Source organism: Chiloscyllium plagiosum, unplaced genomic scaffold (assembly GCF_037043375.1).
Source record: "Chiloscyllium plagiosum isolate Xiang-an unplaced genomic scaffold, Cpla_swu_hap1 HiC_scaffold_5, whole genome shotgun sequence".
NCBI lineage: Eukaryota > Metazoa > Chordata > Chondrichthyes > Orectolobiformes > Hemiscylliidae > Chiloscyllium > Chiloscyllium plagiosum.
Window position 1 is genome coordinate 115,227,429 of NW_028270143.1, and position 288,358 is coordinate 115,515,786.

The 288,358-nt window shown below is 41.8% G+C and overlaps 1 protein-coding gene and 1 long non-coding RNA gene across 8 annotated transcripts; one reads left to right on the forward strand and one right to left on the reverse strand.

The window, feature by feature from the left end:
- Positions 1–24,216: 24,216 nt before the first annotated feature.
- Positions 24,217–165,879, forward strand: LOC148150012 (uncharacterized). Of its 2 annotated transcripts, XR_015757274.1 has the most exons (6): positions 24,217–24,340; positions 101,122–101,224; positions 117,043–117,184; positions 143,405–143,491; positions 163,208–163,276; positions 165,457–165,879. It is a non-coding gene; the product is annotated as an uncharacterized LOC148150012 (long non-coding RNA). The 2 variants fall into 2 exon arrangements; XR_015757275.1 differs by lacking the exon at positions 117,043–117,184.
- On the reverse strand, positions 58,742–241,484 carry LOC122550120 (actin-related protein 3B). 6 transcript variants are annotated; one of them, XR_006311742.2, is made up of 13 exons: positions 240,731–241,484; positions 192,003–192,058; positions 185,793–185,917; positions 169,374–169,484; positions 165,738–165,833; positions 134,453–134,560; positions 112,425–112,568; positions 108,473–108,646; positions 100,128–100,220; positions 78,628–78,753; positions 75,097–75,180; positions 62,178–62,347; positions 58,742–61,167 (listed from the first exon to the last, which is right to left on the reverse strand). XR_006311742.2 is itself a non-coding variant. In XM_087987572.1 (13 exons), exons 5-13 carry the CDS (start codon positions 169,443–169,445, stop codon positions 62,252–62,254), a joined length of 993 nt encoding a protein of 330 aa, XP_087843698.1. In that variant the 5' UTR covers positions 169,446–169,484; positions 185,793–185,917; positions 191,697–191,741; positions 192,003–192,058; positions 195,170–195,640; the 3' UTR covers positions 61,456–62,251. The 6 variants fall into 6 exon arrangements, 5 of the variants coding, with proteins under 5 accessions (XP_087843698.1, XP_043546666.1, XP_087843697.1 ...); XM_087987572.1 differs by lacking the exons at positions 58,742–61,167; positions 240,731–241,484 and adding exons at positions 191,697–191,741; positions 195,170–195,640 and having other exon boundaries at positions 61,456–62,347; XM_043690731.2 differs by lacking the exon at positions 58,742–61,167 and having other exon boundaries at positions 61,456–62,347.
- Between the last annotated feature and the right edge of the window lie 46,874 nt (positions 241,485–288,358).

Genomic DNA, 288,358 nt, shown 5'->3' on the forward strand with positions numbered 1-288,358 from the left:
TATAGGATAACTCCTCAGACAGCCTGCTGAGTAAAGCTATTTCATATGTGGTCAATCGTCCCAAGGTGTCATTGAACAGTCTATTTAGCAGTTCCTTGTTGAATCAGTAACTCGAATCAAAGATCCTTTGGCAGATAATTAATACTTAAAATTAGCATTGAATAAAATCCAACATCTTTCAGACACTCTCAGTTTAGTTCTGCACAATTTTTGGTGGAGTGGAGAAGGAATATATGCAACCATAAAAAAGACATTAACCTTTTCCTGACACAGTCTTGCTCGAAACCACTTACATTGGTTCGATGACAACCTCGCTCCAGCAGCTGGCATTTGAGAGGGTGCCTCTCGACCTCAACCTCAGGGAGAACCACTCTCCCTTCAGCACAACTTCTGCAGGACCTCCAAACCTTCTATATCATTAGGCGTAGAGCTGCCCTTTCTCCCATTACGTACATTGAGTAGATTTTTCCACTGCCACATTTTTTTCCCTTCTGCAGTGAGCTACTGCTTTTTTAAAAATTTGTTCAGAAGATGCAGACATCATCAGTGTAGTCAGCATTTATTGCTCTTGAACCAAATGGCTTTCTGAGCCTTTCCAGAGGGCAGTTAAGAGCCAACCGTGAAGTCACCGGCCTAATGGGATTTTCCAACAATGCTTACATGGTCACCATTAAACCGGATGTTTTTTTATTCCAGATTTTAATTGAATTCAAATTTCGCTATCTACTATGGTGGGATTTGAAAATCAACCCGGGTGTTTGGATTACGAGATAAGAAATTTTGTCACTACGCCTGCCTTGCCAATTAAGAACAGCCGAAGGACTTAATTTTGAAAGCAGAAGCCAGTGAGCTCAAGGCCCAGCTCTTTTGATTAAAAGAAATAAACATGATGGAATTTGATAAGAGTAGATAGGAGGACCAGTGACAGGAGAGAGTACACCAGTCAAAGATAACTGGTGAGAAAAATCATGAGGAAGATGAAAAGTTATTTTTTGTTAAACACTGCTGTTTGTTGTGGCCTGGATTGAGCAGGATAGTGCAAGCAAATTCAGCAGTAACTTTCAGAAGGGATTTTGACTTTTAAAAACCAAAAAGAAAATTGCTGGGCTAAGAGAGCAGGGGAGTAGGCAGACAAAGGGAGTTGAGGATCATCAGGTTCACCATGATTTCATTTATTAGCACAGCAGACTTGATGGGCTGAATGGCCTACTTCTCCTTTGTCTTGTAAACGAGGACTAATTCAAAGAGCTGGCAGAGGCAAGTTGGGTTGAACGGCCTCTATTTATGCTGCAGTGATCTATTATTCTTTCAAATATGGAAAGACAATTTTGACCTCTGCAATTTATAAAGTCTGATTTTAAAACGTCAGAGGTTTTATTGAGGTGGATGTGCTGGATGTAAAAGCACTTACTCTTTGAAAATCTATTCAGAAAGGCAATTCACTTTGTGCAAGTCAAACTAAATGTGTTGAATTTTGTCAGATTGATGGCAGACAGACAAAGTTAAAGGCTCAAGAAAATCTAATAAAAATGTTGCATTGTAGGAATATAAAATCAAATAACATTCATAAGCAACAGTAAAAGGTTTCAAAATAGGCATTTAACTAGATTAATATAGTCTTCACACTCAGTGAGAAATTTCATTTAAATAATTACACTATTTTACAAAAATTACATCAAGCATACAGCACTGAGATAAGCAATTCAGAACAACGTGTCATGGAACAGTTTATGTTCCACATGAGACTCCTACTTCATCCAACCCAACCATCTTGTCTTTCTATTTCTTTCTCCCTCATCCAGATTCCCATTGGATACAGCTATGTGATTTGCTGTAATATTTAGCTTCACATTCTAACCACTCTCTGGGAAGGTTCCTTTCTGAATGCTGTTATATATTTGTCAGTGATTATAATATTAATAGCACATAATTTAAACTAATCTTCTGCTTGCATTGAAATCCACCTGAATGGAGTCAGCAAATTGGCAGCCTTCAATACTTGGTGCGCTCCAACTTCAACACACAAGAACATCCACTAACCTCTGTCCGTCCAACCTGAAATGTTTTGGTTAGCCAATCTAGTGGCATTCCCTCTGAGCAACACCTTGAAATGCCTCATATCAGTCCTATATTTCAGATTCATGAGCACGGTTCCAGAGATAAGGAACATCAGTTGTAATGTAAGATTAAAGAGCTGGGATTGTTTTCATTGGAGAAAAGAAGTTTGAGAGGAGATTTGATGGAGGTATTCAAAATCATGAGAAGTCGAGACAAAGGAGAGAGGGAGAAACTCAGAAGAATGAGAATGATATGGCATAGATTTATAGCAGAAGGTAAATTAAGCAAAACTGATATGGGGGAGAGCCTGTTTGTGTTGTGAATGATTAAGTCTGAAATGCAGTGCCTGAGAATACAGTGAAGCAGACAGGCAGGAGGCCTGTTAAGGATGAGGTTTCTAAATTCTTGGAAGAGCAGGGTCGGATTAGAACAAGTCAAAGTGGATTTAGTAAGGGGAGGTCGTGCCTGACAAACCTGTTAGAATTCTTTGAAGAGGTGACAAGTATGTTAGACCAGGGAAACCCAGTGGATGTGGTCTATCTAGACTTCCAAAAGGCCTTTGATAAGGTGCCACACGGGAGGCTGCTGAGTAAGGTGAGGGCCCATGGTGTTCGAGGAGAGCTACTGATATGGATTGAGGATTGGCTGTCTGACAGAAGGCAGAGAGTTGGGATAAGAGGTTCTTTTTCGGAATGGCAGCTGGTGACAAGCAGTGTCCCACAGGGTTCAGTGTTGGGGCCGCAGCTGTTCACGTTATATATTAATGATCTAGATGAAGGGACTTGGGGCACTCTAGCAAAGTTTGCCAATGATACGAAGATAGGTGGACAGGCAGGTAGTACTGAGGAAGTGGGGAGGCTGTAGAAGGATCTAGACAGTTTGGGAGAGTAGTCCAGGAAATGACTGATGAAGTTCAATGTGAGCAAATACGAGGTCTTGCACTTTGGAAAAAAGAATACAAGCATGGACTACTTTCTAAACGGTGAGAAAATTCATAAAGCCAAAGTACAAAGGGATCTGGGAGTGCTAGTCGAGGATTCTCTAAAGGTAAACATGCAGGTAGAATCCGTGATTAAGAAAGCGAATGCAATATTGTCATTCATCTCAAGAGGGTTGGAATATAAAAGCAGCGATGTGCTACTGAGACTTTATAAAGCTCTGGATAGGCCTCATTTGGAGTACTATGTCCAGTTTTGGTCCCCACACCTCAGGAGGGACATACTGGCACTGGAGCGTGTCCAGCGGAGATTCACACGGATGATCCCTGGAATGGTAGGTCTAATATATGAGGAATGGCTGAGGATCCTGGGATTGTACTCATTGGAGTTTAGAAGGTTAAGGGGAGATCTAATAGAAACTTACAAGATAATACATGGCTTGGAAAGGGTGGACGCTAAGAAATTGTTTCCGTTAGGCGGGGAGACAAGGACCCGTGGGCACAGCCTTAAAATTAGAGGGGGTAAATTCAGAACAGAAATGCGGAGACATTTCTTCAGCCAGAGAGTGGTGGGCCTGTGGAATTCATTGCCGCTGAGTGCAGTGGAGGCCGGGACGCTAAATGTCTTCAAGGCAGAGATTGATAAATTCTTGATGTCACAAGGAATTAAGGGCTACGGGGAGAATGCGGGTAAGTGGAGTTGAAATGCCCATCAGCCATGATTAAATGGCGGAGTGGACTTGATGGGCCGAATGGCCTTACTTCCACTCCTATGTCTTATGGTCTTATGGAGGCTGGAAGAACACAGCAAGCGAAGCAGCATCAGGAGGTGGAGAAGTCGAAGTTTCGGGTGTAACCCTTCTTCAGGACTGGGAGTGGGTGTAGGGATAGCTGCAGATGAAGGAAATGGGGGGTGCAGGGTGGTGAAGTGGGAATAGGTGAACACAGGTAGAGGGTACAACCTGGTTGGTCAATGGGACGAATGAATCCAGTTGGTGGTAGGGAAGGGGACAGGCTGGGATGGGAGTTGGGCGAATGGGAAGGGGAGTTACCCGGGATTTTGATGTTGTGGCCATTTCAGAGACATGGATAGAGCAGGGACAGGAACAGTTGTTGCAGGTTCGAGGATTTAAATGTTTGAGTAAGAACAAAGAAGATGGTCAAATAGGTGGGGGTGTGGCATTGTTAGTCAAGGACAGCATTACAGCTGCATAAAGGACATTTGAGGACTCGTCTACTGAGGGAGTATGGGCAGAGATTAGAAACAGGAAAGGAGAGGTCACTCAGTTGGGAGTTTTCTATAGGCCTCCAAATAGTTCCAGAGATGTAGAGGAAAGGATAGCAAAGATGATTCTCGATAGGAGCGAGAGTGACAGGGTAGTTGTTATGGGGCACTTTTACTTTCCAAATATTGACTGGGAATACTATGGTTCAAGTATTTTAGATGGGTCAGTTTTTATCAATTGTGTGCAGGAGGGTTTTTTGACACAGTATGTAAACAGAGCAACAAGGAGCAATGTCATATTGGATTTGGTACTGGGTAATGGATCTGGCCAGGTGTTAGATTTGGAGGTAGGTGATCACTTTGGTGATAGTGACCACAATTCAGTTGTGTTTACTTTAGTGATGGAAAGGAATAGGTATATACCACAGGGCAAGAGCTACAGCTGGGGGAAAAGCAATTACAATGTGATTAGACAGGATTTAGGATGCACAGGATGGGGAACGAAACTGGAGGGCATGGGCACAATAAAAATGTGAAGTTTATTCAAGGAACAGCTACTCTGTGTCCTTCATAAGTATGCACCGGTCAGGCAGGGAGGAAGTGGTCGAGCACAGGAGCCGTGGTTTACTAAGGAAATTGAATCTCTTGTCAAGAGGAAGAAGAAAGCTTATGTTAAGATGAGATGTGAAGGCTCAGTTAGGGCGATAGAGTGTTACAAGGTAGCCAGGAAAGACCTAAAGAGAGAGCTACGATGAGCGAGAGGGGACATGAGAAGCTGTTTTGCGGATAGGATCAGGGAAAACCCTAAAGCTTTCGATAGGTATATAAGGGATAAAAGAATGACGAGAGTAAGATTAGGGCCAATCAAACAGAAGTGAGAAGTCAGAGGAGATGGGGAAGTGCTAAATGAATATTTATCATCAGTATTCACACTGGAAAAAGACCTGAGAAACAGGTTACTAGACTAGATGGGATTGAGGTTCACAGGAGGAGGTGTTAGAAATTCTGGAAAGTGTGAAAATAGATAAATCCTCTGGGCTGGATGGGATTTTTTTTCCTAGGATTCTCTGGGGAGCCAAGGAGGAGATTGCCAAGCCTTTAGCTTTGATCTTTCTGTCGTCATTGTCTACAGGAATAGTGTCAGAAGACTGGAGGATAGCAAATGTTGTTCCCTTGTTCAAAAAGGGAGTAGAGACAACCCTGGTAATTATAGACCAATCAACCTTACTTTGGTTGTGGATAAAGTGTTGGAAAACGTTATAAGAGATAAGATTTATAATCATCTAGAAAGGAATAAGTTGATTAGGAATAGTCAACACGGTTTCATGAAGGATTGGTTGTACCTCACATACCTAATTGAGTTCTTTGAGAAGGGGATCAAACAGGCGGATGAGGGTAAAGCTATTGATGTGGTGTATATGTATTTAGGTAAGGTGTTTGGTAAGGTTCCTCATGGAACACAAATTCTGCACAAATAGTGAGGCATGGGATTGAGAGTGATTTAGCGGTTTGGATCAGAAATTGGCTAGCTGAAAGAAGACAGAGGGCGGTGGGTGATGGGAAATGTTCATGCTGGAGTTCTGTTACTAGTGGTGTGCCACAAAAATCTGTTTTGGGTCCACTGCTATTTATCATTTTTATAAACGACCTGGATGAGGGCACAGAAGGATGGGTTAGTAAATGTGTGGATGACACTAAGGTCCGTACAGTATGGACAGTGCCGAAGGATGTTGTAGGTTACAGAGGGACATAGATAAGCTGCAGAGCTGGGCTGAGAGGTAGCAAATGGAGTTTAATGCGGAAAAGTGTGAGGTGATTCACTTTGGAAGGAGCAACAGGAATGCAAAGGACTGGGCAAATGGCAAGATTCTTGGTAGTGTAGATGAACAGAGATATCTCGGTGTCTGTGTACATAGGTATTTCAAAGTTGACACCCAGGTTGATTGGGCTGTTAAGAAGACATACAGTGTTTTAGCATTTATTAGTAGAGGAATCGAGTTTCGGGACCATGAGGACATGCTGCAGCTGTACAAAACTCTAGTGCAGCCACACTTGGAGTATTATGTTCAGTTCTGATCACCGCATTATGGAAGGATGTGAAAGCTTTGGAAAAGGTTTAGAGGAGATTTACTAGGATGCTGCCTGGTATGGAGGGAAGGTCTCACGAGGAAAGGTTGAGGGACTTGAGGCTGTTTTCATTAGGGAGAAGAAGGTTGAGAGGTGAATTAATTGAGACATATAAGATAATCAGAGAGTTAGATCAGGTGGCCAGTGAGACCCTTTTTCTGAGGATAGCTAGCATGAGGGGTCGTAGCTTCAAATTGAGGGGTGATAGATATAGGACAGATGTCAGAGGTAGTTTCTTTACTCAGTAGTAGGTGCATGGAAGGCACTGCCTGCAACAGTAGTAGATTTGCCAACTTTACGGGCATAAGAATTTGATTAGATTAGATTCCTTACAGAATGCAAACAGGCCCTTCGGCCCAAAAATTCCACGCCAACCCTCCAAAGAGTAACCCACCCATACCCATTCCCCATATGTACCCCTGATTAATGTATCTAACACTATGGGCAATTCAGCATGGCCAATTCACCTGACCTGCACATCTTTGGATTCTGGGAGGAAACCAGAGCACCCGGAGGAAACCCACGCAGACACGGGGAGAATGTGCAAACTCCACACAGACAGTCGCCTGAGGCTGGAATCGAACCCAAGTCCCTGGTGCTATGAGGCAGCAGTGCTAACCATTGAGTCACCGTGCCATCCATGGGTAGGCATATGGACAAGAATGGAATGGAATAGGTTAGATGGGCTTCAGTTTGGTTTCACAGGGTGCGCAACATCGAGGGCCAAAGGGCCTGTACTGCACTGTAACGTTCTATATGTTATTTGAAATTGGAGAGTCAATGTTGAGTTCTCTGGGCTGTAGGTTGCCCAGGCGGAAGATGAGGTGTTGTTCCTCCAATTTGTAGTGTGGTTCTTGCAGCAATGGAGGAGGCCAAGGATGGTCATGTCAGAAAGTGAGTGGGAAGGGGAATTAAAATGGGCGGTGACTGGGAGGTCCGGTCAGCCCCTGGGGGCGCAGCAGAGATGCACAGTACACCAAACCCTAAGTTTACGTTTGGTCAATGCCTGGGCACCCTACAGCCCAGAGAACTCAACACTGAGTTCTCCGATTTCAAATAATATCCCTCCACCTCCCCCGACTACCTTCCCAGCCCATCCTCCATCCTTCCACCCCTCCCTGCCACCAGCCGGATTCATTTCACCCATTGACCAACCAGGTCGTACCCTCTACCTGTCTTCACCTATCCCCAGTCCATCACCCTGCCCCCGTCACCCCCTTTATCTGCTGCTTCCCCCACACCCACCCCCAGTCCTGAAGAAAGGTTACACCCAAAACGTCAACTTCACCTCCTGATGCTGCCTGGCTTGCTGTGATCTTCCAGCCTCCTGCCTGTCCCTCCTGATGCTGCCTGGCTTGCTGTGTTCTTCCAGCCTCCCGCCTGTCCCTCCTGATGCTGCCTGGCTTGCTGTGTTCTTCCAGCCTCCTGCCTGTCCCTCCTGATGCTGCCTGGCTTGCTGTGTTCTTCCAGCCTCCCGCCTGTCCCTCCTGATGCTGCCTGGCTTGCTGTGTTCTTCCAGCCTCCTGCCTGGCCCTCCTGATGCTGTCTGGCTTGCTGTGTTCTTCCAGCCTCCAGCGTGTCCCTCCTGATGCTGCCTGGCTGGCTGTGTTCTTCCAGCCTCCTGCCTGTCCCTCCTGATGCTGTCTGACTTGCTGTGTTCTTCCAGCCTCCAGCCTGTCCCTCCTGATGCTGCCTGGCTGGCTGTGTTCTTCCAGCCTCCTGCCTGTCCCTCCTGATGCTGTCTGACTTGCTGTGTTCTTCCAGCCTCCAGCCTGTCCCTCCTGATGCTGCCTGGCTTGCTGTGTTCTTCCAGCCTCCTGCCTGTCCCTCCTGATGCTGCCTGGCTTGCCGTGATCTTCCAGCCTCCTGCCTATCCCTCCTGATGCTGCCTGGCTTGCTGTGTTCTTCCAGCCTCCAGCCTGTCCCTCCTGATGCTGCCTGGCTTGCTATGTTCTTCCAGTCTCCAGCCTGTCCCTCATGATGCTGCCTGGCTTGCTGTGTTCTTCCAGCCTCCAGCCTGTCCCTCATGATGCTGCCTGGCTTGCTGTGTTCTTCCAGCCTCCAGCCTGTCCCTCCTGATGCTGCCTGGCTTGCTGTGTTCTTCCACCCTCCAGCCTGTCCCTCTGATGCTGCCTGGCTTGCTATGTTCTTCCAGTCTCCAGCCTGTCCCTCCTGATGCTGCCTGGCTTGCTATGTTCTTCCAGTCTCCAGCCTGTCCCTCCTGATGCTGCCTGGCTTGCTGTGTTCTTCCATCCTCCTGCCTGTCCCTCCTGATGCTGCCTGGCTTGCCGTGTTCTTCCAGCCTCCAGCCTGTCCCTCCTGATGCTGCCTGGCTTGTCGTGTTCTTCCAGCCTCCAGCCTGTCCCTCCTGATGCTGCCTGGCTTGTCGTGTTCTTCCAGCCTCCAGCCTGTCCCTCCTGATGCTGCCTGGCTTGTCGTGTTCTTCCAGCCTTCAGCCTGTCCCTCCTGATGCTGCCTGGCTTGTCGTGTTCTTCCAGCCTTCAGCCTGTCTACTCTGGATTCCAAATTCTGCAGGTTTTTATGTCTCTGAGAATACAGTGAGGCAGGTTCAGTTGAAGCACTCTAGAGGGATCTGCCTGCTATCTGAAAGGGAAGAATCCGGTGTGTTGGGGGAAGAAGGCAGGAGAACAACATTTGCCGAGATGATCATTTGAAGAGCTAGTACAGAAACAATGGGCTGAATGGTTTGTTGATGCACAGTAACAACTCTGTGAGTAAGTATGATGGTTTAAACAGGACATTGTGATTTCCAATTCGAGAGTGTCGGAAGCCTGATGAAGGGCTTATGCCCAAAACGTTGATTCTCCTGCTCCTCGGATGCTGCCTGTTTCTCCAGCCCCACACTCTCGACTCTGTTCACTAGCATCTGCAGTCCACACCTTCTCTAACATGATTTCTAAGAAATGGAAATTCCTTCCCATTTTTCTTTTGTGCCAGGTGCCATTCCCTTTCTCTCTCCCTGTATTGTTTTATCTTAGTGTTTGCAGTGTTTGATCTGGTATCCATCTTCTGTACCTCACACGTTGTTTTATCTAGTGCCCACACTCTCCATGTACTGTCTTATCTTCTCTTCTCTCTTTCTCTTCTCCCACTGCTTTATCCGTCTGTGCACTCGTTCTCTTGCACTTTTTGATCCAGTCCCTATTCTCTGTTCCTCAAGACACTTTAATCTAGTATGTGCTGTCTATGTCCTCACACTGTTTTATTTGTGCATTCCCATCTCTCTCATCACACAGTTTTCTCTGATATACCTGGAGCATAATAAAGTTGTTGAATTATTGGGTACACTTGACCACAGTGGTTCCATTATTGCTGCACTATTAATGTTGCTTTCTCGCTAAAGGTAGTCACTCTCAATTATACAAAACTCTGTTCATGCTGCAACCCTAACATGATTAATCAGGCAGAAGAGTAATTCCTCACAATCACCATTAACACTTATCAGCATGTTAAAACAGAGCTTAGCTGCCAATAATACATATATATCAAACATTGGATAGTGAAAAACCATCAAACAAAAAGAAAGGAAAGCAATTGTTTTCAATATTAGTCATTAAACCATCAGCAAACAAAAGGTAGTGACCTCCTGAACTGAAATAAACGCAATTAAGCTGAACAACATCATACATTGGGAAGGTGATTTTTAATGCATTTTATCTTATTTAATAATTCATTCAGATAATTTGGACTTCATTGATGCAGTTTGTTGTCCGTCACTATCTACCGTCAGGAAGATGCTTGTGTTACGACAAGGTAAACCCTCCTTCTTAATTTAAACCAGCAACACAGAAAAGATCTATCCAGTGCAGTAATCTGTGAAAATTCAAGAGGCCAAGAACTATTTAAAGTGAAAATTAACAACTTTATTTCTTCAAGTATAACACAGAATAATTAACTAACAACTATTTACAACTCCTTCCTCTAACCTATCTTTTACCTTGCCTTCAATAGATCCTAGTCTGGTAAAATCCCCAATTAAGATTTACCAAAATTCAACTTTTCAGATGTCAAATCTTCTCATTATGTCTTCCTCTATCTTTTCTACTTCTTAGGGATTTCTGCTTCACAGGTCACTGATCGATAAAGGTACCTTTAAGAGAGCTATTCTCTGGGCAGTCTGCAGATGCTGGTGTCTTGGCAGTTCTCCTCCCAACTGTTCAATTTTCCCTGATCTTATATCCCCAAAGCATCAGATTGAGTCATTGGCTTTTAAGATTGCCAATATACTCAATTCAAACTTGACTGGAGTTTGGTATTTTTTGGGATATAATTTAAACTGATTGGCCTAATTCAAATTTGTTTTGTTGTCTCCAGGCAACCAGCTAATTGATTTGTTCGACCAAACGTTACATTATATCTTGTTCAGAACACTTAGTGCTGTCTCAGGTAGTTCTACCAGCTTTTAACTCTCTTAAAGGTACAGTACACTCACACCTTCATAATACCAGTCAGCTGCCTACTGGAACTGCTGCCATCTATTTGATGTAGGTTACCCCACAATGTTGTGAGGGTTGGTGTTCCAGGATTTTGACCCAGCGCGCTTAAGAAATGGCAGTATGTTTGTGAATAGCTTGTAGAAGCCCTGCAGCTGGTGATGTTCCTATGTACCTGTTTCCCTTGTCCTTCTGAATGATAGTAGTCATGGATCTTGAATGATTCTCAGTGAATTTCTGCAGAACATTGTGTAGATGATCACTGCTGCTAGTGAGTGTTGGTGGTGGAGGAAATGAATGTTCTGGTCGCATCTGAGAAGCAGTTGGTTCAGTTCCCACTGATTGGAGTAAAAGGCTCAGATCCAAGCTTGATGGAATGAAATTGATTGAGCAAGATTCATCTTGATTGGCTCATCAATTTTTGATTAGAAAATAGCTGCCTGAGTGACATTATAATTAAAAATGGCAGATGGCTTAGTGGTTACCATTGCAGCCTCACAGGCTTGGGCTCAATCCCAGCCTAGGGCAACTGTCTGTGGGGAGTTTTCACATTCTCCAAGTGTCTGTGCGGGTTTGCTCCAGTTTCCTCCCGCAATCCAAAGATGTGTAGATTAGGTGGATTGGTCATGCTAAATTATCCCATAGTGTCCAGGGATGTGCAGGTTATGGATTAGCCATGGGAAATGCAGGGTTACCGGGATATAGTAAGGGATAGGGGTTTGGATGGAATGTTCTTCAGAGGGCTGGTGTGGACTTGATGGGCTGAATGGCCTGCATCCACGCTATAGGGATTCTTCCATTTTATCATTAAAATTGCATTGTAAATTTAAGGAAATTTATTTCATGATGTGGTCTTGTGTAGACCATGGAATAGAAATGATTTGGAGATGCTGGTGTTGGACTGGGGTATACAAAGTTAAAAATCACACAACACCAGGTTATCGTCCAACAGGTTTAATTGGAAGCACTACCTTTCGTAGCACTGCTCCTTCATCAGGTGGTTGTCATGGAAACATGGAAAAGAAAGAAACAGCAGCAGGATTAGGCCATTCAGTTCCCCAACCTGGCCCTTCAGTCAACTGATCTGATTGTGGGTGACCTGATCAATTTACCAGCCTCTTTCCCATAACCCTTCACTCCTCAAAAGTTCAAGAATTTATCTATCGCAGCATTGAAAATAGTCAATGAGTCAGCCTCCCAAATCTCTGACATAGAGAATTTCAAAGATTCACAGATTACTTTATACATGGAGATGAGGAAACTAGACAAGTTTGTGGATGACCCAAAAGTAGGTGGCAAGACAAGTGGTACATCTCTATGACTCTATGGTGAGGATGGCACAGAGTGTGCAGGGGGATATACACAGGTTAAGTAAGTGGGCAATAACTTGGCAGATGGAATGAAATGTGGAGAAATGTGAGGTTATGCACATTGACAGGAAAAAATAGTGAAGCTGAATATTATTAATGAAGAAAGATTGCAGAAAGCTACAGAACAGAGAGATTTGGGAGTACTCGTCCATGAATAACAAGGTGTGAGCATCAAAGCTTAGCAGGTAGTGGGGAATGCCTTGTTTCAAAATTATTTGATATTAGTACAAAAGAAGTAAGATTTTGCTAAAGCTATATAGGACAGTAGTCTGACCAGAGCAAGAATACTGTGAAGAGTTTTGGGCTCCTTATTGAAGGAAAGATCATATAATCATTCAGGACAGAAAGTCTGCACCAACAAAACCTAATCTAATTCTTTTCTAAATGTAATATTTAAATAATTAGGGACATAGATAGGGTAGACAGAAAAAGACCTTTCCCCTTGATAGAAGGATCAATGATTAAGAGATAGATTTAAAGTAAGGGGCAGGAAGTTTAGAAGGAATGTGAGGAACTTTTCTTTCACCTGGAAGATGGTGGAAATCTGGAACTCACTGCCTGTGAGGGGTTAGAGTCAAACGCCCTCAACATTTAAGAAGTATTTAGATGTGCACTCGTGATGCCAAGGCATACAAGCCCATGGGCCAAGTGCTGGAGAATGGAATTAAAATAGTTAGGTGGTTGTTTTTGACTGGCACAGATGTGATGGGCTAAAGGGTCTTTTTCTGTGCTGTAGATTTCTATAACTGTGAATGGTCCTACTTTCCAGCAGTGGGCCATTAACCTTGAATGTTATGGCATTTCAAGTGTTCATCCACTCACCTTTTAAACATTGTAAAGTTTCCGACCTCAACTACCCTCCGAGGTAGTCAGTTCTAAAAACCCACCACCTACTGGGTGAAAAAGCTTTTACTCAAATCCTGTCGAAACCTCCTGCTTCGTCACTATGGCCCCTTGTTAATCCCCCGAGAGGGAATAGCTACATTTTATCCACTTTGTCCCTGTCCCTCATAATCTTCTACACCTCTATCAGGTCCCCTTTCAGCCTTCTCTGCTCTAAAGAAAACAACCTGAGCTTATCCAGACTCTCTTTGTAGTTGAAATGTTCCATCCCAGGCAACATCTTGGTGAATCTCCTTTGCATCCACTCCAGTGCAATCACATTCTTCCTGTAGTGTGGTGACTAGTACTCCAGCTGTGGCCTAACCAAAGTGTTGTTGAGCTCCAAAATAACCTTCCTGCTCTTATAGACTCTATCACAACTGATAACCTCAAGCATCCCCTACGTCATCTTAACTACCCATTAATCTGTCTTCAGGGATCTGTGGATAAGAACCTCAAGTTTCCTCTGTTCCTCTGAGATTCCTAGTGCTCTGCCACTCATTGAGTACTCCCTTAGCTTGTTCGTTCTTCCAAAGTGCATCTGCCACTGATCTGCCCATCTCATTATTCCATCCATATTCTCCTGTAACCTTGATTTGGAGATTCCGGTGTTGGACTGGAGTGTACAAAATTAAAAATCACACAACACCAGGTTATAGTCCAACAGGTTTAATTGGAAGCACACTAGCTTTTGGAGCGACTACCACCTGATGAAGGAGCGTCGCTCCGAAAGCTAGTGTGCTTCCAATTAAACCTGTTGGACTATAACCTGGTGTTGTGTGATTTTTAACTCCTGTAACCTAATATCTTTTCCCCACTCTCAACCACCCAGCCGATCATTGTGTTAAGTGCAAACTTACTTATCATTCCCTACATTTTTTTCCATATTGTTCTAATATATCACAAACAATAAGGGGACCCAGCACTGATCCTTGTGGTACACCACTGGACATCAGCCTCCAGTCAGACAAACACTTCCACTGTAAGTTACTCTGGATCCAATGTGCTTTTACTTTCTTTATCAGTCTCCCATGTGAGATCTTGTCAAAGCTTTTGCTGAAATCTATATAAACTAAATAGAATAGGTGGCACGATGGCAACAGGTGGCATGGTGGCACAGTGGTTAGCACTGCTGCCTCACAGCGCCAGAGACCTGGGTTCAATTCCTGACTCGGGCAACTGTCTGTGTGGAGTTTGCACATTCTCCCCGTATCTGCGTGGGTTTTCTCCAGTTTCCTCCCACAGTCCAAAGATGTGCTGGTTAGGTGAATTAGCCATGCCAAATTGCCCGAAGTGTCAGGTGTAGGGGAATGAATCTGGGTGGGTTGCTTTTTGGAGGGTCAGTGTGGACTTGTTGGGCCGAAGGGCCTGTTCCCAAACTGTAAGTAACCTAATAAATCTAATCTACATCAGAACTGGCTCAAAGGTAGAAGACAGAGGATGGCGGTGGTGGAGGGTTGTTTTTCAGACTGGAGGCCTGTGACTAGTGGAGTGCCACAAGGATCGGTGCTGGGTCCTCTACTTTTTGTCATTTACATAAATGATTTGGATGCGAGCATAAGAGGTACAGTTAGTAAGTTTGCAGATGACACCAAAATTGGAAGTGTAATGGACAGCAAAGAGGGTTACCTCAGATTACAACAGGATCTTGACCAGATGGGCCAATGGGATGAGAAATGGCAGATGGAGTTTCATTCAGATAAATGCAAGGTGTTGCATTTTATGAAAGCAAATCTTCGCAGGACTTATACACTTAATGGTAAGGTCCTAGGGAGTGTTGCTGACCAAAGAGACCTTGGAGTGCAGGTTCATAGCTCCTTGAAAGTGGAGTCTCAGGTAGATAGAACAGTGAAGAAGGCATTTGGTATGCTTTCCTTTATTGGTCAGAGTATTGAGTACAGGAGTTGGGAGGTCATGTTGCAGCTGTACAGGATATCGGTTAGGCTGCTGTTGGAATATTGCATGCATTTCTGGTCTCCTTCCTATGGGAAAGATGTTGTGAAACTTGAAAGGGTTCAGAAAAGATTTACAAGGATGTTGCCAGGGTTGGAGGATTTGAGCTATAGGGAGAGGCTGAACAGGCTGGAGCTGTTTTCCCTGGAGCATTGGAGGCTGAGGAGTGACCTTATAGAGGTTTACAAAATTATGAGGGGCATGGATTGCGGAAATAGACAGAATCTTTTCCCTGGGGTCGGGGAGTCCAGAACTAAAGGGCATAGGTTTAGGGTGAGAGGGGAAAGATATAAAAGAGACCTAAGGGGCAACCTTTTCACACAGAGGGTGGTACGGGTATGGAATGAGCTGCCAGAGGAAGTGGTGGAGGCTGGTACAATTGCAACATTTAAGAGGCATTTGGATGGGTATTTGAATAGGAAGGGTTTGGAGGGATATGGGCTGGGTGCTGGCAGGTGGGACTAGATTGGGTTGGGATATCTGGTCGGCATGGACAGGTTGGACCGAAGGGTCTGTTTCCATGCTGTACATCTCTATGAGTCTAACTGGCCTACCTTCATCTACACACCTGATCATCTCCTCTCAAAAGTCAATCATATTGGTTAAGTATGACCTCCCTCTGACAAAGCCTTGCTAACTACCCCTGTTCAAACCTTACTTCTCCAACTGATGGTTAATTCTCACCTTCAGGATTTTCTCCAATATTTTTCAAGCACTAAAAAGTAGAATCACATTAGTTGTCCTCTAGTCCTCTGGGAACTCCTCCGAGGAATTAAGAATTTGGGTCAGAGCCCTTTCCTTGGTTGTCTCCTATTGGGATACAATTCATCCAGACATGCGGAATTGTCCACTTTTAAGAATACCATAACCTCCTTACTCCTTATGTCAAACCACTCAAGAACCTCACCATCTGTCTTCGTAAAATCTGTACCTCTAAAGGTATAATGGCATTGGAAGTTTCCTAGAAAAGATTCACTAAGATAATATCAGGTATGGATGGATTGTCTTATGAGGGGAGGTTGGGTAAATTGGGTCTTTACTTATTGGAATTTAGAAGAATGAGAGGCAATCTTATTGAAACATACAGTATTCTTCGGGAACTTGACAAGGTACATGCAGAAAAATAGTTTGCCCTTGTGGGAGAGTCTAGAGAGGCAACATAATCTTGGAATAAGATGGTCCCACATTTAAGGCTGAGATGAGGGGGTAGTGAATCTATTGAATTCTTTACCACAGAGGGCTGTTGAGATTAGATTATTAAGTATATTCAGGACTGATGATTAGATAGATTTCTAATCAGTCAGGGAATCAAGGTTATGGAAAAAAGACAGGAAAGAGGAGTTGAGGGTTATCAGATCAGTCATGATCTTAATAAATGGTGGAGTAGTTTCTAAGGGCTGAATGATCTACTTCAGGGCGGCTCAGTGGTTAGCGCTGTTGCCACACAGCACCAGGGACCTGGGTTTGATTCCACCTTTAGGTGATTGTCTTTTTTGAAGTTCTCCCCATCTGTTTGAGTTTCCTCCGGGTGTTCCGGTTTCCTCCCACAGTCCAAAGATGTGCAGATTGCCCATGCTAAATTGCCCAGAGTGTCCAGGCAAGGTGGGATGGCAAATACAGGGTTCCAGGGGTGGGTTGGGGTGGGATGTTCTTTGGAGAGTCGGTGTGGACTTGATGGGCCAAATGGCCTGCTTCTACACTGTAGGGATTATGTTCTTATGAACTCACTGTGTGAAGAAAGTATCATCTCTGTCTTGAATGGATGACAATTTACTCTGAAATTATGCCCTCTATTCTAAAATACCCCACCTACAAGGGATGTCTCGACATCTCTCCTGTCGAGTCTCCTCAGAATCCTATATAAATCTTCGCAGTACATCATCACCCAGCTGAGCTTTATTTAAAGCTAGAGAGAAAGACAAAAAAATTATGAATTTATTTGAAGTTGATGACATCTAATGATTAAATAAATTAGAAGAGCTTTAGTTAATGATCTGCAATCATTTTCTCTAATGGCAATTAATGAGATGATTACTCACCAGAAATCCCGAAGAAAGCTCTTCTTGTGTCAGGAACAGCTCTCTGAATATGAACATAAATCACTGAGAAACTAAGAATTTACTCTGAGTTCATTTAAAAAAACAACTGCTCTCTGAACGTTGCACCAGGTGAAAACAGTACTTGCTAAATAATGCGTAATTTAATTAAGCTTAGTATTGCAAGTTCTGGATTCAATACTTCAACTCCTACAATTTTTAAAAGATTAATTTTGACATGGTTGTCACTAACGAGGCTGACATTAATTACCCTTCTGCAATTGAATGGTTTACTCGAGCACTTCAGATGGTTGTCAAAACTCCTGCCACATTGGTCAGATAAGGACAGTAAGTTTCTTTTCTTCAAACGACATTCTTTTTTCAATTTTATTTTATTTCAGGGGATGTGGGCTTCACTGGTGAGTCACCACTTTTTTGCCCATTCCTCAATGCCTTTCAAAATGTGGTGGTGAGTTGCTTTGTGTGTGTTGTGTATAAAAACAAGGATATCATCATTAGCCTTGAGAAATCTCTGGTTAGGTCTCCTTGGGATAGTCCTTAGATCGAAGAAGCTCAAAGGGAATCCAACATAGAACATACATCGAACATAGACTGGTGCATCACAGGAACAGGCCCTTTGACCCACAAAGTCTGCACCCACCATGATGCCATTGTAAACTAACCCCATCTGCCTGCACATGGTGTAAATCCCTTTATTAGTCTAAGTGCCTTTTAAATGTCACTATTGAATCTGCTTCCACTGCCTCCCCTAGCACTGGATTCCAGGCACCTGTCACCCACTGTGTAAAAACACTTGCCTTTCACATCTCCTTAAACTTCGCCCTTCTCATTTGAAAACTATACCCCTTAGTATTTGACATTTCTATCCTGGGAAAAAGACTCTGACTATCCATCCTATCAATGCTTCTCATAATTTTATATACTTCTAAGTTATTGCCCCTGAGCCTCCAACGCTCTAGTGAAAACAATCCAAGTTGGTCCAACCTCTCCTTATAGCTAATACACTCCAATCCAGACAACATCCTGGTAAGCCTCTTTTCCACCCTCTCCAAAGCCTTCACATCCTTCCCATAGCATGGCAACCAGAACTGCACACAATACTCCAAATTTGGCCAAAGTAAATTATTATACAATGCAACATGACTTGCCAATGTCCTGACTGATGCTATTTGCTGCCTTTAGCACATTATTTGCTTGTGTTGCCACTTTCAGGGGGCTATGGACTTGCAACCTGAAGATCCCTATGTGTATCAATAGTCCTAAGGGCCCTGCATTAACTGGATGCTTTCCTTTTGTATTTAAGCTCCCAAAGTGCATCATCTCACACTTATCTTGATTAAATTATTTCTAACAATTGTTTGCCCAACCTTCCAGCTAACCTATTCCCCACTGAATCCTTTGACAAACTTCCTCACTATCCATAGCTGCACCAATTTTCATGTTGTCTACAAACTTACTATTCAGACCACCTACATTTTCATCTAAATCATTTACTTTTATTACAAACAACAGAGGCCCCAGCATTAATACTCGCAGAACATTACTGGTCACAGATCTCCAGTCAGATAAACACCCAACTATACTGTGTTGTCTATGATCAAGCCAATTTTATGTACAACTCAGCATGGATCTCATGTCAATTAACCTGCTAGATCAGCCTATCATGAGACACCTTGCCAAATACTTTAGTAAAGTCCATGTAGACAATATTCACTGTCCTACCCTCATCAATCAACTTTGTCACTTCCACAAAAACCTACATTTGTGAGACAAAACATCCCTGCACAAAGCCATGCTGACTATGCGTAATGAATCCATTATTTTTCAAGTCTCCACTAATTTCCCTACCACAGATGGAAAGCTCACCAGCCTGTAATTTCTAGATTATATCTGTTGCACTTCTTAAACAATGGAACAACATTGCCTATTGTCCAGACTTCTGGGACGTCACCTGTGGCTAAAGAGGATACAAAGATCTCTGTTAAGGCCCCAGCAATCTCCTCCCTCACCTCTATCCTTGGATAGATCCCACCAGGGCATAGGACTGAGCTATCTTAATATTATTCAAGACACCCCAAATCATCTCCTTCTTAAAATAGCAACATGCCCTAGAATATCAATATACTCCTTTCTAATCTTACCATCATCCATGTCTTTCTCCTTGGTGGATATTGATGTGAAGGACTCATTAAGGACCTCACCTATTTCCTCTGGCTCTACGCATAAATTCCATCTTTTGTACTTGAGTGGACTTACCATTTCCCTAGTTACCCGCTTTCTCCTAATATACATATACAATGTATTGGGATTCTCCTTACTTGCCAAACACATTTCATGGCACCATTAGCCCTCCTAATTGCTTCTTTAAGTTCAATCCTGCTTCCTTTAAATTCCTCAAGCAACTTGTCTTATTTCAGTTTCCTTTTAGAAGGCACGGTTATTAAGTTTGTGGATGACACCAAAATTGGTGAACATAGAACATAGAACAATACAGGGTAGAACAGGCCCTTCGGCCCTCGATGTTGTGCCGACCTGTGAACTATTCTCAGCTCGTCCCCTACACTATCCCAAAATCATCCATGTGCTTATCTAAGGATTGTTTAAATCTCCCTAATGTGGCTGAGTTGACTACATGAGTAGGTAGGGCATTCCACGCCCTTACCACTCTCTGCGTAAAGAACCTGCCTCTGACATCTGTCTTAAATCTATCATCCCTCAATTTAGATTAGATTAGATTACAGTGTGGAAACAGGCCCTTCAGCCCAACAAGTCCACACCGACCCGCCGAAGCGAAACCCACCCATACCCCTACATTTACCCCTTACCTAACACTACAGGCAATTTAGTATGGCCAATTCACCTGACCCTGCACGTCTTTGAACTGTGGGAGGAAACCGGAGCACCCGGAGGAAACCCACGCAGACACGGGGAGAACGTGCAAACTCCACACAATCAGTCGCCTGAGGCGGGAATTGAACCCGCGTCTCTGGCGCTGTGAGGCAGCAGTGCTAACCACTGTGCCACCATGCCGCCCACTAATTTGTAGCTATGCCCCCTCATACACGCTGATGTCATCATCCTAGGAAAAAGATTTTCACTGTCTACCTTATCTAATCCTCTGATCATCTTGTATGTCTCTATCAAATCCCCTCTTAGCCTTCTTCTCTCCAATGAGAACAGACTCAAGTCCCTCAGCCTTTACTCATAAGACCTTCACTCCAGACAAAGCAACATCCTGGTAAATGTCCTCTGCACCTTTTCCAATGCTTCCATATCCTTCCTGTAATGGGGCGACAGAACTGTACACAATATTCCAAGTGCGTTTTGTATAGTTGCAGCATGGCATTATGGCTCCAGAACTCAATCCCTCTACCAATAAATCTAAAACACCGTATACCTTCTTAATAGCACCATCAACCTAGGTAGCAACTTTCAGGAATCTATATAATGGACTGCAAGATCCCTCTGCACATCCACATTACCAAGGATCTTTCCATTGACCCAGTACTCTGCCTTCCTGTTATTCTTCCCAAAGTGCATCACCTCACATTTAGCTGCATGGAACTCCATTTGCCATCTCTCAGCCCAATTCTGCAGTTTATCCAAGTCCCCCTGCAACCTGTAACATTCTTCCACACTGTCCACTACTCCACTGACTTTAGTGTCATCTGCAAACTTACTAACCCATCCAGCTATGCCTGCGTCTAAGTCATTTATAAAAATGACAAACAGCAGTGGTCCCATAACAGATCCTTCTGGCACACCACTAGCAACCAGACTCCAGGCTGAATATTTTCCATCAACCACCATTCGCTGCCTTCTTACAGAAAGCTAGTTTCTAATCCAAACTGCTAAATCACCATCAATCCCATGCCTCTGCATTTTCTCCAACAGCCTACCATATGAAACCTTATCAAATGCTTTACTGAAGTCCATGTATACCACATCAACTGCCCTATCCTCATCCACATGCTTGGTCACCTTCTCAAAAAACTCAGTGAGGTTTGTGAAACACAACCTGTCCTTGACAAAACCATGTGGACTACCTGCAATCAAATTGTTGTTTGTTAGATGATTATAAATCCTCTCTCTTCTAATCCTTTCAAAAACTTTTCCTACAACAGATGTAAGGCTCACTGGTCTATAATTACCTCGGTCATCTCTACTGCCCTTCTTGAACACAATATTTGCAATCCTCCATTCCTCTGGTACTAAACCTGTAGACAATGACATCTCAAAGATCAAAGCCAAAGGCTCCAACACCTACTCCCTAGCTTCCCAGAGAATCCTCGGATAAATCCCATCCAGCCCAGGGGACTTGTTACTTCCACTTCTTCTAGAAATGATAACACCTCTTCCTTACTAATCTTGATTCCTTCTAGTCTAATATCTCGTATCTCATTCTTCTCCTCTACAATATTCTCCTTTTCCTGTGAAAACCAATGAGATATATTCATTTAGCACCTCTCCGATCTCCACAGTCCACACACAACTTCCCACTTCTGTCTTTGACTGACTCTATTCCTACCCAAGTTATTCTTGTATTCCTCACATACCTGTAGAAAGCTTTAGGGTTCTCCTTTATTCTACCTGCTAAAGACTGCTCATGTCCTCTCTTTGCTCTTCTTAACTCTCTCTTTACAGCCTTCCTAGTTGATCTGTAACTCTCCAATGCCTCATCTGAACCATCTTATCTCATTGTCATATAAGCCTTCATCTTCCATTTAACAAGCGATACAATTTCTTTAATAAACCACGGTTCCCTTACCTTATCACTTCCTCCCTACCTGACAGGGACATCCCTATCAAGGACACGCAATATCTGTTCCTTTATCCAACTCCACATTTTGGTTGTCCCCATCCCCTGCATTTTGCTACCCCATTCTATGCATCCTACGTCTTGCCTAATCGCATTTTAATTGCCCTTCCCTCATCAATAACTCTTGTCCTGTGGCATATACCTATCCCTTTCCATCGCTAAACTAAATGTAACTGAATTATGGTCAGTCTCTCCAAAGTGCTCACTTACAACTAAATCAAACACCTGGCCTGGTTCATTACCAAGCACCAGATCCAGTGTGGCCTCCCCTCTTGTCGGTCCTTCGACATACTGTGTCAGGAAACCCTCCTGTACACATTGGACAAAAGCTGATCCATCCAACATACTAGAGTTATAGCATTTCCAGTCAATGTTGGGGAAGTTAAAGTCCCCCATAATGACCACCCTGTTCCTTTCACTCATACCCAGAACTGTTTTGCCGATCCTCTCCTCCTCCTCCCTGGGACTCTGCGGAGGCCTATAAAAAACTCCCAGCAGTGTGATCTCTCCTTTCCTGTTTCTAAACTCAGCCCAGACTACCTCAGTAGACGAATCCTCTTTCAGCCACTGTTATATTATCCTTGACTAACAAGGCCACACCTCCCCCTCTTTTACCACCTTGCCTGTTCTTAATGAAAGTTCTAAACCCTGGAACCTGCAACATCTATTCCTCACCCTGCTCTATCCATGTCTCTGAAATGGCCACAACATCGAAGTTCCAGGTACCTAGCCATGCTGCAAGCTCACCTACCTTATTTCAGATACTTCTGGTGTTGAAATAGACACACTTCAAACCAGGTTGCTGTCTGCCAGCACATTCCTGTGACCGTGGAATTCTGTCCATGTCCTCCTTACTCTCATCCTCCTGTGCACTGCAACTACACCTTCGGTTCCCATCCCATTGCTGAGCTAGTGTAAACCCACCCGAATAGCATCAGCAAAGTTCCCACCCAGGATATTAGTACCCCTCTGGTTCAAGTGAAGACCATCTTATTTGTAGAGGTCTCAACTTCCCCAGAATAAGCCCCAATTATCCAAAAACCTGAAACCCTCCCTCCTGCACCATCCCTGCAGCCACGCGTTCAGCTGATATCTCTCCCTAATCCTTGCCTTGCCAGCACATGGCACGGGTAACAATCCAGAGATAACAACTCTGTTTGTTCTCGCTCTCAGCTTCCACCCTAGCTCCCTGAAATCCTGCCTTACATCTCTATCCCTCTTTCTACCTATGTCATTGGTACCTACGTGGATCATGACTTGGGGCTGGTCACCCTCTTCCTTCAGGATCCCAAAGATATGATCCGAGACATCACGGATCCTGGCACCTGGGACACAACACACCAACCGTGAGTCTCGTTCGTTCCCAACAAACCTTCTATCTGACCCTCTAACTATTCAGTCCCCAATGACTAACACTCTCCTCCTTTCTCTCCTTCCCTTATGTGCAACAGGGACAGGCTCTGTGCCAGAGACCTGCACCCCACTGTATGCCCCTGGTAAGTCGTTCCCCCCCAGTTTCCAAAGCAGTATACTTATTTTTCAGAGGAACGAGCACGGGGGAACCCTGCACTAACTGACTTTCCCCCCTTCGAACAGCTACCCAGCTTCCTTTGTGCCTAGGATTAACTCTTATTGATCACAGCCTCTGCCTCCCGAATGATCCAAAGTTCATCCAACTCCCACTCCAGTTCCCTAATGTTGGGTGCACTTGCTGCAGATGTACTTGGATGGGACACTAATGGCGTCCCTCACCTCAAACATCATGCAGGAGGAACATTCCTCTCCCTGCACCGCCATCCCTGCTAGTCCCCTTATCAGAATGTCAAAAAAGAGAGCCTTCCCTGATGTGTCCCTGGTGTTTAAGTTAGAGGAGGTGGTTGGGTGGGACACCCTACAAAGGTAGGGTCTTGGGTTCAGAAAGCATTCACTTATGTAGCTGGAGGGAAATAAAGAAGTCCCTCCTCTCCCAGAAACCTCAGCTCTTCAATGTCAGATGCAAAGACTCAAATCAGTGACTCACTTGGCCCTGGTCCAAGCTCCCGCCCTGCATGCTGCTGCTGCTGAAAAACAGAAATGGAGGACTCCCGTAGTCAAGGTAAGTTTTTAAATACGCAAATCAGTGACTCACCACTCCCAGCAAGCCCCTGGTCCAAGCTCCCACCCTTCGAAGAGCTGCTACTGTTGAAATGCAGAAATGGATGGCTCCTGCACTTAAGGTAAGATTTTAAAGGTTCAAATCAGTGACTCACCACTCCCAGCAAGCCCCTGGTCCAAGCTCCCACCCTTCGAAGAGCTGCTACTGTTGAAATGCAGAAATGGATGGCTCCTGCACTTAAGGTAAGATTTTAAAGGTTCAAATCAGTGACTCACCACTCCCAGCAAGCCCCTGGTCCAAGCTCCCACCCTTCGAAGAGCTGCTACTGTTGAAATGCAGAAATGGATGGCTCCTGCACTTAAGGTAAGATTTTAAAGGTTCAAATCAGTGACTCACCGCTCCCAGCAGGCCCCTGGTCTAAGCTCCTGCCCTTCGTGCTGCTGCTGAAAACGCTGCTGTGATGTAGTTCCCAGTGAAGAAGGTTGTCCCAGATTGCAAGAGATCTTGATCAATTGGGTCACTGGGCTGAGGAGTGGTAGGTGGGGTTTATATAATCACTACAGAAACATAGAATCCCTACAGTGTGGGAACAGGCCCTTTGGCCCAACAAGTCCACACTGACCCTCCAAAGAGTAAACCACCCAGACCCATTCCCCTACATTTACCCCACACTAATTGCACCCAACCTACCCATCCCTGAACACAATGGACAATTTAGCACAGTCAATTCACCTAATCTACACATCTTTGGATTCTGGGAGGAAACCAGGGTAATTGGAGGAAACCCACACAGACACAGGGAGAATGTGCAAACTCTACACAGTTGCCCAAGATGTGAATTGAACCCAGGTCCCTAGCGCTGTGAGGCAACAATGCTAACCACTGAGCCACTATGCCAGGATAAATGCAAGGTATTGCATTTTGGTAACACAAACAAGGACAGGACTTATACAATTAATGTTAGGGTCCTGGGTAGTGATGTAGACGAGAGAGACCTAGGGGTTCAGGTACATAATTCTTGGAAATTAGTGTCACAGATAGATAGGGTAGTTAAGAAGGCTTTAGCATGCCTTCATTACTGAGACCTTTGAATATAGGAGTTGGGTCGTCATGTTGGGATTGTACAGGACGTTAATTAGACCTCTTCTGGAGTAGTGTGTGCAGTTCTGGTTTCCCTGTTATAGGAAGGATATTATTAAACTGGAGAGGGTTCAAAAAAAGATTTACCAGGATGTTGCTGGGACTGGAGGGTTTGAGATACAAAAATAGACTAGAAAGAATGGAACTTTATTCACTGAAACATAGAAGGTTGAGGAGTGACCTTACAGAGGTTTATAAAATCATGGTACTGTAGAAAAGGTGAATGACAAGGGTCTTTTTCCTTTGGAAGGGGGAGATCAAAACTCAGGGGCATAATTTTAAGGTGAGAGGAGAAAGCTTTAAAAAGAACATATGCGGCAACATATTTTACACAGAGAGTGGTTCACATGTGCAATGCCAGAGAAAGTGGGAGGATGCAGGTACAGTTACAATGTTTAAAAGATATTTGGATTAGTTCATGAATAGGAAAGGTTTGAAGGGATATAGGCCAAGCAGATGGGACTAGTTTAGTTTGGGAACATGGTCAGCATGGACAGAAATATCTGTTTCCATGTTGTATGACACTCTGACTCTAGAAACCTTACATATACTTCCTTCTTCTTTTTGACTAAACTTTCAATATCTCTTGTCATGCAGAGTTCCTGAATCTTTCATCCTCTTAGGAACATGCTGGTCCTGAAGTCTGATCAACTGGCCTTTACAAGACTCCCACATGTCAGATATGGACTTACGCGCAAACAGCTGCCTCAATCTAATTTCTCCAGTTCCTGCCCAATACTGTTGCAATTAGCTTTACCCCAATTTAGCAATTTACCTGAGAACCCATCTTATCCTTATCCATAACTATGTTAAAATTTACTGAATTATGATACCCCACTGAAATTTCAATCACCTAGCCAGGCTCATTCCCCCATACGTGGTCTCGTTTGGGCTCTTCCCTAGTTGGACAATCTACATATTGTATCAAGAAAACATCCTGGATGCACCAAAAAAATTCTGCCCCATCTAGATCCCAGGCACTAAGGGAGTTTCAGTCAATATTGGGCAAGTTAAAATCACCAATAAAACAATTCTATTGTTTTTACATCTTTCTATCAGCTGCCAACATAAATGTTGCTCTATCTCTCAGTGGCTATTGGGAGGCACACAGTATAATGCCAAAGGCAAATGGAGATGTTTAGAATTATGAGGCATTCTGACAGAGCAAGCAGGTGGATAATCATAAATCACTGAAAGAAAATAATTGGCAAAATAATTTGGGGGTGGAGGGAGGGAAATGAGGAGAAAAAGCTTCAGACAGAATGGACTGCGTTAGGTGAAAAGGTGCTGAAGTAAGATTCCACAGTAACTTTGCCTTATAAGGCAAATGGACATGTACTTGAAGAGGGCTAATTCTCAGGTTTAAGGGGAAAAAGCAGTGGGCATGGCCCTAAAATGGACAGCACTTTCTAAGAGCCTACGTTGGCCTGCTCTTTTTGAATGAGGCACGGTCTCTTTTCTTCAAATAACCTCTCTGTGCTGTGAGAGTCTATAGATTATTGGAAAAATAATATCAACTGATATAATGGGGTAACTTAATCAAGAAGAACTAAAAGTGAATTTTTTGAGTGGAGTTTTCTAAAGCTTGGCGAGTAAGGTCAATGTATGCACTGATTATCATTTTCCTGGTTAATTCCAAAGTCTTTGTAGGTGTGCCAAAGGCAACAGCCAATCTTCTGATTTTTCCTCAGCAATGTATTCCCCTAGGCAAAAGTGAGGACTATTCCTGATGAAGGGCTTTTGCCCGAAACGTCGATTTTCCCACTCCTCAGATGCTGCCTGACCTGCTGTGCTTTTCCAGCACCATTCTGATCTAAACAATGTTTTCCCCTAACCTTTCCCAAGGTCATCAAACCTCTTGCTCGTTTATTTTGAATTTCTTCGGATCTGTCCTTTCTTCTTTGTTCTCCTGTCTTTATATTTCAGCTTGATAGAACGGCGCGATCTCAGTGCCACCTCTCTGGGATTTGGTGAGATGGTCATGCCAAATTCCTAATCCTAGTCTGGGCAAAAGCACAATGAAAAGCTTAACTTCAGAGAAGAGCACCAGGAACCACCCACTTGCCCTGTAATGCTTTTCCCAGACAGTATTGTATGTGAAGTACATATGCCCTCAACATTCAAAATCCTTATTGTAGCTTCCAACCAGAAGAATTGGGACCCACATTCACTGTGAAGTGTGAGGAAATTAGACCATAAGACCATAAGACATAGGAGTGGAAGTAAGGCCATTCGGCCCATCGAGTCCACTCCGCCATTCAGTCATAGCTGATGGGCATTTCAACTCCACTTACCCGCATTCTCCCCGTAGCCCTTAATTCCTTGTGACATCAAGAATTTATCAATCTCTGCCTTGAAGACATTTAGTGTCCTGGCCTCCACTGCACTCTGCGGCAATGAATTCCACAGGCCCACCACTCTCTGGCTGAAGAAATGTCTCCGCATTTCTGTTCTGAATTGACCGCCTCTAATTCTAAGGCTGTGTCCACGGGTCCTAGTCTCTTCGCCTAACATAAACAATTTCCTAGCGTCCACCCTCTCCAAGCCATGTATTATCTTGTAAGTTTCTATTAGATCTCTCCTTAATCTTCTAAACTCCAATGAATACAATCCCAGGATCCTCAGCCGTTCCTCGTATGTTAGACCTACCATTCCAGGGATCATCCGTGTGAATCTCCGCTGGACACGCTCCAGTGCCAGTGTGTCCTTCCTGAGGTGTGGGGACCAAAACTGGACACAGTACTCCAAATGGGGCCTAACCAGAGCTTTATAAAGTCTCAGTAGCGCATCGCTGCTTTTATATTCCAACCCTCTTGAGATAAATGACAACATTGCATTCGCTTTCTTAATCACGGACTCAACCTGCATGTTTACCTTTAGAGAATCCTCGACTAGCACTCCCAGATCCCTTTGTACTTTGGCTTTACGAATTTTCTCACTGTTTAGAAAGTAGTCCATGCTTGTATTCTTTTTTCCAAAGTGCAAGACCTCGCATTTGCTCACATTGAATTCCATCAGCCATTTCCTGGACCACTCTCCCAAACTGTCTAGATCCTTCTACAGCCTCCCCACTTCCTCAGTACTACCTGCCTGTCCACCTAACTTCGTATCATTGGCAAACTTCGCTAGAATGCTCCCAGTCCCTTCATCCAGATCATTACTATATAACGTGAACAGCTGCGGCCCCAACACTGAACCCTGTGGGACACTGCTTGTCACCGGCTGCCATTCCGAAAAATAACCTTTTATTCCAACTCTCTGCCTTCTGTCAGACAGCCAATCCTCAATCCATGCCAGTAGCTCACCTCGAATACCATGGGCCCTCACCTTACTCAGCAGCCTCCCGTGTGGCACCTTATCAAAGGCGTTTTGGAAGTCTAGATAGACCACATCCACTAGGTTTCCCTGGTCTAACCTACTTGTCGCCTCTTCAAAGAATTAAAGAATTCAAAGAATTCACACCAGATGTGACACAGTGTGATTTTCCAAATTGTCACAACATGTGCATGAGATATATTGGAGGCTTTCAGCATCTTCATAACTGAGCAATGAAAATGGGCTAATTAATAAAGGGTTAATTAACAATCTCATTATAAAAAAGCCTTTTGAGAATGCCAATCATAGTATACTATAATTTACCATTAAGTTTCAAAAAGATTTATTCAAATGAAATTAGGGTCTTAAATCTAAACAAGAATAATTATGAAGCTTTGGGGGGTGGTGGGGGGAGGCAGGTTAGCTGTGGTGGGTTGGAAAAATGCATTATAAGGTTTGATGTACTTAGGCAATGGCCAGTAGTTAATGAATTAATACTTGGTTTTCAAAGCATACATTCCTGTCAGGCAAACATAGCCAACAAGGAAACCAACCGAGCTATGGCTATCAAGGGAAGTTCAAGATAGTATCATATTAAAGAAGGACACTTATAAAATTGTCAAAACTTTGTAAGTCTGACAATTGGGAGAATTTTAGAATTCAGAAAAGACCAAGAAATTGATAAAATGAAAATGGATGGTGAACATAAAATAGCAAGAAACATAAAAACAGACATTTAAAAACTTCTGCAGATATGTGAAAAGAAAAAGATTAGAAATGTGGGTCCATTACAGGCACAGACAGGAGAATACATAATAGGAAGCAGAGAAATAGTAGAGAAGCTAAATAAGTAGTTTGTCTCTATCTTCAGAGGAAGACACAAGAATTGTCCTGGATATGATTAAGATCCAGAGGTCGAGCGAGAGTGTGGACCTGAAATAAATTATTAACAAAAGTGTATTATTGGCAAACTTAATGGGAGTGAAAATTGACAGACCCTCACAACCCAACAACCTTCACCCTACACTGTTAAATCCTACCAGTTACTGTGATGAGATTGGAATCCTTGCCCCCAGAGAATTAGCTGGGCTTCATGCATTGTTTTTCCATTGACATTACCACTATGCCACTATCATCACATTGTATGGGCTATCAGAGCACTGCAAGCTCTGGGAAACCATCAAAAATCAATTTTTGAACATATTTCTTAAGTCTTTGACCCAAAACCTCTTCTGCACAGAAAAACTGAACCAAATATATTCAGCTCATCTTCTTGAACAATGGGCTAGCCAATGGAAGATGGTACAGGGTGTCCCCCAGTGTGGTATTATGACTTTTCAACATTCAAATTATTTATTGAATTATACAATAAATCCACCTGTCATCTGTCTCAAATGATATATGCTAGATATATGATTTCACCAGTTTCCTCATTTCCAAATGTCCCACCTTACCCCAGTTCCAACCTTCCAGCTCAGCACTGTCCTCATGACCTGTCCTATCTGCCAATCTCCCTTCCCACCTATCTGCTCCACCCTCCCCTCTGACCTATCACCTCCATCCCCACCCCCATTCACTTATTGTACTCTTTACTACCTTCTCCCCACCCTCCCCCCAAATTATCTCTCCACCCTGGAGGCTCCCTGCCTCCATTCCTGATGAAGGACTTTTGCCCGAAACGTCGATTTTCTTGCTCTTCGGATGCTGTCCGACCTGCTGTGCTTTTCCAACACCACTCTAATCTAAACTCTGGTTTCCAGCATCTGCAGTCCTCACTTCTGCTGATCTGTCTCAAATGCTGACTCATCTTGGCAACTGGAGATCCTGTTATTGACTATCTCACTCGGTCAATGACCCTTCAGAAAATGATTGAGAAGATTGAAAAATGCTTTAGTGTTTTGTTTCTTTAAGAACTGTGAAATTTCCAGACAGGCCAAGCCTGTGGTGTATCGGATTAGCATCCAAATAACTCTCCACAATAATTCAGGATCTCTCAGTGACTTTGTTCATCTTGAGACTGAAGGCCACAAGAAGTGATAGAGTTAGTTCTCTTCATAATAGTTGTAAAGATAGCACCTCTCAAATTTGCAAGCTCCACCACCTAAAACAGGCATTATCAACCTTAGTGACAAGAAGAACCATTTTGTAATATTTAGTCAAAATCTCAAAATTTTGAGAGGCACAATGCTGCTCATTTCAACAACGTTGTAAAGTGTTTTTACAAAAAAATTTAATTTAATTATTTATGCACTCAAATAGAAATCAGAATCAGATACTATATCTGTGAAAGTGATTAGCTTAAAAAAATTACCCACTTATCTTGAGATGATTTCTGTGCTAGACAAGACCACCTGTTATGGAACTATCCAGGAATTCACTAACGAAGCAGTATAGCAGATTATCTTCAAATCCACCTTCCCTTTTCCAGCACTGAGTTACGGATTCTGAAGTTTAAATGTCCACCAGATACTCTGAAAACTACTGTAATTCAGTAGGGGGAGGGAAACAAATGGGTAAAGCAGTATTGTACAAGCTGGTTGGGGGGTGGGTGAGGTTAGGGTGCTAAATTTGTAAAGGGATAGCATGCCAAGTGGGTGATGAGGTGATAGGGTGCCAGATGGGTGGTACAGGTGGAGTGCCAGATGGAAGAGGTGACTAGATTGCCAGTGGTTGAGGTGGTGGTAGGGTGTCAAGTGATTGATTTTTTTCTTTAATTTTTTTATTCATTCAGGGGATGAGGGCATCACTGGCTGGGCTAGTATTTATTGCCCATCCCTAATTGCCCAGAGGGCAGTTCAGAGTCAACCACATTGCTGTGGGTCTGAAGTCACATGTCATCTAGACCAAGTAACGATGGCAGTTTCCTTCCCTAACATACATTAGTGAACCAGATGGGGTTTTCCAACAATCAACAATGAGTTTATGGTCATCATTAGATTCTTAATTCCAGATTTTTATTGAATTCAAATTCCAGCATCTGCCATGATGGGATTCGAATGCGGGTACCCAGAACATTGCTTGGGTCTCTGGATTAACAGTCCAACGATAATACCACTAGGCCATTGCCCCCCCCCACCCCCCGTGGAGATAGGATGCCAAGTGGTTGAGGGGTGGTAGGGTGTTGGGTGGTTGAGGGGGTGCCATAGGAGGTGCCCCCTATGCCAGGTGGTGGTAGGTGTATGGCACCAGATGGTTAAGGGAGTGAGGTGCCAGATGAGTGGAGAGGTGATTAGAGTAGGTTGGGTGTCCAGGTTGGGAGCGTTGAGTCAAAAGTGTGACACTGGAAAAGCACAGCAGGTCAGGCAGCATTCGAGGAGGAGAGTCGACGTTTCAGGCATAAGCCCTTCATCCTCCGGATGAAGGGCTTATGCCCAAAATGTCAATTCTCCTGCTCCTCGGATGCTGCCTGACCTGCTGCGCTTTTCCAGTGCCACACTTTTCAACTCTAATCCCCAGCATCTGCAGTCCTCAATTTCTCTTGGGCTGGAACAGTTGTCAGATCAGGTCATTGAGGGTATCATGTTGAGCTGGGGGTGAGTTTGATGGAAATGGTTTTGGATCAAGTGAGAATGGGGAGAAGGGGACCGAATCCTGAAGGTCAGTGGGTATCAAGGGTTGAGGGGTGGTGTGCACTCCTTGGCAGGAGCAATTTAACAGTCAAATTGCTGGAGTAGGTTTTTAATCCTTTAACTTTTCCTGGCTAACTATTAATGTCCAATGATTAGGAACTCTCTGAGTTCTCCACCTTTAAAGGGGCTTTTACAAAAGGATCCAGATGCAGGGGAACTAGCCGCTATAATTCTTGATTTCCTGGTCTATTCAGTCAGAGTTAGCTGAGTTGGGATCTACACATGTCCCCAGTACTAAACTCCAGGCTATGCTGCTGCAGAGACTCTCTGGCTTTCAGAATATCTGGTCCATCATGAGTAAAAGGTTTAAAAAAAAAGAAACAAGCCTTTTAGTGATCAAGTAAATTGCTGCACATGACTCTGGACTGAGTTACATGCCAAACCCTGATCTGGAGAAACAGGATCGGCACAATGATTGGGAAAAGGGAAAGTTCTTGATGTAGTTTTGTTTGCTGAGCTGGGAGGTTCATTTCCAGATGTTTCATCACCCTACTAGGTAACATCTTTAGTGGGCTTCAGGCGAAGCAGTATACATGATTCCTGCTTTCTATTTATATGTTTGGGATTCTTTGGGTTGGTGATGTCATTTCCTGTTCTTTTTATCAGGGGGTGGTAGATGGGGTCTAGTTCGATGTGTTTGTTGATAGAGTTCTAGACATTCTCGTGCGTGTCTCTGTTTGGCTTGTCCTAAGATGGATGTGTTGACCCAGTCAAAGTGGTGTCCTTCTTTATCTATATGTAAGGATACTAGTGAGAGAGGGTCATGTCACTTTGTGGCCAATTGGTGTTCATGTATCCTAGTGGCTAGTTTTCTGCCTGTTTGTTACAGTTCTTGCACAGTATTTTATAAATGACATTAGTTTTGCTTGTTGTCTGAATAGACAATAGACAATAGGTGCAGGAGTAGGCCATTCAGCCCTTTGAGCCTGCACCACCATTCAATATGATCATGGCTGATCATCCTTAATCAGTATCCTGTTCCTGCCTTATCTCCATAACCCTTGATTCCACAATCCTTGAGAGCTCTATCCAACTCTTTCTTAAATGAATCCAGAGACTGGGCCTCCACTGCCCTCTGGGGCAGAGCATTCCTAACAGCCACCATTCTCTGGGTGAAGAAGTTTCTCCTCATCTCTGTCCTAAATAGTCTACCCCGTATTTTTAAGCTGTGTTTTCTGGTTCGGCACTCACCCATCAGCGGAAACATGTTTCCTGCCTCCAGAGTGTCCAATCCTTTCATAATCTTATATGTCTCAATCAGATCCCCTCTCAGTCTTCTAAACTCAAGAGTATACAAGCCCAGTCGCTCCAGTCTTTCAGTGTAAGGTAATCCCGCCATTCCAGGAATTGACCTCGTGAACCTATGCTGCACTCCCTCAATAGCCAGAATGTCTTTCCTCAAATTTGGAGACCAGAACTGCACACAGTACTCCAGGTGTGGTCTCACCAGGGCCCTGTACAGAAGAACCTCTTTGCTTCTATACTCAATCCCTCTTGTTATGAAGGCCAGCATGCTATTAGCCTTCTTCACTACCTGCTGCACCTGCATGCTTACCTTCATTGACTGGTGTACAAGAACACCCAGATCTCTCTGTACTGCCCCTTTACCTAAATTGATTCCATTTAGGTAGTAATCTGCCTTCCTGTTCTTGCCACCAAAGTGGATAACCATACATTTATCCACATTAAACTGCATCTGCCATGCATCTGACCACTCACCTAACTTGTCCAGGTCACCCTGTAATCTCCTAACATCCTCATCACATTTCACCCTGCCACCCAGCTTAGTATCGTCAGCAAATTTGCTAATGTTATTACTATTACCATCTTCTATATCATTAACATATATTGTAAAAAGCTGCGGTCCCAGTACTGATCCCTGCAGTACCCCACTGGTCACTGCCTGCCATTCCAAAATGGAGCCATTTATCACTACTCTTTGTTTCCTATCAGCCAACCAACTTTCAATCCAAGTTAGTACTTTGCCCTCAATACCATGCACCCTAATTTTGCTCACTAACCTCCTATGTGGGACTTTATCAAAAGCTTTCTGAAAGTCCAGGTACACTACATCTACTGGATCTCCCTCCAGGTCTTTCAAGTCTTTCAAGTTCATTAGCTGCGGTTTTAGTGTGTTTGTGGGTTATCATGATGCCAAGGGGTCAACCTGAGCTACAAATCTTCTCAAAACTCACAAAGAAAGAATGTGTTGGAGGCCAAATGTGAGAACACACATTTATATGGTACAGGACTGACTGTCTTTATGAGTACTAAATCTCATGCCATCTCCCTTCAACATTGATCAAACCAATGTCTACAATCAGAATCTCTTCCAATTTATAATTTCTACTCTTTATCCCTATGCCAATCTGCCTCAATTGCATTGCTCTCATTCTCATCTCTTCAACAATGCCCCATCCTCACTCCACCTCACCCACCCCCAGCTAAATTCCATTCCCCCTATAGCAGCCACTATAAATCCCACTTGATACCAATAAGGTGCAATACAGTTTCAAATCTCATACACACACACACACCATAATTTCATCCCCTCTTTCAAGCTTTAAAAACTTGGCAGTGACTCATACAGAAAAAAAAAACAAATGAATCACACAAGATATTGAATATAAAAGAAAAAGTGATGATTGCAAGTTAAATGAGATTAGATTAGGTTCCCTTCCCTGCAGTGTGGCAACAGGCCCTTTGGCCCTACCAGTCCACACCAACCCTTCAAAGAGTAACCCACCCAGACCCATTTCCCTCTGACTAATGCACCTAACACTACAGACAATTTAGCATGGCTAATCCACTTGACCTGCACATCTTTGGACTGTGGATGGAAACCGGAGTACCTGAAGAAAACCCATATAGACAGGGAGAGAATGTGCAAACTCCATACAGACAGTCACCTGAGGCTGGAATTGAACCTGGGACCCCGGTGCTGTGAGACGGCAGTGCCACCCTATTTGAAAGTATTTGAAAAGAAGTATTAACGATATATTTATTTGGAGAGCAAAGAGAATACAAGTAATTTGGAGATAGGTAAATTATTTTGAATAAGTTTTAAGATTTTAAAATCCTCTATTATATGGATGTGTCTTGGCATTATTCAGTGAAGAGAAGATGGCACAGCACCACCTGGTGTTTATAGTATCCATTGCGACCAAGGAGCTATTTTACCACAATTTCAACAAATCTAAATGTAAAATTTTGGAAATACATGGCTGGTCCATCAGACTTCAAGAGAAAAATGTGGTAAAATTACCATGGGAGCCCTCAGCAAATCTGTCACTGTTCACCAAGGCAAACATTGATCATAGAACCTTCATTCCTGAAGAAGGGCTTATGCCCGAAACGTCGATTCTCCTGTTCCCTGGATGTTGCCTGACCTGCTGCGCTTTTCCAGCAACACATTTTCAGCTCTGATCTCCAGCATCTGCAGACCTCACTTTCTCCTCATAGAACCTTACAGTATGGAAGGAGGCCATTTAGCCCATCAAGTCTACACCAACCCTCTGAACAGCATCCCACCCGATCCCAGCCCCATACTGAATTCCTTTGACCCTGCAATTCTCATGGCTAATCCACCTAGCCAGCTCATCCCTGGACACTATAGACAATTAGCATAACTAATCTACCTCATCTGCACATCTTTGGACAGGAAGAAACTGGAGCACCCACACAGAAAACTTACAAACTCCACACAAACAGTCAGCTCAGGGTGGAATTGAACCTGGGTCCTTGGCACTGTGAGGCAGCAGTGCTGACCATTGAGCCATCATCTCAGCCCCTGCAGATGAGAAAAGCTTTCTTCCAACAATCTGATTCAGCACACACCCTCACACAGTGGCACAGTGGTTAGCACTGCTGCCTCACAGCACCAGGGACCTGGGTTCAATCCCTGCCTTGGGCAACTGTCTGTGTGGAGTTTGCATATTCTCCATGTATCTGCGTGGGTGCTCCAGTTTCCTCCTACAGCCCAAAGATGTGCAGGTTGGGTGAACTGGCCATGCTAAATTGCCTGTAGTATTAGGTGAAGAGGAATGGGTTGCTCTTTGGAGGGTCGGTTTGGGCTGAAGCGCCTGTTTCCACAATCTAAGTAATCTACTCTAAAAAATTGATTGTGTAAAAGCTCCCTTTCATGAAAGTCATTCAAAGCTTTTAAATCACAAGCACTTAATCGCTTAAAATAATATATAAATGGACACTTTTGTACCCCACATGATAGGCAGCTCATTTTTGATACCTTATAGAACACTTCAATTTAATTGATCACAACCATGAACATGTTTGTGCTAGTGGGATCTCTTCGGGGGATGTGTTGAATACCTTATCAAAGCATTTCCACTGTCCTCTTGCAGCAAATAAGTGCTGACTAGAGCAGTTATTTCTGGGGGGCTACTGTCAAACCTACAAACAATATGTCCAGCCCAGTGATATAGTTACCCTCTGACTTACTCAAAAACCTATAAAAATTATTTCTCAAACGATAACTTACTAGATTCCTCAAAGTTTACCCTATTAGATTTCCTCTTTGATCAGACTATCAGTCCAGTTTCTCTTGTTTATCTTTATAACTTGAAGTCTATTGTGCATGTTATTAATTTGGTACCTTCACCACTCTCACAATGTCAGCCTTCCTAAAGTGAGGTGCCCAGACAGCACACAATATTTTCACTCTAGTCTAGTTAATGATAAGCCTAGGCTTAGTATTGCAACTTTCTCTCGAAAGATTAGTTGTCGAGTGCAATGGAAGTTTCAATGTTAAAGGTCCTTTATTTTTCAGCATTGGAAGCACCTCAATTTTCCACTGGGTAAATTCATAAGCATATTTCCATAAGGGTTTGCTGCAGAAAGGCCACCATGATACACTATGTTAATAATCATTTCAGAAGTACCTTAAAAGGCATGCGCCACAGTACAAGCAGTGACAGAAGGCACTAAACAACCTGCAGATTTACAAACAAAAATGAATGCCTTGTTTAAATGACACATCTGTCAAAGCATTGACTGATTCTACAATGAATGGAAGACACTTATTTAAAATTCCTACTATAGGCATTATCTGATATAAATTGGACTTATTTTGTGAATTGAATTTTATGGTTCGTGTCTGTTGAAATAAATCTACATATTGAAATTCAAAAAAGTATTTTTTTTCCATCAGGCACAGTAATTATGGTTTGTAATATTTCTTTAATCTCACTTTATTAAAAATATTCCTTGACATTTTTAAGTGATAACTTGGTGTAGTTTTATTAATAAAGAAGATATTGTGCTTTATTATAAAATCAAGGCAATTTAATTAGCATATTAGTTCATCATTTGTGAAGAAGCCAATTGTAAATGACTGAAAATGCCTTTGAAAGGAAAATTCCTTGTGTTTTTTATTCATTCATGGGATGTGGGTGTTACTGGCTGAGCCAGTATTTATTGTCCAAACCTTGGTGCCCTTCAGAAGGTGGTGGTGAGCTGCTTTTGGGAATCTGTTTTGGTTACTTCTCATAATCAATCACAGGAGTCTCGAGTATATGTTTACGATCATCTTTTCAAGTAAATGTAGGTAAAGTCGACCCAAGATGAGCTAGAATAGAATTCTGATGAATACAAGAAATTCATCTCTTTTATACACCTTTGATCACACAATTCATTATTTGAATTCTAATCTTGTTTGTATATGATCACGTGAAAAGTGGATGGTTCCAGTCCCAGGTGAATATCTTTTACTTACTCAAGACAGGTTCATTTAATCTAGCCATGAAATACCAGTACTTCATCAGGTACTGTTTACTCTACTCCTTACCTAATTAGGTTCTGTTTAATCTTATTCTCCCCTGCTGTTTCCTAATTAGTTAATCCTTTATGATTCCCAAGACCATACTGGAAGGTTCCTACTGCTCTCAGCCTATATGGTGTACAAACGTCTCCAGGAGAATTGTACTCCCTTGGTTTGACTGTGATTATAGAAATTCCTATTTAATTTTTACAGTCTCCTGTAGTTTATTGAAGTCTTACAGCTCCTACACTCCCTCCTTTTGGCTCTCAGTCTAAGTCTAAGGTAGCCACTATTGAGATACTGTCCCAATCCTTTACACTCTGCTATCCATTGATACTTGCTAGGTAACCAACTATCCATACAATTTTTCAATGTGCAAATGGCTACAGCACTAAATCCATTACCTCTTTTGTTACATATATCAGATGAGCACAAACTATGAGGTGGCCTCTACACTATATTTATATATTGCAGTGCTAACCACACTACACTTTATCTCTAATGCCTATGTGGTATATTATGATCTCTTACATAATGATTCACCTCATTACCCCTAACTCCTCAGCCATATATAATGCCTTCCTAGGTGTTGTCTTTGATAACAACAAGACAATGCCCAGTACTGCACACACGTTAAACTCATGAGCTGGCAACCAGGGATGTTTTTCATGAAAGATTTTAAAAGATAAGCATTTGTTACCTTCATAACACTCATGAATTTGTATCTAATTCTCCTGCATTTGCTCAGGCACCCACAACCCATAGTTACTGCAATCATCATTGTTATTTGCATCATCAAAATATTTTTTCCCATCTTCATTAATTTGCTAATAGTGTCCACATGAGTGGTCAAGTTCTGAAACATTTATGTCTGGTCTTAGTCTGCACCTACCTGAGTATCCAGGGTCACTAGTATTAGTATTTTCTAATGCTTTCTTAAATGGTCAACTTAGGCCTTTTGGTCCATGTTAGCTAGATTGATTGAGTTAACTAAAGTGGTTCCTGTATCAAACATGATAGCAACTTCTATCAAATGGCACTTCAGCCAGATCTCCCTCCCAGGCCACTGGCTATATTCCACTGTTGAACTGAGGTGCTTCTAATATTAACTGACACATGCTGGTCACATACAATGGTTCAGTAGGAGATGAACACCATCAGGCTAGGGTTATACAGAAATGGTTGGGAACAAAGATAGCAGCTCATGGACTACATGATCATACAAGATCTTATCATCACTAACAAGCACAAATCTGACTTCTGGTCCAAGGCTTAATATCGGACAAGGTGGGTCAGCTGGTATGGTTTGAGAGATTTGAAATGCTTCTTCTCAGATTCTTGTAATGGCAGATGGTGAGTTGGTTGGTAATGATCCTTACCTGGAGAATACTCCCTATGTCCACCTACTCCCATCCCATGCTCATGTTTGTCGCTTATCATCATTTGGAAATTTAACAAATGAACCGAAGTCCCCAAACAGTCCCAACTAACTGCCCATGTCTGTTAAATCATCATTGCTTCTATGTTCAAATTTAAGTAGTTCCATACTACTCTACAAAGTTGCTTGATATTTTTTGATTGGTCAGCAATTGTCTAAGGTAGGATGTCCTCCTCAAGTTAAGGGTAGAAGTCTCACCTTCACATGCTGCAATACCGCCATTAAAGTCACCACTTCTATTTTAGTTGGAGATGTGCGTGTAAATGGAGAACTGCTTGTTTGTGTATAGCTATGGGTTCTTTGACCCTTAATGCAAGATGCACTGCAGAAATTCACCAAAGGTCCTCAGACAGCACTTTCCAAACCCACAACTACTTCCATCTAGAAGGACAAGGTTAGCAGATATATGAGAACACCATCACCTTTGAATTCCCCTCCAAACCACTCACCATCCTGACAAAGGAAACATATCGCTATTCATTCACTGTCGCTGTGTCAAAATTCTGGAATTCTCTCCCAAATGACATTTTGTGTCAACCCACAACAGGTGGACTGCAGTGGTTCAAGAATGCAGCTCACCACCACCTTCTCAAGGACATCTAGGGACAGGTAATAAATACTGGCCAGTAACACTTCCATCCTACAAATGAATACATTTTTAAAAATAAATAAATACAAGCTTGGGCCAGACTCCATAGTAACAGTTAAACTACATTTACTGCTAAGCTGTACATGATGTTAACACGATCAGAGGTGTACGAGGTCCAATTTCTTAACAGAACACTAGCACACGATCACTCAAATCATAGTAACATCACAAATTATATCAGAATCTCATATATAAATTCATGAAACCCTATTACTATAATCCCAACATTCAATTGCTGTAGGGCAACCATTAAGATCATGGATGGACCTGCCAGTAGTGTTTGAGCTAGGGGCAAGGGGATGGACAGGGACTGTGGTATCTGATAACTTTCAGTCTCCTTTCTGTGTATTCAAACAGAATACCAAACACCACTAGTTTCCCCTACATTTTCCTTGCGGATCCCAAATGCTCTAGCTAGGCTCCATTTCCTCCTTCTTTAACCTCAATGGCTGAGTTTCATAAAAAATTGCAGTGTTGTTCACTCATGGACCCCATCACAACATCTCAAATCTATTTCCTCACATTACAAGCCAGATGATTGGAGACCCAGTCACAATTTTGAAATTTCCCTAAGAAGGCTCATGCAGCATGTCTCAATGACTACCGCCCAGTGGCCCTAACTTCAGTGGTCATGAAGTGCTTTGAAACGCTGTTCATGGCATTAATCAACTCCAGCCTTCCCACTACTCTTGACCCACTCCAATTTGCCTATTGGACCAACAGATTCACATCAGATGCCATACCACTTGCCCTTCACTCCTCCCTAGAACATCTTGACACCAAAAACAGCTACAAAAGAATCCTACTCATTAACTACAGTTCAGCCTTCAATGCTATTATCCAGTTGAGAGTGATTACTAAACTTAGTGATCTCAGGCTAAGCCCCACTCTCTGCAACTGGATCCTGACCTACAGGCCACAATCAGTGAAGATTGGGGACAATATTTCATCCTCACTAACATTCAACACTGGAGCCCCCAGGGTGTGTACTCAGCCCCCTACTGTACTCACTGTATACCCATGACTGCATTGCCAAATACCAGACTAATGCCATTTACAAGGCAAAAGTGAGGACTGCAGATGCTGGAAACCAGAGTTTAGATCAGAGTGGTGCTGGAAAAGCACAGCAGGTCAGGCAGCGTCCGAGAAGCAGGAAAATCAGGCAAAAGTTCTTCATCAGGAATACAGACAGGGACCCTCCAGGGTGGAGAGATAAATGGGGGGGAGGGGCTTGGGAGAAGGTAGCAAAGAATACAATGGATGAATGGGGGTGGGGGTGGAGGTGACAGATCAGAGAGGAGGGTGGTGTAAAGTAGCAAAGAGTACAATAGGTGATGGAGGTGATAGGTCAGAGAGGAGGGTGGAGCGGATAGGTGGGAAGGGAGATTGGCAGGTAGGACAGGTCATGAAGACAGTATTGGGCTGGAAGGTTGAAACTGGGGTAAGGTGGAGGGAGGGGAAATGAGGAAACTGGTGAAGTCCACTGATGACACCGCCATACTCAGTCGAATCTCAGATGGCGACAAAACAGACTACAGACAGCAAAACCAAGGAACTCATTATTGATTTTCAGTAGTATGTTACTCATGCCCTCCCCTACACATTAACAGCACAAAGGTGGAACGAGTGGAGAGTGTCAAGCTCCTGGGAGTGGTCATCAACAACAAGCTTTCTTGGACTCTTCATGTGGACGGATTGGTTACAAAGGTCCAACACCGTCTCTCCTTCCTCAGGCAGCTGAGCAAATTTGGCATGATGGCGAATACCCTTGCCAACTTTTATAGGTGTGCCATCGAGAGCATTCTGTCTGGATGCTATGGATACTGGAAATGTGTTGCTGGAAAAGCGCAGCAGGTCAGGCAGCATCCAGGGAACAGGAGAATCGACGTTTCGGGCATAAGCCTCTGCAGACCTCACTTTCTGCAGACCTCAGCATCTGCAGACCTCACTTTCTCCTGCTATGGATACTACCTGGTATGGCAACTGTACCATTCAAGATCAGAAACGGTTACAGAGAGTGGTGAACTCTGCCTGACAATCACAAAGGCCAACCTCCCATCTATAGAATCCATCTACCAGGCCCGCTGTCAAGGAAAGGTCGCCAGCATTCTCAAAGATCCATCCCACCCTGGCGATGTTTTTCTACAACCTCTACCATCGGGGAGAAGGTACAGAAGCCTAAACACATGCACCAAACGGTTTTGAAATAGTTTCCACCCTACTGTTGTTGGACTCAGAAACTCTTAGTATTTGCCTATATCTGTGTTTTTGTTTTTGCTGCTGTTTACCTATTATTTACTTACCTCTGCTATTTAACTCTGTGGTCTGCCTATATTGCTCGCAAGACAAAGCCTTTCACTGTGCCTCGGTACACGTGACAGTAAATTTAATTCAATTCAATTCAATTTCATTTCCAATTATACAATACTTAGCAAATAGCTTGGTTACTGAACGTTGTTTTAAAACAAAACCTTTCACAACCACCAGATATTTACAATACTTTTAAAGTACTGTGGTAAAGTAAGAAATGCAGCAGCTAATTTGCAAACAACAAGATCATAATAACAAATCACATGTTTGTGTGCAATTAATTAAGTGACAAATATTGGACAGGATGCCAAAGATAACCACCCACTCTTCTTTGAAATGGCTCCAAACAATCTTTTACATTCACCTGAGGAAGCTGACAAAGCTTCAGTTTAACATCTCAATGGGAAAATAGTATTTTCAAAATTTGCAACTCTCCCTCAGCAGTGCATGGGATTGTCTTTCTTATTTATTGAGCTCAAGTCCTAGAGTTGGACTTGAATAAAGATTTAGAAGTGAGAGCATAAGCAGCTGAACCACAACTGATAACATTGCAGAATGGATAGGATAAATTTAATTACAGCCAAAGTCAGAACACTACTACAGTCACATCAGGAATAAACTTTGATCAAGAAGTTCATTCTAAGTGTTATTATCATTTGGAGTAATCATAATGTTTTAAGGGACTGTGCATGAGACATTTTACTTAGAAGTACTTTAAAATCAATTAAAAGCATACTCGTAGAAGCATGATTTAATAGGATTAATTTTCTCATTTCAAAAAGCTGTAAAAATTCAATAACAAGTCTAAAACAGTTTACTGGTATAGAAAGGTGCATGGTTAACGTTAGAGTTTAATCAAAGTCTAACTGATGATAATAGATTCCAACTGCCTCGGGATACAGTGAATTTATCTTCCAAATGAACAGAGAGATTCAAGCTCCCAAATCTTTCAGACAGTTTCTGTTATGTTTTGGGACATGATGTATACTACAATATCTGATCAACTTTTGCCTACAGTGAATGTGTGCTGTGGCATAACAGGAGGCAGCTGCAGCAGTGCTTCGATTTTAATAGCCACATTTAGAGTCATAGAGTCATAGAGATGTACAGCATGGAAACAGACCCTTCGGTCCAACCTGTCCATGCTGACCAGATATCCCAACCCAATCTCGTCCCACCTGCCAGCAGCCGGCCCATATCCCTCCAAACCCTTCCTATTCATATATCCATCCAAATGCCTCTTAAATATTGCAATTGTACTAGCCTCCACCACTTCCTCTGGCAGCTCATTCCATACACGTACCACCCCCTGCGTGAAAACGTTGCCCCTTAGGTCTCTTTTATATCTTTCCCCACTCACCCTAAATCTATGCCCTCTATTTCTGGACTCCCTGACCCCAGGGAAAAGACTTTGTCTTTTTATCCTATCTATGCCCCTCATCATTTTGTAAATCACTATAAGGTCACCCCTCAGCCTCCGACGCTCCAGGAAAAATAGCCCCAGCCTGTTCAGCCTCTCCCTGTAGCTCAGATCTTCCAACCCTGGCAACATCCTTGTAAATCTTTTCTGAACCCTTTCAAGTTTCACAACATCTTTCCCATAGGAAGGAGACCAGAATTGCACACAATATTCCAACAGTGGCCTAACCAATGTCCAGTACAGTCGCAACATGACCTCCCAACTCCTGTACTCAATATTCTGACCAATAAAGGAAAGCATACCAAACGCCTTCTTCATTATTCTATCTACCTGAGACTTCACTTTCAAGGAGCTATGAACCTGCACTCCCAGGTCTCTTTGTTCAGCAACACACCCTAGGACCTTACCATTAAGTGTATAAGTCCTGCTAAGATTTGCTTTCCCAAAATGCAGCACCTCGCATTTAACTGAATTAAATTCCATCTGCCATTTCTCAGCCCATTGGCCCATCTGGTCCAGATCCTGTTGTAATCTGAGGTAACCCTCTTCGCTATCTACTACACCTCCAATTTTGGTGTCATCTGCAAACTTACTAACTGTACCTCTTATGCTCACATCCAAATCATTTATGTAAATGGAAAAAAGTAGAGGACCCAGCACTGATCCTTGTGGCACTCCACTGGTCACAGGCCTCCAGTCTTAAAAACAACCCTCCACCACCACCCTCTGTCTTTTATCTTTGAGCCAGTTCTGTATCCAAATGGCTAGTTCTCCCTGTATTCTATGAGATCTAACCTTGCTAACCAGTCTCCCAAGGGGAACCTTGTCGAAAGCCTTACTGAAGACCATATAGATCACATCTACTGCTTTGCCCTCATCAATCCTCTTTGTTACTTCTTCAAAAAGCTCAATCAAGTTTGTGAGACATGATTTCCAACGCACAAAGCCATGTTGATTATCCCTAATCAGTCCTTGCCTTTCCAAATACATGTACATCCTGTCCCTCAGGATTCCTGCAGTCAGTGCTCCATTTTTATTGTATTGGCTGCCAAAATAAAATCATGGGCTGAGGATTCTGGGTCTGTACTCAATGGAGTTTAAAAGAATGAAGTGGGATCTCATTGACATTTACAGAATATTGGATAGAATGGATGTGAAAAAGTTGTTTCCACTAGTAAGAGAGACTAGGACCAGAGAACATAGACTCAGAGTGAAGGGACGATCCTTTAGAACTGAGATTAAGGAGAATATCTTCAGCCAGAGGGTGGTGACTCTGTAGAACTCATTGTTGCAGAAGACTGCGGAGGCCAAGTCATTGAATGGTGTTTAAGGCAGAGATAGATTGATTGGTACGGGGAGCAACGGTTACAAGGAGAAGGCAAGAAAATGAGGTTGAGAAACATACTAACCATGATCAAATGACAGAGCAGATTCAATGGGCCATATGACACAATTCTACTCCTATGTCTTATTGTGTTATGTGGTACCAGGTGTCTTTGGAAAGAGAGCACGTGGTGTCCACCAATATTCTTGATGTCTTTAGCAAGAGGTGGGTACCACAATGGGTAGACGATTCATCTCCCCTTCCAGCTCCATTTTAATTTAGCTCCCTCCACCTCTCTCTACCTCTCCTTCCCCTTTGATGGTTTGCTTTGCCATTAATGACCTCTGCACATAAATTATTCAATTGGAAAATATGGCTAATTTAGTGGTGTTGGTTAATAAATGGAAAAGAAGCACCACAGGTGATTTGGTGATGGGAAAGAAAACATTTAGCTGTGAGTAAGAGCGCTGCTGTATTTAAAGGAAAAAAATAATAAAACAAAGTACCATCCTCAAACATTTAGCATTGAACTCTGAGAACATGGGTATTCTACTGAAATAACTCCACAGAAGCTGGTGTCCTGCCACCAAGTCACGGTTTATTTACAAGCTCCCTCTGCAGCTCTACAGGATGAACTGAGCGTTGTGGTTTACCTGTTTTGATGCCAAAGTATGCATTTCCTTCTCACCTTGACCATTATAGTCACTGTACTTCCAATAGAATCATTCACAATGTCAAATGTGCAGTAGGCATTTTGAAGTGAAATACAACAGTTTTTCTTATTCATTCATGGGAGGTAGTTTTTTTTTATTCTGGTAAAGCCACATTTGTTACACAGACCTTTTAAAAACAATTAAGAATAAAGCACACCATTGTGGCTCTAGAGTCACGTAAAGGTCAGAGCAGCAGATTTGTTACACTGAAGGACATGAGTGAGCCAGTTGTTTTTTTTTAATGACACATGATGTCAATTTCATAGTCATGGTTATTGAGAAATTGAATTTAAATTCCACCAGCAACCATCATTGAATTTGAATCTATGCCTCCAGAACATTAGCCGAAGTTTCTGGATTACTAGCCCCCAGTAATATTACCACTACACCATCATCAACCTCAGGCACGGGGGGGTATACAGATACAAGTGTAACCCAAGGACTCCAGTACAAATGCACCCTACCTGCTCTTCACTAAATACCCTGTTTGGACAACATTAGAGGTATGTTGCAAAGTAGTAATGTACGTAAAACAAAAGCTCAGAGATTGCTACAATGTGTGCAACTTTTCAGGGGTGATACTCAAAATTAAACTAAGAGGTATATGCTTATTTAGAGTAGGTCTCCTATGCTTTAGCCGAAGGAAAGTTCCCCTTATTGTTTGAATTGTGATCTTGCTCTGAACATTTTTCCCACTGCTTCAGGTTCTTAATTGTTCGTGACATATCTTATTATTACTTACCATTGGTTGGTTGCCAGGCTTGGCACTGATTTATCTCTGTTGGGAGAAGTATAAGTTGACACTGGCAGCATGGTGTAAAAAAGCAGAAATGAAAAGTGATTTCAAAAGCAATCAAGATGCCGGTGGCAAGTCAAAGTCGGGCAGTCAGAGGGAGGCCCAGCAAGCAAGTGGAGAGGTTTCCTCAGGCAGGTCAGCAGGGAGCAGAGGGGCAGTACAGCAGAGCATCAGCAAAGAGAAACATGACAGAAAAGGCCTAGAGATAGCACCTTGGAACAGAGAGAAGAATAATTAACTGGCTAAAAGATCGATTTTCAAAATGGAGGGAGAAAGGAGCAAGCCGTGATAGAATATGGAAGGGAATTCAATGGCATTGTGCGCATATGCATGGGTAAAAAGGATGAAGATATACAAATTTTAAAGGGGCAAAATTGAAAGACAGTCAAGAAACTGCGTGACAGAAAAGTTAATATGTGATAAAGAAAAAGGCAACCTGTGCTTGGCGACTTGCAGGGATTACAATGTCACCAAGTACAGGCAACTGTTACAACTGGGAATTATTAATATTACAAGAATTGACTATATTGAATCAAAATCTTGCTTTCACAATAGGATCATATTTAAAAAGACTAGATGGGTGACAACTGTGGAAATACATAAAGAAAGAAATCACAAAAAGTATTGCCATAATACTGGCTCGCCCCACCGCTTCACTCAATATTATTCAACTCTGCAATGAAAGAAATAGCCTCAAATAGTACACAATACTAAAGCAGTCATTTCTTTCCAGTAGAAAGGGAAAACAGAATGAGTGATAGAGTAAATGAAATGATTAGCAGAATTGTGACACTTAAGTACTGCAGTGGCTCAGTGGCTAGAACAGTGATTTGTGAAATCAGCGGTCATGGGTTCAAGTCTCACTAGGGCCTGTGTGAATTATTGTATACCTGCTGCATCAACATCCAAAGGAGTACTTTGCTGTAACCAGACTCTGGTGTTGAAGTCTGAAATAGGGCAATATAAGCCAAGTGCGTGAAATCCTACTTTAAGGGCAGCATGGTGGCTCAGTGGTTAGCACTGCTGCCTCACAGAGACCCAGGTTCAATTCCAGCCTCGGGCAACTGTCTGTGTGGAGTTTGCACATTCTCTCTGTGTCTGCTGGGTTTCCTTCAGGTGCTCCGGTTTCCTCCCACAATCCAAACGTGCGGGTTAAGTGAATTGGCCATGCTAAATTGCCCATAGCATTCAGGGGTTTGTAGATTAGGTGCATTAGTCAGGGATAAATATAGAGCAATAGAATAGGAGAATGCGTCTGGACGGGTTACTCTTCGGAGGGTTGGTGTGGATTTGTTGGGCCAAATGGCCTGTTTCCACATTGTAGGGGTTGTATAGTTAAGTTGTTCCAGGGTGGTAAAATGGGAACCAGTACCTTAATCTAACTTCTGAAAAAATTATAAATACATCATTTCCAACAACATACACTTCTTGCATCATCAGAGAACTCATTTTTCCTATGAGAATGTTGTACAATGCTCACAACAGTGGTGTGCTATACATTAGATTTTATGCTAGCGAATGCCTTCTTAATGTTTCATTGCTTGAAGTATCAAAGGGAAATTAATGTCATATATTTCACTGTTCAGCAGATGCATTCACTTCTGGAAATTGATATGGTTTTTACTCATTTATGATCCAGAAAAAGGGTTAACAGGGGCCATTTGCTTGTAATGATTTTAACAGAATGAATATTCAAGCTGTTATGAACTGTTGGACAGTGCTTTTTATTAATAGTTTTATAAAGGGTTCAGTCATCAATCTTGAAAGTCTTCTGGTTTCCAGTTCATTAAAACCTCATGTGGCTCATTTGCCAAAGTTCATCACTGCTGCAAGACATTCTCAAGGAAACCTGCACAAACAGCAAATGATTCAAAAACTCAACTGGATTTTTTTTTAAGAGGCTGAAAATCTATCGCTGAATATTGCAAGTGTTTTATATATAAAATGAAAATAGAAAGTGCAGGTTATGAAGAAGAAAGCCTAAATTATTCATCACTGGCACTGTTATTCTTTCTATCCTTAATATCCGGGAGATAACTTGTCAGATGTCCCCGAGGAATGATATGAAACAAAAATGGTCCATCTGCACAGCAAGATAATCCAGCACCGTCAAAGGAAAAATACGTCAGCAAAGAAAAAGAAGAGACAAACAAAGACAGTAATACTGTTTGCAAATTTATTAGTGGACAATTCTGATATGCAGCATTCTATAATTTATTTCTCTGAGATGGTTTCTCGATAGCCCATATGTATTTGCATAGCTGTCGAAGATTGACTGATAGGACTCACTTAAATTGCAATAATATGGAGTACGAGACAAAATGCTGCCAATCAATCCTTGACACAGATCACTGTTTCAAAATGCCAGCCCTGGTTTCAATAACTTTAAAAAGTTTCACAGATCTTTGTTTTGCCCAGTTCCATTCTGCTTATCCTGTTGCATTGAGGTCTTTTTTTTAAGAAAGCAGCATTACGTGTGCCAGATGAAAATTTGATTCATAGCACCTTCCTATTCTCAGGCCCTTGTAGGAATAAACAAGGTGACCTCCATACTGCTCGGAGAGGTGGGTTCATAACCTGCATTGGTATCAGAAAACATTACTATTGCTAGCTCTATGCCTAACCATATAGACTCTCAGACCAAAATATAATTGAGTTTAAAAAGCTTTTAAGCACATGTAAAATCCAAATACATGACACTGACATCAAACCCTATTAGTCAAAGCAGGAAAATGAGAATGCCAAGAAACCCTTATTTAAACTCCTGCTGTCTGGCCCATCATGGGAAAACTCTAACTATTACATTTGCAAGCTGGTGGAAAATCAAAGAAGAAGCACTGTGGAGGCCACACAACTCAGTGCGGACAATTGATCCCACCATAGGAAATAATAAAAGCAGGTCCATCATTGGGATCACAGGACAGATTGCAGGTTATGGCTGTTCTAAGAGGCTGGAGGTGAGACGCAATTATCTGCAAGAGTCCAGAGAAGACAGCAGAACACTGACCTGATATTGAAAGTTTAGTCAAAAGGAAAGCATATGCAAGGTTTAGGAAACTGAACAGAAGAATTAGGAGCAGGAGTAGGCCATCTGGCCCCGAGCCTGCTCCGCCATTCAATAAGATCATGGCTGATCTTTTCATGGCTTCAGCTCCACTTACCCATCCTCTCACCGTAACATTCAATTCCTTTATTGTTCAAAAAAAAATCTATGCTAGCTTTAAAAACATTTACTGAGGAAGCCTCAACCATTTCACTGGGCAGGGAATTCCACAGATTCATAACCATTTGGGTGAAGAAGTTTCTTCTCAATTCAGTCCTAAATCTGCTCCCCCTAATTTTGAATCCATGCCCTCTTGTCCTAGTTTCACCCGCCTGTGGAAACATCCTCTCTACTTCTATTCTATCTATTCCCTTTATAATTTTATATTTTCTATAGATTCCCCCCACCCCCCCCCATTCTTCTAAATTCCAATGAATATAATCCCAGTCTACTCAGCCTCTCCTTATAAGCCAATCCCCTCAACTCCAGAATCAACCTAGTGAACCTCCTCTGCATCACCTCTAGTGTCAGTACATCCTTTCTCAAGTAAGGAGACCAAATCTGCATGCAGTACTCCAGGTATGACCTCACCAGTACCCTATACAGCTCCAACATAACCTCCCTGTTTTAAACTCAATGCCTTTAGCAATGAAGGACCAAATTCCATTTGCCTTCTTAATAGCATCTGCATCCCAACCCTCTGTGATTCATGCACAATTTGCACAGCAGCATGCTGCAATGTTTTACCAGTCAAGTAATAGTCCTTTTTACTATTATTCCTACCAAATTGGATGACTTCACATTTATTAACATTGTACTCCATCTGTCAGATCTTTACCCACTCATTTAAACTATCCATGTCCCTTTGCAAAGTTTCATAGACCTCTGCACTTTTCTCTACCACTCATCTTACCACCATCTGCATATGGTCCACAATTCCAAACCATCTCTGTAAATTGTGAATAATTGCAGTCCCAACACTGATCCCTGAGGCACGCCACTAGTCACTGACTGCCAATCAGAAAAGCACTCATTTATCCCCACTCTTTGCTTCCTGTTAGTTAACCAATCCTCTATCCATGCTAATACATTGCCCGTAACGCCATGCATCTTTATCCTAAGCAGCAGCCTTTTCATGTGGCTCCTTGTCAAATGCCTTTTGAAAATCTCGATACACCATATCTACTGCACCCCAGTTGTCCATCGTGTTTGTAATGTCTTCATTGAATTCCATTAGAGTAAAATAGTACAAAGAACATTAAACAGTACAGCACAGTGCAGCCCCTTCGGTCCACGATGTTGTGCCGAGCATTTATCTTAACCTAAGATCAACCTAACCTACGCACCCCTCAATTTATTGCCGTCAGTGTGCTCATCCAGCAGTCATTTAAATGTCCCTAATGTCTCTGACTCTACTACCACTGCTGGCAGTGCATTCCATACATCCACCACTCTCTGTTTAAAGATCCTACCCCTGACATCTCCCCTGTACCTTCCTCCAATCACCTTAAAATTATGACCCCTTGTGACAGCCATGTCTGCCATGGGGAAAAGTCTCTGGCTATCTACTCTATCTATGCCTCTCATTACCTTATACACCTCTATTAAATCACCTCTCTTCTTTCTCTCCAGCATGAAAAGCCTTAGCTCACTCAACTTCTCTTCATTAGACAAGCCCTCCAATCCAGGTAGCAACCTGGTATATCTCCTCTGCACCCTCTCTAAAGCATCTACATCCTTCCTATAACGAGGCGACTAGAACTGGACACAATATTCAAAGTGTATTCTAACCAGGGTTTTATAGAGCTGCAGCAAAACCTCAAGGTTCTTAAACTCAATCCCCCATTAAAGAAAACCAAATACGCCTTCATAACAACCCCATCAACTTGGGTGGCAACTTTTAGGGATCGATGTACGTGGACCCCAAGATCCCATTGTTGCTCCACACCATCAAGAATCCTGTCTTTAACCCTGTATTCAGCATTCAAATTTGACCTTCCAAATCACTGACCTTCATGTCATCAGCAAACCTATTAGCCCACCCTTCCACTTCTTCATCCAAGTCTTTAATAAAAACTACAAAGAGCAGAGGCCCAAGATAGATCCCTGCGGGACACTACTAGTCACCAACCCCAGGCAGAATACTTTCCATCCACTACCACTCGCTGTTTTCTTTTGGCCAGCCAATTCTGTATCCAGACCGCCAAGTTTCCTTGTATCTCATGACTCCTAACTTTCTGAATGAGCCTACTTTGGGGAACCTTATCAAATGCCTTCTGAAATCCATATGCACCACATCTGCTGCTCGACCTTCGTCAGCTTGTCTCATCACGTCCTCAGAACTCAATAAGGCTTGTGAGGCATGACCTGCCCCTCACAAAGCCTTGCTGACTACTTTTAAACAAGCTGTGTTTTCTCAAATAGTCATAAATCCTATTTCTCAGAATCCTTTCCAGTACCTTGCTTACAATAGACATAAGACTGACTGGTCTGTAATTGCCAGGGATTTCCCTATTCCCTTTCTTGAAGAGAGGAACAACATTCACCTCCCTCCAAGCATTCGGTACTACTCCCATGGAGAGTAAGAATGCAAAGATCACCACCAGAGGCACAGCAATCTCATTCCTCTCTTCCCATAGTAACCGTGGATATATCTAGTCAGTCCTGGGGACTTATCTATCTTGATGCTTCCCAGAATTTCCAGTGCATCCATTTTCTTAATATCAACCTGTTCAACCCTATTAACCTGATCCACGGTGTTCTCACTATCAACAAGGTCCCTCCCTACACTGAATATTGAAGCAAAAAACTCACTAGGGGCCTTCCTTACCTCTTCAGACTCTAGGGCACCAATTCCCTCCACTATCCCCGAACAGCCCTATCCTCTCTCTGATCATTCTCTTATTCCTCATGTACGTGTAGAACACCTTTGGGTTTTCCCGAAACCTTCTTGCCCAGGCTTTGTCGTGCCCCCTCCTAGCTCTCCTCAGTCCATTTTTGAGTTCTTTCCTAGCTACTCTGTAATCCTCTAAAGCTGTGCCAGCTCCTTGTTTCTGCAACCTTAACTGAGCTTCCTTCTTCCTTTCGACGAGAAACTCTCTGCTCTTGTCATCCAAAGCTCCTTCACCTTGTCATTCCTTGCCTGTCTCAGTGGGACAAAGTTAATCAATATGTGCAACAAGGGCTCCTTAAACAGCCTCCACATTTCTATTATGCATTTCCTGTAGAACAAATGTTCCCAATTTATGCTCCACAGCTTCTGTCTAATAATAATATGATTTCACCTTTCCCAATTAAATATCTTTCTATACTGTCTGGTAAAGGTGAGGCAATTGCGGTCTCTGTCACCAAAATGCTCTCCCACCAAGAGATCTGACACCTGGCTTGGCTTGTTGCCTAGCACCAAATCCAATATGGCCTCCCCCCCTTGTTGGCCTATCTACATATTGAGTCAGGAATCCCTCCTGGACACGCCTGACAAAATCAGCTTCATCCAGATCATCTGCACTAAGCATGTTTCAATCAATATTGGGGAAGTTGAAGTCACCCATAACAACAACTCTGTTACATCTGCACCTTTCCAAGATCTGGTGTCCAATCTGTTTTTCCATCTCTCTGCTGCTATTGGGGTGGGGTGGGGGGGGAGTTCTCTATAGAAAACACCCAATAAAGTGAGTGCTCCTTTCTTGTTATTGCCTTCCACCCATACTGACTCAGTCGGCAAACCCTCTTCAACAATCTCCTTTTCTACAGCTGTGATGCACTCTCTAATTAACAATGCTACTCTCCCTCCTCTTTTACCCACCTCCCTGTTCTTTTTAAAAGATCTAAACCCTGGAACATCCAACAACCATTCCTGCCCCTGTGAAATCCATGTCTCTGTTATGGCCACAACATCATAGTTCCAAGTACTCATCCATGCTGTAAGTTCATCACTATTATTCCTGACACTCCTTGCATTGAAGCAGACACACTTTAATCCATCCCTTTGCCCTAACAACTGTGCATCCTTCTTGACAGACTCTCTGCATTCCATTTCTGCCCATTCAACAACTACCCTCTCCTCTGATCTGTCATTAGTTAACTAGATTAGTTAAGCATGACCTGATCTTCATGAACACATGCTGCATCTGCCCAATGGGACAATTTCTATCCAGATGCTTGCTATTTCTTCCTGATAATAGATTCAAGCATCTTCTCCACTGCAGAATTTAAGCTAACAGGTGGCACAGTGGCTCAGTGGTTAGCACTGCTGCCTCACAGCGCCAGGGACCCGGGTTCAATTCCTGCCTCGGGCAACTGTCTGTGTGGAGCTTGCACATTTTCCCCATGTCTGCGTGGGTTTCCTCTGGGTGCTCTGGTTTCCTCCCACAGTCCAAAGATATGCAGGTTAGGTGAATTTGCCATGCTAAATTGCCCATAGGGTTAGGTGCATTAGTCAGTGGTAAATGTAGGGAAATGAGTCTGGGTGGGTTGCTTTTCGGAGGGTCGGTGTGGACTTGTTGGGCCAAAGGGCCTGTTTTCACACTGTAGGGAATCTAATCTAACGGGTCTATAATTCCTCATCCTTTGTCTACCTCCTTTCTTAAACAGTGGTGTCACATTTGCTGTTTTCCAATCCACTGGAACTGCCCCAGAGTTCAGTGAATTTTGGAAAACTACCACAAATGCATTTGCTTTTTCTTCCGCCATCCTGGGATGCATTCCATCAGGGCTTGGAGACTTGTCTACCTTTAGGTCTATTAGCTTGCCAACACGACCTCTTTCGTGGTAATGATTGTTTCCAGGTCCTCACCTACTCATATCTCTTTGTCAATTATTGGCATGTTATTCGTGTCTTCCACTGTGAAGACCAACACAAAATATCTGTTCAAATGCCTCGGCTATTTCCTCATATCCCATTACTAAATCCCCCTTCTCATCCTCTAAAGGACCAACGATTACTTTAGCCACTCTTTTTTGTTTTTTATATTTATAGAAACTTTTGCGATCTGTCTTTATATTCTGAGCTAAATTCTCATAATTCATCTTACTCTTCTTTATAGCTTTTTCTGTGGCTTTCTGTTGACCTTTAAAGCTTTCCCAATCATCTAGATTCCCACTGATCTCGGCCCCATTGCATGCCTTCACTTTCAATTTGATTGCCTCCCTTATTTTCTTAGACACCCATGGCAGATTACCCCTTTCCTCACAGTTCTTCCTTTTCACTGGTACATATTTTTGCTGAGCACTTTGAAAAATTGCTTTGAAAGTTCTCCAAAGTTTGTCAATTATCCCACCATAAAGTCTTTTCTTCCAGTCTACTTTAACCAACTCCTCCCTCATCCTATTGTAGTATTTAAGCACGGGACCCTGCTATTGGATTTTATCTTCACACTTTCCATCTATACTCTAAATTTAATATTACTGTGACTGCTCCTTCCAAGAGGATCCCTAACTATGACATCATTAATTATTCCTGTCATTACACAGGACCAGATCTAGGATAGCTTGCTCCCTTATCGATTCCATTGCATACTGTTCAAGAAAGCTATCGTGGATACGTTCAATGAACTCTTCCTAAAGGCTACCCTAACTGACCTAGTTTGACCAATCAACATGTAGATTATTGCTGTACCATTTTTACAGGCATTAGTTATTTCTTTGTTTATTGCCATCCCCTAAGTGATATTATTATTTGGTGGCTGATAGACTACGCCTATCAGTGATGTTTTCTTCTTAGAATTTCTAATTTCCACCCAAATGGATTCAACATTATTCTCCATAGAACTTATATTATTTCTAACCACTGTCCTGATATCATGCTTAAATATCAGAGCTACACCACCTCCTTTACATTCCTGTCTGTCCTTCTGAATAGTCTGGTTCCCAGAAGATTGGAGAATAGCCATCATTGTTTCTTTGTTTAATAAGAGCAACAAGGATAATTCAGAAAATTAGATGCCATGAGCCTTACATCAGTGATATGGAAATTATTGGAGACAGCATTTTCTGACATTTGGAAAATAATTGACATATTAAGGATGGCCAGCATGGCATTGCACAGGGGAGGCCTTGTTTCACAAATTTGATTGAGTTTTTCAAGGAGTGACAAAACTGATTGATGAGGGTAGGACAGTGGATGGACTTTACTCAAGCATATAACAAGGTCCATCATGGTAGGCTGATCCAGAACATTAATTCCTGGTGAGTTGGTAAATTGGATACAAATTGGCTTGGTCATAGGTAGTTGTGGAAAAGTTTTTTTTTGACTGGAGATCTAAGACAGGTTTTCTGTAGAATCAGTGCTGGGACCTCTATTCTTTGTAATTTATATAAATGATCTGGAAATGTAGGTGGTCTGATTAGTAAGTTTGTAGATGGCACAAAAAATGATGGAGTTGTGGATAGTGAGGAGTATTATCAAAAGATACAGCGGGATATAGCTCAGTTGGAAAGTTGGGCAGAGAAATGGCTGATGGAATTGAATCCAGGCAAGTGTGAGATTATACATTTTGGGAAGTCAAATGCAACAGGGAAGTATACCATAAATTACAAGACTCATAGCAGCATTGACATACAGAGGGATCTTCAGGGCACAAGTCCATAGCTCCCTAAAACTGACAAAGCAAATGGATAATGTGGTAAAGAAGGCATGCTTGTCTTCATTGCCTTCATTGATTGGGATATTGAATATAAAAGTTGGCAAGTCAAGTCCTTTAGTTAGGCCACATTTGGAGTTTTCTATAAAGTTCTGGTTGCCATACATTAGGAAAGATGGAAAGACTGCAAAGGACGTTTACAGGATAGTGCCTGGATTGGAGTGTAAGTAGGGAGAAGATGGCCTAGTGGCATTATTGCTGAACTCTTAATCCAGAGTCCCAAATAATTCTCTGGGGCCTGAGTTTTAATCCCACCATAGCAGAAGATGGAATTTGAATACAATAAAAATCTGGAATTAGGAGTCTAATGGTGACCACAAATCCATTGCCGATTGTCAGGAAAAAACCCATCTGGTTCTTTAGGGAAAAAAATCTGCCATCCTTACCTGGACTGACCTAAATGTGACTCCAGACATACAGCAATGTGGATGACTCTAAACTGCCCTCTGGGCAATTAAGGATGGACAATAAATGTTGACTTAGTGGCGACACACTCATCCTATGAATGAATTTAAAAAAAAACTATAAGGAGAAGTTGAACAAACATGGATAGCTTTCACTAGATCATCAGACGCTGAGGTACGACTTGATATAAGTATGTAAAATTATGCAAGGCATGGACATGATGGAGAGCAGATTCTTTCTCCCACAGTGGAAATGTCAAATATTAGGGGGCATAACTTATAGATGTGAGCATGAAAGTTTAAACGAGATGTGGGCAGCACTTTTTTTATGCAGTGGGTGGTAAATGCCTGGAAAGTGCTGCCAGCGGAAGTGGTAGAAGCAGATATAAAAACAATGATTAAGAGACATTTTGACATGAGCATGAATATGCAGGGAATAGAAGGATAAAGATCACGTGCACACAGATGGCATTAGTTTAGAATGGCATCATAGTCAGCATAAACATGGTGGGTTGAAGGACCCTTTCCTGTTCCATACTGTTCTATGTTCTAAATTGTGTCAGTACACGGTTTTGGGGGAGATGCATATTGGTAAATAAGAAAATAAGACCATAAGATATAGATGCAGAATTAAGCCATTCGGCCCATCGAATGTGCTCCTCTATTTGATCATTGTCAATATGTTCCTGAACCTTATTCTCCTGCCTTCTCCCTGTAACCCTTGATCCTTTTACAAATCACGAACCTATCTATCTCTGTCTTAAATATACTCAATGACTTGGCCTCCACAGCTTTCTGCGACAATGAGCTCCACAGATACACCACCCTCTGACTGAAGAAATTCCTCCTCTTCTCAGTTATAAAGGGTTGTCCCTTCATTCAGAGGCTATGCCTTCAGGTCCTAGTCTCTTTTCTTCATGGAAACATCTTCTCCACTTCCACTCTATCAAGGCTCTCAATATTCTATAAGTTTCCATGAGATATCCCTTCATGCTTCTAAACTCCATTGGGTACAGACCCAGAGTCCTCAACCGTTCATCATATGGCAAGCACTTTATCCCCACAATCATTATTGTAAACCTACTCTGAATCTCCTCCAAAGCCAGCATATCCTTTCTGAGATCCAGGGCCCAAAACGTCTCACAAAATCCAAAATGCAGTCTGACCAGAGCTTTATATTGCCTCAACAGAACATTCCTGCTCTTGTATTCTAACAATCTGGAAATGAATACTAATATTACATTTGTCTTCCTAACTCCCAACTGAACCTGCATGTTGACCTTAAGAGAATCTTCAACCAGGATTTTTAAATCCTTCGAACTTCAGATTTCTGAAGCCTTTTCAAAGAGGATACTTTTATGTCCTGAACAACATTTGCAAGAAGTATGGTCAGTGGGAGCATGTCTAAGCTCCAGGTTTTGAAACTTGACTAATAGTTGGTATTAAAGCAATGCAGTATTGAGATTAGTATTGACATGGACAGCATGTAGGCAGATATTTTCACATGAAGTTATTCAGAGATGATATTACATGGCTATGGAGCAGGTGGAGCTTGAATCCAGCCTCTTTGATCAGAGGTAAGAACATTACCACAGTGCCATAAAACCCATGTTTGCATATGCTTACCCAACAGCCAAAGGGTATACAGGCAGAGCAGAGTTAAGGAGTGACTGCCACGCAGTGCAGGTAGTTCACTCAGGTTTGAAGAGCAATGAAAGTGATGTAGAGTGCATCAGAGTCAAGTCCACAGCACCACAGCTGGTTCAGCTGCACAGGGAGGCAAGAGAAAGATCAGAAAAGCAAAAAAAGGCTCGGCATTTCTGTGGCTACAGACATAAATCCAAAATGGAACATGTTGTCTCCCTGGCACCCCAAGGCAAGGGTGTCACTGACCGACTGCTCAGAACACCAAGAGAGAGGGGGTACACCCAGTGGTCATGGTCTGTATATCAAGGGCTTGGCTAGAATAAAGGGTGAGATTGCGCAGATTTAAAGAATCTGGGAAAGATTTGCCAGCAGGACCTCAGGTGAAGTAATCTAATCGGAGTCCTAAACCTTAATGAATCTAGTGTTACAATGTGGGTAAACCGTCCTGCTTAATTTAAACCAGCAACACAGAAAAGATTTATCCCGTGCAGTAATCTATGAAAAGTCGAGAGGCTAAGAGCAAGTTAATAACAAGTTTATTTTTTAAAGTATAACAGAGAATAATTAACTGACATCTATTTACAACTCGTTCCTCTAACCTATCTCCTATACTAGTCTGATAAAAACCCCCAGTAAGATTTACCAAAAAAAATTCAAATTTCAAAACCTGTCGTATTTTCCTCTGTAGATTTGCTCTCCGGGTCAGTGTCGATGTTTTTCCTCTGTGCAAACTCCTTCTCTAGACAGGTACCTCTGAGTGAGTTCTTACCAGCAGCCTCCATCTGTTGGTTTTTTGCCAGTTCTCCCTCAACTGTTCAATTTTTCCTCGTCTTATACCCCAAAGCAACAGGTTGTGTCATTGGCTTTTACAATTGTCGATATATTAAATTCAAACTTGATTGGAATTTGGTTTTTTTGGGGGGTATAATTTAAACTGATTGGCCTAATTCAATTTGTTTTTTGTCTCCAGGCAGCCAACTACTCTGGCTGCTGGACCAAAAGGTTATATTATATCTTGTTCAGAACACTTGGTGCTGTGTCAGGTAGTTCTGCTAGCTTTTAACTCTCTTAAAGGTACAGTACCCCTTACACCTTCATAACACTAAAAATAGGCGGACAGAGCAGATGAATCAAGAGGTGGAGAGATAGAGGACTTTACATTCCCAGGGCAACAGGACTGATGCTGGAAAAGGGTGTAACCTATTGAGACCAGATGCTTTGTATCAGAACAGAACTGGAGCTAACGTCCCTGTGAACCACTTTGGAGGGATTTAAAGTGATTTGGCAGGGGAATAGGTATCAGAGATAGCATTAGAAAGTTAAAGTAAGATAGGATTAGAAGAGACAGCATGTACTAGAAATTGTATTTTATTAAACGGGATCTAAATAAGAGAAATACTTGCATTTATATAGTGCATTCCACTACCACATCACCATTCTATCATTCTCAAAGCTTTCCATACACAATGACATCCTTCCTTTTTTTCCTGAAGTGTTGCAATGTAGGAACTGCAGCAGCTAATTTGTGCACTGTGATGATGACTGGATTATATGGTTTTATGAAACAGTATGAGGGAAAAATATTGGCCAGGAAACTGGGAAGAATTGCTTTGGTTTTTCTCAAAATGATGCCACGGGAATATTTGCATCCACTCAGCAGATAGATGGGTCTGTTTCAGATGGGGTCTGAAAGCGAACCATTCTGACAATGTTAAACTGGTTTTGTTAAAGTGTCAAAGGGTGAAATTAAACTGCGGATCAGTTTGAGATAAAGGAAGTACTGCTGAAAAGAGAGGTTGAGTATTTTACGTAAGGCAGTGCACAGCCTTCTGTATGATTGATACAAAATCTTGGAAGCATTGTAAACTGAGGAAGAGAACAGCGATAGGCAAAGAAGTTAAGGTGAAGACAGAGTACATAGAAATAAACTGTTTCCATTGGCAGAGTCTGAGAACCAGAAGACACTAATATAAGGTAATTGGCAAGACAACCAACAGCAACATGAAGAAAATCTTTATGCTACCAGGCAGTTAGGGTTTGAGATGCACTGCCTTAAAGGAACTTGCAGTAGACACGAGTTCAGCCTCAGCTAGAGAACTAAATCTAATTCTGGGCACTATACTTTAATAACAATGTGAAGGCATTGAGAAGTGCAGAAGAGATTCAGGAGAATGATTGCAGGTTTGAGGAATTTCAGTTAAACAGATAGATTGGAGAAGATCAAACTTTTCTTTAAAGAAGAAAAGACTGAGAGGAGATAGAAGCTTTCAATATCATAGTTAATCCAGGCAGATTAAATATGGAGAAGAAAGTGAGGACTGCAGATGCTGGAGATCAGAGCTGAAAATGTGTTGTTGGAAGATGGGCTTATGCCCGAAACGTCGATTCTCCTGTTCCTTGGATGCTGCCTGACCTGCTGCGCTTTTCCAGCAACACATTTTCAGATTAAATATGGAGACAATATGGCTCATTTGTGAAATGATCCAGAATGAGAGGGTACAGATTTAATTAATTAATAAAAGAAGAAAAACTGTAATATTGGGAAATTTTTTTCACACATCAAGCAGTTAGGGTCTAGTACACAGAGTGTGGTGGGGACAGGTTTAATCAAGGCATTCAGAAGGAAACTCCACAGTTATTTTAGAAAAGGAAATTATGTAGACAAATGAGGACAAGGCAGGAGAACAGCACTAGACAAATGGTCATTTGGAATGCCAGTGCGGAAAAAATGGGCCAAATGGCTTGTTTCTGCGCCATAACAATTCTGTGATTCTGTGAGAGGGTGGGAGGCAGATTCATCTGTGGTTTTCAAAGGAGAATTGAAGAACAACAAATTTGCAGGACATTATGAAAAAGGCTGGAAAGTGGTACCAAATGAATTGCACTTGCAGAGAGCCAGCATGAATACAATGGGCCAAATGTTGTCTTCCTGGACTGTAACCATCCTATTAAAATAAATAACAATGTATATTATAAAATATTCAAGCAATACGTACTAAAACATTGAAATAGTTGACAGTCTGTTCTATTTAATTCAATATTTCGAATAATTCAATGATTGGACAATTGAATAGTTTAGCACTGACAAATCCTCTTGTGATATTTTATTTGAAGTTTCTGAATTAGAATCACTTCAGCCATTTTAAGTGTAAAAACTGACTAGATTAACAGCAGTAGATAGCCAATAAAGGCAAAATCTTGTAAAGGAGGAAATGACAAAGTCCTAAAGCATATGCATTGTGAAGTGCTTTTATTAAAATGATGCATGGTAGCATTTCATCCATTTATTATAATCTCAATATATTTAACATTTCTCTCAATGTCCTGGCTCAAAACAGGAAACCTAAAACACTACAAATAAGTAACTATGTAAGAAGCACAATGTTTAAGGCATAATGTTATAATTAATACTGTAAACTGAAACAAAACATTAAGGGTAATTTTACTTTAAACAAAAAGAAACATTCCTTCTTTTTAAAATAAATAAACAACAGTTGCTAATGAACTCCATATTTCCAAGTTCAAGATATTCAACTGTACACATTAGTAAACATCACACTCATCTGGATTGTGCTGAGAAAGTTTCAATCTTATAATGCAAAACAATTATGAAATATAAACAAAACTGTCACGTGATTTGCAATATATCTTTCCATATTTACAAAGAGAATCAAATTCCTTTAAATGGACCATTTCATTCCTTCACTAGAAAGGGAGAATTAATGCTATTGGCATTACTTTTCAAAACCTGCTTAGATTAGTACAATGTATCTCAAGTCCAAAACACTTTCTGCTGTGCTATAAACCTAAGTACGGGAAAGCAGGAACATTGCAAGAACATAAATAGCTGGCGCATGGTGGGCTTAACTAGAAGTAATTCTAGACAGTGTCCAACCCTGTCGGATAAGCGGCTTGGGTTCAAATATCCGGATTACAATTCAGCAGTGGTACAAACCTGCTAGTTCTTCCACTAATCCTGTTCTGTAGCAGGACTTTCAATTCCTAAGCTGCAGTAACTCATAGCTGCCATTATGACATGACGCCAAAAACTGGGTTGTGACGACAAATACTAGGACCAAATTCTTCATAATCCTTTTTTGTGTGGCATACTTGGTAAAACTCAGGCTGTTGGGAGGGAAACAAAGTAGTCATGTTGCTAAATTATTTTCATTTCTTTTCCAACACCTCACTTATCCTGATAATGACAATTATGATGACAGAGATAGTTTGGACTCCAATCAACACAGCTGCATTTAATATGATGCTATTAAAAAATGTTGCTATATAAAAATGACATTAGAAATATAGATCTTGGCATCAGAATAATCTTTGTTAGAATTACATACAACTTGAAAGATAAAAGACTGGATCAAGTCTTCTTTATGGGCGGCACGGTGGCACAGTGGTTAGCACTGCTGCCTCACAGCACCAGAGATCCGGGTCCAATTCCCGCCTCAGGCGACTGTCTATGTGGAGTTTGCACATTCTCCCTGTGTCTGCGTGGGGGTGTTCCAGTTTCCTCCCACAGTCCAAAAATGTGCAGGTTAGGTGAATTGGCCATGCTAAATTGCCCGTAGTGTTAGGTGAAGGGGTAAATGTAGGGGCATAAGTTGGGGTGGGTTGTGCTTCGGCGGGTTGGTGTGGACTTGTTGGGCCGAAGGACCTGTTTCCACACTGTAAGTAATCTAATCTAATCTAATGTTAAAAGTATTTTCATCTTGAAAAAGGTAATTTTTAAGGGTGTGGAAGCTAAGCGAGCAGAAGGAAATAGGGACACTGGGCTAGCAGTTGAGAAGCAGTCATAGACATTATAAGGGACATTTCAGAATATTTAGAAACAAGTAAAGGTACGGTAAAGTCGCCATAGTCCTAGCAGACCATAGGGCTGCTCTCTTATTAGGAAGAAGAAGTACATTCTTAGTAGAAAGAAAGGTTCTGTAGGATAAGACGTGCTATCTGTGATTAATTAAAAAAAGTTAAGGAGTGCATCAAGCTTCAAAGAAAAATATATAATTGTTCAAAGGGTGAATGACAGGTCATAGAGTCATAGAGATGTACAGCATGTAAACAGACCCTTCGGTCCAACCGTCCATGCCGACCAGATATCCCAACCCAATCTAGTCCCACCTGCCAGCACCTGGCCCATATCCCTACAAACCCTTCCTATTCATTTACCCATCCAAATGCCTCTTAAATGTTGCAATTGTACCAGCCTCCACCACATCCTCTGGCAGCTCAATCCATACATGTACTACCCTCTGCGTGAAAAAGTTGCCCCTTAGGTCTCTTTTATATCTTTCCCCTCTCACCCTAAACCTATGCCCTCTAGTTCTGGACTCCCCAACCCCAGGGAAAAGACTTTGCTGATTTACCCTATCCATGCCCCTCATCATTTTGTAAACCTCTATAAGGAAAAGAGCAATTAAAACGTTAATTAGTACTACTAAATTAGAGTATGAGAGGCTAGCTAGTGTTATGAAGAGCTAGTGCTCTTTTCACAGCAGAGAGCGGCGCGAGCTGGGCAGAAGTGAAGTTGGAGGGCAGAGCTGGTCGGGAAGGTAAGTGATTGATATTTGAGTGGGTGTGTTCTAGACCCGAGGCCCTACAAAGTAGGGCCTCCCTCCCATCCTCCTCCTCTAACCTAACTTTAAAGTCCACAGGTAAGCTACTCAGTGTTCTTGTTTTGGAGACTAAGTGTAGAGTAATGGCAGTGCAGGCAGTGGAATGTTCATCCTGCAGGATGTTTGAGGTAGGGGTGACCACCGATGCTCCTGCCGACTTCATCTGCAGGAAATGCAGTCAGCTCCTGCTCCTCACAGAACGCGTTAGGGAACTGGAGCTGGAGTTGGATGAACTGAGGATTATTCCAGAGGCTGAGAGGGTGATAGATAGAAGCTACAGGGACATAGTTATGCCAGAGAACAGAGGTAGCTGGGTAACAGTTAGAGGTGGGAAGGGGAGGAAGCAGGCAGTGCAGGGATCCCCTGTGGTCGTTCCCCTCAACAATAAGTATACCGCTTTGGATACTGTTGGGGGGGAAGGCCTAGCAGGGGTAAGCTGCAGTGACCGGGTCTCTGGCACGAGGTCCGGATCTGAGGCTCAGAAGGGAAAGGGGGAGAGGAGGAGAGCGCTCGTTATAGGAGACTCTATAGTTAGAGGGACAGACAGGTGGTTCTGTGGACATGGGCGAGACTCTCGGATGGTTTGTTGCCTCCCGGGTGCCAGGGTCCGAGACGTCTCGGACCGTGTCTTCAGAATCCTTAAGGGGGAGGGTGTGCAGCCAGAAATCGTGGTGCATGTTGGCACCAACGACATAGGTAGGAAGAGGGGTGGGGAGGTCATTCAGGACCTCAGGGAGTTAGGCTGGAAGCTACAAGCTAGGACGGACAGAGTCGCCATCTCTGGGTTGTTGCCGGTGCCACGTGACAGTGAGGCAAGGAATAGGGAGAGAGTGCAGTTGAACACGTGGCTGCAAGGATGGTGTAGGAGGGAGGGCTTCAGGTATTTGGACAATTGGACTGCATTCTGGGGAAGGTGGGACCTGTACAAGCAGGACGGGTTGCACCTGAACCAGAAGGGCACCAATATCCTGGGAGGTAGGTTTGCTAGCACTCTTCGGAGGGGTTTAAACTAATTTGGCAGGGGTGTGGGATCCGGACTTGTAGTCCAGCAAGTAGGCTAGCTGTTTGTCAGGATGTCCAAGAATGTAGGGAGGCTGTGGAGAAGGTAGCACTGATAGGGAATACTTGCGGACACAGAGATGGGTTCAAGTGTGTATACTTCAACGCAAGGAATATCAGAAATAAGGTGGGTGAACTTAAGTAGTGGGACTACGATGTTGTGGCCATCACGGAAACGTGGATAGAAGAGGGACAGGAATGGTTGTTGGAGGTTCCTGGTTACAGATGTTTCAGTAAGATTAGGGAGGGTGGTAAAAAAGAAGGGGGGGGTGGCGTTGCTAATTAGAAATGGTATAACGGCTGCAGAAAGGCAGTTCGAGGGGGATCTGCCTTTGGAGGTAGTATGGGCTGAAGTCAGAAATAGGAAAGGAGCAGTCACCTTGTTGGGTGTTTACTATAGGCCCCCCAATAGCAGCAGAGATGTGGAGAAACAGATTGGGAAACAGATTTTGGAAAGGTGCAGAAGCCACAGGGTAGTAGTTATGGGCGATTTCAACTTCCCAAATATTGATTGGAAGCTCTTTAGATCAAGTAGATTGGATGGGGCGGTGTTTGTGCAGTGTGTCCAGGAAGCTTTTCTAACTCAGTATATAGATTGTCCGACCAGAGGGGAGGCCATATTGGATTTGGTACTTGGTAACGAACCGGGACAAGTGATGGGTTTGTTAGTGGGTGAACATTTTGGTGATGGTGACCACAATTCTGTGACTTTCACCTTGGTTATGGAGAGAGATAGGTGCGTGCAACAGGGTAGGTTTTACAATTGGGGAAAGGGTAAATACGATGCTGTAAGACAGGATCTGAGGAGCATAAGTTGGGAGCATAGGCTGCCAGGGAAGGATGTCGTGGAAATGTGGAACTTCTTCAAGGAACAGATACAACGGGTCCTTGATATGTATGTACCTGTCAGGCAGGAAAGAGATGGTCATGTGAGGGAACCTTGGTTGACGAGGGAGGTTGAATGACTTGTAAAGAGGAAGAAGGAGGCTTACATAAGGTTGAGGAAACAAGGTTCAGACAGAGCTTTGGAGGGATACAGGATAGCCAGAAGGGAGCTGAAGAAAGGGATTAGGAGAGCTAAGAGAGGGCATGAAAAATCTTTGGCGGATAGGATCAAGGATAACCCCAAGGCATTTTATGCGTATGTGAGAAACATGAGAATGACGAGAACGAGGGTAGGTCCGATCAAGGACAGTAGTGGGAGACTGTGCATTGATTCGGAAGAGATAGGAGAGGTCTTGAATGAGTACTTTTCTTCAGTATTTACAAACAAGAGGGACCGTATTGTTGAAGAGGAGAGTGTGAAACGGACTGGTAAGCTAGAAGAAATACTTGTTAGGAAGGAAGATATGTTGGGCATTTTGAACAACTTGAGGATAGACAAGTCCCCCGGGCCTGACGGGATATATCCTAGGATTATGTGGGAAGCAAGAGAGGAAATTGCAGAGCCGCTGGCAATGATCTTTTCGTCTTCACTATCAACGGGGGTGGTACCAGGGGACTGGAGAGTGGCGAATGTTGTGCCCCTGTTCAAAAAAGGGAATAGGGATAACCCTGGGAATTACAGGCCAGTTAGTCTTACTTCGGTGGTAGGCAAAGTAATGGAAAGGGTACTGAGGCTTAGGATTTATGAGTATCTGGAAAGCCACTGCTTGATTAGGAACAGCCAGCACGGATTTGTGAAGGGCATGTCTTGCCTTACAAGTCTTATTGAGTTCTTTGAGGAGGTGACCAAGCATGTGGATGAAGGTAGAGCAGTGGATGTAGTGTACATGGATTTTAGTAAGGCATTTGATAAGGTTCCCCCTGGTAGGCTTATGCGGAAAGTCAGGAGGCATGGGATAGAGAGAAATTTGGCCAGTTGGATAGAAAACTGGCTAACCGGTTGAAGTCAGAGTGGTGGTAGATGGTAAATATTCAGCCTGGAGCCCAGTTACAAGTGGAGTTCCACAGGGATCAGTTCTGGGTCCTCTGCTGTTTGTAATTTTTATTAATGACTTGGAAGAGGGAGTCGAAGGGTGGTTCAGTAAATTTGCAGATGATACGAAGATTGGTGGAGTTGTGGATAGTGAGGAGGGCTGTTGTCGGCTGCAAAGGGACTTAGATATGATGCAGAGCTGGGCTGAGGAGTGGCAGATGGAGTTCAACCCTGTCAAGTGTGAGGTTGTCCACTTTGGAAGGACAAATAAGAATGCGGAATACAGGGTTAACGGTAGGGTTCTTAATAAGGTGGAGGAGCAGAGTGATCTTGGAGTCTATGTTCATAGATCCTTGAAAGTTGCCACTCAGGTGGATAGAGCTTGTAAGAAGGCCTATGGTGTATTAGCGTTCATTAGCAGAGGGATTGAATTCAAGAGTCGTGAAGTGATGTTGCAACTGTACAGGACCTTGGTTAGGTCACATTTGAAGTACTGTGTGCAGTTCTGGTCACCTCACTTTAGGAAAGATGTGGAAGCTTTGGAGAGGGTGCAGAGAAGATTTACCAGGATGTTGCCTGGAATAGAGAATAGGTTGTACGAGGATAGGTTGAGAGTGCTAGGCCTTTTCTCATTGGAACGGTGAAGGATGAGGGGTGACTTGATAGAGGTTTATAAGATGATCAGAGGAATATATAGAGTAGACAGTCAGAAACTTTTTCCCCGGGTACAACAGAGTGTTACAAGGGGACATAAATTTAAGGTGAAGGGTGGAAGGTATAGGGGGGATGTCAGGAGTAGGTTCTTTACCCAGAGAGTGGTGAGGGCATGGAATGCGCTGACTGTGAGAGTGGCAGAGTCAGAATCATTGGCGACCTTTAAGCGGCAATTGGATAGGTACATGGATGGATGCTTAAGCTAGGACAAATGTTCGGCACAACATCGTGGGCCGAAGGGCCTGTTCTGTGCTGTATTGTTCTATGTTCTATGTTCTATGTTCTATGAAGATGTGAGCATACTATACCTTTAACAGAGTAAAAGCTAGCAGTGACAGCACCAAGTGTTCTCAGTAAGACACAATGTAACATGTGCTCCAGCTACTGGGGTAGCTGGTTGCCTGGAAACAGCAGAACAGATCCAAATTAGGCCAATCAGTGTAAATTATACCCTGAAAAATACCAAATTCCAATCAAGTTTGAATTGAGAATATTGACAATCTCAAAAGCCAATGACACAATCCAATGCTTTGGGGTATAAGACCAGGGAAAATTGAACAGTTGGGAGGAGAACTGCCATCATTCCAACAGCTGTAGACTGCTAGTCAGAACTCTCTGAGAGGTACCTGTCTAGAGAAGAAATTTGCACAGAAAAAAACCTCAACACTGACCTGGAGAGCCAATCTACTGACGAAGATTAAGAGAAGATTTGACTGCTTGCTGGTTTTAAAATTTGAATTTTTCTGTAAATCTTAATTGGGAGTTTTATTGGATTAGTATTATAGAAGGGAAGGTAAAAGATAGGTTAGAGGAAAGAATTGTAAATAGGTGTTTATTTAATTATTCTCTGTTATACTTTAAGAAATAAAGTTGTTAATTGTTAGTTTAAATAGTCCTTGGCCACTCAAATGTTTACAGATTACTGCACTGGATAAATCTTTCCTGTGTTGCTGGTTTTAAGTTAAACAGGAGGGTTTACCCCGTGTCATAACACTAGGAATGTAAAAAATGATAGCAAGAGTTCCTGCAAATATTAAAAAGGAAAACTGGACATTGGACCGCTGGAAAATGATGCTGGAGAAGTAGTAATAGAAAACAAAGAAATGGCAGAGGAATTAAATAGATACTTTGCATCAGGTTTCACAGTGAAAGACAACAGCAGCACACCAGACTTCAAGACAATCAGGAGCAGAGGTGAGTAGAGCAGCCATCATGAAGGAGAAGATGCTGGAGAAGCTGAAAGGTCTGAATATGGATAAATGACCAGATCAGATAGACAATATCTCAGAGTTCTGAAGGACATAGCTGAGGATATCATACAGTCATTGGTGGTGATCCTTCAGCCATCTCGGGAGTCAGGGACAGTGCCAGAGGAATGGAAAATTACTAATGTAACACTTGATTAAGAAGGGAGGGTGGCAGCAAACAAGAAGCTATAGGCTGGTTAGCCTGAAATCGGTTATTGATAAGAATTTAGAATCCATTGAGGCTATGCCTGTCAAATCTGCTAGACTTTTCTGAGACAGTAATGAGACAGTTACTTGCTCAACAACAAAGGAGAGCTAGTGGACATGATCAATTTGGACTTAAAGAAAGCTTTTGACATGGTGCCACATAGGATGCAGCTAACTAACATAAGAGGCCATGGTGTTAGAGGCAAGGTGTTGGCATGGATAGAGGATTAACTGACTGACAGAAGGCAGAACATGGGGATAAAGGGGTCTTTTCCAGGTTGGCAGTCGGTGACCACTGGAGTTCTGCAGGGGTCAGTGTTGGGACAACAACTATTCACACTATTCATCAATGATCTGGATAAAGGGACTGAGGGCATTGTTGCTACATTTGCAGATGTCACAAAGATAGGTGGATGGTCAGGTTGTGGTGAGGAGCAGGGAGGCTACGGAAGGACTTGAGCAAGCTAGGAAAGTGGGCAAAGATGTGTCAGATGGAAAACAATGTGAGAAAAATGTGAGGTTGTTCATTTTGGTAGGAAGAAAAGAGGCTAAAACTATGTACTGAATGGAGAAAGGCTTCGGAAATCTGATGCACAAAGAGAGTTGATGCAGAACTGGGCTGAGAAATGGCAGGTGAAGTTCAACCTGGATAAATGTGAAGTGATACATTTTGGAAGGTCAAACTTGAATGCTGAATATAGGATTAAAGACAGGGTTCTTGGCAATGTGGAGGAACAGAGGAATCTTGGTGTTCAAGTACATAGATCCCTCAAAGTTGCCACCCAAGTGGATAGAATTGTTAAGAAAGCATATGGTGTTTTGGCTTTCATTAACAGGGGGATCAAGTTTAAGAGCCGCGAGGTTTTGCTACAGCCCTACAAATCCCTGGTTGAGACCACACTTAGAATATTGTGCCCAGTTCTGGTCGCCCTACTATAGGAAAGATACAGAGGCTTTGGAGATGGTGCAAATAAGGTTTACCAGGATGCTGCCTGGACTGGAGGGCTTGCCTTATGAAGAGGGGTTGACTGAGCTCGGATTTTCTCTCTGGAGAGAAGGAGGAAGAGAGGTGACCTGATCAAGGTATATAAGATAATGAGAGGCATGGATAGAGTCAATAGCCAGAGACTTTTCCCTAGGGCAGGATTGACTGGCATGAGAGTTGTGAATGCATGGAATGCGCTGCCAGCGGTGGTGGTGGAAGCAGAGTCATTAGGGACATTTAAGTGACTGCTGGGCATGCACATGGATAGCAGTGAATTGAGGGGTGCGTAGGTTAAGTTATTTTATTTTACATTAGGATTAATTCTTGGCACACATCATGGGCCAAAGGGCCTGTTCTGTGTTGTACTTTTCTGTGTTCTATGTTCTATATGTTATATGAGTTGGGAGTTCCGGTTCAACATTCTCTTCATTTCAACATGCAGGTTCAATTCGCAGTTAGGAAGACAAAAAGCACGGTAGTTCAGTGGTTAGCACTGCTGCCTCACAGCACCAGGGACCTGTGGCTTCAATTCCAGCCTCTGTGTGGAGTTTGCACATTCTCCTCGTGTCTGCGGGGGTTTCCTCTGGGTGCTCTAATTTCCTCCCACAGTCCAAAGATGTGCAGGTTAGGTACATGGGTTTTGCTAAATTGCCCATAGTCTCCAGTGATATGTAAGAAAGGGAAATGTAGAGTTATGGGATAGGGTATGGGGGGGTGAGTCTTGGTGAGATGCTCTTCAGAGAGTTGGTGTGGACTTCTTGGACTGAATGGCCTGTTTCCACACTGTAGGGATTCTATTCTATTCTAAATACAATGTCAGCATTTATTTAAGGAGGGCTATAATATAACATCAGCAATGTACTGCTGAGGCTGTACAGGCTCTGGTCAGATGGGATTTGGAGTATTGTGGGGATCTTTGGGCCCTATAGCAAAGGAAGGATGTGCTGACCTTAGAGGGGTTTTTGAGAACGAACCCAGAGATGAAGGGTTTTTCATATGAGGAGCGTTAAGGATGCTGGGTCTGTATTCAATGGAGTTTAAAAGGATGAGGGCATCTGATTGAACTCACAGAACACCGAGATCTGGATAGAGTGGAAGAGGAGAGAATGTGTCCATTGGGAGACAAGACTAGAACCCAAGAGCACAGCCTCACAGTGTAGGGATGACCCTTTAGAACAGAGATGAAGAGAAATTTCTTCAGCCAGTGGGTGGATAATCTTTAGAACTAATTGCTGATTAGGTCTGTGGAGCTCAAGTCATTAAGCATTTTTAAGACAGAGATAGGTAAGTTCTTGATTGGTAAAAGGATCAAGAATTACAGGGATAAAGGAAGCCAATGGGGTTGAGAAACATATCACCCATGCTTGAATGGCAGAGCAGACTCGGTGAGCCTAACTAGCCTAATTCTGCTCCTGTATCTTATAATCTTACGAACAGGAGTAAATGAAATGAATGTTGGTCATCTGGATGGGGAAAATCATAGTTAATTATTGATGATAAAGATATGATGGATGTAATGAGTAAATGTTTTGCTTTGGACCTTCATGATAGAGCTGAAAAATGTGTTGCTGGAAAAGCACAGCAGGTCAGGCAGCATCCAAGGAGCAGGTGAGGGTGATAGGCCGGTGAGTGGGTGGGGGCGGAGAGGTAGGGAAGAAGATTGCAGGTTAGGAAGGTGGTGCTGAGTCCGAGGGTTGGGACTGAGATAAGGTGGTGGGAGGGGAAATGAGGGAGCTGGAGAAATCTGCATTCATCCCTTGTGGTTGGAGGGTTCCTAGGTGGAAGGGAGGCGCTCTTCCTCCAGGCGTCGTGTTGCCATGGTCTGGCAATGGAGGAGGCCAAGGACCTGCATGTCCTTGGCGGAGTGGGAGGGGGAGTTAAAGTGTTCCGCCACGGGGCGGTTGGGTTGGTTGGTGCGAGTGTCCCAGAGGTGTTCTCTGAAACGATCCGCAAGTAGGCGATCTGTCTCCCCAATGTAGAGGAGGCCACATTGGGTGCAGCGGATGCAGTAAATGATGTGTGTGGAGGTGCAAGTGAATTTGTGACGGATATGGAAGGGTCCCTTGGGGCCTTGGAGGGAAGTGAGGGGGGAGGTGTGGGCACAAGTTTTGCATTTCTTGCGGTTGCAGGGGAAGGTGCCGGGAGTGGAGGCTAGGTTGTTGGGGGTTGTGGACCTGACAAGGGAGTCGCGAAGGGAGTGGTCTTTCCGGACTGCTGGGAGGGGAGGGGAGGGAAATATATCCTTGGTGGTGGGGTCTGTTTGGAGGTGGCGGAAATGACGGAGGATGATACGATGTATCTGGAGGTTGGTGGGGTGATAGGTGAGGACCAATGGGGTTCTGTCCTGGTGGCGATTGGAGGGGCGGGGTTCAAGGACAGAGGAGTAGGAAGTGGAGGAGATTCGGTGGAGAGCATCGTCAACCACGTCTGAGGGGAAATTGCTGTCTTTGAAGAAGGAGGCCATCTGGGTTGTTCGATATTGGAATTGGTCTCCAGCCTCTGCAGTCCTCACTTTCTCCACCTTCATGATAGAGACTACAAAAACATCCCAGTAATACCTGTATATGTAGAGGTTAAAGGAAGAATGGAGATTGGTGAAATTACAATCACTAGGGAAGCAGTGCAGAGCACACTGATGGAACTATGGGTTGATAAGTCTCTGGGTCCTGATGGACTTTATCTTACCATCTCAAAAGAGGTAGCTAATACAGGTGGCATGATGGCTCAGTGGTAAGCACTGTTGCCTCATAGCACCAGGGACCCAGGCTCAATTCCAGCCTTGGGTGACTGTGTGTGCAGGTTGCACTTTCTCCCTCCATCTGTGTGGATTTCCTCCCACACTCAAACGATATATTAGTTTACATTTGCCATGGTAAATGTGATGTTATAGGGTCTGGGTGAGATGGCCTTTGGAGGGTCAGTGCAGATTCAATGGGCCTCTTTTCGCACTGTAGGGAATCTACATGTGTTTCATTCATTTTCCTAAATTCTGGTAAATTTACATTAAATTGGAAAATAGCAAATATAATCCCTCCATTCAAGAAGGGAGGCACTAAAAAGGAAACTGTAGGCTAGTTAGCTTGATGTCTGTCATAAGGAAGTTGTTAAAATAAATCACTAAGGAAGTTATAACTGGAACTTTGAAAAACGCAAGGTAATTAGGAAGAATCAGCATGGTTTAGTGAAAGGGAAATTGTGCTTAACTAATTTATTGGAATTCTTTGAAGGAATAACAAAGGGTGCGAATAAAAGGGAGTCAGTTGATATAACATATTTGCATTTCCAGAAGCATTTGACAAGGTTCTACATAAAATGTTATTGTGCAAAAGAGGAGCTCAAAGTAATGGGAGTAACATACTAGCATAAATAGAATTTTGGTTGGCTGGCAGAAAACAGTGTGAGTCTTTTTCAGATTGGCAGCATGAGCCAAGTGGGGTCCTGCAGGGACCTGTGCTGTGTGATCAACTTCTTACAATTTATACTAATGACTTAGATGAGAGAATTGATGACTTGGTGGTTAAACTTTCAGATGATACAAAGATAAGGAGGAAAGTAAATTGTGAAAATTACAAAACAAGTTTGCAGACCAATTATAGATGAGTAAAGTGTTTGTGCAAAGATCTGGCACTTAGAAAATAATGAGAAACAGTGAAGTTCACTTTTGCAGAAAGAATAAAAAAGCAGAATACTAAATTGGAAAATGACTGTAGAATTACGAAGTGCAGAGGAATCTAGGTATTCATGTTTTGCAGAAGTCATGAAAGCTAATGGGATGCTAACTGTTGTTTTCAACATAAAATTAAGAATAATATGCTTCAGCTATACAGGGCATTGGTGAGACCACATCTTGGCTACTTGATTTGATCTTCTTATTACAGAAAGGATGTAAATGCACTGGAAGTGGCTCAGAGAAGGTTTACTCTCATGCGACTATCTGTGTGGAATTTGCACATTCTCCCCCTGTCTGCGTGGGTTTCCTCCGGGTGCTCTGGTTTCCTCCCACAGTCCAAAGACTGTGAATTGGCCATGCTAAATTGCCCGTTAGTGTTAGGTGCATTAGTCGGGGTGAATGTAGGGGAATGGGTCTGGGTGAGTTGCTCTTCAGAGGGCCAATGTGGACTTGTTGGGCCGAAGGGCCTGTTTCCACACTGTAGGGAATCTAATCTAATCGATACTTGAAGTGAATGGGTTATCTTACGAGGAAAATTTAGATAGGCTGGGTTTGTTCTCACTACATTTCAGATGAGTGAGTGATGATCTGATTGAATTGAAACAGAGTGACATCACAGAGTGGGTTCAATTCCCACACCAGCTGAGATTACCATGAAGGACCCTTCTTTTCAAAGAACAATATAGCACAGGAACAGGCCCTTCAGCCCTACAAGCTTGCGCTGACACATTTTGCCTTCCATACTAAAACTGTCTTCTCTTACAGGATTTTTATTCCTCTATTCGCTTCCTATTCATATATTTATTCAGGTGGTTCTTGAATGCTGCTATTGTATCTGCTATTGCGCTATTTTCAACCTCTCCCTCACCTGAGGTGTGGTGACCCTCAAGTTAAACCACCAGCAATCATCTCTCTCTCTCTAATGAGAGAACAGCCTATGGTCTGGTGGTGGGGCTATGGTGACATTACTATAGGATCCTGAACGGTCCTGAGAAGTGGATGCAGGAAGGATGTTTCTTCTTGTGGGACAGTCCAGAGTTAGGGAGCACAGAATTAAAATTAGGGATTGCCGTTTTATTAGAGAGAGGAGGGAATTTTTCATTCCTGTCAAATAGTCGAGCAACTTGGAACTCACTGCCCTCTGTCACTGATAATTTTTAAGGCAGGTGTAGATAGATTCTTGTCAGGCAAGGTTAGTGCAGATGGATGGGAATGTGGAATTAAAACACACAGGTAAATCATGATCAAATTGAATGGCAGAGCAAACTTGAAGGGATGAATGCTCCTATTTGAACATGGACTGCAGCAGTTCAAGGAGGCAGCTCACCACTACCTTTTCAAGGGCAGTTGGGAATGGGCAATACGTTCTGACCAACCAGTGACATCTATCTCCCAGGACTGAATAAAGTAAATATTTCTATGTTTGTGTGCATGTATGTTTAAGTTCACTTACTGTTGATGCAAGCATGGAGCCGCCGAACCAAACTGCATATCGCTGCATATGGTGGGTTATCACCTGGACCTCAATTGGTTTAGGCTTATTGAAATAATGAAAATTAATTATCAGCCTTTAAAACCAATCTGAATCAATTACAAAGTTTCACAGTCATTCTTATATCGTAACAGGAATACGAAATTGATAATCACGCCTTTTGAACTTCTATCTCACAACTTGTTAGCTTAATCTATACAAGTAAATTCTGAAAAATAAAATGATTGGGGTAACTTGTTTGTAAATTTTTTAACCTCACTCTATCATTATAACAATACAATCTCAGGATATGATAGAATTATTTTAAAATCGGAATGATTGGGACAGGGCACGCAAGAAGCAGATAGTTTCTAGTACTTCAGATCTTAACAATGAGGAATCCATGGATCAGTTATTCCCAAACATTTTCTTTCTGTGACTCCATTTGAAAGCTTGAAAATTGCCATAACCCCTCTATTGGACCTGTGAGCTCAGGCGAGATTGATTTAACAGAGGTCAGCATAACAGTCCTATACAGCAGGCCATGGGAAGAACCTATGAGAGTGGAAGCTGGGAAACCTATGAGGGTGTCAGTGGAGAGGGGTGGGGGATGGCAATGTGCTACAGCAGGAACACAGCTTTTGGAGTCCCAACCCAAACTTTGGGTAGCACCAGGATTCAAGGTTAAAACTAAGATAGGATGATAAGTTTCTCTATATAGCTGGCAAGCTGCAGATTATAGTTTGAGAGTTTACAGTTGAGGTAGAAACTAGGTCATTGTTCTTGATTAGATTACCTAAATGGATGAAGTAAAAAGGAAATAAAAGGATGTGGGAACAGATGGTTAGAACTATCGGCTCAAGCAGAAGTTAAATGCTGATACAAGGCGTTGGGACAGAATGGCCTGTAGTTTGTGTGTTTGGACATCTGTAGTGAAACGAAACTGAAAATGCTAAATAGCATAGTAAAAATTAATCACGTTTTCATCACAGCCTATTTGTCTCTACCTACTTTACTTGAGTGATGTTTCCTAAAATGAAATACCTTAAGGAAAAGAACGAATCTGAGGAACACATAAACTAGAATTTTAAGTTTTCTTTTAGAAATAACCTCTCAGTTCTTAAGGCAAACCTTTTCAAATCAATAATGCAGACTCTAAGATAAATCCTACAAAAGTTCATATTTATATCTCAAAACTAAAGGTATTGGTTGAAGTGCATCAATAGACAGGATTTGGAGATGCCATTGTTGGACTGTTGGTGTTGGATGGTGTTGGACATAGACAGGAACTGTTTAACAACAACACATCTCTATTCATGCCTATTTTAACCTCTGTACTCTGTCATCCCCATGGTGACAGGGTGGACCTGCATAAATTGTCAAGAGTGGCATCCCTGGATTGTCAATTGCTACTGTCTTGGACTACCAGGTGCTTGGATTGTGGTTGCACTCTGGATGCTGTTAAATAGCTTTGTTCGTCACTCTCCCTGGATGTGATCTGATGTTCCTCAAGAATTCCAGGTTAAGTCCATCCATTGTTCCTGCTTTGGTTGCTGTCAGAATGTCATATACTTCCTGGTCTTTATAAGGGTTTGAGAATTCAGAATGAACAAATAACAAAGAACAGTACAATTTAGGAACAGGTCCTTCAGCCCACTAATCCAGCACAACATAAGATGCCTTTCTGAACAAAAAGCCTTTTGTCCGTATATGGTCTATTTCCTGCCTATTCATGTATCTGTCAAGATGCCTTTTAAATGTTGCTATTGTATCTCCTTCTACCACCTCCTCTGGCAGTACATTCTAGACACTTGCCACCCTCTGTATAAAAAAAATTTATCTCTCACATCTCCATTAAAACTCCCCCTTTTACCTTAAACTTATATCCCCTAGTAATAGACATGTCTACCCTGGGGAAAATAAACTCCAACTATCCATGAGGGTCATTTGTAAATTTTGATTTCATCATTTTGTAAACTTCTATCAGGTCTTCCCTCAGCCTCTGAAAACTAACATGTTTGTCTAATCTCTCCTCATAAGTGATACCCTCCAAACCAGGCAATATCCGAGATTGATAGATTCTTGTTGTCTAGAGGAATTAAGGGCTACGGGGGAAACGCTGGTAAGTGGAGCTGAAATGCGCATCAGCCATGATTGAATGGCGGAGTGGACTCGATGGGCCGAATGGCCTTACTTCCACTCCTATGTCTTATGGTCTTATGGTCTTATCCTAATAATCCTTTCCTGTATCCTCTTCAAAGTCTCCATATCTTTCTGATAGCATGGCGACCAGAATTGTACACAGTTTTCCAAATGTGGCCTAATTAAAGTTCAATACAACTGCAACATAACTTGCCAAGTTTTATACTCTATGCCCAACTGACGAAGACAAGCATATGGTGTCTTGACCACCTTATCTACTTGCCTTGCCACTTTCAGGGAACTGCGAAGCTTTTCTATAAGTAACTTAAAACTTACAGGATTACAGTCATTGTTCCCGAAATGCTCCCCCACTGAAATTTCTATCACTTTGTCGGGCTCATTCTCCAATACCAGGTCAAGTAACCCCTTTCCTTGTTGGATTATTTATATATTGGTTCGAGAAATCCTCCTGGATGCACATGACAAATTCTCCCCCAAAAAAGCCCCTGGGACTAATGGAAGCCCAGTTAATAGAGGGGAAGTTAAAATCACCCACCATAACAGTCCTGTTGATTTAACATTTATCCATAATCTGCTCACATATCAGTTCCTGTATCTCCTGCTGGCTATTAGGAGGCTTGTCATACAATCCTATCAAGTGATTACACTCTTCCCATTCCTGAGGTCTATCCATATGGCCTCGCTGGATGAGTCATCCAAGATATCCTCCAGAATGCTCTGGAACAGATTTTGAAGAACTGCATCAGTGCTGTGTTACTTCTTGACAGTTTGATATTGTTGATTTTGTTAGGAGCTGTACAGTGGCAAAGATAATAGCTATAACTAGGCTAGGGAAGCCATCTGATGACCCAGACAGCTGCCCCCCTCCATCACTGAACTTTCAATAATAATCAACAACAGAGAGCATTGGACCTAAAAAAGAAACGCTCGCTGAAATCTGTAGTCATAGGTCCCAGGTTTCACCCTTACAGGGAAAATCTGCACAATCTACAATTGCTTGAGGATAGTTTGGGGAGATGTAGTCACTTGGTCCACAAGTGGAACATGAGGAGCTGCTCAAATTGTGGTTGCATCCATTCAAGTTAGGTCATCACACATACATTGAACACCTACCCTAAGAGACCCTTTCTCATGGCTACACAACCATTCACCCTGTATCAGCTGTAGTTGTTGATTTTTAACCTCAATATCTAACTATAACTGCTTTCCCAGTTATATGACTGAAAATAAAACCAGGCCTTCAAAAAGGAAGGGGTTAAATTCATTTCTGAAAAAGAACGTCATTGATAGTTGGCTTTTCTAAATCATCTAAATTTAAAAGAAACATAATAAGAGGAGACAATAATGTACCTTTATTCGACCAGCGCTAAGCTGTTCACTAATTTTCAATCTTGCATCCACTACTCTTTTCAGATCTCGCTGTAAACGACGCCCAAAATCCCGAAACATTGTTGAACCTCCAGAAAGAACAATGTTCTATAAACGAGATTTAATTTTGACAAAATAAGGATTTGCCTTTACATGCTGCATGTCCAATGGCTTTTCAAAAGTCCTCAAATGTATCTATGCATGTCGAGAAAACATAGTCAACAAATGGGATTTTTTAAAATTTAGACATTCCTAACAATAGTCTAGAAGTCATAAATGATAAAACTACTGGCAGCAGTCAACTGAGGGGTTTACCAACAGTACAGCAGTGCCACCTAGCTCTTGGACTACAAATCCAAAACAGTAGGTACAGGAAATAATTTATGTAAAAGTCTTTGTTGAAGAATAAGTTCTTTATTAGGGAGTATTTAGGGAGTCTGCTTCTGCTTTAAGTCAAACTGCTTTATAAAAGAATTTTTGCAAAGTTGTTTTTTCTAGAAAACAGAAGGCTGATAGGTAAGCTGCAAGAAGAAGACGCTGCATCGACCCTATTGATAAGTTTCAAAGATAACTTTTTGCTTCATGGGAGAGTTCATACTACAGTTAATGATATAAGATATCCACTAATAAAATCTAGGAAGAACTTCAGGAAATGTGGACCTCACCATCTTAAGGTGCATCTGGGGCAAATAGCATAGACGTATTTAAGGAAAGGTTAGGCAAGAAGCTGGAGACAGAAAATAATAAATGGCCACGTTGATAAGGTTAAAAGTAGTGTGGGATGTGGGTGGGTGGCTGGTGGCGGAGTGTGCTTGTAAGAAACTAAACACAAGCATAAACCAGTTGGGCCTAATGATCTACTCTGTAATATAAATTCTGATCCAGTGACTTTACATAGATGTGCAGAATAGAGGTTTACTTCAGGAATACAATCTCAAATACTACTATCAGTTTAATTACAACATGATTCTTTGTAAAACAAACTCAATTAAAATCCATTTAGGCAGCTAGCAGTAATCAGAGTGCACCTATGTTTTAAACAAGAGATATATGTTTTGAGCCTTGGGGACTGCCTGCATGTTTCCCTCTGTGGGAAAAAAAGAGAAGTCTTCTCCATTTCAAAATAACCCCACGGAGGCCATTATCCCATCGCTGAGTCACCCTTCATTTACATGTATAAAGTCCTTGACTAGGCCAGACCACTCAAAACATTCTTAAGCAAGCAGCCCAGACCATAACTTTGCAATTTGTTTCAGTAAGTGTACAGTGAAGGTTATTTGAAGTACGTTAGCTAGGTTGACAACCAGGTTTTAAAACAGACAAAAATTTATTCACAAAATTATACAATTAAACACAAAGAACAGAATAAAGAACCTCTACAGAGCTCAGTCTATCCAAACTAGACTCAGTTATGCTGTTCTGAATATATACAACAGTCCCAGTTAGCAAATCCCCTTAAACACAGTAAAAATGAAACAAATGCTTACAGGTCCAAGTTAGAAGGACAGAAGGAGAGAGAGTTTACCAGCCTTTCTTCACACAGTCCACTGCTGAACTCCCTAACTCAAACTTCAGTTTCTCGGACTGACCAATCCCCTTTCTTAATACAGATCACTTCTAAAACATGATCACTTTGGTCTGAAGTCTTATCTGTTTACATATAAACTGAAGGCCCTCAATAAACTCTTTCATCTCTGTACCAAACCAGTCTAATCAGAGCTGAGTGGTTTATGACCCCTCTGAAAAAAACTAGGGACACATTATCTTGAGAAAAGGAACAGCTTTTAGGAAAAGGACCAATTTTGTAACACCTCCCCCCACCCTTAAAAAAAGATGAACCATCAATATCAAAAGATGGTTTCATTTTTAAAACCCTTCAAAAACAAACTGGTTAGTAATCTAAAACACACATAAACACTGTACTAACTATACACATGCAAACATGCACAACCACATGCAAATACAGGCCATGGTACACCCGTCACCGAATGCCTCCGTATCTCATTCAAGTCTTGATAATGGATCGGCAATCACATTTGTGCGACCTGCCACATGCACAAATGTCAAATTAAATGGTTGCAGCAACAAGCTCCATCTAAAAAGTCTCTGATAAAGCTATGTCAGCTTCCTTATCTGCGCCTTTTGAACTAGCCTGCTTCAGCTTGTGCCATGGATAAACGCCCTGCATTTCTTCAGTTGCTTGAGTCTCCACTGACCTTCCAACTAGAGTAGGCAGCGCGCCTACCAGTGAATCAGCTATATCATTTGCAAGGACAAATTGTATTCCTGGAACTGAGAGTTTGTCCAGTACTCCTACAATAAATTATCCACTTTACTTTGAACACTTTAGCCTCATTTTACATAATTGAGTGCTTTTTGTCTTACCATGGGTTTCTGTTACCAGTACCTTTTCTGGCAATAGTCCTTCAGGAATAATATCTCCTCATCCTTCAGCATCACAGATTGAGAGGATCCTGTGTCCCTTAATATTATAACACCTTTACCTGTTACTCCTGGCCTATGTGAATAAATTTAACCCTTGCATGTACTTTTTTTAGCAGATCGGGCACTTCCTCCTTAATCAACCTCTTTCTAGCTTCCATTGGGCTTTCTGTTACCATGCCAACAAAACATCCAGCTTGTCCTATTTTCATTCATCTGGCTTTCTCCTAGCCCACCAACACTGTGATTTCGTGTGGCCCACTTTATTACAATGAAAACACCAGAGCTTTTTAACTTCTTTGTCCCCCTCAAGGGTTTCTTTTTTACCCTGTGGTAAGTTATCCTTATGATCTTCACTGAGATCTACTTCTCCCTTTCCATGTGAGGGTTTCTCTTTGCCCCTATTTCTATCCCTCAAGGACTGAAATTGATTCTGGAAGCCAAACCATGTTTTATGGACCAGCCCATTATCATCAGTCACATCAGCTGCTTAACTTTGCCACTTTAACTCTCTGCTCTTCCATATGAGATTGCACTACTTCCTCGCGAAGGTTACCTTCAGTCTTTATCTCCGGCCTTTTAATCTGACTTCCCTTTTTACGAGTCAGTTTCCAAAGTTCAAACTCTCTCTCTTTTTCTTTCCCTTCTGCTAAAACCCTCCGTTCTTTTTTCTTTTTCTTCTGCTTTTAACCGGAACTCAAACTGTTTCATTTTTGCTACCCTTTCCTTATCTCTCACCTCTAACTCAAGTTTGCAATTGAATTTTTGCCATCTCTATAGATTTTGATGGTATTTCCAGCTGGTTTAAATGCTGACCTACTACTGTAATTATCTCTCCTCTCTTCACAGAAGGAGGCAGCTCCAATCCCAGCTTGTCTGCTAATTCCTGCAGCTTGGTCTTATTCAGCTTTTGCAAACTTCCAAAGTCACCAAATCCACTTCCAGAAAACTTTTGGTGACTGGAAGAATCATTACTATCCCAAACTTACTACCCAACCAAACCAACACCCGAAATAAAGACACTAGCAACTAACACTTGCTGCTTAAAATCCTGCAAAGAGCCCTCAATCTGCTATGGACAAGGCAAGACCACTCAAAACGTTCTTAAGCGGGCAGCCCAGATCATAACTTTGCAATTTGTTTTGGTAAATGTACAGTGAAGGTTACCTGGAGTAAATTAGCTAGGTTGACTACCAGGTTTTAAAACAGACAAAACTTTATTCACAAAATTACACAATGAAACACAAAGAACAGAATAAAGAACCTATACAGAGCTCAGTCTGTCCAAACTAGACTTAGTTATGCTGTTCTGAATATATACAACAGTCCCAATAAGCAAACTCCCTTAAACACAATAAAAATGAAAAAAAGCTTACAGGTCAAGGTTAGAAGAGCAGAAGGAGAGAGTTTAGCAGCCTTTCTTTACACAATACACTGCTGAACTCCCTAACTCAAACTTCAGTTTCTAGGACTGACCACCCCCCCCCCCCCCCTTTCATTATACAGATCACTTCTAAAACATGATCACTTTGATCTGAAGTCTCATCTGTTTACATATAAACAGAAGGCCTCTCAATAAACTCTTTCATCTCTGTACCAAATCAGTCTAATCAGAGCCTGAGGGGTTTATGACTCGTCTGAACAAACAAAGGTCAAATTCCTTGAGAAAAGGAACAGATTTTAGAAAAAGGAACAGCTTTGTGACACTCTGGCAAGCCTCATCAGAAACAGCACCAGAGTGTCAGAGTCTCTGACACTCCTCTTTTTCTCTGTCAGCCAGGGTTCCCTCACTATACCAAATTAACACTTCCAATCAGGGAACTCATATTCAAATGAGGTCCAGTTGGCTGACCTTGTTATGATTACTACATTCCCTCCTCCTCTGAGTCCAAAGACATAGGCCAGTCCTTTTTCTTGGAAAGCCTCCTGGGACATTTTAGCACTAGACCAGGTTCCTCCAACTTGATTTCCGATATGGGTGGTGTGTAACGGACGGGAGCTCACCTCTTGCACCAAAATTGCCTCAGCCTGGCAATCTTTCCAACTGCACCAAGAAGCAAAGCACCTTTTGCTCCCGCACCGTTGAAAGTTCACAACTTGCATATGGTCCACATACTTGCTCAGGACCATTGCACCGACCCAAAATTTATACATCACTGGTCCTGACCTTATGTCAGCTATGAGGAGAAAGTGAGGTCTGCAGGTGCTGGAGATCAGAGCTGAAAATGTGTTGCTGGAAAAGGGCAGCAGGTCAGGCAGCATCCAAGGAACAGGAGATTCCTGAAGAAGGGCTTATGCCCGAAACGTCGATTCTCCTGTTCCTTGGATGCTGCCTGACCTGCTGCGCTTTTCCAGCAACACATTTTCAGCTTATGTCAGCTATGCATCTTACACATGCAGGGCCATTGCCATGGTTCTTACACCAAACGTCATCTCTGTAATAAACTAGCACTCTCACTTGACAGAGTCTTGGGTCTGGCTCTGGCATTCGGAATGCCATATCACCCTCACCCCCAGGTTCAGGAAGATCAGATTTAACTTGGTATGGACTCTTCTATCCATTAGCAACTCTGCCAGTGCTATCCCTGTAGTTGCCTGTGGGATGGTCCTATAATCAAATAAAAATCAGAACAACTTTGTATGAAGTAAAGCTGCAGGCTATTTCTTCAAGCCTGCCTTCTAAGTTTGGACTGCCTCTTCTGCCAGAGCATTGGATGATGGATAGTATGGTGCTGCCGAATCCCATTCAACTCTAGGAAATAGCCAAATTCCCAGCTGGTAAATGATGGACCATTACCTGTGACCAACACGACCGGGACCCTGTGTATTGAAGAAAATGAATGCAACTTTTCTATTCTAGTCCCCGTATTTGACGAATGGATTCTAAGCATGTCCAACCATTTTGAGTAGACATCTACAATGACTACGAACATTGAGCCCATGAAAGGACCTGTATAGTCAATGTGTAACCATGTCCAAATTTATCCAGCCATTCATACGAATGTGGGGGAGCTGGTGGCAGTAATTTTTGTCCTTGGTGACACTCTGGGTACTGCCCCAACAATGCAGTTATGTCAGCATCCAAGCCAGTTCACCAGATGTAACTTCTTGCCAACATCTTCACCTTACGACCCCTGGGTGACCCTGGTAGAGTTTAGCCAATATCTAGCAGTGACCTTGGCTCAGGACAATCACTCTTGCTACATGTAACAAAATGCCATCCTCTACTGTAAGCAGTTCTCTTCAGGTCTAAAAAGGTTTCAATTCTGGTTGTGACGGCACTTTGATATCCACCATCACCACCAGCTGTTCTAGTTTTGCCAGGACCAGTTCTTTCTGTGTCCAAATGCTAATATTGTCAACTGTGACTGCAAGTTACTGAAAATTTAAAACCATTACAGACTCTTCCATTGATGATACCACCAGTGGTGTATCTAAAACTGAGAGACACCTGAATGCATCTATATCGCTACTTGGTCTCCTGTATGGGTGTTCTGATTTGTAATTATAGGCACTTAGTATTAGAGCCTGAATCTGTGAGTGGTACTGCCTTGCCCTTTTTAAAAAGATCAAGTAGGGGTTTGCGGTCTGTTATTATCTCAAATTTCCATCCAAAAAGGTATTGGTGGAACTTCCTGACTCCATACAAATTGGGCATTCCTCTCCACTGGGCCACCTATGAGCTAATACCATCCCAATGCCATATGGAGAGGTATCGCATGTCAATACCTGAACTTGTTTGGAATCATAGTGTGCCAATATGTTAGAGGATGATAATTGTTTCTTCACTTCACTGAAAGCTTTGGATTGGCTACGAGATCATTTCCAAGGCTGACCTTTTTTTAGGTTGATGCAAAGGTGCCAGGATGGAGGCCAGGTTATGTAGGAACTTTCCATGATATTTTACTAGCCCAAGAAAGACTTAAGCTCCTGCATAGATGTGGGAGCTGGGGCACCTTTGATACCCCCCACTGTAACTTCCAATGGGTGTAACCCAATCTTGTCAACTCTGTAGCCCAAGTAGGTCACTTGGCGTACCTGGAACACACATTTTTCCATTCTAAGGCATATGCCTACCTCAGAGAAATGTCTGAGGTCTATGTCCAAGTTCTCTAAAGTTTCATTGCTGTTCTTCCCTGTTATTAACACATCATCTAAATAAATGGTGACCTAAGGTGGACGTTGCATAACGTTCTCCATCATCCACTGAAAAATTGAACAGATTGATGATACCCCAAATGGCAGACTCATATATTGGTATAAACCCTTATGGGTATTAATTGCAATATACTTCTGGGAATTCTTGTCTAAACACAATTGCAATTAAGCATGGCACATGTCAAGCTTCAGGAAGGACAGCTTTGCATATAAATCCTCTATCAGAGCAGTTGTGCACTTATCCAGCTGTGAAAAGTTGTTTGCTGTTTGTTTAAAATTCCCACAAAGATGAACCACCTATCAGGCTTCAAAATCGGTACAACTAGTGCTGTTCATTCCGCAAACTGGACTGGTTTAATAATTCCTTCACTTTCCAGCCTTCTGATGTCTACCCCTACTTTTGCCAATAAGGCAAATGGCACTAGGCGGGCCTTGTAAACTCGTGGAGTTGCTTCCTGGTCAACATGCAAGGTGGTTTTGGCTCCTCTGAAAGTTCCTAGACGTTCTTGGAAGACTTCTAGGTATTTCATTATGACTTCACTCAAGCAGCCATTTTCTAATTGAAAAATGTTGAACCAATCTCGGTGAATTTCTCTCAAACAATTTTGCCTCATCAAGCTTGGGCCTAAGTCTTTTACTACAATCACTGTAACTGAACCAGCTACTTTTTATAAGAGAGTGAAATCTAAGTTGAATTCTTAACGTGTAATGGTTCCCCGATATCGGTTCTCAGTCGAGCCAAGATCTTGCGGAAACTTAAGTGTTGGAGTCCAGAACAAATTTTGTTAAAAACTGGTTCTGTGATATCTGATATGGCTGTGCCGGTATCAACCTCCATTAGAACTGGATGACCATTTAACCAGATATCTATTTTGATTGGTTCTGATTTGGATATTGTTAAACAATTTAACTGCCCCAACCCAGATGTAGGTAGACGTTCCAGGGTATGCAGTCTCCTGGATACCAGCTTAGTAGTTATCTTAATCAAGTTAGGTCTAATAGGACTGTTTTGCTATCTCAAAACCGCACATCAGCAGCAACTACGATGGCTTGCTGGTCTGGATCTTGAAGAAAATTTTAATCGTTTGGTCAAGGTTTGGCTATATTTTGGGGTTTTGCTGTGGGCTGACCCAAAGTCTCTCCAATCAGGATGCGTGCTGAATGAGGCTAAGCAATTTCCTGCATTCAAGTGATGTTCCTCAAATTCAACCAGACTGGCAAGGGTGTCCACTTCCATTGGAATACTCTACTCTCATATGCTCCACTTGCCACATTTTCCAATGACACAGCCAATTGTACTGCCAATTTGATGTCCAGTTGGACTTCAGTTGGTAGGCACTTTTGGATGGTTACATTATTCCCATTCATGTTACCATTGAAGTAACTCCACACAGGCAGGTATTCCATCACCAAGTCACTCTTTATTTACGCACGCATAATACTTGACACTGGTCTCGCTTCCTCAGAACCTGTCTTGGAGTGAACAGAACCTCTGACACTCCTGTTTATATCTGTCAGCCAGGGCTCCCTGGTTGAACCAAGATAACACCCCCAGTCAGGGAACTCCAGCTGGCTGACTTCCTTATAATCGCTATATGTTTCACTCTCCATAGGTGGGTCCAGATCTGCTGAGTATTTCCAGCACTTTATTTTTATTTCACAAAAGAACAATTAATATTCTAAATTGTAGTTTCAGTAACGAAAAGATTGTGGAAAGTAAAGAACTTATTACAATGTTTTATAAACATCATTCAGATACCTGGATAAAATGAAATTCAATCAAAGGGCCTGCAGAATAGTTAGCTGGGAAAATTAAATATGGGTCAGTGTGACAGAACATAGTTTGAGAGGTTAAGGAAAAAGGAAGGAGAATATATATCCAGGAGAAAACTGTAAATGACGTGGATGACCAAAACCATTTAAGATGACATTATTCCCTGAAAATGCAATCTTATGATTTATGGTTTTGTCTATACCGATAAGTGTTTGGAATAAAGGAAATATGACTTTTCTTAATTCAGAGGTTGTGGGTGTTATTGGCTGAGCCCATCCCTACTTTCTCTTAAGAAGGTGGTGGTAAGTTGCTTTCTGAGTTAATAGACAATAGACAATAGACAATAGGTGCAGGAGTAGGCCATTCAGCCCTTCGAGCCTGCACTGCCATTCAATATGATCATGGCTGATCATTCCTAATCAGTATCCTGTTCCTGCCTTATCTCCATAACCCTTGATTCCACTATCTTTGAGAGCTCTATCCAACTCTTTCTTAAATGAATCCAGAGAGTGGGCCTCCACTGCCCTCTGGGGCAGAGCATTCCACACAGCCACCACTCTCTGGGTGAAGAAGTTTCTCCTGGGCTCTGTCCTAAATGGTCTACCCCGTATTTTTAAGCTGTGTCCTCTGGTTCGGCACTCACCCATCAGTGGAAATATGTTTCCTACTGCCAGAGTGTCCAATCCTTTCATAATCTTATACGTCTCAATCAGATCCCCTCTCAATCTTCTAAACTCAAGGGTATACAAGCCCAGTCGCTTCAGTCTTTCAGTGTAAGGTAATCCTGCCATTCCAGGAATTGACCTCGTGAACCTACGCTGCACTCCCTCAATAGCCAGAATGTATTTTCTCAAATTTGGAGACCAGAACTGCACACAGTACTCCAGGTGTGGTCTCACCAGGGCCCTGTACAGCTGCAGAAGAACCTCTTTGCTTCTATACTCAATTCCTCTTGTTATGAAGGCCAGCATGCTATTAGCCTTCTTCACTACCTGCTGTACCTGCATGCTTGCCTTCATTGACTGGTGTACAAGAACACCCAGATCTCTCTGTACTGCCCCTTTACATAAATTGATTCCATTGAGGTAGTAGCCTGCCTTTCTGTTCTTGCTACCAAAGTGGATAACCATACATTTATCCACATTAAACTGCATCTGCCATGCATCTGCCCACTCACCTAACTTGTCCAGGTCACCCTGTAATCTCCTAACATCCTCATCACTTTTCACCCTGCCACCCAGCTTTGTATCATCAGCAAATTTGCTAATGTTATTGCTGACACCATCTTCTATATCATTAGCATATATTGTAAAAAGCTGTGGTCCCAGCACGGATCCCTGCGGTACCCCACTGGTCACTGCCTGCCATTCCGAAATGGAGCCGTTTATCACTACCCTTTGTTTCCTATTAGCCAACCAATTTTCAATCCAATCTAGTACTTTGCCCCCAATACCATGCACCCTAATTTTACTCACTAACCTCCTGTGTGGGACTTTATCAAAAGCTTTCTGAAAGTCCAGGTACACTACATCTACTGGATTTCCCTCGTCCAACTTCATAGTTACATCCTCAAAAAATTCAAGAAGATTAGTCAAGCATGATTTCCCCTTCATAAATCCATACTGACTCTGTCCTATCCTGTTACTACTATTCAGATGTGCAGTAATTTCATCCTTTATAATAGACTCCAGCATCTTTCCCACCACTGAGGTCAGACTAACTGGTCTATAATTACCTGCTTTCTCTCGCCCACCTTTCTTAAAAAGTGGTATAACATTAGCCACCCTCCAATCCTCAGGAACCGACCCCGAATCTATTGAACTCGGAAAATAATCACCAACGCATCCACGATTTCCCGAGCCACCTCCTTCAGTACCCTGGGATGCAGACCATCAGGCCCCGGAGACTTATCAACCTTCAGACCTAACAGTCTCTCCAACACCAAATCCTGGCAAATATAAATTCCCTTAAGTTCAGGTCCTTCAGCCACTGTTACCTCAGGGAGATTGCTTGTGTCTTCCCAAGTGAACACAGATCTGAAGTACTCATTTAATTCCTCTGCCATTTCTTTGTTCCTAGTAATATATTCCCCTGTTTCTGTCTTCAAGGGCCCAATTTTTGTCCTAACCATTTTTTTGCCTTGCACATACCTAAAAAAGCTTTTACTACCCTCCTTAATATTCTTGGCCAGTTTACCTTCGTACCTCATTTTTCCTCTGCGTATTTCCTTCTTAGTAATCCTCTGTTGCTCTTTAAAAGCTTCCCAGTCCTCAGTTTTCCCACTTATCTTAGCTATGTTATACTTTTTCTCTTTTAACTTTATATGTTTCTTTACTTCCCTCGTCAGCCACGGCCACCCATGCCTCCTCCTGGGATCTTTCTTCCTTTTAGGAATGAACTGATCCTGCAACTTCTGCATTATACACAGAAATATCCGCCATTGTTCCTCCACGGTCATCCCCGCTAAGATATTGCACCATTGAACTTTGGCCAGCTCCTCCTCCTCCCTCATAGCTCCATAATTCCCTTCATTCAACAGAAGTACTGTCACTTCCGACTGTACCCTCTCCCTCTCAAATTGCAGATTGAAGCTTATTGTATTATGGTCACTACTTCCCAATGGCTCCTTCACTTCGAGGTCTCTGACCAATTCTGGTTCCTTACACAATACCAGATCCAGAATTGCCTTCTCCCTGGTCGGCTCCAGCACCAGCTGCTCTAAGAATCCATTTCTGAGGCACTCCACAAAGTCGCTTTCTTGTGGCCCAATACCATCCTGATTCTCCCAGTCTACCTGCATGTAAAAAACCCCATAACAACTGTAGTGACATCTTTGCGACAGGCCAATTTCAGCTCCTGATATAACTTACATCCGACATCCAGACTACTGTTTGGGGGCCTGCAGATGACTCCCAAGAGGGTCTTTTTACCCTTAGTATTTCGAAGCTCTATCCACACTGACTCTACATCTCCTGACTCTAGGTCCCCCCGCGCAAGGGACTGAATATCGTCCCTTACCAACAAGGCCACCCCACCCCCATCTGCCTTTCAGTCTGTCCTTACGATAACACGTGTATCCTTGAATATTCATTTCCCAGGCCCTGTCCACTTGAAGCCACGTCTCAGTTATCCCCACAATATTGTATCTGCGAATTTCCAAAAGAGCCTCAAGTTGTTGCAGTCCATTCGGTGGAGATACACCCACAATGATGTTTGGGAGGGAGTTCCAGGACATTGATGCAGCAACAGTGAAGGAACTGCAACATATTTCCAGGTCAATTTGGAGACTGTCCTGGATGGGAACTTGAAGGTGATGTGTTCCTGTGTATTTCCTGACCTTGGCTTTCCAGATGCAGCAATCATGAGTTTGAAAGGTGATGGCTGAGGAGCCTTGATGGATTTCTGCAGTGCAATCTACATGCTGCTGCTGCCGAGCATCAGTAATGGAGAGTCTGAAGTTTTGTGGACGTGATGCCAATCCATTGGGCTACTTTAGTCTGGGTGGTGTCAATCATATTGACTGTTGTTGGAGCTGCATTCATTGAGGCAAGTTGGAGTACTCCATCACACTCCTGACTTGTGCTTACATTGGAAAGGCTTTGGATGTAACAGGTCAGAGTTAGAGACTGTTGTGGGCACTTATGAAAAGGGCATTTTAGTCAACTACAGCATAGAATTCTAACTAATTGTGAGGAGAGGTGAACTACTATAACTATTTGCCATATCAAATAATGACTCATAAGATTCTAGAATCTTCCAATTGGTCATACAGCCTATTCTGCCATAATGTGGTTGTTGCATTCCTGTGTGACCTCATGTTATAGAAAATCATGCAGTAGAAATAATGGGGCCTTTCGGAAAAACAGGGTTGGGATCAGACCACCAATAACATTCGTAAAAATTGAAACAAAATACCATCCAAGATGGAGGACAGGAAAAATTTCTGGCTGTAAGAGATGCTCCTTTTTTTGAGGTATTTTAGGTGTTGGAGGTGATTTCCTCGAATTCTAGGAGCAGCAATTACTGTTTTATACGTTGTTGCATTGTTTTGGAACTTTGGAAAGAAAAGTCAAAACAACAGCAGTTTAAAAGGGAGAAGAGCAGACAGTGAGGACAGTGCAGGAGAGAGACAGAGAGAGAGAGAGAACCTGCACAGTTACCGCCTTTGCTGTTGAATTTGTGTATTGCTGGACATCGAAGTGCATCTGGGAAAATTAACAAACAGTGAAATTCACAACTAATCTTGGAGGAACCGTTGGGCGAAGTTCACAGCACAGAATCAGATAAGTTAATTGTTGTTATAAGCCTGTCCAAGAGAAAGGCTGCAGTAGTGAGTACAGTGGATTCTTTCTTGATTATATGTTTTTGGAGATAAGCCTCTTGATTAAACTTAAAATATAAGCCATAGCTATTAATTTAACCTGGGGTAGTGTTTGTAGAGGAATAAGACAGTGTTACTTTCTGGGTCTGTAGATTGTAAAGGGGCAAAAATGGCCTTTGCAGTGATATGTACTTCTTGTCAGATGTGGGAGTTTAAAGAGAGTTTAAGGGTTACTGCGGATTATATCTGCCATAAATGCTGTTGGATGCGAATCTTATCAGATCGAGTGAATCGGTTGGAGAGACAGTTAGAAGCAATGAGGAATTTGCAACAGCAACAGTATGTGATGGATGCAGCTTTAGGAAGGGGGGAAAGTCTCAGATACAGTCACATAGATGGGTTAACTCCAGGAAGGGTAAAAGAGGTAGGCAGCTAGTGCAGGAGTCTTTTGTGGATATACCCATTTCAAACAGGTATGCTGTTTTGGAAAATGTAGGGGGTGATGGATTCTCAGGGGAACGTAGCACAAACAGCCAAGTTTCTGGTATTGAGACTGGCTCTAATGCAACAAGGGGTACGTCGGCTTCCAAGAGATCAATTGTGTTAGGGGATTCTGTAGTCAGAGGTACAGACAGACGTTTCTGTGGCCAGCAGAGAAAAAGCAGAATGGTGTGTTGTTTCCCTGGTGCCATGTCTCAGAGAGGGTGCCGAATGTTCTCACGGGGGAAGAGGGGCCAGCAGGAGGTCATTGTCCACATTGGAACCAACGATATAGGAAGGGAAAAGGTTGAAATTCTGAATCGAGATTACAGAGAGTTAGGCAAACATTTAAAAAGGAGGTCCTCAAGGGTAGTAATATCTGGATTACTCCCAGTGCTACGAGCTAGTGAGGGCTGGAATAGGAGGATAGAGCAGATGAATGCATGGCTGAGGAGCTGGTGTATGGGAGAAGGATTCACATTTTTGGATCATTGGAATCTCTTTTGGGTAGAAGTGACCTGTACAAGCAGGACGGATTGCACCTAAATTGGAAGGGGACTAATATACTGGCAGGGAAATTTGTGGGAACTGCTTGGTAGGATTTAAACTAGTAAAGTGGGGTGGGGGGGTTGGGACCCAGGGAGATAGTGAGGAAAGAGATCGATCTGAGATGGGTACAGCTGAGAACAGAAGTGAGTCAAACAGTCAGGGCAGGCAGGGACAAGGTAGGACTAATAACTTAAACTGCATTTATTTCAATGCAAGGGGCCTAACAGGGAAGGCAGATGATCTCAGGGTATGGTTAGGAACATGGGACTGGGATATCATAGCAATTATGGAAACATGACTCAGAGATGGGCAGGATTGGCAGCTTAATGTTCCAAGATACAAATGCTACAGGAAGGATAGAAAGGGAGGCAAGAGAGGAGGGGGAGTGGCATTTTTGATAAGGGATAGCATTACTGCTGTGCTGAGGGAGGATACATCCAGGGAAGTTATTTGGGTGGAACTGAGAAATAAGAAAGGGATGATCACCTTATTGGGATTGTATTATAAACCCCCCAATAGTCAGAGGGAAATTGAGAAACAAACTTGTAAGGAGATCTCAGCTATCTGTAAGAATAATAGGGTAGTTATGGTAGGGGATTTTAACTTTCCAAACATCGACCTGGACTGCCATCGTGTTAAAGGTTTAGATGGAGAGGAATTTCTTAAGTGTGTACAAGACAATTTTCTGATTCAGTATGTGGATGTACCTACTAGAGAAGGTGCAAAACTTGACCTACTCTTGGGAAATAAGACAGGGCAGATGACTGAGGTGTCATGGGGGAGTACTTTCGGGCCAGCAACCATAATTCTATTTGTTTTAAAATAGTGATGGAAAAGAATAGACCAGATCTAAAAGTTGAAGCTCTAAATTGGAGAAAGGCCAATTTTGACGGGATTAGGCAAGAACTTTCGAAAGCTGATTGGAGGCAGATGTTCGCAGGTAAAGGGACGGCTGGAAAATGGGAAGCCTTCAGAAATGAGATAACAAGAATCCAGAGAAAGTATATTCCTGTCAGGGTGAAAGGGAAGGCTGGTAGGTATAGGGAATGCTGGATAACTAAAGAAATTGAGGGTTTGGTTAAGAAAAAGAAGGAAGCATATGTCAGGTATAGACAGGATAGATCGAGTGAATCCTTAAAAGAGTAGAAAGGAAGTAGGAGTATACTTAAGAGGGAAATCAGGAGGGCAAATCGGGGACATGAGATAGCTTTGGCAAATAGAATTAAGGAGAATCCAAAGGGTTTTTACAAATATATTAAGGACAAAAGAGTAACTAGGGAGAGAATAGGGCCCCTCAAAGATCAGCAAGGGGCCTTTGTGTGGAGCCACAGAAAATGGGGGAGATACTAAATGAATATTTTGCATCAGTATTTACTATGGAAAAGGATATTAAAGATATAGACTGTAGGGAAATAGATGGTGACATCTTGCAAAATGTTCAGATTACAGAGGAGGAAATGCTGAATGTCTTGAAACGGTTAAAGGTGGATAAATCCCCAAGAGCTGATCAGGTGTACCCGAGAACTCTATGGGAAGCTAGAGAAGTGATTGCTGGGCCTCTTGCTGAGATAGTTGTACCATCGATAGTCACAGGTGAGATGCCGGATGACTGGAGGTTGGCAAACGTGGTGCCACTGTTTAAGAAGGGTGGTAAAGACAAGTCAGGGAACTACAGACCGGTAAGCCTGACGTCTGTAGTGGGCAAGTTGTTGGAGGGAATCCTGAGGGACAGGATGTACATGTATTTGGAAAGGCAAGGACAGATTCGGGATAGTCAACATGACTGTGCGTCGGAAATAATGTCTCAGAAACTTCATTGAGTTTTTTGAAGAAGTAACAAAGAAGATTGATGAGGGCAGAGCAGTAGATGTGATCTATATGGACTTCAGTAAGGCGTTCAACAAGGTTCCCCAAGGGAGCCTGATTAGCAAGGTTAGATCTCATGGAATAGAGGGAGAACTAGCCATTTGGATACAGAACTGGCTCAAAGGTAGAAGACAGAGGGTGGTGGTAGAGGGTTGTTTTTCAGACTGGAGGCCTGTGACCAGTGGAGTGCCACAAGGATCAGTGCTGGGTCCTCTACTTTTTGTCATTTACATAAATGATTTGAATGCGAGCATAAGAGGTACAGTTAGTAAGTTTGCAGATGACACCAAATTGGAGGTGTGGACAACAAAGAGGGTTACCTCAGATTACAACAGGATCTGGACTAGATGGGCCAATGGGCTGAGAGGTGGCAGATAGAGTTTAATTCAGATAAATGCGAGGTGCTGCATTTTGGGAAAGCAAATCTTAGCAGGACTTATACACTTAATGGTTAGGTCCTCGGGAGTGTTGCTGAACAAAGAGACCTTGGAGTGCAGGTTCATAGCTCCTTGAAAGTGGAGTTGCAGGTAGATAGGATAGTGAAGAAGGCATTTGGTATGCTTTCCTTTATTGGTCAGAATATTGAGTACAGGAGTTGGGAGGTCATGTTGCGACTGTACAGGACATTGGTTAGGCCACTGTTGGAATGTTGCATGCAATTCTGGTCTCCTTCCAATCAGAAAGGTGTTGTGAAACTTGAAAGGATTCAGAAAAGATTTCCAAGGATGTTGCCAAGGTTGGAGGATTTGAGCTATAGTGAGAGGCTGAACAGGCTGGGGCTGTTTTCTCTGGAGCGTCGGAGGCTGAGGGGTAACTTATAGAGGTTTACAAAATTATGAGGGGCATGGATAGCATAAATAGACAAAGTCTTTTCCCTAAGGTTGGGGAGTCCAGACGTAGAGGTTTAAGTTAAGATAGGAAAGATATAAAAGAGACCAAAGGATCAACTTTTTCACGTAGGGGGTGGTAATGTATGGAATGAGCTGCCAGAGGAAGTGGTAGAGGCTGGTACAATTGCAACATTTAAGAGGCATTTGGATGGGTATATGAATAGGAATGGTTTGGAGGGATATGGGCTGGGTGCTGGCAGGTGGGACTAGATTGGGTTGGGATATCTGGTCGGCATGGACAGATTGGACCGAAGGGTCTGTTTCCATCTTGTACATTCTATGACTCTATGACTCTATGTTAGCCTAACACAAATGATAGCACAGTCTAAGTAATTTTTAAAATTGGTATTTTAATGAAATAATACAGTTAATTTAACACTTTAAGAGTTATCTGAGTTTGATTCGATTCCCTACAGTATTGAAATAGGCCATTCGGCCCAACAAGTCCACACTGACCCTCCAAAAAGTAACACACCCAGGCCTATTACCTACATTTACCCCTGACTAATGCACCTAACACTATGGGCAATTTAGCGTGGCCAGTTCACCTGATCTGCACATCTTGGATTATGGGAGGAAACCCACGCAGACACAGACAGAATGTGCAAACTCCACACAGACAGTCACTCGAGGCTGGAGTCAACCCCGGGTCCCTGGTGCTGTGAGGCAGCAGTGCTTACCACTGAGCCACAGTGCTGTCCCAGTTGCTAGGTTACAGTACTGTATTAAGACAAGGCTGTGGGTCACCATCAGCATCATCATTACTTTCAGGTGTTGTTGAGGGTGCAGGATTATGATGAAAGAAAATATTTAGTCCAGATGTGGATGGCTGTGGCTTAATGTCTTCAGACTGTTTCTTAGAGATTGCCTTAAAAAAGACATTTAATTTTTGCTGCTTTGCCATCTTTCTTCTTTCATGAAGAAGCTATTCATTGCATGCCAGATGAGAGTTTATGCCACAAATTACTTTCCTGCTGTGTTCTGCACTGTAGTCATTGTCTTCTAAGGGCTGTAACTGCTTCTCAACTTCCCTCAAGATAGAAGAAGAAAGAGAAGTAAAAGGTTCTTGTGGTGCTGCATCCTGGACTTCATCATCTTCATCTCAAGCTTCAATTTTCCCTGCAGCAATAAGATGTATATCAGCTGTGAGAAGTTTCTGCAAGCAGACCTTACTGACATTACCCCAGGCCTCCACAATGATATCAATGGCATTCTTAATGTTAAAGCTCTTCCAAAGTTGAAGGACACTATTGTGATATTGTCGCTCCTTAAACAAGGTTATGCTGTCCTCGGCATTGTTTTCAGAGAAGTCATAAAAGTAGCGATTCCAAAAAGTCTAGGTTTGAAGGGTTTTAGGGCCAATTTGATTATAGCTAACAGGTACTGTGTCAGGCAAAAAAACTTTCAAGTTTAAAAAACACTTGTACAATGAAAGGGGAGTGGCCAGTTCTCCCAGCTCAGCTTTTCGTTGTATTGGTGAAAGTGAGGACTGCAGATGCTGGAGATTAGAGTTGAGAGTGTCGTGCTGAAAAAGCACAGCAGGTCAGGCAGTATCCGAGGAGCAAAAGCACTTCATCAGAATCTCTTTGGTTTGGTGCATTTCGTTTTTTAGCAGTCTGGGTGTTCACTAAAAGCAGTCAGTCAGTTTTGAGACTACTGATCCAAGAAGGTGTGCCATGCTGAATCTCTCTGCCATATCTCTCTTTCCTGTAAGACCCTGTGTTTGATTTTACCTTTTTTTGTCAAGGGGTGTTTAGAACATAGAACATAGAACATAGAAGAATACAGCGCAGTACAGGCCCTTCGGCCCTCGATGTTGCGCCCATCCAAGCCCACCTAACCTACACTAGCCCACTATCCTCCATATGGAGAAAGTGAGGACTGCAGATGCTGGAGATCAGAGCTGAAAATGTGTTGCTGGAAAAGCGCAGCAGGTCAGGCAGCATCCAGGGAACAAGAGAATCGACGTTTCGGGCATAAGCCCTTCTTCAGGAAAGCCCTTCTTCAGGAAACGTCGATTCTCCTGTTCCTGGATGCTGCCTGACCTGCTGCGCTTTTCCAGCAACACATTTTCACCACTATCCTCCATATGCCTATCCAATGCCCGCTTAAATGCCCATAATGAGGGAGAGTCCACCACTGCTACTGGCAGGGCATTCCATGAACTCGCGACTCGCTGAGTAAAGAACCTACCCCTAACATCTGTCCTATACCTACCCCCCCTTAATTTAAAGCTATGCCCCCTTGTAATAGCTGACTCCATACGTGGAAAAAGATTCTCACTGTCGACCCTGTCTAAACCCCTAATCATCTTGTACACCTCTATCACATCACCCCTAAACCTTCTTTTCTCCAATGAAAACAGCCCCAAGTGCCTCAGCCTTTCCTTATACGATCTTCCTACCATACCAGGCAACATCCTGGTAAACCTCCTCTGCACCCGTTCCAGTGCCTCCACATCCTTCCTATAGTATGGCGACCAAAACTGCACACAATACTCCAGATGTGGCCACACCAGAATCTTATACAACTGCAACATGAGGGTGTTTATGAGGATTGTTGCAAGAGTTTGGAACATCGTTATTAAATTGGGATAGTCTGTTGGGTTTTTGGACAGGTTAAGTTATTCTATATTCTGTTCTCCTTTTTTGTGTTTCATTCAGTAATGTTGAAAGTAAATTCTGTTTTGTTTAAAACTAAGTGGTTGGGCCAGCTGCATCTCTCCTCGAAAATCCACTCTACACCTGCTTCAAACAACTAGCAAGGTTAGGGTCCGGACTACTTTCTTGAAATGTTTTGAGGGGGTCTGGCCTGATTCATAATACTGTCCTCATTATTCCCCTCATTATTCAGCTTTCCGAATGTGCACCTTAAATAATAAGCTTTAAAACGAGTTTTTGCATCCTGGTATATGGGTTGAATGAGAGAGGTTGTGTTTGGAGGTAGAAATAGCACTTTCAGAAAGCTCACCAATGATTGAAGGATGGCTTAATATATTCTGCAGAATGAGAAGAATCTTGAAATCCAATTTTTTTTCCTGAAATAATTTCTAAAAACATCCTCAGAAACATCAACAGTAAGGTCAGCAAGGTGGTCCCAGATTGCTTTTCAAACAATCTTCTATCCACACACTTAGAAGTCGCTCCATCTCAAGTTTCTTTGTTCATAATCTCACCAAATCACGTAATAGCTTATGGAAGTTCACATTTTTAAAAAAGTTCCCCAATTCACCAATCACATTACAAACAAATTGCATTGTAAAACATGCATTATAAGAGAATGACCTGTATTGCTAAGCATCACCTGTCTCCAGAACCACAGAAAAGGCCTATAGGTAGATAAATCTCGATAAAATTTTAAATAAACAATAAAACCTTTCTAAGCTTTCATTAACAGAGGAATTGAGTTTGAGAGCCATGAGGTTATGCTGCAGCTCTACAGAGCCCTGGTTAGACCACACTTGAAATATTGAGTTCAGTTCTGGTCATCTCATTATAGGAAAGATGTGGAAGCTTTAGAAAGGGTGCAGAGGAGAAGCTTTAGAAAGGATGCAGAGGATGTGTCTGGATGGATGGCATGTCTTATGAAGAGAGGTTGAGGGAGCTAGGTCTTTTCTCATTGGAGCAAAGAAGGATGAGAGGTGATTTGGTAGAGGTGTACAAGATGTTGAAAGGCATAAATAGAGTGGATAGGCAGAGACTCTTTCCCATGGTGAAAATATCTATCTCAAGGGGCATAATTTTAAGGGAATTGGAGGAAAGTTTAGGGGAGATGTCAGATGTAGGTTCTTTAGAGAATGGTGGGTACACTTCCACCAGTGGTACTAGTATCAGATACATTAGGGACATTTAAGCAACTCTTAGATAGGCACATGGAAGATAGTAAACGAAGGGTATCTAGGTTAGTCTGATGTTAAGGTAGGTTCTTGATTGTCAAGGGGATCAAGTGTTACAGGGAGAAAGTAGGATAATGGGGTTGAGAAACTTATCAGCCATGATTGAATGACAGAGCAGACTTGATGGGCTGAATGGCCTAATTTCTACTCCTATGTCATTTAATATTATGTTAGAGTAGGATAGAAGGCCGGCACAACATCAAGGGCCAAAGGGCCAGTACTGTTCTATGTTCTATGTTCTCTGTAACACCATTGAATGTTAAGCGTCAGTGATTTGTCTCTTATTGGAGATTATTGTCTGACATTTGTGTGGTACAAATTATTATGAAAACCTTCTTTCTGTAATGCACTATTGGGTGATGGAAATGTTTGAGGAAAAGACTTCTGCATCTTTTAAGGGGAAGTTGGATATATGTTAGAAACAGACAAGATACAGGGTTGTGAATAGTACACAGTCTTGACAGATTTGTTTGTTGTTGCACTCACAAAGAGTTGGCGTACACAATAGATCAACTGGCCTCCTTCTGGGCTGTAAACTTCAACATTTATATAAAATGCTGACTTCTCAAACTATTTGGCAAGTTTCCCTGGTGAATGACTCTGATGTATACAAGGTGCAATCTGTGTAACAAGTAAGCTGACCTCAGTGTTCCTAAGCTAACGAAATGGGAATTCTAATGATAGACTTGCTCTGTTGTGTCTAATTTACAAACCATTCTCAAAGTGTACATGTGTAGTCACCAGACACAGATACCATATCCCCTTCCAGTCAAGTAGGCTATTAATGTACAACAAAGCCCACATTTGAATAATACAGGTTGATAAATGGTGAGTTGCCATCCCCTTTAGCAGAAGTAAACAAGGATGAAAACTGGCAACACAAACTAAAACAGAAATCCATTTTTTTCCAGTTGTCCACTTGTATCCTAAAAGAAAGAGATTAATTTCATGTGGAGTTTGCATTTGGAACAGACTTCAATATAATTTGAAGTTATACAAAAATCAGTTTGTACAGCAATATAAGAATATCCCAGATTTATGACCCATGAAGCACTTAAAGGAACAGCATAAGTACCACTTTTTTAAAACAGAATTCACTTACATTACCTTATACAATGGACGTCTAACATCTATTGGACAGTTTTGTATTACTTCATCAACAACGTCTGAAATAGGTTGCATAAAGTCCGGATTTGCAAACTGCAAAAGTAAATAAAATTTTATTTTTTATCAACAAACAAAGCTTGCAAAGCATTAACTACATTAACAACTAACTTCAAACCATAATATGGCATCGTTCCTCTTTGGTTAAAGAAATAATATGATACAAGTTTTCATAACTATAGGTGTGTTAAGATTATGCCAATAACTATTTAAACAATAATTATAATATTGTGACTAGTTTAAACACTTTAAGATGGCAAGACTGCAGACAGGGTGTAAAAATTATCTTTCCAGAAAACACAAGGATTTATGCAATAAAAGAGTGAATGACAGAATGCGACAGAGACAGCGTGTGAGAGAGAGAGAGAGAGAATGAGTAAAGTGAGTGAAAGTGAGAGAGAGAAGTACTCATTGCGGATGGGAGAAAAGATAAACCACACATAATAGGGGAGATGGAGACAGCATGTACACACCCCATGGTGAAAGAAGTGGCATGAATGGATCCAGGGAGACAGAAGTGGCACTCACACAATGAGAGAAAGGGAGGTAGTGTTTGTGTGCCCAGAGAAGAAGGTGAGTGCATGAGAGCATGAGAGCAGGCAGACAGTTCCAAATCTATTCTGTGCTCATAAATTAGCAATGTAAACATTGGAGCTTCAAATCCAAATCAGGATTATTTAGTACACAAGGTGTTCAAACTGGAGAGAATTTTATAAACTGTTTGTTGCTTAATTAACTTTAAATGTGACTCTCCCAAGGAATAGAGATTACGGTCCACATCTTTATACAAAAAGTAAAGGACCTTTTTACTTAGAAACCAAATGATAGATGCACATGATTATGTACAAGCTGTTTTCAACCAGGTGATTTCTTCAACGATGATTATTTAACGTATCTCAGGCAATGAACCAAATATTTTCTTAAAATTCATTCACAGGATAAGGACATCGGTGGATATGCTACCCATCCCTAATTACCCGGAGGATAGTTTAGAGTCCACCACGAGCAATGGGTCCAGAGTCACATGAAGGCCAGACCAGGTAAGGATGGCAGTTTCCTTCCCTAAAGAATATTAGTGACCCAGATGGTATTTTCCTGACAATCAGCAATGGTTTGGTGGTCATCATTGGACTCTTAATCCCAGTTTTTGGGATTAAGCCATCTGCCATGGCAGAATTTAAACCTGGGATCCCAGAACATTATCAGGTCTCTGGATTAACTGTCTACTAGGCTATCAGATCCCCTCAATTTTTTTATTATTATCAAGCAGTGAAATTGACAGTGAAAAACCCTCAAAGACAAATTTGCAAGTCCTTCTTCCTTGATCAAGTCCTGCCGTTCTGAATAAAACTTTTCAGCTCAGGACAGTGTCCACAAATAGGTGAAAGGAGCAGGAACTTAATCTGTCACAGAGCTTGACATTTCAGACAACTATTGGAAGGAGGTCAAGAAAAGGTTGCATGACTTAAGACCACGTAAGACAGCAATACTATTCTACTGGAAAATAGCAGATTAGAGCAGAGGTGGCTAGTTGGCTGTCACAAGTGAAAATATTGGGCTGATGCCATGATATCAAAGTAAATGTACGATGGGAAGGAATTGCCTTGAAGCACATTAGCTGTTTTAAATCTATGCTGCCTGAGGTGGTATTTTGTTCACCCTTCAAGCCTTCTAGAATTAAAACATGTTCTTACTTGTCTCAGTCCATCTGCTGACCGATTCTTCTTCAATTAACTTTACCATGAAAAATTACCTGACAATCTTCTTCAATTTCTTCACCTCAGTCACATTCGTTAACCTCACCACAAACAAATAAGCTACCTCCCAAACTGAAGGGTTATGAACTTCAAGTTTTTTGATCACTTCTGCAGTTCCTTTCTCTAGTACTCTCTCAAGCACATCCCAAATTAGCACACTTGGAAAATATAACCTCAATGCCATCTCTCCACCAAGGCAGTCTCCTTCGGTGGTTAAACAGGATAAAGCTCCGACACCAGCTGCAACACCCGTCCACCAGCACCTCCACGCCCTGTCAGAGAAGTAGGTGTTCAGCTCTTCTTTCTGGGCCACGATATCAATTATCACATTTGAACAGCACATGTAACAGTGAGTTCCTGACTTGCAAGAACTGAAGTGGTGTGCCTCTATTATCGAATTGCATTCTCTTTCAACATTTTTACATTCACCGGATATTAAACAAACAGCCCATTACATCAATCTGACCTCGTCCACTATTGCTTATTATAGACTAGACCAGACCCATTCAAAGTATTTTAAGGTGGTAGTCTAGACCCTAACATTTTTTATTTTAAAGGCAAATGTAAATTGCATGCTCCAGATGCAATGCAACTGGTCAAACTACTCAACATTAAGCAAAATACAATTTATTTAAACACTACAGTTAAAATTTAGAAAAGCATAGAGTGATTAAAGGCAGTCAGCATTGCTTTGTGAGAGGCAGGTCATGCCTAACTAATCTTATTGAATCCTTTGAGGAGGTGATGAGACAGGTCGACGAAGGTCGAGCAGTAGATGTGGTGTATATGGACTTCAGCAAGGCATTTGATAAGGTTCTCCATGGTAGGCTCATTCATAAAGTCAGGAGGTATGGGATATGGGGAGATTTGGCTTCAGAAGGCAGAGAGTGGTTGTAGATGGAAATTATTCTGCTTGGAGGTCAGTGGTGAGTGGCATACCACAGGGCTCTGTTCTTGGGCCTCTGCTCTTTGTAGTTTTTATAAATAACTTGGATGAAGAGGTTGAGAGGTGGTTTAGTAAATTTGCCAATGACACAAAGGTTGGAGGTACTGTTGATTGTATCAAGAGCTATTGCAGGCTGCAACGCAACATAGACAGGATGCAGAACTGGGCTGAGAAATGGCAGATGGAGTTCAACTTGGATAAATGTGAAATGGTGCATTTTGGAATGTCGAACTTGAATGCTGAATATAGGATTAAAGACAGGATTCTTGGCAGTGTGGAGGTACAGTGGATCTTGATGTTCAAGTGCATAGATCCCTCAAAGTTGCGACCCAAGTGGATAAAGTTGTAAAGAAAGCATATGGTGTTTTGGCCTTCATTAACAGGGGGATCAAGTTTAAGAGCTGCGAGGATTTGCTGCAGCTCCAACAGTTCCTGGTGAGACCACACTTGGAATATTGTGTCAAGTTCTGGTTGCCCTATTATAGGAAAGATACGGAGGCTTTGGAGAAAGTACAAAGAAAGTTTACCAGGATACTGGAGGGCTGGGGCGGCATAGTGGCACAATAGCTAGCACTGCTGCCTCACAGCGCCAGAGACCCGGGTTCAATTCCCGCCTCAGGCAACTGTCTGTATGGAGTTTGCACGATCACCCCGTGTCTGCACAGTCCACAAATGTGCTAAATTGCCCGTAGTGTTAGGTGATGGGGTAAATGTAGGGGAATGGGTCACTCTTCAGAGGGTCAGCGTGGACTTGTTGGGCTGAAGGGCCTGTTTCCACACTGTAAGCAATATTGTCTTACAAAGAGAGGTTGACTAAGATTAGACTAGATTCCTTACAGTGTGGAAACAGGCCTTTTGGCCCAACCAGTCCACACCAACCCTCTGAAGAGTAACCCACCCAGAACCATTTACCTCCTAACACTAACACTAGTGGGCAATTTAGCATGGCCAATTCACCTGACCTGCACATCTTTGGATTGTGGGAGGAAACCAGAGCACCCGGAGGAAACCCACGCAGCCACAGGGAGAATGTGCAAACTCCACACAGTCACCTGAGGCTGGAATCGAACCTGGGACCCTGCTGCTGTGAGGCAGCAGTGCTAACCACTGAGCCACCATGTGCTAGGATTTTTCTCACTGGAGAGAAGGAGGAAGAGAAGTGACCTGATGGAGGTATACAGGTAATGAGACACTTGGATAGAGTCAATAGCCAGGGCAAGATTGACTGGCACAAGGGGTCATAGTTTTAAGAGGAGACATCAGAGGTAGATTCTTTATGCAGAGAGTTGTGAATGCATGGAATGCGTTGCCAGCGGTGGTGGTGGAAGCAGAGTCATTAGGGAAATTTAAGCGACTGCTGGACATGCACATGGACAGCCGTGAATTGAGGGGGGCTGCGTAGGTTAGGTTATTTTATTTTAGATTAGAAATAATCCTCAGCACAACATCGTGGGCCGAAGGGCCTGTTCTGTGCTGTACTTTTCTATGTTCTAAAATATAACCAAAGAAAGAGGAATTTAGAATTACTTAAATCTATTGGAAAACTTAACAGAATAATAGATACAGTAACTAATAGTAATTAACTCTTCCAATACAGTAACATCCCATAAACACATCGTTTGGCAAAAAGGAAAATTCAGACAGATTCTCACATGTAGTTCTTCCATCCAGGAGGGAAAAATATCAAGAGAAAATTCAGAGATAGTAGCAGCCAGGAGATATCCACTGAAGCTTTCAACTTCAGTAATAGCTTCTGATATTACTGAAAAACCAAAATCCAGAAATCCTAATCTGTGACAGATGGCCATACCCATTCAGGCTATTTTTTAAAAAACCCAAAGCATTCCAAGCTGTTTACTCAAGTAGTCTTAAGCAGCCCATCACCTCTGCCTTACAACTTCTCTTCAATAAAAAAATTGACAAAATAATCTCATCACATGTCCACCATATACCACCAAGTATATTGGACAATGAATGTGTGCTTCATGTGCCTTCATACTTTGGTTAGTAAATAACTGCTTAATAGTATAGAATTTAAACATTGCTAAAAGAGACGAGTTGGAGCAATTTGTCTTGCATTCATCAGAACAATTGTGCAAGAAAAAGCCTTGAAAAAAGGCCACCACTTTATTCAGTATGAGAAGAGGGTTCAGATTGGTTGGGCTAACATTGGTTCGTGTGGTTGCAGACTGAGTTGAATACAATTATGTCGTTGTTGATGGCCCACAGCGCCTCATGGATATTTAGTCTTGAGATCCTAAATCTGCAATAAAGTGGTTTTCTCCTCTCATGGAATGCTGCTGCTGAGCCGAATAAATGCTTTGCCTACCACACAACGAAAAATGTGATATGAGTTTTGGTGCTGGTGTGTTGTCAGGTGTGGCAAGTCCCAGTCACTGGTGGCCTACATCAACCAACACAGCAAGAACAGTTACCTGTCAATATTAATTCTCAGACCAGGCAGGTAGACTCTGATTGGTCAGGGTGTTGCCATAGGGATACAATAGCGATTGACCTCCTCCATTACCCTTTTTTTTTAAAAAAAGATGGACTGCAAGATAAAAATCCATTTTCCTACATAAAACAGGGTCCTGTGCATTCGTGTATGCAGCTTCTAGCACACACAAGTGCATTACGCTGCAAGCTCAATTGATGATATTAAATTGGTTCCAGGGTAATTCTTAGCACAGTGCGGTATATATAATAAATAATTTCCAATTGCAGAAGCACTTTTAATGGTGGATCTACTTTTTTGAGGTTTGTAAGTACTGACTGGTTTAGCATGATCGGTATAGGTCAATGGGATGTGTTGTTTGATCTCACTCATGCTTCAACCTAAACATGCTTCTCACATTTGACAACCTGACATAATGCTCAGGAGAACAGTATTCCTTTTGGTTGAGGCTTTTATTTAGAACAAAACTGTCAGATTGCTGGTCAACCCTCTTCGACAATAATAGTTGATAAAATTTAGAAAAGTCCACACAGACGTGATCAGCACTGAATTCTAAATGCAGTTAGAGTCCCAGTAGAAATGACAAACATTTCACAAAAGTATGATGAAAGCATTCATCTGTCACTTTTATATTTATACACACTTCTTCTCCACTTTAACTGGTGAACTATGGAAGACAGAGCTTGGCGCAATCACTCAAAGGCCCATGCACAAGTGCCAGCGATATTTTTAATGACTTTAATATGTTGACGTGCTACTCAGCTGTTCCCAACTATTAAATTGCAAGTTGTGGTACAATCAAGCTGTCAAGAATTTATTTTCACTTGTAAAAGTTCAACTTTTTTGTTACACCAGCTTCTTGAATACAATACGTATTGTACTTTCTGAGTGGCCAGAAATATTGTCAAACTCCTTGTTGATGTCAGCTTATTATGACCTAGGTGAACATCATGTAGACATTAAAAAGCACTAAAGAAGCAGAATGAGCCATCTTGTAATTTCTATTTGGCATCAGTCCAAAGTTTATGTCCCAAAAGAAAACTGTCTGAATTTCAGAAGTGACCTAATTCTGTCATTGAAATAAAGATTGAAGGCCTTTTCACATTCACACAATGGAATTTACAATTTATGTCCAACTCAACAAATTATAGTCTATAATTTTAAAGATTAAATTCAAGATTTAGTTTGGACAGGAATTTAAGGGGAGGTCCAAGAATGAAAATCTAGTTCTCATGACAGATCAAATCTGCCCTCTTGATCAGACATGACTGGAATCCATTAATCTCTCAAGAAAAAAAACCACAACTATCAAGATCTTATTTTTCCCTACAAGAAATTCCATTTCACAAAATTGCAAATGATTTAATTAGCCATGCCAAAAATGTCATAGGGATTCAATAAATATGCCAAATAAAATCGCATTTGAGCAGAAATGATATTGTTTAAAAGATAAACCATTACTCAAAGACATTGGAAACCTGACCCTTCCAGGGCCACTTTTTAACACTAAAACTCCCATTTACACTTGACAGTGAGGGATGATGATTCAATTAAACTATCATACCCCAGTTTTTGAAGACAGATCCTCACCTGCATTGAGCAATTCTTGAAAGCCAGTAGCTGAAATGCCAGTTGTGAAACTGTAGTGTGAATGGGGAGATTGGTTTCCCAACCTGACTTCAGTGATGGTGGATGGGATTAAAACAACGATGGTTTAGATTTTGTAAAGGATTAAAATACACCAAAGTAGAAAAAACTTCACGGGTAACAAAAGTTCAAAGAATAGTGACTTGAGTTTATAATTACCAAATGTGTAGTGACTTATCGGTTGACATTAAATTGTTAGTAAAGTCAAATTCTCCTATTGTCTTGGCCAACGTTCTTCTTTCATTTTGCCACCTTTACCCAATCCTGCCTACATGCAACACAAGTCCCACTCAGATGCGGCTGTAAATTATTACTGAAGCAGTTCCTGATAGCTGCAGCTTACTGCACCAGTGACTGCATGCACAAGAAAAGCAGAAAGTGCTAGAGAAACTCAGTAGGTCTAGCGGCAGTTATAGAGACAAACCAAGTTAATGATTAGAAGAAGATTCTGTCAGACCTAATCAGTTGCTTGTGGGGTTTCTATTTTTAATTCTAATCTCCAACATTTGCAATATTTTCCTGTTACTATGTGAGGCTGTATAAAAAAATTATCTTAGCAGATGTTATTTCTATAAGTACAAGATATAGTCATAGAATCAATGTGACACAAAAGGAGGCCTGTCAGCCCACTGAGTCCACACCACTCTGCAAAGCAACTCAATGTATCCCATTCCCCTGCTTTATCCTTATAGCCCTGCATGTTTATTTTCATCAAGGGTTCTTCCTTTCTCTTAATTCAAACCTGCTTGCAAAGATCTGCCTCCCAACAATGAAAGCTGCCTGTAATGGGCAGAAAGATAGATTGTAGTAATTTGCATGTTAGCTGTAGGTTACTGCAAGCATCATGAAGATCTAGCTGCATGTAATACAGAACTCAAGATCTAACATTTTGGGATATTGTGAAATTACTAATTCAAGCATCAAATTCAAAATTTCTAAAATTTCTAAAAACAAAATTACATCTGACCACATGGAAACTGTAGTGGGAACCATCTGACATTGTGAAGAAATACAACTGCTCAGTCCATACTGAGTATTCTTGTACAGCACAGTACTGTCATTTCAGATTGTAGAACCAATTTCTCTTTACTGGGAGTGGGAAAATGTTACTTCCACTTAGGGATCCATTTCATGTGAACACAGGAACAGGAATAAGCCATTCTGTCCAGTGAATCTGCTCTACTACTCAATTAGATCATGACTGACCAACTTCCTACACTATCCTCATATTCTTAGATGTCAATGTGTCTTGTTCCAGAAGCAGGTGTAGGGTGGGGAATATACCCAGATAGCTCAGTATTTACTTGAAAGTCAATTACAAAATGAATCAATTATTCAATCATTTTCAATCCAAAGACCAAGAACACATCCAGATTAGGGCCAGAAATAGGATTTCTACTTGGCTGAAAAAAAACTGTTTTATAAACATTATACAAATTCCAAAGCACACAAAAGCAAGATTATAGTCGATATTCTTGATCACCTCTGGATGGAAGAAAATTTCAGGTCCCAGAAACCTTTCATAGCCCACATCAACAGCAAATTGTCGTTTGCTGATAGCATTGATACCAATGTACGGCTTGATCCACTTCCCAGGATTCATGTCGTATTTAGTAAATTCCTTAACTATATCAGGGCAGATGTAACAATATCTCTCCTATAAAAAAAGGTACAAAAGTTGACATCAGAAAACTTGAGCAAAGTAAAGAAAAAAAACACAATGCCAGTCACAAAGCATTCTGACTGATATAAGCCAAGAGAAATAAAATTGATTAAAAGACAAAAGAGATGATTGTCCAAAGATGATGGTCATGGGATAATTAAAGAAACAAAATACATAGGTATGTATGGTTTCAGTAGAATAATCTGAGGAAACTAGAACACTAAGTCAAAAAGATGAAATTTGGTTTCTTGAGTTTCATTGAGTTTAAATGGAAGATTGTGGGAGGTCAAGGGCAGAGAAGTCAGAAAGAGATAGAAAATCAAAATAGTAACTGGCTCAAAGTTCAGAGTCAGGTTTGCGAGCTGTATTGTGGTGTTCACCAGAGCAATCATTCAATCTACTTTTGGTCTTTCCATTGTAGAGAGGACCACATCGTGAGCGGTGATTATAGTACAGTATATACTTTTATACAGCATATACTACAGAGTATTTTACATTAGGAGAGCAATGTACTGTTTGTGAAACTGTTAAAAATTAAATGATGTTAATGAGATTGTGTCTAAAGCATTTCAATTAAAAGTTAGGATTACAAGAAGGAAACTTAATCAGATGATTGCAGGATTTGTAAAGAAAAAAGAAATGCTGTATTTTAAGTGGTTTAGGTTAACGAAGCTAGATAAAAATGTTGATAATGTAAGGGAAATTATGATATGGAAGAATTCAGAAATAGCATTCATGTAAACCTAAAAGCTTATTTAGATGATCGTCAAGTATCAAGGATAAAAAATAAACAACATTTCTGGCAGATACTAGTGATATTTCACACAACAGTTACAGGTGGAGAAATGGTCATATGGGTATCTACAAGGAAATTTGAAGGAATAGAAAATCTTCTTATGGAAGAGTTACTGATTTTAGGGGAAAAAAAGGAAGGATGCCAAAATAATAATGAAGAAAAGTGTGAAAACCAGCACAGGTAAAAAGACAAAAGTTCAAACTTTTATTGATAGAGATAAAATGTTCATGTTGTCATTTGCCTAAAGAATCATTGTTATCTGAGAAACCAATAAAAGCAAGGCTCACTGGATTTATCAAATCAGTTGTATATATTTATGTAGCAAACACTCCAGATAGTAGAAAGAATCAGTGACTGTATCACATTAATATGCCAAAGAGATATTTTGACAAGGATGATAATCAAGAGAAAACTGTATTTATGGTAGTGAAAGGAATAGAAGTGAATCAAAAATATCAGAACAACTGGAGAATGAATGAGAAATTCAAAACTCAAAAGTTGACCTTCCAACAATCAGATTGGGTAATATGGAGATGTTTAAATGTTTAGATTGCATAATATTTTATCTTCCAGAAAATTATTGAAAGCATTTGCAAAGGCTATTACATAAGTGTATTTGTGTGAATAGGTCAAGAAAAACATACTCATAAGTGTATTTGTGTGAATAGGTCAAGAAAAACATACTCAGCTGTTCATGACGCTAACATAGGAGATGCATTACCTATAAAACAGCATCCTCACTGATCCAATCCAGAGAAATTAGTTTACATGTGGGAAGAGATTAATTTCATGATAGACAATGACATTATTGAACAGAATCACAGTAGACGAAGCTTATCTATTACAATGATGCTGAGGCAGGGTAGTCACAAAGATTCTATGTTTATTATTGCAAAAGCAACACATTAACAAAAGTGGACTCATCCTATTCCAAGATTGGAGGAATGTATTAAAAGAATTAGATGTGCATGATGCATCACCAAAATTGACTTGCTAACAAGATATTGGCAAATTTCATTAACTGCGTTAGTTTAACATCATTTTGAAATATACGTCAAGTGGAAAAAAACTATTTATATGGATCACAATCCCTTGATTTCTTTTTTGGGAGAAGTTTCAGGACAAGAATTTACAATTGTTGTGGTGGAACTTGAACTTAATCTCTTCCCACACAAACTAAATCGTCTGGAATAAGTCTGTAAGGACATTGTTTTATACACACCATCATATATGCCTGAAAAAGACAAAGTATTGAGAGGAAATTTGGGCAGCACAGTGGCACAGTGGTTAGCACTGCTACCTCACAGCGCCGGCGACCCGGGTTCAATTCCCGACTCAGGCGACTGACTGTGTGGAGTTTGCACGTTCTCCCTGTGTCTGCGTGGGTTTCCTCCGGGTGCTCCGGTTTCCTCCCACAGTCCAAAGATGTGCAGGTCAGGTGAATTGGCCATGCTAAATTGCCCGTAGTGTTAGGTAAGGGGTAAATGTATGTAGGGGTATGGGTGGGTTATGCTTCGGCGGGGCGCTGTGGACTTGTTGGGCCGAAGGGCCTGTTTCCACACTGTAATGTAATCGAAATAGAACGCTAATGCAAATAGACATATAAAATATGGTTGACATGAAACATATTGTATGTTTGATGCTAATTATTATTGTGACATAGAAATAGTATGAAAAGGATTGTTGATGATAAATGAAAATGTCTCTAAAAGATACATTTTCTTTGTGGAGGTACGTATTATGAAATGTACTTGATTTACATTTTGTTTGGAGTTTGGATTTCAAACGAGTCTCACATAAGGTTGCTGGTCTACATTTATGAATTGTATTAACTATATCAATCTTTCCAGAGCCATAATTTTGTATGCATCAAACAACAGATTGGGTAGAGGCCTCTTAGAGTATTAATGGAAGCTTACTTATATTGTGGGGATATATAGTACGAGAGAGAAAAAATTGAAAGACATTGGCTTGCTTTTTGATTAAGAATAATCAAGTCTGATTTTGTTTTTCCAGATACTGGAAAACTTCAGGTCAGTTCAAAGAAGATCTGATTAAAGTCGGAAACCAGTATATTCTCTCTGAGAAAAAGGAGAATGCTTAGGGCAGCAAGGGATTATGTTACCTCAGGGAAAGGATTTAATTTGTAAAACTATCAGATATAGAAACAAATAACATAGGAGTACAAATAAGCCAATCTGCTTTTCGAGCCTGATCCGCGGCCATTCATTGTGATCACGGCTCATCATCCAACTCAATAGCCTACTTCTCATTTTGTCCCATTCCTCTGAACCTTTTAGCCTCAAATGCTATATCCAACTCCTTCTTGATTAAAACCTACAAAGTTTAATTTATTAATAATGGCGATGTCAGTTGTTTGTGGATTCAAGGAAAAGTTTCATAGCTCACAGGCTGGAACAAAGAAAAAAGCAGTTAAATCAAAAGAATGGATTGAGTCAGGAAGGAAAATTACTTTGGTTATGAGTAAAAGTAACTGTGAAGTAATAGTATTGGAGAGTTTAGGTGAGAGATTTTATTTTGCTGGGTGTTTTGATGTCTTTCAAACTATGTTTTCTGTAGATAGCTAAATTTGTTTTATTTCATTATTTTATGTAATAAACTTCTGTTTACTTTTTAAACCAGTGCTTATGTTTCAGTGAAAGGCCACCATGTTAAATTAGAAAAAACATATGATATATCAGGCCAAATTTAATTCTGGGATCTGACTTCTCCAGTAACAACAACAGCTCAGATCATAACTCAATATTATATCATAGTAAGCAGTAAGGTTAAATCAACACTTCACCTGGAAAGAGTATTTGGGGCCTGACGGGGTGGAAATGAAGGATTGGGTTTTGCACCATTGGCATTTCCATCAGAAGTAGTAAAGGGATAGGGAGCAGGTATTGGAGATGATGGAAGAATGGCCTAGGATGCCAGAGGGAAATAAAAAGAGTGTTTCTTCTGGATTCCTACCTTGATCATCTTAGCAGTCTCCAAGGATTGTTCAGGTGGTATTCCAATTTCCCTTTCCCTTAAGAGCTGTTGAATAAAAAATGTAATATCCCGACCTGCAACTGGGATGTGTTTAATACAGCTTCCAATGACGTAACCTTCAGCCTATAGAGATTTTGAAAAATAACAGAAAAGAAAGAAGTAAAACTTATAAAATAAATGTGCTGAAGTGAAAATTCTATTAATTTATTGCATCTCAATACATTAGGCAGTTTATTTCATCTGATTAGTAGGTGAATAAATAAATTTGAGAGACTCAAGATCAATTTGATTATTCTGGTGTTCAAGGAATTGTTATCAAATGTGTATCTCTGCAACAAAGTTACTTGAGGTTGTTGAAAATAAGAACACAAATGCCACTTAATTGTTTCCCTTTCTTGTGCAGTTATTATAATGAAGCTTACCATAAACTTTCCATCTCATTTCTTTCATCTTCTGAAGGTATGGTCCTCATAAAAACTTGATCTTCACAAGTAATCAGATAACACTCCAAGATTTTCATCCTTCTATTCCAGTCACACCATCTCTTCTTCAAACCCCTCTTTTCCCCTCACCACTGCTATCCTCCTGTTTCCCCAACATCACAGAAATTTTCACCTTTAAAGATAGTTTGCCAACAATAGTGCTATGAATTGCAAAATCATATCAGAGAACAAAATTGGTTCAGTTTGCCCTTCCTGAATTGTGCTTTTGGGAATACCATGCAGCATTTCTTTTTTTAAAAAGCACACTCCTCACCTTGAACACTTGCTGCATAACAATATTTTTTTCCTCATCTTCTCTGTTTCTTTTACGAAGAGCTTAAATTTGTGTCTTCTGACTATCACCTTCCCACCAAAGGGGAACTGCTTTCCCATCGCTCCCAAATACCCTGAATCTTCAGGATTTTGTAAATTTCTATTAAATCTCCTCTAAACCCAAAATAAATCCCCAAAGTTCCCACAACCTCCTATTTGATGACAGCAAAGTTAGAGATATTACAGCACAAAGTTTGGAGCCCTTATTGCAGCAGTATGCAATGTCAAAATCTACTCTCCTCCCCTGCAGGTGTGAGAAGTACTTCTCAACCAGCATTACTGACCTGGAGGCAGGAAATTAGACAGGGTCTTATTTTGAGTCTATCGTGGCACCTTAAAAAGGAGGCTTTATTAAAGTTCAGGAACACTAAGAAGCTAGACTTTAGATCAGCAAATACCCTGAGTGCAAAGCTTGCAACACAGATAGATAGTGTTTGAAAGCATTTGGCCACATGCCTAAACTCTATTTCCCTGATTGCTACTGAGAATGGTGGCATTATCTTTACAAATGACTGACTCCTAACATGGACCATCCTGATGTCAAATGCAGTATGATTCACAAATATTATTGGCAGAGACTCTGTTCAAGTAGTAACTAGTAGCATCAGTAACATTTCAATGTTTATAGTCCAATTCATTGAGGAGGTCAAGAGGCACTCGAGCCATTAAGAAACACTCGTAACCTCTTTCCTCTTGCATTTGACCTCCTGAAATACATCACTTCACATTTGTCCAGATTAAACTACATCCACTATTTCTCTGCCCGATATTCCAACTGATCTATATCCGCCTGCATCCTTTGACAACCTTCCTCACGATCCATGACTTCACCATTTTCATGTCATCCACAAACATACTAATCAAACCACCTACATATGCATCCAAATCATTCATGTATATGTCAAATAATACATGTTTCAGCACAGATCTTTGTGGAATACCACTGGTCACAGACCTCTAGTCAGAAAAACACCCTTTCACACCTACTCTTTGTCTTCTATGACCAAGCCAATTTTGCATCCAACTTACTAACTTACCATGGATTCCTACCATGAGGGACCTTGTCAAATGCCTTAGTAAAGTCCTTGTACACAACATCCATTGTCCCTGCCTCATCCATCATCTTCATAACTTGCTCAAAAAACTCTAGTTTGTGAGACAAGACTTCCCCAGCAAAACCCATGTTGACTATCTCTACTAAATCCATTCTTTTCTAAATGCAAGTAAATCCTGTCCCTAAAATTGTTCTCCATTAATTTCCCTCTCACTGATGTAAGGCTCACCAGCCTTTCATTTCATGGATTATTCCTGTTGCCTTTCTTAAACAAAGTACCAATATTGGCTATTCTCCAGTCTCTGGGACCTCACCTGTGGATAAAGAGGCTACAAAGATCTCTGTCAAGACCCCAGCAATCACCTCCCTTGCCTCCTTCAGTATTCTTGAATAGATCTCATCAAGACCTGGGTACTTATCTACCCTAATATTTTTCAAGACACCCAACATCTCATCCTTCTTAATATCAAAATGGTCACAAACATCAACATTCCCCTTTCAAATCTTATCATCATTCACATCTTTCTCCTTGGCAAATACTGGTGTGAAATACTCATTAAAGACCTCACCCTCTTCCACTGGCACCATTTTTAAATTCCCTCCTTTGTTCTTGAGTGGGTACCATTTCCCTAGATGATTTCTTGCTACTAGTATACATACAAAATGTCTTGGGATTCTCCTTAATCCTACTTGCCACAGGCATTTCATGACATGTTTTAGCCCTTCTAATTCCATGTTTAAGTTTTTTCCTGCGTCCTTTGTATTCCACAAGAGCCTAGTCTGATTTCAGCTACATGCTTCCTTTTTCTTTTTGACTAATCATTCAAGATCTTATGCCATTCTGGGTTCCCAAACCTTGCCATCCTTATCTTTAAATCTCACAAGAACATGCTCGTCCTGAACTCTGATCAACCGACATTTAAAAGATTCCCAAATGTTAGATATGGACTTATCCTCAAAACAACTGCCCCTAATCTACTTCTCCTGTTCCTGTCTAATGCTGTTATTAGCCTTCCCTTAATTTAGTACTTCCACCCCAGAGACAGTCTAATTCTTACCCATAACCATCTTAAAACTTACAGAATTATGTTCACTGATCTCAAAATGCTCCCCTATTGACATTTCAATCACCTCGTCAGTCTCATCCCCCAAGACAAAATCTAATTAGCCCCCTTCCCTAGTTGGGCTATCCACATATTGTTTCAAGAAGCCTTCCTGGATGTACCAACAAATTCTCCCATCTCAACCCCTGATATGAAGGGAATGTCAATCAATATTGGGGAAGTTAAAATCACACATGACAACCCTATTGTTTTTACATCTTTTGATAATCTGCTTACAAATCGGTTTCTCTATCTCTGCTGGCTGTTGGAGGCCTATAGTATAACACTACTCTCAAGATTGCACTTTTCTTATTCCTGAATTCTACCCAAATGGCTTCTTTGGATGAGCCTCTAAAAAGTCCTTTCTTACTGCAGTTATGACATTCTCCTTGACAATAATGCAATTTCCACCATCTACTTCACATCCCTCTCTATCTCGCTTGAAACTCTAAATCCTGTAACTTTGAACTGCTAGTCCTATCCTTCTCTCAACTAAGTTTCTGTAATGGCGACAATGTCACTGTTCCATGTACTAATCTAGGCTCTAAGGTCATTAGCCTTACCTGTTAAACCCCTTACATTGAAAGAAATACATTTCAGATTGCCGCCATGTTCATTAACCAGGCTCTGCCTGTTCTTCCTGTTAGACTTATTTGACATTCCTCTATCTTGTCCTCAATCCTCCAAACGCTAATCTATTGTTCTCGGTCCCAACTACTGCTACACTAGTTTCAACCCTCCTGGACTCATCACTAGACTCAAGTGAGGTACTGGAGGACTGGACAAATGGAAATGTAATTCCATTGTTTAAAAGGATACAAAGGAAATGCCAAACAATTATAGGCCAGTTAGTCTTACTTTAATGGTAGATAAATTGTTAGTTTATCTGTTCTCTCAGGATTGATTCAAACTAAGTAGTAGAAGGATTAGCAGGTACGTGAGGGAAAACCTTTTTACACAGAGGGTGGTGGGTGTCTGGAATTCACAGCTTGAGTTGAAGGTGGAGGTAAAGACCCTAAGCACTTTTTAAAAGTACCTGAATCTGCACCTTAAGTGCTGTACACTTCAGGGCCATTCAGCCCATTATGTCCATGCCACCCCAAAGATACCTAGATGCCCTTTCTAGTACCATTTTCCTGCACACAGTGAACAGCACTGAAGTGTACAGCAGTTCAGGTACGGGTCCGGATAGCTTTTAAAAGTGTTTCAGCTCTCTACCTCCATGGGCTCATGGTGACAAAATAGACAAGGAAACTGTTAATTACAACACACTTCCTCCCTCAGCTGATGACTATCTGCTCCTACATGATGAGTAACACTTGAAGGCACAGAATGTACGATGGATAGAGAATTTCCATGTCCACAACCAACAGTAACTTGGGGGCAACTCTATTGATCAAACTAATCGAAAGGACATTGCTGATAGACTGGGTCACCCTGGCAGGTGATGAGGAAACCAATGAGAATGCAAAACATACTTTTCTTCATCCACACGAATCTTACTACTGCAAATATATCTGTCCACAATAATACCAGTAAGAATGACCATCACACAGACCTTGTGGAGACTTCACATTGATAATACCTCACAATCTGTTCTATGGCATTATTACCATTCTAAATAGGTAATTTCGAACAGATCTAGCAACTCAAGACTGGGCTTTCCTGACCCTTGTGGGCTAACATCAGCAGCAGAATTATACTCATCAGTCTTCACAGTGGAAGACACCAGAAGCATACCAGAACTTCAAGACAATCGGGACAGAGGTGAGTGTAATGGTCATCACTAAGGAGGTGCTAGGGAAGCTAAATCATCCAAACCAAATGGAATACAATGTTGACTTCTGAAGGAGATAGCTGAGGAGACTGTGATGGTGATCTTTCAGGAATCAGTGGAGTCAGGAAGATCTCTGGAGGACTGGAAAATCGCTAATGTAACATCCCTGTTTAAGAAGGGAAGGAGGCAGAAGACAGGAAAAAATGGGGCTTCATCAATAGAGGTCATGCCTGACAAACCTGTTAGAATTCTTCAAGGAGGTAATGAGCAATTTAGACAAAGGAGAGCCAGTGGACATGATTTATTTGGATTCTTGGAAGGCTTTTGATAAAGATGCCGCACAGGAGGCTGCTAAGTAAGATAAGAGCATATGGTGTTAGGAGCAAGGTATTGGCATGGACTGACTGACTAACTGACAGAAGACAGGGAGTGCAGATAAAGGGGTCTTTGTCAGGTTGGTAGCTGGTCACTAGTGCAGGGGTCCGTGTTGGAACCACAACAATTCACATTATACATTGACGAACTGGACAAAGGGACTGAGGGCATAGTTGCTAATTTTACAGAAGACTGAAAGATAGATGGAGGATCAGGTAGTATTGAAGAAGTGGTGAGGTTGCAGGAGGACTCAGGCAGACTAGAAAGGTTGGCAAAGAAGTGGCAGATTGAACACGATGTGAGGAAGTGTGAGGTTAATAACTTTGGTAGGATGAATAGAGACAGACTATTTTCTAAATGGGGACAGGCTTCAAGATCTGAGTCCTAGTTCAGGATTCTTTTAAGTTTAACATGCAAGTTCATTTAGCAGTTAGGAAGGCAACTGCAATGTTGACTTACATTGCAAAAGGGCAAGAATACAAGAGTAGAGATGTACTGATGAGGCTGTAAAAGGCTCTGATCAGATCACATTTGGAATATTGAGAGCAGTTTTGAGCCCCATATCTAAGGAAGGATGTGCTGACATTGAATGGAGGTTTACAAGAATGATCTGGGACATGAAGGGTTTGTCTTATGAGGAGTGGCTGAGTATTCTGGGTCTATACTCAATGGAGTTAAGAAGGATGAGAGGGGATCTGATTGAAACTTACTGAATATTGAGAAGCCTGAATACAGTGGACGTGGAGAAAATGTTTCCACTGACAGGGGAGATTAAGACCCAAGGACACAGACTCTGAGTAAAGGGATGATCCTTTAGAAGTGAGATAAGGAGGAATTTCTTCAGCCAGAGGGTGGTTAATCTTTGAAACTCATTGCCACAGAGGTCTGTGAAGGCCAAGTCATTGCCAGAGAAACAGCAAGAGAATGGCATTGAGAAACATATCAACCATTATCGAATGGCAGACTAACATCCTAATTCTGTTCCTAACTCTGTTTTATGGTGTTACTCTGCTCTTCAGACCTGTTCTGCCATTTAATAAGATGATGGTTAATCTGTATATGCAATTAACTAAAGATACCAAAACACAAGACAGAAAATAGTTGTAAATGAACTAAATCAATCATTCAATGAAAAACAAAATCACTCAATGGGTAAATTATGTCAATTGCTAGGGTCAGCAAAGCAAATATTCAGTATCAACTTGCTGCATTTATTTCCTGTATTGCAAGGGAAGACCTCAGCTCAAGGGAAAAAAAAGTTAGAAAATGGCAGGAAACAATTAATGGCAACATTGGGCTATGCAAAGATGGATTTGTGAAATAAAATCATGTAGTGATACACTTGATGGATTTTTTTGAGGATGTTACCTGAAGCGTGAATAAAAGGAGAACCAGTGGATGTGCTATTCTTGGATTTTCAGAATGCTTTTGATAAACTCCCAAACAAGAATTCAGTAACTAAAACTAGAACACATAGAATTGTATAGGACCACAGAAAGTGGCAACACAGAGGGATTTTTGTGTACAAATCACAAAAAAATTGGTATAGACAAGTTCAGCAATAGAAAACACAAATGGAATGCTGATCTTAGTTTGAAAAGGAATGGTGTATAAAAATAGGCAAGCCTTGCTACAGCTATTCAAGGCACTAGTTAGACTACAGCTGGAATACTGTAAACAGTTCTGATCTTCTTATCTAAGGAAAAATATACTAGCATTGCACAAAGTCCAGGTTCACTCAGTTTATCAGGGCATGAAGGAATTTTCTTCTGGGGACAAGTTGAGTATGTTGACTTTAGAACATTGAGAGGCAAATGTTTTGAAATATTTAAGATTCTTAGGGGTCTTGACAGGGTAAATGTCAATAGGTTTCTTCAATTTGTGGGACAGTCTACAGACAGAGTACATAATCTCAATGTAAAGAGTCACCCAGTTAGGACAGAGATGAAGAGAGTTTCTTCTGTCAGATGGAATTCTTTACCACAGAGGAATATAGAGCATAATTGTAAAATATATTCAAGGTTGAGATTGACAGACTTTTAATCAGTAGAGGAGTCATGGGTTATGGTGAACAAGCAGGCAAATGGAGTTGAGCTTATCATATCAGCCATGATCTCATCGAATGGCAGAGCATACTCAATGGACCAAATAACCTACTCCTGCTCGTCCATCTTATGCTCTTCTCAGAGATCGTATTAGATTTACAATGCCAGAAGTACTTCCGAATGGATCTTGATCTGAAGTGTCTCAATTTTACTTCAACTTTTATTGATGCATAAGTTGTCACTATCTTCAAAGTGGCACTCTATTGGACTTTTTGTTGCAACATTTATTTGCTACAATCTAACTGACATGTTCTTCTTTGTTCAGTTTCTGGAACAAATTTTGGGGAAATTAGAAGGTGCTGTTTCTCTGTTGTCAAACTACTCAAATCCTAATGACACCACAAGACTTCCTCCCATTTCTCTAGTCTTTTAGTGATGTGTTTTCTTTCCTCACTGTACTTGATTTGTCTGGTCTCTTGGAGTTCAACCATGCCACATTACTAGCTTTCCCAGTGGTTTAATAGACAGAACATTCCATATCTTTTAGCTTTTCATGTCTGTAATTACACCAAGAGTTTACTCATGCGGAAAATAAAATTGGGTAAACAAAGCGTCCTATTCATCAGCAATTAATGTAAAAACGTCTTTTCAGCAGCCTGCCCTATGAATGAACTCCTGCCTCTTCACTGACCTATATACATTTACATTCCATTTACACATCACTTGTAATCATCTAACACCTCCTCCCATCAATTCTCAGTCACTTACTGCTTACATAACAGTTTTCTAAACTTTAAAGTTTTAAATTCACTTCACCTTAACCCCTTACTGTAATAAAGGCTTATTGGACCAGATTTTCTGACAGCCATTCAGTGGTTATTCCAGCGTATATGGGAGTTGCACATGAGGAATCTCCAGAATCCCCATTGCAGTAGACTTCAAAGTGATTGGCCATGAAATTGAAGAGCTGGAAATGTGTTGCTGGAAAAGCGCAGCAGGTCAGGCAGCATCCAGGGAACAGGAGAATCGACGTTTCGGGCCCGAAACGTCGATTCTCCTGTTCCCTGGATGCTGCCTGACCTGCTGCGCTTTTCCAGCAACACATTTCCAGCTCTGATCTCCAGCATCTGCAGACCTCACTTTCTCCATGAAATTGAAGATTCCACTACACAATCCTTCAACACTTGGAACCCTTCAAATGTCTCCATTTAAGGTAATGATCAAAACTTTACAGTGCTCTAAGCTGAGTGAACCTCAACTAGTCCATCCAACACCATAAAATTTAAAAAGACACATTTAAAAACTGGAAGCAGTATAGGGATGTTCCCGAAGGCTAACTCCAATGTTAAGAACAGGTTTTGAGAAAAAAATTGAAGAGATTTAATTTGCTTTATAACCTTGAAAGGCAAAGAAAGGGCCTCAGACGTATACAAAATGTGTCATCAAGGGGTATGGGGAGCATGCAGGAAACAGAAGCTGAAACTGAAGATCAGCCATGGACTATATTGATTGGTGGGCCCTATTGTCTTCTCCTGCTCTATTTCTTATATCAAATTCACCAATAATAGAGACACAAGTTCACATTAGAGAAGTAAAGAAAGACTTTCACTTAACCAACACCTTTCATGCCCTCAGGATATTATAAAATACTTGGCAGCGTAGGAGATATATTTTTCTGAATTAGTCCCTTTTGTAATGTGGGAAACACGACAGCTAATTTGCACACAGTAAGGTCCAACAAGCAGCAATGTAATAAAACTGGATAATATGTTTTTAATGGTGTGCAAGTTTAGAGCAGATTATCAGGAAATTCTCCTTTACAGTACCATTATTATGTGGAATAGACATCCAATAGAGCAATTAAGGCCAGCCTAGTATAATTTAAAAAACATCTTGATGTCATATGAAGCTTCCCCATCAAGAAGTACCTCGTAACTGACGCAAAGTCATTCCACACAATCATTTTCCAATTAACAGAGGGAGTTTCCTTTAAACAAAAGAGCCAGTTCAGAATCCAGGTCCAGACAATAACAATCAGTAGTGTGGTGCTGGAAAAGCGCAGCAGGCCAGGCAGCATCCGAGGAGCAGGAGAATTGACGTTTCGGGCATAAGCCCTTCTTCAGGAATGAGGCTGGTGTGCCAAGCAGCTGAGATAAAAGGTGGGGGGCGGTGGGGGGGGGGGGGGCAGTTTGGGGGAGGAGTGCTGGGAATAAGATAGGTGGAAGGAGGTGAGGGTAAGGGTGATAGGCCAGAGAGGGGGTGGGGGCGGAGAGGTCGGGAAGAAGATTGCAGGTCGAGACGGCGGTGCTGAATCCGGGGGTTGGGACGGAGATAAGGTGGGGGGAGGGGAAATGAGGAAGCTGGAGAAATCTACAATCATCCCGTGTGGTTGGAGAGTTCCTAGGCGGAAAATGAGGCGCTCTTCCTCCAGGCGTCATGTGGCCAGGGTCTGGCGATGGAGGAGGCCAAGGACCTGCATGTCCTTGGCGGAGTGGGGGGGGGAGTTAAAGTGTTCAGCCACGGGGCGGTTGGTTGGTGCGGGTGTCCCAGAGGTGTTCCCTGAAACGTTCCGCAAGTAGGCAGCCTGTCTCCCCAATGTAGAGGAGACCACATCGTGTGCAGCGGATACAGTAAATGATGTGTGTGGACGTGCAGGTGAATTTGCAAGGAGGTTGAACAGTTCATCCACTTTACTAACACCTTCCACCCCGACCTCAAATTTACCTGGACCATCTCAGACTCCTCCCTCCCCTTCCTAGACCTAACCATTTCTATCTCGGGCGACCGACTCAACACAGACATTTACTACAAACCGACCGACTCCCACAGCTACCTAGATTACACCTCCTCCCACCCTGCCCCCTGTAAAAACGCCATCCCATATTCCCAATTCCTTCGCCTCTGCCACATCTGCTCCCAGGAGGATCAATTCCAATACCGAACAGCCCAAATGGCCTCCTTCTTCAAAGACCACAATTTCCCCTCCGACGTGGTCAACAATGCTCTCCACCGCATCTCCTCCACTTCCCGTACCTCCGCTCTTGAACCCCACCCCTCCAATCACCACCAGGACAATCACCTGGTCCTCATCTTCCACCCCACCATCCTCCAGATACATCGTATCATCCTCCATCATTTCCGCCACCTCCAAACAGACCCCCACCACCAGGGATATATTTCCCTCCCCACCCTTATCAGCGTTCCTAAGAGACCACTCCCTCCACGACTCCCTCGTCAAGTCCACACCCCCCACCAACCCAACCTCTACTCCCAGCACCTTCTTCTGCAACCGCAAGAAATGCAAAACTTGCGCCCACACCTCCCCCCTCACCTCCCTCCAAGGCCCCATTGGATCCTTCTATATCCGTCGCAAATTCACCTGCACACACCTCCACACACATCATTTACTGTATCCGTTGCACCCGATGTGGTCGCCTCTACATTGGGGAAACAGGCCACCTACTTGCGGAACGTTTCAGGGAACACCTCTGGGACACCCGCACCAACCAACCCAACCGGCCCGTGGCTGAATACTTTAACTCCCCCTCCCACTCCACCAAGGACATGCAGGTCCTTGGCCTCCTCCATCGCCAGACCCTAGCCACACGACGCCTGGAGGAAGAGCGCCTCATTTTCTGCCTAGGAACCCTCCAACCACACGGGATGAATGTAGATTTTTCCAGCTTCCTCATTTCCCCTCCCCCACCTTATCTCAGTCTCAACCCCCGGATTCAGCACCGCCCTCTTGACCTGCAATTTTCTTCCTGACCTCTCCGCCCCCACCCCCTCTCTGGCCTATCACCCTCACCCTCACTTCCTTCCACCTATCTTATTCCCAGCGCCCCTCCCCCAAATTCCCCGCCCCCGCTACCTTTTATCTCAGCCCGCTTGGCACACCAAGAAGGGCTTATGCCCAAAACGTCAATTCTCCTGCTCCTCGGATGCTGCCTAGCCTGCTGCACTTTTCCAGCACCACACTTTTCAACTCTGGTCTCCAGCATCTGCAGTCCTCACTTTCTCCTAATAACAATCAGTAGGCAATCCAATGGAATAGCCAATCCCTTAGACTAAACCACAACATTTTTAAAAATTCTTAGTTCACTGCTTTTTGTCATTTATATAAATTATTTGGATGTGAATATAGGAGGTATGATTAGTAAATTTGTAGATGACAAGAAAATGGTGATGTAATGGACAGTGAAGAAAGTTATTTCAGAGTACAAAGGGATCACGATCAGATGGGCCGATTGGCTGAGGAATGGCAGTTGGAGTTTAATCTAGGTAAATGTGATGTGCTACATTTTGATACGTCAAATCAGGGAAGGTCTTAATGGTAAGACCTTGGGGAATGGTGCCAAACAAAGAGATCTTGGAGTGCAGGTTCATAGTTCCTTGAAAGTGGAGTCACAGGTACGCTGTCTTTATTGGTCAGTGTATTGAGTAAGAGTTGGGAGATCATGTTGCAGCTGTACAGGACATTGGTTAGGCCACTTTTGGAATAGTGAATTCAATTCTGGTCTCCCTGCTTTAGGAAAGATATTGTGAAACTAGAAAAGGTTTAGAAAAGATTTACAAGGAGGTTGCCAGAATTAGAGTTTTTGAACTATAGGGAGAGGCTGAACAGACTTCGGCTATTTTCTCTGGAGTGTTGGAGGATGAAGGGTGACCTTATGGAAGGTTATAAAATCATGAGGGGCATGGATAAGGTGTATCGTCAAGGTATTTTTCGTAGGTGAGGGGCATGTAAAACTAGAGGGCATAGGTTTAAGGTGAGAGGGCAAGGATATAAAAGGAACCTCAGAGACAACCTTTTCACACAGAAGGTGGTATGTGTATGGAACAAGCTGCCAGAGGAAATGGTGGAGGCTGGTACAATTACCACTTTTAGAAGATATCTGGATGGGTACATGAATAAAAAGGGTTTAGAGGAATATGGACCAAATATTGACAAATGGGACTAGATTAATTTAGGAGATCTGTTTGGTATGGACGAGTTGGACCAAAGTGTCTGTTTCCATGCTGTACATCTCTGTGACTCTATGGCATTATTTCTTAGCACAACCCATCAATGCCACAGGTAAAGAAAGAAATCATAATCTGACAAGAAAAAAATGACTAAACTCCCATTGCTACCAAAGATACTCCTCTATCAATAACCAGTTATTGAAGCAGAACGTTATAGCACCATCTGAACCTTCAAAACCCATTCACAATTTAGAAGTATCAAGTCAGCTGTGTAATGAAAAATTCAACCTTGCCTCGATGGGTATACCAACAATCAAAAAAACTCCACGCAATTCACACACATTTGGTTGTTCAGGACTCCTGTCACTGTACTCAGTATTCATTGCATTACTAGTACACTGTAGTAGCCTAAATCTTGCAATCAATAATCAACAAACAGTGCTAACTATTTACATACACACCCACATTTCTTCAGTGGGCTTTTGTACTGGAATTTGTGGTGATTGTAAGTTTCAGCACATTGCACTCTACATGGGATTTGTGACCAGCATAAGGTGGCCAACCTGTAGCAAGTTTCCTTAACTAAAGCAGAAATTGCTAAAGAAACTCGGCAGGTCTGGTAGCATCTGCAGAGGGAAAATAGAGTTAACGTTTCAAGTGCGGTGACTCTTCATCAGAAGTTTCCTGAATTAGTCTAAACATTCGTGAGGCACACAGAATCTAAAAAAGGCCGTGGAAGTTATAACATTACGTTTTACGCCAAAGCATGTACAGAGAGCAAAACAAAACATATTGGAACTGAGAGAGAGTTGTGACAGAGAGCAAAGTAAAATTACCCCAAAGTCAACAGCACTTCAAGCAACAACATATCATGTTCTTAGTAATAGGCAACTATTATAGGCTGGGAGAAAGTGAGCACTGCATATGCTGGAGATCAGAATCGAAGAGTGTGGTGCTGGAAAAGCACAGCCGGTCAGGCAACATCTGAGGAGCAGAAGAATTGACGTTTTGAGCATAAGCTCTTTATCAGGGATGAGGTTTGTGGCCCAAGGGAGCTGAGAGATAAATGAGGAGGGTGAGGGGTGGGGAGTCTGGAGGGAACGCAGCTGAGAATGCAATAGGTAGATGAAGTTGGGGGTGAAGGTGAAAAGTCAGAGGGGAGGGTGGAGCGGATAGATGGGAAGGAAGATGGACAGGTACGACAGGTCAAGAGGGCAGTGCAGAGTTGGAAGGTTGGATCTGGGATAAGGTGGGGGGAGGGGAAATGAGGAAACTGGTGAAATCCACATTGATCCTGTGTGGTTGGAGGGTCCCAAGGCAGAAGATGAGGCATTCTTCCTCCAGACATTAGGTGGTAAGGGTTTGGAGGTGGAGGAGGCCCAGGACTACATGTCCATGGTGAAGTGGGAGGGGGAGTTAAAGTATTTGACCACGGGGTAATGGGATTGTTTTGTGCATGTGTCTTGGAAATGTTCTCTGAAGCATTCCGCAAGTCGATGTCTGACTCCACAATGTAGAGGAGATCACATCGGGAGCAACGGATACAGTAGGTAACATGTGGGAAATGCAGGTAAATCTCTGATGGATGTGGAAGGCTCCTTTGGGGCTTTGGACAGAGGTAAGGGAGGAGGTGAGGGTGCAGGATTTGCAATTGTTGCGGTGGCAGTAGAAGCTGCCGGAGGCGAGGGTGGTTTGGTGTGTCCCTTTGCAACTCCCTTGTTAGGCGCACACCCCCCACCAACCCATCTTCCCCTCCCGGCACCTTCCCCTTCCACCACAAGAATTACTAACCTGCACCCACACCTCCCCTCTTATCTCCATCCATGAGTCTTCCAAATCCGTCAGAGATTTACCTGCAATTCCACACACGTCATCTACTGTATCCGGTGCTCCCAACGTGGTCCCCACTACATTGGGGAGACATCACCTATTTGTGGAATGCTTCAGAGAACATCTCTGGGATACTCGCATGAAACAACCCCATCGCCCCGTTATCGAACCCCCCCTCCCACTCCGCCAAGGACATGCAGGTCCTGTGCCTCCTCAAACCCTTACAATGTCTCATCTTTTGCCTTGGGACCTTCCAACCACACGAGATCAATGTGGATTTCACCAGTTTCCTCATTTCCCCTCCCCCCCACCTTATCTCAGATCCAACCTTCCAACTCAACACTGCTCTCTTGGCCTGTCCATCTTCCCTCCCTCCCTCCTCTCCGACCTATCACCTTCACCCCTAACATCATCTACCTATCGCATTCTCAGCTACTTTATCCCCAGTCCCACTCCCCTCCCATTTCTCTCTCAGCCCCTTTGGGCCACAAGCCTCATTCCTGATGAAGGGCATATGCTCGAAACATCGATTATCCTACTCCTCGGATGCTGCCTAACTGGCTGTGCTTTTCCAGCACCACACTCTTCAACTATTATGGGCTGGCAAGTGGCAATCCTATTCTATAGACAGGTTAATCTTTTTGTCAAATGACATTATGCATGATCCAGTTTGATGGAAGAGCTAAACACCCTTTACTCTTGTTTTTAAATTGTTCAGTTATTTTTTTCAATCTTTTTCAAACAGTTAAGGATTTGGTTAATAATATTGCTTCTGTTTGGGAATTCCCGTCCCATCGCTTATTCCTTATAAATGGGACAAAGACAGAGCAACAAATATATGAGAATATCACTGCCATAATTTCCTTCCCGGCCACATATAATCCTGACTTGTAAATGTGGCGAATATTATGAAGGCCTGAACCATGTGGGCTATGGTGAGAAATGTGGTGGAATGATGCAAGAAGTTCAGGGAGGCCTATCTCAATGTTTTAATGTTAACCTTACTATATCTTTTAATTAAGCTCTGGGTGTGGAGGTGAGATTCTCACTCAGCAGCAATAGGTTGCCTATTCAGTGGGAATATTGCTTGTTAACAATCTCATTAATTACACATGTCACTTTATTAAAATGCAGTTTCCTGTCCGACCACCCTCTGCAAGCAAACTTGACATTGAACTTCCAATGGTCAAAGGGAGGCAGAGAGGGCAGAGGTGGAGGGCCCAGCCACTCTGGAATAGCCTGAGAAGGAAATGAGGGGTTCGCAAGCATGTACTTCCAAACTTTCTAATGCTAACATTCCCATCAAGGCATCAGTATTTGTTCTGGGTTATAAAGAAGACAGCTTTGCTGATGCTTCTTCTGAATCCTCAGAACTCTTTCCCCAGAGATCAAGGAGGTGCAGAGCAGCTCATCTTCCACTGAGAACCCAAGGGCCCTGCAAAACACGAGAGAGACATTTTGCGGCCAACAGCTGAAAGTAGTGTCCAATGACTGAGACTGACAGGGAGGTTAATGTGACAGTTGTCTTGGATTGAAAAATGGTACTTACTCAATTGGCAGGACATGGTTGTCTCAGTATCCCCACATAAACAGTCTGGGTCTTATATGAGGGACAGATTCTCTCCTCATAGTAGAACGTAGAACATAGAACATAGAGAAGTACAGCACAGAACAGCCCACGATGTTGTGCCGAGAATTAATCCTAATCTAAAATAAAAAAAAACCTAACCTACGCAACCCTCAATTAACTGCTGTCCTTGTGCATATCCAGCAGCCGCTTAAATGTCCCCAATGACTCTGCTTTCACCACGACCGCTAGCAACATATTCCATGCATTCACAACTCTCTGTGTAAAGAACCTACCTCTGACATCCCCTCTATACCTTCCTCCTAATATCTTAAAGCTATGACCCCTCGTGGCAGTCAATCCTTCCCTGGGGAAAAGTCTCTGGCTATTGACTCTATCCATGCCACTCATTACCTTGTATACTTCAATCAGGCCACCTCTCTTCCTCCTTCTTTCCAGAGAGAAAAGTCCGAGTTTAATCAACCTCTCTTCATAAGGCAAGTCTTCCAGTCCAGGCAACATCCTCGTAAACCTTCTTTGCACCCTCTCCAAAGCCTCTGTATCTTTCCTTTAGTAGAGCAACCAGAACTGGACACAATATTCCAAGTGTGGTCTCACCAGGGACTTGTAGAACTGTAGCAAAATCTCGCGGCTCTTAAACTCGATCCCCCTGTTAATGAAAGCCAAAACATCATATGCTTTCTTAACAACCCTATCCACTTGGAGTGGCAACTTTGAGGGATCAATGCACTTGAACACCAAGATCCCTCTGTTCCTCCACACTGCCAAGAATCCTGTCTTTAATCCTATATTCAGCATTCAAGTTTGACCTTCCAAAATGCATCACTTCGCATTTATCCAGGTTGAATCATAGCACCGCTTTTATCTTCTCAAACATTTTCAGAAAGACTGTCTATCACCTAACAGGACAACTTTGGAGTGCCAGTGCTCAACTGAGTACACAGAGCCTTTTAAAAATCAAGGGGCATTAGAGATGCTTGTCTTGCGGCTGATATCCAATGACTACCAAGTTGCTCCAAAATAGGTAAGTAGTAGGACAAGGCTAGAATCAGATGAGCACCATAGAGTTGGAGTCAGTAGTTCATGAGATATATTTGGTAAGATGTGGTGAGAGATGACACGAGGTCTTGCAGTGAAAAACTCAACGAAACTGACAACTAGCCAATAAAAGTAAGATTCAACCCTATGTTTCAGTGTCACTGGATAAAAATCCTGGAATGCCCCTCTAACAACAGTATGAGTATATCTACCCCATCATGGACTGCTGTGATTCAAGAAGGGAGTGCACTAACACTACCATCACTTTCTCAAAGACCATTAGAAATGAGGAAATGATGCTGACCCAGCCAGTGAGGCACACTTCCCATGAGCAAATTTTTTTGTAAAGTTATTTTTGTAATCTTTTCTTTTTTTCAGTCAATCTTATCTCTAGTAGCCAGCCCACCAACCAGTGGAGGCATTTTGACCTCAATTAATGTTAGTTATCAAGTAATCTCCATTTTGAGCACTCTCATTACAACCTCATACTATCAAAAATTACAGAAAGGTAAATGTTTCCATTCTTTGGTAACTTTTTGCTGAGCAAGATTGATGGTGTCCTGTACACTTTGGCTTATGGCAACATTCCTCATGCAATGGGTAGCACAGTGGCTAGCACAGCTGCCTCACAGTGCCAAGGTCCTGGGTTCGATTCCTGCCTTGGGTGACTGTCTGTGGAGTTTGCACATTCTCCCCGTGTCTGTGTGGGATCCTCTGGGTGCTCTGGTTTCCTCCCACAATCCAAAGATGTGCAAGCCAGGTGAATTGGCCATGCTAAATTGCCCATAGTGCTAGGTGCATTAGTCAGAGGTAAGTATAGGGTAGGGGAATGGGTCTTGGTGGGTACTCTTCAGATGGTCGTTGTGGACTTATTAGGCCAAATGGCTCATTTCCAAACTGTAGGAATTCTAATCTAATGAATCTTCCGCTTGTTTTCTCATTAATCATGCAACTCTTCAGCACTTGTCTCATGGAATAATGAAGTAGCAAAGGTGGAAGTGACAGCCGCTGCCAGGACTGTCATGTTCATACCACTAATGCTATATTTAATCCTAGCTGCACATCACTTTAGAAGCTGCAAGTCAGGAACTTCTGGTGAGCTTTGAGAAGATTTGTAGCTCAGGTTGAGGTTGTGGATGTAAGTTTGCTTGCTTAGCTGGAAGGTTCATTTTCCAACATTTTGTCATCATTGGTGAGCCTCTGGTGAAGCACTAGTGTTAGTGACCCACTTTCTATTTATGTGTTTAGGTTTCGGGAATCTCACTGATGATGTTATCTAGTATGGTGATGAGACATCTAAAAAATGAACCTTCCAGCTCAGAAAGCAAACTTACATAAGGAACCGCTCTTCACACTGTATTTCTGATCCTCACTTCTCTAGTGAATGGTCCAGAAAAGATTAGCTTCTTGGTTTTGTTGACAGTGACCTAGTCGTGCTTGCGATTGGGTTGGTTGAAAGAAGGGCAGTGCTTCATCCTGCTAACAGGCAAATTAAGGCCATGCACCATCTGGAGTGTGATTGTGGTCCGAGGTTAATGCAATATCGCACATGAAACTCAATGCACAATACTGCAATCTGCAATGGCAAGTGCCACATCTTCTCATAGCTGACTCACACTCAAAGGGCCAACATCAACTCTAACTCTGTCGCTGCACTCATCTCAAAAAGGCTCATAGACTACAACTCCCATTATAGTGCGTATGGTGTCAATTCAATTGTCCTCATCGATCTCATGATCTCAATCTCAAAGCCTCCACACTTCCTACTCATTCACTCCTTCTTACTTCTCCTCCTACTATATCAGCATTAGCTGCCCTTCCATCCACTGTCATATGCAGCCCCCCTCCCTTTATGTCATTAAAAGCAAAAGTTATCCATCTCTAGGACTGATGTCTCAAGAGCATGTCAAATTATGTACCTGTAATCCCTAATTGGTTGCACCTGTCCTACATGGCTGACTGTAGCCAAACCCCAGAACTAGAATTGGACAAGCTTTTCTGACTCTGGCTGTCGCACCTGACTGACCATATTCGTCCTTCAATCCACAAAAGTTTAGGTCCGTTTGACTTTCACACAAGGCTGCGTGGCTGAAGTATATGCAGTGTGATGGTTGAGTAAGCTGCCAGCATATGCTGTATGTGTGGCAAAGATGTAACATAGTGCCATACAGCAACATGTCTATACCCTTGACTGTTCACTATTCCAAACTATGAAAATATGCTAACTATCCCGATGCGCTAAAATCACAATGCTGATCAAGAGGAGATTTCAGGATTTTGACCCAGGAGCATAGAAGTAATGGTGATATATTTCAAAGTCAGGATGGCAAAAAGCTCACAGGTGAACTTGCAGGTAGTGGTATCCCATGTATTTGCCAGTCTTACAGATCATAGAACATAGGACATAGAACATAGAACATAGAATATTACAGCTCAGTACAGGCCCTTCACCCCTCAATGTTGCTTCAACATGTAGAACCAATCTAAAGCCCATCTTGCCTACACTAATCCATTTTCATCTATATGTCTATCAAATGATCATTCAAGTGCCCTGAAAGTTGGCGAGCCTACTATTGTTTCAGGCAATGCATTCCACACCCCTACTACTCTGAGTAAAGAAACTACCTCTGACATCTGTCCTATATCAATCACCCCTCAATTTAAAGCTATGTCCCCTCATGCTAGCCATCATCATCCAAGAAAAAGGGCTCTCACTGTCCACCCTATCTAACCCTCTGATTATCTACTGTCTCAATTAAGTCACCTCTTAACCTTCTTCTCTCTAATGAAACACCCTCAAGTCCCTCAGCCTTTCCTCATAAGACCTTCCCTCCATACCATGCAATATCCTAGTAAATCTCCTCTGAACCCTTTCCAAAGCTGCCACGTCCTTCCTATAATGCAGTGAACTGTACGCAATACTCCAAGTCCAGCCGCACCAGAGTTTTGTATAGCTGCAGCAGTAGCTTGTGGCTCCGAAATTCAAACCCTCTACCAATAAAAGCTAATACACCGTGTGCCTTCTGAACAACCCTATCAACCTGGGCGGCAACTTTCAGGGATCTATGTACATGGACACCGAAATCTCTCTGGTCATCTACATTACCAAGAATCTTACCATTTGCTCAACACTCTTTATTCCTGTTGCACCTTCCAAAGTAACTCATCTCAAACTTCTCTGCATTAAACTCCATTTGCCACCTCTCAGCCCAGCTCTGCAGCTTATCTATGTCCCTTTGTAACCTACAACATCCTTCAGCACTATCCACGACTCCAATGACCTTAGTGTCATCCGCAAACTTACTAACTTATCCTCATCTAGGTCATTTATAAAAATGACAAACAGCAGTGGCCCTGAAATAGATCTTTGCAGTATACCACTAGTAACTGAACTCCAGGATGAACATTTCCCATCAACCACCACCCTCTGTCTTCTTTCAGCTAGCCAATTTCTGATCCAAACCGCTAAATCACCCTCAATCCCATGCCTCCATATTTTGTGCAGTAGCCTATCATGGGGAACCTTATCAAATGCCTAACTGAAATCCATATACACCACATCAACCACTTTATCCTCATCCACGTGTTTGGTCACCATCTCAAAGAACTCAATAAGGTTTATGAGGCACAACCTACCCTTCACAAAACCATGTTGACTATCCCTAATCAACTTATTCCTCTCTAGATGATTATAAGTCCTATTGCTTATAACCTTTTCCAGCACTTTACTCACAGTTAAAGTAAGGCTCACTGGTCTATAATTACCAGGGTTATAGACCAGTGAACAAGGGGACAACATTTGCTATCCTCCAGTCTTCTGACAGTATTCCTGTATCTATTCTTGTCCTTCTAGATGGAAGTGGTTGTGGGTTTGGAAGGTGCTATCTAAGGATCTTTGGTGAATTTCTGTGGTGCATCTTGTAGATAAAATTAAAAATCACACAACACCAGGTTATAGCCCAAGAGGTTTCTTTGGGAGTACTAGCTTTCGGAGTGCAGCTCCTTCATCACATAGCTGTAGCGCAGTATCATAAGATGCAGAATTTATAGCAAAAGACATAAATTTGCTATTAATTATGTGTCTTACGATTCTACCTGATGAAGGAGCAGTGCTCCGAAAGCTAGTACTTCCAAATAAACCAGTTTGACTATAACGTCATGCTGTGTGATTTTTAACTTTGTCCACCCCAGTCCAACACTGGCACCTCCACATCTTGTAGATAATACACACTGCCGCTTTTGAGTGTTGGTGAAGGAGAGAGTGGATGTTGTGCCAATCGAGCAGGCTGCTCTGTCCTGGAAGATGTCAAGCTTATTCAGTGTTGTGGGAGCTGCATTCATCAGGCAGGTGGAAAACGTCATTGAATGTCAAGGAGCAGTGTTACATAATCGTTTATTGGAGATGGTCAATCCTGTACAAATGTTAATTGCCACTTTACAGCTCTAGCCAAATATTGTCCAGGCCAGGCTCCATTTGGACATTGACTGCTTCAATGGTGCTGAACATTGTGCAATCACCAACAAAAATCCCTACTTCTGACCTTGTGATGCAGGGAAAGTCATTGATGAAGCAGCTGAAGATGGTTGGGTCTAGCTCACTATCCTGAGGAACTCCTGCAGAGATGTCCTGGAGTTGAGTTGACTGACCTTCAACAACCACAACCATCTTCCTATGTGCCAGGTATGACTCCAAAATGAGTCCTGAACACCTGAAATGAGATAAATTGGGCTAATAATTAGATGTAGATTCAGGGGAATAAAGTAACCACTGCTCATCAGCAAGGTTTTGATCTTGCTGTTTAAACCCTAAAGGGAAAATCATCAGAATTTTTTTTCTCAACATCAAGATTCCAATTTTATAATTTCTGCTGTATTTTCTCTACTTTCTTGCCATGCCGCTAAAGGACATGGATCTGCCCACAATTTGCTGCATTGTCATTGGATTTTAAAACCAAAATTTGGTCTTTGAAGATTTTCACTACTGTTTGTTTTATTTTAGTGAAGTTAAACCTCCAAAAAGGTAAGCATTAGCCTTATTTACTGAGTTTAAGTGAATAGTGCCAGAAATGATACTCCCTCAGTATACATGCAGCATTGTGCATGTCCCTCCACAAATGCAGAAAAGATTTGTATTGAGGCACCATGGTGGAGGTTGGCTGAGAAAGGATCACACAAGCCACCGCACTTCAATGCCTGCCATTCAACAAATGCCACAAGGGGCTTCTCAGTGATTTCCAGTGTTCACTAGTCCTTCATACAAAAGATGCTTGCTGATAAATCTTGTTCAGGAAGGTTGTTAGTTGTATTAATTACTAATTGCAGCATACATCACATTCAGTTTGAAGATCTAACTAAACCAAATGTTTCTTCTCATGCAGTAGATATGATAATTAGTTACACTCACATGTTATACTCACCACTGGAATACAATGGGTTACTCCATCTCCACTGTCTATCACTATGCCTGTTAATGTGCGTTCTCCAACCTGCCGTGATGTCCAGGAAGCAGCTAAGGCCAGCACAGCCTGCAATTTAAATTAATCCTAATAAATAACACAATTACAGTTGAGGCAATACAATATTTTCCCCCCTTACTTGGAGTATAGGTTCATTGCCCAAAATCTGACTATCCAAAAGATGCACAGTTTTGAACATACTCCGTTCCGGTCAAATTAAATCTGGACTTATTGACCAAATACCGCGCCAATTCAATGTGGCATATTTCTTGATGACATGTCACTCTAGATAGTGGCTACAACAATTATTTACATCAACATACTAATTTAACTCAAACAACTCTTAATCCCACATACCCAGGTGTCCCAGAAATCTGAAATCCAATACAGTCTCAGTCCTAAGAGTGCCAGACTTTAAAAATTAACGTGTGTAATACAGAAATGTTTAAAAATATAGATCAGCCAAACGCTATTTTAATCCTAAAATTGCGACATTAAAAGTAACATACCTATACTGAATTATCCAACAATACTGAAAGAAAATCCAGTGTATATTTTGCATAGAACATAGAATAATAAAGCACAGTAAAAGACTTACCTCACACATCTCCTTTCAAATTTCTCCCTTCTGCCTTTTACCCCCTAATATCTGACATTTGCATCTTAGGAAAAAGACTCCATCTATCCACCCTATCCATGAATCTTATTTTTATATGCTTCTATAAAGTCATTTCTCAGCCTCTTATGCTTTAAACAAAACAACCCCAACTTTGTCCAATCTCTGTACAGTTAATCCACTCTAATACTGCTGCAACATGACTTGCCAAATTTTATCCTCAAGGTCTTGACCAATGAAGGTAAGTGCACATACGGCTTCTTTACCATCTTATCCGCATGTGCTACCATTTTCAGGGAGCTATGGATTTGCACCCCGAAGATCCCTATGTGTATCAATGCTCCTAAGGATCCTACCATTTACTGTATACTTCCCTCTTGCATTTGACCTCCCAAAATGCATCACCTCACATTTGTCCAGAATAAACCCATCCACCATTTTGCCACCCAACTTTCTAACTGATCTATATCCTGCTGTATCTTTTAACAACTTTCCTCACGATCTATAGTTCCACCAATTATCATGTCATCTGCAAACTTACTAATCAAACTACCTACATTTTCATCCAAATTATTTACATATATTACAAAGAGGTCCCAGTACTGATCCTTGCAGAGTAAATGCATTTTTCTTTCCAAATGCAAGTAAATCTTGTCCCTTAGGATAAGCCAGTGATCCTTCCATCAGTGATTCCCGATCAGTGATGGAAGTATCACTAACCTATAATTTCCTGTATTATTCCTGTTGCCCTTCTTGAACAAAAGAACAATATTGGTTATTCCCCAGTCTTCTGATACCTTGCCTATGGCAAAAGAGGAAACTAAGCTGTCCGCCAAGGCCCAGGTAATCTCCTCCTTTGCCTCCTTAAGTATCCTCAGATCACATCAGGCCCTTGGACCTATTTACTTTAATGTTTTTCACAACACCAAACACCTCCTTTTTAAATTCAAAATGCCCTAGAATATCAACATTCCCCATCTTACCATCATCAACATCCTTCTCCTTGGTGAAGATATATATGAAAAGTATTCATTAAAGACCTCACCCACTTTCCCTCGCTTTTTGCATAAATTCCCTCCTTTGTTTTTGAGTGGATCTACCCTGCCCCTAGCCATCTTCTGGCTTCTAATATGCGTATAAAATGCCTTCAGATTTCATGGCCTCTTTTAGCCCTCTAACTCCTTATCTAACTTCTTTCATGTTTTATTTATATTCCTCAAGAGCCTTGTCTGATTTCAGTTGCCTAAACCTTACATATGCTTCCTTTTCCTTTTAGACTAACCTTTTTGACATTTTAGAAGGCTCTTCAAAAGAAGCCATATGAGTAGAACATAAAATCCGAAAGAAAAATGACAATGCTATAGGCCCCCTAAGAGTCTGAGAGAGATAGAATAGCAGGTGTATAGACAAATCTCTGAAAGTGTAAAAGTATTCGGATACTTAAATAGGGGATTTCAAATTCTTCAAATTAACTAGAGGTGAAGGGGGGAAGCACGCAAAGAGTCAATTTTAGGTAATGAATCCGGGCAATTTTTTGAACTATTACTGGGGAGGGATTTTGCAAACAATGATCATAACATTAATAGATTCAAGATTGTTACGGAAAAGACAAGAATGGGCCCGAAATCAGAGTTCTAAACTAGGGCAAGGCCAATTTTAATAAAATCAAGTTTGATTTGGCCAAAGTGGACTGGGAGCAGATACTTTTTTGGTAAATCTGTGTCCAAGCAATGGAGCACTCAGGAAGGGCGACAGTACAGGGCCAATATGTTTTAATAAGGATAAAAGGTGGAGCAACAAATCCTGGATATCAAGGGATATACAGTATTGGATGAAGAGAAAAAGCAAGGCTTAATGCCGATATTGACAGCTCAAAACAGCAGGTGCCCTACAGGAGTACAGAATGTGCAAGGGGAAAATTAGGAGAGCAAAAAAGGGCAGAATAATGGCAAGTAAAATAAAGGAAAATTCCAAGTTACTTTACAAGGACATGAACACTAAAAGGGTAACAATGAAAGGACCACAATGATAATTGTGCGTGGAGCCAGAGGCTGTAAGTATGATTTGAAATGAATACTTTGTGTTAGTGTTCACTGGTGAGGACAATGTGCATATAGAAATCAGGGAGAAAAAAATAAAGAAATTAGCATAGACAGAGTGGAGGTTCTAAATGTTATGGCAAGCTTAAAAGCAGATAAATCTCCAGGACTGGATGAATGGTACACCAGGCTGTTGAATGAGGCAAAGGAGGAAATAGGCAATAATTTTCAATTCCTTTCTGCCCACAGAGGTGCCAGTTTACTGGAAGATAGACAGTGTAGTACTGTTATTTAAGAAGAAAGCAAGAGATAAACCAGAAACTATAGGCCAATCAGTCTAACCTCAGTGGTGGGGAAACTATTGGAAGCAATTCTGAGGGACAGAATTAATGAAGAACAGTCAGCATGGTTTTGCTAAGAGAATGTCATGTCTGAACAACTTGATTTGAATTTTTCAAAGAAGTCACCAAGTGTGAAGATGAGGGGAGAAGGCAGAGAGTGATGGCTGAGGAGTGTTTTTGTGATGAGAAGCTGTGTCTCGTGGGGTTCTGCAGAGATCAGTGGTGTGTCCTTTGCTGTTTGTGGTTGATATAAATGATTTAGATTTAACTAAGGGAGAGTTGATCAATAGATTTGGGGCTGATACAAATATTGATGGGATGGTAAATTGTGAGGAGGATAATCCTAGATTACAAGAGGATAGAGATGGATTAGTCAGTAAGGCTGATCAGTGGCAAATGGAATTCAATCTAGATAAGTAAGAGGTGATGCACTTGGGCAGGACAAACAAGGCAAGGGAATACATGATGAACGGCAGGACCCTGGGAAGCACTGAGCATCAGAGTGACATTGTAATACATGTCCACTGCTCCCTTAAGGGAGCAGAACAGGTAGATAAAGTGTTTAACAAGGCATATGAGATGCTTGCTTTTATTAGCCAAGACACAGAGGTAAGGAATAGGGAGGTTATCTTGTAACAGTATAACATGTCAGTTTGGCCATAACTAGAGCATTGTGTGCAGTTCTGGAGTCTACATTATAGGAGAGGCTGCAGAAGAGATTTATCAGAATGTTAAACAAAAACCGAAAGAATTAGAGATGCTGTAAATCGGAAACAAAAACAGAAGTTGCTGGAAAAGCTCAGCAGGTCTGGCAGCATCTGTGAAGAGAAATCAAAGTTAATGTTTCGGGTCCGGTGACCCTTCTTCAGAACTGATGGTAGCTAGGAAAATATTGGTTTATATACAGAAGATAGGATGGGGGAGGGGTAAGGAGTAAACGATAGGTAGAGATGGAACCCAAAGAAACAAATGAACAGTTGGACAGACAAATGAGTCAGTAGCGATTTGGCTGGGAGGGTGAATAGTTGTTAAGTGGAGACTGTTAGTGACTAATAATAGGTAGCGTGTAATGGCAGACCATGTGATAATAAAGGGGAAAATGAGGACTGCAAATGCTAGAGATTAGAGTTGAGAGTGTGGTGCCGGAAAAACACAGCAGGTCAGGCAGCATTTCAGGAGCAGGAGAATCAAAGTTTTGGGCAAAAGCCCTTCATCAGGAAGATGTGATAACAATGATATGTGACAGCAAAGCCTGGTGTGTGGTAGGGGGCGAGGACATGGGGGAGTTCAGGTCCTAAAATTATTGAACTTGATATTGAGTCTAGAGGATGGTAGGGTCCCCAAGCAGAAAATGAGGAGTTATTCTTCCAGCTAGCACTGAGCTTTGCTGGAGCACTGCAGCAAGCCTGAGACAGAGGTGTTGCCAGGGAACAGAGTGGTGTGTTAAAGTGGCAGGCAACTGAAAGCTCAAGAATTTTCTTTGCAGAAAGAATGTAGATGTTCTGCGAGGCAGTCACCCAGTCTATGCTTACTTTCTCCAATGTAGAGGAGACCATATTGTGAGCAGCGAATGCAGTGGACTAGATTGTCAGAAGTGCAAGTAAAGTGCTACTTCACCTGGAAGGTATGTTTGGGCCCTAGATACTGAGGAGGGAGGAAGTAAACAGGCACCTTCAGCGGTTCCATGGGAAAGTCCCATGGAGCTGTGTGGAGGGTGATAGGGGGTGTTGGGAGTGAAGGAAGACTGGATTATGGTATCACAGAGGGAACAGTCCCTGCGGAACGTGGACAAGGGAGGCGAGGGGAATATGCATCCAGTGGTAGCATCTCACTGGAGGTGGCAGAAATGGCAGCTGATGATCTTCTGGATGTGGGATAGTGGGTAAGGACAAGGGGAACCCTATCGTTGTTACAGGAAGGAAGAGAGGGAGTGAAAGCAGAAATGCCGGAGATGGGTCAAACCCAGTTGAGAGCCCTGTTGACAACAGTGCTGGGGAAATCTGCAGGTTGAGGAAGAAAGTGGACACTTCAGACTTCAGCTTGTCGAAGTTGGTCTCATTGGGACATATGAGACGGAATTCTGTAAGAATGAAATGGAATCTTTTCAGGAAAAGGGGTGCGAGGATGTTTAGTCAAGGTAGCTATGGGAGTCAGTGGGTTTATAGTAGATATTAGTGGCCAGTCTATCCCAGCATTGGAAACAGAGATGTCAAGGAAGGGAAAGGAGGAATCAGAGATAGATCAGGTGAAAGTGAGGGTGGAGTGGAAACTGGAAGCGAAAATGATTAACTGTTCCAATTCCAGATGAAAGGAGGAAGTAGCACTGATGACATCATCAATACATCAGAGAGAGTTGTGTGTGGGGGCCAGAATAGAACTGGAACCAGGAATGTTCTATATGCCCCTTGAAGAGGCATAACTGGGGCCTATGCGAGTAGCCATGGCCACCCCTCTGACCTGAAGAAAATGAGGGGAGTTAAAAGAGAACTTGTTGAGAATGAGCACGAGCTCGACCAAGCGAAGGAGGGTGGTGGTGGGTGGGAACGAGTCAGGCTTTTGCTCCGGGAAGCGGACAGCCCTGAGACCATCCCGATGGGAGATGGATGTGTACAAGAATTGCACATGCACGGTGGCTGGAGCCTGCAAACTGGAAATTTGGAAACTGGTGTGAAGCATCAGAGGAATCACAAATGTATATGGGCAGGTACTGGACCAGGGGAGAAAAGAATGAGTCAAGGTAGGAAGAAATGAGTTCTGTGAGGCAGGAGCAGGCTGAAACAATGGGTCTGCCCAGTCAGTCCTATTTGTGGATTTTCAGAAAGAGGTAGAACCGAGGGGGGGGTAGGGTGGTGTTAGGCAGACTACCAGATGAAATAAGGTCAAAGTTTACTGGCCAACATCTCTGTCTCAGGCTGGCTGCAGTACTCCAGCAAAGCTCAGAGCAAGCTGGAAGAATAACACTTAATTTTTTGCTTGGGGAACCTGCAGCCCTTTGACTCAATATCGAATTCAATAATTTTAGGGCCTGAACTCCCCAATGTCCTCGCCCCCTACCACACACACCAAACCTTGTTATCACAGTCTACCATTACACACTACCTATTGTTAGCCAACTATTCACCCTCCCAGCCAGATTACTTTCAACTCCTTTGTCTGTCCCACCAGTCTTGTCCCTCTTCGGACTCCATCCCTACCCATCATTTACCCCTTACCCCTCCCCCACCCTATCTTCTGCATATAAACTGATATTTTCCTAGCTACCATGAGTTCTGAAGAAGTATCACCAGACCTGAAACATTAACTTTGATTTCTCTTCACAGATGCTGCCAGACCTGCTAGGCTCTTCCAGCAACTTGTGATTTTGTTTATCAGGATGTTGCCTGAGCTCGAGAGTTCTGGTTATGAAGAGAGATTGGACAGACTGGGGTTGTTTTCCTCGGAGCAGAGGAGAACAAGAGAGGACATAATTGAGATGTATAAAATTATAAGGCACATAAAACAGTGTAGACAGTAAGGAACTGTTGGTGGATACATCAATGACCTGGAGGCATATGTTTAAGGTAAGAGTCAGAGGAGTTAAAGGGGATGTGAAGAAAAAAAATTCACTCAGAGGGTGGAGGAAATCTGGAACTCACTGCATGTAAGGATGGTAAAGGCAGAAATACCTCATTCTTCAAGAAGCATTTAGATATACACCTCTGATGCCAAAGTACACAAGGCTATGGGCCAAGAGATGGAAAATAGGAATAGAATAGTTTGATGGTTGTTTTTGACCAGCATAGATTAGATGGGCAGAGGGGCTTTTAGTATGCTATAGACTCTATGACTTGAAGAGAAGACAGACGTGTAAAAAGAAGAGTGAAGAGAAAAGTAAAGAGAAAAGAGAGATGAAAAGAGTGAAGAGACTTATTTATTAATAGAAAGATTGAAGCCAAACATTGGAAGTTAGTGATCACAAAGATTACCTTCCAGATTGCAGAACCTCAATCACACTAATAATCACATGTCATATCAACTTTTCTAGATATTTACAGACATTTGAATGAACTTGTTCAGACATGTTATAACACAGGTAGGAACAGGTAGGACTTGAACCTGAAAAAACTTGACTTTGTTGTCCTCAAATAGCCCTAGTGTGGCAGGGAATGGGAACCTAAAAGGCAGCTTACAACTGACAAATTTGTTTAAGAAATTGTTACAACTGAGGCCAAAGGAATGCACCATTGCTCTAGTCACATGAATCCATTGGTCACAAAACAAAATAAATAACTTTTTTTTGCTGCTGCCAAAATGACCAATTAAATTCCTTATCTATATCACTTTTAAACAACAAGATCTAACATACACAGTTAATAAAATTGAAGTATAAATGCTGGGGAAAGAGGGTTATTTTTGAAAAAAAAAGGTCATTAGGTTATTCCTGAAAGTAAAAGAATAAGAATCAAATGTTCTGCATTCTGTTGCTCTGGTGTTCAGGCTGGTGTGGTCAAGTCACTAGTCACACATGGTTGTCCCTAAAGTCTAGCAGATCCAGCTTGCCCAGGGGATACAATTCTGAGCTGTTTCTGCAAACACCCTTTCAAAGAGCAATTAGATTTCACTCTGAATTTAATAAGAGGCTTTTCTGTTTAGAAATTAGAGAGAAAACTACTTGGCAATTTGTCTTATCACGTTTTCCTCCTCAAATTGTTGTGAGTAGATGGTTTTCCACCAACTCAACTTGTTCCTAACAGGTTGCTCTTTAATCAAACCAGATAAAATAAGCATCTCTATAAACAATCCACTGTTCAAAAACAACATTTACCAGGGGTCTACAGCAAACCCATTATCACCAGTCATGTGTTTCATAGGAAGCTTGTAAAAAAAAGCTCCAATGTCCACAAGTGAACTTTCAATTAAAGAAACCATGAGTTTCCACACAACCTGAAATAAATCCATTTTGCATAATTTTTCAAACCTTGGATTTCCCAAGCAATACTAAATATAAAGTATCTTCATAACATAATACAGAAACTGTCTTATGGGCAAACACAAATAGGCAATTTTACACAGTAAAGTCCAACAACAAGATTTAAGTGAATACCCAGTTAGTCATTTTTGGTATTATTGGTGCAAGGAGGAATGTTGGCCAGGGCAAAAGGCGAACTTCCTGGTCATTTTCATAATATGCTCCAGGATCTCTTTTTATCCATACAAACAAGACACATGGGACTCTCACATCAAATCACCAAAATGAAAATAGCAGGAATACATACCTGTACCTTTCTGTTCTGTCATCCACTCGAGAGGTGGTACTTTGAATATAGATTTTCCTTATATGATATCATAATGTTTTTCATTATATCTTAATTGGGAATGGTGATTAATAAGTTCACACTGATTGTCAAAGAAGGAAAATTGACACATTGCCCGGCTGCTAGCTACATAAGCAAACAGCAGTAACACATACAACAGAAGTGCTAAACAGCTCTCCTTCAATCTCTGCTATAACTATGGAGCATACTTCACCACATGACCTTGAAGTTAACTGAAGAGAATAAACCTGTAAGACACTTGTCAGATTTCTTTCCAAAATCATAACAGCTCCAGACCAAAAAGAAGTTTTTGCAAAAGATTGCCCGCTATTCATTATGAATATTCTGACTGAACGTGGTTAATTGTCTTCCATTTTGAAGCTAATATCTCAAATTTAAGTTATAGATGCAACAGTTTTAAACTAGAAAATGTGATTGTGCAATTTCAAAAGGTTTACTTAAATATTTTTCAGGAACATATTTGATGAAGATCTTTTATAATTATCAGACAGCAAGAAGAGGTGACAGACATTAATAATTTCCTAATATCTTTTTCCAATTTATAGGTGTGTTTTCTGGTAAAACATTTAAGATATTTACTTTTATTTGGAATTCATTCACAGAATGAAGGTTTTGCTGACTCAACATGCACTTATTGCCCATTCTTATCGCCCTTGAAGAGGTGTTGATGAGCTGCCTTCTTAAACCAGGTATTTCCACAATGCTGTTGCAGGGAGAGGTCCAGGATTTTGACTAGCAACACTGAGGAAATTGCAATACATTTCCAAGTCAGGATAGTAAGTGGTTCAGAGGGGGATGAGCAGATGGTGTTCCCATGCATTTACTGCCTTGTCTTTTTAGATGGAAATATTATTGGGCATGGAAAACATTGTTTAAAGAGGCATGGTGAATTTCTTCAGTACATCTTGTGCATATTACATACTGCTGCTACTGAGTAACAATGGTGGAAAGAATTGGATGTGGTGTCAATCAAGTAGGCTTCTTTGTCCTAGATGGTGTTGGAACTGCACTCATTCAGGCAAGTGGAGAGTATTCTATTGAACTCCACTTATGCCTTGTAGCCAATGGACAGGCTTTGGAAATCAAGAAGTGATCTTGTAGCCTCTGTATTTATATGGCTAGTCTAGTTCAGTTTCTGGTCAATGGTAATGCTCAGGATGTTGATAGAGGGGGTTTCATGAAGGGCTTTTGCCCGAAACGTCGATTTTACTGCTCCTCGGATGCTGCCTGAACTGCTGTGCTCTTCCAGCACCACTAATCCAGAATGGGGTTTCAGTGATGCTAATGTTATTAAATATCAAGGGGCAACAGTGCGATTGTTTCTTGATGGATTATGTTATTGCCTGGCACTTGTGTAGCACGAATGTTACTTGCTACTTGTCAGTCCAAACCTGGATATTGTCCATATCCTGCTACATTTGGACATGGGCTACTTCACTATTGGAGGAATCAGAAATGGTGAGGAACATTTGCTGATGATTGCACAATACCCCAGTTCCATCCTTAAAATGGAGAAAGGTCATTGAAAAAGTAGCTGAAGATGATTGGGCCTAGGACACTACTCTGAGGAATTCCTGCACAGGTATCCTGGAGTTGAAATGACTTATCTCCAACAACCACAAACATGTTCCTTTGTGGTATGTCAACTCCAATACAGCGGCTATCCCTGACTCCCAATGAATCCAGTTTTTCGAATTTTGATGCCATAACTCATAAAATGCAGCATTGATGTCAAGGGCAGTCACTTTCATCTCTCCCCTGAAACTTATTCTTTCGTCCATGTTTGTCCATGTCCAAAGCTCTCATGTGGTCAGGAACTGAGTGGTATGGGCTGTTTTAGCTGGAGCGTCAGAGGCTGAGCGGTGACCTTATAGAGGTTTACAAAATTATGAGGGGCATGGATAGGATAAATGACAAAGTCTTTTCCCTGGGATCGGGGAGTCCAGAACTAGAGGGCATAGGTTTAGGGTGAGAGGGGAAAGACATAAAAGAGACCTAAGGGGCAACTATTTCACACAGAGGGTGGTACGTGTATGGAATGAGCTGCCAGAGGATGTGGTGAAGGCTGGTACAATTGCAACATTTAAGAGGCAATTGGATAGGTATATGGATAGGAAGGATATGGGCCAGGTGCTGGCAGGTAGGACTAGATTGGGTTGGGATATCTGGTTGGCATGGACGGGTTGGACCGAAGGGTCTGTTTCCATGCTGTACATCTCTATGACTCTATGACTATGACTCTATGAGTAGGTTGTCAAGCAAGTGCTGCTTGATAGCACTATTAGAATCATAGAGTCATAAATTTATACAGCACTGAATCAGATCCTTTGGTCTAACATGTCTGTGCCAACCAGCTATTCTAAACTGATCTAGTCCCATTTGACAGCATTTGGCCCATATTCCTCTGAACCCTTCCTTTTCATGTACCCATGGATACCTTTTAAAAGTTGACATCTTCCATCACTTTACTGATGATGTGTAGACTGATGGGGTAGTAATTGGCTGGGTTGGATTTGTCCTTCTCTATGTGTACAGAACATACCTGGGCAATTTTCCACATTGTCAGGTAGATTTTTGTGATGTGGCTGTACTATAACAGCTTTGCTAGGGGTGTGGCATGTTCTGGAGCACAAATGTTCAGTGCTATTGGCATAGTGTTGTCTGGGTCCAAATCCTTTACAGTATTCAGTGGCTCCAGTCTTTTGTTGATAGCTGTTGCTGTAAATCAAATTGACTCAAGATTGGCATCTGTGATGCTGGGAACTCTGGAGGAGTCAGAGATGGATTATCTACTTGATCCTTTTGGCGGAAGATTGTTGCAAATGATCCAGCCTCATCTTTTGCACTGAGTGTTCTGGTCTCCCACCTTTTTAAGGAGGGAGATATTGGTGGAATCTCCTCCTCCAGCATGTTGTTTAATTTTCCATCACCAGTCACAACTAGGTGTATTAGGAATGTACAGCTTTGAACTGATCCATTGGCCGTGAAATTTCTTAGCTCTGTCAATCAAAATTGCTTATGCAATTTCACATGCAAGTAGTCCTTTTTGTTTGTAGCTTCACCAGGAAAACATCTAAGCTATAAGTGTGCCGGGTGCTGTTCCTGGCATATCCTCCTGTACTCTTCAGTGAACAAGCATTAATCCTCTGTCCTGATGACAACAAGAGTGGGAGTTATGCCAGGCCATGAGTTTGCAGATTGAGTTGGAGTACAATTCTGTTGCTGCTCATGGCTCACTGTGCCTCATGAATGCCATGTCTTAAGTTGCTAGGTCGGTTCGAAGTCTGTTCCATTCAGCTTAGTCATAGTGCCACACAATATGATATAAGGTATCCTTAATGTGACGATGTGATGATACTGTCATGGACAGATGCATCTGTGGCAGGCCATTTGGTGAGGATGAGGTCCAGCATGTAATTCCATATTGTTGGGTCCCTTACTACCTGTCACAGTCCCAGTCTAGCAGCTTTGTCCTTTACGATTCCACCAGCTCGATCAGTGGTGCTTCTAAGCCTCTTGGTGGTGAACATTGAAGTACATTATGTGCTCTTACCAACCTCAAAGCTTCCTCCAAGTGTTGTTTAATATAGAAGAGCACTGATTCATCAACCTAGATGCACAGTATGTGCGATCAGCATGCGGTGTCCTTGCTCACGTTTAACCTGATGCCATGGGACTTTGTGAGGTCTAGAGTCTATGTTGAGAACTCCCATGGTAAACTCCTTCCTGACTGTATACCACTGTTTGTCATGTCTGCTGGTGATGGTGTTGTCTGGGAAATTGGTCAGTCATGTATATGTGAATTATTCTTATCAACTAGTCTAAGACAAATCTCTCGATTTTGGTTCTAGGCCCTAAGTTAATGAGGAGGACTTTTCAAGGTCGACAGGGCTGCATTTGCTATTGACGTTTCTGCTACCTGCCTATCTTCCTTTCCACCTATCCACTCCACCCTCCTCTCTGACCTATCACCTTCATCCCCACCCCATTCACCCATTATTCTCTTTGCTACCTACCCCCACCCTCCTCCCTGACTTATCACCTCCATCCCCACCCCCATTCACCTATTGCACTCTATGCTACTTTCTCCCCACCCCCACTTTCCTCTCATTTATCTCTCCACCCTGCAGGCTCCCTGCCTCTATTCCTGATGAAAGGCTTTTGCCCGAAACGTCGATGTTCCTGCTCCTCGGATGCTGCCTGAACTGCTGTGCTTTTCCAGCACCACTCTAATCTAGTGCTTTAGTCAATGCCAGGTGACCTATCCAGTTTCATTCCTTTTTTCCAGCAGTTGATAAAATTGAGTGACTTGATAGGCCATTTCAAAGGGCATTTAAGAGTCAACCACATTGCTGAGGGTCCAGACTAACCATCACAGTAATTGGCTACAAAAATAAAACACATAATTTACCACGCCAGGTTTAATTCTGGGACCTGACTGGATCAGTATTATCACCAGCTGAGAGCCATAACACAGAACAATTTCATAGAAAAGATGGGAACAAGTGGTTCTACAGGCATACATCATCAACTTAGAGTTCATCTCCTCCACTAACCTTTAGTTGGTTTACCATTGTACAACACTGAAGAAAGTATCCACCAAGTCCTTGAACGTCCACAACAACAAAAATCTGCAATTAACACCAACATACCTTATTTTGCACAAGGCAAGCAAGAAAGAAGGGACTGGTGAATATTGCTTATAACTCAGCCTATTATTGCTTTTCTTGCAATGGTCTCTAACGCTGCCAATTGGGGTGGCAATGGGGAGGAGCAGGGAAAAGGAAAGTAAAACTATTATTGTATTATGGAAATACAAAGGAAAGGAAACAATTACAGAGAAACATAGTTTGGAGATGCCGGTATTGGACTGGGGTGTACAAAGTTATAAATCACACAACACCAGGTTATAGTCCAACAGGTTTAATTGGAAGCACACTAGCTTTCGGAGCGACGCTCCTTCGACCCTACAACACCATTCAATGTGATCACAGCTGATCATGCAATCTCTGTATCCCATTCCCGCTTTAGCCACTCTGTCACATCCAGCTCTCTCTTGATGATATCTAATTAATATCTAATGAACTGGTCCCAACAATTTCCTGTGGGAGAGAATTCCACAGATTCACAACTCTGAGTGAATAAAGTCTTCCTCATCTCAGTCCTGAATGGCTTACCCCTTATTCTTAGGCTGTGACCCTTAGTTCTGGATACCCCCAACATCGGGAACATTTTTGCCGCATTTGGCATGTCCAGTCCTATCAGGATTTTATATCTTTTGATGAGATACCCCGCTCAACCCCGTCATTCTTCTAAATTCCAGCAAGTACAAACCCATTTCATCCACTCTTTTCTCACATGCTAGTCCTGCCATTCCTGGAATCAATCTGGTGAACCTTTGCTGGACTCCTTCAATAGTAAGAATGTCCTACCTCGGACTAGGAGGTCAAATCTGCACACAATACTCAAGGTGTGACCTCACCAAGGTCCTGTATAACCGCAGCAAGACATGCTTACTCCGACACTCAAATCCTCTCGCTATGAAGGCCAGCATGCCATTAGCTTTCCTCACTGCCTGCTGCATCTGCATGCCAACTTTCAACGACAGTTCCACCATGACACCCAGGTCTCATTGCACCTCACCTTTTCCTAAATTGCCACAATTCAGATAATAATCCGCCTTTCTGTTTTTGTAACCAAAGTGGATAACCTCACATTTATCCACATTATATTGCATTTGCCAAGTATTTGTTCACTCAGCTAGTTCTGCCCAAGTCACCCTGAAGCTTCTTAACATCCTCCTCACAGCACACAGTGGCACCCAGCTTAGTGCCATCTGCAAACTTGGAGACATAGTCGGTTCTGATATCATGCAATAGTTCGCTTCGCACGCGATCTCGCATTATAAGAAAATCACACAATAGCCACGCCATTTAAATAAATGGGGCCGGAATCACATTATAGCCAATACAGGTAAGGAAAGTCCATGTTCTGCAAATAACAGTCTAAAGTCTTCAATCACGTTAAAGCCAATTTGCTTTGAAAAAGACACGCATTTTAGCAGAACCGACTGTCTTGCATTCAATTCCTTTATCCAAATCATTAATGTATATTGCTAACAGCTGAGGTCCCAGCACTGAATCCTGTGGCATGTCACTCGTCACTGCTTGTCACTCTGAAAAGGACCCATTTATTCCAACTCTCTGCTTCCTGTTCTCTATCCACGCCAATGCATTACCTCCGATACCACGAGCTTTAATTTTCCTCACTAACCTAAAAGAATGGGAAGTGGACATGAGGGAAAAAAAGTTGGCAAAGATCGAATTCCACCCTAAGTCAGAGAAGTCTCATCGTTACCTTTTTAAAATTTCACGAGCATTGAAATTCCATTTCAATGAATCTGTGACAATTTAGGAAATTTTCTTGGCTTTTCCATGACCAGCAGGAGTCCTATATCTCCCTTCTTGAAGATATTAACAATTGTGCTATGGAGTGATTGCATGTCACCTTAAGGGAAGCAAAAATCCACCAGTTTTGAAAAACTCAACTGGAATACCATAAGGACCACAAATTCTCTTGTATATCATTCAGTTGATTTGCTTATTGCATCGTTGAGCATTAATCCACGGATTCTCACACAATGAGATCGAACAAGGTCAACTGTAATAAACCATTGGACCTGTTCCCAAACCATTGGGCTCGAGCATCAGTGTCACCAGGACTGACTGTTTTAAAACAATGCTGAAATATGTGAACCTCTTAGAACAAAAATGAGTTGCTTTCATTGTCTGGCACAACAACACAAGGGCACAAGTCACAGTCATAGAGTCATAGAGATATACAGCATGGAAACTGACCGTTCGGTCCAACTCGTCCATGCCAACCAGATATCCCAACCCAATCTCATCCCACCTGCCAGCACCTGGCCCATATCCCTCCATACCCTTCCTATTCATATACCCATCCAAGTGCCTTTCAATGTTGCATTTGTACCAGCCTCCACCACATCCTCTGGCAGCTCATTCCATACACGTACCACCCTCTGTGTGAAAAAGTTGCCCCTTAGGTCTCTTCTATATCTTTCCCCTCTCACCCTAAATCTATGCCCTCAAGTTCTGGACTCACCCACCCCAGGGAAAAGACTCTGTCTATTTATCCTATCCATGCCCCTCATGATTTTATAAACTTCTATAAGGTCACCCCTCAGCCTCTGACACTCCAGGGAAAACAGCCGTAGCCTATTCACCCTCTCCCTATAGCTCAAATCCTCAAGAAGGCAGAATACCAACAATTCAGGTTTAATGCCCGAAGATAAATTCAGAAAGTAAAATACATGTGGTAGTAAGAGAAAGCCAAAGATATCCAACAATACTAAATAATACTTAGATTCAGGAAAAGTCCCAGAGGATTGGTAAGCTGCCAACATAACACCCTTGTTCAAAAATGGAAGGAGGCAAAATAAAGGGGTAACTATAGGTCAGTTAGTTTATCATCTGTCTTTGGGAAAACATTAGACCCTATTATAAAGTCTGTATTAGCAGAGCATTTAGAAATGTATAACATAATCAGAGTCAGCATGGTTTCATGAAGGGGAAATCATGTGTGATGTAGGAGCATAATCCTGCCTTCCTCCCCCCAACCAGCAACAAAGACTCAGGAGGCAGGCAGGATTCAGGCAAATGGAAGACTATTATTCAAGCAACAACCAGTTAATGCAGGGAGAGGGCCAAAAGCCTTCCCCAAATCTGGCCTTGACGTGAGAACTTAGTCATTCTCTTAATCTATGGCTCAGATTGGGAGAGAGATCAATGACACACTTTGATTTTTACAGTGAAATATAGTGCTTTTATACATTTTGTGTTACAATAATCACAAAGCATGCTCATTGTGTCCTTCCCCAATATTCCATATGCCCAATCCTATGAAACACCTAATCAATGATGGGCATTCCTATGGACTTTCCCAGGTGCTGATGATCTCATGGTATTTAAGACATTGTAATCTCCAGATCTTCAGATCTTTCTATGCATTCTATTAATTTACATTCCAAAGTTACTGGTTACACTCCTTCTGGTCTGTCCCAAAGTTGCTTATCTCTAAGGACTACTTGAATTCTATTATTCATTGAATTCCATGTGCTGTCTCTATCAAATTCAGTTATTCCTTTTATACTTTCCAAATGACAATTGGTTTTAACTATCTACTACAAGATTTGTAATATTAATTTATGTTGTTAAGTTAGTTGTAAAGTGTAAAATTATACTGCTGCTTTTACTGTTAGCACTTTGTAATTAATAAATTGCAAACAATTTATTTTGCTCAGGCCATGCCAGGCATCTTTTTAGAGATAAGAAAAGCATTTCCTGAGGCTAATTAACTTTCACATCTAGGTTTAAATGTTTTTTTCCCCTAATGCTTCTAATATTGGATCTACATCTATCTATAATTATGTTGAAATCTATATCTATGATTATCTGTAGTCTCTTAAACTAGAACCTATTTCTTAATATAGTGAATAACATGCTGACTGCAGATGCTGGAAACCAGATTCTGGATTAGTGGTGCTGGAAAAGCACAGCAGTTCAGGCAGCATCCGAGGAGCAGCTGCTCCTCGGATGCTGCCTGAACTGCTGTGCTTTTCCAGCACCACTAATCCAATAACTTCAAAGAAACAACTAATTATTATAAAATAACTTTAGCTGCTGTTTTCACAGCTGCTTAATGAGTATGGCTGGCTGGTCCATGGGCTGAGATATATACCCTTTGTTCTAACTGGTGCTGTTCACTTAACGAGCCAACATCTTTTCATTAATGAGGCTGGAAACAATCACTTGCCTATCCTTAGGCATCTTCTTTGATGGTTGTTTGTTCACATTGGAGTAGCCTTGTTCAAAGGTACCATTGTGTTTCACTTAAATGTTGGAACAGGCTTTTCACTTCTACTTATCTCTTGTTTGCCATTTTGTGTCTTAATGCTGGAGTTGACTGTTCTATTCTGATTATCTGTAGTTGGCCATTTTGAGTCTTTCAAATATGAGCTGCCCTTAGACCTACAACTATATTACAATTCTTTGAAGTGATAACAAATCGGAGCAGTGAGAAGCAGTGGATGCAATATATTCAATTTCCAGGTATCATATAAAATATGGTAATGATAAGGGACCATACATTAGGCTACTTAATAGGATAAGAACCCATGGTGTTGGGGTAGTATAATAGCATGGGTAGAGGAATGACTAACCAACAGAAGACAGAGAGTTGAGATTAGATTAGATTACAGTGTGGAAACAGGCCCTTCGGCCCAACAAGTCCACACCGACCCGCTGAAGCGAAACCCACCCATACCCCTACATTTACCCCTTACCTAACACTATGGGCAATTTAGTATGGCCAATTCACCTGACCCTGCACATCTTTGGACTGTGGGAGGAAACCGGAGCACCCGGAGGAAACCCACGCAGACACGGGGAGAACGTGCAAACTCCACACAGTCAGTCGCCTGAGGCGGGAATTGAACCCAGGTCTCTGGCGCTGTGAGGCAGCAGTGCTAACCACTGTGCCACCGTGCCGCCCACTAAAGTTATATTTTCAGGATGGCAGTCTGTACAGGTGGTTCTTCTATATCACAATGGTTGCGTTCTTGTGCAATCCTGCATTATAGAAAAATTGCACTTCAGAAACTGCACATAAAGTGTTGGCGATGTAATCACGTTACAGCCAACACATGTTTTAAAAGTTTGCACTTTAGAAACAGTGTCCCAGTTCATCACTTGTGTTACAGCGAATTTGCTTTAACGAAACATGAGTTATAGCAGAACGACTACAGGGATCAGTGCTAGGGCTAAAACATAGAGGATTCTGGTGAGGGGGGTTTATGTACTATTGCCAGGCTTGCAGAAGACAAGTGGTGAGGATGACACAAACTCTCTGGAGAGGGATATAGACAGGTTACGCTAGTAGGCAAAAACTTAGCTGATTGAACATAATGCAGGAAAATGTGAGGTTATACACTTTGGCAAGAAGAAAAAACGAGCTGGATATTGTTTGAATGAGGACAGACTGCAAAAACCTGCAGCATGGAGGGTTTCCGGAATCCTCATGCATTGATCACAAAAAGTTAGCGCATACAAATCGAACAAGAAATTCTAAAGGCAGATGGAATACTGGCATTTATTTCAAAGAAAATGGGGCATGAAAATAGTTAAGTATTGCTGAAACAATACAAGTTAGATCTCAACAAGAATATTTTTAACAGTTTTGGTTCCATTAACCAAGCAAAGATAAATGGAATTGGAGACAATCCAGGGAAGGCTCACTAGGTTGACGCCAGGTATGGAAAATTGTATAATGAGGAGGCGTTAAACAGGTTGGGCCTGTACTGATTTGGAGTTTAGAAGAATAAGACCTGACCTTATTGAAACATATCAGATTCTTATGATATCTGGCAGCATCTGCAGAGAGAAAGCAAAGTTAACATTTCAAGTTGTAAAGGTGGATAAATCCCCAGGACCTGATCAGGTGAACCCGAGAACTCTGTGGGAAGCTAGAGAACTGATTGCTGGGCCTCTTGCTGAGATATTTGTATCATCGACAGTCACAGGTGAGGTGCCGGAAGACTGGAAGTTGGCTAACATGGTGCCACTGTTTAAGAAGGGTGGTAAGGACAAGCCAGGGAACGATAGACCAGTGAGCCTGACATCGATGGTGGGCAAGTTGTTGGAGGGAATCCTGAGGGACAGGATGTACATGTATTTGGAAAGGCAAGGATTGATTCGGCTTTGTGCATGGGAAATCATGTCTCACAAACTTCATTGGGTTTTTTGAGGAGGTAAAAAAGAGGATTGATGAGAGTAGAGCAGTAGATGTGATCTATATGGACTTCAGTAAGGCATTCGACAAGGTTCCCCATGGGAGACTGATTAGCAAGGTTAGATCTCATGGAATACCGGGCTCAAAGGTAGAAGATAGCAGGTGGTGGTAGAGGGTTGTTTTTCAGACTGGACGCCTGTGACCAGTGGAGTGCCACAAGGATCGGTGCTGGGTCCTCTACTTTTTGTCATTTATATAAATGATTTGGATGCGAGCATAAGAGGTACAGTTAGTAAGTTTGCAGATGACACCAAAATTGGAGGTGAAGTGGACAACAAAGAGGGTTACCTCAGATTACAACAGGATCTGGACCAGATGGGCCAATGGGCTGAGAAGTGGCAGATAGAGTTTAATTCAGATAAATGTGAGGTGCTGCATTTTGGGAAAGCAAATCTTAGCAGGGCTTATACACGTAATGGTAAGTCCTCGGGAATGTTGCTGAACAAAGAGACCTTGGAGTGCAGGTTCATAGCTCCTTGAAAGTGGAGTCGCAGGTAGATAGGATAGTGAAGAAGGCATTTGGTATGCTTTCCTTTATTGGTCAGAGTATTGAGTACAGGAGTTGGGAGGTCATGTTGTGGCTGTACAGGACATTGGTTAGACCACTGTTGGAATATTGCGTGCAATTCTGGTCTCCTTCCTATTGGAAAGATGTTGTGAAACTTGAAAGGGTTCAGAAAAGATTTACAAGGATGTTGCAGGGTTGGAGGATTTGAGCTATAGGGAGAGGCTGAACAGGCTGGGGCTGTTTTTCCTCTTGCGTCGGAGGCTGAGGGGTGACCTTATAGAGGTTTACAAAAGTATGAGGGGATATCTGGTTGGCATGGATGGGTTGGACTGAAGGGTCTGTTTCCATGCTGTACATCTCTATGAATCTATGACTCTATAAGTTCAATGACTCTTCTTGTGACTAGGAAAAGGTGCTATATATGCTGAAGACAGGGATAGAGGAGGGATGGGGAAGAAAGGCTGATAATAGAGACCATAAGTAGGTGAAAACAGTTTGGTTGCACTGAAAACAGCCCATGTCATGAAAGGGCATTCATTTTGGGGATGGGTAAAGGACATAGGTGTTCAGGTTCTAAAATTATTGAACTCAATATTGAATCCTGAATAATTCCTATTATTAACTTTTCTTTCTCCCTAGCATGCTTTTGTCCATCCCTTTTCTACCTGTCATTCTCTCTCTGTGGACCTATCTTCATCCATCCGCTCACTCCTTTCCTCCATTCCCCTCCTCTCTACCTCCTCCATTCCTGCCTTCGGCATATTTACCACTTCAGATTGTAAGTTTGTTCGCTGAGCTCGCAGGTTTGTTTTCAGACATTTTGTCACTATACTAGGCAACAATGTCAGTGAGCCTCCGGTAAAGTGCTGGTGTTCTGTCCTGCTTTATATTTTGTGTTTTGGTCTCTTAAGGTGGCTGCTATCATTTCCAATATCAGCCACCTTAAGAGATCAAGACACATAAATAGAAAGTGGAACAGAACACCAGCGCTTCACTGGAGGCTCACTGATATTGTTGTCTAGTATGGTGACAAAATGTCTGAAATCAAATCTGCCAGCTCAGCGAGCAAACTTACAACCTGAACCTCAACCTGAGCTACAAACCTTCTCAAAAATCACAAACATATTTACCACTTTTCCTATTTACTATCAGTTGTGAAGAAAGGTCACTGAACGCGAAATATTAACTCTGCTTTCTCTCCATAGATGCTACCACACCCATTGAGCTTTCCAGCAATTTCTGAATTTGTTTCAGATTTTCAGCACCCACAGTTCTTTGTTTTATTTATGATACTTAAAGGGCTTGACAGATGCTGAGTGGCTGTTTCTCCTTGTGGGAGAATCTAGGACCAGAAGGCATGATCTCTGAGAAAGGGGTTGCTAATTTCGACAAAAATGAGGTGGAATTTCATGTCAGAAAGTAGTGAATCTATAGCATTCTTTACTACAGAGAGAAGTGGAAGTTGGGTTGTTAAGTATGTTCAAAGTTGAGATAGACAGATTTATAATCAGCACAGAAATCAAAGGTTATGGGGAATGGCAGGCAAGTAGATTTGAGGATAAGCCTCCTCTACATTGGGGAGACAGGCCGCCTACTTGCGGAACGTTTCAGAGAACCTCTGGGACACCCACACCAACCAACCCAACCACCCCGTGGAGGAACACTTTAACTCCCCCTCCCACTCTGCCAAGGACATGCAGGTCCTTGGCCTCCTCCATCACCAGACCATGGCAACACGACATCTGGAGGAAGAGCGCCTCATCTTCCGCCTAGGAACCCTCCAACCACAAGGGATGAATGCAGATTTATCCAGCTTGCTCATTTCCCCTCCCCCCACCTTATCTCAGTCCCAACCCTTGGATCAGCACCGCCTTCTTGACCTGCAATCTTCTTCCCGACCTCTCCACCCCCACCCCCTCTCCAGCCTATCACCCTCACCTTAACCTCCTTCCACCTATCGCATTCCCAACGCCCCTCCCCCAAGTCCCTCCTCCCTACTTTTTATCTTAGCCTGCTTGGCACACCTTCCTCATTCCTGAAGAAGGGCTTATGCCCAAAACGTCGATTCTCCTGCTCCTTGGATGCTGTCTGACGTGCTGCGCTTTTCCATCAACACATTTTTCAGCTCCTCCTTGAGGATAAGTATGTCAACAATGATTTCACTGGCAGAGCAAACCCGATGGGCCAAATGGCTTAACTCTGCTTCAATGTCTCTGAAGCCATCAGGGTCATCTTTGGACTAATATCTTAAAAAAATGTGTAATTAAGAAAATTGAGTACAAAACAGAGAGTTTGGCAAGAGGGAGCTCTGTTGATGTGAGGAAGAAGACGTCAGCTTCATTTTGCTTTTCTACCCTTCTCATCCTGTAGGAATTGGCTTTTTCTCCAATACTGGAAAATGAGTTACTTGTTCTGCTAGTATCCAGTAAGTGCTTAAGATCAATTTGATTCTAAAATTTTAAAATGCTACTCAAGTTTGTGGTAAATATAATAAAGTAAATTAAAAGCAACATAAGTAAGTGAATGATACAAATAAGTAATTAATTCAAACTCATTAAGGATGGCAGAGCAAGCGACTAGTCAAGGTTGCAACATGTGGGAATTCCCAAACACCATTGTGGTCTAGGGTAAAGAGTTCTGCAATAAGTGTTTGAAGTTCAAGCAGCTTTGGCTCAGAGATGGAGAAAGAGTTGAATTACAGACGCTGCAATGCATTGGGGAAGAGAATTTTACCTGGATCCTTTGTATGAGAAGGCAGTTACACCACTTAGGATAGGGTCTTCTGATTTGGTCAGTAGTCAGGGACAGGAGGGTGTCACAGTGAGTGAGTCAAGTTAGGGATCCCAGAGGACAGGAGTGCAGGAACATCAACCTTTGAAATTATCTAATAAGTTTACCCAGAGATAAAAAATACTGCAGATGCTGGAATCCAAAGTGGACAAGCAGGAGGCAGGAAGAACACAGCAAGCCGGGCAGCATCAGGAGGTGGAAAAGTCGATGTTACACCCGAAACGTCAACTTCTCCACCTCCTGATGCTACCTGGCTTGCTGTGTTCTTCCAGCCTCCAGCTTATCTAATAAGTTTATTCAGCTTATGTGGATGAGAGTGGTGGCTATAGGGTGGATGAGCAAACTGAACATGGCACCATGGTATAGGAAGCTGTTTAATTAGTGGGAGTAAAAGGAATGTCATGGTATTAGGTAATAATATTGTGAGGAGGACTGCTACGGTTCTCTGTAGCAAAGAACAAGAATCCAATTAATGTGTTGCTCGCCAAGTGCCGGGGTTCAGAACATGCAAGGAACCTACAGTGGGAGAAAGATCCAGTAGTCATGATCTATGTAGACATCAGTGACATAGGCAGAACTAGGAATAAGAGGATCCCCACAGAGAGTATGAGAAAAGCAAAAACACAAAAGGTTACAATCTCAGGGTTATTACTTGAGTAATGTATGAACTGAGGAGAAAGTGAGTCTGCAGATGCTGGAGATCAAAGTTGAAACTTTATTGCTGGAACAGCACAGCAGGTCAGGCAGCATCCAGGGAACAGGAGATTCGACGTTTCGGGCACAGGCCCTTCTTCAGGAAGGCCTGTGCCCGAAACGTCGAATCTCCTGTTCCCTGGATGCTGCCTGACCTGCTGTGCTGTTCCAGCAATAAAGTTTCAACTAATGTATGAACTGCTTTAGAAGACATAACATTAAAGAGTTGAACACAGGGACGCTTCTTGAAGTCAATGACCAGCTTCTTCATTTTGCAGATATTGATGGAGAGATTGTTGGTCTTTAAACCATGTCGCTAAGCACGCAATCTCTTGCTTGCACTCTGTCTCGTCCTGTTTCAGATCCGACCTACAATGGCAGTGTCATCAGCAAACTTGTAAATGGAGTTAGAGAGGAATTTGGCCACACAGTCATGAGTATAGGGTGGCGCGGTGGCGCGGTGGCACAGTGGTTAGCACTGCTGCCTCACAGCACCAAGGACCCGGGTTCAATTCCCACCTCAGGCGGCTGTCTGTGTGGAGTTTGCACATTCTCCCTGTGTCTGCATGGGTTTCCTCTAGGTGCTCTGGTTTCCTCCCACAGTCCAAAGAAGTGCAGGTTAGGTGAATTGGCCATGCTAAATAGTGTTAGGTACATTAGTCAGGGTGACTGGGTCTGGGTGGGTTACTCTTAGAAGGGTCAGTATGGACTTGTTGGGCCGAAGGGCCTGTTTCCATACTGTAAGTAATCTAATCTACATAAGGAATACTGTAGGGGACGGAGTATATAGCCTTGCAGGGCACCTGTGTTAAGGATTACCATGGAGGAGGTGTTGCCATCTATTCTTACTGATTACTGACAGGTCAGGAAGTCGAGGATCCAGTTTCAGAGCGGAGTGCCAAGACCTAGGTCTCAGAGTTTGGAGACGAGTTTGTTGATGACAATAACAGCTTGTTAACCAAATGTTTCAGGACATGGCTTCAGGATGACAAGGCCTGCATCTTGAGTATTAAGAGGTATATGATATTCAAGAATTAGAGGAAGCTAGGTAAAAACTGCAAATAGCATTTGTGAAATAGCATTTGATACGAAGTGAAAAGTGAAGTCTCACAGGGTTCTGTGCTGGAGTCGTTATATCATTTACATTGATGGCATAGATTGGCAAATTCATGGCAGCTAAATTTGCAGATAATACAAAGATAGAAAGGCAAGTTTGTTGTGAAGAAGACATAAGTAGTTTGCAGACTGATAGTGATAGATTGAGTGAATTGGCAAAAATCTGGCTGATGAGTATAAATGGCTGAGGAAATGTAAATTTGTAACTTTGGCCTGAAGAATGAAAAAGCGGAGTATTTCTTAAACCAAGAAAGGTAGAGGAATTCTGAGGTGCAGAGGAATTTAGCTTTCTAATGCGTGAGTCAGAAAAAGTTAATATGCACATACAACAAGTAATTAAGGAAGTAAGTGAGATTCTATTATTCATTGCAAGAGGAATTGAACATTAACATTCAGCTATACAGGGTATTGGTGAGGCCACATTGTGAATATTGAATGCAGCTTTGGTCACTTTATTTAAGGAAGGATATAAATGCTATGCAGGAGCTTCAAATGAGGTTTTGTTTTAATTAATTCATGGTATGTGGGCTTCACTGTGTCAGCATTTATTGCAATCATTTATCTGTAATGACCAGGCAGTGAGATGCCTTCTTGAACTCTGCAACCCTTTTCTATGGATATGCCCTCAATGTTGTTAAGGAGGGAGTGAGCAAAGAGGGATATGAAACTTGTTTAAAGACACTTGTTAGACCTTAGCTCAAGTATTGAGAAATTTCAATTATGAGGACAAACTGAAAACATTAGGACTGTTCCCCTTGGAGAGAAGAAGGCTGAGGGGAGATTTGACAGAAGATTTCAAAATCATGCATGGTTTGATCAGAATAGATAGGGACAAGCTGTTCTTGCTTTTGTAAAACAAAAGTGATGTGCAAATGAAACAAAAGTGATGCGAGAAAAAACTTTTTCACAAAGTGAAAGTTGGAGTCGTAAATGCATTGCTTGGAAATGTGATGGATCAGGTTCAACTGGAGGTATTGGAAGAATATTTGGATTTTTAAAAAATCATTCATGAGATGAGGGTGTTGTTGGTTTGGCCAGTATTTTTTGCCCATCCCCAATTGCCTAGAGGACAATTAAGAGTCAATCACATTGCTGGGGTTTGGAGTCACATTGAGGCAAGATCAGGTAAGGATGACAGTCAATAATGGATTCTTGGTCACCATTAGACTCTTAATTCCAAAGTTTTACTGAATTCAAATTTCACCATAAGCTGAACCCAGATCCCCAAAACAGTACCTGAGTCACTGGATTGTTAATCCAGTGATAATACACCTAGGCCATCACCTTCCCTAAGATAATAGATGAGCTGTGGGGAGTCAGGAGGTGACTTACTCACCACAGTATTCCTAGGCTCTGACCTGCTCTTGTAGCCACTATGGCAAGTGTCAAGTCCAGCTGAGTTTCTGGTCAATGAATAGAACTGATGCAGGGCATCTTGTAGATGGTACACACTACTGCTACTATATGTCAATGACGGAAAGAGTGAATGTTTGTGGATGTAGTGCCAATCAAGTCGGCTTTTAATTCTGGATGGAGTCAAGCTTCTTGAGTGTTACTGCAAATGCACTCATCTGGGCAAAAGGGCAGCATTCCAACTCATTCCTGACTGGCACTTTGTAGATAAAGGACAAGCATTGAGGAGTCAGGAGGTGAGTTGCTCACTGCAGGATTCCTAGTAGTTGACCTGCTCTTGTGGCCACAGTACTTATACAGCCAGTCTAGTTTAGTTTCTAGTCAGTGGTAACTCCCAGGATGTTTATAGTGGAGTATTCTGTAATGGTATTACCATTGAGTTTCAAGGGGCAATGATTAGATTCACTGTTGTTGGAGATGGTTATTGCCTGGCACTTGTATGGCATGAATGTCACTTAGCTTAAGTGTGCCTATTGTTCAGGTCTTTGCAGCATTTGGACATAGACTGCTTCAGTTTCTGAAGACATGCAAATAGTGCTGTACAGCAAATAATGCACATTCCCACTTCTGACTTTCTGATGGAGGAAAAGTCATTGATAAAATTTAAGATGGGCTAGCCTGGCACATTAGTTTGACACCTGGAATGAGTGAGTTGTCTTATGATGGTAGATAGGAGAGCCTAGGCTCATTTTCACTGGAGTCAAGAAAAGGGAGGGCTAATCATTTGAAGTATATAAGATCTTAAATGTTCTTGACAACATTGACGTGAAAAATAGGTTTCCTTGGTGGTTAAATCCAGAACTAGGGAGCATGATTTCAAATTGGAAAATGTCTACTGACACTCCCAAATAGCTATCAGTCCACATGGTCAAAATGCATATGCGCAGTACCCTTGATAGCACTGCTAGTGATATCATTCCATCCTCGAAAAGTGTGATGCTGGGAAAGCACAGCCAGTCAGGCAGCATCCAAGAAGCAGGAGAATCAACATTTTGAGCATAAGCTCTTCATCAGGAATGAGGAGGTGGGCCAAGGGGGCTGAGAGATAAATGGGAGGGGGGGTGAGGGTGGGGGTAAGGTAGCTGAGAATGCAATAGATAGATGAAGTTGAGGTGAAGGTGATAGGTTGGAGAGGTGGGTGGAGTGGATAGGTGGGAAGGAAGACAGACAGGTAGGACAGGTCAAGAGGGTGATGCCAAGTTGGAAGTTTGGATCTGGGATAAGGTGGGGGTTGGGGAAATGAGGAAACTGGTGAATTTCATATTGATCCCGTGTGGTCAGGGGTCCCAAAGCAGAAGATGAGGCGTTCTTCCTCCAGGTGTCAAGTGGTAAGGTTTTGGAGTGGAGGATGTCCATGACCTGCATGACCTGCATGTCCTTGGCAGAGTGGGAAGGAGTGTTAAAGTGTTCGGCCATGGGGCGGTGGGGTTGTTTCATGCATGTGTCCTGGAGATGTTTTCTGAAGCGTTCTGCAAGTAGGCGTCCTGCCTCCCCGATGTAGATGAGACCACATCGTGAGTAACGGATACAGTAGATGACATGTATGGAAGTGCAGGTATGTTTTTTTACTAGCAGAACGTTTTCACAAAGTGTGCGTGCACAGAACCTTCTGCATGAGCAATGTGAACTTTTCAGTGTGTCAGGAAACACAGCCTTCAAATTATGAGTCATACTTTAGGGACAGAGATGAGGTGAACTTTTTTCTCTCCAGGGTGCGCAACTTTAGAACTCTGCCTGAGAATAGTTGAAGTGAGATTATTGAATACTTTAAAGGCAATGGCAGTTAGATTATTGTTATGCAAGGGAATCAAAGGTTATCGGGGTAGATGGGAATGTGGAACTTGAAATATAAACAGATCAGCCTTGATCTTATTAAATGACAGAGCAGGCTTGAAGAGATGAATGGTTCCTATTTTCCACATTCATATAGTCAAATGAATAAAAACCCATTGCTCACAGGATGGTGTTTTACTTATTAAGGGTGACAATGCCATCCATTTAAAGAACATTTTCAATGCTCAATGGGTATACTGTCCAGGCTACCTTCCAATAGTAACTTTGTTGTAACTACTGTGAAATGTATCATTCAAATTGACTTTAATTGGACCATTAAATTAAAAAAAAGATTGCACCTTACTTTACATATTCATCTTTCAATTTAATGAATTAGTGATTGTTCCTGTTTCCTGATCAGTCTGTGGATTATAATGCTCCAAACACACATCTGACCCCATCAGCATATTCTTTCTATTCCATGTTCCCACCCCCACCCAATTCATCTTACTTCCTTTTACATAAATCTAAGCTATTTGCCTCAATTATCTTACACAGTTGCATCGAAAAAATCTCTGGGCAAGCACAAACTGAATTTTTGAACCTTGTGAACTCTAGTAAGATTTGAAAATTGCCAATTTAAAGTCCTATCTCCCAAGAAAAAATACAATTCTCAGAGTATTCTCTAATAAAGACATTGCAAAAGAAAGCTACAAAATTAGAAAGGTGTGGGAGTACATTTTGTGTGTAACTGCACCAAAAAACTACATTTCTGTTTCCATGGTTACAGATGGAATCACTAAATTGGTGAAGAGAACATTTCTGCATTCTGCTCTTCTCAACTCAAGTACTCAAGCAGTTTAAAACAAAAAAAATCCTCTAGTTAAAAAGTGAATGTCACTCCACCAACAAACACGAAAGCAGCTTGAAAGCCCCTACTATATTATTCAAACTAATCTTGGTCTTTTAGGAATGTTGGAGCAGAAATAGGCCATTCAAGCCATTGAGTCTGCTCTGCCATTCAATTTGATCCTGAATAATCTCCTACCACAATATTATTTTCTTGCATTCTCAAAATCCCTTCTTTACTCTAATATCTGAAAATTCATTAATTTCTTTATTGAAAATACTCAATGACTGAGCCACACACCCTTCTTGGAGTAAAGAATTCCAAAGATTCACCACCCTGAGTAAAGAAATACCTCCTCATCTCAGAACTAAATGGCCTATGTCTTATTCACAGACTGTGTCCTCGGTTCTCGACTCTCCAACCAGGCAAAACATCATTGCTGCATCGACTCCATTAAGCCCTGTAAGTATTTGTGCACTTAAATGAAATCACGTCTCATTCTTCTAAAGTCAAAATAGATCTGTACACAACCTTGTGAAAGGATTCTGCTAGCTCAAGTTGAATCAATCCTGTTTCCATGTTCTTCACATTAAATTATAATTTAAATTAATAAAATAAACAAAAAAGTCATTCTTCATCCTTCAACCATTTCAAACAAATAATTTCTATTTCACTAAGTATAGGGTAGAGCAGTCATCATCCTTCAAAATAGAATATAGTCAGTTAGAACATAGAACATAGAACATAGAAGAATACAGTGCAGTATAGGCCCTTCGGCCCTCGATGTTGCGCCGATCCAAGCCCACCTAACCTACACTAGCCCACTATCCTCCATATGCCTATCCAATGCCCGCTTAAATGCCCATAATGAGGGAGAGTCCACCACTGCTACTGGCAGGGCATTCCATGAACTCACGACTCGCTGAGTAAAGAACCTACCCCTAACATCTGTCCTATACCTACCACCCCTTAATTTAAAGCTATGCCCCCTCGTAATAGCTGACTCCATACGTGGAAAAAGATTCTCACTGTCGACCCTGTCTAAACCCCTAATCATCTTGTACACCTCTCTCAAGTCACCCCTAAACCTTCTTTTCTCCAATGAAAACAACCCCAAGTGCCTCAGCCTTTCCTCATACGATCTTTCTACCATACCAGGCAACATCCTGGTAAACCTCCTCTGCACCCGTTCCAGTGCCTCCACATCCTTCCTATAGTATGGCGACCAAAACTGCACACAATACTCCAGATGCGGCCGCACCAGAGTCTTATACAACTGCACCATGACCTCAGTACTCCGGAACTCAATTCCTCTACTAATAAAAGCCAGTACGCCATATGCCTTCTTCACCGCACTATTTACCTGGGTGGCAACTTTCAAAGATTTGTGTACATGGACACCAAGATCCCTCTGCTCATCCACACTACCAAGTATCCGACCGTTAGCCCAGTACCCCATCTTTTTATTACTCTTACCAAAGTGAATCACCTCACACTTAGCTACATTGAACTCCATTTGCCACCTTTCTGCCCAGTTCTGCAGCTTATCTATATCCCACTGTAACCTGCCACATCCTTCCTCACTGTCTACAACTCCTCCGACTTGCGTATCATCCGCAAACTTGCTCACCCAACCTTCTAACCCCTCCTCCAGGGTATATATAAAAATGACAAACAGCAATGGTCCCAAAACAGATCCTTGCGGAACACCGCTAGTGATGGCACTCCAAGATGACAAGTTCCTCTCTAACGCAATAGTTGTGTTCTTATGCAACCCCATGTTGCAGAAAAATTGCACTTTAGAAACAGAGCATTACAGCCAACATACATTTTAAAAGTTCACGCTGTAGAAATAGCATCCCCAATTTATCAATCACATTACAGTAAATTTTTGTTGATGAAATGCATATTATAACAGAACAACCTGTCTGAAAATGTCAAAAGCAAGGCAAGTCATGCATTAAAGAGAATAGAGAAAAAGAGGTGGCGATGGGATTTTTCAACTACAACCCATGTGGTTCTTTTTATTTTATCCAATATATCCACTTAATCATAGAGCCATAGAGATGTACAGCATGGAAACAGACCCTTCGGTCCAGCCCGTCCATGCCGACCAGATATCCCAACCCAATCTAGTCCCACCTGCTAGCACCCGGCCCACATCCCTCCAAACCCTTCCTATTCATATACCTATCCAAATGCCTCTTAAATTTTACAATTGTACCAGCCTCCACCACTTCCTCTGGTCAGCAAAATACTCAAATTGGAGAAGGATATGAAAACAGTCCCTTCAGTTATGCTGAAATAAATATGGCTCATAATAATACAAATGCAAACTTTTACTGCACCATCTCACTATGAATTTCCATAGGCTTGCTTCAGTGACATTGAAAAATGTGATAACTCTAAATTTGAAGACAACTTGATATTGTGTAAATAGGCACTCTAAGAAATCTATTTAGTCTGTCAAAGCTTATTAACCTGAACTTCTGACCTATAAAAAGCATTGGAGAAGATCAAACTGTCAGTGTTACAAGACAAATTTGACTGAACAGTGCAAGGATATGCTGTAACATAATGTATCTCTCGGTTTGTGATGGGTTTTCTTTCTCCCCCGGCCCCCGATTACATCATCACTCCAGGAAAACAAACTAAAAGATGGTCACATGTTACTGTCAAGTAAAAGGAAACACATACTCATGTGTGGACTAGCAGGCAAGCTGTTTCCAATGCTGCATAATTCCCAAGCATCCAAAATGAGAGGAAGTTTGAACAATTATTACATTCCAATTTTCACCTTCAATGGCACAGCCAAGATTAAGTGACAAAAAAGGTCAAGGCTGAAACCCACAGAAACACATCCTGCCACTGATTCCATCTAACTGAAATGCCAAGCAACCTCTGCTATTAGCAAGTTCCTTACCTGGACTGCAATGTAAAGACCTGGGACATTAAAGGATTCGAACATGATCTCTGCAAGGTACTCTCGATTTTCTGGTGTATTGAGTGGTGGTTCTGTCTGCATCAAAAGAGTGCAGAAGTTTTATATGTAAATTAAATATTTCCATTGAAAGAAAATTCCATTGCCTTCACCCTCTTAATGTTGAAATATAGCATCTCTTCAAAGTCTGAATTAGCTCCAGATTTATTTCATTCTCTTTTGATGACTCCACATTTAGTCCTTCATCCATTTATATTTTTAACTTCATTATGTTCTCTGACCTCAGATAGAATTCACATTTCTTCCACTGCTGAAAGTGCCTCTTTCTTTCTCAGATAAATCACTTATTTTTTCTACAAATGATATTTCCAACTTTGTCTTAGATTTGAACATTTCTCCCATATTTGGGAAGGCATTTCTGGCACACTTCTTGCACTTATAAACAGGAAAATAAAAGCCAAAGCACCAAGAAGCTCCTCTGAATTTTCCTTTCATTCCTTCTAAACCTCAAAGATGTTCCCTACAGTCTCTTGCCTGTTTACTGCTCTACTTGTGAAATTAAAGACCAACTGATTCTTTTACAAAGCTTCAAAATTGAAGTTTCTTAATTTCTTTTCCTTTTTCTTCTCTTAAAAACTTAAGGACTTAACTGAAAACATGCATTTATATTGCATCTTTAACATCTAAAGGAGCTTCACCGAGTGTTATCAATATTTAACATTCTTGTTCATCAAAAGAAACTATAGTGTTGGCCAAATGACCAGAAGATGCTACCAAGGTTGTAGTCACAAGGGAGGTAGTTGATGCACTGGGTTGATTAAAAAAAAAAGATCTGTACTCAACACTGATAAGCTACCTGAATAGTTTCAGATGCATCTAAGGATATTAAAGGCATAATTACAGAGGACTGGAAAACTGCAGCCTTAAAAGCAGGTAAAGAACATGCCCAGCTGGCCAATGAGTTTAACCTCAGTCAGGGAAAGCTTTTGGAGAAATAATCTGGTACAATAATAGCAACAACTTGGATAAGTTTGCATTAATTGAGGAAAGTCACATGGCTTTAAGGCAAAATATAATTTTAATAATTTGATTGTTTTTGTTTTGTTACATTAACAAAGGAGATTTATGATGGTAGTGTGATTGATGTGGTATACATGGAATTTTAAGAAGGTATTTAATAAAGGTACAGAGTTTACAGAGGAAATTCCAGGCTTTAGGGCCAAGGCTGCTGATGGCATTGCCACCAATAGTAGAACAATGAAAACTAGAGGTGAATAAGAGGCAAGATTTGGTAGAAAGTAGAAAGCAAGAAATGTTATATGCAAATTAAATCACTCACTCCAAATTTATCTGGCATTACCACCTTAACTTCTGAATGGACCTGGGCTTTTTCATTTGACTACATAATTTTTTTTAAAAAGCCTTCACTGGGACTAAAGCAGAAAATGCTGAAAATATAAAACAGATTTGGAAATACAAAGTTCAGCGCAACATTTCAGGTACAACTCTTCTTTCATAACCAATGATTTCTTTGAAGATATTTACTAATCTGCTTTGCAAGTCAAGCAGCTTCATTTTAGATTTCCAGCATCTGCAGGCTTTGCTTTTCTCTATTTCCTAACCGACAACTAACTGTACTATCAGGTAAGTTTCAAAGTTACAGACAAGATAGTATCGGTTTCCTTTTGTATTGCTCTTATTGTTTAAAAATTATCAACACTGGAGTTAAATGAAAAGCATGCAACATTCTTGAACTTTATATCTGATCTGTGTGGTGATAAGAGCTCTCATAATTTAAAGGGTTAAGTGCAAGTTGCTGGCAGCTAGACAAGTAGGCCAATTTGGCACAGGGAATAAAGAGGATTTCCCTGAAACATATTTCAAGTGAATGACTTTCTGGTCATACAAATATTTTGAATGTCTGATATGGAATAAAATCACTATGTCAATTTCAATCACAAGAACTATAGGTTCTTGCAATTATACTGGTAATATCTAGCAAAAGGTTACAAATAGATTCATCATAATTCTGTTTGAAATACAAAGTGTACCAGTTATGTATACATTCTTTTCTTTCTGAAAGCAAAAACATCTATAAGGTCTTTCCAGGCACAAATTTCTATTCTACATTCTAGCATGTAAATAGAGAAACTGACTTTGCAAATCCTCATTCCTGCTAAAGTACAACTTCTCAGCAACAATATCAGTCCATTGTTAAATCTGAAAGAGAGATATATATCATACAAGCAGAAACACAACAACCAAATTATTATCACCAATGGTAATATATATTTCACTGTCAAATATTAGCATATACATCTTTTACTGCCAAGTCACATAATTACTACCTTGTACATTTATATGTTTCCATTGGTTGTAATATTTTCAATTATCGTTTTGTTTTTATTTAATTCCTTACCTCTCTCATGCTATACATACAAACCAATTCTCTGACCTCTCACCCTGTCACATTCTCTAACCCACACAATAGTCAATTCCCTAATTACTAGGAACACAAAAATTACCAAGTAAAAATAATTACCGGTTCACATCATTATTGTCCGCTATGCATTTGAGCCAAACCAATTTTCAAAACTGTCAAGACATTTCACACCAATTATAATACTTAATGGGAAAACTGCATTCTGTATAAACTTTAGCTGCAAACTATCTCAAACTCAAATAAAAGCATTCTCTGGAAACTGAAATTAAATAAATTATTACCAGCACTTCCAGGAATCAAGGTTAATTATAATGCTTATTTTATGCTCTTCAAAATTTACTCAAAGTTTGGCAAACCTCATAAGAAAGCACACACAGAGGATTTTGGAACACTGGTCTGGTGACATTTTTAGTCAATTTTTTCCATCCCTTTCTTTAAGCCAATTCTTCCTTGCATACAGTTCTAAGTACCTTTTCTTCATGTGCTGAGTCCAGTAATACCTGTCAGCAGACCAATCACAAAAGGCTATTACAAATTCAGCCCCTTCATGTCTTTGTCAGGGGTTGGTCCAATCTGTGGCGAGAGCTGATGAACAGGGTTTAGTAGATATGGCCATTAATCAAGTAAATAGGGTGGGGATATAGAATGGTAGGACAGACTCAAGATGCTGAGCGATATTCATTTATTCTGACCTTTCTATAAGGATAGTTTACAGCACACGCCAGGGGGCGAGATCATATAAATTTGAGGTACTACATTTCCACCACTGGTTAGAATTGTGATCACAATGTGATAAATTTACATAAGTGGCTTATAAATGTTGGGCTATAGATTTTGTATTATAAATAAAATCTACATAGAATGGGGCAAATACAAAACATGTGTGCCGATGTAAAATTACTAAGATATTAGAAATATTTTGTATGCTTCTGGTCTACTGCAATTTATTTCTTTTTAATTAATTCACAGGATGGGGGCATCAGTGGCCAGGCCAGCATTTATTGCTCATTCCTAATTCAGATTGCACCAACATAGATGTGATCAGATAATAGTATGTGAAGTGCAAGTACTAGCTGGAATACTGTTTTGATAAAAATTATGTAGAATATACATGAGCACAGGCAACTTCAAATAAACAGAATCATTATGAATGCCAAGTAATACAATGTTACAACCATTAAAAAGTGATGATCTTCAGGTTCTGCTCGGAGATACTTGAATATCACATGTTCCATAAATCTCTCCATTAGATCCCAGTCTTCAACTATACCATGCCGAATAGGCCACTAGAAATAGAAACAAAACTCCAATGTCAGCTATAGATGTGTCACCTTTTATATATATACCTAGTTCTTCAGCAGCATTTCCCATATCATTTGTAAATCTTATGGCTTACTGAGAACATAAATAAAAAAAATCCATTGATGCATAGAATGAAATAGGGAAGGGAAGATTCCAAAGGTCATATCATCTGATGAGCTGAACGTATTCCAGCACTTACACCTTTTAACTGCAAGCACCTAGTACTTAAAAAGGAAATTCACATCTTTTAGAACCATCAAAATACTCTTTTTATTCAGGAATTCTGAACTCTACTAACAAAGGGAATAGACACCACAAATGAAATCAGAGACAATGCAAGGCATAGGATATTCACCCAGTTAATTCAGATAAATTCTTCTGCTAAGCTATATTAATCAGCATTAATGCAGAGGACAATAGGTGGAAGCCTAGGTATTTAAAGGAAACTGCGACTAATTGTTCCCTCAAGGGTGTAAAGAACTCTGCACATCATTGGATTTAAAATTTAAATGGAGCTGGAGAGTGGACATGCAAATTGAGGGAATTGCATTACTTTAAGAATGTAAAAGATAGAAATAGAGAACATACTCTATCAGCAACAAATTGTGGTATGGTGGAAGAACAGGTAATTAATACTGGCAATATAGTTAGAACAGAGGAAGAATTCAAACACAAAAGGCAATTTTAGTAAACATGCAGAATAGAGAAGGATAGGATATTTTGGTAAGATGAATACAAGCATACATACAAATTCAGAACAAGAGTAGGCCACTCAGCTCATTGAACCTGCTCCATCATTCAATAAGAGTATGGATGATCTGATTACTCCACAACCATCCCACCCCCAATAATCTTTCATGCCATTACTTATCAAGAACCTAACTCCAGCTTAAAACATTCAAGAGCTCCTTTTCCACCAGCTTTTCAGGAGGAAAATTCCAGACACTTGCAACCCTCTGAGGAAAAAGAACGTTCTCACCTATCTGTCTTAAATGGATGACCCTTTAGTTTATAAAGGGTGATCCCTAATTCCAGATTCTAGACAAGGATTTCCACATACATGGTGTCAACATCCGTCAGAGTTTTATATGTTGCAATCACGTCACCCCTTATTCTAAACATCATTAGGTATAAGATGAGCCTGTCCAACACTCAATTTACATATTAGTCCAGTAACCTTTTTTAATCAAATGCCCTTGTACTAAATGCATTCTCACTTGCTTTCCTAATTACATGCAAGACCTTATTAATTTATACACAAGGACACCCAGATCTCACTTCCTCTCCTGTAGCACCTCTGGTAAGCTATTCCTGGAGAGCGACAACACTGACTTCAACCAATAATTTGAAAAATTGCTCAGGTAAGGCATGAATACAAAAAAAAACACACGAAGGACCCGATACCCAACATGAGCAAAACTAATGTAGTATACAAAATACCATGCAAGGACTGCACAAAACACTATATAGGACAAACAGGAAGACAGCTAACAATCCGCATACATGAACATCAACTAGCCACGAAACGACACGACCAGCTATCCTTAGTAGCCACACACACAGACAACAAGCAACATGAATTCGACTGGGACAACACTACTATCATAGGGCAAGCCAGACAGAGAACAGCCAGGGAATTCCTAGAGGCATGGCATTCTTCCACAAACTCCATCAACAAACACATCGACCTGGACCCAATATACCAACCACTACAGTGGACAGCTGAAACTGACAACCGGAAGCGGCAGGGACAGACCACTATAAACACCGGAGGAAACATCAAAGAAGCGCTTCGCAGGAGGCTCCCAAGCACTGATGATGTCGCCTAGCCAGGGGACGAAACGTTTGCAACAAAAACTTCCAGCTCGGCGAACAGAACCACAACAACATGTCCTACTACAAAGGAAATCTGTCATCCTTACCTGGTGTGGCCTTCATGTGACTCCAGACCCATATCAATAAGATTGACAACAAAAACAGAAATTGTTGAAAAGCCTCAGCATGTCTGGCAGCACTTGTGGAGAGAAATCAGAGTTAACATGTTGGGTCGCGTGACTCTGCCAGACCTGCTGAGTTTTTCAAGAATTTCTGCTTTTGTTTCTGATTTACTGCATCCACAGTTCTTCTTGGTTTTTATTCAATAAGGTTGACCCTCACCTCCCCTTTGAAATAGCCTAACAAGCCATTCAGGTTTCTCAACCACTGGAAAATATCTCAAAAAATGAATGAGACCAGGCGCACCACCTAGTGCCAAGTAAGACACTGGAAATAACATTGGAAAACTCAGTCTTGTTGACCCTGCAAAGTCCTCATTACCAACAAGTGCCAAGTGCCAAAATTGGAAGAGTGGTCCCACAGGCTAGTTAACTATCAGCCTGACATCATCATACTCACAGAATTATACATTGCACTTGATGACAATACCATCATCATTCCTGGATATGTGATGTCCCATTGGCAGGACAGAAACCAGAAATGCTGGTGACACTGTGATATACAATTGGAAGGGAGTTGCCTTGCAAGTCCTCAATATTGACTCCAGATCCCATGAAGTCACATGGTATCAGTTCAAACATGATCAAGGAAACATTCTGCCGATGTCCACATACCAGCTCCCCCTCAGCTAATAAATAAATACTCTGTTGAACACCACCTGGAGGAAACACAGAAGCTGGCAAGAATACAGAATGTATTTTGGTGGGGGATTTCAATATCACCACCAAAAGTGGCCACCACTACTGACCAAGTTGGTCGAGACCTAAAGAACACAATTGCTCAATACGGATCTGCGGCAAGTAGCAAGTGAACCAATAAGGAAGAACATACTTGACCTCATCCTCACCAATCTGCTTGCTGCAGATGCATCTGCATCAGTGCAAGTGACAATTACACAGTCCTGTGGGAACAAAGTCCTGACTTCATATTGAGGATATCCTCCACCATGTTGAATGGCACAATCATTATACAAATTGGGAGTTATTTCCAAAATTCGGCTTCTATGAAGTTGAAGGTGTGTACTGTACTTTTAAGAGAGAGTGAATGCTATTTTGCACTGAGAACTTATACACACCTATCATATGATTAGATGGCAGTCATAGAGTGTACTGGAAAATTGAAAATATGTAACATTTGTCTGTGAAATGGATATCTGAGTGGATTGCTGTTTTCACAACAATTCAAATTTAATCAATCAGCTTAAATTAGGCCCCAGGATACTAAAAGCCAATAAAGTTTATATTTATGGTTTTGCCAAAATCGAACAAATGAGACTATCCGATGCTGGTGGTATAAAGAAGCAAGCATTTTAAAAGTTAGACAGAAAGTAAGCTGCCATTGAGAGTAAACTGCCATCAAGGGAGACTGCCATTCTAACCACTCTCTACCAAAGGTACCTTGTTCATATGAAATAACATTGCAATAAAAGACAGAAGACGACCCAGAAAAATCTTCTTCCAGAGGAAGACAGACACTGATAATGACAGCTGTTGTCTGGTTTTGAAATTAAGTTTATGTAATGTTAATATGTTATTGGAATAGTATGTTATTATAGAGTTGAAGGCAGATAATAAGCAGTTATAGATAGCTTACTCCTGTTTCTAATTCATATGTTCTTAAGAGAAAGGGAGCTTAGATTTGTAAATAGTTGTTATTTAATGTTCAGTTTAAGAGTTAAGGAATAAATTGATATTATTTTTCTTCAAATCGTGGAATTTGGGAGTTCTCTGTCACTCATACTTTAACAGATTATGAGGTGAGGTGAGCCTTTCTGGGTATTTGGTTTAATTAGCAGATGGGTTCACTGATGTGTTGTAACAGTTTTGCAGGCCATTAGCATCAGTGGAACTGTACTCCAATACATTCCAGAACATCATAGCCTGACTTATGTCCCAAGCATACATGCAAAAAGGCATGCCAGGAATAGCACCACACAAAGCTAAAAATGAGGTGTCAAACTGGTGAAGCTACAAAACAGGACCATTTGTATAGGTGAAAGTGAGTACTGCTGATGCTGGAGATTAGAGTCAAAAGTGTGATGCTGGAAAAGCACAGCAGTCAGGCAGCATTCGAAGAGCAGAAAAATCAACATTTTGGGCAAAATCCCTTAATCAGGAATGAGGCTGCGAGCCTCTGGGGTGGAGAGATAAATGGGAGAGAGGTGGGGCCGGGGGAAGGTAGCTGAGAGTGCTATAGGTGGTTGCCAGTGGGGGTAAAGGTAATAGGTCAGAGGGAAGGGTGGTGCAGATAGGTGGGAAGGAAGATGGACAGATGGGACAGGTTATGAGGATGTTACTGAGCTAGAAGTTTGGAACGGGGGTAAGGTGGAAGAAGGGGAAATGAGGAAACTGGTGAAATTCACATAGATGCCATGCGGTTGGAGGGTCCCAAGGTGGAAGATGAGGTGATCTTCCTCCAGGCAACAGGTGGTTAGGGAACGGCAATGGAGGAGGCCGTTGGCAGAATGGGAAGAGGAGTTGAAGTGCTCGGCCACAGGGCGGTGGGATTAGTTGGTGCGGGTGTCCTGGACATATTCTCTGAAGGGCTGTGCAAATAGATATCCTGTCTTCCCAATGTAGAGCAGACTGCATCAAGAGCAACGGATACAGTAAATGACATGCGTGGAAGTGCAGGTGAAACTTTGATGGATGTGGAAGGCTTCTTTGGGGCCCTTGGACGGAGGTGAGGGGGGAGGTATGGATGCAGGTTTTGCAATTCCTGCAGTGGCAGGGGAAGGTAGGTTGGTGGGGAGTGTAGACCTGATGAGGTAGTGGCGGAGGGAACAGTCTTATACTGAAAGCGGATAGGGGTGGGGAGGGAAATATATCTCTGGTGGTGGGGTCCGTTTGTAGGTGGCGGAAATAGTGGAGGATGATGTGATGTATACAGAGGTTGGTGGGGTGGAAGGTGAGGAGCGGGGGGTTCTGTCCTTGTTGCGGTTGGAGGGGTGGGCTTCAAGGTCAGAGGTGAGGGAAGTGGATGAGATGCACTGGAGTGCATCATCAACTACATGGGAGGGGAAATTACGATCTTTAAAGAAGGAGGTCATCTGGTATGATCTGTGGTGGAACTGATCCTCCTGGGGGCAGATGCGGCAGAGGTGGAGGAATTGGGAATAAGGGATAGCATTTTTGCAGGAAGCAGGGTGGGAGGAAGTGTAATCCAGGTAGCTGTGGGAGTCGGTGGGATTGTAGAAAGTGTCAGTGTTGAATCGGTCACTGTTGATGGAGATGGAGAGGTCCAGGAACGGGAGAGAGATGTCAGATATAGTCCAGGTGAATTTAAGGTCGGGGTGGAATGTGTTGAAGTTGATGAACTGTTCAACCTCATTATGGGAACACGAGGTGGCATCAATGCAGTCATCAATGCAGCGGAGGAAAAGGTGGGGAGTGGTGCCGGTGTAACTACAGAAGATAGACTGTTCCACGTAGCCGTCAAAGAAACAGGCAAAGCTGGGGCCCAGGCAGGTGCCCATGGCTACCCCTTTCGTCTGAAGGAAGTGGGAGGATTCGAAGGAGAAATTGTTGAGGATGTGGACCAGTTTAGCCAAACGAATAAGAGTGTCAGTGGAAGGTACTGGTAGGACATCGGGAGAGGAGAAAAGGAGGGCTTAGAGGCCCTGGTCATGGCAGATGGAGGTTTATAGGGACTGCATGTCCATGGTGAAGCTGAGGCATTGTGGGCTAGGGAAACGGAAGTCTTGGTAGAGGTGGAGGGCATGGGTGGTGTCTCGAATCTATTTGGGGAGTTCCTGGACTGGGGAGATAGGACAGTACCAAGGTATGTGGTGATGAATTCGGTGGGGCAGGAGCAGGCTGAGACGATAAGACGGCCGAGGTAGTCAGGCTTGTGGATCTTGGATAGGAGGAAGAACCGGATGGTGCAGGGTTCCCAAACTATAAGGTTGGAATTTGTGGGTGGGAGATCCCCTGAGGTGATGAGGTTGTGTAAGGTCTGGAAGATAATGGTTTGGTGATGGGAGATGAGGTCGTGGTTGAGGGAGCAAGAGGAGGAGGTATCTTCAAGTTGGCACCTGGTTTCAATGGTGTAGACGCCAGTGCACCAAACTACCACTGTATCCCCCTTGTCTGCTAATTTGATGGTGAGATTGAGGTTGGAGCAAAGAGAGTGGAGGGCTGCATGTTGTGAGGGTGAGAGGTTGGAGTAGGTGAGGGTGGTGGACAGGTTGAGGCGGTCAATGTCTCAGCAACAGTTGGAAATAAAGAGTTCGAAGGTGGGTAACAGACCTGGGGTGTCCAGGTGGATGGGGAGTGTTGTAGCCGCGTGAAGGGGTCCTCGGAAGGTGAGCAGGAGTCTTGATTGAAAAAGTAATCTCAGAAGCAGAGGCAGTGGAAGAAGAGTCTGACAACACAACGCATTTGAATTTGTTGATCTGTGAACAGAGGGGGATGAAGGTAAGGCCTTTGCTGAGGATTGATCATTTGTACTCAGTGAGGGGGAGGTCTGGGAGGATGATGAAAACTTGGCAGGGCTGGGAGCTAGGACCTGGTATAGTGCTGGAGCTGAGAGTGGGGACAGAGACTGTAACTGGAGTGGGCATGGTAGTGGAGGGACTGGTGGGCACCTCATTAACGGAATTGATGCTCATCCCAGGCTCTGGGGGGCAGAGGTGGTGACAGTGGGATCTGCGGGGGCATATTGGCAGTGTTCAGGTGAGTGGCGTCGGTCGGGGCGGAAGTGGTTGCAACAACAGCAGCTGCGGGGATGGAACGCGTGGCATCAGTGATGATGTAGGGGTCAGAAGTGGCGAAATACATGGTATAAGTGATGTAGTTGGGGGTAGAAGTGGCTGCGATAGTGACCACAAAGGGAACGTGTGGTGTGGGTGATGTCAGAGGGGGCGGAAGTGGCTGCGGCGGCAGCAACAGAGGAGGCGTAGAGTTCCAGTTAGGCCTTGCATTGATCTCAGCGGCAGCGGATCTTATAGCGGTCACGGTGGCGGTTGTCTGGCTGATGTTTGTGGCTGCTGTAGTCTGGCCAGTGGTCACGGAGGCAGCATGATCAGCCGTGGCTGTGGGCTGTCAGGCGGCGGGGACAGAGGTGACATCATTGCTTGTCGCGGTGATGATGGCTGGCACGGTCTCCTGACTGATGGCGGCCGAGCAGTTCCAGATGCCGGGGAAGCTTCTGGAATGTTCGAGGAATGCCGACTATTGAGGTGGGTATATGAAAGTTTTTGTACTTACAGTTTTTGATGTTTGAAATGGTGTAGAAAAACTGTTTGTTAAGTGTATGAATCCTTCTGAGGATATAATACAGGAGGGGTCTTTTGCAGTTCTGGAAGAGTGTAGCCCTCAGTTGAGGCAGGGCTGACTGTAGAGAGGTAAGGTGGCAGCGGGTGGCTGCGAGTGTGGAGTGGAGGATCCGAAAGGAGAACCGTTGCTGAAGGTTTTGAATTTGTAGTCTGTACTAATTGTCCTGTTCAGGTCCAAATTGTATTGGTCTGAATGTGGTTCAGAGTCCATGTCGGAACTATTTGTATGCCAAACAGCATAAGCTACAAATAACAGAGCTAAGAGATTCCATAACCAACAAATCAAATCTAAGCTCTGTAGTTCTGCTACATCCAATTGTGAAATATGGTGAATAATTAAATAAATCACTAGTTGAGAAGGCTCCACAAATAATCTCAAACACAAAGATGGGGGAGCCCAACACATCAGTGCAAAAGTAAATGTTAAAGCATTTGTAACGATTTTTACCTAGGAGTGCTGAATGGATGATTCATCTCAGCTACTCTAGAGTTCCCGAGCACCATAGATGACAGCCTTCAGCCAACTTTATTCATTCCAATTTTGGTTCAGTTAGTGCCAATCAACTTCTGCTCTTATTACTTGGATGAAACAGCTGAATTCCAGAGGTGAATCAAGAGTGACTGCAATTGATATCAAGTCTTCACCCTTAACAAGTAAGGCAAAACTATCACCCAGCAATAATTTTCTCAATGTCACCCAGATAGGGTTCTACGAACACATAATATACAGTCAAGAAACAAGAGTAGGCCACTTCGCCCTTTAAGCCTGTTCTACCATTCAATAAGATTATACCTGATCTGATTTTCAACTCTATATTCATGTATATCCCCAATAATCTTCCATCAATGACCTAGCTACCTCGCTGTTAAGAATGTTTAAAGGTTCTGAATCCATTACCTTTTAGGGAAACGTATTCCAAAGACACTCAACCCTCGGACAGGTTTTCTCCTCATCCCTGTTTTAAATGTTCAACCCCTTATTTTCAAACTAAGATTCATATTTCTACATTGTCCCACAAGAAGAAACATGCTTCAACATCCAATCAGTCAAGTTCCCTCAGGAACTTGTGTGTTCCAATTAAGTCATTTCTGATACTTCTAAACTCCAGAGGATACAGGCCTAGTCTAGCCTCACCTCATAAGGCAGTCCACATATTCCAGGCATTCACTTTGTAAATCTTCTCTGAATTGATTCCAATGCATTAACATCCTTAGAGTCATAGAGTCATAGAGCATGGAAACAGACCCTTCGATCCAACCCGTCCATGTCGACCAGATATCCCAACCCAATCTAGTCCCACCTGCCAGCACCCAGCCCATATCCCTCCAAACCCTTCCTATTCATATACCCATCCAAATGCCTCTTAAATATTGCAATTGTACAGCCTCCACCACATCCTCTGGCAGCTCATTCCATACACATACCACCCTCTGTGTGAAAAAGTTGCCCCTTAGGTTTGTTTTCTATCTTTCCCCTCTCACCTTAAACCTATGCCCTCTAGTTCTGGACTCCCCAACCCCAGGGAAAAAACTTTGCCTATTTTACCCTATCCATGCCCCTCATCATTTTGTAAATCACTATCAGGTCACCCCTCAGCCTCCGACGCTCCAGGGAAAACAGCCCCAGTCTGTTTAGCCTCTCCCTATAGCTCAAATCCTCCAACCCTGGCAACATCCTTGTAAATTTTTTCTGATCCCTTTCAAGTTTCACAACATCTTTCCCATACGAAAGAGACCAGAACTGCACGCAATATTCCAACAGTGGCCTAACCAATGTCCTGTACAGCCGCAACATGACCTCCCAACTACTGTACTCAATACTCTGACCAATAAAGGAAAGCATACCAAACGCCGTCTTCACTATCCTAACTACCTGCCTCTCCACTTTCAAGGAGCTATGAACCTGCACTCCAAGGTCTCTTTGTTCAGCAACACTCCCTAGGACCTTACCATTAAGTGTATAAGTCCTGCTAAGACTTGCATAAGTACATTGACCAGTACTATACACAATATTCCTGATGTGGTCTCACCATTTATAATTGAACATACACTCCTTACTTTTATATTCAATGTCCCTTGCAATAAACTGTAACATTCTATTAGCTGTCCTGATTTCTTGCTGTATCTGCATTCCAACCTTTTGTAATTCATACACCAGGATATCCAGGTGACTCTGCATGTCAGTGCTCTGCAACCTCTCGTCATTTAAATAATGCATTTCTTTTTTATGCTTTCTGTCATGATGGACAATTTCACACTCTTCTACGTTATACTCCATTTGCTAGACCATAGCCCATTCCCTTAATGTATCCTTTGTAGGCTATACAACTTGTTTTCCTACTTACCTTTGTATCATCAGGTAATTTAGCCACCATACATACAATCCCTTCTTCCAAGTCATTTATATACATTTTAAAGAATTGAGGCCCCAGAACTCACTCTTGTTGTATACCATCTATGACATTCTGCCAGCCTGAAAAAGAAGCATTTATTCCTATTCTGCTTCCTGTTAGCAAGCCAATCTTCTATCCATGTCAATATGTTACCCCTTACACCATAGGTTTTCTGCCAGGATCATTTAGTCTGCAGTCTGGAGGTTCTGCCAGGATCACTAAGCTTCTGGCATCATTCCTGACTTTGTCCGAACATAGGCTGTATCTGATTGAATGTGGCATCAAGATGCCCGACCAAAACTGTAATCAATGAAACCAGGGGTGAAAACCCTCTGTTGGTTGCAATCATACCAAGCACATAAGAGTATTATTGAGGTTTTTGGAAGTCAGTTATCTCAGCACCAAGAAATCACTACAGGCCTTCGTTAGGGCAGTGTCTTAATTGCCCAGAGGGCAGGATAAAGTGTTGACTGCAGATGCTGGAGAGTCAGAGTCGCAAATTGTGGCACTGGAAAAACACAGCAGGTCAGGAGGCATCTGAGGAGCAGGACAGTTGACATTTCCGGCATAAGCCCTTCATCAGGAATGGGAGGGGGAAGGGTGCTGAGAGATAAATAGGAGTGTGGGGATGGAGCTGGGAGGAAGGTAGCTGGGAAAGCGATAGGTAAATGCAGGTGAGGGTGTGATTGTTACAAGTCGATGGGGAGTCTGAAACAGATAGGCGGGAAGGAGGACAGGCAGCTAGGACAGGTCAAGACGGCGGTGCCAAGTTGGAGGGTTGGATCTGAGATGGGGTGGGGAGGAGAGATTCGGAAACTAGTGAAGTCAATGTTTATGCTATGTACTTTAAGGGTCCCAAGGCAGAAGATAAGGCGTTATTCTCCCAGTAGTTCGGTAGCGGAGGAGGCCCAGGACTTGCATATCCTTGATGGAGTGGAAGTGAGAGTTGAAGTAGTGGGATTGTATGGTGCGTGTGTCCCAGAGATGTTCCCTGAAATGCTCCATGAGTTGGCATCATCTCTGCCCAATGTAGAGGCGACCACATCAAGAGCAATGGAAACAGTAGATGAGGTAGGTGGATGTACAGGGAAATTTCTGCCTAATGTGAAAAGATCCTTTGGGGCCTTGAGCAGAGGTGAGGGGGGAGGCATGGGTGCAGGTTTTACGCCTCTTGCAGCAGCAAGGGAAGGTGCCAAGTGTGGGGGGTTGGTTGGTGGGGAGGGGGGGGGGGGGGGGCGTGGACCTAGTGAGGGAATCACGGGAGGCAAATATGGTGGGGAGGTAAATATGTCTCTGGTGGTGGGGTCTGATTGTAGGTGGCAGAAATGGTGGAGAATAATGCGCTGTATCTGGATATTAGTCGGGTGGAAGGTGAGGACCAGTGGGGTTCTATACTTGTTGCAGTTGGAGGGGTGGACAAGGGAGTAGAGGAGATGCGCTGAAAGGCATTGTTGATTACATGGGAGGGGGAATTGTGGTCCTTTAAATAGGAAGCCATCTGGGATGTCCTGGAGTGGAATTGCTCCCCTGGGAGCAGATATGGCAGAGGCAGAGGAATTGGGAGTAAGGGATCACATCCTTACAGGAGGTGGGATGGGAGGTGGTGTAGTCCAAGTAGCTGTGGGAGTCAGTGAGTTTGAAATTGATGTCCGTGTTAAGTAGGTTGCCGGAGATGGAGATGGAGGGGTCCAGGAAGGGGAGGGAGGTGTCCGAGATGGTCCAGGTGAACTTAAGTCAGAGTGGAAGATGTCAGTAAATTTGATGAACTGTTCAACCTCCTCGTGGGAACATGAGGTGGTGCTGATACAGTCATCTCAGGAGCAAGAGGTGGGAGATGGTGCTGGTGTAACTCCGGAAGATGGACTATTTTATGTATCCTATGAAGAGGCAGGCACAGCTGGTGCTCGTGTGAATGCCCATGGCTATCCCTTTGGTATGAAGGAATTGGAAGGATTCGAAGGACATGTTATTGCCAAGAGGGCAATCAAACGTGAGCCATATTGCTGTGTGTCTGCAGCCACATGTAAGTGACCAGACCAGGTAAGGATGACAGCCTCTCTCTCCCTAAAGGATCAGCAGTGAATCAGCTGGGCTCTGCCGACAATGGATTTATAGCCACCATTAGACTCTTAATTCCAGATTTTTATTGAATTCAAATTCCACCACGTGCCATGGCAAGATCTGAGCCCAGAACTCCAGAACACTAACCAGGTTCCTGGACCAACAGTACAGTGATAACACTACTAGACTATCAACTCTCTCTTTGGGACTCATTGCTGCAGAAGGCTCTGAAGGCTGAGTCATTAAGTATTTATGACATGTTTTCAATCAGTAAGGACATCAAAGGTTACTGGGAGCAGAAGAATGAGGTTGAGAAACACATTAGCCATCATCAAATAATGCAATAGACTCAATGAGCTGAATGGCCTAATTCTGTTATAATCTAATCTTCCAACCTTTTGCTCACTCATTGAACCTGTCTATATCCTCCCATGGACTTCGTGTCATCCTCAACACTTGCTTTCTCACGTACTTAGGGCATTCGTTCCTCATCTAAGTCATTAACATACGATGGAAATACTTGTGGACCCAGCAATGATCCCCGGGGCACTTCACTAGTAAAGGGCTGCTAGCCTGAAATACCCCCCTTATTCCAACTAGAAGAAAGTGAGGACTGCAGATGCTGGAGGTCAGAGTTGACAGTGTGTTGCTGGGAAAGCACAGCAGGTTAGGCAGCATCCGACACTTCAACTCCCCCTCTCACTCCGTCAAGGAGTGTACTGCAAGGGTCAGTGTTGGGTCCACTGCTTTTCATCATTTTTATAAACAACCTGGATGAGAACATAGAAGGGTGGGTTAGTAAATTTGCAGACGACACTAAGGTCGATGGAGTTGTGGATAGTGATGAAGGATGTTGTAGGTTACAGAGCGACATAGATAAGCTGCACAGCTGGGCTGAGAGGTGGCAAATGGAGTTTAATGCGGACAAGTGTGAGGTGATTCACTTTGGTCGGAGTAACCGGAATGCAAAGTACCGGGCTAATGGTAAGATTCTTGGTAGTGTAGATGAGCAGAGAGATCTCGGTGTCCAGGTACACAGATCCTTGAAAGTTGCCACCCAGGTTGACAGGATTGTTAAGATGTCATACAGTGTTTTCACTTTTATTAATAGAGAGATCGAGTTCCGGAACCATGAGGTTATGCTACAGCTGTACAAAACTCTGGTGCGGCCACAGTTGGAGTATTGTGTACAGTTCTGGTCACCACATTATAAGAAGGATGTGGAAGCTTTGGAAAGGGTGCAGAGGAGATTTACTAGCATGTTGCCTGGTATGGAGGAAAGGTCTTACGAGGAAAGGCTGAGGGACCTGAGGCTGTTTTCATTGGAGAGAAGAAGGTTGAGAGGTGACTTAATAGAGACATATAAGATGATCAGAGGGTTAGATAGGGTGGACAGGGAGAGCCTTTTTCCAAGTATGGTGATGGCAAGCACGAAGGGGCATAGCGTTAAATTGAGGGGTGGTAGATCTAGGACAGATGTCAGAGGTAGTTTCTTTACTCAGAGAGTAGTAAGGGTATGGAATACTTTGCCTGCAACAGTACTTAATTCGCCAACTTTAAGTGCATTTAAGTCGTCATTGGACAGGCATATGGGTGTACATGGAATAGTGTAGGTTAGATGGGCTTCAGATTGGTATGACAGGTCGGCGCAAAATCGAGGGCCGAAGGGCCTGTACTGCGCTGTAATGTTCTATGTTCTATGTTAAGAACATGCAGATCCTGGGCCTCCTCCACCACCAAATCGTTACCACCCAACGCCTGGAGGATGAACGCCTCATATTCCGCCTTGGAACCCTGCAACCACACGGGATCAATGTGGATTTCAACAGCTTCCTCATTCCCCACCCCCCACATTATCTCAATCCCAAGCCTCCAACTTGGCACCACCCTCCTGACCTGTCCATGACTCACCCCTCTGACCTATCACCTTCATCCACCTACCTCTTTCTCAGCTATCTTCCCCCAACCCCACCGTCCTCCCTTCTATCTCTCAACCCCCGGCCCACAAGCCTCATTCTTTATGAAGGGCTTATGCCTGAAACATCGATTCTCCTGCTCCTTGGATGCTGCCTGACCTGCTGTGCTTTCTCAGCACTACACTCTCAACCCTTATTCCAACGCCCTGTCTTCTAATAGTATATCACTTCCAACACCACCAGGGGTCCAAACATTTCAGACCACTGCTACACAATTGTGAAAATTGCCCACTGTTCTATCCCCTGCCCTCATTTTGGGAACTCTGACCACAATGCCATGTTCTTCTCTTGAATTACAGGCAAAAGCTCAAGCAGAAGACCCCCTCGCAGATATAGGTCCAGTGCTGGTCGGAGGAGGCAGACGATCAATTCCGGTGCTGTCTGGAATCAGCTGATTGGACCATGTTCAAACAGTCTGCAGGTACCTTAGACGAGTGTGCCACCACCGTCACAGACTTTATCAGCAAGTGTGTGGAGGACTGCGTACCGAGGAAGTCAATCGGGGTGTTCCCCAACAGGAAACCCTGGATGAATCAGTACATACAGAACCTGCTAAAAGCCAGGCATGAGGCCTTCAGGTCAGGAGACCCAATTAAATATATGGAATCCAAGTATGACCTTTGTAGAGCCATTAAGACAGCCAAGGACCAATACCGATCCAAACGAGAGACTCAGACAGACACCCAGCAACTATGGCAAGGACTGAATGACATCACAGGTTCTAAAAGAGACAGTGCAAGATAGCAGATGATGACATATCCCTCCCAGATCATCTCAATGCCTTCTATGCTCGCTTTGAGCAGAATTTTGGCAGAGAGGTAACACCTATTCCAACAAGCCCTGACAACCTATCCCAACAGTCACTTCATCAAAGGTCGGATCAGTTTTCCATTGTGTGAATTCAAGGAAAGTGATGGGACCAGACAGAATACCAGGCCATGCACTCAGAGCATGCAATAGATCAACTGGCAGAGATCTTCTCGGACATCTTCAGCCTCTCCCTGCAGCAGGCTACTGTCTCTGCCTGTTTCGAGAGGGCCAACATCAACCCTGTGCCTAAGAAGGCTCAGGCAGCATGTCTCAATGACTCCCACTCAGTGGCCTTAACTTTGGTGGTCATGAAGTGCTTTGAAAGGCTGGTCATGGCATTAATCAACTCCAGCCTCCTCACTACTCTTGGCCCACTCCAATTTGCCTATCGGACCAACAGATCCATATCAGTTGCCATATCACTTGCCGTTCACTCCTCCCTAGGACATCTTAACACCAAGAACATCTATGTAAGAATCCTACTCATTGACTACAGCTCAGCCTTCAACACTATTATCCCCTCGAGACTGATTACTAAACTTAGTGATCTCAGACTAAGCCCCACTCTCTGCAACTGGGTCCTCAGTTTCCTGACCCACAGGCCACAATCAGTGAAGATTGGGGACAATATTTTATCCTTATACCTACACATTAACAGCACAGAGGTGGAACAAGTGGAGAGTGTCAAGCTCCTGGGAGTGGTCATCCACAACAAGCTTTCTTGGATTCTTCACGTGGACGCACTGGTTACAAAGGACCAACAATGTCTCTTCTTCCTCAGACAGCTGAGAAAATTTGAAATGATGGCAAATACCCTTGCTAACTTTAATATGTGCGCCATCGAGAGCATTCTGTCTAGATGTATCACTACCTGGTATGGCACTGTACCATTCAAGATCGGAGACAGTTACAGAGAGTCGTGAGCTCAGCCCCGACAATCACATTTAATGTCTATCTATAGTTGCCCTTGAAGGAGGTCATGAGCTGCTGCCTTAACCACTGCAGTCCACACAATGCCATGAGGGAGGGCATTCCAGAACTTCTATCCAGTGATCTTGAGGTAGCAGCAATATATTTACAAATCAGGATCATGAGTGGCTTGGAAGAAGTTGTGCCCTATACTTTAAGGTCAAGGTAACAATATATATCTTTACCTAGAGAGTCCTTAGAATGTGGAAATCATAACTAAATTGAGTACCAAGACAAAGATCAGAAAACTGATCAACAAGAAGCTGGATAACATGATGAGTGAAGAGAACAGAAAGTATGCTGATATGGTTTGATAGAATGCAAGGTTGTGTGGTGACTAAAAACCAATATAGGCACATTGTGTGCTGTAAATTCTATGCAATGCTTCAAAGAGAAATTTTCAACAAACATTAAAGTCCTTCTGTCACTCATCAGCTTTGCCCCAAGGAAAAGCTATGTCAGCAAGGTGAAACTTTAGGAGTGTCAATATGTCCAAATTATTACATAGAAATACCAACATAGACACAGGTAATTTTTGTTTCATTAATCTATGTTCACTTATCAACACCCTTGTAGGATTGGTTTATAACCTGATCCACAGTTTTTCACAGTATAGCAGCACAAATGATCTGACATCTCTAAAATGAGTGCCTGTAATCAGCCTTGTGAAGCAAGAGAAAGAGTTAAGTGGCTGCCCATATAGTACAGTACTTTTTTTCCTTTTCCATCAAGAAAAATTGCTGGCCACATCAACCTCATAGCCCAGCTGCAATTATATATTGACAACAAGAAAGAGTAAAATTTTAAAATAACCTTTGTGGTATACGTTGGTTTATCTACAGCTTCATCACCTATGTAAAAGTCTAGGTCATCCACTCCCCTCACCAATCTTCGCTGTGCATTGTCACCTATCTTGGCTGATTCTTTGATGGCTATACCTGGGGAGGTACAAAACACAAGATTAATATTAATTACACCCACTGAAATACAGTCAATGTATTAGCATTATTGTAATTTGGCAAACTTTAAAAAGCTTATAGCTCAAAGTAACCATGGTAACTAATGTACGTGAATGATAGAAGCTAGCAATAACTACTTGATATCTTATTTATTCAGTTTAAGGAGAAAAAACATTGATTCTGTAAAAGGGCAAGGTTTTCAACCAGTAGTAACAGGAAATAATAAAAGCCAAGTGACTGTATTTACACAAACTTCTCAGCAACAATATAAATGTGCATCAAATTATCTATCACAATGATTTATGCATACAAACAATTATTTAAGAGAACTGAAAATGAATATTTCTCAGCCCTTCATGAGGTAAATAAAGACAATACATTTAAATTGCTCCAATAAAAGCCTTTACAAATTGCACAAAATCAGCAGTGAACCAAACAAAGGAGGGCATTGAGCGCAATGTGTCCTGCTGCTTCTTGAAAAGAGCTGTCTAATTAGTCCATTTCCTTTGTTGTTTCCCAACAACTCTATCAACTGCTTTGCTTCAGTAATAATCTGATTATTTTTTTTGAAACTTTCCATTGCATTATAATCATCTTCTTTTAGACAATGCAGATTGAAGATCACAAAAACTGTTGCATGAAACAGAAAATCTCTGGTTCTTTTGGCTTCATTGAAATCTGTGTCATAAGACATAGGAGCACATGTAGGCCATTCAACCCATCAAATCTGCTCCACCATTCAATACAATCATGGCTGATTTGATAATCCTCAACCTCACTTTCAGTCTTTTTCCCTATAACCTAATTCCCTGACTGATTAAACCTTAGTCAATCTCAGCCTTGAATATACTCAATGACCAGGTCTCAACAGCCCGCTGTGGTAAGAATTCCACAGATTAACACCCTCAGAGAAGAAATTCTACTTCATTCTTATCTTAAAAGAATGACTACTTATTATAAGACTATGCTTTCTGGTCCTAAACTCTTCCAGAAGGGAAAAAAAAATCCACCGTACAAACTTCTCAGCAACAATATAAATATGCATCAAATTATCTATCACAATGATTTATGCATACAAACAATGTAAGGTGAATATCCCAGAAGCAACACAGCTGGTCAAACCACTCGGTTTTAAACAAAACATAATTTATTTACATAAAAACCAAAGAAAACCGAATTTAAAATAACATAACTACTTGAAAACACAACCAACATGAAAGTGCAACTTAACAAAGCTGTTACAATTTCCGACAACATCACATTAACACATCCTTTGGCAAAAATGATAAATTCAAACACACGTTCTTACAGGAGAGAGATGTCAGAGAAAGAGAGGATCAGCATGGAGCTGTTTTTGGGTCCCCAGCTAAAGCCAAAACTAGAAAACTGAACTAGGAGAACTGGCCACTCCCCTTTCATTGTACAAGTGTTCAAAAAAAAGCCTGAAAGCCTTTTCTGATTACTAACTTAGGCAGCATCTGTTAGCCATTATTAAAGTAGCCAATTCAGACAATTCAGCACCTCTACCTTTATGACCCCTCTCAAAAAAATCCAAGGACAGAATAACCTTGTTAAAAGAGCAGCATCATCACACCTCCCCCCTTAAAAAAGAGCCATCAATATCCAAAGATGGCTTCATTTTAAAACTACTTAATCTTTCATTGTTTGTACACAATAACACATATACATTACATTGACTGTAAACATGCAAACATGCACTACTACATTCTACTTCTGTCCGTTTACTCCTGCCACCGAACGCCTCCATTTCTCATCCAAGTTTCAACAATACATCGGCAATCACGTTTTCACATCCTGCCAAATGCACAATTTTCAAATTAAATGGCAGTAATAACATGCTCCATTTAAACAGTCTGGAATTTTTGTCCTTAAATTTCTCCACAAACTTCAATGGGTTATGATCAGTGTATTTGATTCTCTCAAATACATTACTCATAACATAAACATTGAAATGTTGTAACGCCAACACCAAGCTCAAAGTCTCTTTCTCTATTGTTGAATATTCCTGCTGATGAATGTTCAGTTTCCTGGAGAAATATCTGAAAGGTTTTTCTATCTTCTCATCATCTGCCTGTAATAGTACAGCACCAATACCCACATCACTCACATTGATAGCCATCTTGAATGGCTTTGCTTAATTAGGTCTGGCTAATACTGGGACAGTGGTTAACACAGCTTTCAGGCTGTCAAATGACTTCTGACAGTCTCCTGTCCACTGAAACGTTTTGCCTTCCTTTAGTAATACAATGAGTGGAGCAACCACACTGCTAAAATTTGGTATGAGTTTCCAATAAAATCCATTCAATTCCAGAATCGTAGTACTGCTCTTTTTGTCGATGGTATGGGAAACTCATCAATTACCTTTGTTTTTGCATTCTCTGGGGCCATTTCTCCATGCCCAATAACATGGCCCAGAAAGGTGACTTGGGCTTTCATAAATTCACTTTTCGCTAGGTTTATCATCAAGCCTGCTTCCCGAAGTTGATCAAATAATTCTGATAAATGTTGCAAATGTTCCTCTCACGTGTGACTAAAAATCACCAGGTCATCAATACTTACCACACAATTTGGTAAACCAGAAGTGACCTTATTGGTTAGTTTTTGAAATATGGCTGGTGCATATTTCGTATCAAATGGCATGACTTTAAACCAATACAGTCCATTCGGCAATGCGAAAGCCAAAATTGACTTTGCTCTTTCAGACAAAGGTACCTGCCAGTATTCTCTGAGTGAGAAATATAAGTTGTTTGTCCCACCTTTTCAACACAGTCTTCCAAACGTGGAATCGGATATGAATCAGACTTTGTACTGCATTGACTTTGAGATAGTCCACACATAACCATTGGGTTCCATCTTCTTTTGGAACCATTACTATGGGTGAGCTCCAGTCTCTGCAACTCACGTTGATTATGTCATCTTGGAGCATGCGTTCAATCTCCATTTGAACCTATGCTAACTTTAGAGGGTTAAGCCTTTAAGGATGTTGCAATATCCCATAAATGCACCACTTGGCAAAAAAGTAAATTTAAATACAGTTTCTTACAGGAGAGAGATGTCAGAGAGAGAGAGAGAGAATCAGTATGGAGTTGTTTCTTGGGTCCCCAGCTAAAACTAACCCGAAACTAGAAAGAATCCCTTAACTGGGAGAACTGGCCTATCTTCTTTCAATGTACAAGTTTTTTTTTATTTTAAAAAAAATCTGAAAGCTTTTTCTGATTGTTAACTTAGGAAACATCTGTTAGCCATTATTAAAATAGCCAGTTCAAATACTACTTCAGCACCTCTGCCTGTATGACCCCTCTCAAAAAACAAGGACAGAATAGCCTTCTTGAAGGAGCAGCATCATCATACTAGTGCTGTGTACAGTTATAACAAAACCTTCCTTCTCTTATAACAAACGAAAGGACCATGGATGCTGTAAATCAAAAACAACAGATATTGCTGGAAAATCTCTGCAGGTCTGACAGCATCTGTGGAGAGGAAGCAGATTATACATTTTGGATCAAGTGACCCTTCCTTAGAACTACAAAAAACGCCAACGGGAATAGTTTCTCTCCATTTACTCTTTCAAGACCCCTAATGATTTTGAGAACCTACATCAAATTTCTTCTTAATCTTCTCCAAGAATAATCTTCTCCAATCTATCCATGAAATTCAAGTTTTTCATCTCCAGAAACAGTATCATGAATCAGTTCTGCAAATTACCTAATGCCTTCAAATCCTCCCTTAAATGCAGTACCTAGAACTGGATGCAGTACTCCAGTTGAAGCTAAACTCGTGTTTTATACAATTTTATCACAGCTTCTTTGCTTTTGTATCCTATTCATAAAGCCTGTGATGCTATAGGCACTTTTTCAACCTTTCCTGCTGCCTTCAAATGATTTGTGTAAATGTACTAGGAGAAAGTGAGGACTGCAGATGCTGCAGATTAGAGTTGAAAAGTGTGGAGCTGGAAAAGCACAGCAGGTCAGGCAGCATCCGAGGAGCAGGAGAATCGATGCTTCGGGCATAAGCCCTTCATCAGGAATGTGGGAGGGAAGGGAGTTGACAGATAAATAGGAGGGGGATGGGGCTGAAGGGAAACCCCAAGGTCCCTCTGCCATGCAACCCCTATAGAACTCTAACCTTTATTTTATCCTGTCTCTCCTCACTCGTCTTACAAAGATGCATTAATTCACCCTTCTCTGAATTAAATTTCATCTTCCATTTACACATGCTTGATTTTGTCTTTTTGAAAGTTACCAATATGCTCCTCTCAGCCCACAGCTCTTCCATGTTTTATATTGGCTACAAACTTTAAGATCACTCAAATCTAGGTCATTAATGCACATCAGGAAGAACAAACATCCAAACATTGACGCCTGGGAAACTCTTGGTATACCTTACTCTAGTCAAAAGCCAACCATTCAGTATTTCTTTCTGTTTTCTGTCACTGATCAAGTTCTACTTTCATATGGCTACTGTTTCTTTTACTCATGGACTTGCTTTTCTGAGAAGCCTGTTATGCGGCATTTTATCAAATATTTTTTGGAAATCTACATACATCACATAAACCATGGTCTCCTCATCCAGCTTCTATCACCTCGTTAAAACACTCTACCAAGCTAGTTAAACATAATATATCCTCAACAAATCCATGTTAGCATTCTTTAATTTTGTTTCAAATTATCTTTCCATAAGCCTTCCCAACAGCCAGATTAATCTGTGGCCTGTATACCTTTTCTTAAGCAATGGTATAACATTTTCAATTCTCCAGTCCTCTGGCACTGATAATCTAAAGAATTTTGTAAGATTAAGACCAGTTGCTCTGTAAATTTCCAGCCTTATTTTCTTGGTACCCCTGGATACGTTTAACCTTATTATGGTGCCTTACTAACAGTTAAGTACAGCCTTTCTAGTGAAATAGCTAAGGTTTCCTCATTGAATGTTTTTAAAGCTAAGATAGATAATTTTTTGAACAGTAAAGGAAGTAAGGGTTATGGCGAGAGGGTGGGTAAGTAGAGCTGAGGCCACAAAAAGATCAGCCATGATCTTATTGAATAGCGGAGCAGGCTCAAAGGATGAGATGGCCTTCTCCTGCTCCTGGTTCTTATGTTCTTATGTTCTAACACCTTTTTTTGTATATTTCTCATTTACTGAGTGTACTATGACTTGGGAAGCTTCTAATGGTGCAATGCGCCAATTATTCATCACTTCAGAAGTGCCTCAGGGTAGATTTTTTTAATGACACTGTTCAAAGATGTTATTACACATCCCTGGAGCACATGAGATTCAAACTCAGGTTTCCTGGTTCAAACACAGGAACAACACTCCCCTGTGCCCATATCCTAGGATCAATCACTTTCAGCTACTTCAATGATCTCCACTCAATCATAAAGTCAGAATTGAGGAGGATCATGCAAAGTTCATGATTCCTCAAACTCTGAAGCCATCCATGTCCAAATGCAATTGATCCTGGAAAATATCCATGCTTCGGCTAAAAGATGGCAAGTAATATTCACACCACACAAGTCTCAGGCAATGAATATAGTCTGGCCTACATGTGACTCCAGACCCACAGCAATGTGATTGACTCTTAACAAACCATTAGGAATTAAGGATGGACAATAAATGCAGGCCTAGCCAGCAATATCTTCCTCCTGTGAATATATAAGCAAAGTCCTGCAACTCCCTTCCTAACAGCACAGTGTGTACACCTAAACCTCGAGAACAGCATTGGTTCAAGGAGGCAACTCACCACTATTTTCTCAAGAGCAGTTAGGATTGGGCAGTAAATGCTGATCTAGCCAGTGATGTCCACATCCATAGAATGAAAAAGGAAAAGGATTAGTAGCAACAGTTCACCAGAGATTCTATAATGTGCCATTCTATTGAAATAACAGTCTCAAAACATCACAAAGGTTGTTTTAGATAAAATTTAGGATTTCCCCTCTCTCAGTATTAAATTAGTCTTACAACATTTCCTTTCAATAGAATAAAAAATATGCAATACAGGTCTTAAAATAGTAAAACTGGAGAAATTATAAAGTATGCTTATACTTACATGAAGGAATGATGAACTGTGGTTCAGTGTTACCTGCATAGCCAAGCTTTGTATATCTGAGGGGGGAAATGGAAAAACATTCTACTTAGCCATTTATTTTTAAAAAGTTAAAGTCACAAATAGTTAACATTTCACTTTATTTTTTTTTGAGAAAACCTACAAAAAAGTCTCATTTGAAAATGTTTTGAAACCATATGCAAAAAGCAGACAAAGGTAAAAAATTAACTATGCAGGAAATGACAGGCCGTTTAGCCTATCATCAGTAGTGGGGATAATGCTAGAGTCTTTTACAAAAGGCGTGATAACAGAAAATTTGGAAAACATTAATGGGATTAGACAAAGCCAGCATAGGTTTATGAAAGGCAAATCATACGTATCAAATCTACTGGTGTTTTTGGAGGATGTAAGTCGTAGAATAGATAAGGCAGAGCTTGTGGGAATGGCACAGTTGGATTTTTAGAAGGCGTTTGATCAGATATGGGCCAGGTGCTGGCAGGTGGGACTAGATTGGGTTAGGATATCTGTTCAGCATGGACAGGTTGGACCGAAGGGTCTGGTTCCATGCTGTACATCTCTATGCTCTATGACTCTATCTCCCGTAACAGGTTACCAGGCAACGTTAGAGCACATAGAATGGGATAATACATTGACATGGATTGAGAATTAGTTGGTAGACAGAGTAAATGGATCTTTTTCCTAGGGAAGATACTGACTAGTGGGACACTGCACAGATAAATCTTTGGGCCCCAATTATTCAGTATGTATATGTATACTCTGGATTGGGGAACCAAATTCAACATTTCCAAATTTGCTGATGTGATAAAACTGGGCATGTTTGAACATTGAGGAGGACGCTAGGAGGTTTCAAAGAGATCTAGACAAGTTGAGTGAGTGGGAAAAAGATGACAGATACAGTACAATGTGGCTAAATGTGAAGCTATACATGTCAGCGTGAAAAGGGAGGAATATTATTTAAATGACTATATATACCGGGATATATAGGTGTCCAAAAGTTCTCAGTGTCCTTGTATTTTCAATGAAAATAGGCAGCCCCTACAAAAGGTTATACTTGCCATAAAGGGAATGTAACGGAGGTTCCTTAGGCTTTTACCAGGGATGGCAGGACTGTCCTATGAGGAGAGATCAGTTTGGCTGGTGCTTTATTCACTAGAGTTTAGAAGAATGAGAAGGGATTGAATGAAACATATAAAATTCTCATAAGGTCAGACAGACTAAATCCAGAGAGCCTAGGACCAGGGGATACTGTTTCAGGATATGGGGTAGACCATATAGGACTTAGATGAAGAAACACTTCTTCACTTAAAGGATATTAAACCTGTGGAATTCTCCAGCACAGTAGGCTGTGGAGGCCAAGTCATTGAACTGTGCTATTGCTTGGCAACAGCAAACCAATGACATACAAAAAGGTCAAATAGTCCAGAAGGCCCATTAGTCAGCATGGTCTATGCCACAATATGAAGGACTGCTGGACATGAGATTCAATTAACTCATGTAACTGTTTTGAAGTTAAAGTTAATGTGAGTTTATTTTTAGCAGTTTGTTTTAGGTGTCTCAGAGAAAGGGATTACCCAAAGCCAAAAAGCATGTAAGAACTGCACAGAAATTCACTGAAAGTAAACATGTGGCAGCTGTACTAATGCGAATTTGAGCAAGAAGCCTGAGTAGTGCAGTATTCATTGAGGTTTAGATGCATGTAATGTTATTGCTCGGATAAAAGGAATAGTGTGAATTTGAATACTTTTCTGACGTATGTAATGACATCTTTCCAATATTTTGATTCAACTAGTGTGATATATTTCATTTTATTCCTTTCGTGTTAGAAGTACACTGGCAGCATCTCCACAGTTAAAAAAAAATTAGAATCCAACAAGCCTATGTTTTATTCTGACTTGTGCAGTGTTAATTTATAGTTGGGATCACAAAATATTCTTGTGGCCATTACATGTAACTATTGTAAACTGAAGCAAAAAGTTTACCGATCCTGACAGAAGTAGGTCGGCAGGTGTTGAAATTGCATGCCATGGCAGTAATATCATACGTGCCACATAATCACCTGTAGGATCAAATTACTGCAGGTACTGGAATCTGTACAGAAAGCAACATATGCCAGAGATCACAGTAGGGCAGACAACATCCATGAAGAGAAAGCAAGCTAATGTTTTGAGTCTAGATTTGATGAAGAATCATCTGGACTTGAAACATTAGCTTGCTCTCTCTCCAAAGATGCTATCTGAGCCGCTGCGATCTCCAGCATTTGTTATTTTCAGTACATACTCCCCTGTGCAAGTTTCTTATACCCAGAGATGAACTGAAGTTCGTAGGGAGCTAATTTGATTTGATTTGAATTTTTATTGTTACATGTACCGAGATATAGTGAAACGTATGTTTTGAGTGCTAACCAGAAAAATCATACCTCACACAAATACAGCAGGGTAACAGAACAGAATGCAGAATATAATGTTACAGCAACAGAGAAGGTGCGGAGAAAGATCAACTCTAATACATGAGAGGTCTGTTTATAAGAGAGAAAGTGAGGACTGCAGATGCTGGAGATCAGAGTTGAGAATTTATAAGTTTAATAACAGCAGGGAAGAAATGTTCTTAAATCTGTTGGTATGTGTTTTCAGACTTTTGTATCTTCTTCCCGATGGAAAAGGAAGGAAAAGAATATAACCAGGCTGTGAGGGGGGTCTTTGATTATACTTTCCCAAGACAGAGGGAAGTGAGACAGAGCTAATGCAAGTAAGGCTGGTTTTCATGATGAACTGGGCTGCATTCACAACTCTCTGTAATTTCTTGCAGTCTTGGGAAAAGCAGTTGCCAAACCACACAGTGATGCATTTGGATAGGATGCTTTCTATGGTGCATCTATAAAAATCGGTCAGTCATTGTGGACATTCTGAATTTCCTTAGCCTTCTGAGGAAGTAAAGGTTTTGGTCTGTTTTCTTGACTGTAGTGTTGTCATAGGGTGGCCTCACCACCCACTGTTAGCCACCCCAACTAGCAGTGGCAGGTGTTGAAGTTAGCCTATGTCCACAGGAGGCCACATCCTCCACATCACCCCAGTATCGACCTGCTAAATCCAGACCCCGGCCCACCTTTCCAGGGTCTATACAATCAATCTCCAGCAAAAGCTTGGACTTACCAGTCTGGAGACCCATGATCTTGGAGACAATCTGTAGAGTTTTGGGCAGAGACTTTCACCAGTTGAAAGGAGATCCCACCTCCAAAATCTGCCAACCAACTAAAAGGACCGCATTTCCAATCACAGCAAAACTACTTGGGGCACTGGGCACTGCTCGGACTACTGGTAGTCTTCGAAAAAGGTGCATGCATCCAGATTTAAGACAAACCCAAAGTTTTGAGAGGGTAGTCCTGCAATATAAAAATGCCCAATTGCAATAAGTAAAGTTGAGGTACTCTACAGGGTCAAAGGCAGCAGGGATGTAAAAGCAGGTGAAAAGGGACAATGAATTATGATCACAATCCCAAGATATAACTGCAACTTTTTCAAAAGTTCATGTTGAAGATGATGTATTACCTCTTCATTCCGTTCCCAACAATTAAATAATCACATTGAAAAGGGATTGGTATTGTATGCTTGTCCCCTCACCTCTTCTCAGAGAAGGTCAGGACTGCGAATACTAGAGATCAGTGTCGAAGAGCGTGGTGGTGCTGGAAAAGCACAGCCGGTCAGGCAGCATCCGAGGAGCAGGACAGTTGGTATTTCAGGCATTCCTGATGAAGAGCTTATGCTCGAAACATTGACTCTCCCACTCCTCGGATGCTGTCTGACTGGCTGTGCTTTTTCAGCACCACACTTTTCGACCCCTCACCTCTTCGGCTTTATATTAATCTTAATTCTAGATTTTAAACTGCATTGAGATAGTCTCTTCAAGTTTTTTTATTAAAATGCTTGCTCATGTCAATAAAGGTCCTGCAGCAACATGGAAAGTGCCAACATCAAGAAAATACCTGACAATGTATAGATAACAAATTAGTAGTTTGGAGCCATGATACTCCTGCAACTAATTTGGTCAACTTCAGCTGAGGTGGGCAACTTCACATGCTACAACGTGCTGCTGCCAATGCAAGTAACAAGAGTAAATCATGGGGCAAAAGGAATGGAGGAATTTAAAACTTGCCCCATCATAAGTATTAATTGGGCATACAGCTAAAAAGCCCTGTACTTAATGCCTATTTCCTAGGGTCCTAAAGTTGACTGCAGTGCTAGATGACTTTAGCTCTGACGATGAGTCATTAAGACTCAAAACGTTAGCTTGGTCTCCCTCCACTGTAATCTCCAGCTTTTGTTGTTTTCAGTAGATGGTAAGGGGTCCTACTCGTGAGCATAATGGGGTACATCACCAGTAAAACATGGGACACATTTGAACTAGGCTCCAGCCTGCAAGGTCTTTAATAAAACTGTATAAACTTTTATAGAATAATTTTTGAGTTTGAATTTTAAAATACTGACAAATGGGCCTTGGTTACTTCAGTGAAGAGTTTTCTCTTTAAGAATAAGTCAAAGCTTCCTTCCAGGGTAGTGACTTAATCCAGTATGTCTTAGAGAGCAGGTGACTGCACACCCATGTAATATTAACAGAAAGAAATTTATATTGTAAGTTTCTTTTTCAGTTTTTCAGTTCAATTAAAAATCACCAGCACTTAGAGCAAAAGCGAGTTTAATTTCTTTCCGAGCAATGGTTCAGAGAATAAGTTACCTCACCAGAAGGTTTAATTTGTCAAATTTCCAAAAGTTTGGTTAGAAATTTGCACATTATTTGAACAAAAAAAAAATTAAGCTCTCAGATTTGTGAAAAGACCATATCAGCAGGTTTGGAAATGATGCATCGACTTGTCATCACAATACAAGGTCAAAAAACTGTCAGAAGTCAGTGAAGTAGAACTTCTCAGTGTTAAAATATGGGGTGTAATATTTCCAGTCTGCAGTTGATGCAATGGATCATGTCAGGAAATGAGTTGAAACTTTATTTTGCTGTGTTTTGTAGAATGTGCCAACTGCCTTCAATATTTAGATACTTGTTATTTTTTCATTCCTCTTTTGTGGAATTAACTTCCACAATGTTGTTCAAGGAACTGTTCAGCCTCATATGAAAATGTGTCAGCGATTCACCACCACAGTAATAAATTAAAAATGAAATGATCCATAAATCCAGATTTCATTCTGAAGAAGGGTCACTGGACCCGAAACATTAATTCTGATTTCTCTCCACAGATGTGTTTCCAGCAATTTCTTCTTTTGTTTCATTCTGGGACCTGACTTGTCCAATTGTACTGTCACATAGAACTATAACAATTTCAAAGAACACTCTCTCCTTCCCATTTAAGCACATGTTATGAAGCTGTGGGTGTACCTTTAAGAGAGTTACTAACAACAGAACTACCGGACAGCACCAAGTGTTTTCAATAAGGCAACAACGTAACACTGGGTTGAACAACTTGAGTAATTCGTTGCCTGGAGAGAAAAACAAATTCAAATCCAGCCAATCAGTGTAAATTATACCCCGATAAAAATACCAATTTCCAATCAAGTCTGAATTGAGTATACTGACAATCTTAAAAGCCAACGACATAATCCGATGCTCTGGGGTATAAGACCAGTGGAAAATTGAAGAGTTGAGAGTAGAACTGCTCAGCATGTAAACAGACTGCTTGAAAATAGCTCTCTCTTAAAAGTACCTTTTTGATCAATAAACTGTAATGCAGAAATTCCTAACAAGGAGAAAAGAAGACACAGAAACATCTGAAGACAAGAATCTAAGCTGCCTGGTTTTGAGATAAGAAGTGTTGTTTTGTAAATCTTATTTGGGAGTTTTATTGGACTAGTATTATAGAAGGAAAGGTAGAAGATAGGTTCAAGAAAGAAATTATAAATAATGGTTAGTTAATTATTCTCTGCTATACTTTAAGAAATAAAGTTGTTAATTTTTATTTTACATTGTTCTTGGCCACTCCAAATTTTACAGATTACTGCACGGGATAAATCTTTTCTGTGTTGCTGTTTTAAATTAAGCAGGAGAGTTTACCTCGTGTCGTTACACACATAATGTACACAGTTAATAAATTGTGCTGTTCATCAGTATGAAAACAGATCTGCCTCTCTCTCGTATGATCTCACTAAATAGCAGCATCAGTAACAGATATCTGGTTCAGTAAAACTTACATGTAAATCAATTTAATTCAAAGCAGTCACCAGCAAAAGAGAAATCCTCAGGAAAGGCCCTAAAGCAGAAGCAGCAAACCACTCTCATTGCCCCAGTGGAAGCTGAGGTCTGAAATTGATCAGGCAGACAGTCACCGCACAACAAAAAATCTGCATGCCTCAAAGTTACCCAGTCCAGGCCTCAGATGGTGGTGAGCAGCCACAAATAAACAATAGCAGCTTCAATGCAGACATAGCTCTCAAAACTGTGAAATATCCTTTCTTTACATTGATATATAGGGCAAAAGTAGACATTGGACTGCGGAAAAATTATACTGTAGTGGGGAACAAGGAAATTGCTGAGAAACTGAATAATCACTTTGCATCAGTCTTCACGGTGGAAAACATGAGTAATATCCCAAAGAGAGTCAGGGGTAAAGTTGAGTATGGTGACCATCACCAAGGAGAAAGTACTAGAAAAACTGAATGAACTGAAGGTGGATAAATCACCTTAATGGATGGACTAACCCCAGAGTTCTAAAGGAGATAGCTGAAGAGAAAGTCAAAGTGTTAGTGGTGATCTTTCAGAAATTATTAGAGTCAGGGACAGTCTCAGAGGACTGGAAAATCGCTAACATGACACACCTGTTTAAAAAGGGAGTAAGGCAAAGACTTACAGGCCGATTAGCCTAATCTTGGTAGTGAGTAAGATCTTAGAGTCCATTGTGAAGGATGAGATTTCTGAATACTTAGAAGTGTATGGTAAAATAGGCCAAAGTCAGCATGGTTTCATGAAGGGGAGGTCATGCCTGACAAATCTACTGATTCTTTGGGAAAGTAATGAGCAGATTAGACCAAGGAGAGTCAATGGATGTTATCTACCTGGATTTTAAGAAGGCTTTTGACCAGGTGCCACAAACGAGGTTGCTGAGCAAGATAAGGGCCTATGGTGTTAGAGGCAAGGTGCTAGCATGAATAGAAGATTAGCTGTCTGGCAGAAAGCAGAGAGTGGACATAAAAGGGAAGTCTTTAGGATGGCAGCCAGTGACAAGTGGTGTTCCACAAGGGTCAGTTTTGTGACAACTTTTCACTTTATACATTAATGGTTCAGATGAAGGAACTGAGGGCATTTTGGCTAAGTTTGCAGGCAATACAAAGATAGGCAGAGGGATAGGTAGTATTGAGGGTAGAGGAGAGGTTGCAGAAGGATTTGGACAGGTTAGGACAGTGGGCAAAAAAGTAGCAGATGGAATACAATGTGGGAAAGTGTGAGGTTATGCAGTTTGGTAAGAAGAATAGAAGTATGGACTATTTTCTAAATGGGGAGAAAATTCAGAAGTCTGAATTGCAAAGAGACTTGGAAGTTCTCCTCCAAGATTCTCTCAAGATAAACTTGCAGGTTGAGTCTGTAGCTAGGAAGACAAATACAATATTGACATTTATTTGAGAGGACTTGAATATAAAAGCAGAGATGTACTTCTGAGGCTCAATAAGGCTCTTATCAGACGACATTTGGAGCATTGTGCACAGTTTTGGGTCCCATATCTCAGAAAGGATGTACTGGCCCTGGAGCTTGTTTAGAGGAGGTTCACAAGAATATCCCAGGAATGAAAAGCTTAACGTATCAGGACTGTTTGAGGGCTCTGGGTCTATACTTGATGGAATCAAAACGTGTGGCACTGGCAAAGCACAGATGTTTCGGACATAAGCCTTCCTGATGAAGGGCTTATGCCTGAAAAGTTGACTCTCCTGCTCCTCGGATGCTGCCTGACCGGCTGTGCTTTTCCAGCGTCACACATTTTGACTCTGATCTCCAGCAGCTGCAGCCCTCACTTTCTCCTATTCTTGGAGTTTAGAAAGATAAGGGGGGACCTAATTAAAACTTACAAAATACTGAATGGCCTGGACAGAGTGGATTTTGGGAAGATGTTTCCATTGGTAGGAGAGACTAGGATGCAAGGGCACAGCATTAGAGTAAAAGAAACACCTTTTAGAACAGAGATAGGGAGAAACTTCTTCAGCCAGGGAGTGGTGAATCAGGTCATTGAGTATATTTAAGACAGAGATAGATAGATTCTGGATTGTCAAGCAGATCAAGGGTTATGGGGAGAAGGTGGGAAAATAGGGTTGAGAAACTTATCAGCCATGATTCAATGGCAGAGCAGACCCGATGGGCTGAATGGCCTAATTTCTGCTCCTACGTCTTATGGTCTTAGGTTTGGTACATGCATCGAGGTGAGTACCATAAAATTACATGAAAAAACTTACTGAAACTTTCCAGGAAACTAACTGGAATTGACAAAATTCAAAACTAAAAGTTATTTCAGACAGAACACTGTAATTTGATTACTTTTGAGAAGAATGGCCCTCAGTTAATTCACTTGATATAAATCTAAAGTGTCAACATATAATTTCCCACCAATGTTCAGGTGAACTTTAATGATCAGTGGAAAAATGAAGCTGATATATGAACAAACATGTGTATATGAGTAGATATATGTGACAGGAATAGGATTGTGCTTGGAGGGGTTTTCAATTTAACTGGGATCACCTTTGTGTGAAATGATTAGATGGAGTGGAATTTTGAAAGTGCCTCCAAGAGAACTCTTTATGCCAGTATGTAGACAGTTCTACGAGATATGGGACATTACTTGACCTAATTCTAGGGAATAAAGCCAGTCAAGTGGTTGAAGTGTCAGTGCATGAGCATTTTTGTGATAGTGAGTATCCCTCTGTAAATTTTAAAGTCATTATGAAAACGGTTAAGGATAGAGCAGAAGTGGACCTAAATTGGGAGCAGGCCAATTTCAATATTATTAGACATGATCTGGTAATCATAGATTGGGTGCAGCTACTTTCCTAATGAAGGACTCTTGCCTGAAATGCCGATTCTCCTGTTCCTCAGATGCTGCCTGACCTGCTGTGCTTTTCTAGCACCACACTCTCGACTCTGATCTCCAGCATCTGCAGTCCTCACTTTCTCCCTTGCAGCTACCTTCAGGCAAGTCAACATTTGGTAGGGGAAGTATTTTAGAAGTAGTATAATGACAGTTCAGAATGAGGATGTTTCTCTAAGAGTGAAGGGTAAAGGCAGGAAATCCCTGGAAGTTGAGGGACATCAAGCATTTGATAAAGAAAAAGCAGAAAGTGTATGTTAAGTACAGAGCATTAAAACAGTGGAGGCCATTCATGGATATAGTGTATGTAAGGGGATGCTTAATAAGGAAATTAGGAGGACAGAGAGGGGCCATGGAGTGCGAAATAATTAAGGAAAGCTCCAAGGCATTTTATAAGTACACTCAGAGCAAAAGGATTTCTCGAGAAAGAGTGGACCTATTAGAGACCAAAGTGCAATCCATGCATGGAGCCAAAGGACATGGGTGAGGTCTTAAATTAATACTTCTCATCAGTACTCACAAAGAAAAAAGACATTGCAACTGATCTCAGTTGAGATGGTGAGATTCAAAAGCATGTTAAAATTAATAAAGAGGAGGTAATAGAAGTTTAAACAGGCATAAAGGTACATAAAACCAAAGCACCTGATGACATGTATCCCAGGCTGCTGTAAGAGGCAAGGGAGGATATTATGGGGCCCTGGAGAAGATACTTATTACTTGGCTGGCCACAGGTGAAGTGCCAGATAACTGGAGGATAGCTAATGTGGTTCCTTTGTTCAAGATGGGCAATTGGGATAGTCCAGGTAATTATAGTCTGACATCAATGGTAAGGAGATTTTTGGAAAACATTCTGAAGGATAGCACTAATAACCACTTGAAAAGACAGGGATTGATCAGGGATAGTCAGCACAGAATTGTTGGAGGGCGATCCTGTCTGACTAATTTAATTCAGGATTTTGGAAAGGTAACTGCATATATTGATGAGAGTACTGCAGTTAATGTGGTTAACATGGACTTTAGTAAGGCCTTTGATAGGATCTGAAATGGAAAGCTGGTCCAAAAGGTAAAAGTCTATGGAATCCAAGGCAATTTGGCAAACTAGACACATAGTTGGCTTATAAATAGGAGGCAAAGGATAATGATAGAGGGTTGTTTTTGTGATTGGAAGACTAGCCAACGGTGTACCACAGGGATTAGGGCTGAGATCCTTGCTGAATGTTATGTACACTAATGACTTGGATGTGAAAGCAGACTGTCTAATTAGTAAATTTGCAGATGACACGAAAATTAATGGTGTTGTTGATGGTGAGGAGGTTGGTCTCAGGCCATAATCTGATATAGGTCAGCTGGTAAATTGGGCAGATCAATGGTAGATGGAATTTGCTCCAGATATGTGATGGATGATCCATTTTGCAAAGTATAATAAGGGAATGATTTATACAATGAATGGTAGCTCCCTAGGGATTGTTGAGGAACAAATGGACCCTGGTGTACATGTCCATAGTTGACTGAGAATGTCAACAAAGGTAGATAGAGTGATGAAGAAGGCATACATGATGTTTGCCTTCATTAGCCAGGTTGTAAAATATCTTATTTGGGACATTGTCAAAAGATTTCTGAAAATCCAAATAAGCTACATAAACCATTGGTTCCCCCAATCAACTCGAGTAATTACATCCTCAAAGAATTCTAGTAGATTTGTCAAGCATGATTTCCCTTTTGGAAATCCATGTATTACTGTTTTCTAAATGTTATAGAGTCATAGAGATGTACAGCATGGAAACAGACCCTTCAGTCCAACCTGTCCATGCTGACCAGATATCCCAACCCAATCTAGTCCCACCTGCCAGCACCCAGCCCATATCCCTCCAAACTCTTCCTATTCATATACCCATCCAAATGCCTCTTAAATGTTGCAATTGTACCAGCCTCCACCACATCCTCTGGCAGCTCATTCTATACACGTACCACCCTCTGTGTGAAAACGTTGCCCCTTAGGTCTCTTTTATATCTTTCCCCTCTCACCCTAAACCTATGCCTTCTAGTTCTGGACTCCCCGACCCCAGGGAAAAGACTTTATCTATTTATCCTATCCATGCCCCTCATCATTTTGTAAACCTCTATAAGGTCACCCCTCAGCCTCCGATGCTCCAGGGAAAACAGCCCCAGTCTGTTCAGCCTCTCCCTATAGCTCAAATCCTCCAACCCTGGCAACATCCTTCTAAACCTTTTCTGAACCCTTTCAAGTTTCACAACATCTTTCTGATAGGAAGGAGACCAGAATTGCATGCAATATTCCAACAGTGGCCTAACCAATGTCCTGTACAGCCGCAACATGACCTCCCAACTACTGTACTCAATACTCTGACCAATAAAGGAAAGCATACCAAATGCCTTCTTCACTATCCTATCTACCTGCAACTCCACTTTCAAGGAGCTATGAACCTGTACTCCAAGGTCTCTTTGTTCAGCAACACTCCCTAGGACCTTACCATTAAGTGTATAAGTCCTGCTAAGATTTGCTTTCCCAAAATGCAGCACCTCACATTTATCTGAATTAAACTCCATCTGCCACTTCTCAGCCCATTGGCCCATCTGATCAAGATCCTGTTGTAATCTGAGGTAACCCTCTTCGCTGTCCATCACACCTCCAACTTTGGTGTCATCTGCAAACTTACTAACTGTACCTCTTATGCTCGCATCCAAATCATTTATGTAAATGACAAAAAGTAGAGGACCCAGCACCAATCGTTGTGGCACTCAAAGTCCTTGATAATGGACTGTAGCATCTTCCCCACAATTGATGGCAGACTCACTGGTCTTCAATTTGCTGTTTTCTCTCTACCTCCCTTTTTAAATGGTAGGTTAAATTAGCTATCCTTCAAACAATAAGAACGGTTTCAGAGTCTGAATAATTTTGTTCTCAACGTTGCAAAAAGTTTCTAGTTTCACTACAAGATTTAAGCCTGAAGCCAGGTGTCTAAAGGAACAACTACTGAAAAAGACAAGCTAGGGCTTAAATAGTGATATTTAAAATTGCAAGGCTATCTGATAGGGTAGACATAGGAGATAGGATCACTAAAACTCAGGATCAGAAATATAGGAAAGTTAATAAATGTAGGTTTACTCGCTGAGCTGGTAAGTTCATTTCCAGATGTTTTGTTACCCTACTAGGTAACATCTTCAGTGGGCCTCTGGGTGAAGCACTATTGATAATTCCTGCTTTCTATTTATCTGTTTGGGTTTCTTTAGGTTTGTGATGCCATTTCCTGGGGTGACATCATTTCCAGTGGCAATGTCATTTCCTGTTCTTTTTCTCAGGAGGTGGTAGATGGGGTCTAACTCGATGTGTTTGTTGATAGAGATCCGGTTAGGTGCCATGCTTCTAGGAATTCTCGTGTGTGTCTCTGTTTGGCTTTTCCTAGAATGGATGTGTTGTCCCAATCAAAGTGGTGCCCTTCTTCAAAGATATGTAAGGATACTAATGAGAGTGGGTCATGTCATTTTGTGGCTAGTTGATGTTCATGTATTCTGGTGGCTAGTTTTCTGCCTGTTTGTCCAATGTAATGTTTGTTACAGTCCTTGCACGGTATTTTGTAAATAACATTAGTTTTGCTTGTTGTCTGTACAGGGTCTTTCAAGTTCATTAGCTGCTGTTTTAGTGTGTTGGTGGGTTTGTGGGCTACCATGATGCCAAGGGGTCTGAGTAGTCTGGCAGTCATTTCCAAGATGTCTTTGATGTACGGGAGAGTGGCTGGGGTTTCTGGGCGTGTTTTGTCTGCTGGTTTTCAAAACTCGGTAGGATAGTTAAATAAAGGATTTATTTCCTTTGTCAGGGTGTGATTGACAATATGGATCTTAGATTAATAGCAAAGCAAGGAAAGTGTAGAAGGGAAAAAGTAGAAGGGTATTTGACAGATTTGAGGTAGCTCATAGAGATTAAATACCAATTCAGATTTGACCCTAGTGGCCTGATTCTGTGCTGTAAATTTTCTGTAATATGTAGTTTCTGTTCTATAGTCAGTAGATAAGGAGCACATAAAGGCACAATTCTGAAAAGCAGTTGTAGTAAAATTCCTACAAAAAACGTTGAAGCTTTTACTTTGATCTTTATTGAAAATACATGGCAATCTGCAGAAAGCAGTTTCACAAGTCTTCACTCAAACAAGGAGGGCAAATAGGGGCCATTAAATGTCTTTGGCAAATAGGATTAAGGATCATCACAAGGCATTTTATATTTATGTTACGAGCAGGGGTTGGTTTGGGAAAGGACAGATCTATTCAAGGACACAGGAGGGAATTTACATGTGGAGCCAGAGAAAGTGGGAGAGGTCCTTAATGAATACTTTGCATCAGTACTCACAAAGGAGGACATGGTAGGTGGTGAGTCTAGAGAGTGCTATGTTGACATTCTAGGGCATATCAATATAAAAATAAGGTGTTTGGTGTTTTGAAAAGCATTAAGATAGACAACTCCCCGGGACCTGTTGGGATTTATTCCAAAATGCTGAGAGAGGCAGGTGAGGCAATTGCTGGGGCCTTGTACGAAACCCTTGTATCTTCTTTAGCCACAGGAGAGGTCCCGCAGAACTGAAGTCTGGCCAACATTGTTCCTTTGTTTAAGAAGTGCAACAAGGATAATCTAGGAAATTATAGAGCTGTGAGCCTTCCGTCAATGGTAGGGAAATTATTGGAGAAGATTCTTAAGGATAGAACCTACTCCCATTTGTAAAGATATGGAAACATATTAGCAATAAGCAGTATGGCATTGTGTGGGGAAGGCTGTGTCTCACAAACTTGATTGCATTTTTTCAGAAAGTGGCAAAATGATTAATGAGGACAAGATGGTAGATGTTGTTTATATGGACTTAAGCAAGGCCTTTGACAAGGTCCTTCTGCTGTATCATTCAGGCTGATACAAAAGATAATAGACAATAGGTGCAGGAGTAGGCCATTCTGCCTTTCGAGCCTGCACCACCATTCATTATGATCATGGCTGATCATCCTCAATCAGTATCCTGTTCCTGCCTTATCTCCATAACCCTTGATTCCACTATCCTTGAGACATCTATCCAACTCTTTCTTAAACAAATCCAGAGACTGGGCCTCCACTGCCTTCTGGAGCAGAGCATTCCACACACCCACCACTCTCTGGGTGAAGAAGTTTCTCCTCATCTAAATGACCTACCCCTTATCTTTAAGCTGTGTCCTCTGGTTCGGGACCCACCCATCAGCGGAAACATGTTTCCTGCCTCCAGAGTGTCCAATCCTTTAATAATCTTATACGCCTCAATCAGATCCCCTCTCAGTCTTCTAAACTCAAGGGTATACAAGCCCAGTCGCTCCAATCTTTCAACATAAGATAGTCCCGCCATTCCAGGAATTTACCTCATGAACCTACGCTGCACTCCCTCAATAGCCAGAATGTCTTTCCTCAAATTTGGAGACCAGAACTGCACACAATATTCCAGGTGCAGTCTTACCAGGGCCCTGTACAGCTGCAGAAGAACCTCTTTGCTTCTATACTCAATCCCTCTTGTTATGAAGGCCAGCATGCTATTAGCTTTCTTCACTGTACCTGCATGCTTGCCTTCATTGACTGGTGTACAAGAACACCCAGATCTCTTTGTACTGCCCCTTTATCTAACTTGACTCCATTTAGGTAGTAATCTGCCTTCCTGTTCTTGCCACCAAAGTGGATAACCATATATTTATCCACATTAAACTGCATCTGCTATGCATCTGTCCACTCACCTAACCTGTCCAGGTCACCCTGTAATGTCCTAACATCCTCCTCACATTTCACCCTGTCACCCAGCTTTGTATCATCAGCAAATTTGCTAATGTTACTATTAATACCATCTTCTATATCATTAATATATATTGTAAAATGCTGCGGTCCCAGCACTAATGACGTCACATGGAATCTGTGGTGTGCTGGTAAAATCGATACAGAACTGGCTTGGTCATACAAGACAGAGCAATGCCAGAAGGAAAATTTTCAGACTGGAGATCTATGAACAGTGGTGTTCCACAGGGATCAGAGCTGGAACCCTAGTTGTTTGTAATATATATAAATGATTTAGAAGAGAATGTAGGTGGCCTGATTAGCAAGTTTGGGGATGACACAAAGATTGGGGAGCTGCAGATAGTGAGGAGGAATGCCAGAGGATACAGCAGAATATACAGCCTGCAGATAGGTCAGAGACTTAGGCAGAAAAATGGCAGATGAAGTTTAATCCAGACAGATGTGAGGTGATGCATTTTGGGAGATCTAATGCAAGACAGAAGTACTGTATACAGTAAATAGTAGAACTCTTAGTCGTATCAATATACACACAGTTCTAGGCATACAGGTCCACAGTTCCCTGAACGTGGCAACACAAGTGGTTTAGGTGGTCAAGAAAGCATATGGCAATCTTGCCTTCATTTTTCAGGGCACAGAGTATAAACGTTGGCATGTCATGGTGCCATGTATAGAGCTTTAGTTCAATCATATTTGAAATATTGTGTACAGTTTTGGTTGCCATGGTATCAGCAGGATGTGGATGTTTTAGAGAGGATATGGAAACGGTTTACCAAGATGTTGCCTGGTTTGGAAGGTATTAGCTATGAGGAGAGATTGAAAAAACTTGGTTTGTTTACACTTGAATGTCGCAGAATGAGGGGCAACCTGAAAGAGGTTTACAAAATTATGAGAGGCATGGATAGAATGGGTAGTCCAAGTCTTTTTTCCCAGGGTAGAAATGTTAACCACTAGGTTAACTAGGTTAACTGGGTCCACTGCTGTTCGTCATTTTTATAAACAACCTGGATGAGAACGTAGAAGGGTGGGTTAGTAAATTTGCAGACGACACTAAGGTCGGTGGAGTTGTGGATAGTGATGAAAGATGTTGTAGGTTACAGAGAGATATAGATAAGCTGCAGAGCTGGAGTGAGAGGTGGCAAATGGAGTTTAATGTGGACAAGTGTGAGGTGATTCACTTTGGTCGGAGTAACCGGAATGCAAAGTACCGGGCTAATGGTAAGATTCTTGGTAGTGTAGATGAGCAGAGAGATCTCGGTGTCCAAGTACACAGATCCTTGAAAGTTGCCACCCAGGTTGACAGGGTTGTTAAGAAGGCATACGGTGTTTTAGCTTTTATTAATAGTGGGATCACGTTCCAGAATTACAAGGTTATGCTACAGCTATACAAAACTCTGGTGTGGCCGCACTTGGAGTATTGTGTACAGTTCTGGTCACCGCATTATAAGAAGGATGTGGAAGCTTTGGAAAGGGTGCAGAGGAGATTTACTAGAATGTTGCCTGGTATGGAGGGAAGGTCTTACGAGGAAAGGCTGAGGTACTTGAGGCTGTTTCATTGGAGAGAAGAAGGTTGAGAGGTGACTTAATAGAGATATATAAGATAATCAGAGGGTTAGATAGAGTGAACAGGGAGAGCCTTTTTCCAAGTATGGTGACGGCAAGCATGAGGGGGCATAGCTTTAAATTGAGAGGGGATAAATATAGGACAGATGTCAGAGGTAGTTTCTTTACTCAGAGAGTAGTAAAGGTATGGAATGCTTGCCTGCAATGGTAGTAGATTCGCCAACTTTAAGTACATTTAAGTTGTGATTGGACAAGCATATGGGTGTACATGGAATAGTGTAGGTTAGATTGGCTTCAGATTGATATGACAGGTCGGCGCAACATCAAGGGCCGAAGGACTGTACTGCGCTGTAACGTTCTATGTTCTATGTTACATCGGTTAAAGGTAAAATGGGCAAGTTGAAAGGATGTAAGAGGCAAGCAGTAAGTGTCTGGAATGCACTGCCAGAGGAGGTGGTGGAGACGAATACAATGGCAACATTTAAGAGGTATCTTGATAGATATATGATCAGGTAGGGAATAGAGGGATACAAACTATTCATATATCTATCAAGACACCTCTTAAGCCTTGCCATTGCCAAAATATTTTTAGTTTAAAAAGGCATCATGTGTCAGCATAGTCTTGGATGGTTGAAGGGCCTGATCTTATGCTGTAGGGAATCATAATGTAATTTGAGGAAATCTTTATTGAAATTATAATTAGACAAAAACTAAGAACACCTAATTAAATACATTAGAGTGTTAAACTATTTACTGATTGAAGGGGTTATTCATTTTGTTCATTTATAGAGTCATATAAAAATCACCATCTAAAGTAACCCATTGCAACTTCTGTGCACTCTGCCTAATTCAGTCTTTCATATTTCCATACTCCACCCCCTCCCCTCCCTCCCGAACAATCAGGGTCAGGCTTCTCTAAGTTAGAGAATCAACTGTGACTAGTCAGGAGTCAGATGTTGCCCACAATTTGCTGGTGTGCTTAGTGTACTTCCTAATTTTCAATTTTGTACACCTTTCCCAAGAAATGTTCAGGCTTTTGGACTTCTCTTTGTGAGACTACATATAGGAGCAAGAATAGACTATATGGTTCCTTGAGCCTTCCCCACCATTCCTTACAATGACAACTGATCTTTTGCCTCAGCTCCAAATTCTTGTCCACTCCTTAATCCATTGATTTCCTCAGAGATCAAAACTCTATCTCGTCCAGTCTTCAATATACACAATGATAAAGCATCTTTCTCTGGTGGAGAGTATCAAAGATTCATTCCTTGCATGTCAATGAAAAATGACATCACATGCATACATGAGCAACATTACATGTTGAGTCCACATTCAGGTACTCTTGAAACACATTATGCAATTTTGTTTTGAATACAGGTTGGGAAAACTGGCCAAGATAATAATCCTGCTTACGTCAAAAGGTTATCAACACAAAAAAATTGTGTTGAAGACTTCCTTTTTTTATTCATTTGTGGGATGGGGGCATCATGGGCTAGGCCAGTATTTATTGTCCACCTTTAGTTGGCTTTGAGAAGGTGGTGTGAGCTTTTTTGAGCCACTGCAATCTATGTTCTGTAGGTTGAGCTACATTTCCCTTAGGGAAGGAATTTTGAGATTTTGACACTGCAGTGAAGGAATTGTGATATATTTGCAAGTCAGAGTGGTGAATGGCTAGGAGAGGAACTTGCAAGTAGTGGAGTTCCCCTGTATCAACCACCCTTGTCTTTATGAATGGCAATGGCCATGGGTTTAGAAGGTGCTGCCTAAGGACTTTTGGGAAGTTTTTATCTTGCATCTTGGAGATAGTACAGTTGCTACTGAACATTGATGGAGGAGTGACAAACGTTTAAGGATATGGTGCTAATCCAGTGTCCTGGATGGTGTCAAGCTTCTGGAGTATTGTTCTAACTGCACTCAAACAAGCAAGTGGGAAGTATTCTATCACACTCTTGACTTATGCCTTGTAGATGGTGGACAGGCTTTGAAGAATTAGGGGGTGAGTTGCTCACTCCAATATTCCTTGCCTCTGATCTTCTCTTGAAGCCACAGTATTTATATGGTAAGTCTAGTTCAGTTCTGCTCAAAGGTGACCTCAAGTATGTTTAGAGTGAAGGACTTAGATATAGTCATTGAATGTCAAGATGTAATGGATAGATTGTCTCTTTTGGAGGTGGTCATTTCCTGGCATTTGTGTGGTAAAAATGTTACTTGCCACTTATCAGCCCAAGCCTGGATTTTGTCTAGATCTTGTTATTTGAACTTGGGAGTATCTGAGGAGGCTTGAATGCTGTTGAACATTGTGCAATCATCAGCCTAAATGTCCACATTTGACTTTATAATGGAGGGAAGGCCAGTGATGAATCAGCTGAAGATGGCTGGGTCTAGGACACTACCCTGAGGAACTTCTGCACAGATGCCCTGGAGCTGAGATGACTGACCACTTACAACAACGATCATCTTCCTATGTGTCAGGTATGATTCCAACCAGTGAAGAGTTTGCCCCCTGATACTCATTGATTCCATTTTGCTAGGGATCCTTGATGCCACACATGGTCAAATGCAGCCTTGATGTTAAGGGCTGTCACGCTCACCTCACCTCTGGAATTAAGCTCTTTTGTCCACATTTGAACCAAGGCTGAAATGAGGTCAAGAGCCAACCAGCCTTGCTGACAACCCAACAGGGCATCACTGAGCAGGTTATTGCTAAACAGGTGCTCCTTCATAGCAGTGTTGACAACATCTATCACTTCACTAATAATTACTGAGAGTAGACTGATGGGGCAACAATTGATCAGAATAAGTGTGTCCTGCTTTTGAGTACAGGACAGAACTGGGCAATTTTTCACATGGTCAGGTTTATGCCAGTATTGTAGCTGTACTGGAACAGGTTGACAAGGTGTTCTCCAATTTCTGGAGCAAAACACTTCAGTAAATTGCTGAAATGTTGTCAGGTTCCATAGCTTTTACAGCATTCAGCGCCTTGAGATCACAGAATGTATTCAAGTGGCTGAAGACTGTCATCTGTGATGGAGAATAAGATGGATCTTCTAATATTTGGAGATGCCGGTGTTGGCCTGGGGTATACAAAGTTAAAAATCACAACTGCAGGTTATAGTCCAACAGGTTTGATTGGAAGCACTAGCTTTTGGAGCACTGATGAAGGGGCAGCGCTCCAAAAGCTAGTGCTTTCAATTAAACCTGTTGGACTATCACCTGGTGACCTTCCAATAGGCACTTGTAGTTGAAGACTGTTACAAATACTTCAGCCTTATTTTTTGAACTGATGTGTTGGTATCTCACATCATTGATGATGGGGATATTTTTAGAGCCTCCTCCTCCTCCGTTAAGTTGTTTGATTGTCCAGTACCATTGATGACCGAATGTGGCAGAACTGCAGAGCTTAGGTATGATTGGATATGTCAGACCAAGAGGTTGCACATTTATGGGAGAGCAGTTTTGCTGCTGATGCTAGCCCATAGTGCATCAAAATGGCCCAGTCTTGAGTTGATAGAAGTCTAGTTTAGTACAGAAAATTACTTAAATTTCTGGATTAACTGTCTCATGATAATTTCATGTGGCCATCACATCCTACTTTTACCAATATTCCAAAGAATCGATTATTTCATTGCTGTATGGACATGGTGATATACCATATGAACTCAAACCAGTATACCTTTTTGATACACTGTGTGTGTGGTGGTGGTGGTAGGAGGGATGATATATCTGTGTCACCGCAATGGCTATGTTGTACAGCAGGGTGAGCCAAAGTTTAGATGAGTGGTAATGGTGGGTACTCTATAATCAGGTGTTTCTGTGGCCACAAGCAAGAGTCCAGGAAAGTGTGCTGCCTCCCTGGTACCAGGGTCAAGAATGTTTCTGGGCAGGCACAGGATATTCTGAAAGGGGAAGGTGAGCAGTAGAGTTCGTGATCCATATTGGTACTAATAACATAGGCAGGAAGAGAGGCAAGATCCTGCAAAAGGAATTTGGAGAATTTGGTGGGAAGTTCAAAATCAGAACCTCCAGGATTGCAGTCTCAGGATTACTCTCTGTGTTGTGGTTCTGTTCGCCGAGCTAGGAATTTGTGTTGCAGACGTTTCTTCCCGTCTCGGTGACATCCTCATTGCTTGGGAGCCTCCTGTGAAGCGCTTCTGTGATGTTTCCTCTGGCATTTGTAGTGATTTGTACCTGCCGCTTCCGGTTGTCAGTTCCAGCTGTCCGCTGCAGTGGCCGGTATATTGGGTCCAGGTCGATGTGCTTATTGATTGAATCTGTGGATGAGTGCCATGCCTCTAGGAATTCCCTGGCTGTTCTCTGTTTGGCTTGTCCTATAATAGTAGTGTTGTCCCAGTCGACCTCATGTTGCTTGTCATCTGAGTGTGTGGCTACTAAGGATAGCTGGTCATGTCGTTTTGTGGCTAGTTGGTGGTCATGGATGCAGACCGTTAGCTGTCTTCCTGTTTGTCCTATGTAGTGTTTTGTGCAGTCCTTGCATGGGATTTTGTACACTACATTGGTTTTGCGCATGCTGGGTATTGGGTCCTTCGACCTGGTGAGTTGTTGTCTGAGAGTGGCTGTTGGTTTGTGTGCTGTTATGACAACACTACTATTATAGGACAAGCCAAACAAACAGAACAGCTAGGGAATTCCTAAAGGCATGGCACTCATCCACTGATTCAATCAATAAGCACATCGACCTGGATCCAATATACCAGCCACTGCAGCGGACAGCTGGAACTGACAACCGGAAGCAGCAGATACAAATCACTATAAATGCCGGAGGAAGCATCACAGAATCGCTTCACAGGAGGCTCCCAAGCACTGAGGATGTCACCTAGACAGGGGACGAAACGTCTGCAACACAAATTCCCAGCTCAGCGAACAGAACCACAACAACGAGCACCCGAGCTACAAATCTTCTCCCAAACTGTGATTACTCTCTGTGCCATGTGCTAGTGAGGCCAGAAATACAAAGTTAATATGGTTGAATGCATTGCTCAAGAGTTGGTGTAGGAGAAAGGACCTCAGATATCTGGATCATTGGGATCTCTTCCAGGGTAAGGAGACAGGTTGCACCGAAACTGGAAGGGCACCAATATCGTTGCAGGGAGGTTTGCTCTTACTGTTCAGGAAAGTTTAAACTAGTGTGGTAGGGTGTGGGAACCACATCAGTCGATCAGCATGTGAAGTGATTGAGAATGTAGAGGCTAGGATGTAAACAAAGGAAGTATGATTAATAAGTTTGCAGATGGCAACAAAATTGGAGGCATAGTAGACAGTGAAGTTATCTTAGAGTACAACAGGATCTTGATCAGATGGGCCAATGGACTAAGTAGTGGCAGGTGGAGTTTAGATAAATGTGAGGTGCTGCATATTGGAAAGGCAATCAGGACAGGACTTATATATTTCATGGTAAGATCCTGGGGAATGTTGCTGAACAAAGAAACCTTGGAGTGCAGGTTCATAGTTCCTTGAAAGTGGAAGTGCAGGTAGATAGGATAGTGAAGAAGGCATTTGGTATGCTTGCTTTATTGGTCAGTGTATTGAATATAGGAAATGGGAGGTCATGCTGCAGCAGTACAGGACTTTGGTTAGGCTGCTTTTAGAATAATGCGAATAAGTCTGGTCTTCTGCTATACAAAGTATGTTGTGGAACATGAAAGCATTCAGAAAGAATTTACAAAGATATTGCCAAGATTAGAGGCTTTGAGCTGTGGGGAGATGCTGAATAGGTTGGGGCTATTTTCCCTGGAATGTCAGAGGCTGAAGGGTGACATTACAGAGGTTTATAAAATCATGAGGGGCATGGAAAGAGTAAATAGACAAGGTATTTTCCCAAGAGTAGGGGAGTCCAAAACTAGACAGCATAGGTGAGAGGGGAAAAGGTTTAAAAAAGACCTAAGAGTCAACTTCTTCATGCAGAAGGTGGTGTGTGTGTGCGCGCAATGAGCTGTCAGAGGAAGTGGTGAAGGCTGGTACAGTTACAACATTTAAAAGGCAGCTGAATGGATATATGAACAGGAAGGGTTTAGAGGGATATTAGAGCCAAATGCTGGTAAATGGGACTAGATTATTTAGGATATCTGGTTGATATGGATGAGTTGGACCGAAGGGTCTGTTGACTCTAAGTCAAATAGGAAAAACAGGTGTCACATCTCTCAGTGGGAGAGCATTTCGGTGATAGTGATCACAACTTTATAACCTTTACTATACTCATGGAGAGGAATTGGATCAGACGGTATGGGAAAGTATTTAATTGAGGAAGGTGGAATTATAATGCTATTAGGCAGGAACTGGGATGCCTAGATTGGGAACAGAAATTCTCCGGGAAATGTACAAGAGAAATGTAGAGGTTGTATAGGAAGCACCTGCTGTTAAGTGCTGGATAGGTTTGTCCCACTGAGGCAAGGAAGGGATGGTAGGTTGAAGGAATCTTGGATGATAAGGGATGTGGAACATCTAGTCAAGAGGAAGGAAGCTTACTTCAGGTTAATGAGGCAAGGATCAGGCAGGGCTTTAGAGGTTTACAAGCTGGCCAGGAAGGAACTGAAGAATGGACTTAGGACAGTTAGAAGGGGGAATGCAAAAGCTTAAGCGGGTAAGATTAAGGAAAACCCTAAGGTGTTCTACACTTACGTGAGGAACAAGAGGATGGCAAGAGTGAGACTAGGGATGATCAGGGAAGGAACTTGCGCCTGGAGTCAAGAGTAGGGGAGGTCCTTACTGAATATTTTGTTTCAGTATTCACTACTGAGAAGGGTCTTGACGTTTCTCAGGACAGCGTGGAACAGACTGATATGATAGAACAGGTTGATGTTAGGAAGGAGGATGTGCTGAAAACTTTGAAAAACATGCTGATAGATAAATATCCTGGGCCAGACGGAATATACACTAGGTTACTACTGGAAGCGAGGGAAGAGATCATTGTGCCTTTGGTGACGATCTTTGGATCCTCACTGTCTACTGGAATAATGCCAGATGATTGGAGGGTGGGGTAATCCAAGATGGCTGTAACAGCTGCTGCTTTTTTGAGGTATTTTGGGTATTGGAGGTGATTTTCTCAAATTCCAGGAGCAGCAATTACTATTTTATATTTGTAATTGTTTTGGAAATTTGGAGGAAAAAAAGTCAAAACAACAGCACTTTTAAAAGGGAGAAAGACAGACAAAGGCAGTGAGCATATGGTGTGTAAGGGAGAGAGAGAAAGAAACCTACACTGCTGACACAACAGTGAACCTGTGCTGTTACTGCCTTTGCTGACTGAATTCATGTATCGCTAGACATCAGAGTGTATTGCTGGACATCGGAGTGTGTCTAGGAAAAATTCACAAACAGCAAAATTTACAACTGATCTTGGAGGAACTTGTTTGGGAGAGGTCACAGCACAGAAACAGATGAGTGAAGTTTAAAGTATAGCCTTGCTGTAAATCTACAATAGTGTGTAGAGTGGGTTCTTTCTTGATTATATGTTTTTATTGGCATCTGTCTCTTGATTAAATTTTAAAAATATAAGCCATAAGTATTAAGTTAGCCTGGACCAGTGTTTTGTAGAGCAATAAAACAGTGCTATTTTCTGGGTCTGTAAATGAGAAGGAGCAAAATGGCAGTGATATGGGGGTTTCGAGAGAGTTTACAGGTTACTGAGGATTATATCTGCAGTAAATGTCATTGGTTGTGAATCCTATCAATCAGATGGATCAGTTGGAGCAACAGTAAGAGGCAATGAGGAAGAGCTAGGGGGTGTGATGGATGGTAGTTATAGGAAGGAAGAAACCCTGCAGATACAGTCAGGTAGATGGGTTAACTCTAAGAAAGGTAAGAGAGATAGGCAGTTAGTACTGGAATCTTCGTGGCTATCCCCATTTCAAACAAGTATGCGGTTTTGGAAAATTTGGGGAATGTAGCACGAACATCCAAGTTTCTGGTATCAAGACAGGCTCTAATGTAATGGGGGGGGGGGGTACATCAGGTTCCAAGCGATTGATTGTGTTAGGGAAGTCCCTATTCAGATGTGTCTGCAGCCAGCAGTGAAAAATCAAAATGGTGTGTTGCCTTCCTGGTGCTAGGATCAAGGATGCCTCAGAGAGGGTACAGAATGTTCTCAAAGGGGAGAGGGACCAGCAGGAGGTCATTGTAAAAATTGGAACCAATGACATAGGAAGGGAAAAGAATGAGATTCTGAAGGGAGAAACGTAGAAAGTTAGATAGGAATTTAAAAAGGAGGTCCTCAAGGGCAGTAATATGTGGAATATTCCTGGTGCTACGAGCTAGTGAGGGTAGGAATAGGAGGATAGAGCAAATGAATGTGTGGCTGAAGAGCTGGTATATGGAAGAAGGAATCACATTTTTGGACCATTGGAATGTACTCTGGGGTAGAAGTGACCTGTACAAGAATGATGGATTGCACCTGAATTGGAAGAGGACTAATATACTAGCAGGGAGATCACTAGAGCTGCTCAGGAGGATTTAAACTTGTAAGGTGGTGGGGGGAGGGGGGTGGGATCCAGGAAGATACTGAGGAAAGAAATCAATCTGAGACTGGTACAGTTCAGAAAAGAGGCGAGTTAAACAGTCAGGGCAGGCAGGAACAAAGCAGAGAACAAGTTAGGACTTATAAATTAAACAGCATTTATTTCAAAGCAAGGGGCCAAATAGGGAAGGCAATATGAACTCAGGGCATGGTTAGGAACATGGGACTGGGTTTAGCAGTTACTGAAATGTGGCTCATGGATGGACAGGACTGGCAGCTTAATGTTCCAGGTCACAAATGCTATAGGAAGGATAGAAAGGGAGGCAAAAGAGTTGGGGAGTGGTGTTTTGATAAGAGATAGCATTGCAGCTGTAGTTAGGGAGGATATTCCTGGAAATACATCCAGGGAAGTTATTTGGGTGGAACTGAGAAATAAGAAAGGGATGATCACCTTATTAGGATTGTATTATAGACTGCCTAACTGTCAATGGGAAATTGAGAAACAAATTTGTAAAGAGATTTCAGTTATCTGTAAGAATAGGGTGGTTATGATAGGGGATTTTAATTTTCCAAATATAGCCTGGGACTGCCATGGTGTTAAGGGTTTAGATGGAGAGGAATTTGTTAAGTATGTACAAGAAAATTTTCTGAGTCGGTATGTGGATGTAGCTACTGGAGAAGGTGCAAAACTTGACCTACTCTTGGAAAATAATGCAGAGCAGGTGACTGAGGTGTCAGTGGGCAAGCACTTTGGAGCTATTGACCATTATTCTATTAGCTTTAAAATGGTGATGGAAAAGGATAGAATTGGAGAAAGGCTAATTTTAACAGTATTAGGCAAGAACTTTCAAAAGCTGATTAGGGGCAGGTTTCGCAGGTAAAGGGATGGCTGGAAAATGGTAAGTCTTCAGAAATGAGATAACGTGAGTCCAGAGACAGTATATTCCTGTTAGGGTGAAAGGAAAGGCTGGTAGGTGTAGGAAACGCTGGATGACTAAAGAAATTGAGTGTTTGGTTAAGAAAAAGAAGGAAGCATATGTCAGGTAGAGACAGGAGATCGAGAGAATCAATAGAAGAATATAAAGGCAATAGTATATTTAAGTGGGAAATCAGGAGGGCAAAAAGGGGACATGAGATAACTTTGGCAAATAGAGTTAAGGAGAATCCAAAGGGTTTTTACAAATACGTTAAGGACAAAAGGGTAACTAGAGACAGCATAGGGCTGCTTGAAGATGAGCAAAGCGCCCTTTGTGTGGAACCGCAGGAGATGGGGGAGATACTAAACAAATATTTTGCATCAGTGTTTCCTGTGAAGAAGGACATGGAAGATATAGAATGTGGGGAAATAGATGGTGACATCTAGAGAAATATCCATATTACAGAGGAGGAAGTGCTGGATGTCTTGAAACACATAAAGGTGGATAAATCCCCAGGACCTGATCAGGTGTACCCTAGAACTCTATGGGAAGCTAGGGAAGTGATTGCTGAGATATTTGTATTATCAATAGTAACAAGTGAGGTGCCAGAAAACTGGAGGTTGGCTAATATGGTACCATTATTTAACAAAGGTGGTAAGGACAAGCCAGGCAACTATAGACTAGAGAGCATGACGTCGGTGGTGGGCAAGTTGTTATGGGGATTGGCATATATTTGGAAAGTCCTGAGGATTGGCACATATTTGGAAAGTCAAGAACTGATTAAGGATAATCAACGTGGCTTTGTGCATGGGAAATCATGTCTCACAAACTTCACTGAATTTTTTGAAAAAGTAACAAAGAGGATTGATGAGGGCAGAGTGGTAGATATGATCTATATGGTCTTCAGTAAGGCGTTTGACAAGGTTCCCCATGGGAGACTGGTTAGCAAGGTTAGATCTCATGGAATACATGGAGAACTAGCCATTTGCATACAAAACTGGCTCAAAGATAGAAGACGGGGGTAGTGGTGGAGGGTTGTTTTTCAGTCTGGAGGCCTGTGATCACTGGAGTGCCACAAGGATCGGTGCTGGGTCCACTACTTTTCATCATTTATATAAATGATTTGGATGTGAGCATAAGAGGTATAGTTAGTAAGTTTGCTGATGACACCAAAATTGGAGGTGTAGTGAACAGCGAAGAAGGATACCTCAGATTACAATGGAATCTTGATCAGATGGGCCAATGGGCTGAGAAGTGGCAGATGGGGTTTAATTTAGATAAATGCAAGGTGCTGCATTTTGGGAAAGCAAATCTTAGCAGGACTTCTACACTTAAAGGTAAGATCCTAGGGAGTGTTGCTGAACAAAGAGACTTTGGAGTGCAGTTTCATAGCTCCTTGAAAGTAGAGTCGCAGGTAGATAGGATAGTGAAGAAGGCGTTTGGTATGCTTTCTTTAATTGGTCAGAGCATTGAGTACAGAAGTTGGGAGGTCATGTTGCAGCTGTTAGGCCACTGTTGGAATATTGCATGCAATTATGGTCTCCTTTCTATCGGAAGGATGTTGTGAAAGTTGAAAGGGTTCAAGAAAGATTCACAAAAACATTGCCAGAGTTAGATGGATATGAGCGAGAAGGAGAAGCTGAATAGGCTGGGGCTGTTTTCCCTGGAGCATCCGAGGCTGAGGGGTGACCTCATAGAGGTCTGTAAAATAATGAGAGGCATGGAGGATAAATAGAGAAAATCTTTTCCCAGGGGTGGGGGAGTCCAGAACTATAGGGCATAGGTTTAGGGTGAGAGGGGAAAGATGTAAAAGAGACCTCAGGGTCAACTTTTTCACGCAGAGGGTGGTGCTTGTATGGAATGAGCTGCCAGAGGAAGTGGTGAAGGCTGGTACAATTGCAACATTTAAAAGGCATCTCCTGTTTGAAGGGTTCAGAGGGATATGGGTCAAGTGCTAGCAAACAGGACTAGATTAAGTTGGGATATCTGGTCAGCATGGACGGGTTGAATCGAAGAGTCTGTTTCCATGTTGTACATCTTTATGACTTGTTGTTATTCCCTTGTTCAGGAAAGGAAATAGGGATAATCCTGGGAATTACACACCAGTCAGTCTTACGTCAGTGGTAGGCAAATTATTTGAGAGGATTCTGAGAGACATAATATATGATTTACTTGGAAAATTACTTTGAAAACCATAGTTTGATAAGTGATAGTCAGCATGGTTTTGTGAGGGGCAGGACATGCCTCACAAGCCTTACTGAATTCTTTGAGAATGTGACAAAACACATTGATGAAGGTAGAGCAGTGGATGTGGTGTATATGGACTTTAGCAAGGTGTTTGATAAGGTTCCCCATGTGAGGCTAATTCAGAAAGTAAGGTGCCATGGGATACAGGGAAACCTGTCTGTCTGGATACAGAATTGACTGATCCATAGAAGACAGAGGGTGGTGATAGATGAAGAGTATTCAGCCTGGAGCTCAATGATCCTAGGGATCGGTTCTGGGACATCTGCTCTTTATGATTTTTATAAATGATTTGGATGAGGAAGTGAAAGGGTGGCTTTGTAAGTTTGCCAATGACACAAAGGTTGGTAGAGTTGTGGATAATGTGAAGAGCTGTTGTAGGTCACAATGAGACATCAACAGGATGCAGAACTGGGCTTATAAGTGGCAGATGGAATTCAACTTGGAAAAGTGTGAAGTCATTCATTTTGGAAGGTCGAATTTGAATGCAGAATACACGGTTAAAGGCAGAATTCTTGGCAGTGTGGAGGAACAAAGGGATCTTGATTTCGCTGCTCCTTGGATGCTGCCTGAACTGCTGTGCTCTTCCAGCACCACTAATCCAGAATCTGGTTTCCAGCATCTGCAATCATTGTTTTTACCTCTTGGGGTCCATGTCCACAGATCCCTCAAAGTTGTCACCCAGATTGATAGGGTTGTTAAGAAGGCATATGGTGTATTGGCTTTCATTAGCAGGGGGGCAGAGTTTAACAGCTGCAAGGTTATGCTGCAGCTATATAGAAACCTGGTTGGACCATACTTGGAATATTGTGGTCTATTCTGGTCTTCTCATTATAAAAATGTTTTGGAAGCTTTAGAGAGGTTGCAGAGGAGATTTACCAGGATGCTACCTGGACCAGAAAGGATGTCTTATGAAGAAAGGTTGAGGGAGCTAAGACTTTTCTCATTGGAGCAAAGAAGAAAGAGGTGAGTTCATAGAGGTGTACAAGATGTTGAGAGGCATACGTAGAGTGGATAGCCAGAGACATTTTCTCATGGTGGAAATATCTATCATGAGGGGGCATAATTTTAAGGTAATTGGAGGAAGGTTTAAGGGAGATGTCAGAGGTAGGTTCTTTACTCAGAGATTGGTGGGTGAGTGGAAATGCACTGCCAGCACTGGCAGTAGTCAGATACATTAGGGAAATTTAAGCAACTCTTGGATAGGCATGGAAGTTAGTACAATGAAGTGTATGTAGGTTAGTCTCATCTTAGAGTAGGAAAGACCGCACATTGAGAGTCAAAGGGCCTGTACTGTGCTGTACATTCTCTGTTGTATTTACAGGCAGGGTCAGGTTAATGAACATGGCATCACTCGCAGTGTTTTTATTTCAATGTAAATAACAGATAAGGTAGATGAACTTAGAGGCTAGATTAGTAAATGGAACTACAATGTTGTAGTCATTACAGAAACATAGTTGACAGATAGGCAACGTTCCAAGGTTTAGGTGTTTCCGGTGTGGTGGGCAGGGATGTTGTAATTGAGGAGAATGTAACAGTTGCAGTGAGACAGGGAATTTTGGAGGGCTCATCTAGTAAGGCTGCATCAGTAGAACTCAGGAATAAGAAAGATGCAATCACTCTGATGGGGGCTTCCTCCAGGCCTCCAAATAGTCAACATGAGATAGGGAAACAGATTAATAAGCAGATATAGACATATAAACCTGAAAGAATTCAGAAAAGATTTACAGGGATGTTTCCAGGGTTGGGGGATTTGAGCTATAGGGAGAGGTTGAATATACTAGAGCTGTTTTCCCTGGAGCGTCGGAGGCTGAGGGGTGACCTATAGAGGTTTACAAAATCATGAGAAGCATAGATAGGGTAAATAGACAAAGTCTATTCCCTCTGGTGGGGGAATCCAGAACTAGCGGGCATAGGTTTTGGGTGAGACCTAAGGGGCAACCTATTCACACAGAGGGTGGTATGTGTATGGAATGAGCTGCCAAAGGAAGTGGTGGAGGCTAGTACAATTGGAACATTAAAAAGGCATCTGGGTGGGTATATGAATAGGAAGGGTTCGGAGGGATATGGGCTGGATGCTGGCAGGTGGGACTAGTTTGGGTTGGGATATCTGGTCAGCATGGACAAGTTGGACTGAAGGGTCTGTTTCCATGCTGTACATCTCTATGACTTTCTTTAAAAACAATAGAGTTATTGTCGTGGGCATTTTTAACTTCTCCAATACTGACTGGAAATCCCTTCGTATCAGGAGCTTAAATGGAGCAGAATGTGTTAGCTGTGTGACATCACAGATTTAATAATTGTTCATGGATCGAATGAACCAAAGATAAACTGTAATACCTGAAAGAATCAGCAATAACTCTGTCTGAAATAAACCATTAAAGAACATATTTATACACAATTGAAAGCAATTAGCCATATCTGGCAAAAGGAGAAGTAGTGATTACATAAACAAAATTGTTTTGTCACCTGCTTGATCAACTGGATGCTTTATGGCCATAAAGGCAAGGATTGCCCTGCAGAAGAAATTAAGGAGTTAACTACAGGAAAGCTCTGTCTTCAGACAGATAGCCAATGCCAAATGTAACAAGGAACACAGAAGTTACTTCTGATAAGAAGGCAAGCTGCAGACTTGCAGCAATTTTGATAGAAGGATACTCAAAGAATCATCAATATATTACATTTATTAGATATATTATCAATATATTAGACCTGAAGAATGAAAATTGAACACCACAACTCCACCTCTAACAGAACTTCAAACAACACTGTACAAGGATTGGACCTTGGGCACTTCCAAAGACAGAGCATGGTTGGTTGAAATTTTGGCCAGATTCCACCAATAATCGGGTGATAGCCAAGTTGGGTTGTGAGGTTTAACTTGCTTACTTGAGGGGTCTTATTTTAGTTGCTATATGCAATAGTTTAAATCATTGTTTCACTATTTGATTGTGACATATCTTAATAAGTAGCTGAATTAAAAGGAACATCTGATGATTTACCCATAACAGGTGCATCCAGGAAGGCTTCTTGAAACAATATGTAATTAATGCAACGAGGGGAGGGGCCATACTACAACTTGTGTTAGGGAATGAGCCCGACTAGGTGATTGACTTTTCAGTGTGGGAGCATTTTGAGAAGGGATCTTAACTCTGTAAATTTTAAGATAGTTATGGGTAAGACTGGCTCTCAGGTGAAAAAACTAAACTAAGGGAAGGTTAATTATGACAATATTAGACAGGAACAGGAGAAATTAGATTGCGATTGGCTGTTTGAGGGCAAATCCATATCTAACATGTGAGCGTTTTGAAAAGGGCAGTTGTTCAGAGTTCGGGCCCAGTATATTCCTGTGAAGTTGAAAGATTGGATGGCAAGATTTGGGAACCCTGGATGACAACAGATATTGAAAGCTTTGTCAAATAAAAACAAAGCATATGTAAGCTTTAAGAAATTGAAATCAGACCAGCCCATTGAGAAATATAAAGGAAGCAGAAAAGAACTTAAAAAAGGAAAGAACTGAAATAAGGAATTGGGGGGCTAAAAGGGGCCATGAAATGTCTTTGCAAGTCTCATTAAGAAGAACGAATTCCTGAAGAAGGGCTAATGCCCGAAACGTCGATTCTCCTGTTCCCTAGATGCTGCCTGACCTGCTGCGCTTCTCCAGCAACATATTTCCATCTCTGATCTCCAGCATCTGCAGACCTCATTTTCTCATTAAGAAGAACCCCAAACCATTTTATAAATATATTATGGAAAGAGAGCAGCAACGGAAAGGTCCACTCAAGGACAATGAGAGAATTTATGCTTGGAGCCAGAGGAAGTGGATGAGATCATAATGAATGCTTTGCATCCGTATCCACCAAGGAGAAGGACATGGATGACTGTAAGATTGGGGAGAGGTATGCTCATATTCTAGGGTATGTCAATATTTAGGAGAGGGTGTTGGGTTTCTTGAAAAACATTAAAGGTAGATAAGTCCACTAGGCCTGATGGGATCTATCCCAGGACACTGGAAGAGGCAAGGGAGGAGATTGCCGGCATCTTGACTGAGATCTTTGGCCAAAGACAAGGTCCCAGAAGACTGGAGAATAGCCAATGTTGCTTGTTTGCTTAAGAAGGGCAGCAGGGATAATCTACAAAATTATAGGTTTTGGAATCTTACATCAGCAGTAGTGAAATTATTGGAGAACATTCTTAGGGACAGATCTACTCACATTTAGAAAAGGATGGACTTATTAGAGATAGTCAGCATGGTTTTGTATGGGGTAGATATTGTTTCACAAATTTGAGTTTTTAAACAAAGTGATGAAGATGAATGATGACGGTAGGGTAGTGAATATTGTTACATGGATTTTACTAAAACATTTGACTAGGTCAGTCATGGAAGGCTAATCCAGAAGATTAAGTCACATGGTAGCCATGGAGAGTTGGAAAACTGGATACAAAATTGCCTTGGTCATTGAAGATACAGCAGTTGCAGAGGGGTGTTTTTCTGATTGGAGATCTGTTCCACAAAGATCATCGCAAGGACCTCTGTTATTTTAATTTATACAAATATTTTGAATGAAAATGTAGGTGTTCTGATTCGTAAGTATGCAAATGACAAAAACTGGTGGAGTTGTGACTAGTGAAGAAGGATGTGAAAGGATACAGCAGAATATTGATCAGCTGGAAAGTGGAGCAGAGAAATGGCAGACGGAGTTTAATCCAGACAAGTTTCAGGTGATGTATTTTGGGAGGTCAAATGCAATAGGAAAGTATTCTGTAAATGGCAGAAAGTCAGATGCAAATCTGTAGATCACTGAAAGTGGCAATGCAAATGAATCAGGTGGTAAAGAAAGTATACAGCATGCTTGCACTCATTAGTTGGGACACTGAGTATAAAACTTGTCAAGTCATGCTGTAGCTGTATAAACCTTTATACCATATTTGGAGTACAGTATTATGTGCAGTTCTGGTCACCACAATTCCAGAAGGATGTCGAGGCTTTGGAGAGGATGCAAAGAGGTTTACCAGGATGTTGCCTGGATTGGAGTGTATAAGCTATAAGGGGAGATTGGAAATGGTTGGATTGTTCTTGGAGAAGGATCCAAGGCTGAAGGGACAAGTTAATAGAAGCATTTAAAATTATGAGAGGCACAAATTCGATGGATAGTCGGATTTTTTTTCCCCAGGGTGGAAATGTCAAATACTAGGGAGACATAGATTTAGATTAGCTGGGGAGATGGGGGGGATGTTTGAAGGAAGAGTGCAAGACAACTGTTTTTTTTTAAATGCATGGGGTAGTAGGTGTATGGAACTTACTGCTCGGGAGAAGCAGATAAGATAGCAATGTTTAAGAGGTATTCAGGTAGACACATGAACAGGCAGCAAATAGGAGGTACAGACCATGTGCAGAGAGATGGGATTAGTTTAGAATGTCATCATTGTCAACACAGACGTGGTGGCCTGAAATGTATGTTCCTGTGTTGTACTATTGTGTTCTAACAGATCACGATGAAGGTTACTGCCTCTATTGTCATAAGTGTTGGAAATTACAGGACCTGCTCGTTCTAGTATAGTATAGGAAAACCACTTGCTAGTCTAATTGGAAGACTTTCTTGTAGTTAACAAGACATAGTTCATGATATGTTAGCAATTCATTCAAGTTACATTAATACAACAGTCATTATTAAATAGACTTTGAAGAGGACGATATGTTAGGTCTCATCCCATTCACAATCCCATTTGGCCTAGTGACATTATAATGAGTGGTGCTCATGGTTCACCACAGCATTAACCCTTTCATAAACCATACTCAGCAAGTATCACTGACATTTATTGCCCACGATAGGTTGGCCTTGAGGAGGTATTGATGGGCCTTCTTCAACAACCTTCATTACTGCTGCCTCTGTGGTGAATTTCCTATCACAATTTTTTTTCAGTTCAGAGGTTCCAAGATTCACGATTTTGACAGTGAAATACATCTATGTCTAAGACTGAGTGGTATTTGGCATGGAGAGGACTATTCCATTCACGTGCTGAACACATTTTTAATGTAGCAGTTGAGTATATTTCAGAGATCTGAAAACTTGTTGCAGTGCATTCTATAGTTCGACAGCATGTAACTGGTCAAGAGTGGATGTTTAAATCGATAGGTGATGCAACCATTTCAGACTGTTTTGTCTCGAAGGTTTCAACATCAGATTTAATTGTAACTACATCTGTCAATCAAGCAAAGAGTATTTCATCATATTTCTAAATTATGTTTGGTAGGTAGTAACTTTGGGAAGTCAGGCTATGAGTCAGCATTATTCACTCCCAAAATACATCACCTGAAACTTGTCATTGCCTGTGGAAAATGTTTTGCAACATCTTTCCCTTAACCTGACAGGCTGGACTCTTTTCATTGAAGATGGGATGTTAATGAAGGCTCACTGCCTTGGATTGTTTATTGCCATCCATAACTGGATATGGCAGGAAGACAGAATTTTAATTGTTGATTGTGGGATGTTTAATTCAGTCTACTGCATCCAGCTGCCACTGTTTAGCATGTATGTCGTCCTGTGTTGTAGCTTCACCAGGTTGGCACTTCAATTCTAGGTTTAACTGGTGCTGCTCCTGACATGCTCTTCTACACAAAAACCGAAAGAACTGTAAATGCTGGAAATCTGAAACAAAAACAGAAATTGCTGGAAAATCTCAACAGGTCTGGCAGCATCTGTGGAGAGAAATCAGAATTAAAGTTTCGGATTCAGTGACCCTTCTTCAGAGCTCTTTTACATCTTTCACGGAACCAATGTTGTTTGTCTGACCTAATGTGAATGTTGAAATCAAGGATATACCAGGCCATGAGGTTTAAATCGTAGCAAAATACAATGTAGCAGTTGTTCTACGCTGCTCCTTGAATGCCCCATTATGAGTTGCTAGATTTGATTTTAATGGCTGTTTGTTGAATTTCATAGATCAGCCAATCACCAGCAAATAAAATGTTACATTTTCACTCTCCTTCCAACCACAAATGATTATTGCACAAAAGACAGCCTGGAAATCACAGTGCTTTGGTAACCCACTATTTGTAATACTGCCCCAATTTCTCCCCACAGGGCTACAGTTTTCTATGCTTCAAATATTTATCCAATAGCTGCAAAGGCCAAGTTAAACATACAAGAAATCAGAACTACCAGCTAAAATTAACATATAACAAAATCTAATGTTCTTGTACTTTTAATGCAACCTCTTGTTCTTAGAATAGATTCAACCCTTCTGCCCCAAAGTAATAGAAGGGTACAGTGAATAATCATCATGGAAATCCCTCATCAAATTGAGCTCTTGCTCTTAGAGCACAATGTTCAAAAAAGATGTAGTCCAGGCCACTCATGTATCCTCATGCCTGGTTCACTACAGATAAGCCAGAAGTAAAGGCCATGACATAGATCACAAATAAAATGCTGGAAATCTGAAATAAAATCATGCTGAAAAAATTCAGATTTGGCAGTATCTACAGAGAGAGAAACTGAGTAAACACTTCAGGTCAAAGAACTGCTACAATTCAGATGTAGATCATTAACTCATACTTCAGCCAAGTGGCTTTAAAGTTTTAGTCAGCATATTGTATAGAAAAGGAAATAAAAATGAATTTACATCCACCCAGAATGATTTCCCTTTGACCTCCTCTAAAATGCTAACCACTTCAGAATTGAGAAACACAACCTGGTGGTGAAGATGCTTTTTAGCCAGTGTCCAGTCCAGCTATATTGATTTTGGTGATTTGTTCAAATGCTTTTGGAGTTGACTTAAGGAGGAAACCAATGGTCATTCCATGGTTCGCACCCCACCCCCCACCCCACAACTGAATCCAGAGAATACAACAGATGCATTTCTCCAGTGTTCTTATGGATCAATGATACAGAGCCCAGCCCTCAGCATGATGACGACAACTGGTATTGTATTTTATTGATTTACAGATGTTGTCAATGTTCCTGTCACTGACAATAATGATTGGGAGGAGCTAAACAGCAATTGTTCAAGCTAACAAACAACTTGTGCATTAAGTTGCACCACTGTTCAAATTCAAACATCAGAGAAGCAGCAGAGAAGGACAAGGGAGCAAATCCTACACTCAGGATCCCACTACCTGATGGGATATACTGTACCTAATACCCAAAGATCTTCACAGTGAGAATTGGATTGTTCAATCACATGGGAACCCAAGGCAAAAAGTCACCACCCATATAGATGTCATTCTCAAATACTGGAACAGCCCTTAACAAAAACATATGTACAAACACTGTTCCTTACAGAGTTAATCCTTCCTAAATGAGCAATTTTCTAAACAAATCTATAATAAAGCTTAATTTTTGTCTGTTCAGATGATTCTGATTAGTCACTTTACACCATGCATTGTTGAGTGTTGCCTAGTGCTCGTGGCAGCACATTTAGTTTTCAGTACCACTCTGAACTAGAATAGAGGTGAGTCGTGAAGGTTGGCACAGTGGTCAGTGGTTAGCACTGCTGCCTCACAGCACCAGGGGCCCACGTTTGATTCAACCCTCGGGCAACTATCTGTGTGCAGTTTTCACACTCTCCACATGTCTGCATGGGTTTCCTCTGGGTGCTTCGTTTCTTCCAACAGTGCAAAGATGTACTAGATTAGCCATAGAAGCTGCAGGTTTACAGGGATAGAGAGGTCGAAGTGACTTGCCTTTGGAGGATTTGGAGGTGCCAAATGACCTGCTTCCACACATAGGGATTCTACAGCTACTATTTTTTTAAAAAGCTGATGAGACACATGACAGATTTCTAAAATGCTGTTTCAGGAAACCGGTTGCTAACTGAATTTTCTTTTAAAAATTTGAATTACACTTATTGCTTTTAATTAAATTTTGATACATGTAAAACATCCTCCCATTCAATTTTCAATAGTTGATTAGTGGCAGCAAAGTGTTGGCAGCATAGGAAACCAATGGAAGGTAAGCTCCCTGATCAGATGAAGTGCCAACTCTCCATCTGGCTACATTCAGTCAAGGAAAATGGAGGGTGGGATAGAATAAGGATGCTCTAGGAAGAAAGGGTGGGATGGGTTGATACGGGAAGGATGAAAGGAATGGGATGATGGAAATGGTCAATTGTGGAAACACAGCAAAGACAATTATTCCAAAAAAAATTAAACAGAAATCCTGTACTTAAGTAGCGTGTTGCAGTGAAAATATGAATTTCATTGCCATTCATTTCTTGGTCTCCACTACTACCAGACTGGTAAATTAAACTGAATTTATTTCAATGCAAGAGGCCTGACCAATAAGACAGATGAACTCAGGGCATGGTTGGGAACATGGAGACTGGAATATCATAGCGATCACAGAGACATGGCTTGGGGATGGACAGAACTGGCAGCTTAAAGTTCCAGGATACAGATGTTATAGGAAGGATAGAAAAGGGGATGGTAAAAGAGGAGAGGGAGTGGTGTTTTTGGTCTAGGATAATATTTCGGATGTACTGAAGAAGGATATTCCTGGGAGAACATCCAGAGATGTTATATGGGTGGATCTGGGAAATAAGAAAGCAATGATTGTACTATTGGCACCCCAATAGTCAGTGGGAAATTGAGAAGCAAGTACATAAGGAGATCCCAATTATGTGTAAGAATAATAAGTTTGCATGCTAATGGGATTTTAACTTTTCAAACATAGACTGGGACTGCCATAGTGTTATGGGCTGGGTGGAGAGGAATTTAAGTGTGTGCACAAAACTTTTCTTATTCAGTTTGCAGATGTACCTACCAGAGGAGCAAAACTTGACTTTCTCATGGGAAATAAGGCAGGGCAAGTGATTGAGGTGTCAGTGGGAGAGCACTTTGAGGCAAATAATCACAATTCTATTAGTTTTAAAATACTTATGGAAAAGGATAGACCTGCTCTAAAAGTTAAAGTTCTAAACTGGAGCATGGCCAACTTTGACAGTATATTTCAAAATTTGATTAAGAGAGGTATTCGCAAATAAAGTGATGGTTGGAAAGTGGAAGGCCTTAAAAAATTAGATCACAAGAATTCAGAGACATTATGTTCCTATTAGTGCAAAGGGCAAGGCTGGTGAGTGTAAGGAATGCTAGATGACTACAGAAATTAAAGCTCTGGTCAAGATAAAGAAGGAGGCACATATAGACAGCTGAGATCAAGTGAATTCCTCAAGGAGTAAGGGCAGTATGAGTATATTAAGAAGGAACTCAGGAGGGCAAAAAGGGGACATGAAATGGCTTTGGCAAATAGGGTTAAGGAGAATCCAAAGGGATTCTACAAATACATTAAAGGCAAAAGAGTAAATGAGAGAATAGAGCCACTAAAAGATCTAAAGGGCCGTCTATGTGTGGAACCAAAGGAAATGGGTGAGATATTGAACAAGCATTTCACATCAGCATTTACTGTGGCAAAGAACATGAAGCTTGAGAACTTGGGGAATATAAACAGTAATATCTTGAAAAGTGTCCAGAAGATGACGTGCTGGATGATTTAAAACACCAAGGAGGATAAATCCCCAGAACCTGACCAGGTATATGCCAAAACTTTGTGGGAAGCCTGGGAAGAGAGTGCTGGGCTCTCTTGCTAAGATATTTGTATCATTGATAACCACAGATGAGCTGCCAGAAGACTGGAGGTTGGCTAATATGGTGGTAAAGAAAAGGCAAGAAACTATAGACTAGTGTGCCTGATGTATGTTGTTGGAGGGAAATCTGAGGGACAGGATTTATATGCATTTGGGATGGCAAAGATTAATTAGGGACAGTCAACATTGCTTTGTGCATGGGAAATTGTCTCTCATTAATGGTTGATGTTTTTGAAAAAGTGACAAAAAGGGCAGCACTGGCCTCACAGCGCCAGGAATCTGGGTTAGATTCAACCTTCAGGGGACTGTCTGTGTGGAGTTTGCACATTCTTCCTGTATCTGTGTGGGTTTCCTCCCACAGTCCACAGATGTGCAGGTCAGGTGGGTTGGCCATGCTAAATTGCCCATAGTGTCCATGGAGGTGCAGGCTAGGTGGATTAGCAATGGGAAATGCAAGTTTACAGGGATAAGTAGGGGCATGGGTCTAGGTGGGATGGTCTTTGGAAGGTCAATGTGGACTTGATGGGCCAAATGGCCTGCTTCCACCTTGTAAGGATTCTATGATTGCAGTGCAAATAAAGTTCTTGAGGTAGGCTTTTTTTACTTCCTGCTTATAGAATAAAGATATTTTAGTATCTGTTGGGAGTTATAGTTTTAAGTACAACAGATTTGCTTAGCTCTCCATAACATTTCCTCAAAAGACAGAAATGGTTCAAATGAAGTAGCATATTTGTACACAAAACCAAAATCAGTTAAAACATTTGACATTAAAAATGATAAAAGGATGTTATGAATGAAAAATTATTTATCTTTCTTCCAGTGATTTAAAATGCCATTGTCAGATTTCATTCACAGACTCTTATGTAAAGTCAGTTTACACAATTTTAAAACTTATTTCACGAATTCAAAAACTCACAAATTGAATTCTCAGACAAATAAAACATTCTAGCACAACAAATGATCTTGATAACAACAGACGATTGGTAATCCAAGATGGAGGACAGGAAAAATTTCTGGCTGTAACAGTTGCTCCTTTTTGAGGTATTTTAGGTGTTAGAGATGATTTCCTCGAATTCCAGGAGCAGCAGTTTTATATGCTGTTACTTTGTTTTGGAACTTTGGAGGAAATAAAAGTCAAAACAACAGCTGTTTCAAAAAGGAGAAGAACAGACAAAGGAAGCACTTGGTGAGGTCAGTGCAGGAGAAAGAGAAAGAAAAAAACTGACACTGCCTTTGCTGTTTGAATTCATGTATTGCTGGAAAAGTTTCCCAGTGCATCTGGGAAAATTAACAAACAGTGAAATTCACAACTGATCTTGGAGGAACTGTTGGGCGAAATTCACAGCACAGAATCAGATAAGTTAATTGTTTTAAGTGGACTACAGAAAGTCTGCAGTAGTGAGTAGAGTGGGTTCTTTCTTGATTATATGTTTTTGGAGATATGTCTCTTGATTAAACTTAAAATATAAGCCATAACTATTAATTTAACCTGGGGCAGTGCTTGTAGACGGTGTAATTTTCTGGGTCTGTAGATTGTGAAGGAGCAAAAATGGCCTTTAGTAGAGCGATATGTGCTTCTTGTCAGATGTGGGAGTTTAAAGAGAGTTTAAGGGCTACTGCGGATTATATCTGCAATAAATGCTGTTGGTTGCGAATCTTATCAGATAGTGTGGATCGGTTAAAGAGACAGTTAGAAGCAATGAGGAATTTGCAACAGCAACAGTGTGATGGATGGCAGTTATAGGAAGAGGGGATAGTCTCAGATACAGTCACATAGATGGGTTAACTCCAGGAAAGGTAAGAGAGGTAGGCAGCTAATGTAGGAGTCTTTTGTGGCTATATCCATTTCAAACAGATATGCTGTTTTGGAAAATGAAGGGGGTAAAGGTGGATAAATCCTCAGGACCTGATCAGGTGTACTCTAGAACGCCGTTGAGGGGCATGGATAGGGTAAATAGGCAAAGTTTTTTCCCTGGGGTCGGGGAGTCCAGAACTAGAGGGCATAGGTTTAAGGTGAGAGTGGAAAGATAGAAAACAAACCTAAGGGGCAACTTTTTCACACAGAGGGTGATACGTGTATGGAATGAGCTGCCAGAGGAAGTGGTGGAGGCTGGTACAATTGTAATATTTAAGAGGCATTTGGATGGGTGTATGAATAGGAAGGGTTTGGAGGGATATGGGCTGGGTGCTGGCAGGTGGGACTAGATTGGGTTGGGATATCTGGTCAGCATGGATGGCTTGGACCAAAGGGTCTGTTCCATTCTGTACATCTCTATGACTCTATGTATAGCACAATGATCAGTTTTTAATATAAAGGCTACAACTACTACTCTGTTCCAAAAATAATCCACTAAATGAGCCAAAACAAGTTAGAGAACTTTGCTGCATTCATTTATATAATTTCCAATGTAGGGCAGCTAGGGGAAAAACAGTTTTGATGGAAATGAATGTGAAGATCTTTTAATAATACTGTCAAAAATGTTAATATTTGAAATTACACTGCTGGGTCTGTACAAAATTCATTGAAGTTCACAATTAAAATAAAGTTTTGAAATAGCATACAGATCATAAACTTGATATATGGAGACAAGTTGTCAGAGTTTCATCTTGCATTCATCAGAATTATGATGCAAGAAACATTTGTTTTGAGAACATCAGTATTCCTCTATATTCTCGTTTTTGGGTTTGGAACTGTGAGTTGCAATCAAGAACTGAACATGAAACAGCTCATTTTAGAGAAAAAAAAAGAACACTAGAGACTGCTGTTTGCTGGTGGGAACTGGCCTGGAAAGATAATTCTGCCTAAGTAAAGCTCTGAGGACTTTAGACAATCCAACACTGAGATGTTGTTATTCTCAGACACTGGCAGCTAGTTCGATGTTGAATTGGTCGATCAAGGGAGAACCAGTAGGAACAACTTGATGCAGATGCCGGAATCTGTACTGAAAACAAAAATTGCTGGAGATCACGCAGGTCAGAAAGCATTCATGATGACAGAATAAGCTAACATTTTGAGTCTAGATGACTCATCATCAGAGCTCTGAAAAAGAAATCAACTGAACTCAAAACGTTAGCTTACTTTCTCTCCATGGATGCTGTCTGACCTGTTGTGATCTCCAGCATTTGTTGTTTTCAAGGGAAAACCAAAGCCAGCCATGTTGAAAAAAGAAAGAATAAACAGACTGAACTAGCTTTGATTTTTTTGTGTCAGGGGGCAGTTTGTTTTGGAAGCTGTTTTTGTTATTGATTTGTTGCAAGTTCTGAGATTATAATCGCAGTTGTAAGAAATAAGTCCAGGTTTCTAGAAGTCTGTGGAAACTGTTTGCATTGACTGCTGACTTCGCACAATTCACATAAGATGTACAGATCTATATGCCTGTAATAGAATCCATTAAAAGATTTCATGAAAGCCTGATATTCGTCATTGAAACAGTTATCGAACTGTCAAAATAAATTTCTTTTCTTTTTAATTAATCCCTTAACTGTGTGTTTGTTGATGAGAAAGTAAGGAGTTTATGAGAAAAGATGATTAGGCTTAGATCACAGATAATTAGATTGCTTTGTCATTCAACTGTGTTTGGCTAAAGTTACATTATTAATAATGAATTGTCAATCTTTAAGTTACAAACTTGGTATCCAAGATCCATTATTTCTAAAGTCTGGTTAGGAATAATTAAGCAATTTTAAGGGTCATTGAATGTTTTAATTTCACTATGTTGCAAATCAAGTGATAGTGTGGCTGATTTGATTTGGTTTGCTATCTCTGTCATAACACCTGTAAGAAGGGACACCATTTTAGACAGCGTTAAAAAAAGGTTACTGATTAGTTCGACCATCATTGGCAATCAATCTTAATTCACAGACCAAACAGGTAGGCTCTGACCAAAGTCAAGAAATTGTCATAGGAATGCAGCAAACGTTGGCAGTCTCCTTGACCAATTTCTTTTCCACGAAAGAAAGGTGCAACGGTTTTACAAATTCCTTTGTTTACATAAAACAGGGTTTTGACAGCCCAACTGGCGATCTGAAAATTGGTTTCTGCGTCATCGCGTTGACCATCCACAACCAGCAACATACCAATTATGTTGAATCAGCCTGCGCTTGCAAGCCTCAAAATATGTACACCATAAATGTGATTTGGCTACTATAAATCATACATTAAATAATGTGAACTATACTAAGAGTTACAGCAGAAACCACTTTAAGATCATCAGTCAGGATCACAGTCTGATGCATTTGTACATGCTAGATGCTATGACTATTAGTACAGAAGAGTCTCCTTGCCTGGAATAATCAAAAAATGAACTTTTAATTAAAAGAAAACTTCTACTTACTTGGCACCTTACACGATCTCCTGATATCCCTAAACACCTCTCGCTAATGTACTTCTAGGTAGTCATTATTCTAATGTAGGAAACTTCCTTCCTCAAAAAGGCAGTGAAAGTAGAATACTTAATTTTTTTTCTAAATAAATAGGTAAATAGATTCTTCATAAGAAAAGGGTGGGGAAGTTTATCAGGGATAGGCACAACTGTGGAGTAATCAGATCATCCATGATCTTACTGAATGACAGAGCAGGCTCGAGTGGCCTTGAACACATATTTGAAACATGACAGCCAACTTGCATACAGGAAAAACTGTAATGAGATATTAACTAGATAATCCACTTTCATGATGTTCACTGAAGGATACCAGTGGCTAAATTCTCTGCCCTTTTTTTGAAATAGGGCCATGATTCTTTCATGTCCACATTATAGAGAAGACTGGGTCATTCATTTGACAGATTGCACTTGTGACACTCCAACACTCCCTCGGAATGTCAGGCTTGACTTTTGAGCTCAGAATCAAGACAACCACAAATAATGTTGGATGTTATGCAAGCAGTTCAAAAAGGTGGCTTATAACCACCTTCCAGATGGACAATAAATAAATTTGAAGTTCATGGAAGACACTGATAGCCAAAACTAAATGAAAATAATGCAAGATAAAAACACATTATAAATAAAGTTATAAATGCATGACTATTACAATTGTTAACGTTCACAGATGTAACCAGTTGAGGTGCTTCAGTTTTACTGCACTTGGTGTTGCAGAACAAAAAACAACTACAGTATTACATTAAATTCTGGTCACTATACTTCAGGGACATTTTGACGGTCCTTGAGAGAGTGCAGATGACATCAGCAGAATGGTTCCAGGGATAATAGAATTTTAGCTACAAAGTTTAGTTTGAAGAAGCTAAAACTGTTCTCCATGGAACACGGATAAAGCAGGGGGATTTAGTCAATGTGAAAAAGATCATGACAAGTTTAACTAAGATTGACAAAGAAAAGCTGTTCCCATTCGCCAATGGACAAACAGACAGAGATTTCAAATTTTGGTAAGAGATGAAAGGGTAATAGAGGAAGAGTTTTTTGTTAATTCAGTGAGCAGTGATGACCTGGAATAAAATAAAATTGCTGTAGAAACACCACAGGCTTGATCTGCAAAGGAAGCATCTGTGAAGGAAGAAACTTGTACATTAACAAGAGTTAATGTTAAGAATCCAAAATCCAATAGAACCTCTTCAGAGGTTCATGTAGTGCAGTGGTCCCCACCTCTGAGCCAGAAGACCTAGGTTTAAGTTTCACCTGCTCCAGAATTGTATCAAACCACAGCTGAACAGGTTGGTGAATAACTATAATGCCTCTTCAGAAATCATAGACCGAGTCCACATAAGATCATAAGACATAGGAGCAGATGTAGGCCATTCAGCCAATCACGTCTGCTCCACAAATCAGTGGCTGAAGTGAAAATCCTCAACTCCACTTTCCTGCCTTTTCCCTACAACCCTTGATTGCTTTACTAATTAAATATCTGTCTCTCAGCTTTGAATATACTTAATGACCCAGTTTCAACTGCGCTCTGCAGTAAAAAAAATCCACAGATTTACAGTCCAAGAGAAGAATATCCTCCTTTACCCATTTTAAACATGCAAGACCTCTTATGCTGAGAATTATGCTCACTGGTCCTAGACTCTCTGACAAGGTCAAACAACCTTTTAATATCTACTTTGTCAAATCCTTTAAGAATCTTGCACAGTTCTAAGGTCACCTCTCATTCCTGGCCACGACCCCTGAAACTCTTGCCCTCCCTCTCATGCCCTCAACTCCCCAGACACTCCATCCTAGTCACGCCAAACCAAACTCCTAAACCCTTTCTCCTGGCCACACCCTCCCATTGCCCCTTCCTTCCTGGCCATGCTCCTTCAAAACCCCTACCACAGGGCTATGTCCCCTCATCTCCCCTCCCTCCTCGCCATGCCTCCACAACTCTTTCCCCCCCCCCCTTCCAGGCTACACCCCCTCAACTCCTACTGTCTCTCTCTTATTCGAGAAACCCTCAACTACACCTCCTTGACCCATCCCCCAAAGCCCTCAAATCCCCATTCTCGCGCTCCTTCCCAGCCATGCCTCAACTTTTAGTACCAACATCCATTTCAAACACAACAACTTCCACAGGACTATACCTGCTCTCTCGCCCTCCAGCAAAAATATGATCCCAAATTTCTAATTCCGCTGCCTCTGCTGCATCGGCTCCCAGGATAAGGGATTACACTCAAGAATAAATCTCCAAATCCAACACATCATCCTCTACTATCTTCATCACCTACAGTCAGACACCACCACAAAAAAGATATTTCCTTCCCACCCTTATCTGCTTTCTGTAGGGACCGTTCACTCACGACTCCCTCGTCAGTTCCACACTGCCTACCAACCTCTCCTCCATACTTGCTCCTTTACTGTATTCGCAGGAAGTGCAACACCTGCCCCTCCACTTTCCTCTCACCTTCAGCCAAGACCCCAAACGATCATTCCAAATCTGGTTGAGATTAACCTTCACTTCTTCTAACCTGGCCTATTGCATCCATTGACCCCAATGTGGTCTCCTTGACATTGGAGATACCAAGCGCAGACTCGGGGGACCGGTTCATGAAGAATCTGCACTCTGTATGCTCAAATCAACACCACCCTCTGGTTACCAGTCATTTCAACTCCCTCTCCCCTTCCCTTGACAACATGTCCATCTGCGTCTCCTCCACTGTCAAAATGAGGCCACATGCAAACTGGAGGAACAACATTTTATATTCCACCTACGGAGCTTACAGCCCAATGGCCTCAACATAGAGTGCACCAACTCCAAAATTTCCCCACCCTCAACCTCATCGCATGTCCAGCCCTCCTCCTCCTCCCCACCTCATTGACTTGACTTGACCTAACCTATCCATCTTCCTTCTCATCTAACCACTCCACCCTTCCAACTGGCCAATCACAATAACCCTCTACCTGCATTCACCTATCACCATCCCAGCTACCTTTCCCCCTCCTCATCCCTGCCCCTGAGCTCCCTTGCCCCTCCCCAGACCGGATCTGAAACATTAGCTTTCTTGCTCTCCTGATGTTGTCTGACCCTCTGTGCCCTTCCAGCTCCACGTTTTATCAACTCTCAAGTCTCCCTTTTGGCCACAGTCCATTATCTCCCCTCCCCTCTCAGCTATGCCCACTCATTTCCCCTTCTTTGTAACACTCCTTCCCCTCACAAACCACTTGATTTCTCAAGTCCTCACACTCTCTCTCTCTCCCTTCCAACCACATAGAATTATACAGTTATAGAGATGTACACCACGGAAACAGACCCTTTAGTCCAACTTGTCCATGCCGACCACTTATCCCAACCCAATCTAGTCCCACCTGCCAGCACCTGGCCCATATCCCTCCAAACTCTTCTTATTCATATGCCCACCCAGATGCCTTTTAAATGGTGCAATTGTACTTGCCTCCACCACTTTCTCTGGCAGCTCATTCCATAGACGTACCAGCCTCTGTGTGAAAAAGTTACCCCTCAGGTCTCTTTTATATCTTTCCCCTCGCACCCTCAACTTATGCCCTCTAGTTCTGGACTCCCCCACCCTGGTGTTGTGTGATTTTTAACTTTGTACTCCCTAGGACCTTACCATGAAGTGTATAAGTCCTGCTAAGATTTGCTTTCCCAAAATGCAGCACCTCACATTTATCTAAATTAAACTCTATCTCCTACTTCTCAGCCCATTGGCCCATCTGATCAAGATCCCATCGTAATCTGAGGTAACCTTCTTCGCTAGCCACTGCACCCCCAATTTTGGTGTCATCTGCAAACTTATTAACTGTACTCCAATGTTCATATCCAAATCATTTACATAAATGATGAAAGGTAGTGGACCCAGCACCGAACCTTGTGGCATTCCACTGGTCACAAGCCTCCAGTTTGAAAAACAATCCTCCACCACCACACTGTCTTCGACCTTTGAGCCAGTTCTGTATCCAAATGGCTAGTTCTCCCTGTATTCCATGAGATCTAACCTTGCAAACCAGTCTTCTATGGAGAACCTTGTCAAATGCCTTACTGAAGTCCATATAGATCACATCTAGCACTCTGCCCTCATCAATCCTGTTTGTTACTTCTTCAAAAAACTCAATCAAATTTGTGCGACATGATTTCCCACGCACAAAGCCATGTTGACTATCTCTAATCCGTCCTTGCCTTTCCAAATATATTGTACATCCTGTCCCTCAGGATTCCCTCCAACAACTTACCCACCACCGACATCAGGCTCACTGGTCTATAGTTCCCTGGCTTTTCCTCACCACCTTTCTTAAACAGTGGGACTATGTTGGCTACCTCCAGTCATCCGACACCTCACCTGTAATTATTGATGATACAAATATCTAAGCAAGACGCCCATACCGGATTCCTGATTCCTCTTCCTCTTCCTCTCCCTCTCCCTCTCAGCCATGCCCCTGTCCCCTCACCCCTCCTGGCCATGCGTCCCCAGGTCTCCCCGCACCCTCCTAGCCAGATGTGCCCCCACCTCTCCACTCCCCTCCCCTGACCACTCCTCAACAGCCATGTCCCCACCATTCCCCCTAGGCTACACACCAGCCATGCCCCAATCTCTCCTCTCCCACCCATGCCCCTATCTCACTCACCACTTCACACCAGAGATGCTCCCAACTATTTCCTGCCAGCATATCAACCCTCCTACTTCCTGCCAGCCAAGCCCCAAACCTCTCCCTTCTCTACCAGCTACGTAGCACTCCCCTCTCACTACCTGCCAGCCATGCCACAATCTCTCCCCATTCCACTCAGTCAGCCATGTCCCAAACTCTCACCTCCCCTTCCCTCAGTCGTACCTCCAAGCCAGCCATACCTCCACTTATTCAAGCCCACCTCTCCACTCCTAACCTCTACCCTACCTTCCCTTTCCTCCGAACCAACATGCCCACCTCAAATTCCCCTCTACCCCCATGACCAGGCCCCTCCACATCTTCCCTCCCCTCACCAGCCACGCCCCAGCCAGTCCCCTCCTGTCAACTCCTAATTCCCAACATCACCTCTCCCCAAATCTCCTCTACCAGCCACATCCCCTCCACCTACCACACCCCCACCTCTTCCACCTACCACACCCCCTCCCCTCCTCTTCTCACCCCCCACTACCTGCCACACCTCCTCCTCTAGGCAAAAGTGAGGACTACAGATGCTGGAGATCAGACTCAAGATTAAAATGGTGCTGGAAAAGCAGCATCTCCTCCTCGCCAACTACATCCATATCCTCAGCCTCACCAGCCATGCCCTCACATCTCTTCCCCCCCACCTCTCCTTAACACCCCCTACCAGCCACACCCTCAACCCCACACACACAACTAGCCACGCCCTTACATCTCCCCTCCCCCTCCCAACCAGCCACGCCCTTACGTCTCCCCTCCCCGCCAGCCCCGCCCTTACGTCTCCCCGCACCCTCCCTGCCAGCCACGCCCTCACTTCTCTCCCCCACCTCCGCGCCGGCCACACCCCTTGACCTCTCGCCAACATGGAAACATCCACGCAAATTCGCGGCGGCCGTTACCAGGGCAACCGGTGGGACAGAGACGGTTGGACGCAAGGGCATTTGGCGGTGGCGGGGTGCAGGTGGTACGTGGATTATTTAGTGAAGATTCCTCCCGCAAACGCGTTAGTAGATTAATAGACAAGACACAGCGGACTCACCCTGTCCCGCAGTCAATCACACAAGGAGGTAAGTTGCCGGCCATACCGTTGGGATAGTCGGAGGGGAAACAAATGAAAAAAAAACTTTTTTGTTGCCAGTAAGTGGCGATCGGAGCCTGGAGCCTAGCTTTTCAAAGCATGGGTAGAAGAGGAGGGGGAAGGGAAGGCGCCAACCGCCACCACCAACCGTTAACCGCCGCGTCTCCGCAGTCAGCGCGCGCGGAGCACTTCCGGGGTCAGCGCCGGCTCGCGCTTCACGGGGTCGTCAACCGCCGATCAGCCCCTTCCCTCAAAACCCGGGGGATGGGGTGAAGGATATCGAAGTGTACTTTCAACATCTCGGAACAGCTCAGCTTCTATAAAAATGCGTCCTAACCTACTGCCAATCGCCACCCCCACTTTATCCATTCCCCCTTGAAGGGCTAACGTCAATTCTCCTGCTCTTCGGATGCTGCCTGACCTGCTGTGCTTTTCCAGCACCACTCTAATCTAGACTCTGTCTGCATTGAACACACTGCCAGCTAGTGTCTTTGATACCCTAACTCTCTTCGCTGAGTGAGGAAAGCCTTTGCACCTTTTGTGACTCACTTTAAATCTGTGTCCTTTAAACCTGCTTCTTCCCTACCCCTGAACTGGACCACCCCCAAGACCCACCTGCACCAGAGCTCATCTAGCTGTCGTGTTGACTCGAAACATTAGCTTGCACTTTTTCCACGAATGCTGCCTGACCCGCTATGATTTACAGCATTTTTTTTTTGTTTTCAGTACAGATTCCAGCACCTACAGGAATTTGCTCCTGTCTCCAATCTAACCACAAAACTGAAGTTTGTCGTCCCTGGAACCAGCCTTGTCAATCGCAACTGCACTCTCTCCAATGTATTCAAGTCTTTCTTACGTTGTACAAAGTTAAAAATCACACAACACCAGGTTTTAGTCCAACAGGTTTAATTGGAAGCACTAGCTTTCGGAGCGCTGCTCCTTCATCAGGTGGTTGTGGAGTACACAATTGTGAGACATAGAATTTATAGCAAAAGTTTACAGTGTGATGTAACTGAAATTATACATTGAAAGATAGCTTGATGGTTAAGTCTCTCATCTGTTAGAATGACCATGTTAGTTTCACTTCTTTCATGTGTAAATCACAAAACTTTTTTTTAAAAGTTACATTCTCAGGTAAATCACTCTTAGGTTGTGGCATCCACAGCTGTGTACTGTACACATTACACCAGGTCAGGTTTTGCAAGTGGTGCAAAACTGGGATCACCTCCCCGAACAAGGGAAAGGCTTTAGGTAGAGATGCATTACAGCAACATGAAAATGGTGAATGTTTGGAATCATTTCCAAGGAAATTCTACACTACAATAAGGAAAACAACAGTTAAATAGAAATGCTTGGAAATGTCAATACTGCAGCTCCATTTAGACGTATCCAGGAAAGGTCAGAGCAGAATTTGTTGCTCAATTTTGGCATAATTTGAGGATATGCAAAACAAACAAAGTACTGAAGAAACTCAGGTTTAGCAGCATCTGTGGAGAGAGACACAAAGTTAATATTTTAAATCTGGTATGATTCTTCTGTTTCAGGATTTCGGAATGTAGTGTTATGCCTATGTAAACCCTAGAGCTGTCCAGTTGAGCTAAAATGTACTTTCCTTTCCCAGTCTTGAAAATCACTTTGCTACTGTGGTTTTTGTACAGCGGCCAATCAAAATTCTTTAAAAATCTTAACGAGGCTTTTGGAGCCCAAAAACAAAACAGATGCAAAAATGTACACTTGGTAATGCAAATGCAGAAAGGTGGAGGTATAATTCTGTGTTCAGTTTTGGTAAAAGAATGACTTGCATTTGCATAGCACTTTTTATGAGTACAAGTGCTTCATATCCAGCAGTTTTGAAGTGCCGTCACTGTAGCTTCTAAAAATAACAGCCAAACCCACATTGTGAAAACCAGCAGATGAACTATTCATGTGATTTTACGAGTGGCAGGGTCTTGATTTGAAAGCGAGCACTTCTGACAATGCATCACTTGCACTGGAATATCATCCCTGAAGTTTGTGCTCACATCCTAAGCCTTGAACATTTGAGACTGAGTTAAGAGTAATGATCCACAGCTGACTGGAAGGAGGTCCAGATTTTGACTGTCCTTTGTTTGAAGACCATCCTGATTTCACCCTTGAATGGCTCAGCTTTAGTTTTAAAATTACAACTACTTATTCTGGATGCCTCCAAAGGTATACAGGTATACCACACCAACTTTAAATCATCTTAAGCTCCATAAATAATTCACCCTTTAATGTTCTATACCCAAGTCCTGTAAACAGAGCCTACAATTCTGTTACAATTGGTGTATGGATCACTAAGACAGAAAAGACATGAAGTGTGGCAGTGCAGATTAATTTCATCAAAGATCTGAAATAGTTCGTCTGGAAAAACAGAATGTTCTGCTTCTCAGTTGTAGAAAGTTAATATCTAATGTATTATTAGATGTTATTGCTTACTATGGGCTGTGTAATTGCAGTGATAATTTGCATCAATTAAAGATCTGTTCTCGTGAAGTCAATGAGCTTGTCACAGCTGCAAATCTGATTTTCGCTTGTTACGTGCTGGTAAAAGTTGTTAAGGATAAACTTGTGCATTGTTCTTTAGCTGGAAAAACAAACCGAAAGAGTCAAATATTTACTAAGCAATCCCCAACTGAAGAAATGATCGAACAAGATTTCATTTTTGTAATTGCTTTTGACTCCTGGCAAAGTATTAGTGTAAATTAAATGTAATTTAATATAGTTGGTACAAACTGTGAGAAACAAAAGCTCACTCACTTCAATAATTTCAGTCCGAGACCAAAAATCTGAAACAGTGTTGTTTATTTGTACACTTGCAAGTGGGTGCCATGTCTAATGCCAGGTAAGGCAATGACAAATGCACATCAAATCCAACAAACTCTCGAAATTTATACAGTTTGAATCCCCATATTTTTCCTTATTCCATTGTTTGCCCCCATCCTCCACTTACGTCATTCATTTCCTTAAGACTGATCCCACAACGTCTGTTTATCCGGCCTTGTCCGTGACAAATGCCTTTCTCTGCCCCCCCCATAAGGTTGTTTGACGTCATCCCATCCTTTGCTTACCATTATCTACTCCCTCCATCTGGCTGCCCCTCACAGCATCTTATCACTAAGCCCTTTTAATTGGGGTTTGTTCCTGTGTCTCTGTACAAGTGGGAAACAGATGTTTATAAAGGCCTCTTTTCACAGCATTTTATCTAGTGCCTGTATTTCTACCATTGTTCTGTAATCACATCTCATGCTAAGTCCTTCCTCTATCGAGTTCCCATTTTTGCTAACTCAGCTCCTAGCTGAGAAAACAATCACAGACTAATGTGAATTCATTTACTCTGTATCAGAACTTATAATTTGCAGAAATAACATTAATTCACCTATATCCCACAAAACTGTAAACTATAGATGGAATAGCAGATAGAATGCCCAGAAAAATAAAAACTGAAAGAACTGTGGATGCTGTAAATCAGAAACATAAACAGAAATTCCTGGAAAAGCTCAGCAGGTCTGGCAGCATCTGTGCAGGGAAATCAAAGTTAATGTTTCAGACGACCCTTTCTTAGAACTCCAACTGAACTTCAGCTCTGAAGAGTCATCTGGACTCTTAAGTGTTAGCTTGCTGTCTCTCCATGGATGCTGCCTGACCTGCTGTGATCTCCAGCATTTGTTGTTTCCATCCAGGCAATATTCTATACTTCTTCATGGAACTTCCTCAGCTTTCATCTCACATTGATCTATCTGAACTGTCTTTACATGTTATGGCTGATTCTGGGCATTCAGTCATGCTGAGGAATGAAAAGAAATAGCACCACATGCTTTCCGACTGCTGAGGAATCTAATTCTCCAAATCTGCTTGCTGACCGCCTCTTCACTTCAGATCTTTTTCTTCTTCTTTGTGTTTGTCTACTTCAAGGCTTCTGTATTTTAACTCCCTTCCTGGTGCTGCTTTGAGAACAAATGTCTCTTTACATGTGAGTCAAACTTTAAGAAAGTCTTCTCAAACATTTTTAAAAACACTTAGTTTTACAACATAAGAAAGTAATTTCTAATTTCTGGAAAACTTCAGCAGGTCTAGCAGCACCTGTGGAGAGAAATCAGCGTTAACATTTTCAGTCACCAGTTCTGAAGAAAGATCTCAACCCGAAACGTTAATTCTGATTTACTGTTACTGTTAGGACCCCAGCGATTATGATCATAGAGTCAGAAGATGTACAGCACAGAAACAGACCCTTCGGTCCAAATTGTCCATGCCGACCAGATATCCTAACCCAATCTAGTCCCATTTGCCAGCGCTTGGCCCACCTCCTTTAACTCCTTCCTATTCTTGGATCTATCCAGATGCCTTTTAAATGTTGTAATTGTACCAATCTCCACCACTTCCTCTGGCAGCTCATTTCATACATGCACCACCCTCCGCATGAAATAAAATCCCCCTTAGGTTTAAAGTGAGAGGGGAAAGATATAAAAGGCACTTATGCCCTCTAGTTCTGGACTCCCCCAATGCAGGGAAAAGATCTTGTCTATTTACCCTATCCTTGCCCCTCATGATTTTTATAAACTTCTATTACGTCCCCCACAGCCTCCAGCATTCCAGGGAAATCTGCCCTAGCCTATTCAGTCTCTCCATATAGCTCAAACCTTCCAACCCTTGTAAATATTTTCTGAGCCCTTTCAAGTTTCAGGTGAAAGTGGGTAATTCAAATGCTAGAGATTAGCGTCAAGATTAGAGTAGTGCTGGAAAAGCACAGCAGATCAGGCAGCATCCGACGTGCAGGAAAATCAACATTTTGGTCAAAAGTCCTTCATCAGGAATGATAAAGGACTTTTGCCCGAAACATTGATTTTTCCTGCTCCTCATATGCTGCCTGACCTGCTGTACTTTTCCAGCACTACTCTAATCTTGCCTCTTTCAAGTTTCACAACACCCTTCCTGTAGGAGGTAGACCAGTATTGCACACAATTTTCCAAAAGTGGCCTAACCAATGTCCTGTACAGCTGCAACATGACTTTCGAACTCCTATACTCAATGCTCTGACCAATGAGTTGCCAGAGGAAGTGGTGGAGGCTAGTACAATTGCAACATTTAAAAGGCATCTGGATGGGTATATGATTAAGAAGGGTTTGGAGGGCAAGGTGCTGGCAGGTGGGACTAGATTGGGTTGGGATATCTGGTCGGCATGGACAAGTTGAACCAAAGGGTGCTATACATCTCTATGACTCTATATGAAACTCCTTCTTCACTAACCTATCTACCTACTACCTTCAAGGAGCTATGAATGTGCATCCAAGGTCTCATTTTCTTCAGCAACTCTCTCCACAGATGCCTCCAGATCTGCTGAACTTTTCCAGCAATCTCTATTTTTGTTTCTGATTTCTGACATCCACAGTTATTTTTTGATTTTTAATTACAAATTTCTTACTGTTACTATTTCTGGGTCAAAGACCATCAAACAAGTCAGACCCAATATCAGTGGAAAACATCTCTTTCCACCAAGATACAGCACCATTTCTTCAGGCGAACCAATTTCTGATAGGGGATTGATCACCACTTGCCCAATGATATATATCAGTACTACTCCAGGGACTGTACCTATCCCGCCCTTTATTAGGAAAAGGAGATCCACTCACTTTTACAGAAAGTCAATTTCCATTCCTCCATGGCAGACGTAACTCATGCATTGGGCCTTCTTTGTCAATAAAGCAGCCTATTCTCAGTTGGCATTGAGATGTTTGCCTCAAAGGTTGCATCTTCTACAGCTGGACTTTACAAACCAGTTCAGTGACACTTTTTATCAGATGGAGAAGAGATAAGGTATTATTCCAGGTGTCTCAAAATGGGGGCTGGTATTTTATTATTGAAATGTCATGCACAGTAAGAACCATGTTTCAAAGTCACAGGTTGATTTTAATCGAGATGAGAAAGTTCTGAATGAAAATTGAGTATCTCTCCCAATTCTTAATAAAAGCAGAAAATGGTGTTAGATATAAATAGCTGTATAACAGCTGAGGTAGATCAGCTAATTTGGTATTATAATTTAAGTGGAATGACTTTCAAAAACCTTAATCAAGTTAACCACTTGCCATCTTACTGGAGGGCTCCTAAAATCATTCCAAAAATAGACAGGTTATTAAAAATTGAATTTCCAAAGGTAAATAATCACTGCTGTGAACACATCTGTGATTGTTTGACCTCAGAGCAGATGCCAAACGTGACTTTGTCCTATGAATGTGGCATGTTTGTTTGGGAGAATGTGGGTTTTTTTTAACTTCCATTCTCTGGGATGTGGGCATCACTGGCAGGGCCAGCATTAAATGCCCTGCCATTTTCCCTTGAAAAATAATGAGCCTTCTGGAACTTTTGCCATCTATGTGTTGAAGGCATTTTCGAAGTAATATTAGATAAGAAGCTCCAGGATCTTAACCTTATGAAAGAAAGAAACATTTGCACTTGTACAGCATTTTTCATGATAACCAGAGTCTCAAAGTCCCAGCTCAAAGTATCAGCTGTAATGTGGTGACAGAGAAGGAAAAGTTTCCAAGCTGGGACAAGTTGTGACTGAAGACTCTTGAAAATGGTGATATTCACATGTACCAGTAAAACAAGAGAGTTCTCTGGAGGGAGACAGAAAGAGAAATAGAGGGAAGATGAAGGATTGATATTCTTTCTCTGAATTTAACTTTTAAAAATACTCCTAGTAAATTCAGTTTTAAAAGCAAGTAAAGCCTCTCAGAGAGACCGCTTTGTGTGTGTGAGTGAGACAGAGAGAGAAGAAAGTTTGAGGGAGAGAGTAAGATCCACAAGGAGAAGAGAGGCAGAAGAGGACAGAGACAGAAACAAAACAAAGAGTTGGGTAAAGAAATGCAAAGAACCGTAAATAAACAGCAGCAGAAAGAGAATTTGATAAGGTAGAGGCCATATTCACCAATCATGGAAACTCATGAATGTGCCCATGTACTTGCTAAAATGTTTGTGTCTTTGGGAAAAACTAACTAGGGAACTGACAAAGTGAAATCTAATGTACAAAGCAAATCAGTTATAGAGTCATAGAGATGTACAGCATGGAAACAGACCCTTCGGTCCAACAGTCCATGCCGACCAGATATCCTAACCCAATCTAGTCCCACCTGCCAGCACCCAGCCCATATCCCTCCAAACCATTCCTATTCGTATGCCCAAACAAATGCCTCTTAAATGTTGCAATTGTACCAGCCTCCACTAGTTCGTCTGGCAGCTCATTCCATACACATACCACCCTCTGCGTGAAAAGGTTGCCCCTTAGGTTTCTTTTATATCTTTCCCCTCTCACCCTAAACCTATGCCCTCTAGTTCTGGACTCCCTGACTCCAGGGAAAAGACTTTGCCTATTTGCCCTATCCATGCCCCTCATAATTTTGTAAACCTCTATAAAGTCACCCTTCAGCCTCCGACGCTCCAGGGAAAACAGCCCCAGCCTGTTCAGCCTCTTCCTATAGTTCAAATCCTCCAACCCTGGCAACATCCTTGTAAATCTTTTCTGATCCCTTTCAAGTTTCACAACATCTTTCCGATAGGAAGGAGACCAGAATTGCACGCAATATTCCAACAGTGGCCTAACCAATGTCCTGTACAGCCGCAACATGGCCTCCCAACTCCTGTACTCAATGCTCTGACCAATAAAGGAAAGCATACCAAATGCCTTCTTCACTATCCTATCTCCAAGGTCTCTTTGTTCAGCAACACTCCCTAGGACCTTACCATTAAGTGTATAAGTCCTGCTAAGATTTGCTTTCCCAAAATGCAGCACTTCACATTTATCTGAATCAAACTCCATCTGCCACTTCTCAGCCCATTGGCCCATCTGGTCCAGATCCTGTTGTAATCTGAGGTAACCCTCCTCGCTGTCCACTACACCTCCAATTTTGGTGTCATCTGCAAACTTACTAACTGTATCTCTTATGCTCGCATCCAAATCATTTATGTAAATGACAAAAAGTACAGGACCCAGCACCGATCCTTGTGGCACTCCACTGATCACAGGCCTCCAGTCCGAAATACAACCCTTCTCCACCACCCTCTGTCTTCTATCTTTGAGCCAGTTCTGTATCCAAATGGCTAGTTCCCCCTGTATTCCATGAGAACTAACCTTGCTAATCAGCCTCCCATGGGGAACCTTGTTGAACGCCTTACTGAAGTCCATAAAGATCACATCTACTGCTCTGCCCTCATCAATCCTCTTTGTTACTTCAAAAAACTCAATCAAGTTTGTGAGACATGATTTCCCATGCACAAAGCCATGTTGACTATCACTAATCAGTCTTTGTGCCTCCCTATTATTTCTCTACCGGAAGCTCCTCATAGTTAATTCATTTGCTGCCCATCACTCTTGTTAGGATTGAAGCTTCTGCATATACTGATGATATATACAAATCATTTTATTTTATTTTTGCCAGATAGTTGAGGAAGATAATATGAGAATGGGCAAAAGTATTTCATTCCCCTCAAATACACGCAGGCTAAAAGGGACAGACATCCATTATTTTCATTGCAATGTTTGTGTCCACTGAGAATATCAAAGCATTTTCAAGATGAACCGTATTTCAACATCGTCCATTAAGAATGCTTTAGAAGTGGTAAGATTTCATTATCAGAAGGTTGCTTTTCTGAAACACGAAAATGGTGTTACAAGTTTACCAAGTTGTTGGAGAGTCAAATTGATACTCCAGCAACCTGCTCCAAAGTTATTTTGGCTTGACTATTATGTATTATATTAAGTGTACAAGCCATCGATCTAGAATATACTATTTTAACATCTGAAAAAGAAACACTGATGCCAGAAAAATTGCCACAAAACTGCAGAGTTGTTGTAAAATCACACTTGGTTCATTCAGGAAAGGAAACCTGCAGTTCCTACCCAATCTAGTCTATATTCATCAACACTAATAAATGATACAGAATTGTTCACTTCAAGTTATCAGTTAGAAGGTGCACTATCCCCTCTTCAGGGCACTAAGGATGGATATTAAATGCCCCATACATACCCACATCCCGAAAATGAATTAAACAACTATGGTATATCAGTCTCATGATTATTTTAGGTGCACAAGAAAGATAACTCGTCTTTATCCCCACTCGTAGTCAGCTCTGTATGCTGCCTGTCTGTTGTCTGGTAATAAAAAGGCATATCTTTGCCACTCCTAAGCCAACTCTCAGCCTAACTGACCCACTACATGGCTATTGGCATCACTTTCTTCAATGTGTTGCTGCTCCCTATCCACTCTTAATGTTGTGATCTCGATTTAGATTCATCATTCTAACTTGGCTATGTGGCCTGCTGACTTCTGCAGCCCCACTCAAGCCATGAAATGTCGTTGAAGTAATAGGAAAATTCCTCTAAGCCATATGTTGGTGATCAGTGCTCACCTTCTTTTCATGCACTTATTAATATTCAAAGTTATCCAGCCACCATCTTCAGTGATGTGGAGGTGCCAAGGATGGACAAGGTCAGAAGTCATATGACACTAGGTTATAGTCCAACAGATATATTTGAAATCACAAGCTTTCGGAGCACTGCTCCTTCCTAAGGTGAAATGAAGAGAAGCACGCCAGCACAGAATTTATAGGCAGAGTTCAAAAGATCATACAAGTGATGTGAGTGGAGTGTCAACGGGATGAATAACAAGTCTTAGTAGGTGAGCAAAAGTGTGAGATGGTGTAAGTAAAGTGTCAACAGCTGAATAGCAAGTGAGCAATCTATGGTCAATTAATTGAGGCAGAGGTAATTGCAAAATATTAAAAATAAGATGGAGCTGGAGACAAGCCAGATGGCTGGAATTACATGATAGGTTAAAGAGTCACAGGCCAAGGGTCTAACCAAAGTAACAAACAATCCAAAACTAATTGAAGTAGAGAGATCATAACAAGTGATTAAGGTGATGGTGTCAAACCAGGACAGTAAAGAAGATTTTACAAATACAGAACTGTACGGTGGGGATACAGGTAACACAACATGAACCCAAGATCACGTTTGAGGTTGTCTTCATAGATACGGAACTTGGCAATAAGATTCTGCTCGGCGATTCTGCGTTGTTATGTATCTCAAAGATGATGTGTGACTTCTGACCTTGACCATCTTCAGTGATGGCTTTAACTTTAATCTGAACAAGATGATGGGTTGAAATGCATGAAGTCAATGGATGCCAAATAATGTTTGATTCAATAGAAAGGCGAAGAACCCACCTCATGCAGATTGCCACTCCAACTCTTCTTCTTTACTAAAGGAAGGAGCTCCGATCAGGTCTCCTTCAGAAATGTGGAACCATAATGACAGTTCTTTCGTAGTACAGAACTGCTGTGGGAAGGTAGGTTATGCCCCTTTTCACAGCAGTCATCCGCAGTATTCTGAAACTTAAAGGTCTAGATGTCCACTTTAACTGCTGCTGTCAAACAGGTAAGTTCATAAAGTAAGCATGATGTTAGGGTGCTGGGAGGGTAGTATTTCAGGTGTGATGGCAAATAAGCTATCACATAAGGATGGTGCCACGTGGGAAGGGGGCCAGGGTGCCAGTTTGGAGAGGGGTAGGATGCCAAGTAATCTGAATGTCCCTGAGTACTGTAACAGCTGAGTAGGAGTAAAAGGCCAAGTAAGTAGGTTGTCAGCAAGAAGGGTGTCAGCTGAGTAAGGGTGGGGGCCCAAGAGGACAATGCCAGATTGATAAGGTGTAGAATGCCAAGAAAATAGAATACCAAGTGATAACTGGCTTATATTGGGTCAGCGTTTGGGGATTGCTAAGCTGTCTGGTGGAGATGTATTTGGGGTATGTATGGTAAGTATGGAGTAGTTGAATAATTACTCAGGAGATAGATTACGTATTTAATAGGCTAACTTTTTTTGAGCAGTTGTTTATCTAGTTTCATTGGAATCCTCAAGATTCTCCAACTTAAATGGAGAGGTTCGGAGGGTTTAGGTATGGAGGAATTATGCAGCAGAATTGTCAATTTCCCATTTCTTTTGAGGTCTGCTAAGATGGGGACTCTGCAGGGTCCCCATGCACAACTCACATCTGTGCTGGAATAAGGACTGCCTGGCCGTCGGAAAATCCAGGCCAATGATTCCCTGCAAAAAGGTAGGAATGTTTTGCACCTGCTAAATGAAATTCTAAAAAGCACATATTGGATATTCATTTCAGTACTTAATGTGCCATGAGAAGGGTGATCAAGATGTTATAGAGTGCTTATACTGAGAAAGAGACTTTCAAGTCAACATTTTTTTTTAAAAGAAAACCCATATCTGTTCCAGCAATGCAGCATTCTGCTGGTTGGGGAACCCAGCTTCAGTGCCAAGGATTCTCTGGTTATGGGAGATGATAGCATCATGGTAATGTCACTGGGCTAGTAATCTTGAGGCCAGACTAATGCTATTGGGAATAGTTTCAAATCCAGCTATTGTAATTGGTAGCATTAAATTCAATTAATAAATCTGCAATTATAAATCTAGCCTATTTAGTGGTAACCATAACTCTCATTTTGTTTTTGTAAACACATCTGGGTAATAATGTCCTTTACAGAAGGAAATCTACCATCCTTAGCAAATCTGGCCTATATGCAACTTATGACCCACAACAATGTAGTTGACTTTAACTCTCCTCTGAAATGGCCTAGTTTAAGGGCAATTAGGAATGGGCACCTAGATGGTGTTGCCCTCATTTCTGAAAAATACAGAAAACTGATACTAAGTAAATCTTACTCTACTATGTTGTAACACTACACATTAGTCTCAAGAGTACAAACAACTGCAGCTGAATAATTTTTGTCCATTTTCCATAGTTCTCGATTTCATACTGTCCATTAGTGCCAAGTTGTCACAAATTGCTGTCAGCTTTGTACTCCGTGCAAGAAACCAGGTTTTTGGCTCATTCTGGATAGAATCCCTACAGCTGGACAAAGGGAGGAAACTTTGATCCAAGAAAGTTAGTCTGGATTCAGACTCACGTGCCAAAGATATGCTAAATTATTGCATCAGCTCGTCCTCAAGAGACAAGAGTTGAGTTCTCTGTCACTGACCCAAATTTACCCTTTTGTTGACTGAGTAAAATGTCCGATACAAATCTGAAAATATCAATGTAAATTGGTTAAAATTGCAGGTAGGTAGAGGTAAGGTTATAATTTTAAGATTAGGCCATGTCATGAAAGACATGGAGAATGGGGTGGTGGGGTTGGCAGAAGATGAAGTGAATGTCTCTTCCATGCAAAGAATGGGACAACCAGCTTCCTGAGCTAATATTTCACTGCACAGTGTTTACACATAGTGCAATGCATTGATATATAATAACATGCAATATAACTACAATACCAAGCAGATTTCATTTCCAGCACCCTGCATGGAAAGCCACAGGAGTGACAGTGAGTCAAGACACCTGAACTTATTCTACCCTCATTCTGGAAGCCTCTTTGTTGACAGCTGGTTTTACTGAAGCATTTTAATATTGCACATGATCAATGTGAGATTATACAAGCAAACTAACCCCATGTGACTGCACAGTGCTTTCATTTATTAACTATAAGTAGCCAGCTGTACTTGACAGTAAGTTATGGGGCTATGTGATTTTACATTTGTACCTGTTCCTCCTCATTCTTTCTCTGTGTTCTCCATATTTTATGCTGTCTAACTAATGATCCTCTCCAATTGAAGGCAATGTCTCGCACTGAATACACTGGCTCAGCTCGCCAGCCATTCTTCATGTGTGAGTTATCAGTGAGGATCAATATAGCAATGGAGTATCCTAACCACCCTGATCCATCCTTCCCACCCTACAGCAGAAATCATTTGATAATAATTGGAACTGGAAAACTTAGCTGCTTGCTTTCTTCCTTCCCAACCCTAGCTTAGAACAAGGACACTGAGGCTAAATGGGCCATTCCAGCAGAGATCAATCACCAGGGTGCATTTGGGAATTGAGCATGGTGCAGATGCTGGTCAGGGCACACTAATTCTTCAAGGAGTTGCTAAGGTCTTTTCCCCAGGATAGAGGAGTCCAAAACTAGAGGGCATAGGTTTAAGGTGAGAGAAGTAAGATTTAAAAGGGACCTGAGGGGCAGCTTTTTCACACAGGGGTGGTACATGTATGGAATGAGCTACCGGAGGAGATGGTGGAGGTGGGTAAACTTACAACATTTAAAAGGCATCTGTATGGGTATATGAATAGGAAAGGTTTAGAGGGATATGAGCCAAATACTGGCAAACAGGACTAGATCAGTTTAGGATTTCTGGTCAGCGGGGATGAGTTAGACCGAAGGGTCTGTTTCCATGTTTTGTAGCTCTTTGACTCTATGACCTTAAATGTGAACTAGTCTCTTTCCAGCCTACGTTCAAAATATCATTCTGGTTCACGTAAAGTTCCCAGTAACTTTTTGGCAAGATTCCTGCCTACGGATATGTGAAAATCCTCAATTTTTAAAAGTTAGATTAGTGGTTTTACTGAAAGAAACAACTTAAATCAATGTTGAAGAAACTGAAATCTTTTTCTTTAAATTCAATCTGGCAAGGTATTATAATGTCTTCCAAACAAAAGCAAGCAGTTGTCTCAGTAACTGTGGAAACAACCCGAGCCAGCTGTATTTAGTCTGCACAAAATCAGGAAGTTGCTGGTGCCATTCCAAGCACCATTCAAAATCTGGCACTAGTGTAGAATGAATCAAGGAGTGTCAATGAACAGTGATCTGCCAATATGAATGAATGATGGAGATGTTGACTATTTCAATGGCTTGCTGCCTGATGTTACTTAACCACCATCTGCTACGCAGAAATGGCCATTCCTTCAGAGCACTCTGCTCATCTATAGAAGGAAAGGCATTGGTAATTATCTGAAGAGCACAACAGACTCCATCAACGTATTCAATCATGGTTGCTTTTGGGCTGATGCTGTGTGCCAGATAACAATTGCTGAAGCTGGAAAGTGCAAAGATTCTGCTGAAGTTGCACACCATATTTAAGTATCAATTGAAGCACACCCACTGACGTTGACCCAGTTTGAAGAGATTGTGTTATAACTGCGGTAGATACTCAGTTATCCACATACAATGCATTTTTCCTGAGAGTCACCAGATAAATGGTTTATCCATGCAACAGGCATCTAAAGATTATTGTCAAAAATTTATATTTTTTTCATAGGAGTCAAAGACAAGTATCATGGCTGTTGAAACAAAAAAACTCCACAAACTTGATTGAGGTTTTGAAGAAGTAACAACAAAGTTTGAGAACAGAGTGGTGGACGTGATCTATATGGACTTCAGTAAGGCATTCAACAAGGTTCTTTGTGGTAGACTGGTTAGCAAGATTAGATCTCATGGAATACAGGGAAAACTAGCTATTTAGTTACAGAACTGGCTCGAAAGTAGAAGATAGGGGGTTGCTTTTCAAACAGGAGGCCTATGACTAGCGGTGTGCTACAAGGGTCAGTGCTGAGTCCACTGCTTTGTGTCTTTAAATAAATTATTTGGATGTAGACATAGGAGGTATGGTTGGTAATTTTGCAGATGACACCAAGATTGGAGGTGTTGTGAATAGCAAAGAAGGTTACCTCAGAGTACAGCAGGATCATGATCAGATGGGCCAATGGACCAAGGAGTGACAGATGCAGTTTAAATAAATGAGAGGTGCTGCATTTTGGAAAGGCAAATCAGGGCAGATCTCACACACGTTATGGTAAGAGATCTTGGAGTGTGGGTTTATATTTCCTTGAAAGTTGAGTCCCAGGTAGATGGGATAGTGAAGAAGGCATTTGGTATGCTGCCTTTATTGGTTAGTGCATTGAGTGTAGGAGTTGGGAGGCCATGTTGCAACTGTACAAAACGTTGGTTAGGCCACTATTGGAATACTGCATGCAATTCTGGTCTCCCTGTTATAGAAAGGATGTTGTGAAACTTGAAAGGGTTCAGAAAAAAACTTTGCAAGGATGTTGCTATGGTTAGAGGGTTTGAGCTATAGGGAGAAACTTAATTGACTGGGGCTATTTTCCCTGGAGCTGAAAATGTGTTGCTGGAAAAGCGCAGCAGGTCAGGCAGCATCCAAGGAGCAGGAGAATCGACGTTTCGGGCATAAGCCCTTCTTCAGGAAATGTCGATTCTCCTGCTCCTTGGATGCTGCCTGACCTGCTGCGCTTTTCCAGCAACACATTTTCAGCTCTGATCTCCAGCATCTGCAGTCCTTACTTTCTTCTATTTTCCCTGGAGCATTGAAGACTGAAGGGTGACCTTATAGAGCTTTATAAAATGATGAGCTGCGTGGATAGGGAAATACACAAAATCTTACCCTGGGGTGGGGGAATCCAAAACTAGATGGCATAGTTTTAAGGTGAGAGGGGAAAGATTTAAAAGGGATCCAAGGGGCAATTTTTTTACTCAGAGGGTGGTGTGTGCATGGAATGAGCTGCCAGAGGAAGTGTTGGAGGCTGGTACAATTACAACATTTAAAAGGCATTTGGATGAGTGTATGAATAGGAAGGGCTTAGAGGGATTTGGGCCAAATGCTGGTAAATGGGACTAGATTTGTCTAGGATATCTGGTAGGCAAAGGTCTGTTTCCGTAATGTATGTCTCTGTGACTCTATAACCTTTTGATGTTGATCACAGCAATAGGGAACAGATTCAAAATCGATTGGAAAAAATAGGATTTCTATCCAGCAATGTGGCAAAATTGAACCTGTGAGTTAGAAGAGTTCTAAGACACACCCAATAATTAAATTTCATCAATATTTATATTTCATATATTACTCTTCGTGATGCACTAGTATTATACAGGATTCATTGACACTCTTGTCTGCTGTGTAGCATGAAAATTCTTCCCAGATGTTTCATCTAATTATTTCAGAGTTCGCCTGGCTTTGGCCAGGATGCAAAACAACAGATTGATTGTAATCACTGTTATATTTTGATTAGATTTTACTGTCACTTGTAGCTGAGTACAGGAATACAATGAAAAGTGTACTGAGTCACCACTCTCTGGTGCCATCTTAGGATACAATAGCTAGAATTAAAAATGAGCCGAAATTAAAGAAACAGAAACAAATGGAAAAGAATATGTCCAAATCACCCTTGCCACTGCCATGAGGCTTGAGCTGGACTCACCAATACCGCCTGCACTGGACCCACCAACACCACAGTGCTGCCATCGCTGCAACCATCACCAGTGCCATCGCCACGAGTACTGCACCTTGCTGTCATCTGTGCCAGACTCAACAACATCAAAATCGTCATGCTCAGGCACCAGCACTCACCACTGGGCTCACCTCTCACTCATCAAACCCCAAGAACCAACACCTATTCCACTCAATCTGTTCTCCTAAGACAGCCTTCGCTTCCCAGGAATTAATCTGGTGAACCTTTTTAATACTCTCCAAGAGACGTATTTCCTTCTTTGTGTAACAAGACTTAAATGCATGCACAAATTCTAGATGTAATCTCACAAAAGTCCTGTATAATTTCAGCAAGATTTCCTCACACTCACTCATACACCACCCATCCTCCCAATAATAATGGCTATCTGATTTTTTAATTTGATTTATTACTGTCACATGTATTAAGATACAGTTGAAAAGTATTGTATTGCATGCTAACTGGAAAAATCATACCTTACAAAAGTAAGTCAGGGCAATAGAATAGAGTGCAGAATATAGTTTTACAGCTACAGAGAAGCTGAAGAGAAGATCAACTGTAATATATGAGAGGTCCGTTCATAAGTCTGATAGCAGCAGAGAAGAAGCTGTTCTTAAGTCTGTTGGTACATGTTTTCAAACTTTTGTATCATCTGCCCAATGGAAGGTGTTAGAAGGGAGTATAACTGGGATGGGAGGGCTCTTTAATTAAATTGACTGCTTTCCTGAGACAGCAAGAGTGTAGACTGAGTCAAAGGGAGGAAGGCTAGTTTTATGGTGTACTGGGTGTATTCACAACTCTGTAATTTCTTGCGGTGTTTGACCGAGCAGTTGCTGTACCAAGCTGTGATGCAGAGGTATAGGATGCTTTCTATCATGCATCTATTAAAAATTGGTTAGACTCATTGTGGACATGCTGAATTTCCTTAGCCTTCTGAGGATGTAGAGGCATTGGTGTGCTTTCTTCACTGTAGTATTAACATGGATGGACCAAGATAGTTTCTACTAACCTTTGCATGAAGAAATATTAACTGATTTTACTCCAACATAGTCTAGCACTAATGTTAAACCTATTCCTATGTGCTCTAGGTTCCAATATCAGTTGTTTTCTGTACTTAATTTATTGAATCCTTTGATCATTTTGTACGCATTGATAGGTGAACTAATCAATTTTTGAAGGTTTCCACAACCTTTATGATTACGTTTTGTACCTTTATACCAGCTTTTAGTGCAAATTAACACCCAGCTTGTTTACTGCTAAAATCCTCATTGAGAAATATTATACTTTATCTTTCACAGATCAAAAGTGGCTAACCTCACACCAACTCACATTAAAATATCTGTCCTAGTTTTTCCAACTTGCTTAGTCTGTCTACATTGCTTTGCAACTTCCTAAAAAAAAACTAATGGTCCCAGTTATGAGTTGGACTACATCCTAAGATGTTTAACTTACATTCACAGTATATGTAGGTCAATTATCTTATAAACTGAAATGTACACCATCATGAATGCTGTGATCACAGCTGACTGCTGCAGGGTTAGCGATTATCCTTTCATAACAATGCAATGCACAAGAATCACATAAGATGCCACTATGTTCGCCTGCGCACACCAAAATCCACATTATCAAACTAATGCCTAAAGCTAAGATTTTTTTTTAATTGCAAGTGTGAGTTCATTCAGAAGCATTGTGTCAAGTACAAAATTTTATAAATCCTTAACTATAGGCATTATAACTGCAACACATAAACTGCAACTGTTCAAGAAGATGGCTCTTTCTGAAGGGCAATTGGAATAGATAATAAACATTGGCCTTGACAGCAGTGCCCACATCCCACAAATTAAAAAAAAAATCCATCCACAAGGCCTTAAAAATCATTTGTACATGTCTTAAATAGTCCAATAATCTGCAAGATTTATAGATGAAACAGATATTTGTTTCTAGTAATTGTTTGTGGACGTTATTTGAAATCCTGCCTACCAAAGAAATCCAGCTGTCAATTGGTCTAAATTAAAACTGGACTATAGTGATGCAACTAAGACAATATTATCTATGGCAAAAGAATCTATATACTATAGATAAATGCAATTCCATAAGAATTTAACTACCTCACACAAGAGATGTTGTAGTGGCATTGCAGCACTTGGAATTTAAATTCTACAAATAAAATCTGGAATTGAGAGCTAGGCAGCTACTATCAATTGTTGTAAAATCTCATCTAGTTCAGTAATGCCTTTCAGGGAAGGAAATCTACAGTGTCCCCAGAATCTGACCTACCTGTGACTCCAGGTCCACACAATATTGTTGAGTCTTAATTACTCTCTGCAATGGCCTAGCAAACCATTCTGTCCAATTTGGAATGGGCATCAAAGAAAGAAAAATAAGTGATCAAGGTCTGTGAATATATCTCACAACTGCACCGTGAGACTTACAAAATTCTTGTGTACCATAACCTTATTAATCACAACTCATATCCAATATGTAAATATTTCAGCTCACCCACACACACTTAGAAGGTTTGCAACTCACACCAAGGTTTCACAGCTTGCATGTACTGTGCGCTATTCAGCTGTGGCCCAAACCACTTCACCCAGACACCCAGATATCCAGTCCTGTTTATTGCAGGAGAAGGTGGCATATAAATGCAGACAGCAGAAACTAACTGGGAAATATGGTAACAGAAAAGCCATTGATAAGGCTAGACCAGCAGTGAGGTTGAAGGTGAAGGTGTCCTCTAGTCTAATTCTCCTGCTTGTATCTGTTTTTCCCCTTATCCCACAATCTCTTTTGACGTAGAAGCTGCAAGTGGTGTAAGCATGCAACTCTTACTTTCCCCTCTCTTGCACAAACTTACGTTCAGATACCCAAACAGGTCTACACAAACATCCTTGTATAGAAATCTTGAGGTCATCAAAAGTCTCTTCAATACCTGCCATGCTACGGTTATGAAGTTGAAAGCGTGTACTGTAGAGAGAGTGAATTCTGTTCTGAACTGAGAGCTTACAAACACCGGTCTGATATGATTAAATGGCAGTCTCAGAGTGTACTTGAAAAGTGAAAATATGTTGCATTTACTGTGAAATGGATACCTGAGCTTTGGTTGCTGTTTTGACAACAAATTCAAATTTAACCAATCAGTTTGAATTATGCCCCAGCATACTAAATCTCAATCAAGTTTGAACTTATTGTTTTGCCAACATCAACCCAATGAGACAATCTGATGTTGGGGATATAAAAATGCAGGCATTTTGAAAATTGGAGTCAGAGCAACTGCCATCAAGAGAGAGCCAAGAAATTAGGAAACCCTCTCTATCAAAGGTATCTTTTCATATGAAATCTATTCGCAGTAAAAAGGAAGAAGACAACTTTGGGAGATCTTTAGCTGGAAGAAGACACACACCAAAGATGACACCGCTGTGTGGTTTTGAAATTAAGTTTAAGAAGTGTCTTATTGGAACAGCATATTGTTATAGAGTCATAGAGATGTACAGCATGGAAGCAGACCCTTCAGACCAACCTGTCCATGCCAACCAGATATCCCACCCCAATCTAGTCCCACCTGCCAGAACCTGGCCCATATCCCTCTAAACCCTTCCTATTCATATACCCATCCAAATGCCTCTTAAATGTTGCAATTGTACCAGCCTCCACTACTTCCTCTGGCAGGTCATTCCATATACGTATCACCCTCTGTGTGAAAATGTTGCCCTGTAGGTCTCTTTTATATCTTTCCTCTCTTACCCTAAACCTATGCCCTCTAGTTCAGGACTTCCAGACCCCAGGGAAAAAACTTTGCCTATTTACCCTATCCATGCCCCTCATAATTTTGTAAACCTCTATAAAGTCACCCTTCAGGCTCCGTTGCTCCAGGGAAAACAGCCCCAGCCTGTTCAGCCTCTCCCTATAGCTCAAATCCTCCAACCCTGGCAACATCCTTGTAACTCTTTTCTGATCCCTTTCAAGTTTCACAACATCTTTCCGATAGGAAGGAGACCAGAATTGCACGCAATATTCCTACAGTGGCCTAACCAATGTCCCGTAACATGACCTCCCAACTCCTGTACTCAGTATTCCGACCAATACAGAAAAGCATACCAAATGCCTTCTTCACTATCCTATCTACCTGCGACTCCTCCTTCAAGGAGCTATGGGCTGACCCACCACCCTTGCCCCATTTGAAGTTAATGGAAAATTATTGACTATTTAAGCCCACTTCCTGCTCATTGTTAATTGTCAGACTATTGAGAGGGTGTCAAGTGCCCTGGGGACAGCTTGCAACCTGATCGTACTTCTCAATATCTTCTTTCATTTCTATGGAGATGCCATGTAGAAAAGAACAACCAAACTTTACATTGAAAACAGCATTTAACACAGCATAAACTTTTTAATTTTAGGACTATAATAATATTGACAACAATAAAGATTTAACAACAACTTTAATGACACTAAGAACACCACAAATCAACACGGTGAATTCAGTACAATGGGATAAAAATACTAATAACAATCAGCCAAATCAAGTAAATAATCAACAACTTGAGCTGCCTATCAACTGTCAAACCATACCTCTCTCCATCTTTCCATCAGATAGGTTTAAACATTCAAATCCATTTGATTGATTGGCAAATTGGCAGATGTGGAAAACACAGTTCCTAAGATTTTGAACAGCTCCAGAATTGGACACCAAGGAAAAAAGGGAAAAAAACAGCAGTCGGGATGGTGGCAGAGGAGTGGGCAGCACTTAGGTTCCTGTGTCCGGGCTTGTCCTCATCTGCATTTTTCTTTTTTCTTTTTCCTTCTTTGTTTCCCTCAAACTTACCTGATAAAGAGAGCTCTGCAGCAGGTGGTGGTTTCGATGGTGTCCAAAGTGGCGGCTGTGTTTTCAGAGGCAGTGTGGCTGCAAAGACAGTCAGTCAGCCTATGAAGCATGGAGCAGGACTCTTACTTCTATGTGCAGTGGGCCCTTGGTGGCAGTATGGCGAGGGAGGGAAGCCCAGAGCAAGTCACTCATTCGAAGGAGGACATTCTCTCAGCTGCATGGCACAGTCTAATGTAGCTCAGAGCGGGACACTCTCAGCAGCATGGCACACGCTAATGTAGCCCGGAGAAGGACTCTCTCTTGATGGCATAGTGTGGGCTAGGAAACGCAGAGCAAGACACTCTCAATGGCATGCCATGGGCTGGGAAGCCCAGACTTGGTCACTGTCTTGGCAGCATGAAATTGGCTGGGAAGCTAGGAGTGGGAAACTTTTATCAACGGCATGGCATGGGCTAGGAAACAAGGAGGGGGACTTTCTCGACGGCATGGCATGGGCTGGGAAGCCAGGAGAAAGACTCTGGTGGTGGCATGCTGTAGCATTGGAGAAAGAAAAGTTCGACTCTCTTTATGTTTTTTTTAATGCTGTGAATGACGCTTATGTACGAGGGACAGGAAATACTTTTTCACTGTATTTTATATTGAATGTATATGACAATAAAGGATATACATTCATCATATGTTTCATAGACAACAGATCAATCAGAAACAGATTAAATTTGACAACCCCATAAGTTTTTGATCATTCTTTCACTTCAATAACAATTGGCAAGTTGAAGCTTCAATAGCAGATATTAACTCCCACGATCTGTAGATAGTACATACAGGTCAATAGTGAGATATGTTAATGACTCCCATTAACCCAGTTTCACCCTGAAGCTGTCAAACCCTTCAGCTTCATTCTGCATATCTTAAGTAACCATTCTTGGGGTTTAGTCCCTTCTTCACGTTTAGTCCCTTCTTATGGTCTGTGGCCAGCACTACCTTTTCACTCCAGAGTAATTAATTCACTAAATCTATCATTCCTTTCTCAGGAGCACTGCTCCATATAGCCATCTTGTTGGAGGTCTTCATAGGACTAAACTACAGCAATAAAACATGAAATAAGACGTTTCTCTTTTTTTTGGCTAATGCTATTTTCCTTAAGCTTAAAAAGAGACAGATTACAGAACTTTCTATCAAATGTTTGAGACCTCTCCATTTACCATGCTGGGTCACAAATAGTCTGACCAAAAGTCTATTAGTCCATAAAACTCATTCACTCTGTAGCCAAGCTTCAAAAACTGCTTTGAAAATAAATTACCGTTGTTACAGAAGTATTTACAAGTTAATTATTAACTTAAGTTAATTACTAGTTCACCAACTACTAGCACAAAAGCAGAAATGCAATCTCACAGCAACTAACATTAAACATTATACTTAACAATCCCACAATTTATATCAACCGTAGAATAAGCTCCTTTATATGAAGAAGAACAATATATTGATAGATTTTTTTTTAAACGGGAATGAACAAGTATCCAGTGCTAAAAATGGAGTAAAATAAATTTAACCATCTCTTCATTTCATACAGTCTTGCAGTTACATCATTGTAAGTTCCTAAAGTAAGATCAGTTGAATATCTGATCTAATAGAAGCCAACGGGGAAATTGCAAAATCACCAACATTACCTCAAATGTTTCTAAACCAGGTCATAGATTTTCTTTGTGTGCCCATCTATATAGATAGGCCCCGACTGCCCTGGATGTACCTGTTTCTTCCGTCACTGCTGCTGACCTCCTATCAGTCTTCCTGAGAGTCAACCCAAGGAAAGCAACAGGCCAAATGGGGTCTCCAGCTGTGCATTTAGATCCTGTGCTGACCAGTTGGTGGAGGTATTCAGTGACATCTTCAATGTCTCCCTCCTACAAGCTGAAGCCCCTATCTACTTTAAGAAGACCTCCATAATCATGAAGTGCTTCGAGATATTGGTCATGCCCACATCAACTCAAGGCTCCCAGCCTGCCTCAATCACCTGCAATTTGCCTACCGATGAAACAGTTCCACACCAGACTCCATTTCCCTAACCTTCTACTCATTCCCAGAACATCTGGACAACAAGGAGACAGGTCAGATTTCCACTCATCAACTACAGCTCCAACTTCAGTACCACAATCCCCTCCAGACTTATCTTAAAACTGGGTAAAAACAATGACTGCAGATGCTGGAAACCAGATTCTGGATCAGTGGTGCTGGAAGAGCACAGCAATTCAGGCAGCATCCGAGGACAGGCAAAATCGACGTTTCGGGCAAAAGCCTGATGAAGGGCTTTTGCCCGAAACGTCGATTTTGCCTGTCCTCGGATGCTGCCTGATCTTAAAACTGTGAAACCTAAGTCTCAGCTCCACCTTCTGCAACTGGATCCACAGCTTTTTGACTCATAGACCACAATCTGTGAATCTCCTCTATGATAACTCTCAACACTGGAGCCCAGGGATGCATTCCCAACCCCCTACTGTACGCCCTGTACACCCACGACTATGTTGCCATATTCTGAACAAATATCATCTACAAGTTTGCTGATGAAACCACTGGGATAGGATGAATATCAAACAACAATGAGTCGGAATACAGAAAGGAGATAGAGGACTTGGTGTCATGATGTAATGATAACAGCCTCTCTCAATGTCAACAAAATGAAAAAAAAGATCATTGACTTCAGAAAGAAAGGAGGAGAACATACCCCATCTACATCAATGAAGTGGAGATTGAGATGGTTGAGAGTGTCAAGTTCCTAGGAGTGACGATAATTGACAACCTGTCCTGGATTTCACATGTACATGCAACAGTCAAGAATGCACAACAATGCCTCTTCTTCCTCAGACAGCTTAGGAAGTTCAGCATGTCCATAAGGGCCCTCACCAATTTTTACAGATGCACCATCGGAAGCATAGTATCCAGGTATGTAATGGCCTGGTGTGGTAATTGCTGTGCCCAGGACCATAAGAAGCTAAAAAAGGTTGTGTGCACAGCCCAGACCATCAAGTGTAACTACCTTTCCATCCATGGACTCCATTTACACTTGTCACTGCTGCTGAAAGGCTGCCAATATTATCAAAGACCCTTTCCACCTACAACTTCTTCCATCAGGCAGAATATACAGAAGCTTGAAAACACGCATCAACAGATTCAATAACAGCTTCTTCGCTGCTATTATTAGACTGATGAATGGACTCTCTAACTTTAAATAATGTTGAGCTTATTAATGTTGACCTTGCTTCACGCACCTCCTGTGCAATGTAACCTGTACGCCTCACTCTGTTTAAGCACCCTATGATCTGTATGTCCTTGCTTACTTTGATCTGCATGTACTGCTGGCAAACAAAGCTTTTCACTGTATTTAAGCATACGTGACTACAATAAATCCAATCAAATCAGATGAATCAAGTCAAAGACTTGGGAAGGAAAAGAGAGCGATAAACAAAATTTACAATAAATGAAGTAGTCTAATTAACTCATTTGAGTATGCATATAGTCAAAGTTAATCTCTCCTTATGCAAATTCTTACAGGTGGGGACAATTTTTTAATCATTCACCGGATGAGGGTGTCACTAGCTAGGTCAGCATTTATTGCCGATCCCTAATTGTCCAGAGAGCAGTTAAAAGTCAAAGACTATGAGTTTGGAGTCACATATAGGCAGACTAGTTAAGGATGGTTGTTTCCTTCCCTTAAAGATATTAGTGAACCAGATGGATTTTCTGATTATCAGCAATAGATTAACGGTTGTCAGTAGATTCTTATTTCCAGATTTTTATCGAATTCAAATTCCACCATTTGCATGGTAGATTCAAACCGAAGACCCCAGAACCTAGGTCTCTGGATTAATAGTTTTAACAATAATACCACTAGGCCATTGTCTCCCCCTGTTCATTGTCATGGATAGTTTTATGCTCACCATTACTGGGGCCAGCTTTTAATTCCAGATTTTGATCATTTAACTTAAATTCTGCCAGCTGGCTAAACTGTGGAAATAAGTTTAATTAATTAAGTAAAATCCTAAATGAGAAAGAGTTAGTATTGATGATGATTACTAAAATATGAGTTTCCTTTTGTCAAAAAAATATTTTGTTCACCTAGCTGTTTTCCTAACCAATCTGGCTTTTCTGTGACTTTGGACCCATAGCAATGTTGTTGACTCTTGGCTGCATTGAAATGGTTATAAAATCAAAAAACAAAGTAATTCAAGAAAGCAACTCATGAACATTAGCTAATGAGCAACATAAGGTGGTCTTTCCAGTGATCCCCATATCTTTTGAATGAATAGCAAAGTAAGTTAGAATATGGAACTTTCCACATGGATTGTTTTCTCTAAATTGGGATTGTGAATTTTCATCAACCTTGATTTATATCAGCTAATGCACTTCCTAATTGAGATCATTATTTGATCACTATATACCAGAGGAGTCAGGTGGGCAGAGAACTTTACTTTACTTTTCATTGCTGGTACTGAAATGTTATGAATTGAACAAAGCAATTGCTGTATTCTATGAAAAATAATCCCCCTTCCCAAAAAAAGGGAAACTCAAGAAAACTGGAAGCCACTGAAGTTCTCAAAGTTATACTTACTCCTCCAATATCACTTCTCCAGAATTGTGGTGGAAATCACAATTTACACAGAAAGGTAGTGTTTATTTTTAAACTATTAGGGCAAAGCAGCATCAACTGAACACATGTAGGGATTTTTCAGCCTCTATGAATAGAAAATCTGACATAAACATAAAACTTGCTGAGAACCACTGTTCAATTTCATTGACCATGACTCTTTTTGTGGCTTTGTTTCATCACCTACACAAAATTAAGTGCAAAATATGGGTCAGGCCAATATAAAATTAAGTACAGATGTCTTCATATGACTCATTCGGTTTCAAAACAGGCCTCAAAGGTAATCACACTATCGGAGTAAAATTACACACAGACAGAATGTTTCCGACAGTTGGAATAACACCTGGAAACTGCCATGTTGCATAAGGTGGTATGTTCATCTGGAGATTTCAAGTTATTAAGGATCATCTTGCAACATTCAAATGGATTTACAAAGTGTTGAAAATGCTATCAAGCATATCAAATTTACTCAGTGACTGAACAACCACAGCTCCTGGGGTAGGGTCTTCCAAAAATTCACAACCCTCCAGCAAAGAAATTAATCCTGTCTCGGTCTCATATAATGGACATTTTTTTCTAAGACCTGTGCAACTGTGTTCTAAATAGTGGTTCCAGTTTCTCCATCCTTCGGGTGCCTTGGACCTTTGAGTGTATTCCTATGCTGTTGCGAATGGCTCGTGGTATTTGCCAATGTTATCCGCAGCATAATAAGATTGATCTTTGTTTCACCATTCAGTTCTTAGTCAGAAGATTCATGCCCCATTTCATAGCCTTGAATAAATTGTGCCTTGGGGTTTATGGTCAGCAACAAAGCAAGAGATCACTAACCTCAAAGTCACCCTCCATGGAAAGATTTAATCAAAAATTGATCTCTGTCACCATGCAGTGATATTGCATTTGGTCGCAATGGCCTTTTACTGAGCTTTGCAGCATGAAGTTGAACTGATACTATTGGGCTCCCCAAGCAACCAATCACATTAAAGGATTCTCATAAACATCCAACCAGGAAGCAAAAAAGCATAAAACAAAATCAATTGAGGAAAATTAAAGAATTTGGCATGTATTTGAATGTAAAAATCCACAAATTAGTCATTTAGCAGCATTTGAAAAATATAAAATCGTTTTTCAGCGTCAGTTCTATTGTTTATCAAGTACTATTGTTGTGATACCGGGTAAACCCTCCTGTTTAACTTAAACTAGCAACACAGAAAAAATTTATCCCATGCAGTAATCTGTGAAAATTCAAGAGGCCAAGAACTATTTAAAGTAAAAATTAACAACTTTATTTCTTAAAGTAGAACTAACAACTATATACAACACCTTCCTCTAACCAATCTTTTACCTTCCCTTCTGTAATACAAGTCTGATAAAACCCCGATTAAAATTTACCAAAAATTCAAATTTTCAAAATCAGCCTGATGTCGAATTTTCTCGTTATATCTTTCTCTGTCTTCTTCTTATTAGGGATTTCTGCTTCACTGGTTACTGATCGAAAAAGAGAACTTTTTTTGGGCAGTGTGTATATGCTGGTGACTTGGCAGTTCTCCTCCCAACTGTTCAATTTTTCCCAGGCTTACACCCCCAAATCATCGGATTGTGTCATTGGCTTTTAAGATTATCAATATACTAAATTCAAACCTGATTGGAGTTTGGTATTTTTCGGGGTATAATTTAAACTGACTGGCCAAAGTCGAATTTGTTTTGTCATCTCCAGGCACCCAGCTAATCAAGTTGCTGACTAAATGTTACATTATATCTTGTTTAGAACACTTGGTGCTGTGTCAGGTAGTTCTGCTAGCTTTTAACTCTCTTAAAGGTACAGTACACCCATATCTTCATAACACCTTCCCCCCTTAAGAAAAAATGGAACCAGCATAATGACAAGATGGTTTCATTATTTTTCTATTCTTTAAACACATTACCCTAACAAACTGATAACTTTAATCTAAGTTCACTTTAACTTCTTCCCATATAACTATGTGTGTATGTATATATGTATATATATATATATATATAAAAAACATTAAATAAATACAATCCCATCTAAACTTTATCAGTTAAATCTATGATAACGCATCTGCGATTATATTCTTACGACCTGCATATACACAACCTTCTCCGAGACATTGTTCGTGACATAAACATTAAAATATTGTAAGACCAGTACCAAACTCTATAGTTCTTTTTAGATCGTGGAGTATTTACTCTGGTAGATGTTGATCTTTTTCAAAAAGTAACCAACTGGCAGTTCAATCACATCCTCATTTGCCTGTAGGAGTACAGTTCCAACTCCTATGTCACTAGCATCGATGGTGACTTTAAAAGGTTTTGAAAAGTTTGATGTAGCTAAAGCTGGTTTGGTATTTGTATCGATTTCAAATGGTCAAATGCCTCCTGGCATGGTTCTGTCCAAATTTTGTGTTCTTCTTCAGCAAATTGGCTAATGGTGCCACGGTACTGCTGACGTTTGCAACAAACTTCCGATAAAATCCGCTGAATCCTCAGAATCAGAGCACCTCTTTCTTCAAGGTCGGTTGTGAAAATTCCTCGATGATCTCCATCTTTGCGTTCCGTGGGGTCAACCTTCCATGATCGATGTTATGTCCCAAGAACTTCATCTCTGCTGTCGCAAATTCCGTTTTATTTAATCTTATTACCAGTTTTGCTTCTCGTAGTCATAGAGTCATAGTGATATACAGCATGGAAACAGATCTTCGGTCCAACCCGTCATGCTGACCAGATATCCCAACCCAATCTAGTCCCACCTTCCAGCACCCGGCCCATATCCCTCCAAACTCTTCCTATTCATATACCCATCCAAATTCCTCTTAAATGTTGCAATTGTACCAGCCTCCACCACTTCCTCTGGCAGCTCATTCCATACAGGTACCACCCTCTGCGTGAAAAAGTTGTTCCTTAGGTCTCTTTTATATCTTTCCTCTCTCACCCTAAACCTATGCCCTCTAGTTCTGGACTCCCCAACCCCAGGAAAAAGACTTTGTCTATTTACCCTATCCATGCTCCTCATAATTTTGTAAACCTCTATAAGGTCACCCCTCAGCCTCCGTCGCTCCAGGGAAAACAGCCCCAGCCTTACCAACTATACCATGTAATCTTTCCTGGACCTACTAAAGATCACTACATTGTCCAAATAGACTGCATAGTTTATTAACCCAGCCACAACTCTGTTCATGAGTCTTTGGAATGTGATAAGTGCGTTCTTCATTCCAAAGGGCATCACATTAAACTGATATAGCCCATTTGAGTTACAAACGCAGAAATTCCTTTCATGGTCTCCAATAAAGGTACCTGCCAGTAACCACACGTTAATCCAACTTGGTGATGTAACTGGCTTGTCCGACTTTCTCGATACTGTCCTCTAATCTAAGACATTCGATATGAGTCCGATTTTGTAACGGCATTGACTTTCCAATAATCCGCATAGAATTGTTGAGTCCTGTTCAGTTTGGGGACTAAGACAAACGGTGAACTCCTCTCACTTTGGCTTAGTCCGATGATGTCCTCGTCGAGCATGGCCTCCACCTCCATCTGAACCTGTCTGTCCTTGGAAGGATGAAGCCGATAGGGGTGTTGTTTTATCGGAGCAGAATTCCCTTTTTCTACTTCATGTACAATAGCATTAGTCCTCCCTATCTGATTCCTACATATGTCCTTATACTGCAATAACAAATCTTCCAACTGCGTTCTATGCTCCTGAGACAGATAGCTTACTAACCTATCCTGCTCCTCAAGGACTTCTTCATTTTTTAATCTATTTAGAGGCACATCAAAATCCGCATCATCTGGATTTGATTCCTCACTCTGCGGAGCAGTAACTAATATCTGTTTCTCCGGTTCTTTCTCTAGTATAATACGGTTTCAACATGTTCACATGACATACCCATTACCTTTTCTGTCTGTCTTGCATATTTACTAGATAGTTCACCTGACTCAACTTTTTCTCAAATTGATCGGGACCATTAAACCTGGATTTGAAGGGTTCTCCTATCATTGGTAACAGTACTAACACGTCATCCTCTTGGAAAAACGTCCGAATCTCTGAGCTTTTATCTGCCACCTGCCTCATTCTATATTGTACCCTCTTTAGGTGCTGTTTAGCTAACTTGCCTACTCTATTTAATCTCTCCCTCATCTCCGAAACATAAGCTAAGTGTGAGATCTTTGACTTTGGTACTGTCAATGTTTCTTTAATTAATTTCAAAGGGCCTCTCACTTCATGCCCGAATATTAACTCAAAGGGAGTGAACAGAGTAAATTCATTTTGGGCATCTCTAATGGCAAACAATACAAATGGGATACCTTTATCCCAGTCATTTGGGTAATCCTGACAGTATACTCTCAATATGATCTTCAAGGTCTGATGCCACCTTTCTAAAACTTCCTAGGATTCTGGATTTGAAGTGTTGTATACCTAAGCTATCCATAACGTCCTTAAACAGCATTGCAGTAAAATGTGAGCTTTGGTCTGTCTGAATCTCTTGGGGGAGCCCGTACCATGTGAAGAAAGCTACTAACTCCTCTACCACCTTTTTTGCCTTGATACTCCATAATGGGATTATCCCCGCAAATCTGGTAGATGCATCCATTATGGTTAACAAGTATTGGTTCCCGGTTTTAGTTCTCGGGAGGGGACCGACACAATCAATTAAAAATCACATGAAACGTTCTTCAAATGTGGGAATTGACAACAGAAGTGCTGGTTTTGCTCCCCCTGTGGCTTACCTACCGTTTGGCATGTATGACACATACTGCAAAAGTTAACTACATTCTTGCACATTCCAAGCCAATAAAAAGATTTTGAACCTTCGCTTGAGTCTTTTGTAAACCTAGGTGACCTCCTACAGATAGTTCATGTGCTACCCGTAACATCTCCAATCTGTACACTACTGGCAATACAATCTGTGCACTTTGGCCCATTTCTCCTCTGCACTACCTGGTCTCCATTTCCGCCTTAGGATTCTATCTTTCAGATAATAACCTTCTGGAATATTCTCTGCCTCATTTTCGATGTACACATCCACACACACACACATATATATGTTTTTTCAGCTTGTCTTGCTGTTGCAAATCTCTTAGCCTTTCAACACTAAACACTTCTGTCTGACCCTCTGCCTGTTCAGGTTTTTCCTGCACCATTAGGTCAAACAGGGCATCCACTAACTGAAGCTCCTTCACCTTTGTCTTTAGTTTTCACTTCTTGCTGTGACTTATGATAGTGGGATATGGTTACCACACAGTCTGGGAAAATACCAGGATATTTCTGTTCTAACTCCTCAGTTTCTTAGTCTTCTTTGGGCTGCTCCACAACAAGGGGTGTCACTCTCACTTTCAAGAACAATTCCTGGAATTGCTGAATTCCTGGAACTGACACTCTGTCAATCACTCCCACTGTAACCTCCCCAGTCTTGAGTTGGCACTCCATCCTGATCTTACATAAGGGAATACTAAATTTCTGTCCATCTATCCCACAAATTACCATACTCTCGGGTAACAAATTAGAAAGAGTGCATATTCACTCATCCCTTCCTATCAGTGACTGATTATCTCTCAAAATAATAACATCTTGTCCTTCTCCCCCTGTTCTTTCTGAGTAAACATTACCCACAGAGGCAAATTCTTTATAGAGATCAGTTACTAACTCCACACTCAGCCACTACCTAGGCTGTGCACTCTCCTGCAGCTTCCCGGCTCTTCTTGGGATTTCCTTTACTACCTTCACGAATGCCACTAGCTTACGTCCTTTTACATCTTTTCCCACAGTGCCTTTCTTTAACCACCAGCACTGTGACTTTACATGTCCCACCTTCTGGTAATGAAAACTTCTTTTCCCAGTCCTTCTGAAACTACCGGCGCTGTAATTTTCTGTGTCCCACTCCATTACATTGAAAACACCTGAGGCCTTTCACCTCCTGTCCATCCTCTTGGGCTTCTTTAATTTGTGATAAATTCTTACCAGTACTCTCTACTCTTGGTTTCGTAGTATGGGATCTCCCCTTCTCCCAACTTCTATCCCTCACAGGATGAAATTTTGGCCGGAAGCTTGTCTTATATGCCAACATGTACTCATCTGCTAATTCTGCTGCCCTTGTCACTTCCTAAACTTTCTGTTCCTCCACATGAATTCTTACCATCTCTGGAAGTGAACCTTAAGCTCCTCCAGCGGAATAATCTTTCGTAGAGCCTCAAAGGTTTTATCTATTTTGAAAGCAAGCACCCATCAATCAAAATGACTATATTTAATTCTTTCAAACTCAACATAGGTGTGACCTGGTTCCTTCTTTTTATTTCTGAACTGCTGTCTATGTGCTTCTGGTACCAATTAATAAGTACTTAAAATAGCCTGTTTAACCTCTTCATAATCTGTTGACCCCTCATCTGATAGTGCGGCAAATACCTCACTAGCTCTGCCTACCAGTTTAGTCTGAGCTAGCATTACACATAAATCCTTGGACCACTCTATCTCCCTCACCAATTTTTCAAATGAAATAAAGAAGGCTTCAACATCTTTCTCATCAAAATGTGGCAGAGTGTTGAAGTATTTATATATAACACTACCTTCTCTTTTAATTTCCATCCTGTTAACTTGATTTTGCTGACTAAGTCGCAACTTCTCAAGATCAAATTCTCTCTCTTTTTGCTCAGCTAAGAACCTTCTCTCTCCTTTTTCCCTCTCCATCTCTTCTCTCTCTTTCTCTCTTCTCTCTCGCTTTCTCCCTCCCTTTCTTCTCCCTCTCTTTGCTCAGTTAAGAACCTTCTCTCTCTCTCTCTCTCTTTCCTCTCTCTCTGTTTATCTTCTAACTCCATTTTCCTCAATTGTAATTTAGGTTTTTCTACCTCTACTGCACTTGTCTGTTTCTCTGACACATCTAAGTATTTGAGTAATTCCCTTACAATTTCAGCTTTACTTATGTCCTTGGTTAAACCCAAATCTAACTTATTTGCTTATTCTAAAAATATAGCCTTTTTCTTACTTCTAAACTTTCTTGGCAAATTTGAGAATCATCTTCAAATCCCAAAACCTCTTTAGCAATTTTTAGAGCCATTTCTCTCACTTTTAATTTAATTAACCACAAGTCACCAAAAGTAAACAAATTGTCTCACCTACATTTTATTCAAAGATCTAGGACGCAAACCTGCAAGTGTTTAAATCTGCTGGGATTTTTCGTACTCCCAAATCTACTTAAATCTGTCTAAACCAGTTCAAATCCTGGACGATCCCCCAAATTGTTATGACACAGGGTAAACCCTCCTGCTTAATTTAAACCAGCAACACAGAAAAGATTTATCCCTTGCAGTAATCTGAAAATTCGAGAGGCCAAGAACTATTTAAAGTAAAAATTAATGACTTTATTTCTTAAAGTATAACAGAATAATTAATTAACAACTACTTACAACGCCTTCCTCTAACCTATCTTTTACCCTCCCTTCTATTATACTAGTCCTTTAAAAACATCAATTAAGATTTACCAAAAATTCAAATTTTCAAAACAAGCCAAATGTTGAATCTTTTCATTATGTCTTTCTCTGTCTTCTTTTTTTCCCTTCTTACAGATTTCTGTTTCACAGGTTACTGATCAATAAAGGTACCTTTAGGGGAGTTATTTTTGGGCAGTCTGTACATGCTGGTGACTTGGAGGCAGTTCTCCTCCCAACTGTTCAGTTTTCCCCGGTCTTATATCCCCAAAGCATCGGATTGTGTCATTGGCTTTTAAGATTATCAATGCACTAAATTCAAACTTGATTGGAGTTTGGTATTTTTTGGGTACAATTTAAACTAATTGGCCGAATTCAAATTTGTTTGATCATCTCCAGGCAACCAGCTAATTGAGTTGTTTGACCAAATGTTACATTATATCTTGTTCAGAACACTTGGTGCTGTGTCATGTAGTTCTGCGAGCCTTTAACTCCCTTATGGGTACAGTACACCCATGTCTTCATAACACTATTGATCATAGAACACAGGACATAGAACAATACAGCGCAGAACAGGCCCTTCGGCCCTCGATCACTTTCCAAATAAAAGTTCAATTGTGTCTGACTGAACAAATTGTAACTTTTAAAGTGGTTTCCAAGAAAATGGGGGACATGAATGTTCAAATTCCCATTGAAAACCTTGATTATTGGTTCTGAGGGTTAGACTAGGAGTGTGTGAGATGGAGGGCAGGTAGAGTAGGGGTGGGCAGAGTGTTTCAGAGGTTAACTACAAATCAAATATCTACATGCTTACATATCGGAAGTTGTGATCAGTTTTAAAGGGTGTAAATATGGACAATGCTGATAGTTTGGGTGGTATGGTGGCTCAGTGGTTAAAACTGCTGCTTCACAGCACCAGGGACCTGGTTCAATTCCAGCCTTGGATTATTGCCTGTGTGGAGTTTGCACATTCTCCCTGTGTCTTCATGGGTTTTCTCCCACAGTCTAAAGGTTAGGTGGATTGACCATACTAAATTACCCTGTATATGCAAGTTAGATGGATTAGCTATGGTAAATGTGGAGTTACGTGGATAGGAAAGAGAACTGGTCTTGGTGGGATGCTCTTCAGAGGGTTAGTGTAAACTCAATGGGTTAAATAGCCTCTTTCCACATAATAGGGATTCTATGAATTTTCTGTCAGAAACCCTCACAAAATCTGGGCACTAATATGAACTGACACTTGCATACAATTTTGCAAGAATACTGTAGTTTTGGACAAGGCATTAAACTGATGCCCTCATCTGCTTCTCCTTGGCAGTATTCAAAGAATTCCTACAGTTTGTTCTTCAGCAAGAGTCACTCAAATTGTGGAGTGAATTTTAACATGCCAACCAGGCATGACATTAGAATTCTGAATGGAGCACACTTTATGTTAATGAAGTCAATTGAGTGGAGAATCATGTGGAGCATTGACACCAGCATGGAACATTTGATTCATTGGCCAATTTCCGTGCTGAACATGCAGTATAACTCAGGAGAAATTGATTTCCATCAGTAGTGAATTAGTTGGTTACATCTCAACTTTAGAAAGGATGTCAAGGTTTTGAAGGAGGTACAGATATGGTTTTCCAGGCATAAGAGATTTCACTTATGGAGACAAATTGGAGAAGCTCAAAGTTTGCCATCATTCCACAGCATCAACTCTGGTTCAGTGAAGATTACAAGAGGGGAGACACTGAATGAATACTTTTCGTCAATTGGGGAGACACTGAATGAATACTTTTCGTCAGTATTCACTCAGGAACAGGACATTGTTGCCGATGTGAATACTGAGTCACAATTAATTAGAATGGACGGCTTTGAGGTATGTCGGGAAGAGGTGTTGGAAATTCTGGAAAGGGTGAAAATAGATAAGTCCCCTGCGCCTGATGGCATTTATCCTAGGATTCTCTGGGAAGCAAGGGAGGAGATTGCAGAGCCATTGGCCTTGATTTTTATGTCCTCGTCTACAGGAATAGTGCCAGAAGACTGGAGGATAGCAAATGTGGTTCCCTTGTTCAAGAAGGGGAGTAGCGATAACCCTAGTAACTATAGGCCAGTGAGTCTCACTTCTGTTGTGGGCAAAATCTTAGAGAGAATTGTAAGGGATATGATTTATGAACATCTGGATAGGAATAATGTGATCAAAGATAGTCAGCATGGTTTTGTGAAGGGCAGGTCGTGCCTCACAAACCTTATTGAATTCTTTGAGAAGGTGACTAAGGAGGTTGACGAGGGTAAAGCAGTAGATGTGGTGTATATGGATTTTAGTAAGGCGTTTGATAAGGTTCCCCATGGTAGGCTACTGCAAAACATACGGAGGCATGGCATTGAGGGTGAGTTGGAGGTTTGGATTAGGAATTGGCTGGCTGGAAGAAGACAGAGGGTAGTAGTTGATGGTAAAGGTTCATCTTGGAGTGCAGTTACTAGCGGTGTTCCGCAAGGATCTGTTTTGGGACCATTGCTGTTTGTATTTTTATAAATGACCTGGAGGAGGGGCTAGAAGGTTGGGTGAGCAAGTTTGCGGATGATACGAAAGTCGGTGGAGTTGTTGACAGTGAGGAAGGATGTGTCAGGTTACAGCGGAATATAGATAAGTTGCAGAGCTGGGCAGAAAGGTGGCAAATGGAGTTCAATGTAGGTAAGTGTGAGGTGATTCACTTTGGTAAGAGTAACAAAAAGATGGGGTACTGGGCTAATGGTCGGATACTTGGTAGAGTGGATGAGCAGAGGGATCTTGGTGTCCATGTACACAGATCTCTGAAAGTTGCCACCCAGGTAAATAGTGCTGTAAAGAAGGCATATGGCGTACTGGCTTTTTTTGGTAGAGGAATTGAGTTCCGGAGCCTTGAGGTCATGTTGCAGTTGTATAAGACTCTGGTGCAGCCGCATGTGGAGTATTGTGTGCAGTTTTGGTCGCCATACTGTCGGAAGGATGTGGAAGGCACTGGAACGGGTGCAGAGGAGGTTTACCAGGATGTTGCCTGGTATGGTAGGAAGACGTATGAGGAAAGGCTGAGGCACTTGGGGCTGTTTTCATTGGAGAAAAGAAGGTTTTGGGGTGACTTGATAGAGGTGTACAAGATGATTAGGGGTTTAGATAGGGTTGACCATGAGAACCTTTTTCCATGTATGGAGACAGCTATTACGAGGGGGCATAGCTTTAAATTAAGGGGTGGTAGGTATAGGACAGATGTTAGGGGTAGATTCTTTACTCAGCGAGTCGTGAGTTCATGGAATGCCCTGCCAGTAGCAGTGGTGGACTCTCCCTCTTTATGGGCATTTAAACGGGCATTGGATAGGCATATGGAGGATAGTGGCTAATGTAGGTTAGGTGGGCTAGGATCGGCGCAACATCGAGGGCCAAAGGGCCTGTACTGCGCTGTATTTTTCTATGTTCTATGTTCTATGCTAGGAGCAGCACCTAAAAATGACGTGCCAAACTGGTGAAGCTAAAACCCAGGACTGCCTGCATGCTAAACAACATAAGCAGCAAGTGACAGACTGATCTAAAATCCCACAACCAATGGCTCAGGTCAAAGCTCCACAGTCCTGCCACATCCAGTCATGAGGAGTGGTGGACAGTTAAACAATTGACAGGAGGTGGAGGCTCCAAATATATTCACATCCTCAAAGATGTGGGAGCCCAACACATCAGTGCAAAAGACAAGGCTGAAGAATTTGCTTCCATCTTCAGCCAGAAGTGCTGAATGGGTTATCATCTCTGCATCTTCCAGAGATCCCCAGTATTATGAATTTCAGTCTTCATCAAATTTGCTTCACTTGACATGATATATGATGAAATGGTTGAAGATACTGAGTACGGGAAAGGCAATTATTAGATTAGATTAGATTCTCTGCAGTGTGGAAACAGGCCCTTCAGCCCAACAAGTCCACACTGACCCTGTGAAGGGTAACCCACCTAGACTCATTTCCCTCTGACTAATGTACCTGACCTGCACATCATTTGGACTCTGGGAGGAAGTCAGAGCACCGTGAAGAAACCCACGCAGACACGGTGAGAATGTGCAAACTCTACACAGACAGTAACCCAAGGCTGGAATCAAACCTGGGACCCTGGTGCTGTGAGGCAGCAGTGCTAACCACTGTGCCACCGTGCCGCCCCAATGGACTGTGACAAGATCCCAGTAATACTATAGAAGTCATGCACTCCAAAATTCACTGCACCCCAGCCAAGTTGATCCAATACATTTACAATTCTGACATCAAATTGACAATATAGAAAATTGTGTAATTATGTCCAGTCCTGTTCACAAAAAGCAGAATCAATTCAATCCAGCCAATTACTGCCCCATCAACTTCCTCTTGGTCATCAGTAAAGTCATGGAAGGGGTCATCAAAAGTGCCATTACGTGGTCCATATGCTGGAATAACCTCCTCAGTTTGGGTCTTGCCGAGGCCATTTAGCTCCTGACCTCATTAAAAACTTGGTCCTAACTGGACAGAAGAGCTAATCTCCAAGAGGGAGGTAAGATGGACAGTCATAGAATTATGACAGTATTTGACCAAGTGCAGCATCAAGGAGTTTAACAAACTAAAGGTAATAACAATGAAACAAAATCCTATCTGCTGGTTAGTGTCTTTCCCAGGAACATAATTGTTGTTACTGGAGGTCAACTGTCTCAATCCCAACCTCAAGGTAGACTACTAGGCCCAACCATCTTCAACTGCATTATCTATTTCCTTCCTTCCATTTTAAAGCCAGAGCTGTGAATGTTTGTTGACAATTACTCAAGGTTCACTACCATTTGCAACTCCTCAAATTCTGAAGCAATGCAGTGCATGTTAATCTGCAATATGATCTCAGACAATATGAAGGCCTGTGGCATTACTGTTACTTGCAATGACCATCTCCAGCAGGAGAGAATTTAACCATCTACTCTTGATAGTCAATGGCATTACCATTTCTGAATCCCAGTTTATCAACATTAATCACATTGACTAGAAACTGAACTGAATCAGCCATACAATATTTTGTCTGCAACAGCAAGTCAGAGATGTGAATTCCATGGTGGTTAATGCAGCTTATGACTTCCCAGTATCTGTCCACCATTTGCAAGGCACAAGTCAAGAGTGAGATGGATTAATCTCCACTCATATGAGTGCAGTTCCAACGACATTCAAGAAACTCAACAAAATGCAAAGCAAAGCAGCCCACTTAATTGGTACACCATCCATTACTTTAATATTAACTTCATTCACCAGTGATGCACAATGGTATGCATAGCATCATGTCCTATTTAAAAGAGGAATCAGAATATCAATAATTGCTTAGAAAATAAGTTCACTGAATTTATTCATGTCTTTATGTTTGGAGCAGTATGTCCTAGTGCCAACCAGGAAGCATGTTATTTTAGATCTATTACTTTGAAATGAGACAGTAACATGACCCAGTTGGGAAAGTGTGCTAATACTTGAGCCTGACAACTCCTGAGGTCATCACAAAAGTTAAGGATTTAATGAAATTGCTCAAAGTCCTGATTTTTCCTGTTCTAATGAACTAGGCTTCTGTATTTAAGAAGCTATTATTATTCCAAATAAATCAGTTCTAACTACAGGCAAATAATTTATCAATTTATAAATCTAACTCTTCATAAATCCCTACACACTTATGCAGATAAACATAGACAAACAAACAAAAAGATATTATGGCATAGAAAAACATATTAGATGAAGAGAGTTCAATAACACAGTTAATAGGATTTACTGAAGTATCTTTTTTCTTCCTCAGAGTCCTCTGGTCTCTGATGTTCTTTCCAGGTCAATTCAGTTCTTGACTGTAGGCACAGAACAATTGGCACACTAATTGATCAGTCTCTAAATGATTGGTTAGGGCCAGCAGCTTATAGGCATTCAGTGAGTGAAAAGAGCTATTTTCCAGTTTTTTGTTACTTCTCTGCTAGCAGACTGATGCTGTAATTTTTAGAGTCTGGAGGCTTTCTGCCACTATATTGTTTGTATTTAGGCTGTCCACCTGCCCAAGAATCGAACTGAGAGGTGTTGCCATGCTGATGACTCCTGGGCAATACAACTGTCTTGTTTAAAAATTGTCAACAGTCCATCTTGAGGCAAAGCTACCTCCAAACATATACATTCTGTTGATGAGATTCCCCCACTGTTTGATCAAAGCAACAATGAAAACTATCTCACAGTTAGTTCCAGTAACTTATTTTAAAATTACCACATTTTCTTCCATTGTTTTTGGCTTATTACAGTATTCTTTTCCCATTATGGTCCTCACTCCATAATAAAAAATAATATAAAGATGTGATCTTTACAAAAGGGTAATTAGTAAACCTCATAGTGAAAGAAACCAAGCAGAAGTAATAGAATGTGCCATTCAGTTTGAGGGATAGAATCGTGAGGGGTCTAGGACAAGCATCTTAAATTAACTAAAGGAAATTAAAAGGATATGACGATAGAGTTGTCTGAAGTTAACTTGGAAAATAATTTAAAAGGTAGGAGCACAGAGAAGTGGTAGGCAGTTAAGGTGAAATTTCCTTACTCATAGCCAAGATATATTCAATTGACGAAGAAAAGTGTGTGAAAAGTGTATGACATTATGACAAACTAAAGTTAAGGATAGTTAAGGATAATTAAATTAAAAGTTAAAAAACTTATAACTCCTCAAATTTAGTGATAGATCAGAGGAATGGACAGATTTTAGAAAACAGCAAAGAATGATTAATAATAGGAAGGAGAACAAAACTGAGAGAACTAGCCAGAAATATAACATCAGATAGTAAGAGTTTCTCCAAGCACTTTAAAAGGAAGAGAGTAGCTGAAGTAATTGTTAGATCCTTAAAGGCTGAGTCTGGGAATTAATAATGAGAACAAGGAAATAGCTGAACTGTTGAAAAGATACCTTGTGTCTGTCTTCACTGTAGAATATACAGGAAACATCCCAAGAATGCTTTAATGTCAAGAGACAAAAGAACAAAGAACTTAAAGCAAAGACAACCACTGAAGAAAAGATACTGAGAAAATATTAGAATTAAAGGCTGACAGGTACTCTGGACCTGATGGCTTCAATCCTGAAGTCTTAAAACATGTAGCTGCAGAGCTAGCAGGTTGTGTTCTTCCAAAACTCCCTAGATCTAGAAAGGTCCAAGCAGAGTGGAAAATCTCCAATGTAATTCCTCTTTTCCAGAAAGGAGGGAGACTAAAACTATGAAATTATCAATCAATTGTCCTCGCATCTATCATAGAGAAATTACTTGAATCCATTTAAAATTTATTAAATCAAAACATAATCAGGGAGTGGTGATCTAGTTTAGTGAAAGAGAAATCAGGTTTGATTGTGAGAAATCTTTGAGAATGTAACATGGTCAATGTGGAGCCTGTAAATGTGGTTTACTCGAATTTCCAAAAGACATTAAATAAGCTGCCACATCAAAGGCCGCTCAAAGGATATAAAGGAAGAACTCACTGTTGGGTTAACATATTCATGGAGCTAAAGCTTATTAGCTGAAAAACAGATTAGGAATAAATGGATCATTTTTGAGTTGGGATAGCTGTTACCAATGGAGTGCCACATAGATCAGTGTCCAGGCTACAAATATTTCAAATCTATACAGTAACTTGGATTACTTCAGTTACTGGATGTATAACATGTACATTTGTTGATTACACAAAAGTAAGTGGTAAGTAAGTAGTCCAGAGAACATCGAGAATCTACAGAGGTTAAATAATTGGGCATTTTTTTTATTCAGTCACAGGATGAGGACATCACTGGCTAGGCCAGCACTTATTGACCATCCCAGAGGGCATTTAAGAGTCAACCACATTATTGTGGGTCTAGAGTCACATGTAGACCACACCAGATAAGGATAGCAGTTTCCTTTCCTGAAAGATATTAGTGAAGCATATGGGCTATTTTTCCCAACAATCATCAAAGGTTTAATGGTCATCATCAGACTCTTGTTTCCAGACTTCTACTCAATTTAAATTCTACCATTTGCTGTGGCAGGATTCAACCCATGTCCCTAGAAGATTACCTGGATCTCCAGATTAGCAGTTCTGAAGAACTATTTTGAGTTCAGAGAAAAGGTCTCTAGACCCAGAACATGAACTCTGATTTCTCTCCACAGATGCTGCCAGACCTGCTGAGCTTTTCAAGCAATATCTGTTTTTTACTCTAGATTAACAGTCTAGGGATAATACCACAAATCCATTGCCTCCCCTCGCATAGAATGGCACTAATGTGGAAACTTGTGTACTCATATTGTTTGATTGGATAGAACCTTCAAAACTTCACAGAACAAGGGAATCAGAGTCTCCGAGCACATGAATCTCAAACGTGTGTATGTGGCTACAGTATGTGATTTGGAAGGTAAATAGAACATTGCCATTTATTGCAAGAGGAATAGGATGTAAAAGTAGGGAAGTGTTGCTGCAGCTGAACAGGGCTTTAGTGAGACCACTTTGGGAGTATTGTATGTAGTTTTAGTTTCCTTACTATTGTGCCAAAGTGTTACCTAAAATATTAATTTATAATATCCTTGGCAGGACATCATGGGATTTTGGAAAGAGCATTTTTTTCTAAAATATTGCATTTGTGAAGAACAGATTGCTTTCCTTAGAAGCACAGTCTGTGAAGAGCTCAGGAGAGGTCACATGACCTAGTCTTAGGTGTAAGAAAGCTACTGAATTTTGCAATAAAGTCAGAGGCAAAAAATTACCACAAGTCAGAAAGGAGACAGCGTCATCTTTCTCTTTAAATGTCTTTCATCAAACTGAGTTGTTGATTATGTAGCCCTCCCAGAAGTCTTCATTACTGCAACTTAAGAGGTTGTCAAGGAAAATTCTAAATCAACTCTACTGTTTCCAAGAAAGCAAGAAAATTACCCAAACCACAGCTGCAGAGTGACTGCTCTAATAACAACCTCCAGTACCAGCAGCTACTGTAGGTGGTCCTTCAGCTCTAAACAAGTATCGGAACAAACCATGAATAATTTTCTTTCTAGTCAGTTTTATAAGACCATAAGACCATAAGACATAGGAGTGGAAGTAAGGCCATTCAGCCCATCGAGTCCACTCCGCCATTCAATCATGGCTGATGGGCATTTCAACTCCACTTACCCGCATTCTCCCCGTAGCCCTTAATTCCTTGTGACATCAAGAATTTATCAATTTCTGCCTTGAAGACATTTAGCATCCCAGCCTCCACTGCACTCTGAGGCAATGAATTCCACAGGCCCACCACTCTCTGGCTGAAGAAATGTCTCCGCATTTCTGTTCTGAATTTACCCCCTCTAATTCTAAGGCCGTGTCCACGGGTCCTAGTCTCCTCGCCTAACGGAAACAATTTCCTAGCGTCCACCCTCTCCAAGCCATGTATTATTTTGTAAGTTTCTATTAGATCTCCCCTTAATCTTCTAAACTCCAATGAATACAATCCCAGGATCCTCAGCCGTTCCTCATATGTTAGACCTACCATTCCAGGGATCATCCGTGTGAATCTCCGCTGGACACGCTCCAGTGCCAGTATGTCCTTCCTGAGGTGTGGGGACCAAAACTGGACACAGTACTCCAAATGGGACCTAACCAGAGCTTTATAAAGTCTCAGTAGCACAAGAGTGCTTTTATATTCCAACCCTCTTGAGATAATTGACAACATTGCATTCGCCTTCTTAATCACAGACTCAACCTGCATGTTTACCTTTAGAGAATCCTCAACTAGCACTCCCAGATCCCTCTGTACTTTGGCTTTACGAATTTTCTCACCGTTTAGAAAGTAGTCCATGCTTCTATTCTTTTTTCCCAAGTGCAAGACCTCTCATTTGCTCACATTGAATTCCATCAGCCATTTCCTGGACCACTCCTCCAAACTGTCTAGATCCTTCTGCAGCCTCACCACTTCCTCAGTACTACCTGCCTGTCCACCTAACTTTGTATCATCAGCAAACTTCGCTAGAATGCCCCCAGTCCCTTCATCCAGATCATTAATATATAATGTGAACAGCTGCGGCCCCAACACTGAACCCTGCGGGACACCGCTTGTCACCAGCTGCCATTCCGAAAAAGAACCTTTTATCCCAACTCTCTGCCTTCTGTCAGACAGCCAATCCTCAATCCATACCAGTAGCTCACCTCGAACACCATGGGCCCTCACCTTGCTCAGCAGCCTCCCGTGTGGCACCTTATCAAAGGCCTTTTGGAAGTCTAGGTAGACCACATCCTCTGGGTTTCCCCAGTCTAACCTACTTGTCACCTCTTCAAAGAACTCCAACAGGTTTGTCAGGCACGACCTCCCCTTACTAAATCCATGTTGACTTGTTCTAATCCGACCCTGCTCTTCCAAGAATTTAGAAACCTCATCCTTAATGATGGATTCTAGAATTTTACCAATAACCGAGGTTAGGCTAATTGGCCTATAATTTTCCATCTTTTGCCTTGATCCTTTTTTGAACAAGGGGGTTACAACAGCGATCTTCCAATCATCCGGGACTTTCCCTGACTCCAGTGACTTTTGAAAGATCTCAACCAACACCTCCGCTATTTCCTCAGCCACCTCCCTCAGAACTCTAGGATGTAACCCATAGGGCCAGGAGATTTATCAATTTTAAGACCTTTTAGCTTTTCTAGCACTTTCTCTTTTGTAATGGCAACTATCCTCAACTCAGCCCCCTGACTCCCTTTAATTGTTGGGATATTACTCATGTCTTCCACTGTGAAGACTGACACAAAGTACTCATTAAGTTCTCCTGCTATTTCCTTATCTCCCATCACTAGGCTTCCAGCATCAGTTTGAAGTGGCCCAATGTCTACGCTTGCCTGTCGTTTGTTTCTTATGTATTGAAAGAAACTTTTACTATCATTTCTAATATTACTGGCTAGCGTACCTTCATATTTGATCCTCTCCTTCCTTATTTCTCTCTTTGTTATCCTCTGTTTGTTTTTGTAGCCTTCCAAATCTTCAAATTTTCCAATGCTCTTGGCCACTTTATAGGCTCTCTCTTTTTCTTTGATAGATTTCCTGACTTCCTTTGTCAGCCATGGCTGTCTAATCCCTCCCCGGATAATCTTTCTCTTCTTGGTTATGAACCTCTGTACAGTGTCCTCAATTTTACCCACAAACTCCTGCCATTTTTGCTCTACTGTCTTCCCTGCTAGGCTCTGCTTCCAGTCTATTTTCGTCAGTTCCTCTCCCATGCCCTCATATGCCGTGATTTAAGTGAATTCGGCTGCTAGTAATGATGTCATTTCTGGGTAAAACACCTCTGCAAGTATATTATGGCCTGAGTTTTCCATCTGTTAGTCCTGGTATCAAATACGATGAAGACTGGGTTCTTGTTGAGACAGTGAGGAGAAGGTAAGGGCTGCAGATGCTGGAGATCAGAGTCAAAACGTGTGGTGCTGGAAAAACACAGCCAGTCAGACAGCTTCCAAGGAGCAGGAGAGTCAATGGTTTGAGCATACGCTCTTCATCAGGAATGGGTGAAGATCTGATGAAGAGCTTATCCTTGAAATACCGATTCTCCTGTTCCTCGGATGCTGTCTGACTGGCTGTGCTTTTCCAGCACCACACATTTTGACTCTTTGTTGAGTCAGAAATCTTGAAGTTTATTAACAAGAGTAACCATTTACACTGCTACATGATCTCAAAGTCACAAATAGACTCAGTGCTGTGCTTACTACCATCACCGCTACAGGTGAGGCAGATAGCAATATACTAGAAAGTCATAGAGATGGAAACAGATCCTTAGGTCCAACTCGCCTGTGCCGACCAGATATCCTAAATTAATCTCATCCCACCTGCCAACACTTGGCCCATATCTCTCTAAACCTTCCTATTCATGTACCCATCCAGATGCCTTTTAAATGTTATAATTGCTCCAGCCTCCATCACTTCCTCTGGCAGCTCATTCCATATATGCACCACCCTTTGCATGAACATGTTGCCCCATAGGTCCCTTTTCAATCTTTCCCCATCACCCTAAACCAATACCATCTAGTTTTGGACACCCTTGCATGCAATAGCAGCTAACTGTGTTGAAGATACACTGGTTGTCTGGCCTGGAATGAATGCAATATGAACTAGCCCACCTTTAAAGAGTGGGAAACCTTTTCTGATAAATATGCATATAGATGTATTATCTCTACAAGTTAAGATTACACTTGAGCATGCATAAGACATAACCAGATCTAGTCCTTGACAGTTACACTGACTTGGCTGTGTCACTTCACTCTGTGATGTGCTGCCTGTCATCATGGATGGATGTGTGATTGTCACCTGACATTAACATAATACTTTCAATACCTGATTCAGCATCCTGTGTGATGAATGAGCAAATGCAGTTCAAGTACGCTGCCTATCTCTTCACAGGAATTGTGTGGTGAAAGATGTGTTGTTTATATAGATATATTATAACATTTTTAAAGCGTGGATTTAAAATTGTGTCATTTGGCTTTGGTTACAGCAGTTGGAGAGGCAAGGACTTAGTGGGGATAGTTATTGTTTTTGTGAGGGAAATTGTGTCTCACAAACGTGAGTTTTTTGAGGAAGAAATCAAAAAGATTAATGAGGGCAGCACAGTAGACGTTGTTTGTATGGTCTTTATTAATTAGTCTACCATGCAGAAGCTTATCAAAAGCTTTATTAAAATTAGATCACACAGGGTTCAAGGTGAACTTGCCAATTGGATATAAAATTGGATTGATGGTAGGAAATAGAGGGTAGTGATGTTTTTCTGACTGGAAGCCTGCGACCAGCAATATTCCACAGGGATCGGTACTGGGTCCCCTTTTGTTTGTAATTTATGTAAACGATTTGGATGAGCATTTAGGAGGCATAGTTAGTAAGTTTGCAGATAACACCCAAATTGGGTGAAGGGCAGTGCTTGTCACTGGCCACTCGGGTGTTTTCCTGTTTTCCTGGTGGTGGAAACTGAATAAAGATTTGTGCACCTTGAGTCTTTCACTGTGTATCACACCTGCACACACACACCATGGGTGCTGGGGAAAAAAATAAGAAAAAAAAACCACCCAAATTGGTGGTATAGTGGACAGTGCAGACAGTAATCTAAGAGTAGAAAGTGATCTTGATCAATTGGGTCAACGAGCTAAGGATTGGCAAATGGAGTTTAATTTAGACAAATTTGAGCTATTGCATTTTGGTAAAATAAATAAGGGCAGGACTTATACAATTAATGGTAGGGCCCAGGTTGTGTTATAGAACAGAGAGACCTAGGGGTTCAGATACATAATTTTTTGAAATTTGCATCACAGGTAGGCAGGGTAGTAAGAAGACACTTAGCATGCTTGTCTTCATTGCTCAGGCCTTTGAATATCGGTGCTGGGACATCATGTTGAGGTTGTACAGGATGTTGGTGTGGCCTCTTCTGGAGTATAGTGTGCAATTCTGGTTGCCCTACTTTAGGAAGGATATTATGAAATTGGAGAGGAATCACAGAAGATTTACCAGGAAGTTGCCAGGAATTTGAGTTATAAAAATAGTCTGGGTAGGCTGGGACTTTATACAGGGAGAAAGTGAGCACTGCAGATGCTGGAGATCAGAGTTAAAGATTGTGGTGCTGGAAAAGCACAGCTGGTCAGGCAGCATCCGAGGAACAGGAGAATCGACATTTTGAGCATAAGTTCTTCATCAGGAATGAGGGGTGGCCCAAGGGGGCTGAGAGATAAATGGGAAGGCAGGGTGGGCTGGTGAAGGTAGCTGAGAATGTGATAGGTGGATGAAGTTGGGGGTGAAGATGATAGATCGGAGAGGAGGGTGGAGCGGATAGGTGGGAAGGAAGATGGACAGGTAGGACAGGTCATGAGCGCGGTGCCAAATTGGAAGGTTGGATTTGGGGTAAGATGAGGTGAGGGGAAAATGAGGAAACTGGTGAAATCTTATGTGGACATGAGGGGCAACTTACTGACACAGAGTAGTGTGTGTGTGGAATGAACTGCCAGAGAAAATGGTGAATGCCGGTTCAGTTGCAATATTTAAAAGATACTTAAGTCAGTACATGAATAAGAAAGGTTTGGAGGTTTATGGACCAAGCACAGGCAAGTGGGTCTTGTTTATTTTGGAAACATGGTTGGCGTAGACTGGTTGGACCGAAGAGTTTGTTTCCATGCTATATGACTTTATGACTTTGTGTAGGGTATAAAAATAATTAGGGAGAAAGTGAGGTCTGCAGATGCTGGAGATCAGAGCTGGAAATGTGTTGCTGGAAAAGCGCAGCAGGTCAGGCAGCATCCAGGGAACAGGAGAATCGACGTTTCGGGCATAAGCCTTCCTGAAGAAGGGCTTATGCCCAAAACGTCGATTCTCCTGTTCCCCTGGATGCTGCCTGACCTGCTGCGCTTTTCCAGCAACACATTTCCAGCTATAAAAATAATTAGGTCAGACTGTCTTTCTACAACAGTGACTTAGTGCAGTGCGTATCAGAGAGCTGGGTCTGCTTGGAGTATTAATGGATAAATGTTTTTATTGATTTGGTTTATGACAGGTGGGATAAATATTGAAGGCCTTTAGCTTG

Bases quoted from the DNA above. Each gene is read 5' to 3' on its own strand.
- LOC122550120 (XM_043690731.2), bottom strand. From the start codon at position 240,774: ATGGCCGGCAACTTACCTCCTTGTGTGATTGACTGCGGGACAGG. The intron at 169,485-185,792 runs GTTATTTTAAAA...TTCTATTTCTAG, and splicing joins AACCAACGTATACCACAAAG to TGGCCTATTCGGCATGGTAT. The intron at 100,221-108,472 runs GTGATCAAGAAT...TTACTTTTGCAG, and splicing joins AAATTTTCTTCCATCCAGAG to TTTGCAAATCCGGACTTTAT.